General features: G+C 49.2%; 13 protein-coding genes across 32 annotated transcripts in view; 7 read left to right on the top strand and 6 right to left on the bottom strand.

Moving 5' to 3' along the window:
• Positions 1–23,628: 23,628 nt before the first annotated feature.
• Positions 23,629–30,061, top strand: FIGNL2 (fidgetin like 2). Its single transcript, XM_053967488.1, has 2 exons — positions 23,629–23,682; positions 27,644–30,061. The coding sequence occupies exons 1-2, from the start codon at positions 23,655–23,657 to the stop codon at positions 29,845–29,847; spliced, it is 2,232 nt and encodes a 743-aa protein (XP_053823463.1). The 5' UTR covers positions 23,629–23,654; the 3' UTR covers positions 29,848–30,061.
• A 2,929-nt stretch (positions 30,062–32,990) lies between these two features.
• TMDD1 (transmembrane and death domain 1) lies at positions 32,991–33,756 on the top strand. The gene has a single exon (XM_053967681.1). It carries the CDS (start codon positions 33,011–33,013, stop codon positions 33,662–33,664), a length of 654 nt encoding a protein of 217 aa, XP_053823656.1. The 5' UTR covers positions 32,991–33,010; the 3' UTR covers positions 33,665–33,756.
• A 6,405-nt stretch (positions 33,757–40,161) lies between these two features.
• SCN8A (sodium voltage-gated channel alpha subunit 8) lies at positions 40,162–119,067 on the bottom strand. 3 transcript variants are annotated; one of them, XM_053967402.1, is made up of 27 exons: positions 118,981–119,067; positions 103,425–103,754; positions 94,149–94,267; positions 91,004–91,093; positions 89,855–89,983; positions 87,113–87,204; positions 83,120–83,341; positions 82,709–82,772; positions 82,019–82,160; positions 81,160–81,366; positions 80,593–80,880; positions 76,860–77,219; positions 75,918–76,053; positions 73,932–74,170; positions 73,582–73,755; positions 72,518–72,874; positions 70,961–71,431; positions 69,471–69,588; positions 67,549–67,703; positions 65,166–65,339; positions 55,511–55,633; positions 50,918–51,202; positions 49,630–49,683; positions 48,163–48,300; positions 47,356–47,460; positions 45,658–45,928; positions 40,162–45,001 (listed from the first exon to the last, which is right to left on the bottom strand). In XM_053967402.1, the coding sequence occupies exons 2-27, from the start codon at positions 103,698–103,700 to the stop codon at positions 43,854–43,856; spliced, it is 5,937 nt and encodes a 1,978-aa protein (XP_053823377.1). In that variant the 5' UTR covers positions 103,701–103,754; positions 118,981–119,067; the 3' UTR covers positions 40,162–43,853. The 3 variants fall into 3 exon arrangements, 1 of the variants encoding a protein (XP_053823377.1); XR_008435196.1 differs by lacking the exons at positions 94,149–94,267; positions 103,425–103,754; positions 118,981–119,067 and having other exon boundaries at positions 40,162–41,349; positions 41,497–45,001; positions 91,004–91,085; XR_008435197.1 differs by lacking the exons at positions 94,149–94,267; positions 103,425–103,754; positions 118,981–119,067 and having other exon boundaries at positions 40,162–41,534; positions 41,754–45,001; positions 91,004–91,085.
• Positions 116,031–118,206, top strand: LOC128801630 (putative methyltransferase-like protein 7A). Its single transcript, XM_053967670.1, has 2 exons — positions 116,031–116,829; positions 117,559–118,206. The coding sequence occupies exons 1-2, from the start codon at positions 116,323–116,325 to the stop codon at positions 117,793–117,795; spliced, it is 744 nt and encodes a 247-aa protein (XP_053823645.1). The 5' UTR covers positions 116,031–116,322; the 3' UTR covers positions 117,796–118,206.
• Positions 119,048–126,990, top strand: TMPRSS12 (transmembrane serine protease 12). Of its 2 annotated transcripts, none has more exons than XM_053967635.1 (5): positions 119,048–119,244; positions 120,242–120,440; positions 123,707–123,978; positions 125,022–125,164; positions 126,634–126,990. In XM_053967635.1, the coding sequence occupies exons 1-5, from the start codon at positions 119,148–119,150 to the stop codon at positions 126,877–126,879; spliced, it is 957 nt and encodes a 318-aa protein (XP_053823610.1). In that variant the 5' UTR covers positions 119,048–119,147; the 3' UTR covers positions 126,880–126,990. The 2 variants fall into 2 exon arrangements, with proteins under 2 accessions (XP_053823610.1, XP_053823611.1); XM_053967636.1 differs by lacking the exon at positions 119,048–119,244 and adding an exon at positions 119,888–119,976.
• A 534-nt stretch (positions 126,991–127,524) lies between these two features.
• On the bottom strand, positions 127,525–141,486 carry ATF1 (activating transcription factor 1). Of its 2 annotated transcripts, XM_053967632.1 has the most exons (9): positions 141,373–141,486; positions 137,029–137,145; positions 135,720–135,848; positions 133,887–133,987; positions 133,451–133,581; positions 132,597–132,776; positions 132,356–132,515; positions 131,334–131,487; positions 127,525–131,229 (listed from the first exon to the last, which is right to left on the bottom strand). In XM_053967632.1, exons 2-8 carry the CDS (start codon positions 137,140–137,142, stop codon positions 131,343–131,345), a joined length of 960 nt encoding a protein of 319 aa, XP_053823607.1. In that variant the 5' UTR covers positions 137,143–137,145; positions 141,373–141,486; the 3' UTR covers positions 127,525–131,229; positions 131,334–131,342. The 2 variants fall into 2 exon arrangements, with proteins under 2 accessions (XP_053823607.1, XP_053823608.1); XM_053967633.1 differs by lacking the exon at positions 141,373–141,486 and having other exon boundaries at positions 127,525–131,487; positions 137,073–137,145.
• A 1,151-nt stretch (positions 141,487–142,637) lies between these two features.
• DIP2B (disco interacting protein 2 homolog B) lies at positions 142,638–207,282 on the bottom strand. 2 transcript variants are annotated; one of them, XM_053967407.1, is made up of 38 exons: positions 207,201–207,282; positions 180,712–180,783; positions 176,162–176,305; positions 175,779–175,904; positions 172,778–172,990; positions 170,379–170,522; positions 169,584–169,703; positions 168,371–168,568; positions 168,089–168,180; positions 167,593–167,703; positions 166,254–166,377; positions 165,646–165,755; positions 164,539–164,641; positions 163,466–163,530; positions 162,868–162,961; positions 162,063–162,182; positions 161,354–161,468; positions 160,644–160,783; positions 160,303–160,439; positions 159,915–159,995; positions 159,659–159,786; positions 158,816–158,930; positions 157,643–157,844; positions 157,194–157,303; positions 156,999–157,079; positions 156,334–156,457; positions 155,849–155,970; positions 155,100–155,211; positions 154,561–154,670; positions 153,285–153,415; positions 152,599–152,767; positions 151,512–151,682; positions 150,542–150,603; positions 150,352–150,409; positions 149,749–149,823; positions 149,022–149,199; positions 146,761–146,884; positions 142,638–146,076 (listed from the first exon to the last, which is right to left on the bottom strand). In XM_053967407.1, exons 1-38 carry the CDS (start codon positions 207,280–207,282, stop codon positions 145,824–145,826), a joined length of 4,716 nt encoding a protein of 1,571 aa, XP_053823382.1. In that variant the 3' UTR covers positions 142,638–145,823. The 2 variants fall into 2 exon arrangements, with proteins under 2 accessions (XP_053823382.1, XP_053823383.1); XM_053967408.1 differs by lacking the exon at positions 207,201–207,282 and having other exon boundaries at positions 167,611–167,703; positions 180,712–180,777.
• Positions 207,283–209,240: 1,958 nt separating this feature from the next.
• LARP4 (La ribonucleoprotein 4) lies at positions 209,241–231,103 on the bottom strand. 5 transcript variants are annotated; one of them, XM_053967475.1, is made up of 17 exons: positions 231,004–231,069; positions 226,175–226,349; positions 225,827–225,974; positions 224,543–224,701; positions 224,153–224,228; positions 223,516–223,652; positions 223,183–223,286; positions 222,088–222,198; positions 221,661–221,714; positions 220,851–221,060; positions 219,918–220,021; positions 217,072–217,296; positions 216,336–216,384; positions 215,975–216,133; positions 215,318–215,439; positions 214,326–214,494; positions 209,241–214,100 (listed from the first exon to the last, which is right to left on the bottom strand). In XM_053967475.1, exons 2-17 carry the CDS (start codon positions 226,223–226,225, stop codon positions 213,636–213,638), a joined length of 2,343 nt encoding a protein of 780 aa, XP_053823450.1. In that variant the 5' UTR covers positions 226,226–226,349; positions 231,004–231,069; the 3' UTR covers positions 209,241–213,635. The 5 variants fall into 5 exon arrangements, with proteins under 5 accessions (XP_053823450.1, XP_053823451.1, XP_053823452.1 ...); XM_053967476.1 differs by having other exon boundaries at positions 225,827–225,971; XM_053967477.1 differs by lacking the exon at positions 226,175–226,349 and having other exon boundaries at positions 231,004–231,103.
• A 9,680-nt stretch (positions 231,104–240,783) lies between these two features.
• Positions 240,784–264,529, top strand: LIMA1 (LIM domain and actin binding 1). Of its 6 annotated transcripts, none has more exons than XM_053967483.1 (11): positions 240,784–240,855; positions 244,004–244,139; positions 246,067–246,112; positions 248,050–248,448; positions 252,723–252,831; positions 253,710–253,870; positions 256,178–256,282; positions 258,076–258,133; positions 258,399–258,511; positions 261,813–261,946; positions 262,324–264,529. In XM_053967483.1, exons 2-11 carry the CDS (start codon positions 244,021–244,023, stop codon positions 263,330–263,332), a joined length of 2,253 nt encoding a protein of 750 aa, XP_053823458.1. In that variant the 5' UTR covers positions 240,784–240,855; positions 244,004–244,020; the 3' UTR covers positions 263,333–264,529. The 6 variants fall into 6 exon arrangements, with proteins under 6 accessions (XP_053823458.1, XP_053823457.1, XP_053823459.1 ...); XM_053967482.1 differs by having other exon boundaries at positions 252,720–252,831; XM_053967485.1 differs by having other exon boundaries at positions 240,786–240,855; positions 248,050–248,172; positions 252,720–252,831.
• Positions 264,530–266,154: 1,625 nt separating this feature from the next.
• On the bottom strand, positions 266,155–270,807 carry LOC128801608 (zinc finger protein 316-like). 2 transcript variants are annotated; one of them, XM_053967628.1, is made up of 3 exons: positions 270,254–270,807; positions 268,272–268,364; positions 266,155–267,552 (listed from the first exon to the last, which is right to left on the bottom strand). In XM_053967628.1, the coding sequence occupies exons 1-3, from the start codon at positions 270,411–270,413 to the stop codon at positions 266,837–266,839; spliced, it is 969 nt and encodes a 322-aa protein (XP_053823603.1). In that variant the 5' UTR covers positions 270,414–270,807; the 3' UTR covers positions 266,155–266,836. The 2 variants fall into 2 exon arrangements, with proteins under 2 accessions (XP_053823603.1, XP_053823604.1); XM_053967629.1 differs by having other exon boundaries at positions 268,272–268,355; positions 270,254–270,805.
• Positions 270,808–270,814: 7 nt separating this feature from the next.
• Positions 270,815–275,437, top strand: RNF212B (ring finger protein 212B). The gene is made up of 12 exons (XM_053967659.1): positions 270,815–271,209; positions 272,574–272,717; positions 273,087–273,142; positions 273,244–273,318; positions 273,413–273,528; positions 273,826–273,874; positions 273,971–274,034; positions 274,143–274,185; positions 274,278–274,329; positions 274,404–274,452; positions 274,733–274,764; positions 275,253–275,437. Exons 1-12 carry the CDS (start codon positions 271,146–271,148, stop codon positions 275,313–275,315), a joined length of 807 nt encoding a protein of 268 aa, XP_053823634.1. The 5' UTR covers positions 270,815–271,145; the 3' UTR covers positions 275,316–275,437.
• A 365-nt stretch (positions 275,438–275,802) lies between these two features.
• Positions 275,803–278,906, top strand: ASB8 (ankyrin repeat and SOCS box containing 8). 2 transcript variants are annotated; one of them, XM_053967649.1, is made up of 3 exons: positions 275,803–276,168; positions 276,684–276,837; positions 277,513–278,906. In XM_053967649.1, the coding sequence occupies exons 1-3, from the start codon at positions 276,035–276,037 to the stop codon at positions 278,143–278,145; spliced, it is 921 nt and encodes a 306-aa protein (XP_053823624.1). In that variant the 5' UTR covers positions 275,803–276,034; the 3' UTR covers positions 278,146–278,906. The 2 variants fall into 2 exon arrangements, with proteins under 2 accessions (XP_053823624.1, XP_053823623.1); XM_053967648.1 differs by having other exon boundaries at positions 275,803–276,173; positions 276,733–276,837.
• Positions 278,907–279,519: 613 nt separating this feature from the next.
• PFKM (phosphofructokinase, muscle) overlaps positions 279,520–279,526 on the bottom strand; it is an 11,704-nt gene continuing 11,697 nt past the window's right edge. For all 4 annotated transcript variants that reach the window (XM_053967468.1, XM_053967471.1, XM_053967470.1 and 1 more), the window contains exon 23: positions 279,520–279,526. This exon is cut by the window's right edge and continues 353 nt beyond it. The gene's annotated coding sequence lies outside the window, so the exon portion shown is untranslated.

The following is a 279,526-nucleotide window of genomic DNA, read 5'->3' as shown; positions in this document are numbered from 1 at the left end:
TTCCTCTGTCCCTCTGTTCCTCAGTCCCCCCGTCCCTCTGTCCCTCAGTCCCCCTGTCCCTCTGTCCCCCCGTCCCTCTGTCCCTCTGTCCCCCTGTTCCTCAGTTTCCCCCCGTCCCTCTGTCCCGCGGCCGCTGTCGCTGCCGTGCCCTGCAGTACCGCCCGCAGCCGCCAGGCGGCGCCGGAGCCCGCGGAGCTTTTGGGGCTCCCTGAAAAGCGGGGCCGGAATTGGGCCAATAAAAAGGAAATAATCAATAAAAAGGAAATCAATAAAGAGGAAATAATCAATAAAAAGGAAATAATCAATAAAAAGGAAATTAATAAAGAGGAAATCAATAAAGAGGAAACCAATAAATAATATAATATAATATAATATAATATAATATAATATAATATATATAATATAATATAATATATAGTATAATATAATATATAATTATAAAAAGAAATATAAATATAAAATCGAAGCATCAGGAAAAAAAAAAAAAACAAAATAAACCAGAAATGTGACCGGAGTTCCCCTATTCCACGCGGGATTTCACAGAGCAGAAGGGATCCAGCCCTGGCAGGCACTAATTAAGGACTAATTAAGGACTAATTAAGGGCTTGGGTGGGTTAGAAATGAGATTTTTTTCTCGTTTGCTGCTCCACAGGGGCTGGGAGAGGTTCCGGATTTCCGGCTGAAATCCCACAGCTCCCACTGCCACCCCAAAATCCTCCCGTTTAAGTTAATTTGATTTAATTTCATTAATTTAATTTAATTTAATTTAGGATCCATTCCCACCCCAAAATCCTCCTGTTTAATTTAATTTGATTTAATTAATTTAATTTAATTTAATTTAATTTAATTTAGGATCCATTCCCACCCCAATATCACCCATTTAATTTAATATAATTTAATTTAATTTAGGAACCATTCCCACCCCAAAATCCTCCTGTTTAATTTAATTTGATTTAATTAAATTGATTTAATTTCATTTAATTTAGTATCCACTCCCACCCCAAAATCCTCCTGTTTAATTTAATTTAGGATCTGTTCCCGCCCCAATATCTCCCATTTAATTTAATTTAATTTAATTTAGGATCCATTCCCACCCCAATATCTCCCATTGAATTAAATTAGATTAAATTTAATTTAGGATCCATTCCCACCCCAAAATCCTCCTATTTAATTTAATTTAATTTAATTTAATTTAATTTAATTTAATTTAATTTAATTTAATTCAGGATCCGTTCCCACCCCGACCCCCTGGTGTTTAATTTTGGATCTTGGGGTTAAAAAACCCCAAAGCGACGCCAGCACGGAGCTTCTCCTGATTAAATGAAATTTCCCGGTTAAATCAGATCCGATCCCAAATCCAATTCCAATCCCAATTTCAAATCCCAATCCCAATTTCAAATCCTAATCCCAATTCCGGGAGGGTCGTGCTGCTCCCATGGGATTTGGGGTCGTGCTGCTCCCATGGGGTTTGGGGTCGTGCTGCTCCCATGGGGTTTGGGGTCGTGCTGCTCCCATGGGGTTTGGGGTCGTGCCGCTCCCATGGGATTTGGGGTCGTGCTGCTCCCATGGGGTTATGCTGCTCCCATGGGATTTGGGGTCGTGCTGCTCCCATGGGGTTTGGGGTTGTGCTGCTCCCATGGGATTTGGGGTCGTGCTGCTCCCATGGGATTTAGCGCCGGCTGGTCCCAGCCCGGGGGTTGCTCCCGGCCCAGGGTCCAGCCCCGCCTGCTGCAGGACCAGCACAGGCCCATCCCAGCCTGCTCCCGGCCCCAGGAGGGTCCAGCGGCCGCTGCAGCCCCCTGCCCTCCCCCAGCAGCCCCAAACCCAGCCGGGGCCGAGCTTCCCCCGGCAAAGCCATCCCAGAGCGGCCCCAGCGCTGCCCTGAGCAGCCCCGGCGGTAAAACCCCGTGATTGGAAACACATGGGGGATTTATGGGGACATCAAAGGGGAGGGAGCTTCACACCACAACGGGCACGTTCAGCGGGAGGCGTCTGCTCTTCCAGCAGGCGGGGGCTCGGGGCGGCCCCACAGACCTGAGGGGCTTGGGGTGACCCCACAAACCTGAGGGGATCAGGGTGACCCCACAGACCTGAGGGGATCGGGGCGACCCCACAGACCTGAGGGGATCGGGGTGACCCCACAAATCTGAGAGAATTGGGGTGACCCCATAAACCTGAGGGGATCGGGGTGACCCCACAAACCTGAGGGGCTCGGGGCGGCCCCACAAACCTGAGGGGATCAGGGTGACCCCACAAACCTGAGGGGATCGGGGTGACCCCACAGACCTGAGGGGATTGGGGCGGCCCCACAAACCTGAGGGACTTGGGGTGACCCCACAGACCTGAGGGGCTTGGGGTGACCCCACAAATCTGAGAGAATTGGGGTGACCCCATAAACCTGAGGGGATCAAAGTGGCCCCACAGACCCGAGGGCATCGGGGTGACCCCACAAACCTGAGGGGATCAAAGTGGCCCCACAAACCTGAGGGGCTTGGGGTGACCCCACAAACATGAGGGGATTGGGGTGACCCCACAAACCTGCAGGGATCGGGGTGGCCCCACAAACCTGACAACATTGGGGTGACCCCACAAACCTGCGGGGATCGGGGCAACCCCACAAATCTGGGGCGTTCGGGGTGGCCCCACAAACTGGTGGCACACTGATTCTTTTGTTCCCTCCCAGGGGAGGCAGGGATGGTAAAACAAAACCTTTAAAAAACGTGTAAAACCCATAAAACATGTAAAACATGTAAAACCCATAAAACATGTGAAACATGTGAAACATGTAAAACCCATAAAACATGTAAAACCCATAAAACGTGTAAAACATGTAAAACATGTAAAACCCACAAAACGTGTAAAACATGTGAAACATGTAAAAAAACATAAAACATGTAAAACACATAAAATGTGTAACAGACATTCAAAACATTGAGACAACCAAAATGGAAACATCCAAAATGGAGACATCCAAAATGGAGACATCCAAAACATGGAGACATCCAAAATGGAGACATCCAAAACATGGAGACATCCAAAATGGAGACATCCAAAATTGAGACAACCAAAATGGAGACAACCAAAATGGAGACATCCAAAACATGGAGACATCCAAAATGGAGACATCCAAAATGGAGACAACCAAAACATGGAGACAACCAAAACATGGAGACAGCCAAAGTGGAGGCATCCAAAACATCTCAACAACGTCCACCCTGAGTTCATGTTTCATCGCCTGTTGATTTATCATCCCTTGAGTTAATTATCGACCTTAGCCTTGCCTTGGTCAATATTTTCCTCCCCAGCTCAATAAATCTTGACGTTCACCTCAAGGGAAGTCAATATCTCCTTATTGTTTATCTATTCCTTCTGCTGCTAATTTTGCTGAAAGCTTTTATTTATTCTTTATTTATTCAAACCTGCGTGGGGAGGAGCCACCTTGGCTTGGCCACCACAGGCCAAGCCTTTGCTGCTCCACGTGGGACACAAACCGTGGGTGACATCAGGATGTATTTTTAAAAGGTTTTCCTTTATCCAGCTGATGAGATCTGGCAAATTTTCAGTGTTTTCTGGCACAGCTGCTGAGAAGATCAGGTGGTCCTACCAGCCAGGCTTGGAGCTGGACAAATATTGGGGAAGTGGAGGAGAAGAACCACAGTTTATCCTCAGACATTTATAGAAATAAATATGAAATTTATGAAAGCATTGTGCAGTTCTGGTTGCCAGGCTGGGCAAATTTTGGGGAAATAAGGGAGAAGAATCCCAGCTGATCCTCAAATACTCGTGGGAAGATCGTTCTGGCGGGTGTCACCTCTGCTTTGCTGCTTGCTCCGTGCGTGGTGGCGTTCCAGGGCTGGTGGTGGCACACGAGGACACGGAGGTCCATGGATTGTCCATGGATTGTCCCCTCTTATCCCCAGTGGCACCTGCGGGGTTTGGGCTCTCGAGCCCGGGACGAGCTCCGCCGACCGTTGGGTTCATGGCCAGAGGTTCTGCCCCACCACACCCAAACCACACTTTGGGGTGCAGAAGGACGTGGGGCGGGTGTGACGCTGCCGGCTCAGATCGATGATCCTGGAGGGTTTTTCCTGTCGGGACCTGTGATATTTAAATGATTCCGAGAAGTCTCTGTCTTTCAGCCCCACAGAAGAAGTCGTAATTTGTCTGGGCTGGTTTTCAAGGTTGTTTATTCTCTCTTATCTACAATATTTTCTCTCTGACCTGCAGCAGGTCTGTCTCACAGGGCAGCGTGTGGGGCTCTGCCCCTCAGTGGGACGTTACAAACATTCTGTACCAGAAACCACGTGTGCTGTATTTACAATAACGTGCCAATATCCATCTCCCATGTTGAACAGTGTGTCCCCAGCCCAAACCAACAGAAAAATGCCAACAGCACAGTGAGACATGGAGGGCATGAAGAAGAAGAAGAAGAAAAAGGACAAGGCACGCCCAATTTTTCTCCATCTCGCCCCCTTTGAACCCCTTATCTAGAATCCTAAAATTCTATTTTTGTGCCCGTGCCACACTAATTGCTACTGATATCAAACACTCGGAGCTTGTAATTCATCCTGTAAGGCTGAGAACTTTTCCATGCACAGAGATCAGAGGCAGGGTCTCTCAGGGCTCTGCACAGGGGGGTTCCTGACTCCCTGCCAGGGTCCCAGACCTTCCAGGGCAGCCACAGGGGTGCCCTGGATTCCCACATTTTCCAACCTCAACGGTTCCATGATCCCACTTGGGAACCGATCTCTGCCTCTTGCATCTTGCTGCACGTTCCTTCTCCCACCAGGACGCCCTGACACCATCCCCAACCCCTTTCCACCACGAAGAGAGGCCAATCACCCCCATCTCCCCGCTCCCACCTCCAGCCCGTAATGTTTTAATTGAGTGGATTGACCTGGGGTAGTCCATCGAACTCTGCCCGACCTTTTAAACAGCAGGTCAAGGATTCAGCTGTGCAGAGCCGACCTCCTCCCTCATCTGCTAATGCTGCTCCTCTCTCTCTCTCTCCATCAGCTGCCACCTGCCGACCCTCTGGGGCTGGGACCGCGCTGCCGTGGCCTCCTCCACGCACCGGTGGGCAACCAGGCTCAGATCCCCAGCTCTGGGACAGAGCCCATCCCGTGGCTGTCCTGCGGTGTCCTCCCTCGGGGATGGCCACCAGAGCTGCGTCCTCGTCCTCTGCTGGCGGGGAGAAAGCAAAGATGGAGTGGCTGTGAGGGTTCTGTGGAGCGCCCTGGAGATATTTTAAGGATGATTTTCTCGCTCCCCTGGAGTTTGTAGGTGGAGAGGGACAGCTTTGGGTTCCAGCTGTGCTGGTGAATCAGAGGGAGGTCACCCCTTTGGAGCAGACCAGGGTGCAGCCAGGAGGCCCTTCCCAAGGAAATGCTTGCTAGAAGAATCTAGAAGAACCACGCTGAGGGTTATAAAAGAAGAATATGGAGAAACCACTCTGAGGGTTATAAAAGAATGATCTAGAAGAATCACTCTGAGGGTTATAAAAGAAGAATCTAGAAGAACCATGCTGAGGTTTATAAAAGAAGAATCAAGAACCTTGCTGAGGGTTAAAAAAGAAGAGTCTAGAAGAACCTTGCTGACGGTTATGAAAGAAGAATCTAGAAGAACCACGCTGAGGGTTATAAAACAGACTTTTTGGCATTGCTTGGGCTTGGGACATGGGATCCCCACAACCACAGCAGCTAACGGTGGCTGAACCACTCTCTGCAGGTCCCTCACGCCCTGCACGCCTCGTCCAGCCCCTCCTGTGTCCAGGTGATGGACACAGCACCCAGCTGGACCTCTGGTGGGTTTGAGACTCGAACCAGGCGACCTCCAAGGTCCCTTCCCACCATTCGGGGTTTGAGACTCGAACCAGGCGACCTCCAAGGTCCCTTCCCACCATTCGGGGTTTGAGATTCAAACCAGGTCACCTCCAAGGTCTCTTCCAACCATTCTGGTTTAAGATTCAAACCAGGTCACCTCCAAGGTCCCTTCCAACCATTCTGGTTTAAGATTCAAACCAGGTCACCTCCAAGGTCCCTTCCAACCATTCTGGGTTCAAGATTCAAGCCAGGCGACCGCCAAAGTCCCTTCCAACCATTCCAGGTTTGACATTCAAACCAGGCGACCTCCAAGGTCCCTTCCAACCATTCTGGGCTTGACATTCAAACCAGGTGACCTCCAAGGTCCCTTCCCACCATTCTAGGTTTGACATTCAAACCAGGCGACCTCCAAGGTCCCTTCCAACCATTCCACGACTCCAGGTGCCCTCAGCGGGGGTCAGAGCCTGTTCCTCGGGCAGCGTCCGGCCGTGGCCACGCTCCCTCTGCTTTGGGCCACCAATCCCAGCTGGTTTGTCCATCTGAGGCGCCCGCTGAGCATTATTTAACTTCGACGGGGCCGGCGAACAAACGCAAAGATTTGGAAACCCATAAAACTCCTCCTGCCCCAGTTTTGTCCCGGGGGAAGGGGGGAAGAGCCCGCGTCGGGGAGCAGCCCTGGCTTACCCAGCCCTGCTAAATTAGCGCTGGGCTCCGCATTCCAGAGTATAAATATCTGCCATTGTAGTGCTGAGGAATGCGAGCGTGCTGCTGGTGGAGTCTAAAATTAAAGAGCTGGGGCTGAGGCATCTCGGGTTACCAGAAACAAGACTCCATTGTGCTCCCGCTGGGGCTCGGCCGCGCCGCGGCGAGGGGACTGGGAGCGTTTAGAAACCGCCGGGGTTAAACGCGAGGGGCAAGCGAGCCTTTAATGACAAAAATTTGGGAGCGTCTCTGAAGTTAAAGCCCTGCTCTGGAGGCCAGCGAGCCCCATCGGGCTCCGCGAGGAGGATCCTCCAAATCTCTGAAAATTCACCCCTCTTAATGACAAAATTTGGGAGCGTCTCTGAAGTTAGAGCCCTGCTCTGGAGGCCAGCGAGCCCCATCGGGCTCCGCGAGGAGGATCCTCCGAATCTCTGAAAATTCACCCCATTTTCCACGGGGATTCCATCACCTGTGGGTGTCCCATCCTCTTCTCCTGCCACGGCTCTCCACGGCGTTAAGCCAGGCTTAAATTAAGCCAGTTTAAGACTCGGGGGAAGGGGCTTTGAGACCCCATCCCCGAGCTTGGCCCCACGCCGAGGCCGGGCGAGCGCGGCCGTCGCTCCGCTCCGCTTCACGCGCCGAGCGCGGACCTCGGCCGGCGTTTACGGGCAACGGGGCCACTTGCGCCGAGGAATTTTGGGCCCCCTGGAGAAAAATCTGGGAAAAAAGGGCTCGGGGAGGGATCGGGGAGGGATTGGGGAGGGATTGTGCCGGGGATGCACAGATGTTGTTTGACCGCCTGCGCCGCGGCATCCTCGGGGAAGCTCCGTGGGATCAAAGCCTCCGGGGGAAAATCCGACTTTTTCGCTTCGGGTGGAAATATTTCATCAGGTGAAAATAAAAAAAAAAAAAAAAAACGGGGTGAGAAACCAGGAGTTGGAGGGACGAAAGGAGCCAAAAAAAAAAAAAAAAAAAAGGGAAAAAAAGAAAAAAAGGAAAAAAGGAAAAAAATTTGCAGTGATTTGCTGGTTTTGCCGCGCTGTTTTTATTGGGATGGGATTCTTGGTGAGCGGGGTCGACTCAATTGAATGATTGGTGTAATAAAATGGATTTATTACAAAATAAAATCAGGTTGGAGCTTGCAGAGGAGCTGGTGCAGGCTGGGATTGGGAATAGGGATTGGGATTGGGATTGGGGTGTGGAACTGGAATTGGGAATTGGGAATTCGGGGGTAATCTGGGGGGATTTTCGGGGGAATTTTGGAGGATTTGGGGGGATTTGGGGGAATTCTGGGGGATTTGTGGGAATTTTCAGGGGAATTTGGGGGAATATGGGGGGATTTGGGGGATTTTGGGGGAATTTTTGGGGATTTGGGGAAATTTGGGGGATTTCAGCTGAATTTGGGGAGAATTTTCAGGGGGAATTTGGGGGAATTTTGGGGGAATTTGGAAGAAATTTGGGGGAAATTTGGGGGGAATTTGGGGAGAATTTTCAGGGGGAATTTGGGAGGATTTGGAGGGAATTTGAGGGCAGTCTGGGGGGAAATTTGGGGCAATTTTGGGGATTTTTTGGGGATTAAACCCGCAGCCAGAGCCAGCCCCAAGCTCCGTGCTGGTGGCTCAACCCCGGGTCGTTCTCACATCCAGGGGAATATTTTTGGTTTTAATTGAGAAAGGGAAACTGAGGCAGGCTCAGCTTTCTCCAGGGGGGAGCTGGGTTTAATTCCCTCCACAATGAGAAAGGGAAACTGAGGCAGGCTCAGACATGGGGTAAAGTGAAGTGCTGATGCCTTGGGAAGGCTGAGCTAGAGCAGAAGACTCACTAATTAGTCAAAATTCAAATTAAAATTCATTAAAATTCGAATTTAAATTAGTTAAAATTAGAATTAAAATGGGTTAAAATTCGAATTAAAATTAGTTAAAATTAGAATTAAAATTAGAGTTAAAATTCGAATTAAAATTAGAATTAAAATTAGTCAAAATTAGAATTATGTTTCAGGTGGTCCCGAATTGGGTCAGTGGTCTCAAATGGCTCAGATTATATTATTATTATTATTATTATTATTATTATTATTATTATTATTACAATAATAATACTATAATAATAACAATAATAACAATAATAATACTATAATTATACATATATTATTACAATTATAATTATAATGATAATTATAATTATCATTATCGTTATCATTATATATATATAAAATAATAATTTGCTCCACATCTTTCTGCAAATATATTTATATAAATATATATTTATAAAAATAATATATAGATATTAAAAATCATATATATATTGCTCCACTTCTTGCTACAAATATATATAAAAATAAATTTTTATATTAAAATTATATCTATATATTTTTATATTAAAATTATATCTATAGCTCTACTTCTTTCTACAAATATATATAAAAATATTTTTATATATATAGTTATATCTATATATTAAAAATTATATTGATATATATTTTGCTCTGCTTCTTTCTACAAATATATAGAAGTATATATATTTATATATAAATAATATATATAAATATATATACAATAATATATATATTGTTCCACTTCTTGCTACAAATATATATATATTTGTATAATTTATACAATAATTTTATATATATTAAAAAAATTATATATGTCTACACATTGGGGACACACTGGGGACACCCCCAGGACAACCCCAGCATTGGGGACACGTTGGGGACAGAGCTAGAAATAATCTGAATTTCCATATTCTATACCCGAATTTCCATATTCTATATCCGAATTTCCATATTTTCTATTCTAGATCTGAATTTCCATATTCTATACCCGAATTTCCATATTCTATATCCGAATTTCCATATTTTATATTCTAGATCTGAATTTCCATATTCTATACCCGAATTTCCATATTCTATATCCGAATTTCCATATTTTTATATTCTAGATCTGAATTTCCATATTCTAGACCCGAATTTCCATATTCTAGACCCGAATTTCCATATTTTATATTCTATATCTGAATTTCCATATTCTATACCCGAATTTCCATATTCTAGACCCGAATTTCCATATTTTATATTCTACACCCGAATTTCCATATTTTATATCCGAGTTTCCCTATTCTATATCAGAATTTCTATATTTCATATTGCACATCCGAGTTTCCATATTCTACATCTTATATCCGAATTTCCATATTCTATACCCGATTTTCCATATTCTATACCCGAATTTCCATATTTCATATTCTATACCCGAATTTCCACATTCTATATCCGAATTTCCATATTTCATATTCTGTACCCGAATTTCCATATTTCATATTCTATATCCGAATTTCCACATTCTAGATTGATGGATGGGGGTTTTCAGGGGTGGATATGGGATTTTAAGGGGTGGATTTGGGGGTTTTCAGGGGTGGATTTGGGGATTTTAAGAGGTGGATTTGGGGGTGTTAAAGGGATGGATTTGGGGGTGTTAATGGGGTGGAAATGGGGGTTTTCAGGGATGGATTTGGGGGTTTTTAGGGGTGGATTTGGGATTTTCAGGGGTAGATTTGGGGGTGTTAAGGGGGTGGAAATGGGGGTTTTCAGGGATGGATTTGGGGGTTTTCAGGGGTGGGTTTGGGGGTGTTAAGGGGGTGGATTTGGGGTTTTCAGAGATGGATTTGGGGTTTTTCAGGGGTGGATTTGGGGTTTTCAGGGATGGATTAGGGGGTTTTCGGGATGGATTTGGGGGTGTTAAGGGGGTGGAAATGGGGGTTTTCAGGGATGGATTTGGGGTTTTCAGAGATAGATTTGGGGTTTTCAGAGATGGATTTGGGGGTTCTCAGGGGTGGACAATGCCCTAACAAGCAGCTTGTCCCATGGCCACCTCCCCGGGACACGCGATCCTTGGGGCTCCTGCTTTATTCCTGCGCCGTGAGCTAACAGCAGGAAAATATTCCAGGCATTTGGGATTTCGGCTCGGCAGCTGAGCAGGAGCCGGCCCGGCCCCGAGCCGGGCTCCCCCCGGGGCTCGGCTGCAGCCTCGGGGTGCGGGGTCAGGGTGGGGGGAAACAGGGGACAGGTTTTGGGGTGTGGGGTCAGCGGTTTTGGGGTTCAGGGGAAACAGGGGCAGGGGTTTTGGGGTGCGGGGTCAGGGAGAAGGAAGCCAAGGGGACAAGGTCAGGGATGTTTGGGTTCAGGGGGTCAGGGGTTTTGGGGTTCAGGGGGTCAGGGATGTTTGGGGTTCAGGGGAGCAGGGTGGGGGTGACAAGGTGTCAGGGATGTTGGGGTGCAAGAGGTTGGGGTGCAGGGAAGACGGGAGATGGGGAGAGGGATACTGAGGAGCAGAGGGTTAGGGGAATGGGGAGCCAGGGGACAGGGCCAGGGGTGCAGGGGATTGGGGCACACGGATCCTGGGGTGAAGGGGATTGGGGTACACGGATCCTGGGTTGCAGGGGATTTGGGTACACGGATCTTGGGGTGCAGGGGATTGGGGCACAAGGATCCTGGGGTGAAGGGGATTGGGGTACAGGGATGCCGGGATGTTGGGGTGCAGGGGATTGGGGCACACGGATCCTGGGGTGCAGGGGATTGGGGTACAGGGATGCCAGGATGCAGAGGATTGGGGCACAAGGATCCTGGGGTGCAGGGGATTGGGGCACAAGGATCCTGGGGTGCATGGGACTGGGGTACAGGGATGCGGGGGTGCAGGGATGTTGGGGTGCAGGGGATTAGGGCACACGGATCCTGGGGTGCAGGGCATTGGGGCACACAGATCCTAGGGTGCAGGGGATTGGGGTACAGGGATGCGGGGATGCAGGGGATTGGGGCACACGGATCCCGGCGTGCAGCGGCTCGGGTGGCGCGGCTGCCGGGGTGCTGGGGGTCGCGCTGGGGTGCTGGGGGTCACATCCGTGTCTGCCGGGGCGCGCAGAGCTGCCGGCATCTCGGCCGGCCGCTGCCCCTCTGGCCGGAGCGCAGCTCGCCCCTCGCCATCCCCGCTCCGCTCCGCCCCGCCGCGCCTCGGGGGCGGGCGGTGGGCGGTGGGAGGCGGGGGGGCAGCCCCAGCCCAGGCCCCGGCCGCGGCCCCGGCCCCGGCCCCGGCCCCAGCCCCAGCCCCAGCCCGGCCCCAGCCCCCGCCGCCCGCCCGGGGCCGCCGCGCCGCCCCGCATTGTCCGGGCGGCAGCGCAGGATGCGGCGCCCGGCACGGCCTCCCGGGCTGCGCTAACGGCCCCGCCGGCATGAGGAGGTGAGTGCGGGCCGGGCCGGGCCGCGGAGATGCGGGGCGGCCCGGCCGAGCATCCCCCGCGCTGCCGGGGCTGCGGATCCCGCCCCGCCGCTGCCGCTTTGGGGAGAAGCGGCCGAGCCGCGCAGCGCGGAGGGGCCGGGGAGGGCTCCGAGGAAGCCGGGTGGGAACGGGGAACGGGGAAAGGGGAGCGGGGAACGGGGCAGCCCCCGCTGCCTCGGCCTGTGGCCGTCCCCTCCCTCCCCGCTTCCCCCCGAAAGGCTGCGGGGAGCTGCGGGGGACGCGCTGGTGACGAGCGGGGTCCCGGGAGGTGTCGGCTGCGAGGGGAGCCCCCGAGGGACTGCCCTAATCCTGAGCCTAACCCTAACCGGAGCCCAGGGGGTGCGCACATTGCGGTGGATTGTGCGTCCGTCCGTCCGTCCGTCCGTCCATCCATCATCCATCCATCCATCCATCCCTCTCTCCCCCTCCCTCCCTCCCTCCCTCCCTCCCTCACCCCCAGGAACAATGCCGGCTCCCACAGCCGCACGTCAAGCGCACGCCGGAGCGCTCGCCTTCAAAACACTCGCGGCATTCAGGAGCTGAAGGGGATTTTTAAATGGAAGCTTTGGCTGAAAACTCTTTTTTGTTGTTGTTGTTATTGTTTCGTTTTGGTTGGTTTTGGTTTATTTTTTGGTTTTGGTTTGTTTTTTGTTTTTTTTTTTTTTTTTTTTGTGTGTGTGTGGGGGGGGTTTGGTTTTGGTTTTTTTTTTTTTTCTTTTCTTTTTTTTTTTTTTTTTTTTTTTTTTTGGAAGTGGGCATTTTTCACTCGGGGGAAAAGAGCACCAGGAAGGGTTTAAAATCACTTTATGCTGTGTATAAATCCTCCTGGGTCTGGAGGCGCCATGTGCTGCTTCACATCACTCCTAGTTTTACTCCGGCACCCCAAAATTTACCATTACCATTGAACAGATCCTGGCTTTGTGACAGATTCCGGGTCCGGAACGCAATTTTGGACAGAATTTGGGTGTTTGACGAGGACGTGGCTCTCGTGGAGGGTGCGGGGCGCTCTGATGGCTCCGGCTGGATTTCCTGATGGGAATTGATGAGGTTTCTGCCAGGGCTCCCCTTGTGGGTGCTCCCGGCGCCTGTTTGCTCTCGAGGTGCTTCTGAATTAAACATTTCAGTGGGGGCCGAGGCCTGGCAGTTGTTTATCCCGTTAAACATTTGTTTTAGCTCCCTCCAGCAGAAGCGTGTTGACATTTTCTCTTGGGGGACCGCCGGGATAATGAATGGCACGTACTGGATTGTGTTCCCTGGAAAGCCACGGGAAGGGTTTTGTGCTCAGCAGCTCTCCCTGCTCACAATTCCTGGGGCAGGGAAGGGTTTTCAGCTCTTCCACTTGGGAATTCCTGGAGCAGGGAAGGGTTTTCAGCTCTTCCAGCTTTTTCAGCTCAGAATTCCTGGGGCAGGGAAGGATTTTCAGCTCTTCCAGCTGGGAATTCCTGGGGCAGGGAAGGGTTTTCAGCTCTTCCAGCTTTTTCAGCTCAGAATTCCTGGAGCAGGGAAGGATTTTCAGCTTTTCCAGCTGGGAATTCCAGGAGCAGGGAAGGGTTTTGTGCTCAGCAGCTCTCCCTGCTCACAATTCCTGGGGCAGGGAAGGGTTTTCAGCTCTTCCAGCTGGGAATTCCTGGAGCAGGGAAAGGTTTTCAGCAGTTCCATTTGGGAATTCCTAGGGCAGGGAAGGGTTTTCAGCTCTTCCATTTGGGAATTCCTGGAGCAGAAAAGGGTTTTCAGCAGTTCCAGCTTTTCCAGCTCAGAATTCCTGGGGCAGGGAAGGGTTTTCAGGTCTTCCAGCTGGGAATTCTTGGAGCAGGGAAGGGTTTTCAGCTCTTCCAGCTGGGAATTCCTGGAGCAGGGAAGCGTTTTCAGCTTTTTCATTTGGGAATTCCTGGAGCAGAAAAGGGTTTTCAGCAGTTCCAGCTTTTCCAGCTCAGAATTCCTGGAGCAGGGAAAGATTTTCAGCAGTTCTAGCTGGGAATTCCTGGGGCAGGGAAGGGTTTTCAGCTCTTCCATTTGGGAATTCCTAGGGCAGGGAAGGGTTTTCAGCTCTTCCAGCTGGGAATTCCTGGGGCAGGGAAGGGTTTTCAGCTCTTCCAGCTTTTTCAGCTCAGAATTCCTGGAGCAGGGAAGGATTTTCAGCTTTTCCAGCTGGGAATTCCTGGGGCATGGAAGGGTTTTATGCTCAGCAGCTCTTCTAGCTGGGAATTCCTGGAGCAGGGAAGGGTTTTGTGCTCACCAGCTCTCCCTACTCACAATTCCTGGAGCAAGGAAGGGTTTTCAGCTCTTCCAGCTTTTCCAGCTGGGAATTCCTGGAGCAGGGAAGGATTTTCATCTCTCCTCACTTGGAATTCCTGGAGCAGGGAAGGATTTTCAGGGGAATTGTGCCCTGCAATAACATGAACACCCAGGGCTGAATCCATCCCAGATCCCAGGGGAACGGGCTGGGTGTTTACACCCACGCAGCTCTCCTTTCCACGTGTTATTGATGATGAAATTATCAATTCTTTATAAGTTAGTACTCGTTATAAATGCAAATATATTTCATTTATTGCCCACAGCTGCGCTCTCACTCCCTGCTCCGTGTTTTGGGGAGGGGGAGGAGAGACCCTGGTGGGTTTTGGGGTACTTGGGGCAGCAGCCACTGGCTCTGTCCCCTCATTCCTCTGCAGCAGGGAAGGGGAAACAGCCTCTGGCTGTCCCTGCTTGGAATTCCAGGAGCAGGGAAGGGTTTTGTGCTCTTCCAGCTGGGAATTCCTGGAGCAGGGAAGGGTTTTCAGCTCTCCCTACTCACAATTCCTGGGGCAGGGGAGGGTTTTCAGTTCTTCCACTTGGGAATTCCTGGAGCAGGGAAGGGTTTTCAGCTCTTCCAGCTGGGAATTCCTGGAGCAGGGAAGGGTTTTGTGCTCACCAGTTGTCCCCACTCACAATTCCTGGAGCAGGGAAGGATTTTCAGCTTTTCCATTTGGGAATTCCTGGAGCAGGGAAGGGTTTTGTGCTCAGCAGCTCTTCCAGCTGGGAATTCCAGGAGCAGGGAAGGGTTTTCAGCTCTCCCTACTCACAATTCCTGGGGCAGGGGAGGGTTTTCAGTTCTTCCACTTGGGAATTCCTGGAGCAGGGAAGGGTTTTGTGCTCACCAGTTGTCCCCACTCACAATTCCTGGAGCAGGGAAGGATTTTCAGCTTTTCCATTTGGGAATTCCTGGAGCAGGGAAGGGTTTTGTGCTCAGCAGCTCTTCCAGCTGGGAATTCCTGGAGCAGGGAAGGGTTTTCAGCTCTTCCAGCTGGGAATTCCTGGAGCAGGGAAGGGTTTTCAGTTCCTCCAGCTGGGAATTCCTGGAGCAGGGAAGGGTTTTCAGCTCCTCCAGCTGGGAATTCCTGGAGCAGGGAAGGGTTTTGTGCTCACCAGTTGTCCCCACTCACAATTCCTGGAGCAGGGAAGGATTTTCATCTCTCCCCACTCGGAATTCCAGGAGCAGGGAAGGGTTTTGTGCCCACCAGCTCTCCCTACTCACAAGTCCTGGAGCAGGGAAGTGTTTCCAGCTCTTCCAGCTGGGAATTCCTGGAGCAGGGACGGGTTCTGTGGCCGCCTTTGTTCTCCCGCCGGGCCCCGCTGCATTCTTCCCTTTTGCCATTATCATTTGGGTGAACCGGAGCGGCGCGTTGTGTACCATATGGATCATGTTAACAATTGCTTATCTGGAGCCGGTGTTTTCTCCCCTCTCCCTCCTCCCCTCCCTCCCTCCTTCCTTTTCCCAGCCCTTTTTCCCCTCCCGAGGGCTGGGCTGGGGCTTTGGCAGCATCTTGGCTTTGCTGCTGCTCCTGGAGCCCAAACCTTCACTGTGTCCCGTCAGAGCTCCTTCATTTCTCCGGGGAAAACGTGGAATAAACGCTGAGAAATCTCCAAGGATTTTTCCCTGGGTGCCCTCCCCAGGGTTGGGATTTCCTCCTCAGACTTGGGGTGCCCTCCCCAGGGTGGAGTTTCTCTCCTCAGGGTTGGGGTGCCCTCCCCAGAGTGGGGGTGCCCTCTCCAGGGTGACATTCCCTCCCCAGGCTGGGTGCCCTCTCCAGGGTTGGGGTGCCCTACCCAGGGTGGGGATTCACTCCCCAGGGTTGAGATTCCCTCCCCATGCTGGAGATTCCCTCCCAGGGTTGGGGTGCCCTCCCCAGGGTTGGGGTGCCCTCCCCAGTGTTGGGGTGCTCTCCCCAGTGTGGAGATCCCTCCCCAAGGTGGGGATTCCCTCCCAGGATTTGGGGTGCCCTCCCAGGGTTGGGGTGCTCTCCCCAGTGTGGAGATCCCTCCCCATGGTGGGGAATCCCTCCCAGGGTTGGGGTGCCCTCCCAGTGTTGGGGTGCCCTCCCAGGATTTGGGGTGCCCTCCCAGGATTTGGGGTGCCCTCTCCAGGGTTGGGGTGCCCTCCCCAGGGTTGGGGTGCCCTCCCAGGATTTGGGGTGCCCTCTCCAGGGTTGGGGTGCCCTCCCCAGGGTTGGGGTGCCCTCCCAGGATTTGGGGTGCCCTCTCCAGGGTTGGGGTGCCCCCTCCCACGGCCAGGCCGCGCTCCCTGAGCTGTGGCATGTGGAACCCAGCTGCTGAAGGGCCCAGCGTGGCTCCCAGCCCAGCCTGAGCTCCCACCTGCTGCAGCTCCCTCCCTTCTCTTGCTTTGGTGCCGGGTCTGACCCCGGTGCTGCTTTGCCCCTTCTCCCAAACCTCCCAGATCCCAATCGAAACACCTGGAAAAGCTGCCTGAAACTTCTGAGCCCCCACCCCACGTCCAACCCCCACTGCCAGCAGCCATAGGAGGAGAAAATCCGAAATTTTCTTTTTTTTGGGGGGTGAAAACAGAGTGGCCACGGGGTCACTCCGTTCTTTTGGCATCCTCCCAGTGGAGGAGATATTCCTGAGGACAGGAATGCCACAAGCAGCCCAACGTTTTCCTTGTTTCCCTCTTTGCTTTTCCAATGGTTTGGCTTTCCTGCAGCTCCCTGGAAGGAGATGGGCTCCACGGGGGGGGGAGCAGAAATCCCTCAGCCCAGCACCGGCAGCAGCTTGGAGTGAGGATTCCTGAGGGGAACTTCCCCCCAGATGCCTCTGGAGAAGCCCTGGTGACCCTTGTGTGACGCTGACCCCCTTGTGAGCGCTCCTCACTTCTCTTTTTTGAGCGGTTCCGTGGCTGGAGGGAGCTTGGCCGCTTGACAGGGCTGTCCCGAGGTTCCTTTTGTCACCCCAGCACAAATCCCAGCTGGAATTCTGCAGCATTCAGGGAAAGCTTGAGGCTGCTCCTCATCCTCTTCCTCCCTGCCCTGCTCCTGCAGACAGCTCCAGCTCTGCTGGGATGGATCCTTGTCTTGTCCATTTTTAGCAAAAAAAAAAAGATGTTTTCTTTCTTTTTTGGGCATGGAGGGTGGTGCTGGTAACTTGTGGGTTTGCCAGCAGCGTGGTGCTCTGGCTTGGGAAAGCTCCTGCCGTTCTGCTGGTGTTGGTACTGGTGGTACTGGTGGTACTGGTGGTACTGGGAGTGGGGCACAAGTCCCAGTTCCAGTCTAAGGGAGCTGCTGGGCCTAAATCCCAGGAGTCTCGAGCAGTTCCCACTGCTGGCTCAGCAGCCAAGCTCTCCCCAGTGCCAGCCACGGCAATTCCCAGTTCTGAAAACCAATTTATCCCCTTGCAAACGTCCGCCACGGTGAGCTGGCTGCCACAATGGCTCCTGGAATGTTTTTCCTTCGGAATTGGCTCGGTCGTGTCGTGGGGGGGATTCTCCCCTTTCTTTCCTCAGCATCCTGAGTGGGATCCTGGATCTTTTCCTGCCCCAGGGATGCCACCCTTGATGTGCAGAGGGTGCTGCTCCCAGCAGGAGCTCCAGCTCTCCCAGCAAAGTTTATTTTGCTATTTTTACAGCTGAGGGTGCTGTAAAAGCTCCCCTGGCCTCGTGTCCCAGCAGCAGCTGGAGTTAACACCAGTTCAATTGTCCCCACGGCCCAGGGCCTGCCTGGGTCACTTATCAGCAGCCCCAGATCTTTATGGTGGCCCTGATAAAGCCACTGAGGCCTTGGGAGAGAGCTGGAGGATGCCAAGGAGAGGTTTCCCTCCTGCCTCCTTTCTCCTGAGCGCAGCTCGAGCTGGGGAAGAGCAGAAATGTTTGTTTCATTCCAGTGATGCCAGCGTGGTGGTGGTGATGCCCTGGGCTGGGATGCTGGGGGGTGTCCCTGGAGGAAGGTTTTGGGGTGTCCCTGGAGCAGGGTTTTGGGGTGTCCCTGGAGGAGGGTTTTGGGGTGTCCCTGGAGCAGGGTTTTGGGGTGTTCTCCCCAGGTGGAATGTCAGAGTGTCGTCTGTGGGCAGGATGGTAACCCCTCATCCCCAGGGTGGGCTGCTGGGGTGTCCTCCCTGGATCCAGATGTTGGGCTGTCCTCCCTGGATCCAGATGTGGAGGTCTCCTCCCTGGTCAGGACTTTGAGGTGCCCTCCCTGGACTGTGGCACTGAGATTTTTCTCCGTGGGTCAAGATCCTGGGGTCTCCACCCCAGTCAGGATGTTGGGGTCCCCTCCCTGGCTGGGATCACGGGGTGCCCTCCCCAGGGTGGGATTCACTTCCCAGGGTTGGGGTCCCCTCCCTGGTGTTGGGGTGCCCTCCTCAGGGTGGAGATTCCCTCCCCAGGGCTGGGGCCGATCCATGATAATCTCTATTACGAAACCCATTGCTCTTTTATATCTCAGCTCGCTGCAGATTGAATTGATTGGTCCTTTAATTAAAATATCGTCACCACTGGCTAATTAAGAAACCACCCTTTGGTTTCTTATTCCACGTGCTCACCGCACAAGATAAGAATCATTTCCCATTTTTTTCCTCTGATCTTCTCGCTGACTTTTCCCAGAGCGATGCCTGGGGAAGTTTTGTGTTCCTCTGCGAGCTGCTGCCACCACACTTGACTCCGCTGGCCGCGTCCTGCCCGCTCCTGGAGCGGGATAATGTGGCTCTAATTGATGCTGAGAGGGCTAACGGCCACGGAAATGTGGCATTAAAGGCCAGGGGTGACGGGGGTTGAGTGCGCTCTGGAGGGCCCGTCCCGCACGGCCCTGCAGGAGATGCCGAGGAGGGGCTCTGCTCCTCTGTCCGCAGCACAGCTGGAAAAAGCAGGAAGGGCTCGTTCATCCCAGGGGTGCCAGCGTGGGGGTGACGGCCCGGGGCCTCGCCCTGGGCTGGGATAACGGGGGGTGTCCCTGGAGCAGGATTTCGGGGTGTCCCTGGAGCAGGACTGTGCATTGTCCTCACCAGGCAGGATTTTGGGGTGTCCCTGGAGCAGGATTTCGGGGTGTCCCTGGAGCAGGGTGTTGGGGTGTCCCTGGAGCAGGACTGTGCATTGTCCTTACCAGACAGGAGATTTTGGGGTGTCCCTGGAGCAGGATTTCGGGGTGTCCCTGGAGCAGGACTGTGCATTGTCCTCACCAGGCAGGATTTTGGGGTGTCCCTGGAGCAGGGTGTTGGGGTGTCCCTGGAGCAGGATTGTGCATTGTCCTTACCAGACAGGAGATTTTGGGGTGTTCCTGAACCAGGATTTTGGGGTGTTTCTGGAGCAGGATTTTGGGTGTCCCTGGAGCAGGATTGTGCATTGTCCTCACCAGGAAGGAGATTTTGGGGTGTCCCTGGAGCAGGATTTCGGGGTGTTCCTGGAGCAGGACTGTGCATTGTCCTTACCAGACAGGATTTTGGGGTGTTCCTGAACCAGGATTTTGGGGTGTCCCTGAACCAGGATTTTGGGGTGTGTTTCTGGAGAAGGATTTTGGGGTGTCCCTGGAGCAGGATTTTGGGGTGTGTTTCTGGAGCAGGATTTTGGGGTGTCCTCTCTAGGCTGATGCCTTGGGAAGGCTGAACTAGAACAGAGTTAAAGAATAAAGCTGGGATTTTTTTAAAGGATCTCCTCAAAGGATCTGCCTTGGAGCCCAGCCAGGGCTGCACCCAAGATGGACCCAAATGGTCACAAAATGAACCCAAAATGGTCACAAAATGAATAATAATATAATATAATATAATATAATATAATATAATATAATATAATATTACAAACCTTGTGGCAGATATATTCAATATGATGATCTATAAATATAAACAGAAATAAATAAATAGGTATGTAAATCATATTTATGTACTAGAATTATAATATATTACAATAAATTTATGAAATAAATATATATATTTTATAATATATAGTATCTTATACGAATATATAATTATATTATTATGAATATATAAAAATAAAAATATAGGTAAAGATATAAATATAATACAGATAATACATTATAATATATATTAATATATAATTATATTATAATTGGTTATAATCCATGCAACCCCGTGCTGTAGAAGGTGGATGCTGCAGGGGAGGATGCTCCAAACGTGGCACAGGGTCCCCAAAATCCATCCAGAGGCAGCCACAGCCTCGGGCGTGGATGAAGGCAGCAGTGTCAGCAAAGAAAGGAGCCAAAAAAAAAAAAAAAAAAAAAGGGGGACTTCTGGAAAATCCATTAGTGAATGGAGGCAGGAGGGAGCTGGGCTTTTCAGGCCTGTTCAGAAAGGAATCCGCCAGTCAAAAGGCTTGTGAAAACAAAAGGCACAGAGAGAGGCCTCCAGCAGCGAGTGCTGGGCTGGGCTGGGAGCCCGGGGGCTGGCACGGGATCCTGCAGGGCTGGGACGGGATCCTGCAGGGATCCATCATCCATCAGGGCTGGCACGGGATCCTGCAGGGCTGGGACGGGATCCATCATCCTGCAGGGATCCGTCATCCATCAGGGATCTATCATCCATCAGGGATCTATCATCCATCAGGGATCCATCATCCATCAGGGATCCGTCATCCATCAGGGATCCGTCATCCTGCAGGGATCTGTCATCCTGCAGGGCTGGCACGGGATCCTGCAGGGCTGGGGTGGGATCCTGCAGGGATCCATCATCCATCAGGGCTGGGGTGGGATCCTGCAGGGCTGGGCTGGGATCCATCATCCTGCAGGGATCCATCATCCATCAGGGATCCGTCATCCTGCAGGGATCCATCATCCTGCAGGGCTGGGATGGGATCCGTCATCCTGCAGGGATCCATCATCCATCAGGGCTGGCACGGGATCCTGCAGGGCTGGGGTGGGATCCTGCAGGGATCCATCATCCATCAGGGCTGGCACGGGATCCTGCAGGGCTGGGCTGGGATCCTGCAGGGATCCATCATCCATCAGGGATCCATTATCCTGCAGGGATCCATCATCCATCAGGGATCCGTCATCCTGCAGGGCTGGGCTGGGAGCCCGGGGGCTGGGACGGGATCCTGCAGGGCTGGGGTGGGATCCATCATCCATCAGGGATCCGTCATCCTTCAGGGATGGGCTGGGGACTGGAACGGGATCCATCCTCCATCAGGGATCCATCATCCTGCAGGGCTGGAATGGGATCCGTCATCCTGCAGGGATCCATTATCCATCAGGGATCCATCATCCATCAGGGCTGGGATGGGGGCTGGAATGAAATATTCCTTTATTTTATTATTTTATTTTACCTTATTTTCTTTCATTTCATTATTTATTTTGTACTTTTATCTTTTTTCTTTCAATTAATTTTATTTTATTCTAGTATATTTTATTTTATTTTATTTTATTTTATTTTATTTTATTTTTTATTTTCCACTTTACTTTCTACTACTTTATTCCATTTTATTTTATATTTTATTTTTATTTTATTTTTTATTCAATTTTATTTTTTATTCCATTATATTTTATATTTTATATTTTATATTTTATATTTTATTCAATTTTCATTTTATTGTATTTTATCTATGTTTATTTTATTTTATTCCATCTTATTTTATTTTATTTTATTTTATTTTATATTTTATTTTATTTTATTTTATTATTTTTCTCCCACCTGCCTTCCCTTGAACTACCGACCAAAACCCCTCAAATCCACTTCTTGCGCCACCCCCCCGTGAGCCCCACCCGGATTTTCCCTCATCCCGGATTCCCGGGCCACGGATCCTCTCCCAGCGCTCTGGGGTCTGCCCTGGCAGCGGCAGACGGGCCGGGCTCGGCTGGGACGGACAGACGGACGGGCGGGCAGACAGACGGAGAGATGGACAGACGGACAGACAGACGGGCAGATGGACAGACGGACAGACAGACGGAGAGATGGACAGACGGACAGACAGACGGGCAGATGGACAGACGGACAGACAGACGGGCAGATGGACAGACGGACGGACAGACAGACGGACAGACGGACGGACAGACGGGCAGATGGACGGACAGACAGACGGGCGGGCAGACAGACGGACAGACGGACAGGCAGATGGACGGACAGACAGACGGGCGGGCAGACAGACGGACAGACGGACGGGCAGATGGACGGACAGACGGACAGACGGAGAGATGGACAGATGGGCAGACGGACGGAGGGGCAGACAGAGAAATGGACAGACAGGCAGATGGACAGATAGACGGGCAGATGCACGTATGGACAGACGGACGGATGGGCAGCCGGACGGATGGACAGACAGATGAACGGATGGACAGATGGGCAGACGGACAGGCAGACATATGGACAGACAGACAGACGGACACATGGACAGATGGACAGACAGACATATGGACACACGGACAGCCAGACGGGCAGATGGATGGGCAGACGGGCAGACGGACAGACGGGCAGGCAGACAGGCGGGCAGATGGGCAGGCAGACAGGTGGGCAGACGGACAGATGGGCAGACAGACAGACGGGCAGGCAGACAGGCGGGCAGACGGGCAGACAGACAGACGGGCAGACAGACAGATGGGCAGACAGACAGACGGACAGACGGGCAGACAGACAGACGGGCAGACAGACAGACGGGCAGACAGACAGACGGACAGACGGGCAGACAGACAGACGGGCAGACAGACAGACGGGCAGACAGACAGGCGGGCAGGCAGACAGACGGGCAGACAGACAGACGGACAGCGGCCTGTCGGTTGTCGCGGCCGCGCTGGTGTCCGGCTGATCTCCGGGTGCCCGTGGAGGAGCCCGGGATGGGGACAGGGCCCAGCCCCCCCTGCCAGGCGTGCCCGGAGCCGGCCCCGGTGGCAGCAGTGCCACCCGCGGTGCCACCGCGGCTCCCCACGGCTCTGCCGAACGCCCGGAACGTTCCGGAGAGAGCTCCGGGGTGGGACACTCACAGCCCTGGCTGGTGCTGCGGGGACACGGGTGGGTTGTGACATTTCTGGTGACACGGGTGGGTTGTGCCAGCCCTGATGTCACGGGTGGGCTGTGACACCTCTGGTGTCATGGTTGGGCTGTGACAGCTCTGGTGTGATGGTCAGGTTGTGACATTTCTGATGTCACGGGTGGGTTGTGACACCGCTGGTGTGACAGGTGGATTGTGACATCCTTGATGTCACGGGTGGGTTGTGACATCCCTGGTGACACCAGGTGGGTTGTGACACCTCTGGTGTCACAGGGGGACTGTGGCACCCCCAGTGTCACGGGTGGATTGTGACATCCCTGGTGACACCAGGTGGATTGTGACATCTCTGGTGTCACAGGTGGATTGTGACATCCCTGATGTCACAGGTGGATTGTGGCACCCCCGGTGTCACGGGTGGGTTGTGACATCCCTGATGTCACAGGTGGATTGTGACATCCCTGATGTCACGGGTGGATTGTGACACCCCCAGTGTCACGAGTGGGCTGTGACATCTCTGGTGTCACAGGTGGATTGTGACATCCCTGATGTCACGGGTGGGTTGTGACATCCTTGATGTCACAGGTGGATTGTGGCACCCCCGGTGTCACGGGTGGGTTTCATTCCACAGAACGCCAGCACGCAGCCTTAAGCTGTGCCACGGGAAGTTTCGGTTGGATGTCAGGAGAACGTTCTTTACAGAAAGGTGATGAACTTCTGGAATGTTCTGCCCGGGGAGGTGGTGGAGTCCCCACCCCTGGAGGTGTTTAACAAAGCCTGGATGTGGCACTGGGTGCCAGGGTTGAGTTGAGGTGTTGGGGCTGGGCTGGACTCGATGATTTGAAGCTCTCTTCCAACCCAGAAATTCTGCGAATTCTTTGAATTCTGTGAATTCCGAGATTCCGTGCTCAGTGGGCTTTGGAAAAATCCTCCAAGCTCAGCAGAGGAGGAGCCAGCAGCAGCTAAGCTGGCGTGGCAGCGGCGAGGTGACCGCGGAGCTGGGGGTGACCACGGAGCTGGGGGTGACCAACCACGGAGCTGTGGGTGACCGCGGAGCTGGGGGTGACCACGGAGCTGGAGGTGACCAACCACGGAGCTGGGGTGACCACGGAGCTGTGGATGACCATGAAGCTGTGGGTGACCACAGACCCTGGATGACCACGGAGCTGTGGATGACCATGGAGCTGTGGATGACCAGAGCTGTGGATGACCACGGACCCTGGATGACCACAGAGCTGTGGATGACCACAGAGCTGTGGATGACCACGGGCCCTGGATGACCACGGAGCTGTGGATGACCAGAGCTGTAGATGACCACAGAGCTGTGGATGACCACGGGCCCTGGATGACCACGGAGCTGCGGCTTGGCAGCTCAGCCTGGCACCCAAGGACTGGGATGCTCCTTGGGGATGCTCCAAGGATGCTCCTTGGCCATGGGCTGCCCAAAGGGGTGAGACCCATCTGGGTCACTCCCTCTGTGAGCCAGCCCCTCTTCCTGGGGCTCAGAGCCAGCCCCTCTTCCTGGGGCTCAGGGGAATTAGGCTGCGTTTAAAGCCCAGCTTTAGTGCATCCTCAGCCTGGATGTGAATTAGGCTGTGTTTAAAGCCCAGCTTTAGTGCATCCTCATCCTGGATGTGAATTTGGCTGCGTTTAAAGCCCAGTTTTGGTGCATCCTCAGCCTGGATGTGAATTAGGCTGTGTTTAAAGCCCAGCTTTAGTGCATCCTCATCCTGGATGTGAATTAGGCTGCGTTTAAAGCCCAGTTTTGGTGCATCCTCAGCCTGGATGTGAATTAGGCTGCGTTTCAAGCCCAGTTTTAGTGTCTCCCCAGCCTGGACCTGTTCTCTCTTCTCTGCTGTTTTGCCCTCCAAACCCATCCGAGTCCCCTCCTGATCCCCCCAGGGCTGTGGGGTCCTCCCAGCCACCTGCAGGTGCTGCCTGGGGCTCGCTCCACCGGGATTTTTTTCCCCAGAATTTCGACACCCCCCCCTCCTCACCCTCAGCCCCGCGTGCGTGGGGCTGGGGAAGGAGCGCGAGAACCTTTTACACCAGCGTGCAAAGGCGTAGCGAGTGTGCAAACCTGCGCACAGGGGCCGAGGACGAGCTGTCCCCGCTCCAACAAAGCTCCGCGGTGCTGTCCTGCATCCCACGGCCCCGTGGCTGGAGCTTTTCCCTGGAGGCGGGGGGGGGGGGGGTCGGCAGCGCACCCCATCCCCACGCTGAGCCGTTGGACACCCTCAGCGGTGCGCCAGCTAAAAAAAAAAAAAAAAAAAAAAAAAAACGAACAAAAGCCCAGTTCAGACTCGCTGCTGAATAGATTAACAAGATTTCCATAATTAGGGCGGGCGGGAACAATAGGATTCTCCCTGCCCAGCCCCCCTGGCCGCCTTTGTCTTGTGCTGGGGATAATGGGCAGCAGCGAGGGTGGGAACCGGCCCGGCCATTTGGTCACTGGACAGTAATTTTCTCACACTGCCAAGGGGAGCATTGAAACATCTGTCCCGCTCCGCCGCTCATTCACGTCCCATTTCAGCCCTGACAACTCCTCCCTGCCCGCCGCCCTCCCCCCTCTCTAGGTTTTCCAGCTTTTCCATGGATTTGGGTTTTGTTTGGTTGTTTTTTGTTTTTTTTTTTTTTTTTTTTTCGCCTCTTTAAGGGGTTGGTGGGTTGGAGCTTGCCAAGCTGTGCCTGTGCGTTCCCCCCGAGCAGCTCTGGGATCCGGGGTTGGGAAGGCTGGCTGGAGGAGCTGTGCCCTTGTGGTGGGCTTCCAACCACACCCCGTGGCATTGGCCCCCCTCCTCCGGGCTTCTGGAGGAGCAATTCCATCCCTGGGCGCAGCTCTGGGTGTGTTTTTGTTTTTCAGCTGGTGTGTGAGCAGCGGGGCTGCGGTGGGCTGCTGCTCCCTGCCCCCAAGAGCCTGGCAATGCCACTGGGATTTGCTGGTCCTGCTGGTGGCCAGCTGTGGCCAGGCACTTCCCCTGGTGTCCCCAAATCCCTGACAACTTGCAGCCTGACATTCCCAGGGGACAGAAGCAGCAGCAGCACTCCGCGCCCGCTGAGCGAGGATGGAAACGCCCGGTGGTTTAATCCCTTTAAAAATATATATATAAATATCAAGGAAAATGCCCTTATTCATGGCATGAATCCTCATTCTCGTTCCTCACAGAACCAGCCAAATGCTCGTTTTTCACCTTTGCCCTGGTGCCAGACCAGCCCCACGGGCAGCTCCAGGAGGATCCCCTGTGCCTTTAACCATCAGGAGCACTTGGACAACGCCTGAAAATTCAGGAGGAGGAGGAGAGATCAACCCACACGGGGCTGAATCCCCTGGTGGAAGCTTGATATCCAAAGTGGAAGCACAAGTGCCCCATAAATCAATTAAAGCTTTAAATAATCTGATTGTGCAGAGCGGCTTAAAGGCTGCGGGCAGCGAGGGAGTGGGACAGGAGGTCCCCCCCTGACACCCCCGAAATTATTGTTGTCACTGATAATGAAGGGATGGGACCATGGCCAGGCTAGGAAGGATTTATTGCTCAGCTAAACCTCAGCCTCAGAGGCTGTGAGGTTTTAAAGGAGTAAGCAGTCGGTTGTAGTTCAAGCGTAGTCACAAGTTTTTTCTTTACGAGGTAATATAGAACTTGCTAATTTAATGAATAGATGCTGCAAGGTTTATTTTGTTTTTCTGCCCTTTCTTTTACTTATTTCTACTGTAGTGAGGATGCTTTTAGGCTAATTAGTCGGTTGTAGTTCAAGAGTAGTCACAAATTTTTTCTTTACGAGGTGATATAGAACTTTCTAATTTAATGAATAGATGCTGCGAGGTTTATTTTGTTTTTCTGGCCTGTCACTTTTACTTATTTCTGCTGTAGTGAGGATGCTTTTAGGCTAATAGTCTAAAGTCTAATAGGCTTCTGTCTCACGTGTACACATTTGTTTTTATTATAACTTCTAAACTCTTAGTGTATTCTATGCAACCACCCCCCTACACTATAAACCTTTCACCATCTTATTAATAATTTCTCACTCACTTAAGGCATGTTCTTTCTTATAAGAAATGTAGAAACATTGCCAGAAACATAAGTCTATGGTTTTTCTGCTTCATTGAACGACTGATTTTTCTGCTTAATGGTGCAATTCTGCGCATTGTGTTTTTATCAATCCAAATCTCTCTCAAGGTTGCAAACCAAAGTTGTGGAAGTTTTTGTTTTTTCCCATTCTCACACCCCCGAGGCGCTGCATGTGGGGCTGGGCGGGGACAGTGGGGTGAGGGTGGGGACAGGGGACACTGCCACCGCCCTCGGGAGCCCACGGAGCAAGAGGCAGGGACACCAACCTCAGCAGGAGGTGCCCACGGCCAAGAGGGTTTTAGGGTGGAAGAATTCCTTCACAGGAAGCGCTGGGTTGGACATCAGGGGCGTGGTGGTGTCACCACGCCCGGAGGGACAGCTGGACGTGGCGCTCAGTGCTCCGGTCTGGGTGACGAGGACCGGTCAAAGCTCGGGTGATCTTGAAGGTCCTTGCTGACCTCGATGGTCCTGTGGACATCCCGGGTTAGCTGGAGCAGGGGGCGCGGAGGGGCAAGGACAGCGCAGCACGGCAGGACTTGGGGACGCTCCGCGCACGGCTCCTGCTGCGCCGCGCTCACCTGCGCTGTCCCGTCCCCACAGGTCTGTCGAAGATGCACTGGTCACCAGAGCATGCCCAGTCCCTGAACCAGTGGCCGGAGCAGCACCTGGACGTCTCCTCCACGACCTCCTCGCCGGCCCACAAGTCCGAGCTGTACCCCAGCACCCGCCAGCGCTTCAACTACGCCTGGGCCAACGACGACATCTCGGCGCTGACGGCCTCCAACCTCCTCAAGAGGTACGCCGAGAAGTACTCGGGGGTGCTGGACGCGCCCTACGAGCGCCCGGCGCTCGGCGCCTACGGGGATGGCGCCTTCGGCCCCGTTAACGGGCAGAAGGGGGACGGCGAGCCCTGGCCGGGGGCGCACGGCTCTGACGGCAGCTACCCCCTGACCCCCATCCACGATGGCCTGGCGGGTGCCAAGGCCGTGGTGCCACCCGCCGTCCCTGCGGGCAGCGGGGCCATCGGGCTGGGCGGCTCGCCGGTGGTGTCGGCCAACCTCAGCGACCCCGTGTACGCCGGGAACTCCTGCGGGGCGGCCGCTGCCGGCTCCGGGGCGCTCGGGGCGTCTCAGGAGTACCCCTCAGGCTACGGCGGCGCCTACTTGCCCTCCGGCTACTGCGCCCAGCCAGCGGCGGCGCTGCCCACCTCGCACCCCCCCGGCCTCCACAGCTCAGGGCTCCTGCAGCCTCCGCACGCCTCGCCCGCCCTGGTGCCGGGCTACGGCTCCTCGGGCCCCATGTACAACTATGCCAGCGGCAGCTACCCGCCCCAGCCGGGCTACGGGGGCATCCACCCGCCCCACCCCTCTGCCTCCTACCTGCCCTCGGGCATCGCCGCGCCCACCCCCATCCCGGCCCCGCCGCCCTCCGCCCGCCCGCCGGGGGTCCCCGGCTATGGCTACCAGGGCGCGGGGCTGGGCGCCCTGGCCGTGCCGCCGCTGGGCACCGAGGCGGCGGGCACGCTGAAGAGGAAGGCGTTCGACATCGGCGGGGAGGATGACGGGGAGGGCAGGTACAGGAAATACAGCTACGAGCAGCCAAAGTCCCCCTACCCCCTGTCGGACAACGGCGAGTGCCGGGGCAACGGCTTCAGCAGCAGCGGCGAGTCCCCCCAGGTGGCCTTCAAGGCCGGGAAGCGGCCGGCGGGAGCCGGGAGCGCCGAAGAGCACGGCGGCAAGTACGGCGGGCAGCAGATGAAGGGCATGGTGTCGCCGTCCTACGGTGCCAGGGACACTCCCCTGCGGCCGGCAGAGCCCTTCGAGAAGTTCAGCCCCCCCCTCGCCAACGGGGAGCGGGCAGCCGAGCCGGGACCCCCCTTCCCGCTGCGGCTGCCCCCCAAAGCTCTGGCGTTCGGCGGCGCCGCGCTGGAGGAGCAGCCCAAGAGCGTCGACCCGCTGCTCCTGGAGCTGGTCAACACCAAGGTGGTGGAGCGGGGCCCGCCGGTGCAGTGGTCGGACATCGCCGGGCAGGTGTCGGTGAAGGCGGCCATCGAGGAGGAGCTGCTGTGGCCCATCCTGCGGCCCGGCTCCTACAGCGGCGCGAGCCACCCGCTGCGGACCCTGCTGCTCTTCGGGCCCCGCGGCACGGGGAAGACGCTGCTGAGCCGCTGCATCTCCACCCAGCTGGGCTCCACCCTGCTGAGGCTCAGCGGCGCCGCGCTGCTGTCCACCTGGAAGGCCGAAGCCGAGAAGATCCTCCAGACCGTGTTCTTCGTGGCCAACTGCCGGCAGCCCTCCGTGGTGCTCATCACCGAGGCCGAATCCTTGCTGGCGGCGCGGGCGGGCGAGGACGGCGGCCAGGCGAGCGGCCTCAAATCCCAGCTCCTCTCCTACCTGGACAACGTGGCTACCTCATCCGAGCACAACGTGGTGGTCATCGGCACCACGGCGCGGCCCGGCAGCATGGACGAGGCGTCGCACCGGCGCTTCGGCACGCGGCTGTACGTGGCACCGCCGGACGGCGAGGCGCGGCGCCACATCCTGCGCCAGGCCCTGGCCCAGCAGAGCTGCAGCCTGAGCGAGCGCGAGCTGGCGGCCCTGGCGCAGCGCACCGAGAGCTTCTCCGGCACCGAGCTGCTGCGCCTCTGCCAGCACGCCGGGGTCGCCGCGCGCCGCGCGCTGCCGGGACCCCCCGCCTCCTACCAGGAGCTGGAGAAGGCGTTCTGCAAGGTGCGCCCTGCCGTGTCCCAGAAGGAGCTGGACTTGTTCCTGGAGTGGGATAAGATGTACGGCACCAGGCACTGATGGGGGTCGGACCCCGAGGCCGTGGGGGGGACAGACCCCAAGGCTGCAGAGACGGACCCCGGGGCTATGGGGACAGACCCCAAAGCTGTGGGGACAGACCCCAAGGCTGTGGGGACAGACCCCAAGGCTGTGAGGACAGACCCCAAAGCTGTGGGGACAGACCCCAAAGCTGTGGGGGTCTGACCCCAAGGCCATAGGGATGGACCCCAGGGCTGCCGGGACGGACCCCAAGGCTGTGAGGACAGACCCGAGGCCATGGACATGTACCCCAAAGCTGTGGGGACAGACCCAAGGCTGCAGGGATGGACCCCAAGGCTATGGGGACAGACCCCAAAGCTGTGGGGACAGACCCCAAAGCTGTGGGGACAGACCCCAAGGCTGTGAGGACAGAACCCAAAGCTGTGGAGCAGACCCAAAGGCTTCAGGGACAGGCCCCAAGGCTGCAGGGATGGACCCCAAAGCTGTGGGGACAGACCCCAAAGCTGTGGGGACAGACCCCAAAGCTGTGGGCACAGACCCCAAGGCTGTGGGGACAAATCCCAAGGCCACGGGGACAGACCAGACCCCAAGGCCACGGGGACGGATTTGGGACACGGATTGGGCTCCTTGGGGGCTCTGGTTCTCTCAGTGGGGTGGGACCCCCCCTCGCAGCCCCGTACCTCCCCTCTCCTCCTTGGGGCTCACGCAGGGGTTTCCCCCGCCGTGCTCCTCGGGGAGCCTCTCCCACCACTCAGGATAAGCTATTTATTATTTTCCTGCCCCTCCGTGCCTGGAGCGGCGGCGCCAGCGGGGCCGGAGGCGCCCCGGGACGTTCCCGGCGTCGGGATCCGCTCCAGCGCCGGATTCGGGAGCTCCCCCGTCCGCCCCAAAGCTTTATTGTGGATTTTTGTTGTTGTTGTTGTTGTTGTTGATTGATTTTATTGTTGCCAACAGAAATACCTCGGGTGTCTTTGGAGCCCCTTCTCGCCTTGATCAGGGAAAGGGGGAGCTGGGGGAGACGCCCAAAACCAGGGAATTTCACCCCAAAACAAGGAGGTTGCACCCCAAACCGGGGGGTTAGACCCCAAACCAATGGGTTACACCCCAAAACCAGGGGGTTTTGGAGTAAAATGCTGTAGATTGTTGAATATCCTAGACTTGGGTTTTTATTTTTGTAAGGTCCGTAGTATTTTTTTGTTTGTTTGTTTGTTTTTCTTTTTTAACTACTCAGGAAGAGAATTACCTCAGAAAAACCTAAAGAATGTTTTTTTAAAAACACTTTTTATCTTCTCAGAAAAGGAAAAAGGAGATTTTTTTAAAGAGTTTTCCGACCTGGGACAAAGCTGCCTCCTGCATTTGCTTCCAAAGGGGGTGAAGAAAGGAAGAAATAAAAGGAAAAAAAAAGAAACTTGAAGCTGTTACAAAGATGAAATTTGAATGTATTTCAGGTGCTTTCCACATGTATTATGCCATAACTTTATTTGAAATTTTGTTTCTTAACATCGTTTATCGTAGCGTTTGGTGGAGTAACGTGTCTTCAATGGAAAGTTTAGTGCTGTAGCTCGGGAGCTGTCGCTGGCACCACTTTTTGGAACAAATTGGGCAAATCCCCCCCTTTCCCCTCCATCCCAAAAAAAAAGGAAAAGAAAAAAAAAAGCCCAGCAGGGCTGAGCCAGGAGCTTTGCACAGAGCGTGAACCCTCAGCCCACCCACTGGCCCCTCTTTGCATCTTTTCCCCATTTCCAAAAAAAAGTTAATTTTTATTATTTTCAGTGCTCTAAAGGCCCCCCTCACCTTAGAGCAGCCCCCCCAAACCTCAGGGTCTGCGCGTGCAGAGAACAGATCCCTCACAGGGGCTGCCCCCACAGGTGTCTGCCAGGTTTTTTCCCCAATTTTTCCCAATTTTCCCCATTTTTTTCCCAATTTCCCCCAACTTTCCCAGTTCCCTATTGCATCCAGGGCATTACCCCTTTGCCTCCCACCTCCAAAAAGTCGTGCTGGGTTCCTGAAGACTTATTATTATTATAATTATTATTATTATCCTATTTGTACACTCTCTGTAACCATTTCTACCTCATTTTGCAACATATTGTACATGAAAGTATTTAATTCATGTCTTATTGATGTCTGAGACAGACAAGCTCTAGGGCTGGGATGGTCTACCTCAAGAAATGCTGTATTTTAAACAAGAAAAAAAAAACCAGAAAAAAAAAAAAGAAGTATTACACAGTATTAAAGAGATTACCTGAACAACTCCTGTCCTCGGGGTGCTGCAGGGAGTCCTGGGGGGCTCCTGGGGGGGGTCCAGGCGGTTTTGGGGACCCCAGGGGGGGGTTGGGAAGGGTGGGCAACATCCCTGGGCAGGGGGGGTCCAGAAGGATCCGGATTTTTTTTTTTTTTTTTTTTTGGGATCCCCACCCCGAGGGGAATAAAGGGTGGGAAGTGAGGGGGTCCAAGGCAGGGGAGTGGGAGGAAGGCTCCTCCTTCCTCATCCTCTCTGCTGCCGGCGTGGGGGAGATCTGGGGAAATCACTGCTTGTCGCCAGGGAAATCCTGGGAGAGCCAGGGAGATCCAGGGAAATCCAGGGAGATCCTGGGAAATTCAGGGAAATTGCAGTTTGTCATCGGGGAAACCCAGGGAAATCCAGGGAAATTCAGGGAAATCCAGGGAGATCCAGGGACATCCAAGGAAATTCAGGGAGATCCAGGGAAATCCGGGGAAATTCAGAGAAATCCAGTGAAATCCAGGGAGATCCAGGGAGATCCAGAGAAATTGAAGTTCATCATCAGAGAAATGCAGGTAAATCCAGGGAGAACCAGGGAAATCCAGGGAGATCCAGGGAGATCCGGTGAAATCCAGGGAAATTGCAGTTTGTCATCGGGGAAACCCAGGTAAACCCAGGGAAATTCAGGGAGATCCAGGGAGATCCGGGGAAATCCAGAGAAATTGCACTCCGCGTTTGGTCTGTCCCCCCATGTCCCTCCAGCGCCAAATTCGGCGCCCACATTGGGAATTTGGGAATGCCAGGAGGGGCGGGTGCCACGGCCGTGGGATGCGACACGGGACAAGGGAGCCGGGGACGGGGAGCTCGGCCTGGAGCCGCTCTGTGAGGTCAGGGCGGTTCCACGTTGCTGCCACACCGCGATGCCCCGAGGGGCAGCGAATCCACGCTGGCACCCGGGCGATGCTGGCACCGCTGGGCCTCGTCCTGCTGCTCCTGCTGGCCCTGGGTGGCCACGCCGACGACACGGTGGCCGCCACCGTGGGCCGGCACAGCATGGGCCGCATCGCCGAGCTGCTGGCCAGCTCCGAGTGCCGCCAGCTGCAGGCAGAGCTGAACAGCCCCGCGGAGGAGCTGGAGGAGCCGGGGGCTCTCTCCGAGGAGGAGAAGCTCGCCCGCCGCCGCCGGGGCAGCCGCGGCGCCCGGGGATGCTCGGAAGAGCTGCGGCGCTGGCTGGCGACCGCAGGAGAAGTGACCACCTGGGACCGCCTGGTGCGTGCCCTGCGCCACATCGGGCGCTCCGACATCGCCCGGGAGCTGGGCAAGAACCTGAACCAAGACCGGAGCCTGGAGCTGCGCAGGAACGTGGAGGGGTACCGGCGGAGCGTGCAGCATCTCAGCTCGGCGCAGCTGCAGCCCGCGGGCCCGCGGGCCCCGAGGGCTCCCCTGGCCGGGGATCTGCTCTTCGAGCGCCGCCCGCCCCCCCGCTACAGCCGCGGCCTCCTGGGCTGGGTCCGCCCCGTGCTCCTGGGCGTCCTGGGAGCCTTCCTCAGCTCCGTGCTCCTCGCCGCCGCCGCGATGTATTTCTGCCACTGGAGGAGGCTCCTGGGCGCCTGATGCTGGCGCGGCACCAAGCCGGGCCGCTGCCAGGAGCCGCCGGAGGGCAAACGGCACCCAGTAAAGCCTCGTGGGGGGATTGGCATCCCAAAGACGGGCTCTGTGCGTTCTCCTGGCCAGGGAAGGGGCTGCTCATCCTTCCTCAGCTCCCTGCTCCTCGCGGGCGCCGCGGTGTAATAATTTCTGCCACTGGAGGGAGGCTCCTGATGCTCCCAGGAGCTGGCGGAGGGAAAACGAGACCCGGTAAAGCCTCGTGGGGGGATTGGCATCCCAAAGACGGGCTCTGTGTGTTCTCCTGGCCAGGGAGGGGCTCGTCCTGGGCTCACCCAGGGGCGAGGTGACCACCAGCCACCACCAGCGCCTCCGGCTGCTGGGCTGGCGATGTCCCTGGCTGTCACCGGCTGCCAGCGCTCCGTGCGGCAGGGCTGGAGCTGGGCAAAGCTCCCTCGGCCGTGTCCTCACTGGGTCCCCCCACCCCCAGCAGGAGCTGCCAGGGCTCCTGAGTGCTTGGAGGAGCCAAAAATCCCTGATTCCAGGGCTCCTGAGTGCTTAGAGAAGCCAAAAATCCCTGATTCCAGGGCTCCTGAGTGCTTGGAGGAGCCAAAAATCCCTGATTCCAGGGCTCCTGAGTGCTTGGAGGAGCCAAAAATCCCTGATTCCAGGGCTCCTGAGTGCTTGGAGGAGCCAAAAATCCCTGATTCCAGGGCTCCTGAGTGCCTGGGGAAGCCAAAAATCCCTGATTCCAGGGCTCCTGAGTGCTTGGAGGAGCCAAAAATCCCTGATTCCAGGTGAAAAAGGAGCACAGTGCCAGCACTGGAATTGTTCTCTGCTGGGGCACCAGGCTGAGCCGGTGCCTGGGGTTAATTGCTCGCGGGTGAGAGGTTAATTGTGACACCCGTGACCCGAGCAAGGGCTGTGGCAGAGGCGTTTTGTGCTGCTTGGGGACATTTGGGGTGACAGCTCTCCTGAACCTGAGGCCTGGGGGGGCTCTGGGTTTCTCCCTTACTGTGGGTTTAGGTTTTTTCTCTTTTTTTTTTGGCCGTGTCACAGCACAGCAGCGATCCCGAGGAGCTGCCGGAGGTGCCAGAGATGGAGGGAGAGGAGGAGGGTGGGTTGGATTTCTGTGCATATTCTGTGTTCAATACTTTAAAAGGTTAAAAGGACCTGCTTAAAGGACCTGCTAAATACTTTAAAAGGTCCACTGAGCCGGGATCCTGTGGCCAGAGCCAACGGGGCGAGCGGAACGGCGCCTTTCCTCCAAATTTAAAATCAAAATTGGGAAAACTCCGGGTGATCCCCGGCTCCGGTGTGCGCCAAAGTGCAGCGGGGGGTGTTGGGTGGAGCGCTCCCCACAACCACAGGGCTGCTCCAGGCGGCGAATTTCCCTGGAGCAGCGTGGAGCTGCAGGAACGGGACAATGGTGGTGGCAGGATGTGTCTCCTGAAGCTGCGCTCCCCAAAGCAGGAGCCAGAACACGCCGGGATGGGGCTGGGATGAGCCCTGTGTTGTGCCTGGGGGGGTTTCAAAGCTGTGATTCCCACAAATAATTCCTGGGTTCTCCCTCAGGGCAGGGGCTGGCGTTGTGTGGGAGCCCAGGACACTCCTCTGGCTACCCTGGGTGGCTCGAGCCCCTGGCAAGGGGCTCAGAGACCTTGGCACGAAGTCAAAAACACCCGTGGCTTCGATTTTAGCTTGTGGAAAAAGCTGCCAGCTCTGTGTGAGGAATTACAATCCACAAGGGTTTGAGTAGTGTGGTAGCTGGGTTAACACAGGGTGAAAAAAATAGAATTTTAGGGTTTCAAAATAAGGGGTTCAGCGTTGGACCCCCACATTTCAGACCAGCCCCACTTTGCAAAGCCACCCCTGGAGCCCTGCCCTGCCCCAGGAGCCGCCCGAGCTGAGGGTTTTCGGGCAGTGAGGGGAACAGAAGGACAGGGCAGCCAGGAGAAGTTGTTAAAACAAGGTGGACATAACTCTTTATTGCAAATTCCAAAGTAAAAAGATGTACAGTAGAAAGGAACTCAAAAGTTCAGCCATGGAACTCCCATTCCCATCGCCTTCCTCCACCCTCCCCCAGCTGCATCCTCCTCCTCTGCCCAGCTAAAAGAGAACAGAGAGGAAAACCAGGGCTGCGAGGGGAGCGCGGGGCCAGCAGCAGCGGGGTCAGAGGGGAGAAGTGACCCTGCCCCAGGGCTGGGCAGCGGGCACAGGGCCTGGCACTGCCACGGCAGTGCCTCGGTCACCCCCGGGTGATCCCCTAGCTCCGGGATCCTCGGTCACCCCCGGGTGATCCCCTAGCTCCGGGATCCTCGGTCACCCCCGGGTGATCCCCTAGCTCCGGGATCCTCGGTCACCCCCGGGTGATCCCCCAGCTCCGGGATTCTCGGTCACCCCCGGGTGATCCCCCAGCTCCGGGATCCTCGGTCACCCCCGTGTGATCCCCCAGCTCCGGGACCCTCGGTCACCCCGGGGTGATCCCCCAGCTCCGGGACCCTCGGTCACCCCGGGGTGATCCCCCAGCTCCGGGATTCTCATCACCCCCGTGTGATCCCCCAGCTCCGGGACCCTCGGTCACCCCGGGGTGATCCCCCAGCTCCGGGATCCTCGGTCACCCCCGTGTGATCCCCCAGCTCCGGGACCCTCGGTCACCCCGGGGTGATCCCCCAGCTCCGGGATTCTCATCACCCCCGGGTGATCCCCCAGCTCCGGGACCCTCGGTCACCCCGGGGTGATCCCCCAGCTCCGGGATTCTCATCACCCCCGTGTGATCCCCCAGCTCCGGGACCCTCGGTCACCCCGGGGTGATCCCCCAGCTCCGGGACCCTCGGTCACCCCCGGGTGATCCCCCAGCTCCGGGACCCTCGGTCACCCCCGGGTGATCCCCCAGCTCCGGGACCCTCGGTCACCCCCGGGTGATCCCCCAGCTCCGGGACCCTCGGTCACCCCCGGGTGATCCCCCAGCTCCGGGATTCTCGGCGCAGCAATTCAACCGCTCCGTTTAGCACCCACTCGCTTCCAAAACACAACGTTTTGCGCATCTTGCTAAGGAATATTCGGAAAGTTAAAAAAAACCAGCCGCCCCGCGAACTTTTTAACGAGTTTTGGAAAACGCAGCACCCGCCCCTGCCGGGACTCTGCCACTTGGTGATAAACCCCCCCTTGCTGGGCGGACAGCCCGGCGCCCATCCTGCCTACCCAGCGCAGCTTCCACCCACCCTCTGCAGGAAAAAGGAGAGAAAAGGAAAGGAAAAAGCGACGGGCTGAGCACGCCACACGCCCCCCTCGCCTCGGGAAACAGCCGCCCACCTGCCGAGCCCCCCGGGGGTCCCTCTGAGACCCCCAGGAACTCACCCAACCTTCGACTTCAGGAAATAAAGCTGCAGCGGGTCCCTAACGGAGCCTCGCAGCAGCGCTGTGGGGTGGGAATGAGCCGGCACGGCCACGGACGGGGAGAACTGGGAAGCCCCGGTGCCTGCGCCCAGTTAAACCAGTGGTACCAGTGCGTGTGGCACGGGGGAGGCGCGGGACGGCACAGCCACGCTCTGGGTCTGCTTCGACCGGCCCCAGCTGAGCAGCAAAATTCACTTTTGTTAAACGGACTGCGCCAGAACTCACCAGTAATTACATTTCCCGTGAAAAATAATCCCAGAGTGACCAAAACTCGGAAATCAGAAGCGATTCTGAAGTGGTTCAGCTCGGGTTTAAACCTGCCTTCGGTGGGGGAGGGGGGGCTGGCGGGGGGACAGGTGGGGGTCACCTGTGGCCAGCCCCAGCCCTGGGCCAGTCCCGGCACTGCGGGGATCCCTTCTGGGGCTGGTGCGGGGAAGGGAAGCACTGGGAGCACTGGGAGCACTGGGGGGGGCAGCAGGAGCCCCCAGAGCAGGGGTGGGAGCACTGGGAGCACTGGGAGCACTGGGAGCGGAGCACTGGGAGCACTGGGGGGGGGGGGCAGCAGGAGCCCCCAGAGCAGGGCTGGGAGCACTGGGAGCACTGGGAGCACTGGGGGGGGGGGGCAGCAGGAGCCCCCAGAGCAGGGGTGGGAGTCAGGGGTGGGAGCACTGGGAGCACTGGGAGCACTGGGAACAGGAGCCCCCAGAGCAGGGCTGGGAGCACTGGGGGCACTGGGAGCACTGGGAGCACTGGGGGCACTGGGAGCACTGGGGGCACTGGGAGCACTGGGAACAGGAGCCCCCAGAGCAGGGCTGGGAGCACTGGGAGCACTGGGAGCACTGGGGGGGCAGCAGGAGCCCCCAGAGCAGCCCTGCAGAGCTGCTGCCCCCCAACCCCCGTGGGGGGACTGGGGGGGGTTTGGGGCCTTTCTTGGGTCTTTTTAGGGCAAGAAATGGGGGCTGCAGGTGAGGGGGTTACAGGTGAGGGGTTAAAGGTGAGGGGTCACAGGTGAGGGGTCACAGGTGAGGGGTCACAGGTGAGGGGATATAGGATGAGGGGTTCAGGTGAGCAGTTACAGGGTGAGCCATCACAGAACAGCGTCCTCTCCTGCCAGCACGGAGCATCCTCACCTGCCTGGGCCTCACCTGCCTGGAGTCCCATCCTCACCTGCCTGGGACCCCCATCCTCACCTGCCTGGGGCCCTCACCTGCCTGGAGTCCCATCCTCACCTGCCTGGGACCCCCATCCTCACCTGCCTGGGGTCCTCACCTGCCTGGGACCCCATCCTCACCTGCCTGGGGCCTCACCTGCCTGGGGTCCCATCCTCACCTGTGTGGGGTCCTCACCTGCCTGGAGCCCCATCCTCACCTGCCTGGAGCCCCATCCTCACCTGCCTGGAGCCCCATCCTCACCTGCCTGGAACCCCCATCCTCACCTGCCTGGAGCCCCCATCCTCACCTGCCTGGGACCCCATCCTCACCTGCCAGGGGCCCTCACCTGCCTCACAGGTGATCCACCTGCCACCTTCAACACCAAAAACCTTCCAGGAGCTCCTCCTGCCCCTCCCTGCTCCCCAGAACGGCCCCGAATCGCCTCGGGGGAAGCAGCAGGAGGGGAGGAGGAGGCGTGAGAAGAAAACTGGGACACCACGACAGCCTTCCCTTGTCCGGGGAAAAGGGAATTTATTTCCTTTATTTCAGTTTATTTCATTTCCTTTTGGCTTATAGTAATTGTTAATCATGTTGGGTAAGACGGGTAAGAGCCACCATGCAATTTCTAATACACTAATCTTCACTATTGAGCTTTTACAGCTTGCACAGGTTCTTGGTTTGGTTGGGTGTTCTGTTTTGGTTTTTTTTTTGTTTTTTTTTTTTTTTAATTTATTTTATTTTTGCAGCAGAAAAATCATCCAAACTCAGGTGTGGCCTCTACGGAACACCCATGGGGGTTACCTGAATTATTTATTTGTGTTTTTTTTTTTTTTCCCAACACTGGCTTCTATATTTTCAGAAAAGGTGAAGAGGAAAGTCTCCCAAACCAAGTAAAGTCTCCCAAACCATCTCCCAAACCAAGAAAAGCCCATGTAGAAAGTAGAATTCAAATAATAAATCTCAAATAAACGATGCTAACTCAGCGGGCTTCATGGGTGCTTTGTTTCTGTTTTTCCCTTTTTTTTTCCCCTACTTAACTCTTTTTTTCAATTTTTTTCCTCTTTTTTTTTGCTGCTTAACTAAATGCAAATCTGGTTTTGCATGAGCAAACCCATTAATAATAATAATAATAATAATAATAATAATAATAATAATAATAATAATAATAATAATAATAATTTTAAAAAGCAGCTTGGACTGGCATTTCATAAACGCCCTCCCCTCCACACTTTTGGCGTCACAAATTGACCCAAAAAGGGAGGATTTTAGAGGTGGGGGAGGGCAGGGAACTCCTTGGTGTGGTTGTGAGCTTTGGCTGCACCTTCCTAACAACAACCCCCCCCTCCCGGCCGTGAATTTGCTCCCAAACCCCCGGATCCAGAAGAATTCCGTGAGCAATTCCGTGTTAGGATCTGGAGATTTGCCCGGGACAAACCCCTGAGGCTCTTTGCCCAAAACTTCCTCCAACTTCGGCTTCACCCAACACAAAAATCAGCCCTGGGGAGGAAACCACAGGAGAAAAAACACCCCAAACACCCCAAACTCCTCTTTTTTTTTTGGAGCAGAACCAACTCCAGCCAACAGAAAGCCGAAGAACCTCCTCCCTCCCCTTCCTGCTGCGTCTCACGCTGACAAAACATTAAAAAAAAAAAAAGAATAATATATATATATATCCAGAGTTTGAAGGGACTTTTTTTTTATTTTCAAGTCATTGAGCAGCTTCATGAGTTGCCAGCACAAACGCCAACCGAGCGTCACCTACAAGACTCAGCCCAGCCTAAGGACAATTATGAAATTTCAGCCAAATCTTGCATAGAAGTGGTCGACTTATTGCACATTGGAACCCAAAAACAGACACTTTTGCTGCTGCAAATATCACTTGCAATGAAGCTTTTGTTAAAATCTATTTTGAGGGGAGGGGGGTGTTTAGGTTTTCGTTTGGAATTTGTTTTGTGGGGTTTTTTTTTTTGGGGTTTTTTTTTTTTTTTCCTTTGGGGGACATTTCCTGGCTATCTAAAATCTAAGGACAACAGAAAAATCTTAAAAAAATAAAAATAACCATGGACAATGGCATAAGCCAGAAGCCATTCTATAATTTTTGTAGTTCTTTGTATTTACAAAAAGGCATGCCAATAAAATAAAATGATATATTACAGTATTTATAATATTCTCTTAAAAAGTTCAACCACACTTTTCAGCTATTTTTTTTTTTTTTTTAGTTTTTTCTTCTTTTTTTTTCTTTTTGTGCTGTTTACAACGTAGCCTGTACAATATGTATGTAGATTTTTTTTTTATTATTGTTGTTGTTTCTTTGTTATTATTTTTATTATTTTTACATCCCATCCTGGGAGGGACGGGGGGGGCGAGCCAGACGAGGTCCCGTGGATGCCAAGGTGGCACAGATGGCTGCTGGATGGCTTCCTGCTTGGGTTTGGGATGTTTTCGGGGGATTTCTGGCTTTATGGCATTGTGCAAACCGAGATTCATCCTCCCATCGAGCTCTGCCCTATTTGGGGTTTTGTTTTGGGGTTTGGCTGTCACCCCTGGCTTGGTGCCACCAGCTGAAGGGACGCCCCAAGGGGCAGCAGGGAGCAGAGAGGGGCCCGACGTGGCTCGTGGTGCTGCACCCCCAAAATTCCTCCTGGTCCAAAAGCCCCCAGACCCCGTGGTCCAGCTCTGCACCCCCAAAATTCCTCCTGGTCCAAAAGCCCCCAGGGTCCCGTGGTCCAGCTCTGCACCCCCAAAATTCCTCCTGGTCCAAAAGCCCCCAGACCCCGTGGTCCAGCTCTGCACCCCCAAAATTCCTCCTGGTCCAAAAGCCCCCAGGGTCCCGTGGTCCAGCTCTGCACCCCCAAAATTCCTCCTGGTCCAAAAGCCCCCAGACCCCGTGGTCCAGCTCTGCACCCCCCAAAATTCCTCCTGGTCCAAAAGCCCCCAGGGTCCTGTGGTCCAGCTCTGCACCCCCAAAATTCCTCCTGGTCCAAAAGCCCCCAGGGTCCTGTGGTCCAGCTCTGCACTCCCACCCAGAGCAGGAGCCACAATGGCCACGGGGCAACCAAGGGGGAGTCCTGACCCCAAAGGTGAGTCCTGACCCCAAAGGTGAGTCCTGACCCCAAGGGTGACACCTGACCCCAAAGGTGAGTCCTAAAATCTAAAGGACAAACCCAGGGGTGACTCCTGACCCCAAAGCTGACTCCTGACCCTAAAGCTGAGTCCCAAACCCAGGGGTGAGTCCCGACCCCGAGTTTGGGTCCCAACCCCAAAGGTGAGTCCCGACCCCAAGGTTGACACCTGACCCCAAAGCTCAGTCCTGACCCCAAGGGTGACACCTGATCCCAAAGGTGAGTCCTAAAATCTAAAGGACAAACCCCAAAGCTGAGTCCCAGCCCCAAAGCTCAGTCCCGACCCCAAGGTTGACTCCTGACCCCAAAAGTGAGTCCCAAACCCAGGGGTGACTCCTGACCTCAAAGCTGAGTCCTGACACCAAGGGTGACATCCGACCCCAAAGGTGAGTCCTAAAATCTAAAGGACAAACCCAAGGGTGACACCTGACCCCAAAGGTGAGTCCTGACCCCAAAGCTCAGTCCTGACCCCAAAGGTGAGTCCTGACCCCAAAGCTGAGATCTGACCCCAAAGCTGAGTCCTAAAATCTAAAGGACAAACCCAAGGGTGACACCTGACCCCAAAGGTGAGTCCTGACCCCAAAGGTGAGTCCTGACCCCAAAGCTCAGTCCTGACCCCAAAGGTGAGTCCCAAACCCAGGGGTGACTCCTGACCCCAAAGGTGAGTCCTGACCCCAAAGCTGAGATCTGACCCCAAAGTTGAGTCCTAAAATCTAAAGGACAAACCCAGGGGTGACTCCTGACCCCAAAGGTGAGCCCTGACCCCAAAGGTGAGCCCTGACCCCAAAGGTGAGCCCTGACCCCAAAGGTGAGCCCTGACCCCAAAGGTGACCCCCACCCTCCACCCCAGGACTGCTGGGGTGAGCTCCCCAGGCTCCTCCCAGCAGGGGTAACGTGCTGCTTTTCCATTTTTTTTCCCCAAACATTTCTCCACCAAAAGAAGTGCCCACACTGCAGGACGGAGGCTGAAGGATAATTAACATTAATGCTAAATATTGCAGGATGGAGGCTGAAGGATAATTAACATTAATGCTAAATATTGCAGGATGGAGGCTGAAGGATAATTAACATTAATGCTAAATATTGCAGGAGACAACTGACCTTGCTGGCTGGTTGAAGCCCTAGGTTTTGGATTTACAGTGACATGGATAACAAGCCATTCCCAGATTTATCCTCTCCCCTTTGGTGAGGTCCAGAGCAGCATTTTGGAATTTTGTTCTTTGTTTCAGTGTGCAAAAAAAAAAAAAAAAACAAACAAACCAAAAAAACCAAACCAAAACAAAGTATGGCTGTATGGAAAAGAAAGTCAAAGTTGTTAAACAGACACACACAATTCATTCATGTTCTGTTGTTTTTTTTTTTTTTTTTTTTTTTTTTTTTTGTGGTTTTAAGAGTTACATTGAGGTTTTGTTGGGTTTTTTTTTTTTTTAATTTTTTTTCTCTCTTCTACTGGCAGGTTTATGGAAGATTCTCTATGAGCTGGGAGAGTACTGGTGCCGGGTTTCTCTCAGTGGAGGGCCTCGAATTTATGGCTTAACACACCTCTGTGGACAGGTGACTGCGTGTGCCCTGGTTGTGGTTCCTCATGCATGGTCCCTGGTCATGCCATCATGCAAAAATCTGCAAAAATCTGCAAGAATCGCTTCTGGGCGGTAACGAGCGCTTTGTGGGGTTTTTTGGGGGGGGTCAGCCCGAGCTGGCTCCAGGCTGAAGGTACCCGACTACCCCATCTCCCAAACCAGGAAAAGCCCATGTGGAAAGTAGAATGCAAATCATAAATCTCAAATAAACGATGGCAACTCAGTGGCCTTCATGGGTGCTTTGTTTCTTTTTTTTTTTCCTTTTTTTTTTTTGCTTCTACTTGTTTTAACTCTTTTTTTTTCAATTTTTTTCCTTTTTTTTTTTTTTTTGCTGCTTAACTAAATGCAAACCTAGTTTTGCATGAACAAACCCATTGACATTGTGACTTCTGGGTTTTCTTCTGAGAATAATCAACAAAATGGGAAAATAAAATCCACTTGGGGCTGCTTTGGAAAATACATGAATCCCAGCAGCGGGTTTTGTTTCTCTGTGTGTGTGTTTGTGTGTGTGTGTGTGTGGTTTATTTTGCTTGTTTGTCCTAAGTTGCATTGACTGATGTGGAACATGCAGTATCCACCTGCCCAAACAATAGAAAATCCTTTTTTTTTTTCCTTTTTTTTTTTTTTTTTTTGTGTGTGTTTAAATGTTTGTTTACAGGGTCCTTTAAACAGGTGGTAGGTCACTGCTTTAGATGCAACGCTGTCACACAGTAAGCAGACTATGTTTGGTATAAGATCTTCAGGTAAGTGTCTCCACAGCTGTTCTGTATTGATATATTTCAGGAAGTTTGTAAACAATCTTTTTTTTTTTTTTCCTTTTCTTTTGTTTTTTTTTTCCACTTGCAAATATTTTAATTCGTACAATTCTACTTTTTTTTTTTTTTCCTGCGTGTGTTAATTTATTTTTCTCTCTGTGTGTGTGTGTGTGTGTTTGTGTGTGTGTGTCTCAACTCTTGGCCACCCTGGCGTCTTTTTGTCTCTTTGCCTTTTCCCTCCTGCCCTCCTCCGCCCGCTGCTGTTTCTCCTTCTCGGGTTTGGTGACGCTGTCGTAGGACGGCAGGGAGGCCGTGGATGGGGTGCCCTCCTTTTTCTCCCTGTTTGCTCCCCCGTTCTCCAGTTTGGTGCTGGCAGGCCTTCGGCCGATGAAGCCCCGTCGTGCCAAACGAGCCCTGTAAGCCCTCTGGATCACCACCGCCGACACCTCCTCCTGCTTGCGCCGCAGCGTGGTGGTGATGGGCTCGTAAGACACTTTGGAAGGGTTGGAAGCCACAAACCTCTCCTCCATCTGCTGTCTCAGGATATCCAGCTCCCCGCTGTCCCCCAGGACACGTTTGGTGAAGGCAAACAGGATGTCCAAACAGTGGATCCTGTCCCCACTTACCATAGGCAGGTCCATGGCGATGAGTTCGATGGTGTTGGGTTTCGGGACGCGCAGGGGATGCTCCAGGGCGTCGGCGAAGTCCGCCAGCTTGCTGTACTCGATGAACTGCGTGGCGTCGGGGTCGAACTTCTCCCAGATCTCGTAGAACGTCTCAAAGTCGTCCTCGCTGAGCGGATCCGCGCTCTCCTCCGTCGCCACGCTGAAGTTCTCCAGGATGATGGCGATGTACATGTTGACCACGATGAGGAAGGAGATGATGATGTAGCTCACGAAGAAGAATATCCCCACCGAGGGGTTCCCGCAGTCCCCCTTGAAGCCGCTGCCCGGGTGCTCCTTGTCCAGGTCGCAGTCTGGCGGCCGGTTCAGGATGGGCAGCAGGAGCCCGTCCCAGCCGGCCGAGGTGGTGATCTGGAACAAGCAGATCATGCTGTTGCCAAAGGTCTCAAAGTTGAACATGTCGTCTATGCCGGCCTCGTGCTTGACGTAGGCGAAGTTGGACATGCCGAAGATGGAGAAGATGAACATGACCAGGAAGAGCAGGAGGCCGATGTTGAACAAGGCAGGCAGGGACATCATTAAGGCAAAAAGCAGCGTGCGGATCCCTTTGGCTCCCTTGATCAGGCGCAGGATGCGGCCGATGCGAGCCAGGCGGATCACTCGGAACAGGGTGGGTGACACGAAGTACTTCTCGATGATTTCAGCCAGGAACATCCCTAAAGGAGAGAGGCAACACGTGTGACAGTGGGCACGCGCAGGCTGCTGCTTCCTCTGGGCCTTGGGGCGGGCGGGGCACGTGGAACGCCTTAAAAATTAACACCAAAACCAGTAAACTAAAACTAAAACTTATTCAAGCAAAATGTCAGAACAGAGGGAAGGGGCATCGGTCAGGACTTCATAAATAAATTTCAGGACTTCACAAATAAATTTAGATAAATTCTGCCGTGGTGCCTTCCCAAGGCTCAAAGAGAATCTTGAAGTCCTGGTACCCACATATCCCTTTCAAGGACATGTTCTACCCTGAAAATGCCAAAACAGCCTGGCACTCAAAGACCTCTAAGTGTGGAAGAGGTTTTACAGTGACTTCTGCCAGCCAGAGAGAAGTCTGAGAAGAGGATCCACGTTTACCCCTGAAAGAATTTCCTACCAAGGTCATTGACACAGAAACCAAGAAAGAAAAGGATAAATCAGAGAAATTCCAACCAGTGCTTTGTTTGTCTCTTTTGACCAATGAGTAAAGTATAAACTTATGAGTTTTGTAAGAATGTATAAAAAAGCATGAATGCTAAAATAAAGCACTGAAGCCTTCTGAAAATGGAGCGTGCTGCTCTGCACTGTCTCAAGTACGACCTCTGAGTGGTGTCACACTCACCCACGATGGACAGAATCACAACCACGAAGTCAAAGATGTTCCACCCGATGGTGAAGTAGTAGTGCCTCAAGGCGAACATCTTCAGCACACACTCACAGGTGAAAAAGATGACAAACACAAAGTTGATCCAGTAAAGGATGTCCTCCATCTGCTTGCTCTGCGTGTCTGTCTCCACCATCATGGTCACCATGTTGAGGCAGATGAGCATCATGATGACGATGTCGAAGGCTTGCTGGGTGACAAAGTCGAAGACGGCTCCTTGGATGCGGTTCTGTGGAGCAGGAGAGACAAGGAACCGAGTTTGAACAGCAGCCATGGAGGTGTGGAATGGTTTGGATTGGAAATGTCCTTCAGACGACCCCATTCCACCCCCTGAACAACAACCATGGAGGTGTGGAATGGTTTGGACTGGAAATGTCCTTCAGACGACCCCATTCCACCCCCTGAACAACAATCATGGAGGTGTGGAATGGTTTAGACTGGAAATGTCCTTCAGAAGATCCCATTCCACCCCCTGAACAGCAACCATGGAGATGTGGAATGGTTTGGACTGGAAATGTCCTTCAGACCATCCCATTCCACCCCCTGAACAACAATCATGGAGGTGTGGAATGGTTTAGACTGGAAATGTCCTTCAGAAGATCCCATTCCACCCCCTGAACAACAATCATGGAGGTGTGGAATGGTTTGGACTGGAAATGTCCTTCAGACCATCCCATTCCACCCCCTGAACAACAACCATGGAGGTGTGGAATGGTTTGGATTGGAAATGTCCTTCAGAAGATCCCATTCCACCCCATGAACAACAACCATGGAGGTGTGGAATGGTTTGGATTGGAAATGTCCTTCAGAAGATCCCATTCCAATGTCCTTCAGACCATCCCATTCCACCCCCTGCCCTGTCCAACCTGGCTCTGGATGCTCACAGCTTCCCTGGGCAACCTGTGCCAGGGCCTGCTGACCCTCACAGGGAGGAATTTCTTCCTGATTTACCGTAAGTGAACAAATTATTTCACCATTGGTGGAAGGAGGGATGAGGATGTAACTCTGTCAGCATTAAATAAAGTTTTTAAGGCAAACCCTGTCCACGAAGCAGTGTGGTTAGGGCAAAGGCAGGAAAATGCCATTATTTATACCCCAACATGCTACTCCACCCTTACTAACAAGTTGCTCTCTGTTGAACCTTTGCACTCACAGCTGGGGGAAGCAGCCAGATCCTTGCACTGGTGGGTACCTGCAGGAGAACCCAACCCCTCTGGTGTCCTGGCACCAGCACAGGCCCAGCAGCAGGATGATTTATCCAAACAGCACCTAAAGGACTCAACCCAACCCCTTCTTTGGCTTTCTGAGGGATCCAAAGTCTTTGGGAAACCGGGGAAACGAGCTCAGTTCTCCATCAGCGAAGCCCCCAAGGCTGGATGGGTGCCAAAGGTTCTCCTGCGAGTGCCAGGAGGCTCCTCCTCCACACCTGTGGCCTCTCACCCAAGTGAAGTTTTGGGATTTCTTGATTCAGGTGATGACCACCAAGCCCAGGACAAGTGTTTTAACCTTTGCAGGTGACACCTGAGTCACAGTGACAAGAGCAGGGTGATGTGAAATCCAATATGAGTTAAAACAAGGGATGGTTTTTTTTTTGGGAAAAAGCTCCTTTGAAATCCACTCCACACCTTTGTCCTGAGCTCCCTCCAATGTACTCACCAGAGGTCGGGGAATGGGTTTTTGAGGCTTCTTTGAGCCCAGTTTTTTCATGGCATTGTAGTACTTCTTTTGTTCTTCTGTCATGAAAATATCTTGACCTCCAAAGTAAAGGGGCAGAAGGAAAACTGGTTACAATCAGCTCAGGAAGCAGAAGGGAAAAGGGCAAACCCCAGCTCAGGTGAGACCTGCCAGGTGAGCTGCCTCAGACAGAAATAGCTCACACTAACACCCAGGGTGCATCTTTCTATAAAAATGACTGGTTTTTCTATAAATTGAAATGTATAGGAAATGAAAACATGATATAAATTGAAATTTATAGGAAAATTTCCTATAAATTTCCTAAAATTTCCCCTAAGTTGAAATTTGTAGTTTTCCTTGCACTGCCTCCTTCCCCATCCCTCTCTCCCCTCTGTGGTGAGCAGGTGTGAGGGCATTTCCAGGAGTGGCACCACCCCAAATCCATCCCAAATTAGAGCTCCAGCCCCTCAGCTTGGGGCATTTTAAAGGGACAATGGTAGAAACCCAAACTTACAACTTTTTTTTTTTTTGAGGAAAAGCAGGATATGAGACAGAGGCAAGAAAAACATCTTGCTTCCTGTCTGTATTTTAGTCAAGGCATAAAAAAAAAACCCCAAAATGCATGAAAATCTAGGGGAAATGTTTAATATGTAGTTTAAACCAAGTCTTGGGGACCACAGCTCTAAAAAAGGAGTTTTGTGCCCCAAAATGACTTTATTTTGGAGGAAAAGCCACCAGCCCAAAGAGCCAACAGGTCTGAGCTGGAATCAGCACACACAGATCACTTATCTTTTTCTTTTGTTGATTGAAGTTGTCGATGATGACACCAATGAAGAGGTTCAGGGTGAAAAAGGAACCGAAGATGATGAAGATAACAAAATAAATGTACATGTAAATGTTGTCCTCGTACTTGGGCTGCTCTTCTTGCTGAAGGGGAGATAAGAACAACAACAAATGACATTTCAAAGACACCCTACAAACACAGGCAAAATGAGATTGGTTGTGTTTCCAAAGATCAAAAACCAGAAGAACATTTTTACACTTTCCTGGCACAGCCATACTTGTTTCAAGCCTGCATTGAGTGCAGGACAAAGAAAAAAAAAATCCATTTAAAAATATAAATTTTACGCTTCATATAAAACCCAAGAGAACAGAAAGGGGGGGGGAATTGAAAGCAAAAAGGAAATCTTGGTATTTGCATGATTCCAGCATGCAAGAAGCAGAAAAGTGCCTGAGGAATGAACTCCAACCCAGACATAATTCCTGCATCCATAATCCCTAATTCCTGAATCCATAATTCCTGAATCCATAATCCATAATTCCTGAATCCATAATTCCTGAATCCATAATCCATAATTCCTGAATCCACAATCCATAATTCCTGAATCCCTAATCCATAATTCCTGAATCCATAATCCCTAATTCCTGAATCCACAATCCATAATTCCTGAATCCATAATCCCTAATTCCTGAATCCACAATCCATAATTCCTGCATCCATAATCCATAATTCCTGAATCCACAATCCATAATTCCTGCATCCATAATCCATAATTCCTGAATCCATAATCCCTAATTCCTGAATCCATAATTCCTGAATCCATAATCCATAATTCCTGAATCCACAATCCATAATTCCTGAATCCATAATTCCTGAATCCCTAATCCATAATTCCTGAATCCACAATCCATAATTCCTGAATCCATAATTCCTGAATCCCTAATCCATAATTCCTGAATCCACAATCCATAATTCCTGAATCCATAATTCCTGAATCCATAATCCATAATTCCTGAATCCATAATCCATAATTCCTGAATCCACAATCCCTAATTCCAGTTGTGAATCCACAACTGGATTCACACTAATGCTCAGACTTCCATACAGACAAAAGATTCATGGCTAATTCCTCCCCATAATTTATTCTAATGATTAAATCTATAACTTCACTGTATTTCTACTCCTATTTTGGGGTGGTTTTTTTCTATTTTTTTTCCTATTTTTTTAAATTTCCACTCCTATTTTTTTCTGCTTCTCTTTTTTTTTTTTTTTTTTGTTCTACTTCAACTTCAGTTGGTGTAGAACAAGAAGAACCTGCCCTTTTTTGGGATTTTCTTCAGCATCTTTGAACTCATCAGACCCCCAGAGCAAATGAAACAACCCCAGCATGAAACACTTGCTTACAAACACAATTCCACAACTTTGCCTCTTGATTTTAGCAAAGCAAAAAAATCAGGGGAGGGGAGTTTTGTTACCTTTCTGGAATCTACAGCTGCATACATGATGTCCATCCAGCCCTTGAATGTAGCCTGGCAAAGAAAACACAGAATTCACCCAAAAAACCAGAATTATGCCAGGCTCTCCCTGGCACTCTTGATCTCCCTGTATAACAAACTTTAATATTATTTCAATATTTCTCTTTTCATTTAATCTAAATTACAGAAATCCAGCTCGAGGAGTTGAACCTCATGAGGGCGAGTGGGGGACTTGGGCCCCCTTACTGAGACCCATAAATTAGGGAAGAAATTAAATAGAAAATGGCAAATTCATTCCAGCCCCAACCCCAGGGGATGCTGGATCTCAAAGAGAGGGAAGCAGGTAAAGTGCACCAGGAGCATTTTGTATTTCCAGCCCCTCACTTTGGGGTGTTTTAGAGCTCCAGCCCTCACTTTGGGGTGTTTTAGAGAGAGGATGCAGCTCCAGCCCCTCAGTTTGGGGTATTTTGGGGGGACACAGCTCCAGCTGCTCAGTTTGGGGTGTTTTAAAGTATCCCTCAGTTTGGAATATTTCAGAGCTCCAACCCCTCAGTTTGGGCTATTTTTTGGGGGGATGCAGCTCCAGCCCCTCAGTTTGGGATATTCTAGAGCTCCAGCCCTTCAGTTTGGGATATTTCAGAGTTCCAACCCCTCAGTTTGGGGTGTTTTAGAGCTCCAACCCCTCAGTTTGGGGTATTTCAGAGTTCCAACTCCTCAGTTTGGGGTATTTTAAGGGGGGGATGCAGCTCCAACCCCTCAGTTTGGGGTATTTCAGAGTTCCAACCCCTCAGTTTGGGGTATTTCAGAGTTCCAACCCCTCAGTTTGGGGTATTTCAGAGCTCCAGCCCCTCAGTTTGGGATATTTCAGAGCTCCAGCCCCTCAGTTTGGGATATTTCAGAGCTCCAGCCCCTCACTTTGGGGTATTTTTGGGGGAGATGCAGCTCCAGCCCCTCAGTTTGGGATATTTCAGAGCTCCAGCCCCTCAGTTTGGGATATTTCAGAGCTCCAGCCCCTCAATTTGGGGTATTTTTGGGGGAGATGCAGCTCCAGCCCTTCAGTTTGGGGTATTTCAGAGTTCCAACCCTTCAGTTTGGGATATTTCAGAGCTCCAGCCCCTCAGTTTGGGGTATTTCAGAGCTCCAGCCCCTCAGTTTGGGGTATTTCAGAGTTCCAACCCTTCAGTTTGGGATATTTCAGAGCTCCAGCCCCTCAATTTGGGGTATTTCAGAGTTCCAACCCCTCAGTTTGGAGCATTTTAAAGACACAACAGTAGAAACCCAAACTTACAACTTGCAGCAGAGCCAGATATCCTGCCCCAACGTTGTCAAAGTTAATTTTCACGTTCTTCCATCGGATCTCCGTGGAGTTGGGTGGCATCAGAGCCTCGCAGTCTGTCTTGTTGTTAACAACCTCTATGTCAAAGCGATGCTCAGCTGTTTCATTAAAGCAGTAATGATATTTCCCGGCAAACAGGTTAACCCCCATAATGCTGAAAATCAGCCAGAAGATAAGGCAGACCAACAAGACATTCATAATGGAAGGGATAGCGCCAACCAAGGCATTGACAACCACCTGTGTTGGAAGGGGTGGGAAAAAGTTTCAGTATAAAACACGAGGCAGGAGACAGCAAGCATCAGTACAGCTGTTTTTGGGGGGGAATGGGGGAGCAGGCCACTGGCACGTCGGGGCTTGATCCAGGCACAATTCCAGGAGGGGAATTTGTGGCTTTAAAGACACCCAGGGAAGCTCTGTTTTCAAAATAGGTGGTTGAGTTACGGTTGTGATAATGTAAATTATGTATTGTGTGTTATATATTATGTATTATATATTATATATTGTATGTTCTGTATTGTATAGTTTATATTACATATTATCTATTGTATATTCTATATTCTATACTGTATATTCTATATTATATATAGAATATTATCTATTGTACATGTATGTTCTATATTGTATATTTTACATTATATATTATCTATTGTATATTCTATATTCTATACTGCATATTATACATTATCTATTGTATATTATATATTATATATTATATATTATATATTATATATTATATATTATATATATATTATATATTATATATTATATATTATATATTATATATTATATATTATATATTGTATATATTATACATTGTATATTGTATGTTCTATATTGTATACTTTATATTACATATTATCTATTGCATATTTTATATTACATATTATCTGTTCTATATTATACATTATACATTGTATATTGTATCTTATAAATTATATAATACATTCTACATTATATATTTTATATTATACACCATATGCTAGCTACTATATATTGTATATCCTGTATTCTATATTGCACATATATATTATATAATACATATATATTTCAAACTCATTTCTCTTCTCCAGCCACGCTGTTGCGTCTCTGGAGTGTGCACTCTTTGTCCTTCACCAAAACCATCATTTGACGTCGTTTTAACTGCCCAAAGGCAGAAGGGGGGCTCAGACTCCTGTGACCAACGGGCTCCTGATGGAATTTGCTCAGGGCCAGTTTGAGGACACTTCAGCGGGGGGACCCCAGAGGTTTTTGGGATTTTCTTCTCAGCCAGCGGCCCCTCCAGCCATTCCCCACGCTCAAACAAGGCTGTTTTCACCCGGGGGCCTGGTCCTGCGCCCAGCAGCGGGGTCAGGACCAAGCCCAGCATCACTGTGGTCACTAAAGCACGGACTAACACCAAGATCATCCTAAGCAAGGCCAGTCGTGCCGTCCCAGGCAGAGCTGAGCATGCAGCCTGGCAGGCTCACCAGGACACAAAAGCCACGCTCCCTCCTCCAAAGGGCAGCAAACGCTCAGCCCTGAGGATGGGTTTTGTCTCAGAGCTCATCCCTTCCTAATTTCAGCCCTTCACACTTTGGGAGCGCCGCGTCCCTGAGCATCCCTGGCCGGCACACGGCCAAATGGAAGCTTCAAACAGAGGCAGCTCAGCAGGAAATTCAATCTTTTATGGTGCTCTCCTAATTCAGATTCCTTTAACAGATGAACATCAGCTAAACTACCCTTCCCCCTCTGCCTTCCTTTTGAAAGGCAGCTCAACCACACACGGGGGACTTGGGAGGCCCCAAGGGTGGAACACTGGCCACAGCTTGTCCTGGTCCCTTGCTGGAAGCCACCACCACCATGTGGCCACCAGAGCAGCTCGTGGCCAGCCAGGGCTGGGCTTGGAGTTCTGGGCTGCTGGGAGGTGTCCAGGGGATGGGACTGGGTGGGTTTTAAGGTTCCTCCCAACCCAAACCACTCTGAGATAAGAGGAATGGAGGAAAATTGAAGGCCACAGTGGTCCAGATGGTGAATCTTCTCTTCCAGCTGGTAAATGATGCCAGGAGTTCATCCCTACACCCAGGAAGGCAGAGGTGAGAGCCCCAAAAGGCTGCAGGTGGATGCCTTTGCTCTCAAACCCTTCATCCCAAAATGATGCTCAGCTGCTGGACCAGCAGCACTTTTTGGGTCACATCCTCCTACGAATACATTGATTTATTCCAGCTACCACGTGAGGCAAAAAAAAAACAAAAAAACAACCGGGTAATACCCTCCTGAAATGTGGTGATTTATGGTTCACTAAACCTACAGAGCTTTCCAAAAGGAGCGGAAGGAGGAACGTGGCTTTTGTGTGCAGACTGACAAGAACACATGCATGTCTCACAGCATCACTGTCAAACTCCCTGACCGAGCTCAGAGCAGAGCAAGCTCCTGGAAATGCAGATTGCTATGGAGGAGAGAAAAGCAAAGAACTCCAGTTTCAGTCTCCTTTGCGAAGGCATTTCAGATCTCTGAAATTGGTCTGGTTGGATGGGGCAGCGACACTCGTCTCCAAATCAAAGGGAAGATAACTGGGTCTAGAGAGCTGACAGGGCTGCAGCTGTAATGTTGCCCTGATTTTTAAAAGTGTTAAGTTTTCTTTTCTAGCTCTTTTGAAAGTTTTAAAGTTCTCATGAAACTTCTTCAGCCTTCTGATAATGTTTACATATTTCTACTGCAGTTCTCACGCACTGTTCATGTAAACAAAAATTGTTTTACATTCTCCTTTTATGGAAGGAGAGAATTGACAGACTATTAGTTTGACCAGTGTGGTTGGAGAGGTGGCAATTTCATCCTCCAATCCACTGTCACTTTTAGAATTCTATATATTGCAAAGTCAAAAATAAAATTAGCTCTTTTTCTCTCTTAAACTCACCAAACTTCTGTACACTCATTTCGTGTCCAATAACAACAGTTGCAACTATCAATTTTCCCATGGTGAAAATCCCCCACTTCAAGCACGAGAATTTCCTGATTGTACATCAGAAATCTTCTCCCCAGCGTGGTTTAAAACTAGCTTTTAGCTTCTCCAGGTTTAGTGCTAGGCCTGCTCTTTGTGATCAAACTTCAGGGTGGGACCCAAGCCCAACCCAGCAAAAGCTCCACCTTTGTGTGAACGGAAATTTTTCTTCCTTTGTGCCTCTGCTGTGGATTCAAGTCTAGAATTAAACTCATGACACAAAGAATTAACGGCAGGAGAAGGTCTCAGAGAGGAAACACCTCCTTTGGATTTGGAGCTCACGTATTTCTGTTATTTTCCAGGGAGTCTGAGGAGTCCTCCTCAGCTCACTGCTCCTCTTGGGCTGGATTTTGGGCTCAGTTATGCTGCAAAGATCAGGAGGATCCAGGTGGAATTGCTCCAGGAGGATCCAGGTGGAATTCCTCCAGGAGGATCCAGGTGGAATTGCTCCAGGAGGATCCAGGTGGAATTCCTCCAGGAGGATCCAGGTGGAATTGCTCCAGGAGGATCCAGGTGGAATTGCTCCACTCAGACCCTGAGGTAAAACTGAGCCTCCTATTCCCTTCCCTTATTATTTAAAATACCTAATTTTCTCTCTGGTTAGGAGCTAACTGGGATTTAGCACAAAACCCCACTCTTGTTCTAAGAGCACCTGGGAAATCCATTGATATGAAACACCCTTTATTTCATTTTTTTACTGCACAATTTTTTTTTTTTTTGCATGTTCTTAGGAGACTCTTTCAACCCCAAATGGGGGGGAAAAAAAAAAGCACCAAAATGTCAGAATATCAGTGGCAAAGCAGCCAGACACTGCAATAATTGAAACACCCGAGGGAGTGGTGCCAATTCAAGCTTGTTCAGTTCAATGCTTTGCTTGTGCTTTGTTCTGGTTCCACAGTGACAGGACAGGGACCAAAAAAGCATGGAAAAAGGAAAGGGGACAGAAAGGAAAAGCTTCACTACCAGACAAGGCTGCCAGTCACCACCAGACTGGACTGAGAACAACAAGGTGCAACAAGAGGAATGAAACCAAAGTTTTCAAAGAGCTGAGCTCCCCCCAGTCCCTTCCTGCAGTGACCCACGAGAGGCAGCAGCCTTTTCCCCCTGCTTGCTTTTTTCAAAACCCCCTCTGAGACAGAATCTTTCAATCCAATTCCACCAACGAGCCAACACCTGCGGACCCTGAGGTGGTTCCAATTCTGCTTCTTTGCACCTGGTGATTCTCCCTAGATTAAAACAAAAAAAAAGTTACAGCTGAGAAGCCCCTCGGATGCTCGAGGTCAAAGCCAGGCCAAATGAGAACAGCCAAGTGTCAACATCGGCTACAAATGAGTGGTTTGGGCCAGTAATTAATGTAATGAGGCAGCTGATGCATCTCCCTTCGTTAGAGGGGAGGGTGCAGCGGTGGGCAGGGTGAGGGTACATCCACGTAGAGGTGATCAAGTCAGCAGCTGCATCATGATTCTGTTTGGAATTTTCTTTCCACCGGTTTTGATCAGTTCTAGCATGCTTTTAAAATAAAATGCTCCACGGGCATGCAGAAGGATCAGCTGCTAATGGCATCTTACCCTCATCCCCTCAAATCGGGACAACGCTCTTAAAGGCCTCAAGGCTCTTAGGGTCCTAAGGGATTTTATGGCACCTAGTTCCGAGTAGCCCAGGGCATTAGCTATAAGGCTGACTAAAGAGACCTACACAGAAAATAGAAAAGAAATAGAAAAAGAAACCAGAACAAAAAAAAAAAAAAAAAAAAGAGAAAAAAAAACAGAGAAAAAAAAAAAAAGAAAACGGAACGGACAAAAAATAAAATTAAAAAAAAAGAAACGACAACACAAAAAAAGAAAATGAAAAAAAAAAAAGAAAAAAAAGAAAAAAAAAAAGGTTCCAGACTGTTAGATTGGATCCCCTAGCCCTGATTGCCCAGCCCAGGAGCCACCTGGGCCGCCCCAAATACCGAAGCCATGACACCAGCTGCCTACTTCACTTGACTGAACCGACCTGGAAGGAAATAATGCAGTTGAGAAAAGAGCAGAGGGGAGAGATCAGTGAGAGAGAGGAGAGAAGAGAGGCAGAGACACACACGGAGAGGGGCTGTCGGAAGGAAGAGCCCAAACGACGACAAAACCTTACCCTCGCCCTTTACCGGCTGCAGGGATCCCGGCGGCGCCCATGAAATTTTTTAAGCCAGACAAATGTTAAAGGAACCTATGAGAAAGAATACAGAGAAATCCAAATTTCTCCAAAAAAAAAAAAAAAAAAAAAATAAAAACTGCAGACCTTGGGGCCAAGCTCTCCGCGGCCACCGAGCCTCGCGCCGGCTCCTCCTGCCTCAGCAGCCCGGCACGGGGCAGCTTTGCAACCAAAGCGGTGGGAAAAATGGGATTTTTGCTCCTCTGGTTATGGGCTAACAGGGATTTAGGAGAAAAAATCAGGTTTTTTCTCCTCTGGTTATGGGCTAACAGGGATTTAGCAGAAAAAATCAGGTTTTTTCTCCTCTGGTTATGGGCTAACTGGGATTTAGGAGAAAAAAATCAGGTTTTTCCTCCTCTGGTTATCAGCTAACTGGGATTTAGGAGAAAAAATCAGTTTTTTTCTCCTCTGGTTATGGGCTAACAGGGATTTAGGAGAAAAAATCAGGTTTTTCCTCCTCTGGTTATCAGCTAACTGGGATTTAGGAGAAAAAATCAGGTTTTTTCCTCTCTGGTTATCAGCTAATTGGGATTTAGCAGAAAAAATCAGTTTTTTTCCTCTCTGGTTATCAGCTAATTGGGATTTAGGAGAAAAAATCAGGTTTTTCCTCTCTGGTTATCAGCTAATTGGGATTTAGGAGAAAAAATCAGTTTTTTTCCTCTCTGGTTAACAGCTAATTGGGATTTAGCAGAAAAAATCAGGTTTTTCCTCCTCTGGTTATCAGATAACTGGGATTTAGGAGAAAAAATCAGGTTTTTTCCTCTCTGGTTATGGGCTAATTGGGATTTAGGAGAAAAAATCAGTTTTTTTCCTCTCTGGTTATCAGCTAATTGGGATTTAGCAGAAAAAATCAGGTTTTTTCCTCTCTGGTTATCAGCTAATTGGGATTTAGGAGAAAAAATCAGTTTTTTTCCTCTCTGGTTAACAGCTAATTGGGATTTAGCAGAAAAAATCAGGTTTTTCCTCCTCTGGTTATCAGATAACTGGGATTTAGGAGAAAAAATCAGGTTTTTTCTCCTCTGGTTATCAGCTAATTGGGATTTAGCAGAAAAAATCAGGTTTTCTTCCTCTCTGGTCATGAGCTAACTGGGATTTAGGAGAAAAAATCAGGTTTTTCCTCTCTGGTTATGGGCTAACTGGGATTTAGGAGAAAAAATCAGTTTTTTTCTCCTCTGGTTATGGGCTAACTGGGATTTAGCAGAAAAAAATCAGGTTTTTTCTCCTCTGGATATGAGCTAACTGGGATTTAGGAGAAAAAATCAGGTTTTTTCTCCTCTGGTCATGAGATAACTGGGATTTAGCAGAAAAAATCAGGTTTTTCCTCCTCTGGTTATGGGCTAATTGGGATTTAGCAGAAAAGATCAGGTTTTTTCTCTCTGGTTATGGGCTAACTGGGATTTAGGAGAAAAAATCAGGTTTTTTCTCCTTTGGTTATGGGCTAACTTGGATTTAGCAGAAAAAATCAGGTTTTTTCCTCTCTGGTTATGGGCTAATTGGAATTTAGGAGAAAAAATCAGTTTTTTTCCTCTCTGGTTATCAGCTAATTGGGATTTAGGAGAAAAAATCAGGTTTTTCCTCTCTGGTTATGGGCTAACTGGGATTTAGGAGAAAAAATCATATTTTTTCTCCTCTGGATATGAGCTAAATTGGATTTAGGAGAAAAAAATCAGGTTTTTTCTCCTCTGGTCATGAGCTAACTGGGATTTAGCACAAACCCCCCATTCTTGTTCTAAGAGCACCTGGGATATGAAATAAAAGGGTGATGTGTTGAGCTGTTGATATGAAACACCCTTTATCTCATTTTACTGCACAATTTTTATAATTTTTTAATGTTCTTAGGAGACTCTTCCCATCCCAAATAGGGGGAAAAAAAAGCACCAGAATGTCAGAATGTCAGTGGCACAGCAGCCAGACACTGCAAAAAAAAGTGGTGCCAATTCATCCAAATCTCCAGGAAATTCAGTTTTAAACCAATTTTGGGCTGCTGATGAGTTTAAAACTGAATTTCCAAATTTCGAAAGCATTTCTGATCCCTTTTCCAAGGCTTTTCCATAAAATAAAAATAAATTTATTTTATTTCCATAAAATAAAAAAAAAGGCTGTTTGAGCATTTAATAAATAATCAAATAATAAATCAAATACATGAAAAGGCTGCTTGAGCCTTTAATAAAGAATCAAATAATAAATAATCAGATAATAAAGAATCAAATAAATAATCAAATAATAAATATTAATAAAATAAATCAAATAATAAATAATCAAATAAATATATAAATGATCAAATAAATAATCAAATAAATGAAAAGGCTGTTTGAGCCTTTAATAAAGAATCAAATAATAAAGAATCAAAAAGAATCAAATAAGAATCAAATGAAAATAATCAAATAAACAATCAAATAATAGAGATTCAAATAAAAAATAATCAAATAATAAAGAATCCAATAATAAAGAATCAAATAAAAATAATCCAATAATAAAGAATCAAATAATAAAGAATCAAATAAAAATAATCCAATAATAAAGAATCCAAGGAAAAGAATCAAATAAAAATGATCCAAGAATAAAGAATTAAATAATAAATCAAATTTAAAAAATCAAATAAAAAAGAATCCAAGAATAAAGAATCAAATAATAAAGAATCAAATAAAAAAATCAAATAAAAAAGATTCCAAGCATAAGGAACCCAAGATAAAGAATGCAATAATAAGGAATCAAATAATACAGAATCAAATAAAAAAATCAAATAAAAAGGAATCCAAGCATCAGGAACCCAAGAGAAGGACCGCAGCAATGAGGAATCAAATAAAAAAATCAAATTAAAAAAGAATCCAACCATCAGGAACCCAAGAGAGAGAACGCAGCAATGAGGAATCAAATTAAAAAATCAAATTAAAAAAGAATCCAACCATCAGGAACCCAAGAGAGAGAACGCAGCAATGAGGAATCAAATAATAAATCAAATAAAAAAGAATCCAACCATCAGGAGCCCAAGAGAAGGAACTCAGCAATGAGGGATCCAGTAAAACCATCCAGGGCAGTGATTTTTTCGGGTCATTCCCGAGGCCGCTCCCGAGGCCGGGGATCCCGGGCTGGCTGCAAACACAAGGCTCCGTTATCCCCGGCCCCGGCCCGCGGGGACGCGGCCTGCGGGGAACGGCCGAGAGCGGGGTCAGGGCAGGGGGAGTGCCGCGGCACGGGGATGAGCGGGGCAGGACACGGCCTGCGGGGAACGGCCGAGAGCGGGGTTAGGGCAGGGAGAGTGCCGCGGCACGGGAACGAGCGGGGCAGGACAAAACCTGCGGGGAACAGCCGAGAGCGGGGTCAGCGCAGGGCTCCCGTGCTCCGCGGCCGCGCACGGGGATGAGCGGGGCAGGACAAAACCTGCGGGGAACAGCCGAGAGCGGGGTTAGGGCAGGGGGAGTGCCGCGGCACGGGAACGAGCGGGGCAGGACAAAACCTGCGGGGAACGGCCGAGAGCGGGGTTAGGGCAGGGGGAGTGCCGCGGCACGGGGATGAGCGGGGCAGGACAAAACCTGCGGGGAACGGCCGAGAGCTGGGTTAGCGCAGGGCTCCCGTGCTCCGCGGCCGCGCACGGGGATGAGCGGGGCAGGACAAAACCTGCGGAGAACAGCCGAGAGCGGGGTTAGGGCAGGGAGAGTGCCGCGGCACGGGAACGAGCGGGGCAGGACAAAACCTGCGGGGAACGGCCGAGAGCGGGGTCAGCGCAGGGAGAGTGCCGCGCTCCGCGGCCGCGCACGGGGATGAGCGGGGCAGGACACGGCCTGCGGGGAACGGCCGAGAGCGGGGTCAGCGCAGGGGGAGTGCCGCGGCACGGGGATGAGCGGGGCAGGACAAAACCTGCGGGGAACGGCCGAGAGCGGGGTTAGGGCAGGGCGAGTGCCGCGGCACGGGAACGAGCGGGGCAGGACACGGCCTGCGGGGAACGGCCGAGAGCGGGGTTAGGGCAGGGCTCCCGCGGCCGCGCACGGGGATGAGCGGGGCAGGACAAAACCTGCGGGGAACGGCCGAGAGCGGGGTTAGGGCAGGGCTCCCGCGGCCGCGCACGGGGATGAGCGGGGCAGGACAAAACCTGCGGGGAACAGCCGAGAGCGGGGTTAGGGCAGGGCTCCCGTGCTCCGCGGCCGCGCACGGGAACGAGCGGGGCAGGACAAAACCTGCGGGGAACGGCCGAGAGCGGGGTCAGCGCGCACGGCTCCCGCAGCACGGGAACGAGCGGGGCAGGACACGGCCTGCGGGGAACGGCCGAGAGCAGGGTTAGGGCAGGGCGAGTGCCGCGGCACGGGAACGAGCGGGGCAGGACAAAACCTGCGGGGAACGGCCGAGAGCGGGGTCAGCGCACGGCTCCCGCGGCCGCGCACGGGGATGAGCGGGGCAGGACACGACCTGCGGGGAACGGCCGAGAGCGGGGTCAGCGCGCACGGCTCCCGCGCACGGGGATGAGCGGGGCAGGACAAAACCTGCGGGGAACAGCCGAGAGCGGGGTTAGGGCAGGGCTCCCGTGCTCCGCGGCCGCGCACGGGAACGAGCGGGGCAGGACAAAACCTGCGGGGAACGGCCGACAGCGGGGTTAGGGCAGGGGGAGTGCCGCGGCACGGGAACGAGCGGGGCAGGACAAAACCTGCGGGGAACGGCCGAGAGCGGGGTTAGGGCAGGGCGAGTGCCGCGGCACGGGAACGAGCGGGGCAGGACAAAACCTGCGGGGAACGGCCGACAGCGGGGTTAGGGCAGGGCGAGTGCCGCGGCACGGGGATGAGCGGGGTAGGACACGGCCTGCGGAGAACAGCCGAGAGCGGGGTTAGCGCAGGGCTCCCGTGCTCCGCGGCCGCGCACGGGGATGAGCGGGGCAGGACAAAACCTGCGGAGAACAGCCGAGAGCGGGGTTAGGGCAGGGGGAGTGCCGCGGCACGGGAACGAGCGGGGCAGGACAAAACCTGCGGGGAACGGCCGAGAGCGGGGTCAGCGCGCACGGCTCCCGCAGCACGGGAACGAGCGGGGCAGGACACGGCCTGCGGGGAACGGCCGAGAGCAGGGTTAGGGCAGGGCGAGTGCCGCGGCACGGGAACGAGCGGGGCAGGACAAAACCTGCGGGGAACGGCCGAGAGCGGGGTCAGCGCACGGCTCCCGCGGCCGCGCACGGGGATGAGCGGGGCAGGACACGACCTGCGGGGAACGGCCGAGAGCGGGGTCAGCGCGCACGGCTCCCGCGCACGGGGATGAGCGGGGCAGGACAAAACCTGCGGGGAACAGCCGAGAGCGGGGTTAGGGCAGGGCTCCCGTGCTCCGCGGCCGCGCACGGGGATGAGCGGGGCAGGACAAAACCTGCGGAGAACAGCCGAGAGCGGGGTTAGGGCAGGGGGAGTGCCGCGGCACGGGGATGAGCGGGGCAGGACAAAACCTGCGGAGAACAGCCGAGAGCGGGGTCAGCGCGCACGGCTCCCGCGGCCGCGCACGGGAACGAGCGGGGCAGGACGCGGAGGGGGCTGGGGCTGCGCTCGGGGGTTTGGAGCCTGAAATCACGTTCGGACTGATTGATTAATTTGGGTTTGTATCAGGGACAAAGTGCGGCTGCTCGGTCTGTGATGGCAAGGGAAGAGAGGGAGAGTAAAAATTCCGGAATAAACAAGGAGAGGGATTGTAAAATTTCCTGGATAAATAAGGAGAGGAAGTCTAAAATTACTTAAATAATAAGAAATAACGAGAGGAACTGTAAAATTTCCTGAATAAATAATGAGAGGAATTGTAAAATTTCCTGAATAATAATAAATAATGAGAGGAACTGTAAAATTTCCTGAATAAATAAGGAGAGGGATTCTAGAATTTCCTGAATAATAATAAGGAGAGGAATTCTAAAATTTCCTAAATAATAATAAATAATGAGAGGAATTGCAAAATTTCCTGAATAAGTAAGGAGAGGAATTCTAAAATTTCCTGAATACTAATAAATAATGAGAGGGATTCTAGAATTTCCTGAATAAATAAGGAGAGGAATTCTAAAATTTCCTGAATAAATAATGAGAGGAATTGTAAAATTTCCTAAACAATAATAAATAAGGAGAGGAATTGTAAAATTTCCTGAGTAATAAGAAATAATGAGAACTGTAAAATTTCCTAAATAATAATAAATAATGAGAGGAATTGTAAAATTTTCTGAATAAATAAGGAGAGGAATTGTAAAATTTCCTGAATAATAATAAATAAGGAAAGGAATTCTAAAATTTCCTGAGTAATATTAAATAATGAAAGGAATGAAAATGGAGTGAAACTGGAATGAAACTGGAATGAAAATCGAATTAAACTGGAGTGAAACTGGAATCAAACTGGAATGAAACCGGAATAAAACCGGAATTAAATCGGAATGAAACTGGAATGAAAACTGGAATTAAACTCGTACTTTATCTGCAGGCAGCGAGAGAGATCCAGAAAATAAATTTATTTATTAATTTCTTTTAAAATTTAAATGTATTTATTTATTTATTTATTTTCAGCTTCTTTTTCTGTCAGAAAATAAAACTTCTAACGTGCGGGGCTGTGTCCAAGGGGAGGTGTTGAGGGGATCAGAGAGGATTGTTTTTTTTTTAAAATTAAAATTTAAAATTTCAATTTTCCTACAGGAAGTGCAGAGTTTGAGTCATTCTGCCCCTGAATTCCAAGCACAGCTCCTTCCACCCACTCAGGAATATTTCCAGAGTGACAATGGTGCTGAACAGCAACTGAATCACACTCAGAGTGTTCCAAAGGACGAGCCTGGAAAAAACGGGAATTCTTTTTTAACACACTCGCTCTTGGGGCACTCACTGAGTCCCAGATGGATGGGATGAAACACTTCAAAAGAATCCAAGCACTTGGGATTCTGAATTTCCTGCTTCTGAAATTTCCTATTGAGTTACACTGTTTTCTACCACTTTGGACAGCATAAATTCCATTTCTTTTCAATCCTATTTCTTTTAAATCCCTTTTCTTTTCAATTCCATTTCTTTAAATTCCTTTTATTTTCAATTCCATTTATTTTCAATTCCTTTTATTTTCAATTCCCTTTCTTTTCAATTTCCTTTATTTTCAATTTCCTTTCTTTTCAATTCCATTTATTTTCAATTTAATTTCTTTTAAATTCCATTTATTTTCAATTTCATTTCTTTTCAATTCCCTTTCTTTTCAATTCTCTTTCTTTTCAATTCCCTTTCTTTTCAATTCCCTCGCTGTGCTTCAGAGCCAAATTTTTTGCTAAAAATTCTCTCTATTGTCTTTTTTCCCCTCCTAATTCTACAATTTATTCTACAATTTATTTTTTTGGATTTCTCAGATTTCTCCTCCCTCCCAAAACATTCTGCAGGGGATTCCAGGGTGGATCTGTGCCTCACTCTGCACTCTGAGCTTTTTCCTGGACGTGCTCCTGCTTTTCCTTTCCTGTTTGCTGAACTTCACTGTGCACAAGGAGCTTTCCAAGGATCGAGATTCTTGTGTCCAGTGCGGAATCTTGAGTTCCAGTGGTCAGAACTGGGGTGGTGGGATGGGGAATTCTGCTGCCTCATCACCCCCTGATCGTTAATAATGCAAGAAAATGATTACAGAGAATGTAACTCCCGAAAATATCCCCAAGGAATTCCACGTCTGCACAGCTTTCCCACTGGGAACACCTCCAAACGTGGTCAGCTCTCCTAAAAATTCCCTTTTCAGCAGAACAAAACAACAAAATCCCAGAGCAGCACAAGAAACACGCAAGGGCTGAAGGGTTTTATCCTGATTTGGGAACTCACAGATATTGGGATTTAAATCTACGACCCAGCTTTCCCACCGGGAACACCTCCAAACGTGGTCAGCTCTCCTAAAAATTCCATTTTCAGCAGGACAAAACAACAAAATCCCAGAGCAGCACAAGAAACACGCAAGGGCTGAAGGGTTTTATCCTGGATTTGGGAACCCCCAGATATTGGGATTTAAATCTATGACACAGCTTTCCCATTGGGAACACCTCCAAACGTGGTCAGGTCTCCTAAAAATTCCCTTTTCAGCAGGACAAAACAGCAAAATCCCAGAGCAGCACAAGAAACACGCAAGGGCTGAAGGGTTTTATCCTGATTTGGGAACTCACAGATATTGGGATTTACGACCCAGTTTTCCCACTGGGAACACCTCCAAACGTGGTCAGCTCTCCTAAAAATTCCCTTTTCAGCAGAACAAAACAACAAAATCCCAGAGCTGCACAAGAAACACGCAAGGGCTGAAGGGTTTTATCCTGGATTTGGGAACTCACAGATGTTGGGATTTACAACCCAGTTTTCCCATTGGGAACACCTCCAAACGTGGTCAGCTCTCCTAAAAATTCCACTTTCAGCAAACAAAACAACAAAATCCCAGAGCTGCACAAGAAACACGCAAGGGCTGAAGGGTTTTATCCTGGATTTGGGAATTCACAGATATTTGGGTTAAATCTATGACCCAGCTTTCCCACTGGGAACACCTTCAAACGTGGTCAGGTCTCCTAAAAATTCCATTTTCAGCAGAACAAAACAACAAAATCCCAGAGCAGCACAAGAAACACGCAAGGGCTGAAGGGTTTTATCCTGATTTGGGAACTCACAGATATTGGGATTTACGACCCAGTTTTCCCATTGGGAACACCTCCAAACCTGGTCAGGTCTCCTAAAAATTCCACTTTCAGCAGAAAAGAGACAAAGGGCTGGAAAATCCTCCTTGGTCCCTGCAGGGCAAAAATCCCAGAGCAGCACAAGAAACACGCAAGGGCTGAAGGGTTTTATCCTGATTTGGGAACTCATAGATGTTGGGATTTACATGTATGACCCAGCTTTCCCACTGGGAACACCTCCAAACGTGGTCAGCTCTCCTAAAAATTCCAGCAGAACAAAACAACAAAATCCCAGAGCAGCACAAGAAACACGCAAGGGCTGAAGGGTTTCATCCTGGATTTGGGAACCCCCAGATATTTGGGATTGATGAGGCAGGTGGGATCTGAGGAGGGAACACGCCAAGCAGAAGGAAGGAGAGGATACATACAGCCACGATGAGGAAATCCAGCCAGCACCAGGCGTTGGTGAAGAACTTGACAAAGCCATAGGCACACCACTTGAGCAGCATCTCCAGGATGAAAATGTAAGTGAAGACCTTGTCTGCGTACTCCAGGATGGTCCTGATGGTTTTCCTCTGCTCGATGTAGATGTCCTCAAAAGCCTGGGAAACAACCAGGGGCAGGTGGCGTTAGAGGGGATCTGGGTTTGTGTAACGTGTATAGAAGTTACTTGTGTGTGTTTGTTTAACTTTATTTTTATATATTTATATTTTTATATATATTTTATATATATTTGTGTAACTTCTATAGAAATTATTTGTGTGTGTTTGTTTGTTATAACTTTATTTTTATATATTTATATTTTTATATATATTTTATATATATTTGTGTAACGTGTATAGAAGTTACTTGTGTTTGTTTCTTATAACTTTATTTTTATATATATTTTATATATATTTGTGTAACGTGTATAGAAGTTACTTGTGTTTGTTTCTTATAACTTTATTTTTATATATATTTTATATATATTTGTGTAACGTGTATAGAAATTATTTGTGTGTGTTTGTTTGTTATAACTTTATTTTTATATATTTATATTTTTATATATATTTTATATATATTTGTGTAACGTGTATAGAAGTTACTTGTGTGTGTTTGTTATAACTTTATTTTTATATATATTTTATATATATTTGTGTAACGTGTATAGAAGTTACTTGTGTTTGTTTGTTTAACTTTATTTTTATATATATTTTATATATATTTGTGTAACGTGTATAGAAGTTATTTGTGTGTGTTTGTTTGTTATAACTTTATTTTTATATTTATTTTATATATATTTGTGTAACTTGTATAGAAGTTATTTGTGTGTGTTTGTTTAACTTTATTTTTATATATATTTTATATATATTTGTGTAACGTGTATAGAAGTTACTTGTGTTTGTTTCTTATAACTTTATTTTTATATATATTTTATATATATTTGTGTAACTTGGATAGAAGTTATTTGTGTGTGTTTGTTTCTTATAACTTTATTTTTATATATATTTTATATATATTTGTGTAACGTGTATAGAAGTTATTTGTGTGTGTTTGTTTCTTATAACTTTATTTTTATATATTTATATTTTTATATATATTTTATATATATTTGTGTAACTTGTATAGAAGTTACTTGTGTGTGTTTCTTTGTTATAACTTTATTTTTATATATATTTTATATATATTTGTGTAACTTGTATAGAAGTTATTTGTGTGTGTTTCTTTGTTATAACTTTATTTTTATATATATTTTATATACATTTGTGTAACTTCTATAGAAATTATTTGTGTGTGTTTGTTTCTTATAACTTTATTTTTATATATATTTTATATATATTTGTGTAACTTGTATAGAAGTTATTTGTGTGTGTTTGTTTGTTATAACTTTATTTTTATATATATTTTATATATATTTGTGTAACTTGTATAGAAGTTATTTGTGTGTGTTTGTTTGTTATAACTTTATTTTTATATATTTATATTTTTATATATATTTTATATATATTTGTGTAACTTGCATATAAGTTATTTGTGTGTGTTTGTTTAACTTTATTTTTATATATTTATATTTTATATATAATACATGTTATCTATATTATATACAATATATACAATTTAATATAACATAACATAATATAATAATATATTAATATATAATATAAAATATATGTTATGTATTTATTTATATTTTTATATAATATATATTTATATATTATATTTATATAGATATTTATTTATATATAGCTTATATATCTTATTTATATCTATGTATTTATTATAACTTTACACTTATATATATTATATTTATATATATTATATACATTATATATTAAATATACTATAATATACTATCATATAATATTATATGATATAATATGATATAATATACTATCATACTATAATATACTATACTATACTATAATAAATATAATGATAATATACAATACTATAATATAATGATAATATACTATAATGATAATATACTATAATATACTACAATATAATATAATATACTACAATATAATATAATATGATATGATATAATATAATAATATAAAGATTATATTTTATTTATATCATATATATTTGTATATTATGTTTATATAGAAATTTATTTATATATAACTTATATATAAGTTCAGGAGATTCAAATGACACTGAGGTGAGTTCAATGTACAGTTATGGATGAGCTAAATATATAGATATATTAAAAATATGTATATTTTCTAGATATTTTTATATAATTTTTCTGGTTTTTTGCCTTTTTCCCAAATTTTCCTGTATACAATCAGATATCCCCGAGCCCAACCCCACACATATTTTACTCACCAGAGCCCCACTGCTCAGGAGGATCATGAAGATGATGAAAGTCTCAAACCAGTTGTGCTCCACAATTAGGAAACACGTTTTCCTCAAGGTCCACCACGACTTTCCCAGCCCCTCCTCAATATTGACCTGGCAACACTTGCAGCGCTGCATGCAACCTGCAACGGGGACAGGGCACACCTTTGCTCAGGAAATTCAGGATTTAAGGTCAAAACATTAAATTCTCACTGTCTAGAAGCAGTTCTGATGCCACCAACGTGAACCGCGCTGAGCGAGTTTTAACGCCTGTTAAAATTTTTTGCGTTTCTTGAGGATTTTAGGGTTGCTCTGCCACTTCTGTGCCTGGGCACCAGAATTAACATCCATTTGGGAACAGATCAGCTCGTTCTATTTGGTGAGGTCCATGCTCTTGAGGAGACAAATGGAAAACTCGCTGATAAAATAACCTTGAACCATTTAAAGCATCTTTGCCTTGGGAATTCCTGCGACGGATCGGCTCTCGCAAGACATCGAGGCCAGCTGCAGGAAAGGAAAAGTACTCTGCTCCTGAGTACTAAAGGCATCAGCTGCACAAAAATCATCTTGTTCTACTGCAGGTCACCTCTGATTCTTTAGAAATTCCCCCTGTGAGGGTGGGCAGGCCCTGGCACGGGTAGCCCAGAGAAGCTGTGGGTGGCCCTGGATCCCTGGAAGCGTCCAAGGCCAGGCTGGATGGGGCTTGGAGCAACCTGGAATAGTGAGAGGTGACCCTGCCCACGGCAGGGGTTAAATCTGGATAAGTTTAAGGTCCCTTCCTACACAAACTACTGAATGAGTCTATGATCTACATCCTAGCAGTGGCAGCTGCATCCCTGAGAGCTTCACTTTGGAAATTCCTCTGAATCAGTGCACCAGCATCCACCAAGGGCCTCAAGATCAGCTGAGAGCCAGCCCCGATCCAGGCTTGTGGAAGAGGTTTTGCAGCGATTTCTGCCAGCCAGAGGGAAGTTTGAGAAGAGGATCCACGTTTACCCCTGAAAGAATTTCCTACCAAGGTCGTTGACACAGAAACCAAGAGAGAAAAGGATAAATCAGAGAAATTCCAATGAGCGCTTTGTTTGTCTCTCCTGACCAAGGAGTAAAGTGTAAATTCAGGAGATCTGTAAGAATGTATAAAAAGCATGAATGCTAAAATAAAAACGGGTTTGAAGCCTTCTGAAAATGGAGTGTGCAGCTTTGGATTGTCTCTGTCTCAGCTATGACACAGGCTGACCTAACCCTGAGGTGAACCTCTCGGGCTCTCAGTGCTGGGCTGACCCCAAGATTGTAAAAGTCCTTGTTCCCCAGCCCGTGCAGCTGAAGAAGAAGTCTGGAATGGGTAGGATCGAGTTCTCAAGGCTGTTTATTTTTCCTTATCTATAACATTCTTTCTCTGACCTGCTGAGCTCCGTCAGTCTGCCTGCCCTGCTGGGCAGCGTCTACATTTTATATCAGAAATTACATGTGTTATAATTACAATAACGTGCCAATAACTATCACCTATGTTGGACAGTGTTTCTCTACCTTAAACCAACAGAAAAGTGTCACCATCACACCAAGACACGGAGGACAAGACAAAGGAGAAGAAGGTCATGACACGCCCAAATCCCTCCATCTTGTACCCCTGAATCACATTCTAAAAATCCCAAAATTCTACTTTTCCACCCTGTGTCAATTCACCCATTACACTACTCAAACCCTTGTGGCTTGTAATTCCTCATTCAGAGTTGGCAACCTTCCCCATGGGCTAAAATGGAAGCCATGGGTGTTTTTGACTTCGTGCCAAGGTCTCCGAGCCCCCTGCCAGGGTCTCAGACAGCCAGGGCAGCCAGAGGGATGTGCTGGACTCCGACACGAGCCCACAGCAGACTGGTGCCCAAAAGTCTCTTCCTCCACTCCCTTCTCACCTTCTGTGAAACAGGCATCGGGGTCCAGGTACTCCTCTGGTGCCTCCACGGGCACTTCTTCCACTTCAGGCTTGATATCGATGGTGCTGCCCTCAGAGGAGCTGGTCTCGTCGAGTTTCTGCAGCACAGAAACCCCAACCCAGTCAGTATCAAACATCAAACCCCAAAATTAACAAATTCACGATGGCTCAGCTGTCATGGAAGAGGTTCCCAACCCGGTCAATATCAAACATCAAACCCCAAAATTAACAAATTCACGATGGCTCAGCTGTCATGGAAGTGGTTCCCAACCCAGTCAATATCAAACATCAAACCCCAAAATTAACAAATTCACGATGGCTCAGCTGTCATGGAACTTGTTTCCAACCCAATCAACATCAAACATCAAACCCCAAAAATTACCAAATTTCACGATGAATAAATACCAAAACCAAAATAAATACCAAAATACCAAACTTCAGCTGTTATGGAAGTTGTTTCCTCATTTTAATCACTGAGATCCTGACGCAGCTAATGTCTCACGTTAACAGAGCAGGCAGGATTAAATATTAAATTAAATATTTACATCATGAAAGGTGGCCCTGACCATGGAGGGTCTTGGAATTAGATGATCTTTAAGCTCCTTTCAACCCAGGCCATTCTATTATTATATATATTTTACTATGATTATATATTTTTATATATATATATGCATCTATTGTTAATTTATGTATTTATTTATATTATAGATTTTTATATATTTATATCTATTTATACATATTTATATACTTATGTTTTCTATTATATTATTATATATGTTTTCTTTCTTTTATATTTTATTTGACTAAGATCATATTTATTTTACTATAACTATAGTAAATATATAGAGTATATATATTCAGAATATATCAATATATACCAAATATAAAATATAAACCTATTGAGTATATATAAATATGGAGTATACATAAATATAGAGTATACATATATATATAATATCTATATTTATATATAATAATTCTATTATTATAGATCTTTATTTTATTATATATTATATTCTATTATTAGATATATTTATTCTATTATAGTATCTATATTTATATAATCATTCTATGTTTATATTTATTATATATTATATTCTATGATTGTATATATTTATTTTACTATAGTATCTATATTCATATAATCATTCTATGAGTATATATATCTTTATTATATATTATATTCTATGATTACATACTTTATTTTATTTTCGCATCTATATTTATATAATCATTCTATGATTATATATCTTTATTTTATGCACATTTTTATTATATAACCATTTGTGGCTTTCCACCGCGCACAAGAAATTCCATTCTGAGCGCAGACACAACACAACACAAACGTAACGCTGGAACTACACGGCTCTCCCTGCCGAGAAGTTTCCAGGCCCTCCCGGTGGGCCTGTGATTAATTAAATTAAATAAATAAATAAATTAATTAAATTAATTCCCAGCCCTCCATCCCACCTCCTTGCTGCCGTCGGGATCCGTGTCGCTGCTGAAGTCCTCCGTGTTGAGGTTCTCGAAGTCGGACTCGCCGACGGCGATGGGGACGCGCACGGTCAGGTTGGGGTTGTTGATGAAGGACATGTGGTCCTCGTCGATGATGTACTTCTCCACGCTGCTCCCGATGCCGCTGGTGGTGCCGTTGCCGTTCTTGAGGAAATCGATGTCGCGGTTGATGTCGGCCCCGGTGTGGTTGGCGATGCAGTTCACCTTCTTGTCGTACAGCTCGTCCAAGGGCTTCACCTCGTCCGCCTCTCTCTGCTTGAAGTGGGCCTGCATGAACTCCCTGACCTTGGCCTTGGTCCAGGCAATGCCCTTCTTGATGCGGATCACCGAGATCTGCAGGTTGTTCATCTCGCCGTCGTCATCCGTGGCCGCCAGGTTGTCTGCGCTGAAGGAGCTCAGCAGCAAGGCCAAGAACAGGTTCAGCACCTGGAAGGGAAGAGCTGATGCTGGACTGACACACAAGGGGGGTTATTCCCAAAGCTCTCGGCACCCGAGCCCTGCTGATGGTGCTGTCTCCAAACACCACTGAAAACCGGCTCTGCTGTCCCACAGACTCGTCCAGGTGCCCCGGTTCAAGGTGTGAGCTGCAAAAAGTTCCCTGGACAGGGACCCTGGTGCAGCTCTGAGGAGTCCCAGAGGTCCAGGGCAGGTACAGGGGTCCCTGGATCGAGCCCTTGTAGGATCTGGACTGCAGATGCCAGAGAGGGATTTAATCCCCACGGGATTTAAACTCAGCCTTACTGATTTGGTCCCATCTCTGCCTCAAAGAAAATGGAGGAAATCTTGGCATTTTGAGTGATCACTCCCAGCTCTATTCCCTCACCCACATTTAGTGACCATCCCCAAGTGTAGCACACCCAAGATTTATTTTATCAGAACCTTTTGGCAAGACAGGACCTCTCAGAGAGAGCTCGCAACTACTTTGAAGAATTGTGACTGTTCGTGTGACTTCATTCTTGCTCACATTTTCCTCCACAGACTTTTCTTCATGAAATTTAAGGCCAGAAGGAAGCATCATGATCTAGTCCAACCTCCCACACAGCAGGCCGTGCAGTTTCACAGCCCATTCCTGCACACAACAGCACCTCATGACTGAGCCAGTGGGCAGGTTTTAGAAGAAACCTCCATTCCTCATTTTAACACTTCAGGACTTTCCCCTGTGCACCAAATTATTTCGTTTTCTGGCAATTAAAATGCCAGGTTTTGCTTCTTTTAGTTTTTTTTTTTTCCCCCTTCAGGTCAGGTCTGTGCACTTTGAGTGAGGCTTTCATACCCTCAGCTTTTCTTGCAAAATGCTTCATTTACGGGCGACTGTTTAAGGTCCTCACCAAGCAAAAAACATCTTTAACATTGTGCTACCAAAATCCACTACTGATAGATCAAAAGGCCAAGAGGGACCTCCAGAGAGCAGGAACAGACTCACAAACCATCACTCCCTCATCCTGGGGGTCTCCCCAAGTCCTACCCCACCCAGAGGCAACCAAGAAAGCCCATCAGTAACCATTTACTGACCACTAAGTTGCCGATGACCATGACCATCATGAAGACAATCAAGCACATGGCCTGTCCTGCCACTTCCATACAATCCCACATGGTCTCAATCCACTCCCCACACAACACACGGAAGACAATAAGGAAGGAGTGGAAGAAATCGTGCATGTGCCAGCGGGGTAGCTCACACTCCGGATTGATCTTGCAGACACACTCCTTGTAGCTTTTGCCGAAGAGCTGCATTCCCACCACGGCGAAGATGAACACGATGATGGCCAGCACCAAGGTCAAATTCCCCAAGGCACCCACTGAGTTACCAATGATTTTTATCAGCATGTTCAGAGTGGGCCAGGACTTGGCCAGTTTGAAGACTCTCAGCTACAAAAAAAAAAAATAAAAAACAACAAAATAAAATAGAAAAATCTTAAGCAAAGAGGAAAATAAAGCAGAGCTTCCTAAACGACAACCATCTTGTGTTTTACATAAAGGTAAGTCCATCCTTCTGCTACTGAGGTTACAGGGAGCAGAGAATGCTTAACCTTTCTGGAAGTTTGGGCTTGTGTATTTTGTACTTCGTTATTCCCCACACGCTGATCTCCCTTCCCAGAGGAAAAGTCACCCTTCCCTGCCCAAATGCAACAAGCTGCTGCTCAGATCTCGTAAAGAGCAGTCATGAAGAAAGAAGAGACCATAACAAAATGGCAGCACTCCATCTCTGTCCTCCCCAAACGCAGAAAAAAGTGATCTTCCCTTGTCCTGTGTCAATGGGAAAAAATCCTTATGTGAGGGGAACAGCTGGAACTGTGTCAGGGAAGGATATTGGGATATTGGGAAAAGGTTGGATATTGGGAAAAGGTTCTTCTCCCCCTGAGCAGGGTCCCCAGGGAATGGTCACTGCCCCAGGGTTGCCACAGCTCCAAGGATGTTTGGACAACACTCCCAGGGATTGTTGGGGTGCAGGGCCAGGAGCTGCACTGGTTCCTTGTGGGTCCCTTCCAACTAAGGACACTCCGTGATTCTGTAATTCTGAGCTTTGCAGTAGCTCCATGATAATGACATTGGAAAAGAGCTGGAATTTGGAATACCAGTCGGAAAGATCGCAGCACGGAAAGTCCCTCCACATCTGCCAGACTCAGCTCCATTAAGCTCAGGGAGACAATAAACCCATCAAAGATGTTCCAGCCTTCTTGAAAATAATAGTATGGATCCATTGCAATGAGCTTCAGGAACATTTCTGCTGTGAAAATCCCAGTGAAAACCTGGAGTGGGGAGGAGAGACAGACAAAGAACAGGCAAAGAATAATTTTTGGCTTAATTTTCTCATCTTCAGGCTAAGTCTCGACAATGCAACTGACTCCAAGTCCAAGCCCACATCCCACATCCAGGCATCCCAGCAGGAGCAGATCCGTGGGGAGTGCTCAGCAGATTTCCTTACCAGATTTCCTACAGAGAGCACGTGCTCGAACTCGGGGGTCATGGGGTGGTGCTCCATGGCCATGAACAACGTGTTCAGCACGATGCAGATGGTGATGGCCAAGTCAACAAAAGGATCCATGACAATTAGGTTCACGATCTCCTTCAGCTTCATCCAGTATGGGTGGCACTCCCAGATCAGGAAGGTATTGGCAAATTTGTACCAGCAAGGGGGACACTTCCTCTGGGACTCTTCCAGCTCTGCAGGTACAAAACAAAACAGAGTTCAAGCTTCATCTCTGAGGCTGCAGAATCGCAAAACTGTGAGCTTTGTGAAAATGGAGGTGACACGAGAGAAGAGCTGGGCCAAGTTTGCGGGCAGGCTGGACATCAAGAAGAAATTCTTCATGGAGAGGGTGGTCAGGCTTTGGAAGGGGTGCCCAGGCAGGTTTGGAGTCCCCGTCCCTGGAGGTGTCCAAGGATGTGGCACTCGGTGCTCTGGGCTGGGTGACAGCACGGAGATTGGTCACAGGTCAGACCCAATGACCTTGGAGCTCTTTTCCAACCTCAAGGATTCTTGGATTCTGGGATTTCATGATTTTACTGAGCTCTAGGACTTCTCCTTTGTCCCTGCACAACACCTGCACCAGGTCACCACAGCTGTGCTTCGGCCCCACCAGGACGATTCAATGCAAATTATTCCAAATGAAGGGCTATATTTAACTCAGAACTGATCAAGGTAAAGCAGTTAAAACCAAAGTTACAGATTCCAAACTGCCTTTGGTGCCAGTTTTTAAATAGCTGAGATGAATTCCGTGCTGAACACAGACACGGTCTAAAAGAGGAAAGAGGTGACATAATGCTGCGAAGGATTTTCAACAGGAATAACCTGATTAAGGCTAACTACATCCATTTACAGAAATCAAACACAGAAATTCTGTGTCCATTTTTTTTTTTTCCACACTGGCTTATCTCAAGTGCTTAGGGAAAAAAAAATACAAATGAGAAGCTGCTGGTTGACTTGCTGGTTCCAGTCAGGCCATGCAGCTGTGCACCCTCACCTTTAATTTTTTAGGGAAAGGGAAAGGACCACTGTGCTCTCCTTCCCATTGGTTCTCTGGTTGCTTAGTATTTAGTTGCCTTGGAATTTCTGAAGTTAAAAAGAGGCCCGTGGCACTGGAGCCCGTAGGCGTTTGCGCAGGAGGGGAGCGGCAGCAAAACCCTGCTCTGTTTCTAAGTATATTTCGTTTTCCTACAATTTCATTGCAGGAGACAGCAGGAATTTGAGATCATCAACTGCGTGTGGCTGCTGCTCATGAATTCTTGCTGGCTCCTGCATGACATATTGGGAAATCTCATCTCCATGTGCTGTCCATTCCAGAATTCCCACCAGCCAACAGCCCCTTTCTCTTCTGACAGCTGTCACACTGCAGCTCTCAGTGCAGCTCCAATCCTTCTCTCCCACGGCCTGGAGCAAAGGAAGGTCCCTCCAGAGCTTGGAGATGACGGAAGACAGAACACCCAGACCTGACACTGCCTCACTCCTCTGACCTCCACACTGCATTCTCTTCACCGAAAAGTTACAACTCTTTGTTGCCTTTGCCTCCATCTCTATGCAATCAGGATGCCAAAACCAAGTAAAATAAAGTCTAATAAATATTTCTTTATTAATAAAGACCCAAAAGAAGCGGATTTAGGCAAAACCATGCATGAATGTGTACTGCTCTAATGCAGGGGGAGCTGAATTCCACTAGACCAGGTTGCTCCAAGCCTTGCCCAACCTGACCTTGGACACTTCCAGGAATGGGGCAATTTCTCTGGGCAACCCTCACAGGGAGGAATTCCTTCCCAATATCCCATCCATCCCCGCTCTCTGCCAGTGGGAAGCCATTCCCTGTGTCCTGTCCCAAACAGCCCTTTGTCCAAAGTCTGTCTCCAGCTCTCTTGGAGCCCCTTTAGGCACTGGAAGGGGCTCAAGGGTATCCCTCTATCCCCAGATCACACCTACCCTCAACAAGGGTGTTGGTCAACCCAGTCATGACACTGTTGGTCCGATCCTTCCTTCCATAGGACGCGTTCACCTGATCCATTGAGACCAAGAGAGACCCACCAGGCTTCTTCCTGATTTCAATTTCAGTGGTACCCTGAAAAATGCAGATGATGATTAATACAGACTTGAGTCTTCTCTCTTACCCACTGTCAGCCCAGAAGTGCAGCACTTGGTCTGCATTTCCATATTCTATATTTTCTATATTCTGTGTATCCCTCTGTCCTTCCTACAAGATACAAGTGGTCAAACCAAAACTCAAGCCCTTTTTTCTGTTGGACCAGTGCTCTGCAGCCTTAGACAAATTACGGACTGTATTTTAGAGAACATTTCTAATTACATACAATGTCATTAATTCTCTGTACTAGAACCAAACAGACGGGCATGCTCGGCAGACCACGCTGGTCAGACCAGGCCATGCTGGCCAGACCAGACCACGCTGGCCAGACCAGGCCATGCTGGCCAGACCACGCTCATCAGACCAGACCACGCTGGCCAGGCCATGGTGACCAGAGCATGCTGACCACACCAGACCATGTTGGCCACACCAGACCATGCTGGCCAGACCACGCTGGCCAGGCCATGGTGACCAGAGCATGCTGACCACACCAGACCATGCTGGCCAGACCTGACCATGCTGGCCAGACCACGCTGGTCAGGCCATGGTGACCAGAGCATGCTGACCACACCAGACCATGCTGGCCAGACCATGTTGGCCAGACCACGCTGACCAGACCACTCTGGCCAGACCAGACCATACTGACCAAACCATGATGGCCAGACAAGACCACGCTGACCAGACCATACTGACCAAACCACACTCATCAGACCAGACCACGCTGACCAGACCTGACCATACTGACCAAACCACACTCATCAGACCACACCACTCTCAGCAGCTACCTCGGGCAGGATGCGGCCACCAGGCATGCTGGACGGCGGCCCTCCGATGAGGGACACGACGCCGTTGCAGTCCACGGTGCTGTTCCTCTTGATGCTGCGGCGCAGCGTGGGGAAGATGCGCGAGGAGCGGCTGCCCTGGCTGTAGCCGCTGTAGCCGCTGTAGCTGCTGCGCCGGTCGCGGCCGCGGATGGGGATGAAGAGCGAGTCCCTCCTGCCCTCGCTCTCCTCCACCGTGCTGTGCTCGTCGTCGGCGAACTCGTTCTCCGAGCCCGGGTCGCGGAAGCGCCCCTTGTAGCTGAAGATGCTGCTCTTGCTGTTGTGGCGCGAGAGGAAAGGGGAGCCCGGGATGCTGAGGAGAGACTGGGGGAGGAAGGGGGAGAACAGAGTGAGCGTTGAGGAGAGACTGGGGGAGGAAAGGGGAGAACAGAGTGAGCGTTGAGGAGATGCTGAGGAGAGACTGGGGGAGGAAAGGGGAGGAAGAGTGAGCGTTGAGGAGATGCTGGAGGAGGAAAGGGGAGGAAGAGTGAGCATTGAGGAGATGCTGGAGGAGGAAAGGGGAGGAAGAGAGCATTGAGGAGATGCTGGAGGAGGAAAGGGGAGGAAGAGTGAGTGTTGAGGAGATGCTGAGGAGGAAAGGGGAGGAAGAGTGAGCATTGAGGAGATGCTGGAGGAGGAAAGGGGAGAACAGAGTGAGCGTTGAGGAGATGCTGGGGAAGGAAAGGGGAGGAAGAGAGCATTGAGGAGATGCTGGAGGAGGAAAGGGGAGGAAGAGAGCATTGAGGAGATGCTGAGGAGAGATAGGGGGAGGAAGGGGGAGAACAGAGTGAGCATTGAGGAGATGCTGGAGGAGGAAAGGGGAGGAAGAGTGAGCGTTGAGGAGATGCTGGAGGAGGAAAGGGGAGGAAGAGTGAGCATTGAGGAGATGCTGGAGGAGGAAAGGGGAGGAAGAGAGCCTTGAGGAGATGCTGGAGGAGGAAAGGGGAGAACAGAGTGAGCATTGAGGAGATGCTGGAGGAGGAAAGGGGAGGAAGAGTGAGCATTGAGGAGATGCTGGAGGAGGAAAGGGGAGGAAGAGAGCCTTGAGGAGATGATGGAGGAGGAAAGGGGAGAACAGAGTGAGCCTTGAGGAGATGCTGGAGGAGGAAAGGGGAGGAAGAGTGAGTGTTGAGGAGATGCTGGGGAAGGAAAAGGGAGAACAGAGTGAGCGTTGAGGAGATGCTGAGGAGGAAAGGGGAGGAAGAGTGAGCGTTGAGGAGATGCTGAGGAGAGACTGGGGAGGAAGATGAGTGCTGCAGTGTGGACACTCACTGGACACTCCAAGGAACAGACAACTTTCCTATGGGGGGTTTGCCCCTCTCGTTGGGCCCCTGTTGCTTTGATTTTTAGAAGTGTTAAGTTTTCTTTTATAGCTCTTTAAAAGTTTTAAAGATGCTGAAGATGCTGCTCCTGCTGATGTGGCAGGAGAGGGAAGGGGAGCCCGGGATGCTGAGGAGAGACTGGGGGAGGAAAGGGGAGGAAGAGTGAGCGTTGAGGAGATGCTGGAGGATGAAAGGGGAGGAAGAGTGAGCCTTGAGGAGATGCTGGAGGAGGAAAGGGGAGAACAGAGTGAGCGTTGAGGAGATGCTGGAGGAGGAAAGGGGAGGAAGAGTGAGTGTTGAGGAGATGCTGGAGGAGGAAAGGGGAGAACAGAGTGAGCGTTGAGGAGATGCTGGAGGAGGAAAGGGGAGGAAGAGAGCCTTGAGGAGATGCTGGAGGAGGAAAGGGGAGAACAGAGTGAGCATTGAGGAGATGCTGGAGGAGGAAAGGGGAGGAAGAGTGAGCGTTGAGGAGATGCTGAGGAGAGACTGGGGAGGAAGATGAGTGCTGCAGTGTGGACACTCGCTGGACACTCAGAGGAACAGACAACTTTCCTGTGGGGAGTTTGCCCCTCTCGTTGGGCCCCTGTTGCTTTGATTTTTAGAAGTGTTAAGTTTTCTTTTATAGCTCTTTAAAAGTTTTAAAGATGCTGAAGATGCTGCTCCTGCTGTTGTGGCAGGAGAGGGAAGGGGAGCCCGGGATGCTGAGGAGAGACTGGGGGAGGAAAGGGGAGGAAGAGTGAGCCTTGAGGAGATGCTGGAGGAGGAAAGGGGAGAACAGAGTGAGCGTTGAGGAGAGACTGGGGGAGGAAAGGGGAGGAAGAGAGCCTTGAGGAGATGCTGGGGAAGGAAAGGGGAGGAAAGGGGAGGAAGAGTGAGCGTTGAGGAGATGCTGGGGAAGGAAAGGGGAGGAAGAGAGCATTGAGGAGATGCTGAGGAGAGACTGGGGGAGGAAGATGAGTGCTGCAGTGTGGACACTCACTAGACACTCCAAGGAACAGACAACTTTCTTATGGGGTGTTTTCCCCCCTCGTTGGGCCCCTGTTCCTTGATTTTTAGAAGTGTTAAGTTTTCTTTTATAGCTCTTTAAAACTATTAAACTATTAACTTTTTAACTTTTATTAAACTATTAACTATAAACTATTAACTTTTAAAGAACTATAAAAGAAACTCAACACTTTCAAAGAAAGCTTTTAAAGTTCTTTACAACATTTAAAGAACTATAAAAGAAAACTCTATGCCAATTATTGCCCAGTAAGGTCATGTTTGCCTTGACATTGCAGTAAGGTGGAAAAATTATAAAGAAAGTCCTCTCAAAATCAGGCCTTCCCTGGTTGATTTTAAAGGTAATTTCTTCTTTCTTTTAGAAGTCATTTCTTCTGAGTCAAGCTAGCATTTTGCAGTTCCCATGTGAAAGTAATCCTGTTGTGAGCAGTTTGTTAACAAAACCAATCTATTCCTTGGTCAAAAACAACTGGCACCTGTATAAACTGTTTAGACAGAAACTGCACTGTTAGACTTTACACTGATAGATAGAAAAACGAAAATGATCTTTCAAAAACAACCTTCCCTGTATGCACACAGCGAGGGTTTGAGTGACCAATCCACGCAGCAAAACAACTTTTATTAACCAGTAAGTAATTGGCAAGGAACTCCTGACCATAGGAGGTCTGTAAAATTGTATAAAAACTGAGTTATGTGAGTAAAAAAAAGCTTTTTCCACCATGAAGAAAATGGAGTGTCGTGTGCTTTACTCCCACAGTGAGGAGGATGGACACAAAGCACTGCTGGGTGGTTTCCTACCATCACTCAATGGTTTGGTTTGGGAGGGACCTTGAAGATTGTCCAGTTCCACCCCTGGCCATTGTGGGGTGGAAGCAGTGCCTCAAGCTGCTCCGAGCCCTGTCCAACCCGCCCTTGGACACTGCCAGGAAGGGAGCAGCCACAGCTTCTCTGGGCAACCTGTGCCAGGGCCTCCCCACTCTCACAGAGGGGGAATTTCTTCCCAGTATCCCATCCAGCCCTGTCCTCTGCACTGGGAAGTCACTGCCCTTGTCCTGGCACTCCAGGTGCTTGCAAATGATCTCTCTCCATCTGTTGCCTCCCTCTCCAGGCGTGCACAGACATCACCCCTCGCTCCTTGAGCACTCTGAGAGCTGCTCGCTCCTGGCTGCTTGAGCTGTCTCACTGGAGGAGTTACCTGGCTGGATTCCTCAGGAACAATTCCTGCCAGGGGAAGTGTGTGTGACAGTCATCAGCTCGGGCCCTGAGTGTTCTCCTGACCCAGCACAGTTTAGGACAGCAGGCAGGGAATCTAAACCAGAATATTATCCTGACCTCAAGCAAGCACAAACATTGGTGAAGGAACAGAAAACTACCTGGTTCATGATGGAAAATTTCCTTCCCAGCCTGTTATCTGGCAGCCTGAACGCTTTCCTCCTCATGCCATCCTCAGATTCTGACTTGAACACCTTCTCATTGTCACACTTCTCATCTCCTTCCGACAGCTCCTTGTCCTTCCTCTTCTTCCTCCTGTTCCGGCGCTCCTTGGCACTCTTGGAGCTGAGTTTGGAAATCTCCGAGGAGCTCCGAGACATCCTCCCCCCACCATCATCCTCCACAGCATCTTCAGACACCGTCCCTGCCGAGGTGACCATGGCAGCAGCCTGGGAAGGGAAGGGAAGGAAAAATAAATCCCATCTTTCCACCACTGATGCTCCATTTTCTGCTTGAAGAAAGAGTTTGGCTTAATGCACCTGAGTGAAAGACTTTTGGGGCAGGACTGAGAGGTTTATTCTCTCCTTGGAAGAAACTTGCAGCCAGAATTTGTTAGAATTTTTATAGTCTGCTTGTGCAGGTAGTAAAATCAGTTTCTCTGGCAACCTGGGCCAGGGCCTCATCACCCTTACAGAAGGGAATTGTTTTGTTTTTTTTTTTTTTCTCACCTGTGCTTCTTCCTGCTGCTTTTTCAATTGTTCCAACATGGCCTTGAATTCTGCCTCCTTCTGCTCTGCCTCCTCCAGGGTCGCCTGGTTCTGCTCCTCGTAGGCCATGGCCACCACAGCCAGAATCAGATTCACCAGGTAGAAGGATCCCACAAAGATCACCAGCACAAAGAAGATCATGTAGGTTTTTCCTGCCGCTCGTAAAGTCTGGAAGTGGAAAAGAATGGCAGAGGGATTAGAAAAGGGAAAGGGGAGCAACCTCAGGCTTCCCTGACAGGAGATGCAAGAGCTGATCCCAGGTTTCTTGACCTGAATGTTTCTAAGAAAATCCTGAATATTCCAGAGCTCAGCATTTTCCCTGCAGAGAGCTGAGACACTGCACGTTCCTTAGCCATGAACACAGAAGGTGACATCCACCTTCCTCCCTCAAGGGAACATCCAAACTGAAAACAATTCAGAGGCACAGAGTGAAACCCAACGCTCAGGCTCCCTTAAAACAAACCAAATCAAGGAAAAGCTGCTTCAGCAAGGTCCCCACAGCACCCTCAGGCCAGGAGAAAACTCTCTGCCCTCCAAAGAGTCTGAGCACCCTCTGTGAGCAGAGCTGAAGGCCCACAGCCTCCTGCAGCCAGTGCTAAGGCTCCTCCCAAATTAATTCACAGCTCAGCTGGACCCACCATCCCTTCTGGAATTTAAGATCCAACACCTGCTGACAGGTAATGTCCCCTTCCTCTCCTTAAAAAACCTCACTGTGAAGGTTTGCTTGAAGGAATAAAGGAGAAGGAATAAAACAAAGCTTCTCACATTTCCCTTTCCCATTTCACCCCCAGATTCTCCCCAAAGTGAAGTGTTTACTTACTAATTGATACAAGTTTTCCCAAAAGTCCTGAGTCATAAGGCGAAATAAAGCCAGGAAAGCCCAGCTGAAGGTGTCAAAGCTCGTGTAGCCGTAGTTGGGGTTCCGTCCTGCCTTCATGCACGTGTATCCCTCTGGACATTGGCTGGGGAGGGACAACAGCCAGTTCAGGGCTCTCCCTGCCACCACTCTCCCCACAAACAGCAGCTCTTTCCATGCCATGTAAGAACAGCAGGCAAGGAGCCAGGATTTCAGGAAAGCCCTGCTCTCCCTGTCCTGTGGAAACGAGGCGCTGCAAGGCACAGCTTTTCCCTAAGCCTGAGCCCAAGGCAGCAGCTCGGGCCACAAAGGTCTTCAGAGCTGGAGGTCAGGGTGGAAAACCAACAGCACGTGGCAAGTTCCCATTTCTGAGCCTCCATCCACCCTTCTCTGACTGGATTCAGAGGGAAATGATGCCACTGGCAACCAGTGGTGGCCAGAGCTGCCTCCTGACAGGGAAAATGTCCCTTACATTGCATCAGCAATGGACTCATAATCAGGTTAAGAAATTTGAAACCTGGTGAAGTAACACCAGAACCAACAGAGGAAGCGACAGGGAATATTCCAAAGGTTTTGCCAGCTTCAGGTAAGATCAGGGGTAACTGATACTGCTCATGAAGCTCAAACTGATTGTTCATGAAGCCCAACACTCACCCTGCATCGGAGCTGTTACCACAGAGCAAAGGGTCGGGGGCGCCAGGAATGATGTAAAAATTTGCTGAAGGTGAAAAAGAAGAAGGTTACATTCACACACATATGGAGTTAGAGGATTTAATAGACTGTAACACTATTAAAACCTTCACTTAAAAGCCTCCCCTACAAAAGCACTGCTGAGGAATCTATCAGTAAAAATAAGTTTTGGACAAATTATTTAGCTAAAAGTGCACATCCAAACCCTTCTAAAGGATGAACTCAACTAGGAACATCTCAACAAGGTCAGATCCAAAAAAAAAAACCCTTCTGCACATGGGGTTTTCAGTGTGAAAACCAGCAAGAGCCGTGGTGGAACTCCTGGGCAGCTGCAACAAGCCAAGTCAGGAGGTTTTAGGGAGTAGAAATACCTACACATATTGTTGGTGTATTCCTCCCAGTCGAAGCCCTTGGAGCCATTATCCAGGAAGGTCTCGTTCACATTAATTGGCCAAATCACACATTTGTTCCTTAAATTGCCCATGAACAGCTGGAGCCCAATGAGGGCAAAGACACTGAGACAGAAAACTGTCAGGATCATCACATCCGACAGCTTCTTCACAGACTGGATCAGGGCACCCACAATGGTCTTCAAGCCTGTGGAGAAGGAAACAAGACTAGAAATCACTCCTGTGGAAGGAAAACACACTGAAAATCCAGATGGATACACTACCTGAGAGTGACTCTACGGTGGGAAAGGTTGTGGCTATGAATGGTGGAGGTTCCTGGGAACAACCGTGTGGATTTCCAGCCAGTACAACACTGGGATGGAGGCAAGGAATGGCCAGAACAAACCAAAACCCCAACGTTTGTCCCTGAGCCTCGCAGCAGGACTGCAGAACGTGGGGGAATCCTCCCCCCCACACACACAAGGTTTGTCAAACGAGGATCAAATTGGGATTGGCTGCCACGAAAATCCTCGTGGACACGTTGAGCCGAGCTCGCTGCCACAGGCTGCAGTAACTCACAGAGATCAAATGCCTTTAACTCTCCACATCTTGGGTTTCTCCTGCTCAACTGAACTGTCTCAGCACTTCCCTTCCCTTGCAGAAGGAGAATCTTCCCTTTCAGAGGCAGCTTTGGTGACAGCCAGGGCAGGGTTTCACCCACAGCAGCGGTGCTTTGGCATTGCTGAGGCCACTGGGATCATTAACAGGCTCAGGACCAAAGGTGAGAGATTCCAAAAGGAATCCTGCTGGTTTCCTGCACCAGTCTGGTCTGTGAGTGGGGAGAACTCAGAATTAATTTTTAGGTGACAGGTTTGAACTAGCTAGAATTTTGGATGCAGAAACAACACTGGATTAGGCTCCTTTAGTCAGCCTTTCTGGTGTGAAGTAGGATGATTCTGTGGTTTATAAATGAGCAGTGAAGGGAGGAAGGAGAAAAAAAAAATAATAAATCACTGCTGGATTTGGGGTCAGTCAGATCCAAGGTTCCAGCTGAGACCACGTGAACGTTTTGCAATAAATCCTGGACCAGAAACCTTGGTCCCTCCCAACCTCCTCCTCCTACAAAACCCCTGCAGACCAACAGAGGTTAGACCCATCCCAGGAACATAAAGATCCCAAAGCAAACAGTTGCAACACATTCCTTATAAAGGAATTCCATTTTGAAGCATCATTTACCCCCGTCACCCAAACTCTCCACGGATTTTCTGGCGCAGCAGAGCAGGATTTTGCTGCTGTGGCAGACACATCACCCCAGCACCTCTTGCCATGCTCATCCCACGGCTCTGCTCTGCACATGCACCCGTGGACATCAGCACCTGGGCTCCTGCTTTGGATGCTGCTCTCTCTCAGGTGTGCCAGGAGAGGTTTGGAACCAGGAGAAGACTGGCAGCAGGTGAGATCCCAGTCCAAGGACTGGGAACACTTCAACAAACACAACTTCCAGCTGCAGCCACCACCCCCGTGCTCCGTGGGCCCAGGTTTCCCTGGATCCTGTGGAATGCAGGTGTGTCCCCAAGTGGTAATTAAAATATAAGAACTCAAGTGCCAATATAGAGAATTTCTTGAGACCATCACGGTTTCATACAGGTTTTGCCACCAAAAAAGACCAAAGGGATATTTTGGTGGTTCAGCTCATGGGTGTCACAGCTTGCTCCTGTCACACAGATCCACGGAGAGCACAGAATTTTGTCCATGGCATGCCAAATTCTGGTGGTATTTCCCATTTTTATCTTGTCTCAAACACATCTTAATTCCAGTTATTGACAGAAGGTGCAGATGGCACTTGAAACACTAAAATGAGCTTCTCAGTAGCTCAGCACAGAGTTAAAATTCCCATTCCATGTGCTGAAGCAGAAGGGGAGCCCCTTTATATTTTGAGTGTATTCTAAAAATCACCTTTTCCTTGCAAAATGATAATGGTAAAGCCCATAAAGAGCACTTTATGCTTTCATATTAATTAATTTAATGCTTTCATATTATCTATATGCTGTATGCAATGGATTACACAGAATATTTATATACTAAATATCCCAAAAGGCCAATTATTCAAATGCTTTACACTCTGCTCTCTTCCAGCAGTCATGGAAAATAAGATTATTTATATTTTTAATGTATTGTATTACATACCATATCTATATGCTGTATGCAATGGATTACATAGAATATTTATATACTAAATATCCCAAAAGGCCAATTATTCAAATGCTTTACACTCCTCCTGCTGTCACAAAATGGAGGGGGCCAAGATTTGTGCTGCTGAAACACACCTGGACAATCCTCCCCCAAAAAACAGATAAAAAACCTCAAAGTTTTGCCACTTCAGGTATGATCAGTGTCCCCAACACCCAAACAGGATCCCCTTGGCTGTGTGTGGCAAATCACCCTTTTTATTCAACCAAAATATGCAGCAAATTGTCCCTCTGATAAAAACAACATTAAAAATGTGCTGAACTTAGCAGGGCTCAGCCCCAACCACTGCCATTTGAAATAAAACTCCGTAAGTTTTGAATTTTATGGAGGGAATGATCCAAAAGTGAGCTGTCCTGCTCCCTTCCAGGGGAACACAAGGCATGCTGTCACACAGCCAGCAAGCAGCTCCTTAAAGCTGCACCATCTCCACGCTGCTACAACTGAGAAAGCAAAACCACAGGCAAAACTGGTTTTAACATCGATGCTTCTCCTCTGAGCAAGGCAGAGCTCTCTGGAGCAGGCTGAGAGAAAGACAACCACCCCTCAGCAGCAATTCCCAAAGGCTCTTTTGCTCTTCAATATCACCAGACACGAAGGGAGGCTCAGTAGGAACATCCAGAGTTGTTCTCACTGGGTGCAAGGAAAGCAGGTGCCACGGAGGAGCATCACCACCACCACCACCATCATCATCATCATCATCATCATCATCATCATCATGCACAACAGGCAGGTACAGCTGATGGGGTTGGCAGTCTGGGATGGGACAAAAGGGATGTGCCCTACAACTCCACGGGCTGGTCCCTGGCAGCCTGAGAAAGAACCAGCACTGCAGGACCAGGGAATGCATCAGGGAACAAACCACAAAGGAACTGAGACCAAAGCTCACTATTAAATGAGAAGTTATTTCAGGTGCCTACCTTGAAACAGGCTGAGCACCTGGAAAGCAGAAAGCTGGAGATGTGTGAGTGCCTGTAAGACCTGAGCCTTGAGCTTGAGCTCAGAATTAGGGGCACTTTTGAGAAACCACGTGCATGGAGCTTTTCTGCACAAGAATTCAGGATCAGGAAGTGTTCCAGGCCAGGCTGGTCTAGTGGAAAGTGTTCCTGGTAGGAGGTGGAGGCAGGGGGTGGAACAAGATGAGCTTTAAGGTCCCTCCCAGCCCAAACCAGACTGGAATTCTGTCATTCTCAGTCCATGATGTCTCCATGGTGTCCCAAAGGAAGGGCACTGCTCACCCCGTGACACCCAGCTGAGTTACAAGTCCAGAAGCAGCTTTGGGAAGGGTGGTCCTGACAAGTCCAGCTCTGGAGTGGCACAATAAATGGGCTAAATGGTTTTAATCTTGGCTGGGTTTTGTTCTGTTGCTTTATAAAATTATTCCTAAAGCAACTCCAAAACCACTGACAAGAACAGGGCGAGTCCCTGAGCCAGAAACTGTTCAGCCTGAGGAGGAGCCTGATCCTTTTCATCTGGAATTAAACTTTAAAGCCTGGCTTTAGTCTCAGAGATCAGTATGAGATGTGCATACAAAGGGACAGAAAATATGGAATAACAGCCATAATTTGATGGCCCAGGAGCCTTGATTTCAAACTGCTTTGTTACACAGACTGCAAATCCCATCCAAAAAAATCCCAGTGCCATTTCTGAGGAATGAGCAGTGCAGGAGGGGAGGGGAAATACAGAGAGGAGACACACACAAGCCCAGCCTTTAATGCTGAATGGTTCTCACCTGGAATTACAGAGATAGTTTTCAAAGCTCGGAGAACTCTGAAAGTTCTCAATGCTGAGACATTCCCAAGGTCCACAAACTCTGTGACATATCTGCAATGAGGGAGGTCACACACAAAAAACACCATGACAATAACACACACCAAAATAAAACAACAACTACAGACAAAGCAATACATCACTCACAGGGGCCTGTACCCGACAGCTAAACACCAACCGGGGCCGCCTTACCTGGAATTACAGAAATAGTTTTCAAAGCTCTCAGAACCCTGAAAGTGCGCAGAGCTGAAACATTGCCTAGGTTTACAAACTCTGTTATATACCTGCAGAATTAAACCAGAGTTAATGGCACCGTTGGGGTCACCTTCCTTTGCATAAATTGTCTGCTTGTAGGAAACAGCTTGTGATTTAAAACGCTTCAGAAGTGGCATTGAAATGAGAGAGACAGACAAAGGTGCAGGGGTAAAATGAGGTTTAAGTCTCTCTGCTCCTCAAGCAGCTTGCCCAGGTACGTGGCTGGATACCCATCCTCAGCTGGAATCATGGAATGTCCTGAGCTGGAAGGGACCCACTGCATCATCCAGTCCAAGCCCTGGCCCTGCACAGACACCCCAAAAATCCCACCCTGGCAGTGCTGTCCAAGCACTCCTGGAGCTCTGGCAGCCTCGGGGCTGTGCCCATTCCCTGGGGAGCCTGGGCAGTGCCAGCAGCCTCTGGGAGAAGGATCTTTTCCTGATATCCCTCCCCTGACAGCTGCACTGGTTCCCTCGTGTGCTGTCCCTGGTCACAGGGAGCAGAGACCGGAGCTGCCCCTCGGGATGGAGCTGCAGCCCCCCATGAGTCTCCCCTCAGTCTCTTCTCCCCTCTTCTCTTCCCCAGAGCCCTGAGCCACTCCTCCAGACCCTGCCCCATCCCCTTGTCCCCTCTCCAACAGCTTCAGATGTTTTCCATATTGTGGTGCCCCAAACTCCACACCAGTCCTAGAGAGAATTTGAACCTTTGAACCTCTACAGAAGAAGGCAATTGTAAAAATGCCAAATATTTGAGGAGTTTTGGTGACACCACCCTGAGCTGTTGCTCTGATTTTTAAAAGTGTTTTCTTTTATAGCTCTTTTAAAAGTTGTAAAGTTCTCATAAAACTTCTTCAGCCTTCTGATAATGCTTACATATTTCTACTGCAGTTCTCACACACTGTTCATGTAAACAATAATTGCTTTGCATTCTTCTTTGTAGGAAGAGAGAATTGATGGACTGTTGGTTTGACCAGTGTGGCTGGAGACAACTTTAAAAAAAAACTATTAAAAAAAACCCAACAAATTAACACTTTTAAAAATCAAAACAACACTGAGCAACCTGGACTGGATGAGCTGTAAGGTCCCTCCCAATCCAAACCAATCCATGATTCCATGATTGTACCTCAGATCAGGGGTTTCAGGTATATTCGCTTCACTTCATGTTTTTTAAGACAACATAATCATCTTCTGCTTTGATTAACATCCTTCCACTTAATTAGCATCCTTCGTTTTAATTAGCATCCTCCATTTTTAATCCTTTATGCTTCAATGTCTGCTTGTGAGCCACAGGAAGGTTTGATTCTCTTTTTCCAAGCAGAAAAACCCAAGGTACACAGGGGAGAAGAGGCTTGGTAACAGGGTTGTATTTTACCCCAGCTCAGAGAATATTTCCTCTGTGCTGCCTGGGGAGAAACTTCGTATGAAAAAGCAAAGAAATGCTCAACATTCAGGATTTTTCCTGCTGCAGAAAGGCCTCAAGGGCTTCAAAAAACTCAGGTGTTGGGAGCTGCTGGTTATTGGCTTTTCATGGGCAATGTCCAGTTCTTTGTATATTATTTAAATAAACAACTGAAAGGTGGAAAAAGAGCAAAAACTCAGGTGTTGGGAGCTGCTGGTTATTGGCTTTTCAAGGACAATGCTCAATTCTTTGTATATAATTTAAATAAACAACTAAAAGGTAGAAAAATAACAAAAATTCAAGTGTTTGGAGCTCCTGGTTATTGGCTTTTCAAGGAAAAATATTTCTTCCACCAGCAACTTGGAGTACCAGTGACAAAGACCAGATTTCCATCAGCAGGACTAAGTCTGAGCCAGGATCAGCTCAGGGCAAATAAAAAAGGAAAATATGGAAAAAACCCAGGAATTTTTCCAGTGGAGAATATGGGAAAAACCAGAAATTCCTGTTTTAATAAAACCCAGGAATTTCCTGACTCAGACACGCCCATGATCCTCAGGATCAGCCCAATCCAGCACAAGAGAAAAAAAAAGAGGAGGGAAAATCAAATGTCTCCTTTCTGACACTGCCACTTCATGGGTTAATAATGGCTTATTAACAGGTTATTAATGGGTTATTAATCACAGTCCAACCTCCAGTCACAGCCCACGGAAGGGGTGGCAGAGACTGGAATTTAAAGATATTTGGTTCCTATGCTGATCTGGTGCAAGAACCACCTAAAACCTTGTATCAATCAAGGCAATTTTTTGAAAAAAAATCCAAGAAAATCCAATTTTTTTTTTTTTTTTGCAGTAGTAACTCCACTAACTCCACGCTGCTGCAGTTTAGAGCTGAAATCCCACCAGGGTGAAACTTTCCTTGAAAAAAAATCAAAGGGGGGGGTTTCATTGAAGTTTTCCTTTATGTGTTTTTTCCTGACAAATCTACGCCCCCCTCTCTTGCTCAGGCCACGTCCCCTCCCGTGCACAGAAATCCCTGGGAAAACACAACTCACGCCATCATGATGACGCTGAAATCCAGCCAGTTCCAGGGATCCCTCAGGAAGGTGAAGCCATCTATACAGAAACCTCTGGCAATGATTTTCACGAGTGATTCAAACGTATAAATCCCGGTGAATGTGTACCTGTCACGAGGAAACGTCCTTTTAGTGGTGGAAAAAAGGGGAATTATAATGGTATTTGGTCGAATAATTAAAAGAATTAAAAGAATTCTATATTTAAAATAATTCTATATTAATTAAAATAATTCTACATTGTTGTTGTTGTTATATATAATATAATATATTATATTATTATATTATATTATTATATTATATATTATATAATATGTATTATATATTATATAATAATATATAATATAATATAATAAATATAATATAATATAATATAATATAATATAATATAATATAATATAATATAATATATAATATATAATATATAATATAATATAATATAATATAATATAATATAATATAATATAAATTATATATCATATTGTATATATTACATTGTATATAATATATAATATATATAATCTATGTATTATCTATAATATTATATAAATATAAATATAATTATTATATTTTATTATGATATATAATGATATATTATATTATTATGCTTTTATCATTATATATTATTGTATATAATAATATATTATTTTATATATTATTATATCATATTATATTCTAATTATATTATTACAATTAGAATTGTATTTATATTATGATTATTATTATATTTGGTTTAAATAAAAGGCTCCAAAAGATTTTTAAAAGCACAAGAAACACAAAAAAAAAAAACCAAAAAAAAACCAAAACAAAAATATAAAAAGACAAAAACAAACCCAAAAAATAAAATTAAAAAAAAAACCACAAAAATAAACACCAAAAACCAAACCAAACCAAACCAAACAAAAAAAAAAAAAAAAAAAAACAAAAAACACCTAAAAACCACACCAAAAACTCCCCAAAAAACCTAAAAATACCCGAAAAAAAAACCACAAACAAAGGGAAAAAGCCCACGGGGCGCGTGCAGATAAAAGCACGGGGGAGTTCAGGCTCCTCCAGGGAACAAAGTCAGCGCTTTGGGAGGTTCTCAGCAAACACCACTGGGCACTGAAATGTGCAACAATCGCTACTCACTCCACGTTCTTGGACCACTCGGGCGGGTTACTGAAAGTCATGAACACGCAGTTGGTCAGGATGGTGCACATGATGATCATGCTGAACACCGTGCCAGAGTCAAGGAGCCAGGGCACAAGGGGACCCTGCCCACCCCACAGGGCACAAGGGGACCCTGCCCACCCCTCAGGGCACAAGGGCAGCCTGCCCACCCCTCAGGGCACAAGGGGACCCTGCCCACCCCTCAGGGCACAAGGGGAGCCTGCCCACCCCTCAGGGCACAAGGGGACCCTGCCCACCCCACAGGGCACAAGGGGAGCCTGCCCACCCCACAGGGCACAAGGGCAGCCTGCCCACCCCACAGGGCACAAGGGGACGAAGGGCACAAGGGGACCCTGCCCACCCCACAGGGCACAAGGGGAGCCTGCCCACCCCACAGGGCACAAGGGGACGAAGGGCACAAGGGGACCCTGCCCACCCCTCAGGGCACAAGGGGACCCTGCCCACCCCACAGGGCCCCGGGGCTGCAGGACCCAGGCACGCCCCGGCTGGGCTCGGGAGCAGCCACGGGAAATGAATTCTCTGTCTTTAGTGTGTGGGGCTGCAGAGCACATCTGTGTGCTGGGTGCACTGGATTGCTTATAGGATCTATAAATCTATATATCTATATGTCTATATCTATATCTATCTATCTATATATCAATATATCTATATATATCTATCTATATCTATCTATATCTATCTATATCTATCTATCTATACATCAATATATCTATATCTATCTATCTATATCTATCTATATCTATCTACCTATATATCTCTATCTCTATCTATATCTCTATATCTCTATATCTCTATATATATCTATATATCTCTATCTCTATCTATATCTATACCTATATCTATTTATATCTCTATCTATATCTAGATCTATATCTCCATATATACACATATATATACACATATATATAGTATTTATATGCTATATGTTTATATATTTATATACTATAGTTATATACTATACATATTTATAGATATTTTATATATAATATTTATATTATATATATTTTAGTATGCTGTATTATTATACTATTTATATACTACATAACACATATACTATATGCAATATACACTGTATTATATACAATATTTATATATTAGGTATTTTAATATACTGTATTATGTGTACTATTTATATACTATATATTTTAATATACTGTATTATGTGTACTATTTATATGCTATATATTTTAATATACTGTATTGTATGTACTGTTTATATACTACATAACACATATACTATTTACAATGTATTATATACAATATTTATATATTATATATTTTAATATACTGTATTATGTGCACTATTTATATCTTACATAACATATATACTCTATGCTGTACACATTGTATTATGTACAATATTTTCACATTATATATTTTAATATACTGTATTATGTGTACTATTTATAGCCTACATAACATATATACTGTATTATATAAAATATTTATATTTATATATTTTAATATACTGTATTATGAGTACTATGTATATTTAACTATATAACTATAACTATATATAGTTATAGCTATATAACGATATATAAATATATACTAAATAACATATAGGACTACATAAATGGCATTTTATGTCACCATTTGGTGAATTTTCTGGTTGATTTAAATTTCATATACCTTCTATATATACATATAGTATATAACATATATGACTACCTAATTGGCATTTTATGTCACCTTTTGGTGAATCTTTTGGTTTATTTAAATTTCATATACTTTTTATATATACATAAAGTATATAACATATATGACTACCTAATTGGCATTTTATGTCACCTTTTGGTGAATTTTTTTGTTTATTTAAATTTCATATACTTTTTATATATACATATAGTATATAACATATATGACTACCTAATTGGCATTTTATGTCACCTTTTGGTGAATTTTTTTGTTTATTTAAATTTCATATACTTTTTATATATACATATAGTATATAACATATATGACTACCTAATTGGCATTTTATGTCACCTTTTGGTGAATTTTCTGGTTGATTTAAATGGAATTTACTTGTAAAGTTCATTTTACAGAAATCAATGCTATATTTTCAGGTATGTCTCAGCAACTCAATTCAGAGGCTGAGATGAAAAGGTGTCCCTGAATCCATCTGCTCAGTAAGCACTGAATGAGGAGTGGGGAAATCCAGATTATTTCACTCCCAAAACGATTTCAGGAGACTCAGAGAGACCCCAGGGCCTTCAGCAGCACCTGGCAGAAATTCAGAATTCATCCCTGAGCTGCACATCCAGGGGGAGGAAAAGCCACGAGAAACAAGCCAAGAGCCAAAGGAAATATTCCCAGGTCAGCTCTGAGAAGATGGAAAAGCTTTTCCTCCAGCTGAGATCCAGGAAGGGAAACTACAGAAACCTCTAAACCATGGGGAGGTGTTTCCATTTTAGAGCCATTTTCTAAAAATAAATAAATAAGCAGCTCAGTCAATAAAATACATTATTTTTTTTTTCTCCTGATAACAGCATCAGATGGTGCTTCCAAAGCTCTGCAATGGGACGTTCTGGAAGAGCTTTGCCATTAAGGAGGATGTTTTAGAGATGCCAAAAGAGCAAGAAATTGGTCAGGGTCTAATTGCAGACCAGGTGGGCTGTGGCTTGTTCTCTAGGTAATAATTCTATTTATTTCTGTGTAATATTTTACATAGAATGATATATAAATAGAATATATATTACATATATTTTAATTTCAATTTTAATAATTTTAATTTAACAAAACCCTATTTTAATTCGGTTTAACCATTTCAGTAACTCTCCTTCACCTTAAGTCAAATCTTAATTTGGAACTTAATGAGTTCCAAAAACTCATCCACGTGTGTGAACAGGGAAAATAAAGATTTTCCCTTCACTGGATGTGGCTAAAGAACTGCTTTTTCCTCCAGTAAAAAAATCTGGATTTTTGGGGCATATTCTGAGGCCCCAGCTCCAGGTGCAGGACTGAAATATTTATATTTGGGAACTGAGCAAAAGGCAGCAAGTAAAGAGATTTTTCAACAAACAGAAAAGATCAGCAACAAGACAACAGCTAAGAGATTTGCAACTAATACACAACGGTAATTCAGTAATAAAAAGGATATGAATGTATCAAAATTTTAATAGCTATTCTTCTAAACAGATTAAAAGGACTTAAAATGTACAAGGCAGGTGTGGCACTAAATCGGAAGAGTGTTTTCCCTCTGTTTAGTACTACAAAGGTCTGCAGAGAAAAAAAAGAAAGAGAGAAAGAGAGAGAGAGTTAATGCAGGGAAATCACAGCAGGAATTGCACAAAGCAGACAAAATTTCAGGGGGAAAAAAAGCATTTTTGTTGTTTTTTTTTTTTTTTAGTATTTCCTTTATGAAGCTCATGAAAGAGAGAATTAATGCAGGAAAATTATAGCAGGAATTGTACAAAGTAGAGAAAATTTCAGGGTAAAAAAAAAACATTTTTTGTTTTTTTGGTTTTTTTTTTTTTTTTATATTTTCTTTATAAAGCTTATAAAAGAGAGAATTAATGCAGGAAAATTATAGCAGGAATTGTACAAAGTAGAGAAACTTCCAGGGTAAAAAAAAGCATTTTTTGTTTGTTTTTTTTTTTAATATTTCCTTTATGAAGCTCATGAAAGAGATAATTAATGCAGGAAAATTATAGCAGGAATTGCACAAAGTAGAGAAAATTTCAGGGTAAAAAAAAGCATTTTTTGGTTTGGTTTTTTTTTTTTTAAGTATTTTCTTTATGAAGCTCATGAAAGAGATAATTAATGCAGGGAAATTATAGCAGGAATTGCACAAAGTAGAGAAAATTTCAGGGTAAAAAAAAGCATTTTTTGTTGGTTTTTTTAATATTTCCTTTATGAAGCTCCCATTAGGGTACAACACAGCAGTGCATCATGGGCACCACCCACCAGGCCACCAGGGGTAATTCTGCTCCAAAAATCCATTTAATTTGAGATGTCAGACGAGGCAGAAGCCAAACCTCCCAGGCAAGCCCCTCTTCCCTCTCCCACACCCCGTTCTTCCTTCCCAAGGATGAGAACGGAGCAGATCTGGCACAGCCTCCTTCCCTGCTGGGACCTGAAACGCAAAGAACTCGTAGAATTTGAGGCTTGTAAGCTGAAATTTAAAATTAAAACACTGGATTTGATCGGAGACCTTGGAAAAGGCCTTCAAGCTTAAGTGTTAGAGGTGAAAATGTGGGTTTAGAGTTTAAAGTAGAGACACATTCAGCTAAGTAAAGGAAAGTTTAAAGTTTTAGAGTTTAAGATGTAGAAAAAATTAAAGTAGTTACAGAGCAAAGGAGTTTGGAATATAGTACTATAGGTTTGTGTGTTATAACATTATATATATTATAAACAAACCTATATTATTATATATATTATAAACAAACCTATATTATTATGTATATTATAAACAAACCTATATTATTATAAACAAACCTATATTATTATATATGCTATAAACAAACCTATATTATTATTATTAATATAACAAACCTATATTATAATTATATATTGGCTAAGAAAGTTTACATGCTAGTACGGGTCTATAAGATGAAATATTTAAGGATTGGGTCAAAACCATAAATATCTTTGGCAGAAGTGTTTCCTTGGTTAATAACTTTTAAAAGGACTTGTAACCAAGGGTCTTGTGACTTTCTGAATTGTGCTGTAACAATGTGAGCTGAACTCACCCTTCTTTACTTACACAGAAAATAAGAAAATCAACTGCACCACTAAAAACCACTCAGAGGTCTCGTCTCAAACTTATTCAAAACTCCCCACAGGTGAATTATCACACATCCCAAATAACCACAACAATTCCTGCTGCTGCAAATCCCTGGAAATAGAGGCTGACAGGCAAGCAGGACCAGGATGAGGTGGCAGTGCCCCCCAGCCCAGCAGACACAGGTCACCCAGCACAGCCCTGGCTCTCACTGCCTTTCCCCAGAGCTGGTTAAATGGGAGCTTCATTTCTTCCTTAAGAACCTGTGGGATGAATTTCAGGTTCGTTTCTTCCTTAAGAACCTGTGGGATGAATTTCAGGTTCGTTTCTTCCTTAAGAACCTGTGGGATGAATTTCAGGTTCATTTCCTCAATAAGAACCTGTGGGATGAATTTCAGGTTCATTTCCTCAATAAGAACCTGTGGGATGAATTTCAGGTTCATTTCTTCATTAAGAACCTGTGGAATTAATTTCAGGCTCATTTTTTCCTTAAGAACCTGGGGGATGATCCGTGTGAGCGTGGGGCAGAATTCTGCTGGGCCATTCTCCCTGCAGAGAGCAGCACCAGGAGCATCAGGGGCAAACCATCAGGACCATCCCAGCCAGGGAAAAATGCAATTTGTGTGCACAAAGCCCTTCCCCTGACACCATTTATCCCATTTTTATCCTCTCCAGGATGGCCCCAAAGCACAGCTGGACTCACTCCTGTCTCCAGCCCCCGGCTGGCACAGCCCCGAGCTCAGAGCCCAACCCCAGGGAATCCACCAGGGCTCTCTGCCAGCACAGGCTTCCCCAGGAGATTCACTCTTAGGAAATTTGTCATTTTCTTCATCAATGAAACAACAGATTTGAGCTCGTTTGGTTAAATTAGACCATTGAGCAGTAAATTATTTGCAAAGGAAATCAAAATCAGATTGTGGTTCAGCAGCAAGAGAGGAAGGTTTGTTAGCAGAACCACTAATGCATCCCCCACCAAAAGCACTTTAAAGACAGCCCTGGACAGCTCTTAAATTAAGAGCATCAAGAATTAATGACCAGACCACCTTGGCATGGACAAACCTTCTAAAAGGCCCAAAGTTGCCATTACAGAGAGCTCAGGGGACACCCAGTTCTAGGAATCAGCTCTCCCCCCTTCCCTGACACCACAAATTTCCCAGGACTCGCACCCCCTTCCTTTTTAAATCTCTTTAAAAAGGATCTCCCAACTCTCCCACACCTTTTGAGCAATGAACCCTCCAGCAGGACCATGCTGGACATTACGTGGGACAAGGGGAGCTGGGAGAAGACAGGAACTTCCCAAACCCCACTCAGCAGTTCTGAGAGGTGGCTCAGTTCCACTGTGCCTCCATTTCCCACGGGAAAAATCCCCAGGCAGGAGCCTGTGGCTCGTTCAGCCAAAATCAGCAGGAGTAAAACCCTGGAGACACAGAAATGTGTGTGTGGCTTCAGGGAGGGGGAACAACCCAAAACTCAGCTGGGCTGGGTGGAGGGAACAGCCCCACACGAGGCTGGGAGCCCTTGGTCCTGGCACATGGCAGGGATCCCGTGGAACAGCCACTTTCACAAGGCCTGACTCAGGAATTTGGCACTGTCTGCTGTAAAAACCACAGAATCCCCAAATCCCTGAGGGTGAAAAAGGTCTCCAAGGCCATCGAGTGCAACTTGTGAGCAATCACCCAGCCCAGAGTGCTGAGTGCCAGTCACTCCTTGGACATCTCCAGGGATGGGGAGTCCAAACCTCCCTGGGCAGCCCCTTCCAAAGCCTGACTGTTGCCCTGATTTTTAAAAGTGTTAAGTTTTCTTTTATAGTTCTTTTGAAAGTTTTAAAGTTCTCATAAAACTTCTTCAGCCTTCTGATAATGTTTACATATTTCTGCTGCAGTTCTCACGCACTGTTCACGTAAATAATGATTGTTTTGCCTTCTTCTTTGTGGGAGGAGAGAATTGATGGACTGTTGGTTTGACCAGTGTGGTTGGAGAGGTGGCAATTCCATCCTCCAATCCATGGTCACCTCTGGAATTCTATAAATACCAGATGTTTGAATAAAACTTTGTCTTTTTTCTCTTTTGAACTTACCAAGCTTCTGTGTACTCATTTCGTGTCCAGTAGCGACAACCGAGTTTGAACAACAACCATGGAGGTGTGGAATGGTTTGGACTGGAAATGTCCTTCAGACCATCCCATTCCACCCCTGAACAGCAACCATGGAGGTGTGGAATGGTTTGGACTGGAAATGTCCTTCAGAAGATCCCATTCCACCCCTGAACAGCAACCATGGAGGTGTGGAATGGTTTGGACTGGAAATGTCCTTCAGAAGATCCCATTCCACCCCCTGAACAACAATCATGGAGGTGTGGAATGGTTTGGATTGGAAATGTCCTTCAGAAGATCCCATTCCACCCCTGCCCTGTCCAACCTGGCTTTGGATACTCCAGGGCCAGGAGAGACAAGGAATATAGCGACACCTGACCACCCTTTCCATCAAGAAATCTGAGTTTTCATCCCCCTCCCCACCAAACATCAACTCCATGTTCTTCCTGCTGAATCCCTCACCTGTTCTGTGACTGTACCTAAGGCAGTTCTTTGTTTTCTCCCTGTGCCCTGCCCAGATTTCTCCTTTTAGACCACAAAACGTGCTGAATTGTTCCTGCCTGTAAAGCCCATCATCCCTGGGCCTTTCAGCACGACCCTCACAGCAGTGAGGTGTCAGAATTCCAGTCTGCTCATGGATTACAACTGTTCCGAGATCCACCATTCCACTGGGTACCCTCTAAAATCCTGAGTAAATCTCCACTTGGTCTCGTCAATAGAAAGAAAAGCCCAAAAGCCAAGAAGTGTTTGGCAATTTAAATCCTCTCTTAGTTTTCCGTTCTGCTGCTGACATATTAAAACTCCATTTCAAAATGGCTGCAAGTTCTTAAAACATTTTCTGGATCTGGGCCAAGAACATCCTTAAGAGCTTTTAAGATGTGCTGAAGCAAAGCTCAAAACTCAGAGGAAGGTGATACCTGGAAAAAGGTATTTTGCAGTCAGTTTAAGAAGATGGTTTTGTCTGGTTGGACTTCCCAAAGCCTCCATTTGTTGTTAGAGCTGTGAAAAAACTCCATCCTCTTCAGTTTCCATCAAGTTCATCAGGACCCACCAAAACCTTGGAAATAGGTTTCATAAAGAGAAGGTTTCATAAAAATCAATCTGCAAAATGATGACTGTGCTTGGGAGAGCAACAGAACCAACTGGGGGATGGCAAGAATCATCCAGCTCCAGCAAGATTTAGAACATTCCTGCTTCCTGCAGGTTTGCCACTGAGCAGTTCTGTAATGGCTGAGGAGTGAGGGGGAGTGGGCAGGAGATTTCAGAAGCAAACAGCTTTAGGAACAGCCTCAGAACATATGGGAGCACATTCCTGCAGCAGTGACACGACGTGGAGCAGGGGAGAGCGGTGACTTCCTGGTGGCGCCCTGAGCGAGCCACGGGGGCTGCTGGAAAAGGAATTTACAGCAAACTCGGGCACCCTGAAGAATTACAGACACAATCAGTCCTGAGAGCAGCCCTGGGGAGAAGGGTTTGAGGTGCCCCAGGGACCCCCCAAGCCTGGGCTGAGTCCCCAGCAGGGGAGGGGGGGGGTCCTGTCCCTCTGCCCTGCTCAGGTGAGACCCCACCTGCAGAGCTGCCCCAGCCCCGGGAGGATGTGGAGCTGCTGGAGAGAATTCCTGATTTTTAAGTTTTCTGTGCAAGGAAATCCACTCTGCCTCCTGGCCAGAAATAATTCTCCACCCTTTCCCCCACCACGAGTGGGCTGCAGTTATTCAGGAGATGGGAGCAGAGATTCTACACTTGGCACTCCCTGATCCCAGCTCTGCCTGGATCCACAGCACCAACAGCCACACTCAGCCAGCAGCTCCATCACACTCTGCCTTCCCTCCAACACCTGGAGAGGACTGCAGAACACGACTGCCAGGGAATCCAATTTCCTTTCTTCACTCCTTCCCTTCCACACCCACTTTTCCTGCTCCTTTGAAGCCGACTGGAGAGGCAGAGTGGAAGAAAAAACACCATTAAGCACTCAAGACCTGGAAAAGGCAATGAGACGCTGGAAATAAGAATAAAAAGCTGTTTTTTGGGATGGTTCTGACTCTTTCCTCTGTTTTGGTGACTTCATTGAAATGCAAACCCAGGAATGGTGTCGTGACCTTGCAGAGTCACCACCTCTCCCTGCAGACACCACGGGCCAAGGCTCCTGAGGCACATTCCAGAGCCAGACGTGCCTCCCGCAGCTGGTCCCTCACATCCCTGTGATTTTCCTGGGCCAAGGTGACATTCTGGACCCACAGGGCCCGTTTCCAAAGCTGGCATGTGACTTGACAAAGCTGCAAGTCACTCCCTTGGCAGGAAGGCTCTGGAGAGATCCTCAGGTGCTTCTCTGGCAGCCACGGGTGACCTCAGACGTCCCAGCCCAGCCTCAGACCTCACGTGTGCGTGGACATTGTTCCTTTTTTCCTCTGAAATCCACCCACCTAAACTTGTCCACAGCCTCAGCTCACAGAATATCCAGGGACCTTCTGCTGCCTCCTAACCGGAGCCTTTGCAGAAGCAGGAGCACCTTCTCCTCATTCTGCAGCAGGGATGAAATTCGAGGGAGTTGGAAATTCCAGGGAATTGAGGAGAACGGCCCCAACCTGGCAAACATCATGTCCAGAGGGAAAGAACAGGGTGAGGAGGTGTTTAGTAGGAATGGGCTGGGCCACAAATGGATCAGAAGGAAAGAGAGGTGTAGAAGATAGAAAAACATTCAAAATGGAAATCCTGGTAAGGCTGAAGGAATGAAAGAGGAAGATGGTCCTGATATCTTAAGAAACACTGAAGGATTTAAGGCCATGCTCTGCTCCCGTGGCTGGGGCTGCTCACACAGGGGGTTTTCCTGAATTTTGTTCGCACATGTGAACGAGGAAGTTCATGTACCTGCCTTTTGGATATATTTATTGGAATGGTTTGGGTTTCCATAATAAAAATGGGCAACTACTGCTCCTGCCTTGTTCTTCAGGCCAGGAACTGGAAGGCCATTACAAGTTGTGAAACAAAGAATCATAAAAAAATTCTTTCTAGTCCTTATACAGAGACAAAAAGGAGCTAAAGCAGCTCCCAAACCTGCTACCTGTGAGCAAAGGGATTCCAGACTCTCCTCAAAGCCATGACTTACCCCTCACTTCAAGACACTCAGGGGCTAGAATGTGTCCAGAGCTGGGAACAAGCTGAACTTGATCCTGGAGGTCTTTTCCAGCTTCAGGGATTCTGTGACTCCCATATTGCAAAATGAAAGTGAGCAGAGGAAAGAGCAGCACATTGGACAAAACCACTGCTGGGCTACAAACCCAGGACTTGTGGCTCCCTGTGCCACGGTTCTGTTTCCAGGTCACACTGTTTCTCCTTTAGATATCAGTTTACAGGTGCTGGGAGGTTCAGCTGCTCTGTTAAAATGCAGTTTCAGTTTCCTTAGACAAACCAAGATCACCGTGTCCTCCTGCAGGGGAAAGGAACCGGCTCATTCGTCCCTGTGCACGCTGCAAAAGCAAAGACCTGTGATGCAAAGCCTTCTGGAGAGGGGGAGAAAAAAAAAAAAATCTTGGAAAACTTCCCATGATTCAAGCAGATTCGCAATTCCTGATGATTCAGAGAAGGGCCCTTTTTTATTGGCCTTAAAAAAAAATTCTTTGTGGAAAGTCACTGACTATTGGAAGCAGCAAGGAGCACTAAGGCAAGGCCATGCTGGGATGGACACAACAGGAAGGGAGCAGAGGATTCAGGGTCGGTGGGGAGAGCCAGACCCTGCTCGAGGTCAGCAGGGCTGGGGGGGAGTTTGCTCCCATCTCCAGAACCTTCCCTGCATCTCAGCCCGCCAAGGATTCCACACGGCGCTCCCAGAGATGTGACAGATGCCTTCAGAGAGGGGAATGCAGCTCATTTCTTGCTCTAAAAATGAAAGGTTTATTAATAGCCTTGTGTTGGGAGGCAAACGTGGAGCAGGATGCGGCAGGAGGGATAACGGGGTTCCCTGTGCCTCCTGGTTTGGGGTGGAATGTTGAGAACCACGGAGCTCTGCCCACTGCCCCTTCAGCACTGCCACCTACTTCAGCCAAAAAAACCATGAATCAGCCCAGTTCTCCCACTGCCACCACCCCTTCAACTCACAGACACAGAGAGGCTTCAAAAATCTGCCAGTGGGGATCACAGACATTTCCTAACACCCCTGTGGTGGCTAAAAGGGGTCAAGAGACCTTGGGAGTTCTCCTGTGAGGGTGGGCACAGGGTGCCCAGAGAAGCTGTGGGTGCCCCTGGAAGTGTCCAAGGCCAGGCTGGACAGGGCTTGGGGCAGCCTGGCATGGTGGCAAGTGTCCCTGTCCCTGGCAGGGGTGGCACTGGATGAGCTTTAAGGTCCCTCCCAAACCAAATCCTGTAATTCCATCACCTGCCCTCACCAGAACCAGACTGGTTTAATAAAGAGAAACTATTTGTTTCATAAATAAAATAGTATTCCTGAGGATAACTAAGCTGCCTCGTTCCCACAGCAGCTCCTGGTAGTGCATCTCCTGAAGGAGCACATCAGCTGGGCACCACGATGCCACACACAGATCCCCAAATTTCACAGCCCTGCTCTGAGTCAGAACCTGCCCTCAGCACTCTGGACACGAGAATTAATTGACACAACCAACCATTACATTAATCAGTGTGAACACAGTAAAGAAGGGTCAGTTACACTCATCACTCCCCAGATTCAGCTGATTTCATGTGAATGATGCCCTGCCAGTCTCAGAGTCGCTTCTGAGCGTGGCACAAACGTCTGTCCCAGCAAAAACTCATCAAACATTGGTCACCCATGACACGGATTTCACACGCAGCCAGTTCTGAGCTCTCAACAGCCACATCACAGCTCCTGTCACCCACACAGCTCAATCTGCAGCTCCCCCAGAGGCACAGCTGAGCCTCAGTGGAGATGGTGACTGTTTCAGCTGGCTCAGTTAGACTTGTATCAAAGAAAGCAATGAAATTAAACACTGAAGAACCTCAGCTTCAGCCTTCTAAGAAAATCAGTGACCACGCTCCTCATTCCATCACCAGCAGATCCCTTCCCTTCATCCCAGCAGAGTTTGCCAAGCATCCCCTCACCACATCATTTCTTCAAACACCTCAGCACCCATAAATGCTTCCTGCCACATCACCTTAGTCCCAGACAAATAAAAATTAAGATGAAAGAGAGTTGATTAGTCTCCTTTTTTGCCACGATTCTGTGTCCCAGTGCTTCCTAACCATCAATTTCAGCTTGAATTCCACGTAAGTGATGAAATACACACTGAAACCCTCACTGTTACCCCTCAATTAAATTCTTCTTATTGCCCTGATGGTTAAAACTGGCACTTTAGCACAACTTGAACCATTTTTAGTTTCCAGAGCTTGTTCTCCTAACTCCATCCTTAAAGACTGAGGTGATAGAGGCGATCACATCACCTCTGTTAAACCTCACAGAAAAATACATAAGAAAGCAAAACAACCAAACCATCCAAGACTCCCTTTCTTTTTATCTTCTGTTCAAACCATACCCAAACCTTCCCAAGGGGAAAAAAAAAGGCGCTTTAGTAACTCCTTCCTTGCAGACTCACTTTCTGGGTCATATAATAAGGGTCAAAGTCCTCCAGGGGCACAGCAACCAGCCCTTTAGGGATGTCCCCGTAGATGAAAGGCAAATTCTTGCCCGCCTCAAGGTCACTGTTTGGTTTTGGTTTGCTGTCTTCGTCGTCATCCCGGTGGCTGCTGTCCTGCTTGGAGCGCTGCTTCTTCTTCAGCTCCGCGATGTGTTTCTCGATGTTGGCCAGGGACTCCGGAGTGAAGGGTTTAAAACTCTCGGGGCCTGGTGGTGCGAGCAGCCGCGCTGCCATCTTTTCATCCTGCAGCAGCTTCTTTCGAGGTGTTGCAGCCCGGGCAGGTCAGCTCTGCTGGGGAGAAAACACAGGCACGAGGTCAGAAGAGCACGGGGAGCCCTGCTCGTCACATCCCCGTGAGGTGATGCCTTGAGAGGCTCCTGGAACAGAGCTACACAGAGTTCACGAATAAAGGAGGGATTTATTAAAAATATATCCTCAATGGATGCACCTTGGGCAGTACAAGAGCCTGGCCATGGCTCCACCCAATATGGTCACAAGTTTTTCATACAATTATAATTTTTTATTTATACTTTTGAAGCCCTGAGGTTGTAGGTGATGCCTTGAGAGGCTCCTGGAACAGAGCTACACAGAGTTCACGAATAAAGGAGGGATTTATTAAAATGATCTCCTCAATGGATGCACCTTGGGCAGTACAAGAGCCCAGTTGTGGCTCTTGCTGTCCACCCAAGATGGACAATGGTCATGAGTTTTTCATACAATTATAAATTTTTATTTATACTTTTGAAGCCCTGAGGTTGTAGGTGATGCCTTGAGAGGCTCCTGGAACAGAGCTACACAGAGTTCAAGAATAAAGGAGGGATTTATTAAAATGATATCCTCAAATGATGCACCTTGGGCAGTACAAGAGCCTGGCCAGGGCTCCATCCAAGATGGACTTTGAGTCATATGAGTTTTTCATACAAATATAAGTTTGGTCCATTTACATATGAGGGGTTAATTGTTCAATTCCAGCTCCAGGTGATGCAGTCCCATCCTCCCAAACTGCTCTCCTCAATTTGCTGTTGTTGGCACTTTTTGGGCCTGAGGCTGCAGCGGTGTCCTTGGTTCTGGGCTGGAAAAGGATTGCTTTGTCTGACTGAACTCTGAGGAGAACTTGCTAAAACACTTTATATCAAGTTCAGAGCTCTGTACCAACGCAGCACAGAACCTGGAAAATATGAAAGCTAAAACTGAAGGCATCAGAGTGAGGAGCAGAGCTGCTGGTTTCACTCCCAAAAGGAGCTGCAGGCAGGTGCCACGCTGGGCACAGCTGACCCCACCTGTCACTGCCCAAGGTGCCACTTCAACGAGTTCTACAAGCAAGAAGCAGCTGGGAGGATCTCCCCCAGCCCCACTGGTGGCCACCCCAACTTGGGCCCTCCTGAACACAAACTACTCAAGAAAAAACATTCTGAAAAGCAACTTCGTCCTCAAAGCCACTATTTTCCTGCAAAACCAGCTTGACCAGTCATTGCTCTCAGCAAAACCGATTTTTAGACAAAATTCCAAGGCAGCTCAAGCTGGAGCAGGTGCTGGGCCTGGTGCAGGGGACCAGCACATTCCTCACTGTGCTAACAAGGTGTTTAGCAAAGCACTCCCTGGTACACAAAGGAGGAACCTGGGGCTGGGTTTAAAACAGCACCAGCACCAACATGAGCTGAGTGTGCTGAGCACTCCCAAAAAATGCTCCTTGGTGCCCCTATCAGGTGTTCCTGCAGCTATGAGAAGTTCCCTAATGACTTCACCAAGTCCAGGGAGAATTCTGAATGCTCCTCTGGTAGGGCCAAGCCCTCACCAGGCTTACCTGCCTCACCTGCTCCGGAGCACGTCACAGCTCTGCAACAGGAAGTCAAATCTCACCTTTTCACTTTACAGACATAGAATTATATAAAGAAACTCCTCCCTGTGAGGGGGCTGGGGCACAGGGTGCACAGAGAAGCTGTGGCTGTCCCTGGATCCCTGGAAGTGTCCAAGGCCAGGCTGGACAGGGCTTGCAGCAACCTGGGCTGGTGGGAGGTGTCCCTGTCCCTGGCAGGGGTGGCACTGGATGAGCTTTAAGGCCTCTCCCAACCCAACCCATTCCACAATTCTATCAATTATGAGGGTTTCTATTAATCTGAGGCCATAAAAGCGAAATCATTTAAAAATACTTCCATCAAGCACAAGAGTAATTCCTGAAAGTTCAATTTTCTCCGATTATTTGGGTTAGACACAGGGGCTTGTTGGCATCAGATACACCTCAAACGACAGAAGCAGAGGGAGGGCTGCAGGGCACAGGTGAGGAGAAGCTCCCAGAGCCTCCAGCCTGCCCTGGCAGGGTTTGCCCCATCCCTCCACGGAGCCCCTTGCTCTCCTCCACCCACTGCCAGGAGAAGCAGAGCTGTGAGGAAGTTGGTTCCCCCGAATGCAGCCGCCCACCAGCACGGCTCCGCAGCTCCGCTCCAGAACCAGCAATTCCAGGAATACCTTTGCATTTCTGAGCTGCTGCTACCTCGTCAGGCTGTTCTCACTCCAGAAGAGGCCAAGGGAGGAGAGGGATGACAGAAAGCCTGCACTGATGCAACAGCACTGCAGTGCTGCAGGCTGGAAGAGAACCCAGCCTCGACACGGTGCTCGGGGAGGGACACAAACACCAAATCCAAGAGGAAAGGCACAAAAACCGTGAGGGTATGGCACAGAACGAGTCCCAGAGCTGCCTGGGATAAGGTCCCTCAAGCAAGGAAAAAGATAACCAGTAAGGTCAGATCTTTTCAGGCAACACAAACACAGCATCCAAATAAATATTAAAGATCTGGAGAAAAAAATGACTTTCAGATTCCTTGGAAACGATGACATGGGGTTGAATTGTTAAAATTCAGCTCATTCAGCACGAGGTCAAGCACCCCCAGCCTGCCCAGGCCATGAGGATTGTGCTGAATTCACGTGGGAGGAGTTCAGGGAAGCTGAAACAGAGAACCACAACTCTCTGGAGTGCAGTGGGCTTCAGGAATAAATAAAACCCAATAAATAACTGAGTCTTTGGTAAGAATACCTGGAGCTGCCAGCCCTCAACAGAGCATTTCCAAAGCTGGAACACCCAGTGCAAATCATTCTGAGGGAGCTCAGGTTATCCCTTGCTGTGACACCACCTTTCACACCCCCAATCCACACATCAGCCTGAAGCTGCAGCGCACACGTAGGGCTCAAATGCTGTTTCCAGCTCAGGTTTTTATTTGGAGATCCAAAAAAACCTGGAGTACAGATCTCCCTCCTTATGTAATTCCAGAGCACAGCAGGGCCAGGATTCTCTTCCTATAAACTTGACTGGGTATTTCTAGAGTAATAATAGTAAAGACTCAAAAAAGATGGCAAGAAGGGAAGAGAAGAGCCAGTATCTTGGTCACATTATCTCTGAGACATCACCAAATGGCCTGCTGATATTAAGGAAAATTAATTTATTCTATTCTTGCAGCATTTGCATGTATTTAATTACCAAATTTCCCACATACTGTGAAACTATAGAGCAGCATTGGGGATGTGGTCTAATTGAATGGCACAGATAAATATGTAAGGCCTGAATTTAGAAACCAAAGTAGCTCAGGGACACAGCATAAAAAAGGGAAAAAAAAAAAAAAGAAGGCATGAAGGAATTTGTGCAAAATTACACAACCCACAACTGGAGGCACCGACTCAGCTGACTGCCCAATTAAAGGAAAATACAGAACCAAACCCAACAAACCAACACCGCTCCCCAAATGTGGTTCACAGCTGCACATGGCAGCAGTTCCTCCACGTTTTGGCATTTTGGAATTACTTACAGGGCTGTTTCTTGTGCACTGTCAACACATTACAGTGAGCTCAGGGTCTCTCTCCTTGGGATGTTTTTGCCTGTCCTAACTTCATTTTTTTTCCCAATAAACTATCCCACATTAAGGTAGTGGACAAAGTAAGATGTGTGGCTCCTGTTCATCAAGGAGGAGCTTCCACAGCTTCCCTGCCTGGCAAAGCTTCTGGAAGCTAAAAACCTTGTAATGTTATTTCCCAACCAGGAATGGCCCTGCTGGGATTGATATGGATTTATCCTAGGATTTATTTCGGCCCTTTCCACATCAAGTTTTTCAACCTGTAACAAGAGGAACATTCTGAAAATTGTGGGGTTTTTTCCAATTTTATCCATGGAAAACTGCACTGGGAACAACACCACGCTGCCAAAATCAGCAGGGACAGGGACTCAGCATCCAGGTGAGTTGCAGAAGAGGGTGATTGGGTTAGGGATCCATGGATAGCTGCACTGGGAATGACACTGCACTGCTGCTCCCAGCCAGGGAGCCAGGAATTCATCCTGGGAGCTTGGATCTGGGTGCACACAACACACACATTGCTCAAACGCCAAAGATTTTCCACCAGAAACTGCTGCACTGAGGTGCCCAGTTGCTAAGACTTAATTATTTTTTTCTAAATGTTCCCAGCAGTCCATTTACTGGTACATTATGAAATATTCCAATAAATTATTCAAGCTGATCATCAAAATAAATTAAAAAACACTTTTGAGGCAATTTCCTTGCTTTAATACACTTCCTCCTTTATTAATTACCACGAGTCAGCCATTCACAGTGAGCCTGTGAGACAGAGAGACCTTCTGTGTGAATTTTTATATAACCCACATGGACACACGTGCCTCTTGATTCCAACGTGAGGACTGAGGCAGGAAGGAAAATAAGGTGTAGATGAACAAGGAAAGCTCTCATGGCACCTTTGATGCTACAAAGTGGAAGGAAAAGGAGATATTTCCACTCCCAAGCAGCATTTGTTGCTTGGTGCTGGGTGTTTCCCCACCCTGTGTAAAACCTTGTGGAAGTTCTTGTTGAGCTTGGCTCAAGAAGAGAGGTCAAGGCAGACTTGGGACAGGGCAGGGAAATGGTCATGGTCTTGAAATGGCCATGGGAGGCCTGAACTTGGACACACACACACCTCTAAAGGTAAAAAAAAAAGTGAGCAAAAATGTACAGAGGAAAGAAAAAATGAACAGAAATATACAGAGGAAAGAAAAAATGAACAGAAATGTACAGAGGAAAGAGAAGAAGCAAGCAACAGCAACAGAGAAATATTAGAATCATGGAATGGTCAAATGGTTTGGCTTTGAAGGGACCTTAAAGCTCATTCTGTTCCACCTCCTGCCAGGGGCAGGGGCACCTTCTACCACCCCAGGTTGCTCCAAGCCCTGTCCAACCTGGCCTTGAAGACTTGGCCACACAGAAAACATAATTAATTAACAACACTTTAATGAAGACCGACTAAAGACCGATTCCTGCAGGGTCCTCACTCCCTCCCAGTAGCTGTGTGGCTTCAGTAACATCTCTCAGTAAATTACAAGAACTAGTTAATCCCAGTTAATTCATTAATCCCCAGTTCCCTATTCTGTCCTTACTCAAGGCCGACTTGTTTTTATCTCCCAGCTCACACAGAACTTGGAGGTTCACAAATTAAACAACCTGAAGTGCTTCAACTTCCCCCTTTTAAATTCAAACTTCTGAACAAAGAATTGTTCAAAATAGCTTTTGTGCAAGAGTTCAGCCACTAACCCAAATTTAATTCCTTGTTCAGTTCATTCAGCCCATCCATGACCCATAAAACAGGAGTCAGGGAATGGTTATTTTACACTATAATTTTGGGGGAATTAATTTCTTGTTGTGCTGCACTCAGATGGTTTGAGTACAAAGGGGCCAAATTTGAAAGGGGGGAGAATAAACAACCCCCTTCTAGTGCTCTGTTAAACATTTCTGACGTGTGGAACACAACCCAGGCTTCCCTGTGGAGTGATGCTTTTCTTCCCTCCTCATCACCCCCTGAATATCTGATCAAACATCTCCCTCCACTAATGTCAGTTATTCCTGGTTGTCTTGGCATCACCATCCTGCCACTGATTTCACTCAACAGACCAGAAAAGGTTCCTCTCCCACTGGGAACACCACTGGAACGGCCACATTTGCCATCCAACCTCCTGTTTCCAGGGCACTTCCCCACCTGGGTGACAGAGATCTCACAGTGAGGAGCAGCTGAGGAGGCTCAGCCTGGAGGAAATCCCCCCTGAGCCTCCCTTCCTCACTCCCCACACCTCACTGCTCCCTTCTCCAGCAATGAAGGGTTTATTTCCACAACTTTAAGACCACCTGTATAACTATTCCTGTGACTTTAACACCCCTACCTGGACAATTCAGCAGTGTTATGCAGTGTTCAACAAACATTCCTCCCCAAATCACCTCCCAGCAGAGTTCATGATAAACTCCTCACACCTTCTGGCTGGGGAGGAAGTACAAGAAGCATGGAATGGGACTTTCAGAGGGTAGCAACATCTCTGAATTTTGCAATGGCTCTGCTCAGGAAGGAGCAAAGTCCCACCTTTGGCTGCTCTTTCTCCTCAAAATCTCCCATTTTCTGGAGTGCTCCATCAGGCAGGAATAACAGTTACAGGACGAGGCTGAGGGAAGGGAAGGCAGAAGTTGCTCTAAATTTGGAACAGCATTTCAAGACAGAATCCCAGAATCCCTGAGGCTGGAAAAGCCCTCCAAGATCATCGAGTCCATCCTGTGACCCATCCCCAACTTGTCACCCAGCCCAGGGCACTCAGTGCCATGTGCACTCATTCTCTGGACACCTCCAGGGATGGGGACTCCACCAATCTCTGGACAGCCCCTTCCAGTGCCTGACCACTCTCTGTGAAGAAACCCCTCCTGAAAAGGAGACAGTTTTGCCTAAGCCAGAAGAACATGTGAAGTGTTAAAAGCCAGGCTGGAACCTGAGCTAATGTCAGGGAGGTTTTGTAGTACACTCCTGCAGCAGGAAGCCACTTCTTCCCTACTTGTATTCTCCACCTCTGCACAGAAATAGGATAATGAGGCACAAGAGGGGCAGTCCAAGCATTCCTGAACCCCACCAGATTCCAGCCAACGTCCCACCACGACCAGCTCTCCACTCCACCATCACCATCACACGCCTTTCCTCCCTGTGGCTCCTGAAACAACTCCCCCTGTGCTTGTTCCCAACTCATTTTGTTGTTTCACTGCTCCTGCTCTAAGCCAGCCCATTGCTCTGAACTCAACAATAAATTATTGATCCCAGTGTATCTGTCGATGTCAATGGAGGCGCAGCCACCTGGGGGAAGGCGATCGATGCCCAAGGGCCACCATGTGACAGCAGGAGCCCATGGGGCCACACGGCCTCGGGGCCACCACTCAGCCATTGAGAAACAGCAACTCTCCATGGAGAGGGAAACCCAGACCAGGTCATTTTAACAGAAAACACACTTGGGCAGCCCCACCACCAAGCACAGACACGGCACCAAACGGGAGGAAGGTGATACTGTGATTTATGTTTGGAAGCTACTTCATTTCCATTCAATGCTGACTTTGTTTCTGCTTTATTTAACAGAATGAAGGCGCAGCCATGCTCCATTTCCTGAGGCACGTGATCGCTCGCCCTCCTGCCTATTAGAAACCTCCTCCCACCAAAGAGCCACAGGATTATACTTGTTCCACTGAGCAGTACAGTATCTATACCATGATCTACATCTAAGCCATACATACAAGCTTATATAACAGATTAAATGATCTGTGATGGCTCCAGGTCCTCCACCCTGGGTGAACACCACTGCAGAAGCACCCGAACACGTTAAAATGATCAAAGAAACCTTCGGTCACGTTGTTAGTTTTATATAAAACCCCCAAGTGGAGAACAGGGACTTTCTAAACACACAAAGGGTGGAAAACCCCAGCACTGGAGGCCGTAGGACAGACCCAGCAGGGAAAGGTCCCAAGGGAGGGCAGGGGCTCGTTACTCCTAAAGGCACCAACTCCCCAAGCCCAGGCTATGCAGAGATCCTAAACAGCTTCACCAACTTTATGTGGCTGCCCCTTAAGAGATCGGGAGGGCGGTGACGGCCCGAGGGGACAGTAATGGGCACGGGGAGTGTCCCATGGGCCCCTCCAGCCTCGCCCACACCTTCTGCCCCGAGCCACCCGCCTGGAGGAACCGACCCCAGAGCTTCCCAGAACCTCCATCACCGACACAGGAGAACAGGAGCATTTCCAGGCCCCATTCCTCCAAAGCAGGACTGCTCGGGAAAACCACCACGGTCACGCTTTCCTCCCTTTCCCCTCTAAAGGAGAGGGACAGGGACCCCACGCCCCCGCCCCCGTTCCTCACAATTAAAGCTTCTCGGTGTGAAAAGAGGACGTCCCGGTCACGGCTCCCGGTGCGGGTGGAATGCTGCAGTGTGCCAGGGCCGGGTTAGCCGTGCACACACACGGCACAAGCACAACCGGAGCCGCGAAACCCGCCCCACCTGCGCGGCCCCTCGGGGGGCTCCCGCCGACCGCTGCGACACGGCACGGAGGGGACAAGGACGATCCCCCCCACACCTGGGATCACCCTCCAAAATTCAGCTCAGGGCCCGAGGGTGCGGATCCAGCTGCTGCCCCTCGCACACACTCCCCTTGCCAGACTTTCCGACTTCACCCCGGATCATCCGCAGCCGCTGCCGTGGAGCATCTCCCGGTGTCCCCACCCCCACATCAGCTGGGCATCAGTTTGCACCAGAACGCAGGGGGAGGGGAGGAAGACACCCAGATTTTTTAATAGAAAAACCTCGTGAATGTGCAATTCCCTCCCAGCAGGAAGGGAAAAAATAATATAAACCAAATCTGCCCTCACCATCCCCCCCAAAATCTGTGGCGGAAGGAAAGAGGGAAGGAAGCGGCACAACCACGATGCTGACCCAACATCTGGGTCAGCTGGAACACCAAGGCTGCCCCAAGCATCCCCCCTGCTCGCCTACCCCCCTCCAAAAAAAACCTGCCCTCCAAAATCCCCCGTCCCCGGGCAGGGGAAGCTCTGCCTGCCGAGCGGTGGGAGCAGGGGGTGGTGGAGGGACAGAGCAGCGCTGCAGCGAGGGCCGAGGGGGAAGGGACATCGAGGAGAACTCGGGCTCTCCTTTCCTACAGTGCACAGAGCACGGCCCCGAATTTGGGGGGGGGGGGGTGGGGGGGTGGGAAGAGGGTGCCGCGGGCCCCCCAGGCTGTGGGGTGGAAGGGGAATGGAGGCACGGATGCAGGGAGGGATGCAGGAACGGACGGAAGGATGGAAGGACGGGCCCCAGACGGGGCTCCCCAGGTCGAGGGTGGGCGCAGGGGGCGGTTGCCCCTTCCCAGAGCCAGCCCGCCGGCCGGGGGACGCTGCTGCCGGGCCCGGCACCGTCCCCCCCCCCAACTCCCCGCAGGGCCGGGGGCCTCGGGCTGCAGCGGACGGACCCTCCCCGGCCGGGGCAGCGGCTGCCGGAGCCCGGCGGGCAGTGCCGAGTGGGCACAGAACCGGGCCCCCGACCCCCTTTCCCTGGCTGCGGGATGCCCGGGCATCCACCGAGGGGATGGGCTGAGAAGGGGCAAGGCTCCGGGACCCTCCTCACGCGGCGGATTTGGGGCTGGGGGCTCCCCGGGCCCTCCCCCCCTCACAACCCGCCTCCGGTGTCCCCGGGGCTCTCCGGGCCGCGCTCTGCGGCAGAGCCCCCGGGGGAGGTGTGCCAAGGGCTACGGCGCGAGGGGCGGGGGGCGGGGGGGATGCATCGAGCAGGACGGTAAGCGAGGGGAGCCGCGGCTGGAGCCCGCGGGGGTCTCGGGGGCTGCGACTCACCGTGTCGGGCGGGCTCAGCGCGGCCCCGGCGCGGCGCTGCCGGACTGCGGCGCGGGGGGAGCTGCGGGAGGGACTGCGGGTGTCGCCATCTTGGTGCGCTCCCGGCGCTCCCCCCGCCCGGCCGGCCCGGCCCCCGCCCGCCCCGCGCGCGCCGCCGGGGGGCGCTCCCGAGGCGCCGGCAGCGGCGCGGGGGGAGCGGGGAAGCCCCGGGCCTGGCCCGTCGTCATCGTCAGTACCCGCGTGTCCATCGTCATCATCGTCCCCGTGTCCATCATCATCATCATCATCATCATCATCGTCCCCGTGTCCATCATCATCATCATCATCATCATCATCGTCCCTGTGTCCATCATCATCATCATCATCATCATCATCATCCCTGTGTCCATCATCATCATCATCATCATCATCATCATCATCATCATCATCATCGTCCCTGTGTCCATCATCATCATCATCATCCCTGTGTCCATCATCATCGTCAGTACTCGTGTGTCCATCATCATCGTCAGTACCCGCGTGTCCATCGTCGTTGTCATCATCGTCCCCGTGTCCATCATCATCATCATCATCATCATCGTCCCTGTGTCCATCATCCTCATCATCATCCCTGTGTCCATCACCATCATCATCATCCCTGTGTCCATCATCATCATCATCATCCCTGTGTCCATCATCATCATCAGTACCCGCGTGTCCATCGTCATCATCATCCCCGTGTCCATCATCATCACCATCATCATCATCATCATCATCATCGTCCCTGTGTCCATCATCCTCATCATCATCCCTGTGTCCATCACCATCATCATCATCCCTGTGTCCATCATCATCATCATCATCCCTGTGTCCATCATCATCATCAGTACCCGCGTGTCCATCGTCATCATCATCCCCGTGTCCATCATCATCACCATCATCATCATCATCATCATCATCATCGTCCCTGTGTCCATCATCATCATCATCATCATCCCTGTGTCCATCATCATCATCAGTACCCGCGTGTCCATCGTCATCGTCATCATCGTCCCCGTGTCCATCATCATCATCATCATCATCATCATCATCATCATCGTCATCATCATCCCTGTGTCCATCATCATCATCATCATCCCCGTGTCCATCATCGTCAGTACCCGCGTGTCCATCGTCATCGTTATCATCATCCCCGTGTCCATCATCATCATCATCATCATCATCATCCTTGTGTCCATCATCATCATCCCTGTGTCCATCATCATCATCAGTACCCGTGTGTCCATCATCACCATCATCATCATCATCCCTGTGTCCATCATCATCGTCAGTACCCGTGTGTCCATCATCATCATCATCATCATCCCTGTGTCCATCATCATCGTCAGTACCCGTGTGTCCATCATCATTGTCATCATCGTCCCTGTGTCGATCATCATCATCAGTACCCGTGTGTCCATCATCATCGTCAGTACCCGCGTGTCCATCGTCATCGTCATCATCATCCCTGTGTCCATCATCATCATCATCATCATCATCCCTGTGTCCATCAGCAGCAGCAGCAGCAGCATCCCTGTGTCCATCATCATCGTCAGTACCCATGTGTCCATCATCATCATCATCCCTGTGTCCATCATCATCATCCCTGTGTCCATCATCATCATCATCATCCCCGTGTCCATCATCATCATCATCCCTGTGTCCATCATCATCATCCCTGTGTCCATCATCACCATCATCCCTGTGTCCATCATCACCATCATCCATGTGTCCATCATCACCATCACCATCATCCCTGTGTCCATCATCAGCAGCAGCAGCAGCATCCCTGTGTCCATCATCATCGTCAGTACCCATGTGTCCATCATCATCATCATCCCTGTGTCCATCATCAGCAGCAGCAGCAGCATCCCTGTGTCCATCATCACCATCATCCACGCCCATCATCATCCCTGTGTCCACTGTCATCATCCTCATCCCTGTGTCCATCATCATCATCATCATCCCCGTGTCCATCATCATCATCATCCCCGTGTCCATCATCATCATCATCCCTGTGTCCATCATCCTCATCCCTGTGTCCTCCACCACTGCCGTCACCCGGTGCCCGTTACTGCCTGTATTTTGTGCAGCACACAGCGATTAAAGGTTGGACTCCATCTTGGAGGCCTTTCCCACAAAGCATTCTGTGATTCCCACTGCTCAATCTCCTTGTAGCTGCCACGAGGTGGAGGCACGAAGATACAGCAGAGATCACTAATGAAGCACCTAATTACTGCTGGGTTTAATTTGCTTTATTGCCACCAGAGGGAGGCGGAGACACGCTGGTGGCTTTCCCAGGAAAGCAAAACTCCAAGGCACCCCCAGCAGAACTGTTCCAAGGTTTTTAGGGACCACTCATCCCAAGGTTATTAGGGACCTTGGATCCTCCTGCCACCTGGAGCAGAGCTGTCACCTGCCAATGGCTGATCCACGCTGCCACCAAATCCTTTGGAAAACTGTCGACTGCAAAGCTGACAAATTCTTCCAGAATGTGTTCGTGGAGTGGTCAGTGTTGATTCGACCCAAATAAAAACCCAAACTCCACATGCTGCGTGCAGAACTAATTAATTAATTAATTGTTTTATCTTCCCATCAGCCTGGAAGATCACTGGGAGCTCGTTCTCACCCACCAAAAGATTTAAGGTGTCCTCAAACTGCAAAGACTTAAAACTGCTGTTCAGAGAGAGCACAGAGCTGCTGAGCAAACCCAGCAGCTCCCAGGGGCTGGAAAATCAACTCCCTAACAACTCCTTGAACGGAAACCTTAATGAAACCCCTGACGAAATTCCTGCAGAGATCCAGAGCTCAGCTGAGCTTCTGAGGGCAGCACAGGCTGCTTTAAGAGACGTGATTGTACCCGGAACTGAAGGAGGGCACTTGCAGAACTTTGCCTGGAGTTACACAGCGAGTTGTGCTGCCCAGCTTGTCCCGGCTTGGGAACAAACTGGCAGCTCCTCCCCTGGGCTCTGGTCACGGCTTGGCTGCACCTGCACTGTTCAGTCCTTGCCTGTGACCGGACTGAGAAATCAGCTGGAGAAAAGCGTCCACCACAGCAACCCAAGCAGCTGAATGTACTCGGAGAGGACACAAATGCAGCTCTGATTGGGCTCCCGGAGCTCTGCCACACAGGAGAAGCAGTTTGCTCTGCACGGATCCTCCGCCCACGCTGAAAATGCCAGAGGCTGCTGCCATGAAAATGCTCCGTGCTGGCCTGGCACTGCTAGCCTGGCCCATCTACCTGCTGTCCTTCCTGGGCATCTGGGAGCCCTTCTGCAGGAAGGTCTTTTTTCCTTTCTTCTTAGAAAAGCTTTCTAGAGTTCACGACAAGAAATCAAAGAAGCACAAGCAGGAGCTGTTCCGCAATCTGCCCGACTTCAGGGGCCCCTCCGGGGAGCTGCGGCTGCTGGAGATCGGCACCGGCAGCGGCTCCAACTTCCAGTTCTACCCGCCGGGCTGCAAAGTCACCTGCACCGACATCAACCCCAACTTCCAGGAGAGCCTCTCCCGAAACATGAAGAAGAACCAGCACCTCCGCTACGAGCAGTTCCTGGTGGCCGCGGGAGAGGACCTGCGGCAGGTGCCCAGCGGCTCGGTGGACGCTGTGGTCTGCACCCTGGTGCTGTGCTCCGTGCACAGCGTCAGCAGCACCCTGAGGGAAGTGCTCCGGGTGCTCCGGCCGGTGAGTACCTGCAAAAACACCTGGTAGTACCTTTAACATCTGCTCGACAGGTACCAGGTGCAAGGAAAGGGGAAAAAACAAAACAAAACAAAAAAAAAAAACCTCAAAAAAACACAAAAAACCCACCAAAAAAAAAAAAAAAAACAAAACCAAAAACACTCTAAAGCAAAAGAAATAATAATAAAAAAAGAAATAAAAAAACCCACAAGTGAAAAAGAATTGGTTTGAGCTTAAAACCCAGATCAAAATAAAAACAAAGTGAAAAAGAGTTGGTTTGAGCTTAAAACCCAGATCAAAATAAAAAAAACAACAAGTGAAAAAGAGTTGATTTGAGCTTAAAACTCAGACCAAAAAAAAAAAAAACCACAAGTGAAAAAGAGTTGGTTTGAGCTTAAAACAGACTTTCAGCCTTTAAAAGTGTCATTGTCATAGAACCATGGAATGGTTTGGAGGGCTCTTAAAGATCATTTAATTCCAAAAAACCAGTTAAGTTAGGAATTAATTGAAACAAAACCACAACACACTATTGCTGGAATAAAAGAGGGATCAAATAAGTCTGCCCTTTGTGCTTTTTGAATGGGCATTTTGAATCTCTGGACGTTTCCTTCTTTCATTGATTCCAGCTAACAGAGGGAAGGGGAAAAGGAAAGGGGAAAGGGAAGGGAGGGGGAAGTGGGAGCCACTTGGTGTGACCCCCACACCCGCTGTAAGAAGACTCTGTGTTCCCAGGGAGGAGCTTTCTATTTCTTGGAGCACGTGGCCGCTGAGCATTCCAGCTGGACGTATTTTTGGCAGCAAGTCTGTTTCCCGACTTGGAAACTCGTCTTTGCTGGATGCTGCCTCACGAGAGAGCTGTGGAAGAATCTGGAAGAGGCAAAGTTCTCCGAGCTGAAGATAGAGCACATCAGCGTGGCGATGCCCTGGATGCCCATCGAGCCGCACATCGTGGGGTACGGCGTGAAGTAACCCCTGTCCTGCCAAAACTTTTGTCCCCCCCAAAATTCCTCATGGTGACCCACGCACCCTGCACGGCACAGGCTCCTCCACACGTGCCCATACCAGTAACACAGCAAAGGACTTGAATCAGAAACCAAATTGTCAGGTGAGAAGAGAGGGGCGATTTCCTGAGTGTCTCCGAATCACACGATCAACAAAGTCAGAGAAGCCCTGTTGGACCAGAGTCCAACAGGTAACTCAGCACCAGCACCGTGTTCAGCACCACGCCACGTCCCCAAGTGCCACATCCACACTGTTTTTGAACGCTTCCAGGGATGGTCACTCCACCACTGCCCTGGGCAGGCCGTGCCAGGGCCTGACAGCCCTTTCCCTGAAGAAATCTTTGTTTTATCTAATTAAACTTCCCCTGGTATACCTTGAGACTCTTTCCTTCCCGAAGCCCCGGCACTGCTGACCCTGCCTTGCTAGACTCAGTGCAGCCAGGGAGGATCGCAGGACAACAAAAACCAGCCCGGGAAGCAGAAAATAAATGTATTAATGGGAGGGGACTGCTGTCTGTGCCTGGCTGACTCTGGAACAGGGATCCTTCAGGTGCCCCCCAGCTGGCACGCCCCTGGGCTCCAGCGCACCTGCTGCCCCCTCCCCACGCTCCCTCACGGCTGCTCCACCTGATGGAAGCCGAACCCCCAAACCTGACCCTTGGCCCAGGTGAGGGTGAGACCCCTGAACCTTGGCCCAGGTGAGGGTGAGACCCCTGAACCTTGGCCCAGGTGGGTGTGGGACTCCTGAACCTTTGCCCACATGAGTGTGAGACCCCTGACCCACAGCTCAGGTGAGAGAGAGACCCTTGACCCTTGGGCCAGGTGAGAGTGGGACCCCTGAACCTTTGCCCATGTGAGCACAAGACCCCTGACCCACGGCTCAGGGCTGAAAACCTTGACTCTTTGCAGAGGTGAGAGTCAGACCCCTGACCCTGGCCCAGGTGAAGTTGAGCCCCTTGACCCTCTGCCCAGGTGAGGGTAAGCCCCCTGACCTTCTGCTCAGGTGAAGTTGAGCCCCCTTACCCTCTGCCCAGGTGAAGCAGAGCCCCCCGACCCTTTGTCCGGGTGAGGGCGAACCCCCCTGACCCTTTGCCCGCCTGAGGGCTCCCTGACAGCGGTCCCTGAGGGCAGGCCGGCCCCTCCCGCCCCTCACCGGCTCCTCCGTCCGCGCTCCCGCGCCGTCCCCGCCGCCCCAACGGCCCGGTGCCGGTGCCGGTGCCGGTGCCGGTGCCGGTGCCGGTGCCGGTGCCGGTCGTTCCCCGTGGGGTTCGCCGCGGGGCTCCCCTCAGGCCCCGCAGCCATCTTCGGCGCTGGCCGGCCATGCGGCGGGCGCGGCCCGCGCTGCCGCTGCCGCTGCTGCTGCTGCTGCTCGCGGGGCCCCTGCCCGGCGGGGCGGCCCCCACGGACCCTGTGGACGGTACCGGGACCCAGCGGGGCCCAGCGGGGCCGGGCGGGGGCGGAGGGGTCGGGGAAAGGGGCAGAGAGCGGGAAAGAGCCTGAGCGGAGCGGGGCGAGGTGGGGCGGAAAAGTCTCTGGTTTGTACAGAAATCTGGTGAATTCCGTAAAGCAGCGGTGACTGAGCGTGTTTAACCGCAAATCTGTACACAAGAAATACACCTCAGTCAGATAAACACGCCGGATTTCACGTGGGCTGAGAAAAGTCCCGGGGTCTCCAGACGCTGGGATCTGTGGGGGAGCGAGTCCTGCAGAACAGAGATCCCTGGAATGGTTTTGGCTGGAAGAGGGGGATCTTACAGCCCACCCAGTGCCATGAGCAGGGACACCTTCCACTGTCCCACTGCTCCCAGCCCTGTCCAGCCTGGCCTCGGACACTGCCAGGGATCCAGGGGCACCCACAGCTGCTCTGGGCACCCTGTGCCAGGGCCTGCCCACCCTGCCAGGGAGGAATTCCTTCCCAATATCCCATCCAGCCCTGCCCTCTGGCAGCTGTCCCTTGTCCTGGCACTCCAGGCCCATTTATATGGTATCTCTCCATCTCTCCTGCAGCTCCTTCAGGCACTGCAAGGTCACAGTTAAGTCAGCCCAAAACCTTTTTCCTCCAGGCTAACAATCCCAATTCTCCCAGCCTTTCCTCACAGCAGATCTGCTCCATCCCTCTGAACAACTCGGTGGCCTCATCTCTTAACAGGTCCGTGTCCTTCCTGTGCTGTGGTGATGCTGGAGATTTAAAAATCCAAAACCAAACCAAATTAAAAAAAAACCAAAACCCCAAAACCCACCACCAGCAGCAACAAAAAACACCCACCAAAACCCCCAAACCCCCAACCAAACAAAAACCCCCGAGACAACAGGAAAGAAAAGACCAACCCGTAAACCCACAGCACCCACAAACGCTGTCCCAAAAGCCGAGCTTCGCCCTCCAGGCTCTCTGAGGAGCCCGTTGTGTTTTGCAGAGTGTCAGCAGCAGCTGCAGCTGGCCCGGAGCATGGTGTCCTGGATCGTGGGGGGCCACGAGGCCCCGGAGGGCGCGTGGCCGTGGGTGGTGAGCCTGCAGGTGCTGCGCGGCGGCGTCCGCTTCATGCACCTGTGCGGCGGCGTCCTGCTGGGCCGGAGAGCCGTGCTGACCGCCGGCCACTGCGTGGATGGCAGGACGTACGTACTGGGGTGACCCCTGGGCACCGCGGCTGAACCCTGGGCACCGCGGCTGAACCCCCTGGGTAACCACAGCTGAACCCCCTGGGCACCGCGGCTGAACCCCCTGGGCACCGCGGCTGAACCCCCTGGGTAACCACAGCTGAACCCCTGGGCACCGCGGCTGAACCCCTGGGCACCGCGGCTGAACCCCCTGGGCACCATGGCTGACCCCTGGGCACCACGGCTGAGCCTTCTAGGTAACCACAGCTGAGCCCTGGGCACCACAGCTGAACGCCCTGGGCACCATGGCTGACCCCTGGGCACCACGGCTGAGCCTTCTAGGTAACCACAGCTGACCCCTGGGCACCACAGCTGAACCCCCTGGGTAACCACAGCTGAACCCCCTGGGTAACCACAGCTGAACCCCTGGGCACCGCGGCTGAACCCTGGGCACCGCGGCTGAACCCCCTGGGCACCACAGCTGAACGCCCTGGGCACCATGGCTGAACCCCTGGGCACCATGGCTGACCCCTGGGCACCACGGCTGAGCCTTCTAGGTAACCACAGCTGAGCCCTGGGCACCACAGCTGAACCCCCTGGGCACCACAGCTGAACGCCCTGGGCACCACAGCTGAACGCCCTGGGCACCATGGCTGAACCCCTGGGCACCATGGCTGACCCCTGGGCACCACAGCTGAACCCCCTGGGCACCGCAGCTGAACCCCCTGGGCACCACAGCTGAACCCCCTGGGCACCGCAGCTGAACCCCCTGGGCACCACGGCTGAACCCCCTGGGCACCGCAGCTGAACCCCCTGGGTAACCACAGCTGAACCCCCTGGGCACCACGGCTGACCCCTGGGCACCACGGCTGAACCCCCTGGGTAACCACAGCTGAACCCCCTGGGCACCAGGGCTGAACCCCCTGGGCACCATAACTGAGGCCCATTTATGGGCACCACAGCTGAAATCCCTGGGATGGGGGAAGGAGGCCGAGGGCACTTGAGTTGTGTCACAGGGTGGCCAAAGGAGCAGAGCAGGGATTGTCCCCCTGTGCTGGGCACTGCCAGGCCCCTCCAGGGCTGTGTCCAGTTCTTCCCTCATGGCAAGGAGCGTATCCAGAGGCAGGATCAGACTGGGGAAGGGGCTGGAGCACATCCAGAGGCAGGATCAGACTGGGGAAGGGGCTGGAGCACAGGTGTGATTGAAAAGATCTCCAAGACCAAGTCCAACCTCTGCCTGATCCCCACCTTGTCAGCAGGCCAGAGCACTGAGTGCCACCTCCAGTCGTCCCTTGGACACCTCCAGGGATGGGGACTGCACCAAGTCCCTGGGCAGCCAATATCAGGAACAGTCAGTCAGGAATCCAAGTCAGCATCAGGAAACCTTGGCTGTGCCCTTCTGGCCTGGGCCAGAATGACCTGTGTGGTTTCTAATAAAGGGCTGTTGGGTTTTGATTAATAGAATCACAGAATGAGATCTTCTCATCCCACCCCTGACTCTGGGATTTTCCAGCTCTGGAGCAGGAGGACCCTCTCCCATGCCAGGTTTTCCCTTCCTCAGCCCACTCCCCCCAAGTAGTTTGGGTTGCTTTGTTCCACAGAGCTCTGATTTTTCTGGTTAATGGGGTTTTCTTAACGACTAAACCTCAGCAGAAAATGCTGTGATATTTAGATGACAAACACTCCAATTCATCAGTTTTAACACAATTGCCTTTTTTCTTGTTGGTCAGAACCAACAATTTGGCACTTAAGATTTTTTTTTTTTTTTTGGACAATCTGGTAATAACTCCTCAGAACAGATTTTTAACTGCACTTACAGCAACTCTGGAGCATTTCAGCTCCCAGCACCGGTCTCTTTTCCAGCCTTTACCACAGTTGCACAATCTGTGTGTGTCAACATCGACTGTGTTGACTCAACCATGACCTGGGGGAAAGTGAACTGTAAAATCTTTGAAACTTGGAATTTTGTCCTTTATCAGGACTTTGTTACATCAGCTCCTTGTTTGCATTTAGCAAACATTTATTTGCAAAATAATGCCTCTTTATCAATTTAATTTCTACTTTCATTTTAGAGGGTAATTTGAATTTTATAGCTCATCCCAGGCCAAATTCAAAGCTCACTTAATAAAGATTTTTTTCAATATACTTGACTAGAAATTAGGTCTGAATGACTCTACCTCTATTTCTAAATTTATTATTAACTTGATAGTCATTATTTTACTTCTAGATAATGGATTTCCCAGGTCTAGGTACAAGTAGAGTCTTTATGAGCATTGTGGGGGATGAGCCTTCTTCTTTTACCCAAAATAAAACCACATTTTCAGCTTTTTCAGACTATTATCTCCTGGTGGCCTCTGCTGAGATGGGGTGGGAGGGAAAATCTGGGTGTCATCTTAAATCTTTAATCTGAATTTTCCTTAACATCAACAGGCAAAGGGAGTGTTCACATGGGCAGAATGGTAAGGAGGCAAATTTGTTCCAGGAAATATTTACTATGGAATTTCCAATGTATATTCCTAAAGGTGCATTAGCAGAAGACAGGGATAGATGGGATAGTGGAAGAAATTTCTGGTATAGGGTGCCCAGAGAAGCTGGGATCCCTGGAAGTGTCCAAGGCACGGCTGGACAGGGCTTGGAGCAGCCTGGGATAGTGGGAGATGTCTCTGCTCATGGCAGGGGTGGGATGAGATGAGCTTTAAGGTGTCTCCAATCCAACCCATTCCTGGATTCCATGATGAAAACAAACAGTAAAACCCATGTAAAACCCACCTGAATTCTCATCTTAAAGATGAGCTTTAAGGTGCCTCCAGTCCAATCCAACCCATTCATGGATTTCACGATGAAAACAAATGGTGAAACTGATCTAAAACCCACCTGAATTGTCATCTTAAAGATGAGCTTTAAGGTGCCTCCAGTCCAACCCATTCCTGGATTCCATGATGAAAACAAATGGTAAAACCGATTTAAAACCCACCTGAATTGTCACCTTAAAGATGGGTTTTAAGATGCCTCCTATCCAACCCATTCCTGGATTTCACGATGAAAGCAAACAGTAAAACCCACCTGAATTCTCATCTTAAAGATGAGCTTTAAGGTGCCTCCAGTCCAACCCATTCCTGGATTCCATGATGAAAACAAACAGTAAAACCCATGTAAAACCCACCTGAATTGTCACCTTAAAGATGGGTTTTAAGGTGCCTCCAATCCAATCCAACCCATTCCTGGATTCCATGATGAAAACAAACAGTAAAACCCATGTAAAACCCCCCTGCCTTCTCTCGTAGGGATCCGTGTTCCTGGCGAGCCGTTCTGGGCGTGCACAACCTTCAGAAGCACAGCCCCCACACGGCTCGGAGGAGGATCAGGAGGATCATCATGCACTCGGAGTTCAAGAGGGAAACCTTTGAGAACGACGTGGCGGTGTTCGAGCTGAAGTCGGCCGTGCGCTACAGCCTCTACGTGCAGCCCGTGTGCCTGCCCCCCGCTGCCCTGGTGCAGCCCCTGGAGAACAGCTCCGACTGCTACATCAGCGGCTGGGGACGCACCACCGAGAAGGGTACTGGGCTCTGGCCGCTGCTGAAAGCCTCCTGTTTTCCATCCTCACCATCTCCAGCTCCCCGAGTTCATAAACTCACTTTGCACTTGGATTTTAGAGGCCTTTCAAAAGGGGGAATGGCACCAAACTGAAAGAGGACAGGTTCAGAGTAGATATTGGGAAGAAATTCCTCCCTGTGAGGGTGGTGAGGCCCTGGCAGAGATTGCCCAGTGCAGCTGTGGCTGCCCCTGGATCCCTGTAAGTGTCCCATAAATTGGTTGGACAGGGCTTGGAGTAATCTGATAGTGGAAGGTGTCCCTGCCCATGGCAGGTGCTTGGAACTGGATGATCTTTAAGATTCCTCCCAACCCAAACCATTCTGTGATTCTAACTGGATTTGCTCAGGTTATGGTCTCCTCACACAATGTCATTTAACTCTGCAGTGAGGATCTGCTCTCAGGGGTTTTCCATCACAAGCAGGTTAGACCCACACAGCTGTAACCACAGGAACAGATTTCCCAGCCTTTCTTCCAAGTATAACATGAAAAAAAGGAAAATAAACTCAGCCGATTTCAGAGTCATGGTGCAGGTCAACGTGGGCTGCTGGAAACAGCTATTTTATCGAAAAGCAACAATTCTGATGCCACATGTTGTGAACTGAGGGGTTCCCATGGGATTTATGAATGACTACACCCACTCCAATTCTCTCTTTACTCCCACTGGGCACAAATTCAATGCCCGTTGGTGTGTGGGAGTTTTGGGGTCAGCTGAGATTGTATGAACCTGTTTGCTAAGTCACCTCTGACATTTTGAGCAAGGCAGGTATGTTATCATTGATGCTTCTTCTGAGGAAGAATTGCAAAATCTACATCAAACCCAAGTCTTCAAACCTTTAACCCACTCAAATTCCAATCCATTGGCAACAGGCGGGGTCTGTGTCATACCCATGTCTAAACATGTCCAGGAACACACCCAGGCTGGCAAAACAAAAAAAAAAAAAAACACCATAAAACTGCTACAAACCCCAGCATATTTCACCTTTCTGACTTCTGTCTCCTTTCAAGGTAAACTCTCATCTCTGCTAAAACAAGCCCATGTGGGAATCCTCCCTCCCAGCCTGTGCAACAGCTCTGAAGGGTACGCGGGGCTCATGAACAACAAAGCACTCTGCGCCGGCGCCTGGGCCGGAGGCACCGACACCTGCCAGGTGAGAAGGGAGGCGGTGCCACAGCTGCCAGGTGAGAAGGGAGGCGGTGCCACAGCTGCCAGGTGAGAAGGGAGGCGGTGCCACAGCTGCCAGGTGAGAAGGGAGGCGGTGCCACAGCTGCCAGGTGAGAAGGGAGGCGGTGCCACAGCTGCCAGGTGAGAAGGGAGGCGGTGCCACAGCTGCCAGGTGAGAAGGGAGGCAGTGCCACAGCTCCCAGGTGAGAAGGGAGGCGGTGCCACAGCTGCCAGGTGAGAAGGGAGGCGGTGCCACAGCTGCCAGGTGAGAAGGGAGGCGGTGCCACAGCTCCCAGGTGAGAAGGGAGGTGGTACTCCCAAGCCAGAGGCTCAGCAGCATTGTGATTTGTAGCATAATTAATTAAAACAGCAGAAACACTAACTGGGAAACATGTCAAATGCAAAGGAAGCATCATAAAAGGGTTGGGACAGTGATTGCAAAGCAAAAACATACACAAAGAATTTGGTGGTATTGGAAAGATGACAGGAATAGGTGAACAAAGAGGAAGGATAAAAAATGCAGCACATTTATGCCACAAAGGTGTCAGTAAATGATACATGACACAAAACACTGGACACTGTACCATGCAGTGTGTGTGAAGCACATGCATGTCTCACCTGTGCTTATGCTGGAGAGCAGCACTGGACACATCCAGGGATGTGCTTCAGCCACAGGGCTCTAGGAAGTGGCTCAGGGATGATTTTTGTTTAAATTCTGAGCAATCACCACCTCTTTCTCGGAAAAGCCAGTTCCCAGGTCCAAAGCACTGGCAGAGGCTGCAGCACCAGCTGGGACACGGAGACATTACTAATGAAACCCCATAATGTATCCTAAATGCTTTGTCTGATACGCTTCCTGCTTCTCTCAGCAGTTTTCCCTGAGCAGGTGACCCGGCCAAGGCACAGGATGTGTGTTCATTACTGTGTCTCTTGGAGCTCCCACAACAGATGTGGATGAATTCCCCAGTTAAGTGAGGAGTGAAGGTTTAGGTATGAAAAGGTGCAGAGAGAAAACAAGAGAATCTGAGTTAAAAGACACTGAAGCAGTGCAGGCCTGTGGCTGAGGTCAGTGCAGCCTTGACCAGAATCAGGAGGAATTCCTCCATGGAAAGGGTGGTCAGGCACTGGAAGGTGGTGGAGTCCCCATCCCTGGAGATGTCCAAGGAAGAGCTGGACGTGGGTGACAAGCACTCTAGTCTGGTGACAAGATGGGGATCAGGTTAGACTTGATGGTCTTGGAGGGCCTTTCCAGCCTCAAGGATGCTGATTCTGTCTTTCAGCAGCACCAGACCGACCCTGAGCTGTCCGTGGGCTACTGCCCACGTTACTGTCATTGTGACTGTCGGCTTAACCGAGCTGCTTCAAATAAATCTAAAAAATAAATGATTACTGCCTGAACTGTTTCCTGGAAGGAAACCCTTACATGCTGCTGGTTTTTGTGGTGTTCATTCGTAGGGCGACAGCGGGGGCCCCTTGGTGTGCTACCACCCTGACACTGACAAGTACTACCTCATCGGCATCGCCAGCTTCGGGGTGGGCTGTGGCCGCCCCAAGTACCCCGGGATCTACGTGCGCCTGTCCCAGTACAGAAAATGGATAAAAGCAAAACTTCTGCTGACCAACGAGACTCGGAACCCAGCGAGCACCACACTCACCATCCTCCTGACTCTGCTCCACACGGTGCTCGCGCAGACGTTGTAGAGGGGCAAACCGTCGTGGTCCTCGTGGAGGTCTGTCCTGCCTGGAAAAGCTTGAGGAAAGCAGCTCCCTCCTGACTGACAATAAATCCAAGAGCCAAAGGATGTGCACTTACTTTTTAGGAGTCATGTTTGCCATTGTATTTTTTGTTTCCTGCCTCTGACATCCACACTGACAGGAGAGGAAACAGTAACAGCCTCGGCACTAATAAGGAAAATTGAATATAGGAATGTTATCGACTGGAAACATTTTCTTCCCACCCTATTTCTGTGCTTTTCCAGCCATCAGAAGGTTAAATACACTCAGTGACGCCACCAGGGTTTGGGGAGGGCAGATGCTCCCTCTGCCGGGTAAAAACCAGCAGAGCACAGTAAGATTTTAATTAACCATTTAATTAACCAAACCTTAACTGTGGCTCAGCTTATTGCAAACAAAGAAAGTAAAAATAAACCTGCAGGAAGGTAAAAGCTGTTCTGCACTCATGAGTTTTGGCACTGGCAGGCATGTACAAGTGCCACTTAATCCACTAAAATTGACTATTATTTATTCCTTGTTGTCACATGCCTTGATCCCACACAGGTATTCACACCTGGTCACCACCACTGCAGCTCTCACTTCATTAAAAATAAATAGGGACCAGCAGAATGATAATATTTTAGCGACTTTATTTACCAAGATCAAAATTTGCAACCATTAATTGTTTCAACAAATATTTACAATTCATGGAAAGCACGGACTGTTTGGAACCAACCAGCAGAACAGCATCAGCTGCTGCATCTCTTACCCTCAGGAATGAGATTTTACTCTTTAAAATCGAGATTTGAAAGTAAATCCAAACTAAGAACTTCATGATCAGTGCTTAAAGAGCGAACTTGTGTTACTGTTTAATATTCCCAAGATGAAAAATCAGCTGTTCTTTCCAACACACTGTTTCAAGAGTATAAAAATTGACTCCTGGTGTGTCTGGCAGGACAGATGCTTCCCTTGCTGGATACAAGAAGAATTGGCCACTAGGTTTTTACAGTCTTAACACTTGATAGTTTTTGTTTATTATTGTTCCATCTTACAAAAGGAAAAAAGAGAACACCGTGAGGATCAGAGTTCCCACCGCAGTTCAGAACTGTGGGTCAAACCCTCTCCCACGTGCCAGGTTACACGCAGCTGAGGAAAGGTCCAGCTCTCTGAGGTGCATGTTCCAGGCACATTCCAGGCTGTTCAATTTTCCTGGAATTCCACCAAAGAAATGGGAAACACCGACACCTCTCCAGGAGCAGCTCCCTCAGTTTAGGACTTTTCCCAACCTCATTTCTGATGTGTCACAAAGCTTTTTTCCTGACATGATGGCAACGAGGAGTCACAATCCAGCCTGGCCTAAAGGAAACACACTGGGACTCGTGCCCACAACAATCAGAGACTTGGGAACTTCAGGGGAAAAAAAAATATCCTTTTCTAGCCCACAACCAGGAGACTGTGGAATGCAGATTCCTCATGGCAAAGAGCTCTGCTTGCTACAAGTCCATTAATTCCCAAAGGAGTAAAATCAAAAATACTGACTGACCATGGGATAAGCATTACACATCCAGGGAGGGAGCACAGCTTGGAATTCCATCCAGATCTGAGCTAGCACGACACACACGGAGCTCGAACACCTTGGGACAGCCCAGTGCATTGTGTAATTCCTGCTGACAGAACTGGAAGCAGGATTCAATCCCAGCTATGGAAATGGTTTATTACTCATGCAAGAAGCACTGCAGTCACCTACAGCACCTGCCCAAGACCACGGCCTGGCCACCAGAACCACAGCCTGGCCACCAGGACCATGTCCTCATCAGGACCACGGCCTGGCCACCAGGACCACGGCCTGGCCACCAGAACCACAGCCTGGCCACCAGGACCACAGCCTGGCCACCAGGACCATGTCCTCATCAGGACCACGGCCTGGCCACCAGGACCACGGCCTGGCCACCAGAACCACAGCCTGGCCACCAGGACCATGTCCTCATCAGGACCATGGCCTGGCCACCAGGACTAGGGCCTGGCCACCAGGACCACAGCCTGGCCACCAGGACCACGGCCTGGCCACCAGAACCACGGCCTGGCTTCCAGGACCACGGCCTGGCCACCAGAACCACAGCCTGGCCACCAGGACCACGGCCTGGCCACCAGGACCACAGCCTGGCCACCAGGACCACAGCCTGGCCACCAGGACCACGGCCTGGCCACCAGAACCACAGCCTGGCCACCAGGACCACGGCCTGGCCACCAGGACCACGGCCTGGCCACCAGAACCACAGCCTGGCCACCAGGACCACGGCCTGGCCACCAGGACTAGGGCCTGGCCACCAGAACCACAGCCTGGCCACCAGGACCACGGCCTGGCCACCAGAACCACAGCCTGGCCACCAGGACCACGGCCTGGCCACCAGGACTACAGCCTGGCCACCAGGACTAGGGCCTGGCCACCAGAACCACGGCCTGGCCACCAGGACCACGGCCTGGCCACCAGAACCACGGCCTGGCCACCAGAACCACGGCCTGGCCACCAGGACCACGGCCTGGCCACCAGGACTACAGCCTGGCCACCAGGACCACAGCCTGGCCACCAGAACCACAGCCTGGCCACCAGGACCACGGCCTGGCCACCAGAACCACAGCCTGGCCACCAGGACCACAGCCTGGCCACCAGAACCACAGCCTGGCCACCAGGACCACGGCCTGGCCACCAGAACCACAGCCTGGCCACCAGAACCATGTCCTCATCAGGACCACAGCCTGGCCACCAGGACCACAGCCTGGCCACCAGAAACAAAGCCTGGCCACCAGGACCACGGCCTGGCCACCAGGACCATGTCCTAACCAGGACCATGCCCTGCCCACCAGGCCCCACAGCCAGACAGCTCTGGGCATCTCCAAGAATGGAGATTCCCCAGCTAAAGGAGTCCTGATCATGTCAAACTTTTGATTTTCACCTGAAACAAATTCAAATTTTACCAACTGGATTCTCTGATACAATGAGATCTAATGGGCAGATATTGTCAACTCTGGGGAGTAAAATCCCTAATTTTTTTTCCCTCTTTTTCCCTCCCCACCCCAATACTCTTTAGGATCCATTTTTTTCTGCAAGTTGCCTACAGACATACAAAATTAATTCAAGTATCTCCTACACCAAAGAGGATCTCATTTGACTTTGTACTATCCATAAAAATATATCCTTGAAAATCTGGTTCACAAAATATTTCATTTGGTTACTAAAATGAAAGATATAAACTGTCAAAATACGTATAGAAACTCAATTTCAGGTTTTGTAAAGATCACAATTTAGCTACAAAATATACCACCCATCTCCCTGTTTGCAATATAGTATTTGCTTACAAAGATACCATTACTTTGCAAAATAGCTCCTACCTTACAAAATTAGGCTGGAAATTGTAATTTTGCACTACTTCCAGCAATAAACCAGAGATTAGAACCTCAAAACCCTTTGGTATAGATCTTCCATTTTTTACTACATCATTTGTCTTCTATTTGGTTTCATGTTCCAAAGCCCAGGAGAATCCCCAGCCAGGACAAGCACTGAGTGTTTAATTGTAGATATGATCAATTTAATTTTCAATGATCGATGTTTCTCATGCCCAGAACTAAGAACAAACTCTTGTGAAATTAAAAACTTTCAGAAGTTTAATCTCAGAAATTCTTCAGAACTTTTGTCACCAGTCTTTGCCCATCACACTGTGCTTTAAAATCACTGATGTGTTGAATTCTCTGAGAAAATCAACACAATTTTCTGTGCCTCAGACATTTCCAGGACCAGGCCTCTTGCTGCCTTCTGCAGATCCTTTCCCAATCTGATAAACACGGCAAACATGGAAAAAAAAAATCATCCCAACTTTTTAAATTGTCATCTGAGAAAGAGTAAAAACATAATTTATACCTCGAGCAAAGTATCAGCATTTTTATCACCTGCACCTGTAAATACCAACTTACAGGTTAAAATAAAAATATTTACAGACAAATAACTGAAGGAAAAAGGCTTGAAAAAGAGTAAGAAATCAAAACATACACTGGTTATAAATGTTACTATAATGTCAGCTATGGCAAGGATTCTGTTTCATCCATGTTTTCTTTGTAACCAAATTTTGCCTCCCTTATTAGAGGCATTCATAGGAATTTTCAAAGAAACTCTCATCACCTGCCTCGCCACACGTGACTGTCCTTCCACTGTAGCTGCAATCTTGAATTTAGCAGTTTCCAGTTGTGCCAGCAGGAATTTTGGTGAGGTTTTCTTGTTTCCTCTTTGTACTTTGTCACCAACATGTTGTAAAGAAAATCTATAGAGTCTTTGAGCTGTGAAATCTAGGTAGAAAAGTTTCATTTTTGACCTTTCATCTAGTTAAAAAAATTCAGTATAAAAAAAAAAATTCTCCTCTGATATTTCACCAGTCCCCAAAGGTTTTTACCTTCTCTTCTTACACACTTTTATGACAGTAAAGATCTTTCAAAGTTTTTAGCTCTTCAATTAGAGTTTTGTTCTGATTTTCCAGGACTGCCACTCGATTTTCCAAACATTTCACATACTCCTTCTTCTTCCTACGGCACTCCCGGGCAGCTTCTCTGCAACAGAGAAGCAAAATTCTTGATTTTAGGTGTGAGATATTTTCTGAACATCACAACACTGACCAATATGAGAGAGCTGGAACTGCAGTGAGGAACAAAACCGACCCAAAACTGCCCGAGGAGAGCAGGAAATTCAGCAGGATCTGCTAACACACATGGCAGCCAATCTGCAAGGGAATCCCAGTTTTGCTTTCTCCACACTGTGAGACTCAAGGGAGAATGTCTGGCTCACAACTTCCCATGTTTGGGTCACAATCTCCCACAAGCCCAGGTGTGCTCAGGTGGGGAAGGAGGCCAAGGGCACCTGGGCTGTACCCAGGTGTGGCACAGGAGCAGGGCAGGGATTGCCCCCCTGTGCTGGACACTCTTGAGGCCCCTCCAGTTCTGGACCCTCACTGCAAGAGAAATATGGATGGGCTGGAGCATATCCAGAGCTGGGAATGGAGCTAGGGAAGGGGCTGGAGAACTCCTGAGGGAACTGGGAAAGGGGCTCAGCCTGGAGAAGAGGAGGCTCAGGGGGGATCTTCTCCCTCTCCACAACTCCCTGACACGAGGGGTAGCCAGGGGCGGAGGGGTCAGGCTCTGTTCCCAGGGAACAGGGACAGGACAAGAGGAAACGGCCTCAAGCTGTGCCAGGGGAGGTTCAGGTTGGACATTAGGAGGAATTTCTTCATGGAAAGGATGGTCAGGCACTGGCAGGGGCTGCCCAGGGAGGTGTGGAGTCCCCATCCCTGGATGTGTCACTCAGTGCTCTGGTGGAGACCTGTCACAGGTTGGTCTTTATGATCCTGGAAGTCTTTTCCAACCCCAGTGATTGCAGGTGATGAAACTCAGCAAGGGAAGCAGCTCGGGTGCACTCACATACCTGTTCTTCATCAGCCTGATCTCTCGTTTCAGCTGTGGGTCATCTGTCTTGCTGCTCTGGGATGTCAGAGTGACCGGGGATGTCATCACCACGGTCTGGGGCAGGGAGGAGGTGGTGGGCGTGGTGCGGATCTGGTACGTCTGCATGTCCCCAGAGGCAGCTAGGGGACACAAAGGGGGCAGCGTTAGCAGGGGACACTCACGGTGACAGGGGTGTAACCACGTCCACTGGGGGTACTCACTCTGCACCACCACCTGGTTGCTGGGCACCAGGATCTGCTGCCCGTCCGAGGTCTGGGCGTACTGCAGGATGGTGGTCCCGGGCTGGGAGCCACCAGCATTGGCCATGGTCAGTGTCTGCAGCCCCTGCACCCCGTCTGCCCCTGGCCCTGCCAGCTGTAGCCCGTTGGCCGCGATGGCAACTGTGAGGGAAGGCACGTGGACAAGAAGATTTGTAGCTGTACAGCAGAAAATACAGGTAAATCACAGTCCTAGAATGGGTTGGGTTGGGAGGGACCTCACAGCCCACCCAGTGCCACCCCTGCCATGGGCAGGGACACCTCCCACCAGCCCAGGCTGCTCCAAGCCCTGTCCAGCCCGGCCCTGGACACTGCCAGGGATCCAGGGGCACCCACAGCTTCTCTGGGCACCCGTGCCAGGGCCTCAACACCCTCACAGGATGGAGAGGAGCAGGTGTGAAGCACCACAAACACCAAGTGGGAACATCAAAGGAACAAATCCTAATTTTTTTTGTACCTCTCTGATACCACAGCAGCCTTTTAGTGTGGCCTATAATATATATATATATATAAATATATATATATATGTGTCTTCACTGATGTATTAGGTTAAATCCAGCAAAGAACACTGCTGTGTGCTCCATACCAACACCCTTAAATGTCCTAATGTGCAAAAATTAAAATTACAGAGTACTGAGTTTATCTGAAGTCTGTTCTATCAGTTACTTCTATGTACTAACTTTAGTGACTACTAGGTAATAACCAACTTTTGCCCTTTATCTTACTCAAATGCTTAAGGAAATCTGTATTTTGAGGCAAGCAGAAGAAAAACTGTGAGGATATTTTGGGTAACATACTGTACTGTCCAGTGCTTGTCTGGTAGATGGGTGTGGGAACAGACATGGAGGTGACAGTGGAGACCCCAGGGCTTTCCTCATCTCCTTTTCTATCCCGTGTGTCTTCAGAAGAAAGATCTTTCAAAATTTTTCTGTGAAAAAAAGGGAGTCTGACATTTGACTGCACTCCTCACTTTAGTAAAATGATACAAGTGAATAAAATTACAGCTGGTGAACATTCTGCCCTTTACAAAATCCTGCTGAGGCCAATCTCCAGCTCGTGGAGTCAAAGTTTCCTCACAGTAATGATGGCTCAGAAAGTTCAGTGCCTGAACAGATTCACTGCATGTTTCAAGGGAAAGGAAAACAACCTGGTGGGCAGCAGAATATTGAAAACCACGGGAAGGGGCTGTTGTTTTGGTTTCAAATAAAAACACCGAGTGTATCACACCCGTACCGGTAGGATGGACGACGAGCCAAGATGCCTCGAGCCTTCTGTGAGGAGCCAATGCTGTCTGAGGAGTCCTGAGAATCCTCACTCTCAGACAAGGAAGATACCTGGTGAGAAAGGGAACACCAGTGATGTACAGGACAAACAGAAAGCTCCTGGAATCTTTTATGTAGAGGAGGAGCTGTGGGGTTTGTTGGTGAGAGTGTAAAAGTCCAATGAAAAGAATATTTAAGGCAGCAGCATATCAGGGAGTATATATGCTAAGTACTATCTACAATTTTCATTATTGCACTGTGTGCTCATCCAGTTCAAAGTGTTATTTTGTCTCTGATGCTCCTTATTAGTGAACAAAACATTTATTTTTTTCTTATCCGTGTGCCAGTAACAGAGAGCAGAGGAATGCACAGAGCTCTGGGAAAAACCTCTCACTGATCTGCAGAGACAGAGCAGCCCATGCTTAGCAGGGAAAAAAAACCTGTTCATGCTGTACTTTGTTTTTGCCCCCATCAAGGCCACAATGTTCATAAATTACAGAAGAGGAATGAATCCAGACAGGGATTTTTTTTTATATTTTTTTTATTCCCTCAGAGGGAGGGAAAAGGAAAGAGACTTTACAGAGACAGGAGCACCAACAAGCAGCCAATGCAGATGCTTGAGTGCTTTCAGCAGTGACACATGCTCTGCTCTCCCTGCTCTGATGTTACAGCAGTGACAGCTGACAGTCCCTGCCAGGTTTTAGTGTGGTGTGAGGAGAGGATGGGACAAGGATCAGGGACAAGGATCAGGGACAAATTCCTGGGTTTTAGGGCAGCTCCTCCCTTGCCAGCTGCCAGTGGAACTCCAGGTCCCCAAGGGCTCTGCAGCAGGGACTGAGAGGAGCAGGAACAGACTCACTGGAACTCCCTGGGTACCTCCTGGAAGGGACTCTTACAAAAATCACATGGCAAGTGAGTAAGAGACACAAGCAGAGACTTGGGTACCACTGAAAGGGAGTTACAGCACGAGAGAGCACCCAGCAGCTCATTCCCCTTCACACAGCTCCACCTTGCCCAAACACTCCTTTTAATCCACTGCTGAATTATTCTGTTATTCCCCACTCCCCTCCTTTGGGTGTCAGACCCCACCTGACTGCCAGGGCACCAGGATTGGGATTGGATGGATGGATGTGGACTGGATTTTTGTATGAAGGGAGGTGACATCAAATGGTTTGGATGAGGATTGGATTTTTGTATAAAAGGAGGTGACATCAAATGGTTTGGATGAGGATTGGATTTTTGTATAAAAGGAGGTGACATCAAATGGTTTGGATGAGGATTGGATTTTTGTATGAAGGGAGGTGACATCAAATGGTTTGGATGTGGATTGGATTTTTGTATAAAAGGAGGTGACATCAAATGGTTTGGATGAGGATGTGGATTGGATTTTTGTATAAAAGGAGGTGACATCAAATGGTTTGGATGTGGATTGGATTTTTGTATGAAGGGAGGTGACATCAAATGGTTTGGATGTGGATTGGATTTTTGTAGAAAAGGAGGTGACATCAAATGGTTTGGATGTGGATTGGATTTTTGTATGAAGGGAGGTGACATCAAATGGTTTGGATGTGGATTGGATTTTTGTATGAAGGGAGGTGACATCAAATGGTTTCATTTTGACTCCACAGGTGACTTCCCACGAGGAACAATTTCAAGCCCAAATGAGGGATCCCATGGGACTGGTCACTGTCTCTTACAGCAGGGCACAGAGGCAGCTGGCTCAGAGAAGCCTCTGTGCATCTCTTCACATCTTCTCACCTACAAAACTGCAGATGTGGGGTATTTAAAGCCGTTCTGGAGTTACCTGCACGGTTTGCACCTGAGGGGAGTGGATCACAGAGGAGGACTGAGCTGTCTGAATGACTCCCTGGACCTGGACTTGCTCTCCAGGAAGCTGAACGACTGTGAGGGGAGCAGAACCTCTGAGAGACATCTACAACAGACCAAAAAGCAGCAGTAAAACCTTTGTGCCACAGGACTCAGGAAGTGCAACACGTGTAGGAAAACCATTAGCAGCTTATTTTAATTCTAATTAAATCACCAAAGTATCTTTAAAGATGCACATTTTTTAGACATTATTTGCATATGAAAAAGGCTGAAATAGTTCGTTATTTCCTTTTTTTTGGAGAAAAATCAAATGTGGCATTATGTCACATAATCAAATATGTGATATTATATAACGTATTAAAAACATGAAAATGCTTCAGCTTCCTAGAGGATTTGTAGTTTTAATGTTGAACTTGCATGAGTCTTTACACTTTAATTCAATTTATATTCACATTTCCATATATTCCCAAAACAAAAGTAATTCAAGTTATACACGTAGATTGTAAGTAAATAACCACTTTTGTAATGAAATTCCTTCAGTACTTTTATTAACCTGAAATACATGAGAAGATGAAGGGATTATTAAAATACACACAGCTGAATTTCCATTTAATGCTACTTTTGTATGGTAACTCACAATATTAAGGAACAATCAGAACTTTATATAAAAACAGATCAGGAAATCAGCCTGGAAACTCCAGGACAGCAGCTGATAATTCTCTCCTTTCCTCTATCTAAATTTTGCATCAGTGGATGAGCTGCAAAACATTGTTTTTTCCCAGGAAAACCCTCCTGGAAGGATTCACTCTTTCACCAGTTCTAAAGGATTCAGGTTAAAGCTCTGACAAGGATGTTACCTTAGAGGAAAAATCTCAGATTTGCAAGTTCATATGGTTTATTAGATTAAATATGTTCATGTTGGGCTAAAATCCAAGGGTTTCCATGGTGCTGAGTACCCAGGATTGCTGCTACTACAAAAGGAGCTGGAAATGCTTTTTCTAAGGAAAAAATGAAACCAGGCCTTCATTTTATTCCTGAGCAGCTCCTGTGGTTGACTAACCCCAAATCTGGGCTGCACTTTTGCATTGTACAAACACAAAAAATTAGCTTTTAACCACTTTGAAATGAATTTTATGTCACCCACCATCCAACAAACACATTTTTCTTAGCATCTTTCTGTTTTTTTTCTTCTCTGAGTGCTTCCAAGAATGGATCTATAGCTCGTAGCACATAAAACTGGCTCTGAACTCCCTGAAATGTTTGCTGAGATCCAGCCCAGGCTTTACCTGTTGAGCAATATGAGAGAGCTGAGCTGCCTGCAGGGTTGTACCTTGTACAGCTGAGGGCTGGGACGTGACAGAGCTGCTGCTGCTGCTGCCCTTGTGCACCTCTTCCATCATCAGCTACGAGAAAACCAGTTAAATCCAGTTAGTAATGAATTTGGACAGCAGACAGGTGCCCAGTTCCACCAGTGGTTTGTACCCTCAGTGCCTGATGATTCTGGGCTCACTGGGATGTGCTGAATTAGTTCTTTGCCCTGTGTTGCCACTATTAAGGCACAGCCTGGATTTTTGTCACTTCCCATCAACACCCTGAGCCCTTCTGTGCCTCCTCAGTGGGGAGGGACACGGAGGGACCTTGTCCTGCTCATCCCTGTGGGTTTGGGCAAGTGAAGGACACACCTGGGGTCACCTCCTGAGGCCTGGGAGTGGCAGGAGTCCAGGATGGGAATTGAACAGGTTTGGTCTGTGCTGTAAAGGACACACAGAATCACGGATTGGTTTGGGTTGGGAGGGACCTTAAAGCCCCTCCAGTGCCACCCCCTGCCATGGGCAGGACACCTTTCACTACCCCAGGTCACTCCAAGCCTTGTTCAACCTGGCCTTGGGCATTCCCAGGGATGGGGCAACTCCAGCTTCTCTGGGCACCCTGTGCCAGGGCCTCACCATCCTGTTATAATCCCATTAATATCCAATTCCTAATATCCCATCTGACCATGCCCTCTTTCAGTTTGAAGGAAGATCCAGGAAGAAAATCAAGATTCTTTGTACTAAAGAATATCTTTCTCTAAGTAAGATAATTTCCAAAAATATTTTAGCCAAGCCACCAGCCAAACCTATTTTAAACTATCTGAAGGTGTACAAAAACAAACCAGGGACTCAAATCAAAGTGAACACAGTTTTGAATTTTAAGAGTCACTCTGTCTTGATGTAATGCAGTCAGCAACACTTCTCTCATGTCTAAGATTTTATATTTAACTGTTCAACGTCTTGCCAGCATCCCCCCCTCGGATTCTGGGGGATTCAGGGATGCACAAATGCAGGTTTCAGCTGGGGGGAGTGGGCGGACCAGCCTGGAGCATTAAAAGCTGATGGGTGAGTGTTAAACATTTTGTCACAGAAGGTTTGAAAGTGTTGAAAGGACAGTTGCTATGAGACTGGAAATTACATTTCTTTCTGTGGAAATGTGAGTCATTGATTTTTCCCTGCTGAGCCCAACCACAGCACGCAGCCCAGCGAAGGCTCCTGGGGGGAAGAGTCCACCAAGAGCAGAGTCCTGCTCCTGCACCCTCCCTGCTCTGAGGGGTCCCCGCTGCAGGACCCCCAAAAAAGTCACTAAAGCAGGGCTTTGCAGGGAGAAAACTGGTGGCTGGCTGATACAAGAGACTGTGATTGATGGAGCAGCTCTGCTGGGAGAATTGGGATTGTTCAGCCTGGAAAAGAGAAGCTTCAGCGTCACCTTTCTGTGCCTCTCCAGTACCTGAAGGAGCTGCAGGGAGGATGGAGAGAGAGCTTTTACAAGGGCCTGGAGTGACAGGACATGGGGAGTGGCTTCCCACTGCCAGAGGGCAGGGCTGGATGGGATATTGGGAAGGAATTCCTCCCTGGGAGGGTGGGCAGGCCCTGGCACAGGGTGCCCAGAGCAGCTGTGGGTGCCCCTGGATCCCTGGCAGTGTCCAAGGCCAGGCTGGATGGGGCTTGGGGCAAGCTGGGATGGTGGAAGGTGTCTCTGCCATGGCAGGGAGGTGGAATGAGATGTTCCTCAAGGTCTCTTCCAGCCAAAACAAATCCATGTTCTGTGTGTCCTTCACAGCACAGCCCAAACCTTCCCCAGCCAATGATGCAGCTTCCCAACATCCTCGTGGCTGCAAACATCAACCACTTCAAGATTATGAGCAGAATTAATGACAAACCTGCACTGGACACAACTTTGTCTGTCCTCAAACACGGTTTTAGCTTTTATAAAGGAAAATCTACATTTTGCACCCTGCAAAGTGTCCCAGGTAACCAGGGCCCCTCAAACCGAAATCCAGGCAGCAGCAAAAATGACAATAAATTTCCAGTGCTACAGAAACCTCTGCTCATTTCTGTAGTGCAAAACCACAGCCTGCCCTCCCTGCTCTCTGCTATTAGTTTCTCTACCTTACTGTCCCATGAAAGACTCAAAACAGCCTGCAAGAAACAGTGAAACCAATAAAAAACACCCCAAAGAAACACCCCAGGGGGAAAGCACAGAGGGTTTTGCTGACCTTTCTCTCGCTGGTGTGAAATTCTGCTTACAGGAATAAAAGATGAAAGTATTTCCCATTAGAAATATGAGTTTTGAGTTTAGCTCATCTCTGCTTACTCTGGAATATTTAATTATTCACCCAACATCAGTCAATAAAAAGATTTAGCAAGGATTGCAACAAGATGGAAATTCATGCTGCACCTCACAGCCTCTGGGGACACAAGTGTCACACAAGACTCCCATGCCTTTAACTTTATTTAGCTGAAAAACTGGGAATTTCCCCCTGGAACGGGGGAAAAACCTCAACCTGCAGGTCTCAAGCTCTGACAAAAAGCACCAAAAAGGATAATACCCGAGTCACTCCCTGGGTAAAACTGCTCTGACAGCTGAATTTAATTTATTTAGTTGAAAGCAGGTGCTCTCTTTGGGAAGAAGGAAGAATTCTGCTGTCACAGAGCACTGACAAGAGCAACACCAAGGCTTTATTGTCCCAATCTGTACAAACACCACTTTTTGATAAGCAGACAGGTAAGGGTGACGATTTTCACAGTAAACCCAAAGTCTCCGTGCAGCTCCACCTCCAAAAGTCATTTAACTGAAAGGATTTTGCAACAGCACCTGACGAAATTTGCTTAAAGGACTCCTAAAATTCTGGGCATCATCTCCCTCCAGCCAAAAAAATCTCATCCTACTTCAAACCTGAGCCTCAAATCCACCTTCCTTTGAAACATGAACAGGAATGTCACCGTTCATCGGGACACATTTCATTTCTCAAAGTTTCCTCCGAGTGCATGAAGCACCAGGCAAACCCGCCAGAAACACCTGACGTGCTCAAGGAGAATCAATTAAAAAAGAAAAACCCATTCCCACAACTCCCACCGATTCCCTAATTCTGTAAATCCCCTAAAATGCTACAGAGAGCACCAGAGGAAGAAACCAAGTTCTCTTTTGCAAGCTGAGGTCTGAATGATGTTTCATCACTGAAATATTATATTTTTTATAACGTCAGAAATCAAGAATATTTGACACAGAATTTTATTCTCAAATAGTGACAGAAGTCGAATTCTGACATTTACAAATTGTACAAAGGGATTCCAAAACGTCTTCTTAAATGATGCTTAAGTAATCTGGGGGAGTTTGGGGTCCTCAAAATCAGCTGCTTTCAGCAGTGAAAATATTATTTACCTAAATTTGCCACGAAGACACCTGGAGAAAATTTGCTCACCCAGAAAATGGACAGAACTCCATTTTTTTCCCCCAGAAATCAGTAAAAGGGCAGCACATCCCACCAGATGTGCCAGAGTGCAAGTGAGCAGTCTCGAGCCAAGGTGCCCAGTCACTGCTCCAGATTCCATTCCACAAATACACGAAGTTATTCCTTAAAACTCCAGGAGCACTTTCCTCACAGGATTTCTCCCACTCCCCTCCACCCAGCACCGGCCTGTACTGGAACATCCCCTGACAGGAGCTTCAGAAATAAACGCTGCAGCCTAAAAATCTCAATATTCTATCCGTATCAGGGATCTGATGGCTGGGAGAGAAAAACAGCCCAGAGATCATTTATATCATCATTTCTATCATTTATACCGCCCTGGATCCACCCGATGCTCACTGAGCACTGGAAGCCAAGGCTCAGACACGAGTCTGGGGCAAAATTCATAGAGGACAGGTAACGCCGCCCATTAACGGCGGTTTAGTGAGCGATAAAGCCGGGTTTGGCACCGGGCAGGGCTCGGGGACGCAGCTCCCGCTGGCCGGGACCGGCTGGAGCCGCGGGGCCTCTCGTCACCCCCAGAGCACCTTTCCCCCATTCCCGAGGGGAGCGGGACCCGGGGGGACGCGGGACCCGGGGCTCCCCTCGTCACCCCCCAGAAGCCTTTTCCCCCCGTCCCCGGGGCGAGCGGGCGCGGCCCCGGCAGCAGCCCCAGGCCGCAGGGCAGCGCCTCAGGCCCGGCTGCGGTGGGAACTCCCCGCCGTTTCCGCAGCGGCCGCCGCGCCGAGGCCGCGGCCTGTGCCCGTCCCCTCACGGCCCGCGGGGGCGGAGAGGGGGGGGGGGGGGGAGGAAGAAGCGGCGGGCGGGCCGAGGTGGGGACGGGGCGGCCTCCTGAGCCCGAGCTTACCTCAGAGCCCCGCGGGGCCGCGCGTGGGGAGCGCCGGAGCCGCCGCCGGGTCCCGGCCCCGGTCCCGGCCCGGTCCCGCCTCAGGGAAGCGGCGCCGGCGGCGGGGGCGGGCCGCGACCATAGAGTGCGCGCCCAGGGGCCCCCGCCATAGAGCCCCAGCGGCGCGGAGCGCGCGGGCGCCGGGCTAGAGCGGCCGCCTGGAGCCGGCCCCGCCCGGCCGCACCACAGAGAGGAGGCGGCAGAGCGCCGCTGGCGGGCACGGCGCGGGAACAGCGCCCCCGCCGGTGGGAGGGCGCGGTGCAGGCGGGAACCCGCGCTCTGGGATCGCGATCGCCGGCGGGAAAATCCCAAAATTCCCGAAATTCCCGGAATTCCCGGAATTCCCGATATTCCCAGCCCCCCCCCGCGGCCAGCCGTGGGCAAAGGGCAGGGCAGAACGTGGCTGGGACGGGCCAGGGCTGTGGCCGCCATTCCTCAGCCCCTCACTGAGGGGTTTAACAGCACGTAACGGGTTTGGCCCCTCTCGGGGTTATTCCACAGCGGATTTTAGGATCGCAGTAAGGTTTTGGGATCCAGTGGGGGGCCCCCTTCATGGGACAGTTCCTCAGTCATCACTGGGGAGCACAGGAAATTCAGAGTTCCCTGAGAAGCACAAACTGCAGCCAAGCACCTCCAGGAATAGCAACGCGATTTTTGACAGGATCTGGGAATTCCCGAGGTTGAAAAATCCCCTCCGAGAGCATCGAATCCAACCTTGTTCCCTGCCCAGAGCACTGAGTGGCACCTCCAGGTGACACCTCCAGGGATGGGCACCCCAACCCTCCCCTGGGCAGCTCCGATTCCAATTTCCATGGGGAAATTCCTGCTGCTGTCCCCCCCCGAGCCTTCCCTCTCCTCTGTCCCTTTCCCTGGGATAAATCCCAAAACCCCCCCCCAGCTGTCCCCTCCTGTCAGGGAGCTGTGCAGAGCCAGAAATTCCCCCTGATCCCCCTTTTCTCCAGCTGAGCCCCCTTCCCAGCTCCCTCAGGGTTCTCCAGCCCCTTCCTTAGCTCCACTCCCTGCTCTGATCCCCAAAAACTCAGATTCCCAAAGCTGCAGGTGCAGGACACTGCCCAGCCCCAGAGCTCCAACACTCCTCCATACAACTGACAAAATATAAGATACTTACAAGTTCTCCCTCTGCCCAGGATTAATTTTAACCCACGTTTTCTTCCTTAAAAATAAAATTCCATCATGGGAACAAGCGCTGGAAGGACTAAACAAGCAACCAGGCATCAATATTTATTAACACAAGACAAAGGAAACACAATCAATGCGTTAATGGGACACTGTCCAGCCAGGTGTTAAATTTAAAAATGTAACTAATCTAATTTTAAATAAATAAAACCTTTATACATAATTACAGAATGCCAGAGTCTGGATTGGACAATGGGAAAGAGGTTGACAGAAATAAAAGCAAAGGAAAAAAAAAAAAAAAAGCATCTAGGGCTAAAATTGATCCGGTTTTTATAACCTTATTTTAGGACAGTTAGTAGGACACAGCTGAATTGATTTAAACCAGAAATTAAGTGCAAATTCTAACAAAATGGGACAAAACTGTCCTGTTCCCACAGCGTTTGCTCAGAGAAGATTCAGGAACAGTGAGACACACACACACAAAATACACTTCAGTCCAGTGGGAAGAATTCCCAGTTTTTCAGTTTCACTGCAGTTAAATTGAAACCCCAGGGGCAAAAAAAAAAAGGGAATAAATGTGCCCTGTGCAGCCCCAGCAGCTGCAGCCACACCGGGGGGAGAGGCTGTTTTTTGGGAAAAGCACCCAGCCCTGCCCACCTGCCAAGGTGAAGGATCTTGCTTTGTTCCCCAAAAATATGGAAAGATCATCCCCAGCTAGAGAGGGAGGAGTGGAATGACCTGTGGAAGGCAAGTCCTGAGCAGAGCTGGGGGTGGAATTTTGGGGATTCCAGAGCCCCAGCTCCATCCTTCCTCCTCCCCAGCATTGTGGGAAATGGATTTATAGAAAATTCTCAAAGCATTCAGGGAAAGCCAAACTGAGCAGCTTCTCCTTGTGCCTGGAATGTTCTCTCATCCCATGGGCAGTGTCCTGCAGTTCTCCAGCACACAGAAATGGAACGTGCTGGAAGATTTGGAGCACACAGGGAGCCTGCAAGATAAAACCTCAAACCATAGGAAGCTATCAGTACCTATACAAACCAAAAAATAAGGGGGGGAAAAAAAAATCTCAATCCAGTCACAATCAAAAATGCCATTTCAGGAATTTCAGCTGCCACATTTGATGGAATTAATGCACATGTTGTTTTATTTGTGAAAAATCACAAATAAAAATAAAAGACAATCCTGGAATTGGACTTAAATCTACTTCAGTGGACAAAAAAATAAAAAATATTTGTTGAAACAATTTATCTAAAGCCTTGAGTAAAGAAAAAAAAAAGGTTCAAGACCACCAGTTTTCCCTGGAAAAGTCACACTGGAGTGAAGCTGCTTGGCCAGGCCTGGGCTGTGCAAGAAACACAAAAATGGTGACAAAGAACATGGAATAACAGGAATTTTCTGGCTGAAAATGCACTTTACACCCAAAATAAGCTGCAGGACCAACTGTTTTAGTCTTTGACCTGCCACTGTCCCCACTTTGTGTTCAATTTGTTAAAACTAAATATACTGAAGATTTTGTGCAGTGTTGGCTGATACCGTGGAAAACACAGACAAGGTTCCAAAATGTGCCCCTGAAACCCAAAGTGTTTGCAAAGAACCTTAAGTCCAGACCTGCCACAAAACTTCCAGTTCCTATTCCCCCACCAAATATTTTTCAAAAATATCATTTGAAACTTGTGAGTTTTAAAGCTCCTGCTTTCAGTGAGGAGCCACCAGGATGCAGCAGGAGCTTTTCAAGGACACAGCTGGGGTTTGCTCGTGGATCCACTGGACTCTGTCCCAGTAACTGCCACAGGATCTTCCAAGTCCACACCATCAACCCTTTAAAAACTGCCTAAAAACTTCGCGTGAGGTAATCTGGAACATTTGAAAAGTTTATTTACACTGTATACCACATCTGACTCAAAAAAACCCTGTTGCAGGATCTGGTAGCAGCTCCCAAGGCTTCCAAAATCATACATTAGCACCCAGAGAAGTGTAATTGCTGTTAAAAGATGAAGAATTAAAAAAAAAAAAAAAAAAAGAGATAATTTTGAGTCAAAGCTCAACCATCAGCTCTCTCCCAGCCCTGCTTCCCAGCAGGAAGAGCTTGTACCTGCTGCTTTCAGGTTTCTCTTTCTTCCCATTCCTTAATGCTGGAGCTGACACAGGCTGGGATTACAGTTTTCACAATGTTTTTTTTTTTAAAATGTGTTTGCCAGAATTACTGGATCCTCCAGTAAAAGAAAAATTGTGTCTGACTTAAAGCCAGAATTCTCCCGTTCTTTCGGGGAATGCTTTGAGGAGAGCATTTTTTGGTCACTCCCAGTTTCCACTAAAGCCTCTTCACAGTAGTTCAGGGAGCTGAAGGAATGCCAGAGGAATGGCACAAGCAGGGAATTCACCTGTGTGTCAACCTGAGGAATGGTTTTCCTTTCCACACCTGGTGCCACAGGATGAGGCAGAGGCTGTCCCTCAGTTCCTTCCTTGCACTGCCATTTCTCCCCAGTTCCATGCTGAATTCAGCCTCCTGGAGAAAGATGTGCCTTAAAACCAAAGGGTTCTACACACTTGTGGCCAGAATAAAGACACAAATGAAATCAGAAACCTGGGGAAGGTGGGAGCATCTCACATTGTGTCTAAGCCAATGTCAGGATGCTGAGGACCACAAAAGTCACCCATCCTTAAAAACATCAACCTTCAGCTGTCCTCACTAGCCAAGTTAATTTTCTATCTAAGTGAATTATGTATAATAATATTTACATATTTAAAATATAGGCAAAAATTCTTTTTAAATTCCAGAAATCTCTATATGAATAAGTAACTCTGATTCTGTAAGTTATTGATTTGGTCATGGCACAATTGTCATTAAGTTGTGTGATCCCGTGGGATGAACAGCTCCAGATACAAATGAGATCATGGAGTAGGGAACTGCAGAACTCCTGATGACCCTTTTCTTAATAGTTTATTATCTTAACTAAATAAACCCACCCCTTATAGAATCCTAACCCGGGATTAGATAAAAATACAAATATGTACAACGGGTGAAAAAGTAACACTACTGTAAAGGCCTTGGGGATTTCGTAGCTCACACACTTTCCCCCTTTGCAGTTCTCTAAAGCTCATGGTTCAGTAAACTGTTACAAACGTTTGCTGTTGCTTCCCCCATTTCCTCCACCCCAGCAGGACTGAAACCCCCAGGACAGGAGGGAGGGAATGAGGCAGCAACCTCAAACTTTAGATCAAGTATTAGTAATTTTCACCAGCTTCACTTCCATAACCAGCCTGATGTGCTCCCATCACATGTTGTAGGCCACGTAAATGGGGTCCAGCTGATCTGCCAGGAAACTGTCCCGGAGGTGCATCCGTTGTTTCTCGCCTCGGGAATTGATGGGGATGACTCCAGGATCCACCACCACCACCACACCCACAATCAAGTAATGCTCCTCCAGGACCACGTTGGTAACCAGAGGAACCAAATCCAGAGCCTCCTGCTCACAGCCACACAGCTCCACCACCACCACCAGCAGGTTGGTCCAGGTGAACACAGCACTGCAATGACAGAGGAAAAACAGCACCAAACCCAAGTTATTGCCACAAAGATCCGAAGTTTCCAGTTCTTTATCCTTAGATGGATACCGCCTCCTTTTTGGGTGGCATTTCCAACCTAACTGCAACATGACTTGGTCCTGATGTGACAAAAATCAGACCTATCTCAGCAATACCTGTATGAGACAGGAACCCAACTCAGAAAGGGCTCTTTACACCCCAGAGAAGGAAATCACCATTTCTGTGTTGAGCTAAGGCTTGTCAGAAAACACTGAGTGTTCTCATCTGCAGATGTGAAATCAGGTGTATGAATTACTGATGGCAACACAAAAAACTCAATTTCTCTACTTTTTTTTTTTTTTTTTCAGATAAAACCCTGCATCTTTGCCTAAACTGCAACATTTCAGCTGGGCTAGGGTGACTCCACTCCTCAGGACTGTTTTACCGTTCAGCAATGCTCCAGAAACAGCTCTTTACACCCCAGAGAAGGAAATCACCATAATTTCTGTGTTGAACTAAGACTTGTCAGAAAACACTGACAAGCAGATGTGAAATCAGGTGTACGACCTGCTGCTGGCAACACAAAAAACCCTGAATTTCCCTACATTTTTTTTTCAGATAAAACCCTGCATCTTTGCCTAAACTGCAACATTTCAGCTGGGCTAGGGTGGCTCAGGACTGTTTTACCATTCAGCAATGCTCCTGTGGGTTCGGGACACCGAGGTCTCGATGTCGATGGGGTGGTACCGCAGCCCCCGCAGCTCCAGGGTCTCATCCAGGGCTCCCACAACGTACAGGGCATCGTGGCGCTCTGGGGAGAGAGCACAGGAGGGGGAATAAATGGAATTTTGATAGAACAAACTGTCTGTTGTATAAGCTAAAGAATTCCAGAATGGTTTGCAGTGGAAGGGACCTTAAAGCTCATCCAGTCCCACCTCCTGCTAGGGACAGGGACACCTTCCACTGGTCCCAGGGTGCTCCAAGCCCTGTCCAACCTGGCCTTGGACACTTCCAGAGATCCAGGGGCACCCACAGCTTCTCTGGGCATCCTTTGCCAGGGCCTCACCACACTCACAGAAAGGAATTCCTTCCCAAAATCCCCTCTAACCCTGCCCTCTGGCAGTTTGAAGCCACTGCCCCTTGTCCTGGCACTCAAGGTCTCTCTCCATCTTTCCTGCAGCTCCTTCAGGCACTGGAAGGCCACAATGAGGTCACCCAAAGCTGCTCTTCTCCAGCCTGAAGGCAGCTCTGCAGGTGAGGCCTCACCTGAGCAGGGCAGAGGGACAGCCCCTCCTCCCCTGCTGCCCATGCTGGGGGCTCAGCCCAGGCTCAGGGGGTTCCTGGGGCATGTCCAGCTCCTAAAACCCTTCTGCCCAGGGCTGCTCCCTCTGCTCATCCCAGCCTGGATCAACCCAGGTTAAACCTGGTTAAACCACACGAGAGTCCCATGGGAATGCCCAGGCTGCCCATGAGAGCTGTGCCCAGGTGTAACCCCTGGTTAAACTACACAAGATTCCCATGGGAATGGGAATGCCCAGGCTGGCTGTGTCCCTGTGAGCTGTGCCCTCCCATGGGAATGCCCAGGCTGCCCATGAGAGCTGTGCCCAGGTGTAACCCCTGGTTAAACTACACAAGATTCCCATGGGAATGGGAATGCCCAGGCTGGCTGTGTCCCTGTGAGCTCAGCCCAGGTGCAAGCCCTGGTTAAACCATGGGAATGCCCAGGCTGGCTGTGCCCCTGTGAGCTGTGCCCGGGTGTAACCCCTGGTTAAACTACACAAGATTCCCAAGGGAATGGGAATGTGCCCCTGTGAGCTGTGCCCAGGTGCAAGCCCTGGTTAAACCATGGGAATGCCCAGGCTGCCCATGCCCCTGTGAGCTGTGCCCAGGTGCAAGCCTTGGTTAAATCACACGAGAGCCCCATGGGAATGCCCAGGCTGCCCCTGCCCCCATGAGCCGTGCCCTCCCATGGGAATGCCCAGGCTGTCCGTGTCCCTGAGAGCCGTGCCCTCCCATGGGAATGCCCAGGCTGCCCCTGCCCCTGAGAGCTGTGCCCTCCCATGGGAATGCCCAGGCTGTTTGTGTCCCTGTGAGCCGTGCCCTCCCATGGGAATGCCCAGGCTGCCCATGCCCCTGTGAGCTGTGCCCAGGTGCAAGCCCTGGTTAAACCATGGGAATGCCCAGGCTGCCCATGCCCCTGTGAGCTGTGCCCAGGTGCAAGCCTTGGTTAAATCACACGAGAGCCCCATGGGAATGCCCAGGCTGCCCCTGCCCCCATGAGCCGTGCCCTCCCATGGGAATGCCCAGGCTGCCCCTGCCCCTGAGAGCTGTGCCCTCCCATGGGAATGCCCAGGCTGTTTGTGTCCCTGTGAGCCGTGCCCTCCCATGGGAATGCCCAGGCTGCCCCTGCCCCTGTGAGCTGTGCCCAGGTGCAAGCCCTGGTTAAACCATGGGAATGCCCAGGCTGTCCGTGTCCCTGAGAGCTGTGCCCAGCTGCAAGCCCTGGTTAAATCACACGAGAGCCCCATGGGAATGCCCAGGCTGTTTGTGTCCCTGAGAGCTGTGCCCTCCCATGGGAATGCCCAGGCTGCCCCTGCCCCTGAGAGCTGTGCCCTCCCATGGGAATGCCCAGGCTGTTTGTGTCCCTGAGAGCCGTGCCCTCCCATGGGAATGCCCAGGCTGCCCCTGCCCCTGTGAGCCGTGCCCTCCCATGGGAATGCCCAGGCTGCCCCTGCCCCTGTGAGCTGTGCCCAGGTGCAAGCCCTGGTTAAACCATGGGAATGCCCAGGCTGTCCGTGTCCCTGAGAGCCGTGCCCTCCCATGGGAATGCCCAGTCTGCCCATGCCCCCGTGAGCTGTGCCCTCCCATGGGAATGCCCAGTCTGCCCGTGTCCCTGTGAGCTGTGCCCTCCCATGGGAATGCCCAGGCTGCCCCTGTGCCAGCCCCACCTCCGCTGGCCGCCGTGAGCTCCGTGCGCCGCACGAAGCCCAGGTAGCCCGTGCGGGCCCAGAGCGTCTGCGCCGCGTCCCCGAAGCTCAGGCGGGTGTTGAAGTGGTCGGCCTGAAGGGTCTCGTTGTCATAGATGGTGTAGTAGCCACTGGCTGTGTGGGGGCTGTTCACCCAAATCTGTGCAGGGAGGGGAAAAAGGGTCAGATCCCCACGCTGCCCATCTGGAGAAATCTGCCCAGTGGAGTGGGTAAAGGAATTGTAACAAGAAGGTTCTGGCTTTATCTGTGATTTTTTCAGATCAGAAAAATTCAGCTTTTACTTCCAAATACCCTACAGAATCTTAAAAATGCACCTTGAGGTGTAGTCTTGCAGTAACTGTAACTGAGGATTCACTGTGTAAATAAATTGTGGATTTTTAACATGTCAAGTCCAAAACTGGATAATAATCCATCAACACAAATCAATATACTGGTGTGTAATCAAAGTAAGAAAAGCCAAATGTAAATGATGCTATTTGGGAGCCAGTTTGCAAGATTTAAGGTGGAACAACCTTCTTTTCAAGTGGGTTTTCTTTAAACTTGACAGTGAGATAATACCCAAATTCTGAATGCTCCAGCAATAATTCATCTTACAAAGGTTTGTATCACAGCTCCAAACTGTCCCCCAGCAGAGAAAAGCCCAAGGAGCAGCAGGAAAAGGTCCCCGAGGAGCAAAACCTGCACTTACCTCCCCAAGGTGAGAATCTCCCAGAGGCCCTTTTGTCTCTGGATTGACAATGACCACTTTGACTCCAGGCAGAATCTAAAGAGCACAAGAAGGAGATGTGCAATCCCTGTTGGATTATCTTCAGCATAACAAAACACACAGGCTCTTCAATCAGGGCAGGATTTCACCCATGGACATCACAAATAGGGATAAAACAGGCCAGGGCAGGTACAGCAAGGCAAGATCAGGGTATGGATGTGTTCCATGGCTCCAGGGTCACACAGGTAAGATATTCTGACCTTGATTTTGAAGAATTCAGCTAAAAAACTACAAGAAAACCTCTTTCTGTTAAGCTATGAGAGAGTAAAAGCTACAGTAAATCCCAAATACAGCCTGATTTCAAGAATACCAGAGCCCACACTTCTGATATGGTTCATTTACTGCAAAATGGACCAATTCCCCCAACAGTTCCAGCAAAACACACTCCTAAATCAACAGGTAATTCCTTAAAAATCAAACTGACTTTCCAGAGGGACAGTGTAACCAAGTGCCACCCCCTCCCATGCCACAGGACTGTCCTTCCCAGCTACAAAGGCAGTGGGAAGTGGGGAGACATGGAATTACCTTTCCAGACTCAGAGAGCAGCAGGCTCTGTGGAGCTCCTCGTTCCACCAGACGCACTCTGAAGGTCAAGAAAAAAAAACAAATTGTCAGGGGAAAGAACAGAGCTGAAGTGCCTGGAGTGGTGTGAAAACTCAGCACCACTGCAGGGTTTTATACAGTTAATAAATTGGTTTAAGTGAACTTACAGTACCTGTCATGTCTCAAGGATTTCAGGTCTACATACACCGTGGTGGGATCTGGCCCCGATGTTCCCTGAGGAGTTAATATTTAAAAACCATGGATGTATTTAGAGCAGTCAGGGTTAACTTCTGCCTGAGCCCAGAAACATTTCCAGGGGTTTTTGGAGCAGAATTCCTACTCATATTCCCCCACCTTTGCAGCTGCACCCTTCAGTAAGCAGGTGACTTTCTGGAACCTGTGTGGGAAGGAGCCTTGGGGAGGGGGGAAGACACCCCAAGGCCTCTCAGGCACCAGCCTGGAGCAACCAGGCACTGTTTATGTGGGAATAAACAGCTCAGATTCATGTTCCACTTGCTTTGAGCATCTGTGGGCAACAAGGCTGGAGAGGGGCTGGGAACACAAGCCCTGTGAGGAATGTTTGAAGGAGCTGGGGTTGTTTAGCCTGGAGAAGAGGAGGCTCAGAGGTGACCTCGTTGCTCTCCACAACTCCCTGAAGGGAGGTGCAGACAGGTGGGGTCGGTCTCTTCCACTGGGCAGCACTGACAGAACAAGAGGACACAGCCTCAGGCTACGTCAGGGGAGGTACAGGTCGGATATTAGGAAGATATTTTTCACCAAAAGAATAATAAAGTTCTGGAATTGTCTTCCCAGGGAGGTGGTGGAATCACCATCTCTGGATGTGTTTAAAAAAAGAGTGGACGTGGCACTTGGTGCTGTAGTCTGGTTGAGGTGTTAGGGCATGGGTTGGACTGGATGATCTTAGAAGTCTCTTCCAACCTCATTGTTCTGTGATTCTGTGATTCTGTGATACGATTTGGCAGCTGAAAATGAGAGAAGCTGCTTAAATCTTGCACCAGCTGTTCCCTACAGGGCAGATGTTGGGCTTCAGAAATGCGTGCAGATGGAGAGTGTGGAACTCAACCGAGCCTGGCATCTGGAACCTGGTGCCAGTGACAACAAAGAGCCCTGGGAAGCCTTACCTGTAAACAGATGGCCACGTTGACCCGTGAGCCAAAGGTGGTGCTCACGGCCCGGGACGAGAGCCCGATGTCCTTGAAGAGTTTGGAGAAGGAATGAGTGAGGGAAACGCGCGGCCGCTCCTCCGCCACCACCACGCAGGTCCGGACACAGGACAGGTTAATGCCTCGGGCCTGCACACAAACATCAGGCAAAGGGCTGCAGGTGTTCATCTGCCCCCTCTCAACAAGTTATGTTTGCTTCTTATCCCTTGAAATGACTCGGGAAATGCAGGATGAACTCGGCCCTTGTGTTCCGAGTTACCTTCCCTCTTTCTGATTCTATTTGGAATTATAAATTGTGTCTGACCAGAGCCTGGAAATGCAGCCAGAGCAAGATGTGGACTGACAGAGCTCCCTCCTCTGCCCTGCCCCAGCTCTCAGCACAGCTGCTCTGCTGAGATTACACCTCTGAGTCACTGCTTATACAGATGGAAAGCAAACCCAGGCAGAATAAAGTCATCCACTGGGATTGCACTGACTCTTCAACAACACTGGCACCTGAATCCATGATTATTTCTATGGTGAATGCTCTGACCAGCACCAGGCAGGAGATCCCATGTGCTGCTCACCTGGTGCCATGGCCCAGGCACCTGCAGAGCTCTGTGCCAGCCAGAGAACAAGGCTGAGCCTTGATCTCACAGAGCCACTATTCCAGGAAATCCCAGGGAAAAATCCACCTCAGGCATGGCATGGAGCTATTTTTTCTCTTCTTTCATCTCCAAGGAGAACACACCTCCATTGAGCAGCTCTCCTGACATGTGCTTTCCATCATGTGCTGGCCTGAGCCTCCACTGCAGACTGTTACATAAGGAATCTGCTGCAGAGCAGCACTGGGATCCTCCCTGCTCAGGGCTGCCCTGACATTCCCTGGCAGGTGCTCCCTGCTCCTCCCCAATCCTCTCCTCTCCCAGGGAGATTTGCTTTTGGAGCACCTCTGGCCTGGAGATTTGTGCAACAGGAAAATTTGTATTTAACAATCATCTCACTTTGCTTTAGTACCAGAGTTCCCTTAATTTACATAATGTAACACGCAGGAAACGTTTCTTACCTTTAACATTTCAACTTGGTTTCCAAGTCCCTTTGTACACAGTTCCATGACTGAATAGGAACAGAAAGTGTCCCTTATTTTATACTGGCTGACAGTAGATAACCAGAGAAAAAGATTGGATTCCAGCTCCATAGGAGGAATTAAAATTGACTGATGTCCAGAATACACACTGTGAGGAAATTCAAGGGAGAAAACATTTTAGTGAAGCTTGTAGTTATCTTTAAATTAATATTTACTGTATTTGCACATTACATTCCTGCTAGTCCAAAGGCAGGTTGGGGGACTGCAGTTGAGGCAAACTGGAGCAGCAACACTTTAAAAAAAGCAACTTACTGTACAAGGATAACAATTTATCCACACACAAACACACACTGACAGTGAAGGAAGAGAACTCAACCCCACCGAGAACAAAAACTCCCTTACTGCAACATGTAATCAGGGAAGAAAGGGAAAAGAAACATTCTGAAGCCAGGAATATTTGGCAGCACAAACACACACAATCAAGATGGGATAACATCTTGCTAAGCTGCAGCAAAAGGGAACATGTTGTTGTCAGCTCCAAGACAAATTCCCCCCTTACTGTAAATGAAGTCATTCTGTAATGTCAACACGTCTGTAATTACACTCATTTCCCATTTACAACCAGCCAAGAGTTAACCTGCCCCTCTCCCCACACAAAGTCCTACCTGCAAAGGCACCAGAGCACAAACCCCAGCCCGCAGTAGGGGTCCAGACAAATGGCAATCTGCCGGGAGGAGTAGAGCTCACACTGGAGCTTGATGGCCCTGCACAGGCCACTGACAGCAGCGTGGGACATCTGCAACACAGGGGACACTGCTGGGGCCTGTCAGGGTCCAGGACATCCCTCCAGCTGTCTCAAGACCCTGACAGGGGGCTCAGAAACCTTAACACAAAGTCAAAAACACCTATAGCTTCGATTTTAGCCCGTAGAAAAAGCTGCCAAGTATGAACTTGAACACAACTTCTTGTGTTATGAAGAATTACAAGCCACAAAAGTATGAGTAGTGCAATATTTAGAGTTAACACAAAGTGAAAAAGTAGAATTTTAGAGTTTTTAGACTAAAATTCAAGAAGTCAAGACAGAAAGATTTAAGTGTGTCCTAGCCTCCTTCTCCTTCTTCTTGTCCTCCATGTCTTAGTGTAATAGTAACATTTTTCTATTAAAGTAGAAACACACTGTCTAACATAAATGATAAGTATTAGCACACAATTGTGAACATAACACATGTAATTTTTGATATAAAATGTAAACACCACCCGAAGCAACATGCAGAATGCCATGGCCTCCTTACTAGGCAGAGCTCAGCAAATCAAAGAAAGAATGTTATAGATAAAGAAAAATAAACAACCTTGAGAAGCTGATCCTACACATTTCAGACTCCTTCTTTAACTGCACGGGCTGGGAAACAAAGACTTTTACTGCCTGGGTGGTTGTGGAGTTTTCCTCTCTGGAGACATTCCAAACCCACCTGGACATGCTCCTGTGTCACCTGCTCTGTGTGACCCTGCCTTGGATTGGGGGATCTCCAGAGGTCCCTTCCAACCCTGACTATCCTGTGATTCCAACTCCAAACACACACGAGCCTTAACAACTTTAAAAAGGCTTAAATTTAAAAAGGCAACTTTAAAAGGCTTTCCTTTTTAGTTTCTTATCCTCTTTTTTCTGACTGCATCCCTCTCCTGCCCTTGGTGGAGCTCAGAGCTCTGCTGCTCTCCCAGGGCAGCTCTCCAGGGGGAGGCAGGAGCAGAATTCCTGATCCCACTGTGCAGACCTGTTTCCCTCCTCAGCAGAACTCAGCGAACTGAAGCTCACAGCTTTGTTAGAAGAAAATCAGGGTCTTTGTTTGAGCTACAACTTGGAGGTGGAGGTCAAGAAGAGGTGGCTCAGAGGGTCAGGTAAAGACAAGACACAAATGCCCATCTCCTAACCCATTACTATACCTTTACTCCTGTGAGCATGCCTGTTGTGGAAACACTAAAATCTAGATATGCCAACATTTCGGGTGTGGGTGGCTTATAGATCTGGGCCAGCCTCTTCCTGGGCAAGTCATCTGTGCAAGAGAGAAACAAACAGGTTCATTTTGGTTACTTGACTGGTATTTGAAAGGAGAACTCAACTTTTGAAACACCAGAGATGGAAGATAAAGCTTTCTATTAATTCTCTTTCCAGAAGAGACAGGCTAGTGTATGGCAAAACTCTTGCCACATAGAAAATTATTTATTTTCAGGAGAAGGGAGAAAAGACCAACTGGCTCTTATCTTCAGCAATTAAAGTGGTCTCCAGCAATCACTGCAATCATTTCCCACGCACAGCTCAATACAGAAGAGTTCTCAGTGAACAAGGGCACATCTTGGATAGCCTTTGTACGTATTCAAACAAATTTTCAGGAGCCACTCAATGAAATGGGGGACAGTCCCTTTGGAAGTCACCAGTCACCCCTCCACAGCACTTCAAGGAGCCCCTTGGCCAGGGAGCTCACCTGTGTCAATGATGGTTGGCCAGGTTTTCACATCCACAGCACCAGCTGCCTCTCTGGACTTGAGCAGCCTCATCAAGGTCTGGGTTGTGAGGATGCAGGCGGCTTTGCTCACCTGCAAAGATGAAAACTCACTGAAACAGAGAGGCAAGGGCATGTCCCAGCAGCACTGCCACTGCAAGAGCTGGTGTGCAGAGATTATTTTATCATCGACAGCCAGTTTCTTTCAGCAAACCTGAATTCCTTTCTCTGCCTTTTGCACACTCTGCTCTGCTTCCCCTTCACTACACCCCCAGTGCAGCCCAGCCTGCACAGACCCTGGCAGAACCTCTAGAGCAGGTGAGAAGGTGTCACAGCAAGATCCAGCTTTCTTCCCCAAGCTGCCTCCTGGTTACTGGGCTTGGGAAGTGACTTAACTGCAGGATTTGGACTTCCTCAGCATTAAGAAGTGAAATCAAGGTGAAATTCTGGGTGGCAACACCATGTTGGTGTTCTCAGAAAGCACCTGCACTCTGTCTGTGAGGAGGGGGTTCTCTCTGGCATTTTATGAAGGAGAACACTGTCCCTCAGCTCCAAGATGTGCCTCGATCCCTCTCACACAGACACCAAGAGCCTGTTCAAGGGTGCCACCCCCGGAGCACGAGGCTGGAGCAGTGAGTGTGACCCCTGTGTCACCTCTGGAGGCCGTGATCACTCCAGCCACAGTCCCTGTGACACACGTGTCACCCCTGGAGCCCACCCCTGCCACTCACCTCCACGATCATCCTCACTGTGGGCAGTGTTGCCACCAGGCTCTGGGCGTGGGGCGGGCGCACGGTGACAGGGACACAGCCCGAGTACAGGCAGCCATAGAAGGCTGTGATGAGCTCAATGCCTGCAAGGACACCACAGCTGCACTGGGGGACACTGGGGAGGGTCCCCCAGGGCACAGCAGGGCAGTGCTGCTGCTCCTCCCGTGGCATTTCCACTGCACAGGTGGGCAACATCTGCAGCCCAGCAGCAAGGGCAGCACAAGGATGCTGGGAAAGCTTGGGATAGGGAATGAGGGAAAAGTAAAGGAACCACACAGGAAAGCATCTCCATCATAGAGGAAAAGAACATCAGACCACTCCAAAGTCAGTCAGGACACACCAGTGAGCACCTCTCACTAGCACTGAGTGCCTTTCCCGTATTCCCAGATCCCAGATGAGATTCCAAAGCAAGCCCAGGCTGTGTTTCCCCAGTGGGACTCACTCACCAGGAGGATAAAGAAGCACCACATTGTCTCCTGCATTGAGATGGCCTTTGTCACACAGCACTGATGCGATTCTCTCAGCCTTTTTGTGCAGCTGAAGGCAGGTGGCCGTGCACACAGTGGTTCCCTTGAAAGGAGACAAAAATGCTCTAAACAGGGGCTGGCACAGCACAAACTGGCTGCTCTGAGGTAAACCCAAGCTTGCTGGCTAGCAGGAGGCTACAGCTACGAGTTATCTCTACTTAAAGGCTGCTGGCGCCCAGTGAGCCACTCATCCACTACAGTATCAAAGGACAGAGATGGAGTTAGATCTGCTCTAGAAAATTCTACCTTCCAGGGAGTCAGTTCAGGTCTTCTTGCACCAGAACCTTGCCAGAATATACTCAACACCATTGATAGGGGTGGTGGCACCAAGGGATACACCATTAAATGATACAGGAGCCAGTGGGACCTACAAACACGCTCAGTTTTAAAATGAAGTGTCAAGCCATGAGAGCCATTTGCTGAAGGGACCTAGAGGGTCAAGTTTTAAGTTACAAATCTATGGGCAAAATCTGATACAGAGGTTAAAGAGAGGCACTGCAGAGGGCAAAAGATTTTAAAGACTCTCCAACTGGCACTGGATAACACGTGGACCTTAAAACCCAACAACTCAGCACTGACTGTACCTTGGCATTCAATAAAAGGAAGAGTGGGTGGTCAGGAGTCGCTTGAGCCCTCCACTGCAACACTTCTGTCAGGAACTGGTGCTGGAAGAGACAGGCAGGAGTTCAACACCAGCTTCTCCTTCAGTGCTCCCCACTGCTGCTCCGCACCCAGGAGGGAAAATTCCTTCCCACTCTCAGTCACAAACACTGATTTACCTTTTTAACTAAATCATTGTCTTCTATTTGACCCAGATCTCTCCCAGAGGCTTGAGCGATTCTCTTCCCAGCAACCAGGTTCCCCACCATCACAGAGGCAGGGCCCACACCTGTGGAGGGACAGGAGCACTTTGGGAAGGAGCAGAGCAAAGGCACAGGGAGTCCCTGCAGGATCCCACTGCCCCTGGGAATGAGCCTCACTGATGGAGTTCAGCAGGCATTGCCGGTTTCTATTCATCAGGAGGGAGAACCCCAGCGAGTTCAAAGGTGGGAATTAAAATTCCTGACTAACACATGCAAAGAGAGGCCTGGAACACACCCCAGTCACGGGGCACAAGACAGGCCCTGGTCCCTAGCACGTGGGACAGGGACTAGGACATCACCCGGGTTCCTGGGGCTGAGCACTGAGCCCCAGTTCGACACCACCAAACAAAAGGGCTTCAGCTTACCTGGCTGTTTCTGCCTGGGCTTTGGCAAGTTTGTCACACAAGTGTGTGGGCACATGAGGATGTTGCAGGGGTGCAGAGAGCCCTCCAGAAAGTGCTGTTTGGTCTGGGAGATGTGGATCCCTCCCAGCGGAGTTTTTGGCAATGTGTTGGCTGGCACGAGAGCAAGGCAGTAAACACCCACTTGGTGAATGCTGTCAATTGCCTAGAGAAAGGAGGGATGGTCACTGGCATTCCTGGCACTGCTGGACACAGTCTGCTGCTGCTGATACACTCTCACACTGCAAGGCAAATCCCTGGGCTTGGGAGTCAATCTCTGACATCCCATCTGACCTCTGTGCCACCAGCGAGTCCTGCAGTGAGCCTGAAGTGCTGGGTACACCCCTGCCTTTACAGCCCATTTCATAGACACCAAATCCATTTTTAAATCTTTCATGACCAAAATATCCACGGTTGCCTGATGAATCACAGGATTCTGATCTCGGGATTGTATCCATCTGTCTCCTCTGAACCATCACACTCTGTTCCCTCCTGCCCGCCTCAGCATTCAGGCATCTGATCCATTATTCAGAGCACCAGGTACTTCCCTGATTTTCCACCCCAGCTCGCACACTTCACTCCCTGAATGCCATTCCTGGAACGACACACACACAGTGCAGGCAGCTCTCAAAGGAAGCACTTGCTACTCATTCTTCTAGGGCCACACTCATTCAGCTGTTCTGGCCTTTCCCTGCTGAAAATGCATCTCCAAAGAAAAGGGTGGCTTTAAAGCCAAACTCTGAGCTCCACATGATCCAGACTCAAAGCAGAACTCCAAAGCTTGAGCACGGATCTGCTTTGCAGCTCTGAGAGGCGACAGCAAGAGCCCCTCTGCTCTCTGGGATTCATGGAATCCCAGACTGGTTGAGGAATTTCTTCCCAAAATTTAACTTGAATTCCTCCTCTTTCACTTTGAAGCCATTCCCCTTGTCCTGTCACTCCAGCTCCCTCAGGACACAACAGAACAGCTTGGACACAGCTTGTGACCCTGCACAAACACCTTGTGCCAAGAGGGATGCAAAGCTTGGGCACCTCCATCGCTGGGCTCTCTCCATCGCTGGGCTCCTTCCATCGGGGCCATCAGCGGCCTCTGCTCTGCCCACACCCCAAAAGCAGCAGGATTTCCCCTGGCTGTACCTGCAGCACCCGACTCATCCACTGGAAACTGTCCTCCTCAGATGCATCCGGCCTCTGCTCTGCCACCACCACGATCCTCTCGTCGTAGAACACGGACACGGAGAACACAGCAATCCTAAGGAAAAGGGCAGAGCCACGCTCCAGTTTCACTCCTCAGAAACAGCAAGCCAAGGAGAGATTAAAGACAGAAGTTGTTCACAGAATTCACACTTGTTAAAATAACCATGGGGCAAAAACAAGAGAAAAAGCATCAGACAATTAACGTTGAGTCAAAAGGAAAGACTGGAGAGTGCTTAAGGGGTTAATTCCGCTTTCTGATGGAATTTCCATATGGCACAGTCCCCCGTTCTCCCAACCTGCTGTCACATTCTTGTTCCAACTTCTGGCAAAGCCCAAATGAAAGGAGATTTAAAGGCACCTACAGGATGGTTTAAAATCTCTCACTAAGTCTCAGAGATACGAGCTGCAGCCCTGTTTGAAGATCTACAAAATTACATCCACAACTGCTAAATAAAAATCAAATATCTTTGGACATTAATGAAACTCTTCCTTGCTGCACCAGCCAGCAGCTAACGACTGCAACTCTGCAGAGACAGAGAATTAATTTCTCCATGTGGCTGACTTATCTTGTTACTTGACTGCTTTCCCTAAAGCACAGGCTGGATAAAAAGCCAGGCTGGGCAGTGGGAAAAAGATCTGAGTTGGGCAGGATCAGGGCAATTGCTACCTAAATCAAAAATCTGTTTACTTTAACTGAGCTAGCAAAGAGAAATCCAAGGAAGTACTAAAGCTTGTGCTTTGCTTTATGACATGCAGCAGGTGATGGGGTTTTCTTGTGCTGACCTTCCTCTGTAAACTGTTTTTATTGACTCCACGGCCAGTCCAGTGGCCACGATGTCGTCGGCGTTGTGCCTTCTCCCGCTCACTGTCAGCAACCCGTCCATTTTCCCAACCACAAACACCAAACTGCCCTGCAAGACAAGAAGGCAACCGTGAGGAATTCACAGCGAGCTCTCCTCACACATCCTCCCTCCCCAAAAGCTTTTCTCTGAAACGCTGAAGGGCCAGAGCAGTGCAGGCTCTGAGCTGCCTCACGTACAGGTCCAACAAATCCCAGCAAGCCGGAGCGCACGAAGGGCACTTCCCCCACTGGGGAGCCAGAGGAGTTCACAGGGATCACCTGCAACACAAGGGAGGACATTGAAGGCCTGAGGAGAGAAAAACCTTCCCAAACCACCCCAAAATTGTGGAGAAAAACCACGCCAAGAATTGCACTTCAAGTGAGTGAAGGGAAGAGGAGAAGGGCAGGGAACCCTCAGTACAGCCAGGGTGGGAGATGTTTATGTGGGGGTTCTGAGTATCTCTAACTGCAAGGAATTTTCCAGTGCATGTTTTTTAACACTTCAGTTACAAACCCAAGGGGTTGTACACCACCACCAGTTTTACACAGAAAATGGGGAAGGAAAGATGCATTCTGCTAGACATACCTCGAAAGTATTCTTTGTCACCCCTGCCAGCCCATAGTACATCATTCCTCCTGCTCTGGAGCTCACACAGATTTCACCAATCTCATCTGTTTTACAGAGCTGGGGTGGCCCATCTGGTTTCACTATACACATCATGCCTAGGACAAATCAGGCTTTGTTAGAAACAGCCCCCAAATTTTACCCTGTGTGAGAACTGACACATTTAATCGTGACAGAAATGACTGAGTCTGGCACTGCCCCACCTCTCCCACACCGAGGCTGATATGGGAGAGAATATTGACCCATTCTGCTCCTAAAACATCCCCAAAAACATCTCACATCAGCCTCCTGCCTGTTTTTACCTCCTGGCATCACGTGTCCGACGTCCTGGACCGTGAGAGCAGAGTTTTTATCTTCAGTGTTGACCCGAATCACACCGAAACTCAGCCCGTTCATGGACAGGATGGCTCTGCCTGGCAAAGGGGCTCCGGGGACTCCAGGCCTGGGGAGGACACAAAATGAATAAATATACTCCATCAGGCACCCAGGCTTGATGTTAGACTCAGATGGAGATGGCCCAGCAACAGGAAGAGTCTCAGTGTCTCTGCTTTGCATAATCATTTCAAACTGTGATGGCAGTAAGGATCCCCACCCAAATTTTCAATCCCGAAGGAATTGCGTTCCTGGGCACTGCAGCTCCTCTGCCAGCTCATTATCCCACCCCATGGCAAACCCCAGCTCCCAGGCCACGTGACTGCAGGGCTGTTTCTTACAGAAGGCAGCAATGGACAGGAACAAAGTATGAGAATGTCCAAATGATCTCCAATCTCATCTCAGATTCAGAACACCTCCCAGGCTGTGGCAACCAGGAGGAGGAAAAGCAGAGCTCAGGCACTGCTGAGCTGTCACACACCTCAGAAATCACTTGGATCTCAGGAGGGAGGTTTAAAGCTCAGCAACTTGAGTACCTGAGCGCACAGAGTAAATGTCAGAGGAGTTTATTACAGGCTTAAATCAACTCTGACCCAGCCAAGTGTGAAGAAAGCCCAGGCTGGATGAGTCAATCTGTTACCTCCGGATTGCAACGGTCATCGCTTCGGGGGAGGTGGCACAGGGACAGATCGCCTCTGGTTTGAGCCCATGGCTCTGGAACAAGCTCAGGAAGGCATCACAGGAGGAAACAGACCCTGGGAAGAAAGAAAAGATGCCACTAGGACTTCACAGATATTGATTTCATGCCCATCTGCAGGAAGGGTCAGGAGGAGGATTCGGGAAACTCCAGGAGGAAGCAGCCTCAGGTTGTGCTGGGGAGGTTTAGGTTGGACATGAAGGAAAATCTCCTCACTCAAAGGATGGTCAGGCACTGGAACAAGCCTAGACTGGATGTTCAGACATTGGATTCTGCCCAGAGCAGTGGTGGAATCACAATCCCTGGAGGGATTTAAAGGACATGTGGATGTGGCACTTGGGGACGGGGTTTAGTGGTGAACATGGTGCTAGGTTAAGGCTGGATTCAATGGTCTTAAAGGTCTTTTCCAGCCTGAACAATTCTCTGATTTTATAAACACTGCCCCCCACCCAACTCTCCCTTTCCCTGCTTTGCAGGACCTCTCACAGCCCAAAGGACAGCAACACAAAAACCTTGAAACACCCCTGTCCTGTGCCCAAGCACCAGGAGCCAGAGCCCTGCCCCAAAGGAGAGCTCCAGGAGCTGATCCTGATGCCAGGGGCTGCAGTGAGAGGCCTGGGCCAGGGCTGGGGCCAGGGCTGGGGACACTCACAGGGGTTGGCGCCATCGGTGACGATCAGCATCCGCAGGGAGCTCAGGCTCACGTCTCTTTGGTCCCGATGGGCCATCATGGCCCAGTGCAAGTCTCGACACTTCACCAGAGCAACTTTTGCTGCAGCCAACACAAAAACACCACCTCAGGACAAATCAAAGCTTTCCAAGAGTTGTTTTTGTATAACTCAAATAAGGAAGCTTTAAATAACTGAGACTGCAGTAACAGCAAAGCCAACACACAACAGCATCTGCTGTGGCACTGCCACCACCTGAGCCAGGGTCTGTCATCATCACAGCTCCTCCTCCAAAGGCCATAAATCATTAGCACCCTCTGAAAACCCTCAGGAAGGCCAGGGACCAAGGGCTCCTGCTGCACTCTACCATTTTGTTGGTTTCATAAAAGAAACTGGCTCCAAGTCACAAGATCCCCACCACTGACATGGCATTAGGACTTTGTGCACAGAAATAAATGGCAAAGTCCCCTGTCCTCCCAAGCTGTCACATTCCTGTTCCAACCTCTGGCAAGTTACCAATGCAAGGAGTTTTACAAGTGTCCACATGAGTGGGGGCTTAAAATCTCCCACTGAGTCTTACAGACACGAGTTCCAGCCCTGCCTGAGGATCTAGAAAATCATATCTAACACTGCAAAATAAAAATCAACTACCTTTGGACATTAGTGAAACTCCTGGCCCTTGAGATTTGTCATGGAAGAGCAAGAAGGATAAGGCATTTGAGATTTTAATGCCCCTCACTCTTGGATCCTGAGAACCCTGAGCTGAAGTTGTGGATCACCCCGAGTTACCTTTGTGGGCGTGAACCCTCTGCACCCACGAGAGAGGACAGGTTTTCATCACAGAATAGGGCACGCTGATAGTGTGCAGCTTGTTCATTACATTCTGAAAAATAGGAAAAAAAGTTGTTAGGAAAGGGATCACAAACTTTCATTGAGTTATTAGAAATAAGAGTCACCCTCAGTGCCCATCAACTTCCAGCCCATCAAGAGTTCACAGAGGTTTAGTCAGGGTGATTCTGTTGTTCCCCCAGAGAACTGCAGATCTGGCAGGGAGATAAATGTTTGTTTTAACAGGTAATGTTCCCAGCCATGGACTCAAATGTTACTGTTATCACAGAATCACTGAATTCTGGAATGGGTTGGGTTGGGAGGGACCTTAAAACTTACCCTGTCCCACCCCTGCTATAGCAGGGACACCTTCCACTATCCCAGGTTGCTCCAAGCCTCATCCAACCTTGCCTTGGACACTTCCAGGGATCCAGAGGCACCCACAGCTTCTCTGGGCACCCTTTGCCAGGGCCCCTCCACCCTCACAGGGAAGAATTTTTTCCTAATATCCCATCTAATAATTAATCTTTCATTACAGAGAGCTCTGGAACCAACTCACCGTTAGAATGCCATGCCAGAGCCCTGCATCCTTCTTAAAATCCAACACATTCACTATGGTTTCACCTGGGAAAAGAAAGGTGAAGCTGTCAAGTGCAACGTGCCAGCACAGCTGTGCCCATCATTTATGCTGGAATCTGCACATGGATGAACATCCCTGATCTGCCAGACCTGCCCCACGGGGCAGCCCAGGGCCCTGTTTGATTACAGGTGTTACTGATCACAGCTCCCTGTCATGCAAAATAACAACTGCACGTCCATTCCTCAGCAGGAACGCGTCCAGAAAGCTGCAAGGAAATCATATTTGGAAATCCAGCTGCCAGCTGGAAATCACATTCCAGCCTGAGATGTGCATCAGTGGGACAGGAAGGGTCTGAAGCTCGTTATGCACGAGCAGGGGAGGGGAGCCAGAGAACATCATTCAAGCCCTGACTCTCAGCAGTGATGGGAGCTCGAGTGATGGATTCTAAAAGGCAAACTTTGCATTTTAAAGCTCTATGACCTACAGCTCTATAAATAAGTTTCACTCATGGATGTAGGAATTAGCTTGATTTACCAGAATAAACCATAACCTACAGCAAAACTCTCTGGAACACCACCAGCACCTTCCAATCTCCATTTCTGGGTTACCCAAAAACCTCACAGGACCAGAACAGCCCCAGTCCCAGAAATTTTGGTATTTACACACTATCAGCTATGAAAGACATTTCTCTGGGAAGACATTTCTATGGGCCATCAGTGCAGTGAGAGGGGACTCGAGCTTGTTGGAAAAATGTTCAATTTTTCATTCACTTGCTCCTCTTTTGGTTCATCAGAACAGACTCAGTAACTTCATATCAATGATATAAATCCCCCTTTTTATTCCTCTTCATCATGGCAGTGAAAACGATGCAGTTTGGATTAAAAAAAAAAAAAACACAGCTAATTTTCACTTTCAGGGGGGAGAATTAATCTGCACTTTCAAATTTTCTTTATTTTTGGCAGTAAATATTGGTTACTCAGAGACAGCTGTTGAAGATGTGAGAGGCAACCACTTAATGCTGTCAACCTTTGATGCTCTGTGCCCTCACCCACCTTCAGAGTAGTTGCAGGCCTGAGACAAGGCTTGGCAGTGAGCCAGCATGGCCACACGGGACACGGTGACACCCATGACACTGCCCTCCTTGCTGGTCTTGTACTGCACAGGAGAGAAGTTAAAGGAACTTAAGGAAGAGAGAAATTAAGGAAGTTAAATCACAGAATCCACGTGAAAATTAAGTTTTCTCTCTGTGTGAAAGCTTAGACCCGAGGAGATGGTTATTGTGGTGGCACACATGGAAAATCTCCATGGAGATGGGAGAAAAAAATGAATGTGTGTGTGTTTATTTCACTGCCACTGCTGCTCATGACATCTCTTCCTGCTCCTGTAACAAACTGAAAAGCCAATCTGTGATTTCAGGATGGCTGAACCACCACTGAAACCACTGCAGTCCTGTGGGAAATGGATTTGTAAAGAATTTTTTTAATTTGATAGAAAGCTTACATAATTTTAGAGAATTTTAGTGAAAGATGCATTGTAGCAGGACCACGTAGGAAAAAATAAGAGGTGATTGGTGTTAGAAGTAATAGCAGCACTGTGTAGCAAAAGCTAACAAGCTGAAAAAGGTATTGCAATTTATCAGGTATTGTAACCAGAAAATAAGTTAGCTTCTGATAGAATAGCATTGAGTTTTACATCTCTTGTGTCTCACTATTCATCAAGACTGATAATAGGATAAAATCTTTTAAAACACCCCTCAATTGCCCTGTCTCAATAAAAGCTGAGAAAACCAATACAATCCCTTCTGGCACAGGAACAAAAATCAGCATTACTGCAAGAACAGAGGATTCCAACTGCTGCTGCCTCAAGCACTGGCAGGAATGGGAGTTACCAAGCACCACCTCAGAGCTCAGCTGTCTCCATCCCTCACTTTTTTGGAACAAAAACAATTCTCCAATTTATTCCAAGCAGTGCTCAAGGCCACGAAGGGATTCAAACCTGAAATGAGCTTCACAGCAGGATGTCCACAGTGCAAGGCTTGTTTCAGTGGCAGGAAAGTGGGAAGTTGAAGGGAGTGAGGTGAAACTATTCTCTCTCTCTGGTGATTAGAACATTAAATTCAGCTCACGGAAGGTGCCTTCTATTCCTCATTCACCACTTACCTCAATATATGCTGGCTCAGTTCCTGCTGCTGAGATGTTGGGCTGCCAGTCCTTGGGAGATTTGGAGAGATATTTTGAATCTGTCACAACCCATTTGAGTCTGGGCCAACCTGGAGCCAAAATTAAACGGTACATTAATATCAGGTTATTTATTGAGGGATTTATATTCTGCAAGAATACACTAAACCCCATCATTTGTCCAAGTTCAGTTACACAAGCAGAATTCCAAGCCAAGCCCAGCTACCAGCCAGAAGGTTCATCTCATTTCTCATCAGGGAGTTCAGTGGGCAACAAGGTACTTCCTCTCCTCAGGGAAGATCCCCGCAGCATTCCTAAATAAAGCCTGTGAATAAAAACTGCCTTGGAACCTGCCAAATGCCACTGAAGGGACCTGAGCACAACCCTGGCTTGGGAGGTGGTTCCTTGTGACCCCCAGAACACCAGAGCAGCTGTGTCAGACACCACAAACACAAATCCTACAACATTTTGCTGATGGGATCAGGAGTTGCCCCTTTCCTCCCCAAGTGCCTTCAGAGTCCTGACAGCTCCTTTCAGATGGTTCAGCTGCAGCAAAAGTACAATCAAAAGCCAATCTGTGACCAGCTCACCTTTAAACTGCACGATTTCTCCGTTCTGGGTTTTTGGGAGCCCTTTCAGACACACTTCAGTGGTGAGGGCCAGAGCAATCCCACAGCTCCCCAGCAGGAAACCAATCTGCTGCCCACCAGCATCCTGAGGGAACAGGGGAAAAGTCACTCCTGCTCAAAGATGACAGAAGTCAGCTTTCCCTTACCAAAATCCAAGGTCTGATAATGCTTTGGGGACAGGGGGAAGGAATGGCAAGGAAAAGAAGAAAACAACCCATTCCCACACAGGATCACAGAGTCACAACTGGAGGGACTTGGGCTACTGGGAAGTGTCCCTGCCCATGGCAAAGGATGGAACTGGATCATCTCTAAGGTCCCTTCCAACTCAAACCATGCTGTGACCCCATGAAATATGGCACTGGCAAGATTAAAATGCACTGGATGTGAAATCCAGGGGAAACAAGAGCTCCTGCCCAGCACCCAGGCATGGAGCTCACCCCATCTCCTGGCATTAATGGAAACCCAGATGCTGCAAAGAGCAATTGAGAGGCAAAAAAAAAAAAAAAAAAAATAAAGCAAAACATGTAATTACACTGGGATAACGAGACCTCTCCATCCCCTGGAGCCAATTTCTGTTGCACAACGATAAAATGAGGAGGCTCACTCAGAAACTGATTGGGCAAATACTGGAGAAGTTTGAATTTTGCATTTGGTTGCTATAGCAGTCTGTCACAGTGCAGAGAATGAAATCCAAGCTCTGTGAGTCCCTGAGTGCTCCCTGAGCTCATTGCCACCTCTCAGACCAGCTCCCAGCTCGTTCCCACCTCTCCTGCCATGATGTTTGCCATGATCCTGTTGTTTTTGTTTCCTCTTATGAAATCCTATAGTTGCACACAGTTCTTGACGCAGCAATAATACGGCAACAGTGCAAAAATTCTTGTAAGGGTAAATGAAAGCACTCTGTTGAGCCAATAATTTACAAAAAGTGCCTCAATGTCTTCAGGAACACTGAGCACCTCCAAGTCCAGCAAAATCAGAGCCTGGCAGAGCTCAGCAAGGCTGGACTGAGCCCCCTCCCATCAACCAGGGGGCAGATCCACACTTTAATCTGTTCTGTATGAATTATTTGTGATAAGGAAGTGAAGACTGCATCATTTAGGAGAATTGACCATCTCCAGCTGCTCAGCACAGCTCTGATCAATATGTTTTTCCATTTTTAAATGCCAATCCAAGCTCCCAAAAGTCCTTGCTGGTACAGAGCTGCTCAGGCAGCAGCTGGAGGCTGTGAAATGCTGTCAGAGGCTGATGGCCTGACTTGGTTTCCATCCCACATCACTCCTCCAAGTTCCATCAACGTTACCTTTCTGGTAAGAGGTACCTCTATAGGCACTGGGATCACTTCAGCCAGGAGACAGCCATAAAACGCCACCATGAACATCACGGGGTCGTTGTTGGGATACACAAGGGCTACCTGCAACCCACAAGTTCAAATTTCAAAATGCACATCTAGAGTGACTGGAACTCAGAAAACTTGGTGTTACTTCACACTCTTCCTCACACAGAATGTGTGGAATGTGCCTGAGCTCCTCACGCAGTGCCCAGGCACGTGAAGGTTCACACACAGCCAAGACACAGAGATCAAACCCTGCACTTCCCTCAGAGGTGTGTGCTCTCCCTCAAACATATTTCAAAACCCAGAGCCAAGAAGCTGCTCACAGAGGAGCCAGGACCCCTGAAAAATCACACCAACGTCCCAAGCAGGCTTGTCCCTGGGGTTAGAGTCTCACTGTGGTGTCTGTGGAAAGTTCCAGCCTCCAAACCCCTGGTTTTACTCCAGGGAGTCCCAAAGTCCTTACCCTGTCTCCAGGTTTTAACACGGGTTCGTTTTTGGTCCCCAGTTTATTGAGCAGGGTGTAGGCCAGCTTGAGACTTCTGCTCCACAGTTTGCCTGGAAGACAGAGAACAGAGACTTGCCGAGCTCTGGATCGAGCAGACAAGAGAACAGCTCCCACCTTGGCTTTTTTACCACTTACACTGCTCTGCCCACAACCCCGGCAAAGACCAGGAAGGTTTTTGCAACCCCTCTAAACCCACGAGCCCTGTGCTGCCTCCCCTTGAGCAGGGGAGGCTCAACTCACCGTATGTGAGGGTATAAACTGGTTTTCCTGTCACATCCAGGGCTGTCAGACAGGGACACTTGGCCTGAGTGGTTCCCCAGCGTTGCAGAGCTGCTTCCAAGGCAGGAGGCCAATTACAGACCACTCCCAGGGGCTCTCCCTTCACCGGGGTCATCTGGCGGCCCTCGGGCTTGGGCTGGTTGGGGTCGGGCTGGGGAACTGAGAAAATTCAATATTATTTCCAGTATCTATTGGTATTTCTAATATAATCCATTCGATATCATTTTATATATTATATATATAATAATCATATATATATTAGAATATATTATACATATATATTATATAATATATATTTTACATATATATTATATAATATATAATATATTATCTATTTTATGTATAATATATAATATATTATATAAAATTTATGTATAATATATTATATAATAATATTCATTATATATTTGCTATATAACTATAATATATATTATATATAATAATATAATATTTATTCTGTGATAATAATATATTATATATAATAATATATATTATATATTATATATTATATATTATTATATAATTATATATCTATAATAATTAAATATAATTTTATATATTTATATATTTTAATATATAGAAAATAAATAAAAATCTTCAAAAAATATATTATTTCTAATACAATCCAATATATATTCCCTGTCTTTGCCCATTCGTCACCTGACAGTTCAGCTTGAAATAAACTGAAAATAAGCCTAAAGGAAATGAGGAAAAGCATTTAACAGCCCATTCCATCCCATTTCCTGGGAGGTCTCGCACAGAACAAGACATCGTGAACTCAGGCTTCTCACAGGATGCTGTTCAAAGGTGTTCAACACATCAGTAAGGAAAGGAACACAGAAGTGCAGAAAAGAGAACCCTACAAAATAATTCTGGAACAGAATTACCAGTGACAACAACCCCCTTTGGGAAATTAATTAAAGAAGCCTAAGCAAACAAAGGGGGTTGAGAAATCTATTTAAATCTTTTTAAGAGAAGTTTTGTGTTGAGGAGGTCCCCCAAAGCTCAGCAGAACAGTGAATTACTTCAAGCACTGGTTTTGTGTCAGACTGCTCATGGAGGCTGCTGCAAACAGTGAATCTGAGTCAACCTTGAGAACAACAGCATGAAAAACTCAGCTCCCTGAGCACCCAACTGTAACAAATGTGCATAAAACTGTTATCTGTGCTATCACCTTCCACGATTTCTTCAAAATCATCCACAAAGAATTCTTTCAGGGGTGGTCTTTTAGGTCTTTTCAAGGTGTTCAGCAACTGCTGAATTTTTGTGGAGACTCTGCTGCTCACAGGAACACCTGGAGGGAAAGACCAGAGCAATGAGTGCCACGTCCAGTCCTTCTCTGGCCACCTCCAGGGATCTGGGGCTCCACCACCTCCCTGGGCACTTCCAAAGCCTGACCAGCCCATCCAAGAAGAAATTCCCCCTGAATGCCAACACCACAACTGCAGCACAGGAACATCTTCATGCCAACACCGAAACCATTCAGATTTTGTGAAGAGCTTAAATGAGATGATGACTCAGGAGGGACTGAGAGAGCTGAGGGTGTTTAGCCTGGAGAAAAGGAGACTCAGAGGTGACCTTATCACTCTCTACAACTCCCTGACAGGTGATTGTAGTCAAGTGGGGGTTGGTCTTTTTCTCCAAGCAGCACTGACAGAATGAGAGGACACAGCCTTGAGCTGCACCAAGGATAATATAGGTTGGATATTAGGGAAAAGTTTTTTACAGAAAGAGTGATAAAGGTCTGGAGTCACCATCCCTGGGTGTGTTTAAAAAGCCTGGATGTGGCACTGGGTGCCAGGGTTGAATTGAGGTGTTGGAGCTGGGTTGGACTCAATGATTTGAAGCTCTCTTCCAACCCAGAAATTCTGTGAATTCTGACATCAAGCAGACTTGGGAGAACAATTGGTGTGATTTAAGCCCTCTCTGGAGCCTGCTGCAGCTCCTGGGTGCCCCGAGGGTTCCGTACCATCTGCAGTGTCCATGAGACTGGAGCGGTTGGATCCCTTGTGCATCCCCTTCACAATCCCAGAGGGAGGGAGGTCGATGGCTGCCGGCCGCGCTGAGGGCGTGGAGGTAGTTGCTGTGACATCTGGAGGGACTGAGAAACTTTCTAGAAAAAGAAGAAAGCTGCTAAATACACCTTTTATTATCCCCCGCAACGAGCAAAGTGTCAGTCACCAGTTCCCAATAATCCTAAGGATTGAATGGGTTGGATGTATGGGAACCCTCATTAATGCTAAACACGCTGATTCCTAAAGGTTCAGCAGCTCTAGGAGAGGCACAGCATGTTCTGGAAACCAAAAACCAAAGGCACAAAGTTTTGTCCATGTCAGGAAAGTGCTTCAGCAAAACAGAATTCCTGTTTCTTGGTTTCTAACCTTGAAGCTCAATCTCTTGACATTCAGTACTGTAAAAAAAAAAAAGCAATTTTTTAAAAGTTTGAGATTCACGTGAGCTCTGAAACATCCAAAGTCCAGAACAAATCCCTCTCTCACCTATGCACTGATCTCTCTTGTTAGAATTCTACTATTTAGCTTTTTTGTGAGTGAGGGCTTTTGAAAACAAAACATGTGGGAATTTGATCAGCAAAAATTGTGTTGGGTTTCAATCCCTTCCAGCTGGGTGGTTACAGAGCTTGTCCAGCAGCTACAGAATGACTCCAATAAACAGTGAGAGCTGGGTCTTACTTCTGCTTCAAGTTGCAAGACACTGTCCTGCCTTTCAGCTGATGCTGCAGCTGCATCCTGCAGGAATTCTCCAGTGAACTGTCTCTTAAACAAGGGATTTTTGCTAATGTGGGGTTTCTTTACACAACCCAGCAGGTTCAGTCATCTGATAGGGCAAGAATATTCTATTCTGGCTTAACAGCACCAGCAACTGTTGCTTACAAAGGAAAAACCCAACAGTCTGAAACTATGGGTTGGGTTTTACAGATAGTCTGAAGTCAAATCCCAAATAATTCCCACTGACAGGGTTTTGTGGTTGATTCTGTGCTCATTTCCCTTCTTCTAAGGAGAAAAAAGAACTCATTTCTGCATCCCTTTGGAGACACAGTGGCAAGGAATATTTCTCATGCACTGAACTTCTAAAATCACTGGAAAGGACGTGGATTTGTACAATCCAAACATCTGCAGGACTTTTTATTGCTCGAGAGAAAGACAGAATTGTGTATGTGAGAGTTCTATTCATTTAAACTAGGTGTTAACACGGGATGAATGTGGCAAATAGAATTCTGACAAAGCTTCAAAGCTTCTATTTTTCGTAAGACACTAATTAGATTAGACAGTAGACATTCTGGAGGTAAAAAGCTGTGTTACCTTAATTCATTGCAAAAGGTAATATGGCCTTTTGCATGTTCCAACCAATTAAAAACAGCCTCTCTGCTTCAAAGACATTAATTATATTGACTACATTTTATGGGCAATCTCCTCAGTTTTCCATTTCAGGAAACAATTTGCATCCCAGCAAATAAACAAACGAAAATAACAGCAGTAAAAAGATAAATAAGTGAAAGATAAAATCACCAGCACTTCTATGCACTGCTTGCCCCAACCCAGTTAAGCAGAAGCAGAGAGCACATGAAATACAGACAATGTCCTACGGTGCAGGAATTTCCTCACCAGCAGCTAAAAAGGACAAACATACACAGAGCAAAAACAAACTTGGCCATTTCATACAGAAGCATCAGCAGCAAGGAGCACCTCAGAGCCTCAGAAAACTGAGCCTGGGGTATCCAGATCTGTAGATTTTGCTCCGTCTCCTCAGTACCTGGATGCTCTGGTTGTTCCTCAGACAGCCATGGAAGAGCTGGGCTAAAGCTTTACTCCTCTAACCCTGGTTTTTAATGACAGGCTCATTTGTTCACACACACAGCTGGATTTGGTTCTATTTCTTTCCTGATCTAATGCAAACAATAAACCATGGGGGCTCAGAGCAAAATGAGGATGTTAAACACAGCATTTCCCCACTCCACAGGCACAGACACCCCTAAGGGATTCATCAGGACACAGATGAAAATGCCACTTGCACTGGGCAGCTTTCTGCCCACGGGAGCTCCCAAGAGCTGGAGACATAAAGCAACACAGGACACAGAGAGTTGTGCCTCCTGCTCTGTCCACACTGTCCCTGGATTCTTCCCTGCTTCCAGAAGCTCCTGCTCCCCACTCTCCCTTTTACAACCACCTCAATCTTCTGAAATTCTTCAGGAAAACAACAACGTGACGGTGCAGCTCCAACCAATCCTAGCAAGTTCCATCAACACCAGCTAAACTCTTGCTCTGAATTTCCCTTCTGCAAGGGACAACTCCAGCTTTATCAACACAGTCTGAACTCGAAGCGGTTGTTCTGTTCGTACCCAGCTCCTACCTATTCGAGTATTGGCAAATACATCAGCTAGTGACCCACTGGTCCCTTTGCCTTCTCCATGGGAAAGTGTAGAGGATGCTGATGAGGATGTGGATGACCCCTGAACAGATCGGTTGATCCAAGACTCAGCATTCTGTAAGCTCTGGTGCAATGCAGCAGAGAGAGCAGCTTGGCGCCTGAGCGAGCCCTCGTCCTCGGAGGCGGAAGACGTGTCTGTGTGGAAGCAGAAAGAAAATCTAGCTGCTTAGGGAAAAGCACATGGCACTGAACACGCTCTTTCCAATCACATATCAACAGCACAGGCTTTCACAGGAAGATCTGTTTTCCACATCGGCCAAAACAGAGGTTAAAGCAGCAGAATTGTTGGTGGGAACACACTCACCCCTGTTTGATTCACCTCCTCAGACAACATCCTTCCCCTGGGGTCTCCAAGCCTAGAACTTAACTCTCATTACTTTCCCGTTCACATTCCATAATATTAGATGCTGTTTTGCCTAACTCTGGTTATTCTGAACTGGAGAGTGAGGGGTCAGGGTTGTTGTCAAACTGCAGAGTCCCAGGAACAAAGAAAACGCAGGAAACAACTGTGCCAAGGCCACAGCAGAAAATGCTTTTGTCTGGGCTCTAAATGGGGCCCTTTCAATTGCAGAAAACAAACAAAAAGCCCAACCCCAAAACAAAACAGAAATCTACAGCAAGGAACTGCTTCCTGTGTGTCCCAAAGAACAGATACCTCAGCTGTCCCAAAACTGTGAACTAATTATTTAATTACCATGAAGCAAGCACTCAGTTCTTGAGATGTTGAGTTGTACAGTGCTAAATGCAAACACACAGGTGGCTTTGCCCTAAAATTTAGGTGTTCTTCGAAGTGATTTTCTGCCTACACTCGAGTGGTAAATCAAAGCACTAAATCATGTCCTACCCACTTGCCAGAGTGGAACGGAGTTAGGAGCTGAGGCAAAGGCCTGACTCCAGCCATGCTGTGAGTGCTGACCTCGACTGGTGTGACTCCCCCAGCACAGGATGTGCTGCAGTCCTGGACAAGTGAGCACAGAGCTGAGACCCAAGCAGACACCAGGAACATGCACCAGCCCCCCGGAGAAAGGAAGGGAAAAAGGAAGTGTGGTAAAGCAGGAAATAGGGAGGAGGAGGAGGAGGAGGAGTGACGTGGCCTAGCAGAGCAGTTTCAGAGCTATGAATTCACCAGGAGACGTGGATTCATAACATTTCGGATGACTTTGTCAATCCAAATGGCTGCGATGCTTCTGCACAATGAGACACAACATAGAAGTGACTGCCAAAAACCACACGGACTCATTTGTCATCAGTGCATCCAGCTGCTGGAAAACAGAGGGTTATTGATATCTGCTGCACATGCATCGTGACAGACACCGTGTCACCCAGGGATTCTGCTGCAGCCAGCACGTGGCAGGGGTGAGAGAAGTCCTGCGAGTCGTGGAATCCCACCAGACCCCTCTGAGGTCCTTGCCCAGAAACAAACATTGCTTGCAAACCCTCCTCTTGTGTGCTGAGCATTAAACATTAATGAAATCATAGGTGTGAGGGAAGAAGTAGTGATCTCAGTCCAGACCTCAGCTCTGGCCAGTTTGAACCACATGGAACATCCCGAGCTGGACCCACAAGGACCATCCAAGGTCCAAAGTTGGACCCACAAGGACCATCCAAGGTCCAAAGTTGGACTCACAAGGACCATCCAAGGTCCAAAGTTGGACTCACAAGGACCATCCAAGGTCCAAAGCTGGACCCACAAGGACCATCCAAGGTCCAAAGTTGGACTCACAAGGACCATCCAAGGTCCAAAGCTGGACCCACAAGGACCATCCAAGGTCCAAAGCTGGACCCACAAGGACCATCCAAGGTCCAAAGTTGGACTCACAAGGACCATCCAAGGTTCAAAGTTGGACCCACAAGGACCATCCAAGGTTCAAAGTTGGACCCACAAGGACCATCCAAGGTCCAAAGCTGGACCCACAAGGACCATCCAAGGTTCAAAGTTGGACCCACAAGGACCATCCAAGGTCCAAAGTTGGACTCACAAGGACCATCCAAGGTCCAAAGTTGGACTCACAAGGACCATCCAAGGTTCAAAGTTGGACCCACAAGGACCATCCAAGGTCCAAAGTTGGACCCACAAGGACCATCCAAGGTCCAAAGTTGGACTCACAAGGACCATCCAAGGACATCCCAAGGATCCCACCACGTGGTTCTTTAAGAACTCCTGGAAGAGAGGTCACTTCCCAGCCCTGAGAGAGGACTGACAGAAGAGCTGCAGGACTGGGAGCACTGCAGCCCCTTGGTTTGGAAGGTGCATCCCTGGACAGTCCAGCACAGCCTTGCTGTAATAGAAACTGGCAGGATTCTAGGGGGTTTTAATGCAGAAAAGCTGATTTTTAAATGTTACAGTCTATTTTTATATAGTTTTTGAAGTTATTTGGTTTAATTGGCTAGTAACTTTTTTGCTACTCAATTTTTTGGTTAGAAGGTGTTTGTGTTAAGGCTTTTTCTTTCCACAGATGTCTATGTATTTTCTTTAAGGATTCTTACGAGTAGAATTTTCTTCTTCATAGGTGTCAACTGTTTTTTTACAAGAACAGATTGATACATAAATTGGTTTTTATAATTTTTTTCACATGGGAACTTAACAGCCTAGCTGTTAGTTTGACTTAGCTGAAGTAGTAGGCTTAAGTTATGATTTTACAAATATGTTATAATTATATAGAAATGATATTATAATGATTATAATATTTTAGAAATATTTTATTTATAACAAAAGAAAAAGAAATCATAAATTAAAATAATAAATAACTATTTTTAAAAATTAAATATACACATATTTTAAATAAATAAAATAATAATAATAAATACTATAAATTTTAAATAAATACATAAATAAATAAATAAATAAATAAATAAATAAATAAATAAATGTTTTCAGTTTTATTTTAAATAAGGTTTTTACCTATATGCCAGAGAGCCTCACCTGGGGGAGTGCAGGCATCTGCTGGGGACTGGACGAAGGTGGAGCGGCGCTTGGTGGGCATGGGCAGGGCCATCTTCTGCTCCTTGTGCTTGGCCAGCGCTGCCTGGACCGCTTCCGTGTGGATATCTGCGAGAGGGAAGAGCCTCAGCACCAGCACAGCACCACGGGGATGCCTCAAGATTTTAGTTTTTCTGGTTTTCAAACCCTGTTTAGTGCACAGCTCTGAATTCCATGTAAAGTGTAGTTAACTGTCTTCATGTTTTAGTTAGGCAAAACAATCCCTGTGGGACTGTGATCCAAGGACACCTTCAGGCCCCAAAAAATATGATCAAAAGTGAAGTTCCTCGGGGAGGAATCCCGGGGATTCTTGTCCCTGCCCTTACCAGATCGATAACGTTCATCTCTGGCTCCCCCTGAGCGAGCTCGGTGGAATTTGGATGAGGATGAGGAGGAAGATGCTGAGGCTGGAGCTGCAGATGGAGCGGGCATCTGAGGTCTGGATTCCTTCTGTAATGCTGGATCAACCCCTGGAAAACAGGGAGAGGGAAATAAAAGGAGCTTTTTTTTGGACCACACTTCTCCCATGACAGGGCTGTGCATGTCACGAAGCTGGTTTGTCACTCAGCGTCCCAGTGACCAGCTTGTTATTGACTGGGAAACCAATAATAAACCAGCAGCAAGAGCCTTTGCTGTTCCCATTAATCACAAACCCAAGGAGACCTCCAGCTGTCTGGTTCTGGCTTTCAGCACGTCCAGTGCGTGGCTTTATCATCCAAGAAAAGTTTGTTTTTCCCATTAAAACAGGAAGCAAAATAGATAATCTGATAAACAGTGTAATTTTACATAATTCAGCAAGAGCAACTCAGAATTGTTGCTACTGGAGGTTCAATTCTAAAATGAATCTGTGTGTCAGAGGGAAGTTTTGAAAACTAAAACCCAGAGGTCACCCAGCTGTAATTTCCTCCAGGCTGTCACCTGGAGTCATGCAAAACCAAGAGCAACTGTGTCTTCTGTATGTGCTGCTTCAGAATTCTCACAAACTACCAAAGGATCAGAGAAATGGAGTGGAAGCCACAAATCCTGAGCTTCCAATCCAGTTATGCCACTTTTGAGGTGTGTGGTTTTAGGTAAACAGCTTCAGGGGAGTGCCTCGAGCTCGGGGACTCGCAATAACAGCAAATCACCCTGAGCTAGCTGCAGGAATCTCCACAGGATCACAGAATTCTTCAGGCTGGAAAAGCCTCAAGACTGCTGAGTCCAAGCTGTGCTCCATCCCCACCTTGTCCCCAGCCCAGAGCACCAAGTGTCACCTCCAGTCCTTCCTTGGACACCTCCAGGATGGGGACTCCAAACCTCCCTGGGCAGCTCCAATTCCTGGCCACCCTTTCCATGGAGAAATTCCTCCTGATGTCCAACCCAATCCTCCTGAATCCCACTTGGCTCCACCCTCCTGTCAGGGAGTTGTGGAGTGAAAAGGTCCCACCTGAGCCTCCTTTTCTCCAGGCTGAGCCCCCCCAGCTCCCTCAGGAGTTCCCCAGCCCCCTCCCCAGCTCTGCTCCCATCTCTGGACATACCCCAGCCCCTCAGTATCTCTCTTGTAGAAAGACATTTTTTTAATTCCTCATCTTCCTTCATCCATCTCCCGTCCCTTTTAAAATCCCAAAGAGCAAAATATCAGTGGAATATTATTGACTGCTAGAGCAAACTAACAACCCACTTAGCTGTGGATTGTTCATGATTCTTTAAACCACCATGCCAAAAACTGAGAACCTTTATTTCTAGTGACAGAGGAGATCTCCTGCTAGCCAGAAATCCTCAAACCACATTAGGGGGACAAACAATTATTCCCCCTTTCCACTGGTGTTTTTTGGATATAGTAACACATATCAGAGTCCTTTATTTGCTTATCAAAACACATCCATCCCCTGTGCAAATGTGCAGGTGGCACAAAAAGCTGAATGGAAAAGGAAAAGAGATCTTTGTGGTTCAGGCACAGGATCTGAGCTCCAGAGCAAGATGATGAATTCAAAATCTCAGCTCACCCACATCCGAAAGCATCAACTTGTGCCTTTCCTGTCACTCTGGAACACACTCCATTGATAACCAGCTTAACATCTTTGTAGCATTTATTTGCCTTCACCAAACCCAGCCCGGTTTAATTTTGATCCAAAACCAACACGACTTCACAGACCAAACAGAAAAGCTTCATGTTTTCTGATCACTTGAGTATTTATGAATTCAGGCACCCACTAGATGTCAGCAGCAGATTTAGCACTATTTTAAATGAATTATTAAATTCATATTCAGTTCTCTTTCATAAGTCTTGTAAAAGCCTCTCATCTCTCTGCAGGGCATCACAGGGCAAATGTGACATTCCAGTTAGGAAGGGATCAGAGGTGGCTGAAGTGACATGACACACAGAGAACAAGCTCTTTGTTTCAATATTTTTCTCTGACATAATAACATGTTCCAGTGGCCTCACAAAGCGTTCAGACACAGAGGAGGAAAGAGTGAAAATCACTGATGGTTACACAACAAAGCAGCACAAGGGAACCAAGCCTGGCAGGTGACAGGTGATTTATTCAGTGCTCCCTTCAGAATAATCCTGCTACAGCTGCACTTTCTGCTGGCAGAAACATGACAAATATGACAGAGAGATGAAAAATGAATTATTTCAGATTGGCTTTGAAGGATGCCATGGATTTGTTGACTGTCTTTAGTTTCTAATGAGAATTGACTGCTTTGTGATTGCTGTGTTTTGGTGAAGGGCCAACGATTTACAGATCCAGAACCATTAGAAGATCAACAAGGATAAATGTTTGCATGAATAACAAGGAGAGCAAGTGCCACATGCACAAGGAAGCAGCTGCAAACCTGTCACTCCACTGTCTGCAAACAGAATGGAGCAGCAGTGCTGGGGCTGGACTGGCTATTCATTGAAGATGTTTTTTTGTTTTTTTTTTCCAAGCTACATACCCATAAAAACATGGAAATAACCAGCTTGAGCCTCCAGGGTTTCCAGGGCAGCCTGAGCACACTCCCAGAATCCAGGGACACCTGGCCCAACTCCATGGGCTTCATTTGCTGTGCTTGCTGCTGACCCCATCATGGAGAACTCCCTGGAATTAGGGACTTCAGATTTTGGGATCTGCAGGTTGCAGAGACTTTACAGAAGTTAACAGTTAGATGGATCTTAATGGATATTGCACCAGGAAAAAATGCATCTTTAGGTAATTAACAGTGCTGCCTTAACTCCTGAATGAGGAGGCAAGCTCCCAGAGGCCATGTGAATGGAGGGCAGATGGAGCAGCAAGAATCTCCTAAATGATCCTGCTGACGTGCCCTGACACGCCACCTCCCCTCCCTTCCTCTCATTTCACATCCAAGAAACGGAGACACTCCATCAGCCAACACCAGTCCAGTGCTCACAGAAAATGCCAGCACTAAGTATTTTGTTGGTGGTGGTGGTGGTGGTGTGGACTAAATGAATTTTCCTCTCATTACCAAGGTGACCTGATTCCGAATCCCTCACGCATGACTTCCACGGGGTTTTTCCAACACGAGGTTCCCAGACACTGGGGCAGCTGGGTGTGAGATGGATAAAAAGCTGCAGAGCTGGGCCGGAAGAGCAATCAAACCTCCGGGTTAATTGGTGACCTCCATCATCCCAGGCTTCTGCCTGGACCTCGGCTCTGCTGGCAGCTCTCTAAGCCCCACAATTAACACAGCAGAGCCCCCTCTTGCCAAACACTTTTTTCGCCTCCTAATTAAACATTTTCTGAGACAAATCAAACATGTGCACAGTGCCAGGGTTGGGGCCAGGATTGTATCATCTTCAGACTCCAGAATACCCGGGATAAAAGCAGGGCTGCCAAGAGTTCCTGAACTACCCAAGGATTCCCCATTTCCTCCTCAGGCTCGAGATCACCACTGGAACAAATGCTAGCCTGAGGACTATAAAACCTGCTCAACAAATACCTACTTATCAACAGGGATTAGTCATGTGTATATTAGTTTTTGGTTTCTTTAAGTACCAGAAATAGATTTGAAAAATTAGGCAGCAACCAAGTTGCTGAGATTCCCATCATATCCTGCTCCGGGGAGTCCTCAGCACTTGGAGAGCTGTTTGCAACAAAATCTCCATTTTGAAGGCTAAATTACATTTTTGCTTGCCTTGCTCCCTTCAGCACCTGGCTCAGACAGAATACACTGTATAAAACTCAATCTCAAAGAGCCTCACCTTGAGATGAATAAACAACCAAATCCAATCTGAAAACCAGCTGGAGAGCAGGAACAGGGCAGCGGTTCAGGGTGGGAGAGTCAGGAAGTTGCCACATGACAACTTTTATTTTCCCCCATCAAGTGCCTGAAGGGAGCTGCTGTCATTTCCCTCCAGTCCCGTGGTGTTGATGGGCAATAAATGCACTTTGAGGCTTTATCAATTTTTTTTTTTGGCAGTAGACCAGGCTCAGTAAATTCCAGTAGGTCCATTCAGGACTCCCTGGCATATCCAGTCACTGCCCAAAATCAGAACCAGACACATCAGTTTTTAATGGCTGAACATCTGAGCAGATCAGTAACAATTATTCCGAGTAAGCCCCAAAATAATGATTAGCCACACATTCAGCCACGTCCTTCAGTTTACAATTATATATAATTATCCCACATACAACCAGCTGAGCTGCTCTGGATCTCTGAACCAAAGGAAACAATTGTACCCAAAGGACGTGACTTCAGCTACTCTGGCAAAATAAAGCAACAAATTATAAAAATCCTAATGTTTCTCCAACAAGGCATTAAGATGGCTGAAGGACACAGCACAGACATTCTGGAGAATGTTTCCAGAATGGTTCTTGAGGATCTTCATGACTGATCCTTGCGTTCCCAAGAGCCAAGGGAGTGGGAGGTGATTCCAGCCAAAACAAGGACCTACCTTGGGTTTGTGGAACATATGGAGCCAGCAGCTTTGCTCTCTTCTTCTCATACCCCTTCTGTGTGATGTCCCCTAAAAAAAAGCAAAGAAACCTCATTTAATCACATTGGAATTTTGCAATTTGAGGTCTGCTTGCTTTTTTTTTTTTTTGCAGTGCCATGAAGGTTTCACCTGAACACAGCAGAAGAAAACCTGAAACTCAATAAATCTGAGCACATTAGGATTTCAAAGCTCCGTATTACAGAACTTCTGCAGTTTCCCTTGGGATCAGAGACCTACACTATCCACTATTTAAATGCAATAACTTGGATCACAGCAGCTATCTAAATGGAATATCAAAGCAGTGAAAAACTAAAAAGGGAAACTGGGAATGCATGAAAATATTCTGTAACCACAAAACAACTTATGTGAACAAAGTGGGATAATTCCCAACCAAGAAGGTGAAGGGGAAACTCAGAGCCTCATCTTCAACTAATCAAACAGCAAACAAAGCGAGTCCACTCCAGCAGCTGCTTAAGGGATCTCCAAAAACTGAGGCAAGGATGGACATGATCCAGGTGCCAGGGCCTCACCACCCTCACAGGGAGGAATTTCCTCCATATATGTAAATGAAACTTCCCCTCTTTCAGGCTGAACCCATTCCCCCTGTCCTGTCACTGCAGCTCCTGATCAATTGTCCTTCTCAGCCTCCCTGTAGCCCTTTCAGGCACTGGAAGGTGCTGTGAAGTCTCCACATCACCTTCTCTTCTCCACGCTGAACGTTCCCAATTCTCCCAGCCTGTCTCCAGTCCCTTTTTTATCAAGCTCGTGGCCTCCTCTGGACTTGCTCCAACAGCTCCACATCCTTCTTATGGTGGGGGCCCCAGAACTGGACAGAAGGCTCCAGGTGGGCTGTCACAAGAGCAGAGCAGAGGGGGAGAATCCCCTCTGGAGTGATTATTATTAGAGTGATTACTCTAGAGACCAGAAAAAGCATTTGTAAACTTTTCCCTCTTTTAAAAAACTAATCTGTCTGATCCTGGAGATGCACCATCTGGCTGCTGTCTTTTGTTTTAATTTCTCACATTACATCAGAACCACAAGAAAGACTGGAACCTTGGAGGGATTAAAACAAACAGCCCTGCAGCGTTTCAAGCCTCCTCGCAGCCTGCCCAGCACTCACAACCTCCCATCTCCCAGAGATGGGGAGCCATCAAACACACAGCACTAAGAAAACAGAATTATTTGGTATCAAGCTAAAGTCAAGCCACAGTTACAAGATGACAAGAAGTGAGTGATCACAAACAGGATGTTTTCTTTGCTGTGAGCCCAAACGGAGAGGGAGCAGCCTCAGCCTCAGAGCAGCTACAGCCGCAGGGTTTGCCCCAAACAGGATCCTCCTGCCAGTCCCCTCCACACCACAAAAGGGGATTACAGGCTTCAGGCTCTAAGCCTCCCAACACCACCAATGTCTGCTACAACATTCCAGCTAAGTGCCCAGTTTGGTTCCAAAGGTAATTTGTGAAATGCCTGGAAAGGGAACGGGCTCCACTCCTTAGTGCTGGGCACTCGAACATCAGTGGCACTTCAAACACCGAGACCAGGAGTTTCAGAGCTGGAGTGGGACTCAGATTGACAGAGGTTTAGATAAGATATGGGGGAGAAGCTCCTCCCTGTGAGGGTGCTGAGGCCCTGGCACGGGTTGCCCAGAGAAGCTGGGGCTGCCCAGTCTCTGGAAGTGTCCAAGGCCAGGCTGGCAGGGCTTGGAGCAACCTGGGGTAGTGGAAAGTGTCCCTGCCCTTAGCAAGGGTGGAACAGGATGAGCTTTAAAGTCTTTTCTAACCCAAACCATTCCATGATTCCATCCTCTGACTCGTGCTGCTCAGGGCAGGGTGTGCATCTGCACACAGAATTTTATCTCACTCCTCCAACACTACGTTTGAGTCAGGGCCCAACAAGTCCAAACAAATCCAGCAGCTGAAAAGGAGAATGTCCACGCTGCAGGGAAATGCCAAGCCGAGCAGTAATTGCAGTGCCTGGCTGCAATGCAGAGCTCAGGTGACACCCTGCTCACCGGACAGGGAGAGGGACACGTCCAGCTGAGCTCCAGCGTGCCCAAGGACCACGTGCTGAGCGACTGCAGGGGCTTCAAAACCCACCAGCTCTGCCTCCACTTTCAGAGGCAGTTTTCAGAGAACTGTGGAATGTCCTGAGTTGGAAGAGACCCACAAGGATCGTCCAGTGCAGCTCCTGGCCTTGCACAGACGCCCCAGCAATCCCACCCTGGGCATCCCCGGCAGTGCTGTCCAAGCACTCCTGGAGCTCTGGCAGCCTCGGGGCTGTGCCCATTCCCTGGGGAGCCTGGGCAGTGCCAGCAGCCTCTGGGAGAAGGATCTTTTCCTGATATCCCTCCCCTGGCAGCTGCACTGGTTCCCTCGTGTGCTGTCCCTGGTCACAGGGAGCAGAGACCGGAGCTGCCCCTCGGGATGAAGCTGCAGCCCCCCATGAGTCTCCCCTCAGTCTCTTCTCCCCTCTCCTCTTCCCCAGAGCCCTGAGCCACTCCTCCAGACCCTGCCCCATCCCCTTGTCCCTGCTTTGGACCCTCTCCAACAGCTTCAGATGTTTTTTGACAGAGGTGAGGCCAGCCCAGAGCAGAGTGTGACCATCCCCTCCCTCGCCTGGCCAGTGACACTGGCCCTGGTAGCCCCCAGGACAAGGTGACCCTTTGGGCTGCCAGAACACTCATGTCCATTTGGGAGGCACAGGGAGCCAGGGGATGGAAAACACAGGAAAACACTGCAGGAAAACACAGGTACACAGCAAGGGGAGGGATTTCTCCTTATAAAAGCCAACCCACAGGTTTGTTCAGAGCTTGTTATTCTGTGATTAATTTCTCCACAAGATTTAATTGTACTCTTCTCATTGGTGGTTACACACTACATATAATGAAACATTTGCCACAGAAAATTGTTGGAGTTACTAAGGAATACAACACATACAAATAATGTAAGTACATTATGAACAAATACCAGAACTTTAAGTAGTACTAGCACCCCATTCTGTTTCACATGCTGGGAAGCAGAGAATTCTCTCTAATTACTTGTTCCATATTAATATCCCACCAATAAAACAAACCCATCCACACTGGAATGGAAGCAGTATGGTTCCTGGGCTTGATTTGGAAAGCTGAAGCCAAGGTGAGATCCTACTGAGAAAAAGAAGCTAACTCAGGCCACAACACTGCCTGCAACCTCAACTGCCATGTGGTGCACACCGTTGATATTATTGCTGTAAAAAGGATTCTCTGAGCATAAGCCAATAAAAAAATAAAGCCTAATGCTGTTTGGCAAAGGCAGGGAAGTTCCAAGGAGAAAAATTCAAGCAATAAATATAAAAAAGCTGATAGGTTCCTGGGACTCCCTGGCAGCGTTCTGTCTTCCTAGTGCTGAATTTCCAATTCCATCTGAATTTTTATGTTGTTATAATACAAAAAAAAAAACAGATCAACCATTATTTTGACAAACAGATTGACAGTCTCAAACACCTGCACAAGATTTGAAAATGTAAAGCCTCAGTTTTGAGACCAGCCCTACTGAAGTGGAACTGGGCAGCAGGGACTGAAAGGTTTGGGGAAGGAGATAAATCTGAGTTCTTTCTGGAGCACCATCCACGCAGGTGTGAACCAAACCACAATTACCTGAAATAAAGCTCCAGCAAGACACAGGGATTGTCCTCTTGGGAAAGACCTCATGTGCAGGCATGGGTGGCAGGTGTAGTCACCTCATGGACGTGATGATTTGACTACTGAAACCACAACTGTCATAACCAAATTGGCACAGCCAGCCTTGGGAACAAGCGTGCCTTTGACACACGGCACAGGTGGAATGAAATTACTGAATAAAGCCTCTTTTCTGGTCACGCAGAGTCCAAATTTGGTACCAATCCACTGACACAGACACAAAAGAATCACTAAGGGAGAAGTTTTCTTTCACCCTATTCCTTTTCTGCTGAACTACAGGAAATGGAAATGGCGAGATCTGGACACAAACATGGATTTCCTCATGGAATATCATAAATTACAGCCACAGGAAGAGCACCAGGACAATAGGGCTGCAAACTCTGGAACCATTCACTCCTCTGACATAAACCTGGTCAATCATTAACACCCTTCCACAAATAAAACACTCTGTGACACTTGGGGTGCTAAATTCTCCCAGAGAGCTCAAAACCCACCCTGAGAACCACAACCCCTCTCCAGGCAGATGCAAGAAAGGGCACCACAAAGAAACACCAGCAAAGCAAATGAGAGCTGATAATTTGGCTATAAAATGGTGTTTGTTCATTCCCAAGGAAGAAATTAAAACACAAACAGCGTTGAGACTCTCCTGGCTCCCTCCCAGCCACCACCCATTTCTGTTCCGTTCACTCTGGATTTATCTATATCCGCAGTGAGCTGAGGCTGAGCCTCCCCAGGCTGAGGCCCTGCCCAGGAAATGGGGTTCTGCTCAAAGGGAAGCAGCTTTAGGGGTTTTAGAGGAGAGATGAGGGTGAGCTGAGCTGCTGTGCTGGAGGAAGAGGCTCTTCTTCCTTCCTGCCACCTCTGCTGCAGCGACAGCTCCGGTGCAGCGACGTCTTCAGCTTCCCCAGGTAACCAGTGCCCTGGAACAAACCAGGTGTAAACCCCCCCCTCACCACTACAATCATCATCTGATTCTCCTGATTTCTTGGGAGGAAATATAGAATCGATCCTCATTGCACAAATCCAGCTGGAATGTTCTGATCACTGGGAGCGCAAGGGAAAGGACGAGCTTGCAATGACAGCGGCCAGGGAAGCCCAGGGAAGGACACCTGATCAGGTGGATGTCACACCTGTATTCAAATCAAATCCTGCCCCAGAGAAGCCCCGGGAGCCTCACTCCCCACCCGGTGACGCCAGGCTGCTTTTCAGCAATTAGCGCTGATGATCTGTTCTAACCAGTGGTGCTCAGTCAGTGCAAGGTGGTAACACCCGCTAATCCTGCTAGCTCAGACAATGCTCCTCTTTCAACATCCCTGCTCCCCTTCCCCCATGGAATGAGAACACTGAATCATTTACTGTCTAACAAAACCATAATTACTACAGTGGAGAAATTAAGGAAAATGATCACGTAGGGCACAGCATCTCCCCAACAAAGCCTCCAAACACGGCTGCAGCAAGGAAAAGATTCCAATTGGAAAGCAGTTTGTGTGCATTAAAAAAAAAATGTTTGTATGCTTTAAAAAAAAAAAAAAAATCTGTTGATGTTTCCAGGAGTTTGTGTTACCAGAGAATCCTGGTGGTGCTTCTGGTACTTCCATTAGCCCCAAAACACAGGCAGCTACTGTACTACAGACAAACATGACAAACAGATTGCAACAAAAATAATTACATTTTTCTATTCTCACTGATTCATCTGGATTTCAGGTCTCACTCCTAGAAATTACATGATGACTTGGCCTTTCTTGCCTACTCCCCTGCTGATGCCCAGGCACAGGACAGGCAACGTCTCCCTGTGGTTTTATCATCTCAAACCTGAAAGAGCAGAACACAGGGTCTGGGTCTGCAGGGCTTGGGTCTGGAGTACCAACATCGAGACAATGAAGACCAGAAGTGCTGCTGGAAGTCCAGAATGTTCTTTTGCTGCACGTCACCTCCAGATAAGGCCTTTCAAGTGTGACTGGAGTGGCAGGAAGGACATTGGAGAAATCCAAAGTGAAAACTAAGTGCACTTGTGGCCTGGGCAAAAAATGGGCACAACACCGGGCCAGCACTTAGTAAGGAATGCTGTCATCACTCATTTATGTACTGAGAGCTGGTTCTCACCTTTCTTGAAGAAATTCCTCCCTGTGAGGGTGGGGAGGGCCTGGCACAGGTTGTCCAGAGGAGCTGTGGCAGTTCCATCCCTGGAAGTGTCCAAAGCCAGGATGTAAAGGGCTTGGAGCCACCTGGGATAGTGGAAAGGTGTCCCTGGCATGGCAAGGGGTGACACTAGATGGGCTTTAAGTTCCCTTCCAACTCCAGCCAGTCTGTGTTTCTGTGATTTTCCTGGAGAACTGGCAGCTTCTAGACATCCCACACTCTCCCCAGTGGTTTTACCAAGGGTTAAAACTGAGACATCCTCAATTTCAGGCTTCAGCAAGCCTAAAAACAACATTTAAACCTTTTTTTCTAAGGCTGTGTGCTCAAATAGACTGTACCTGTGCAATGGCCTTAAAGTCCTCCTACCACTCTTAGCTACAACTGCAGCACAAAAACTACATTTGAAACAAGTTTAGACAACTGCCTTGTTCTGTCTGAGGCCAAATGATGATGCAGCTTCAAAGATTCCCTCCTCCTTCCTCTGGGTGAAGCTGTATATCAGGTTTCCTTCTTGGAGATATTAGCAAGGTCTGTGAACTAAGAGTCTTCCAGAAAAAGTCTGATTTCTTGAGAGAAATAACACCTTAGTCACTGCACTTGTCACCAAACAACCAGCACAGGTTTGGGCTCTGGAGTTTCCCTTTAACAGCACCATTGTATTCCCACTAGGAGCATGAAAAGGGCACTGAAAACCCAGCAGGGCTCACAAAGCTGTGTTTGTTGGGCACAAGCATTAAACTGCTACAGCTTTGGTGTTGAAAGTTTCACAGACAGATCAGCTCCAGATTAATTTACACACACAGAACAAGCCGACTTGGCCGCAGCACTGTGGGGGCTCTGTTCTACAGTTCCAAAACCCTTCTCTAAAGGCTTAGGAGTGTTGTTTCACCAAACTCAAACTATTTTAATCTCAACATTTATTATTTCAAAAGAATTCCATTCAAGATGAGGGCTTCTGTGGCATGGCTGCCCTGTGTTCAAGGTCTGGGTCATTCCAGGTCACAAGGTGATCTTCTCCCCAGGTCACTGGGTACCATAAACCTTAAGGGTTTGTTTTTTTGTTGTTGTTGTTGTTTTAACTTTAAGCAGTAAATCCAACTCCTGAAACTATACTGAAGAATCTCTTTATCTTCCAGCAGCACTTCTGAGTTGCAGCAGATCCAGTGTCCTCGCCTCACCCGTCTGGGCTGTGTATTTCCAGCTGTAATCTTCGAGGCCATATGTGATGCATGACCAAGTGGGTGAGCTAAGGACAGGGCTCAGTGCCCCCTGCACACCTGGGCTGGGGGCATCAGTGACAAGGAGGTGTCACCAGCTCCATCTCAGCCACAAACCCTCCCTCCCCCACACAAAGACACACCTGGTAACTTATCAAGGGCTTTTCTGCTGAAAATAGCACTATCCAGGGTCAGCAAAATGAGTTCTCAGGGGCTTTGGGAGCTAGGACTGGGAATAAAAGAGCCTCTCGTGGGTGTAACTGAGCTCTGGTTGATTCTTCTCTCACAGCAGATGTGAGAATGTGCTCACCGTGACCATGTGTGGCTCACACAGCATCACCGTGCCCTGGTATCTCTATTTAAAGTTCATTTAAAGGATTTCCTCAGGTACATTGGTCAAAGGACCCCTTCTTCACCTCTCATAAGAACTAAAGAGCCAGAAAGACTTTGCCTTTCAGATCCCTCAGCTGGGACAACGGAATGCAAAATGCCCTTGTGCATCAGGAGGAATTTCTTCATGGAAAGGGCAGCTAAACACTGAAAGGAGCTGTCCAGGGAGGTTTGGAGTCCCCATCCCTAGAAGTATCCAAAAAATGACTGGATGTGGCACTGAGTGCTCTGGGCTGGGGACAAGGTGGGGATCAGTCACAGGTTGGACTCGATGACCTCAGAGGGCTTTTCCAGCCTCGGTGATCCTGGGATTCTGTGATCAGCCACACAAATCATGCTGCCAATGCACAGCTAACATCTACCTTTCCAAAAGGTACAATGTTTTTTAAAAGGCTCCAAAGACTCTTGAAGATAAACTCTTAATCAACTCCATCAGTTAATTGTGCTAGCCCTGATAACCCAAAACACAGGCTCTGCTCTGCCTCCAACCAGGACCTACAAAATCCAATCACCAAAGTCAACTTTATAGGAGATATTCTATTGTGAAGTGCAGCCATATAAATGTTTTATTACCCATAAAATTTATGTGCAGCACATGCACATAAAGAGTTGAATCCCATACACAAATAAAAAATCTTGCATGTAACCCCATCCTAGGGATAAAAAGTAAAAATCCTTTAAATAGCTACAACTTGTCTTTGGGGGGAAATGCATTTTCCCTCCTGAATGCAACAAACCCAAGACTTTGTGACAAGCAGGATTTTACAAAATCTGTTCAGGAGAAATGTTTTCATCTATTTTTAATATGCAGCCAGTGAGAACCATGTGAGCGGAGAGGCAGGAGCACTGCAGGGTTTTAGCACCAGCCCTGCACCAGAACAATCTGCAGGAGGGGACAACAGACAGTGTCACCCAAGAGCCAGCTGAGCTGAGGAGAGCAAGACAACTCCCAGAGCATTAAATAACCCAGCTGAAGTGATCGTGCCCTGAATAATTCTTTTTGCTGACTAACCTCCTGCTCACAGACACCAGCAGAAATTCCCAAGTATTCAATCCCTGGTGCAAGTGCAGACCTCGCACTCTCCCACCAGACTGAAAAGCAAAGTTTCCCAGGAAATGACTAAACTGTGACAGAGCTGTGATTCAGCACTCGATTCAGGCAGGTAGAGCATTGTCACCCTCCAGGTACACACTGAATTGTTTGAGCTGGGAGTGATAACGCTCTGCCAGGAGTTGCCTGTCCAGCCCAACTACAAGAGATTACACACAAACTCTGCCTGTTCTGGCAGTCTGCACTTTCTGCAAGGGATAGACAAGTGTGGACAGATGATTTTCCAAATCAAGCCTGGTTTTAGCCCAGGAATTAAAACAATGACAAAACCATGCTGGCACCCAAAGAGATTAAAACAGGAGTTCCTGTGGGTTTTAATCCTGTGCGTGACTCCTATCAGCCACCTCTTCTTGGCTCTCAGGTGTCAATATTTAATAATCCTCTTGGCTTCAATTTTTAACATAATACAAGTGCCACAGGGACTCCTTGCTGGTAACTCTCCTCCCATCCTGACTCCACAGCAACACCTCATCCAACCATACCAAAAGGCAGTTTGGATACACAGCCCACTTCACTCCAGCTGGACCTGAAGTTACTTTTCCTAAATAAATCCTAGATTCTTGAAGGAGGGGAGAAGAAAGAAATTAAGAGCAATTATTGCCCTATCTAGTGATCAAACACAGCTGCTCACACCGAGTATTCAGCAACTCCGACCTGCCCTTAAACACAGCACAGAACCTAACCCAGTTGGCACCTCACCCTGCACAGTAATTATGTATTTCCAGATGGGATAATGTTATTCCAAGTCACAGCCATGAGGTCGATGATTATGCATGATGAAACAAAGAAAGAGAACTTGATGGAGGCCCTGGCACTTAGAAGATCCCTCCTCCTCAAACAAAACCCGACTAAAAAACAGAACCAACCAAGCACAGTGAACAATCAGTAGCAAGAATGAATCTTTCAAAAATCAAGAGGTGAGACACATATCCCACACCCTTCCTGCCCTGGTTTTCCCTAGGAGCCAGTACCAAGGGTTTATTTATGAGGATGTTACTCCCATTCCATAGAAAAAGCAGCAGACAAAGTGGAGAGAGCAAATACGTTTGTTTCTCCTAAAGCACTGAAATCTGGAACAGAACCCCGAGCCACTGCACTCCCAAGTGCTCACTCGAGGACAGTCACTATTAAACAGGATTAGTCACCAGAGCAGGATCCCACTACTTAAAGGCAAAGCAATACAATTATTAAACTTTTACCAGCCTCCAATTAGTGTGCGACACCTGTAATTTGACTGGCGGAGACTCCCACCAAATTCCCAACACGTTCCTGACGGAGGCAGCAGCAGCTCCGGGAGCTGCACAGAGGTTTCCTACTCATTCCCTTCAAGCCTGACTAGTGGGAACCAAAACACTTTGTTCAACACCCTTAAACCTGCTCTGCACACCCCCATCCCAAGCAGGATTCTGTATCCTGGGACAGGGAGGATGCCCCACGGAGCAGGACAGCTCCTCCACACAGCCAGCAGGCCAGCTTTCCTGCTCTCAACAGCACAAGCCATTCAAGCTGGCTACGAGCCTGGGAAACCAGATTTAAATAGACAGAGCAGAAGAAAAATGTCCTGCACAGCATGGCATGAGCAGCAGATTCCAGGCCCTGCGCTCAGTCCAGGCTGTGTGAAGCTTTCAGTTGTGTTTACATCAGCATCCACGGCTCCTTAAAGAATGGCACTGCTAAGGAAACCCTGTTGGCACGTCACCAGCAGGCCTAAAAAACCCCATTATCCTGTCAAGATCCTTCTCTTTACAAGAAGGATCACGCGAGGGGCGACTTCTGTTCAGGGCTCTTTGGGCAGAGTCAACGTCTGCTCCAGCAGAGCTTTGTTCCCGCTGCAGAGCAGGATGTGGCAAGATCCTGCTCATGTGAAAGCCTTTAAGCTGCGTGGAAGATCAAAATAACGAGGCAAACTTGAGAGAAAAGAGAACCCAACAACCCAGCCGCACTCTGCAAACCCACCCCAAAGTCACTGAGCTCGGCTGCTTCAGGGCAGAAGAGACTTTTCTCCCAGCACACCCATTCCTCCTAATTAATAAAGCACATTAATTGTTCTTTAAAATGAATCACATTCTGGTTTTGGTGCAAAGTGGCCTTTTTAAGTAGAAGAAAATATCCTTTTACCATAAAGAGAAAGAACAGTGAATTTACTGCCCTTGTTACGCAGGATATTGTGATATCACCCCGATATTTCTGTTGTTCCAATCACTAACATCCTCACACATGGAATTTTCTTGCCTTCTATCTGTACCTCACCATCAAAACATATTTTCACAAAACTAGGAGGACATATATCCCTTCCACACTGACATCAGTGGACCTTGAACCAAAATAAACAGGCCCAAAAGTAAAAAAGAACTTATTCACCAGCCATCTCCAAATCCACAGCTACTTCTGACAGAGAATTTTCCTCCCGTTGCCTCTCTCAGGGTGCAATATCTCCTCTTCCAATTTAAATAAACTGATTTCTCAAATGTCTCACTTTTAGAGGGAAGGAAGTATGGAGACATCAGCAGGATTATTTAAGAGCACACAGTCAGCAACTTGACAAAAACTAGAAGAACGCAAACAAAAGGGGTTCTCACGTGCTGAAAGGCAACCAGACCCGTCCCCACGTCCTGCACTCTTCATTTGACCAGAATATCATGACTTTGGAAAAGAAAGAACTTTATGTCTAATAACAGGCAAAAATTCCATGGTGCATTTGCACTAACAAGGTGCAATCCTTCCAAGATCAAACGTACTGTAAAAAGGGGTCCAAAATGATGAAATATTTACACAAACTTCTACCCACATAACAGCAGTATGAACAGATTTCAGCCCTAACCAAATAAAAGCTGGACGTTGTCACCAAAACACTGCTTGGCACTGGAAAAGTAAGAACTGCTGCTTCTGTTTTTTGGTTAAGATTATGGGGAAGTTACTCACAGAACAAGACGAGCTTCTTAAAAGTATTTCAGTGATAAATCAAAACAGATAAACCCTACTTCCATACCATAAGCGAATCCAAATGTTTTCTCCAGTTGTCCTCACATACACCACCACAGGAAGCAGCCTGATAAATCTGCTAAAAGCCTTAAGAAGCCTAAATTAAATATTCATACTCTGAAAATGATGAAGCCAGCACGAAACCCAGAGTCTCCTTCGCCACTCCAGCTCTGTGTAGCCCAGAGCAAGAGATGAAAGATTTCCTGCAATGGGTGATGCTGAGCTGGAATCTCCATGAAGGAGAAGGACACTGCCTTTGGGAGTTCAGGGTTGAGTTTTGTCACTTGGGGATTTTCCTGAGATGCTCCCTTACCTCTCTGTTACCTAACAGAGAACTACCCCCATTTCCTCCAATTTAAGGATCCCTGGTTGGTCGGGTTTTAATAATAACCTGAAAAGATTTGTTGAAAGCGCCTAAAAAATCATGTAATTGAATGATGACATCAATTACTTAATTTTAATGAGAGTGAGATCATATTTTAATTTTCCATTCTGCATTAAATTCCAAGCAAAGGTGACTGTGCAGTTTCTCTCAGCAATAGCCAATGTCCCTCCAAGGTGGAAGCAGAATTACTTTCAATAACAAACTAAACTTTATTGCCTTATTTCTCATTAGCACTTAATTCTACAGAATTAGCTTGGGTTTATTACTATGCAAAAAGACAGGTAAATCCTCCAACTCACTCCTTGAAAACAGAAGCCCAGCTTTGAACTCTCTGGTTCTCACAAAAGGAAAAAATCCTGCCAGCTAAATTCTCTCTAGGCATGGACAGAGCAGAATTCAATACACAACTCTAAAATATCCAAGAAAAAACCCCAAACCTACAAAAAAAGACAAAATTTAACAAATGCAAGACCTGGAAAAGCAAGGTAAGAATTGCAGAGGGTATGGAATGAGACTTGTCAGTCGTTTGTGGGGAGCCCGAGGTGTTCAGCTCCACATCACCCCGATGAAAAAGGCAGGATGGAGGCCACGGATGGACACAGGTGCATGGGGCAAAGCTGCTGCTTCTGTTCCACATGGGACCCTGGCAGAGCTCCTGGACATCTGTGGCCTAATTCCACCTCTCTTTAGGCTGCTAAGGAAGGCAGGGACATCCCAGGCCCTTCCCTCTCCATCACTGCAGGAGCCCCACCTCTTCCAAACCTGGAGATCCCACAGAACACTGGTTTGCCCATCTGAGGATCCCACTTCTTCCAAACCTGGAGATCCCACAGAACACTGGTTTGCCCATCTGAGGACTCCACCTCTTCCAAACCTGGAGATCCTACAGAACACTGGTTTGCCTGACTCCACCTCTTCCAAACCTGGAGATCCCACAGAACACTGGTTTGCCCATCTGAGGACCCCACTTCTTCCAAACCTGGAGATCCCACAGAACACTGGTTTGCCCATCTGAGGATCACCCTAATTGCAGCCTTGCCCCACTGACCTACAACCCATTCCAGCATCCACTTGCTCTGTCTTGCTCCAGTCTATTCCACACCATTCCCACCCCTGGAAGTGTTCAAGGCCAGTCTGGACAGGGCTTGGAGCAACCAGGGAGAGTAGAAGGTGTCCATGGCAGCAGGGGTGGAATGAGATGAGCTTTAAGGTCCCTTCCAAGCCAAACCATTGCATGATTCCAGTTCACTTCCTACTTGGTCTCTCAACCTCACTTTAATATGAGTTCCTCCACCACAGCCTGTGTGACCTTTGCAGCCTCACCACCGAAGAGATGAAAATTCAACATTCCCTTTTATTTCTGCTAGAAATGACAACATAAAAACTACTTGGACAGGAACCATCTGCTCCTGTGCCTAATGGAGCCATAATCACAGGATAACAACCATTCCACAGAATATTCCACTGTTTATAAAACCAGGGTGTCAATGTAATAATATTAATGGGGAGCTGCTTGTGTCTTTTGGATAAAATATGATATTCACAGCAGGCTTTGCTTTCAGCTGCAAGCACCACAGCCTTTTACAGCAAAGCAAAGCACCACAGACAGCACTCACAATTAGGGGGTGGAGGGGCAGGAAGGGCTAAGGACGTGTTGACAGTAATAATTTAAGATGAGATATTCTGCCAAGAAAGAGAAACTAAAGGATTAACAACCAAATAGAAAATCTGCAATTAAGCAAAAAACCTCTGAAAGAGAAGGACTGCGGACACAGCTCCGGGTTGGATCCTTGCCCTCCAATTTGCTCTCCAAGACTTCTCTGCTGACTCCATGTGTTTCACAGAAGTAAAATTCATGCCACGCCACGTAACAGTCTCTCAAGAGAAATGATGATGTTTGGGAAATAAAACAACCACTTCTCTCCAACATCGCTTGCACAACAGGATTATTTCTTTCTTAGCACTGGGATTCTACAAGCACAACACAGAACTGTATAAAAAACGCAGAAACAAAATAAATTCCTTGGAGAATCCCAGCTGAGATCTTCCTACCAGACACAGCACTGACCTGCAGTGACAGCCAGTCTGAGCATCCATAAAAACACCTGCAGGCTGCAGTACCTCAGAGGGACCCAGGAAACTCTGGAGAGCTGTTTCCTCTAGCCCTAATTCTGCTGGAGGAAGACACAACAAAATTCCTCCTCGGACTGCCAGGTCACAGGCAGGTGGCCTCCAATTCCATGAAAACACACAACCACACAGAAGCCACAAATGCAGGATGTGCTCACGACCCAACACTGCGGTCACAACTCCCTGAAGTGTGATACCTGAATCAGTTGTGCTGTGCACAGGGCAGGATTGAATATTTCATGTTAAAAGCTTTAAAAGGAGGAACAAAAAAAAAAAAAAAAAACTTGGCCTAGAAGTGCAGGCTGTCAAAATCAACCCCTCAACTGACAGACAGTGCTGAGAAGCCTGGCATGACAGCCATAAATCACTCCAAAATCTTCTTTTCATGCAGAGGAAAAGGAACAGCAAAGATCCGAACATGAAATCTTGCCCATTTTTAATTTGCTTGGTTGCACTTGTTTAAAATTGACGTTTATTTTGATACTTGAGCTTGTCTCTCCTTTTTATTTCTGCATGCAGCAAGCTGAGAATGAGGAATTTATCACATGGAGAAAGCAGTACATCCCAGAGGCACCCACCCCACAGCCAAGGCAGCCTGACCAGTGGAGACATGTCCTGCCCTGGGAGCAGAGGGAAGTCACGTGTGGGCCCAGATGTTCCAGAGGGGACCAGTTCCACGCAGAAGATCCTTCCCCATGGTCTGGTTTCAATGGATGGGGTCAGTGCTCTCCTGACAGAGCCACGGGAGGAAAATCCTGAGAATTCAACACAAGATCTTCAAATTCAAACACCAACAAAGCCTCGGGAGCTAATGGACACTGACATGAAGTGTGTGATCACTTCCAAGCCTTCACCTCCCTCCCAGAGAGGCCAAGGAAGGTCCTGGGGATGCAGCAGTGTCCAAATGGACTCAGGTTTCATTTAATCTCTAACAAAGGCTTGGAGCAATTGGCACATTGCCCGGCCTTGCTGCCTTCTTCCTCTTCAGATGTGCTTCCATCCACAGATAAGGAGAGGTGGCTTTGAATTCACACCCTGCACAATCAGAGGCAAAGGACAGCACAGGAAACCCAAGTCAGCTTTTCCCCTCGGCGAGGGAACTCCCTGGAACAGCCAGCACAGTCCTTCTCGTCGGCGTGCCCAACACAATGTCACAGGAGACAGCAGACAATGTGCTCAGAGCTCCACCATTAACTGGTTTAGTGAGTTAAGACACAGATCTGTCTGCAGCTGCTTGGGGCAGAATGTGCTGAAGGAGCAGAAATGCACCTTTCAACTAAGAATCCATGAAACAGCTTCAAACGTTCTCTTTGAATGGTGGAAACAATCCAACGACTGCAAGCTTATCCCAGTGTGACAGCACCTCTTGGGGACTTCTTGTCACACTTCACCCACAGAAAACTATTCTGAAATAGCTCTTCCTGACAGCAGAATTATAGAAAAAACAGCTCTGACATTTCCTAGGTTTCTCTACTTCAATAGTTCCCTTCCTTCTCCCTTTCTAGGACTATTTTACAGACTCCTCTCCTGGTGTCAAGGATTCCACTGCAATACTGTGAATTTCTTTGCACCTGCATCCAAACCCAGGAGCAGCTGCACCAGCACAGCCCCAGGGTTGCCACTGCAGGGTGGGAGCACCAGAAAGCCACACACACACTCCTGGCTGCACCAGGGTCAGATCCTCCACAACCTGAAGCCAAAGTCAACTCTCAGAGAAGACTATTTTCTCCTCCTCCAGTTCTCCAGCCAACTCTCTTCTTTTATCCTTCTGCCCAAATCATTGTGCCTCTGCTGGAAGAGGAATCTGCAGGGCTGTACAACATCTCTGTGTTCACACCATTTCACTTGGTCTGTCATTTTAAACATTCCCAGGAAGGTCTTCTGTCATTTTAAACAAGAGAACATAAACAAGTAATTACTTTTCTAGGAGAAGAGGCCAAGTTCTGGCATCCTGGAGAACTTTTTTATGACCATCATCCCCTTATTTTGTGTCTCCCTCCCTTGTGCTTTGCTGAATCCAATAAAATATCTGAAAGGTGAGAAAGAAAAAACATCACCTTTGCTGCAGACTCAACGTTGATGAGTGTGAGCCTCCATAAATACATCCCTGAGAGCTGCCAGTATATAAACCTTGATTTCCATTTGTCTTTTCCCATCGAGTTCAACACCAGAAGTCACCTCCACATCCCACAGGGAAGTGAACAGGTTGAACACTATCAGCTGTGCCACTGCACACTGAGAGCTGAGCAGGATCCCTACAGGAATGGGAATGCTGCAGGGAAGGATCGTGGTGTGTAGGACAAATCTCTGCGACCCCCTTGTGCCAGAGGATCCCATTTCCCAGGACAAAGCTCCAAGGAGAGCAGGCAGTACAGGAGAACAGTGCAAAGCAAAAATCCAAACCCCGACCTCTGGTACTAACACTCAAAATCAGCAACAGCCACAGGTAACAAGGGACATTTCAGCCTCCCCTGTACAGGAGCTACAACAGAAGAATTGGAATCAGAGGAGGCAGGGAGAAAAAAGGCCCAAATGTTCTTTTTTTCTTAAAGTCACACCTGGAAAAACAGCTTTGTTCAGATTTATTAAAAATCAGCTTATCCACCATAAAAGAGAGGAGACCCACACCATGAGGTGAGTAATTACCCCCCAAGACACAGGACAGGAATCACAGGAACATCAGGTATGACTTAGCTGGATCCAAATGCTTTTCCTTACAGCTTCCATGCTACAAGCAGCTACTTCTAAAAGTGTTTTACCAAAGCTCTGCCCAATGAACAAGGACTTGATACACAAGAGGCAAAGGGTAATTACATCTTCCTGTTTGCTCTTCTTGCCAGAGATTTTTTTGAAGGCCTACTACAAAAAGAATTGCCTTGAAAGCCTTGCAAGGCAACACCAGCTCCAAGGTTATAGATTTTTCTGATTTTGGGGAAATATGAGAGCAAATTAACTCAGGTCTCCGTGCTTCTGGTTAAAACGACTAAAACAATGTTCCCAAGTCCTTAACTCTAATGGCAACTGGCCCTACACAATTTTTACATGCTGCAATTTTAAAACAGGACTTAACAAGTAAAGTGTATCAAATACAGGAATAACTACACAGAAATGTTTGCTCAAGGTTTCTAGGTGTGGCTGCAGCCAAGACATTAATAGGATTATTTATATCTGACTCATTTGCTTCGCCTTCATCCACAATTCTCCCTATTTGGGACTCAGTAATTGACTTCTTTCTGCACCACACGACTTTTTAAAATCAGGACATCTTCAAGGAGGACTTGGAAAATTTAAAGCAGAGAGGAGAAATCCCACAAATACAGCGGGTTTACATCTTGTTCAACCAAACCTGAGCATCACCATCATGGAAAAGCTTCCTGAACACACAGCACGGTGAGACATCCACTCCCTGGTAATCAGACTGCACATGTCACAGTGTGAGTGACAACATCCCCTCAGCCACAGAGGGTCTGATGTCCCCTGCTCTGTGTCCGAGCTGCTCACCTCACCCCTGTGCATCTCCCCCTCTTCCTGCTTGGGAACTCAAAATAACAATACTTCCCCCTTTTCACTGCGGCAACTTCCAGCCCCAAATTGCGTAAGAATGGAGGTTTTCATTCCAATTACAATAAGAATTGTTCTTTTTTTAATCCACAAGGGATCACTTAAGGTTTCTGCCCTAAGAATAAACACAGGTCTCAGTCTCAAAAAACATTTGCACGAGCACTTGAGCACTTGGCCATTTGGAGATCTCCTTTTTGTAACACAAGGGGCTTCAGTCTCACATTCAGTATTTTGCCAGGATTGACACAGAAGCCCAAGAAAACTGTCTCAAAATAATTTATCATTTGGTTCTTTCACTGCTCATGAAACACAGTGAAAAGTTTGGTATTTTCTTAAGAAATACAGCTTACATTCCTAAAGGTTTCATGCTGTGCCCTCTCCAGTTTGCCAAAGTTCACGGCTTTTGGCGGAGCGGCGGCACCTGAGCTCCCCGAGATGGAAAGAGTGAGGTGCCAAGAGGAGAGAGCAGCCTGACCCAACGCTGCTGCCAAAGGCTTTGTTATGAAACCTGGGGTGCAGCTCCTGAGGACACACAACAGAACAGAGGTGCTTTTCTCCAGCCTGGAGATGCAGCACATCTGAAGCAAACTTCTCCCCTTTCCTCATCACACACCACGAGCAGCCCTGCAGATGCCATCAGGATCTTGCTCCAACACCCCATGGGACTCTCAGCAATTTCCTGAATGCCAGAAATGGAGCACCTTTAATAGGCATTTTCCACTTGTATTCAATTAAGGGAAAAAAAAAAAGGCTGCACAGTTTAATAACTGCAGATCTGTTTATTCTCTACCAGCACCGCAGAGGATCAGGGACTTTCATCTCCCGCTCGGATCACCTGACTCCCTGACCCCACTCTCCATCACAGGGTGAACAATCACAGCCTGGAATTTGCCATGTCACTTCCCAGCTCCTTGGAGGAACTCTCCTTGTCCTCACCCCAGTGACAATGCACATTGTGAGCAGGAATGTCAGAGCAGGAATGGCCAGCACTCGCCTTCCTCACACCACGGCCCAGAGTGACCTTGGACAACTGCTAACCCTGCTCTTACCTCTTGCTAGAAAGGGAGCACAAAACTTCAAAGCCTCCTTCCCCTCCTCGGGGCTTCTTTTGGCTGGTCAGCTCCTCTCTGGGATCAGAGAGAAGTGCACACTTAAAATGACAGGGAAAATTGATGCTAGAGGTGCAAGCACCAGGCAGAGCAAGCAAGGTGTATCAGGCCACCCCTGATGTACCCTGCTGCTGCTGCTCTCAGGGAGCAAATCACAGCATTTCCAGAAAACGTGCTTCAAGCTGAAATGGCTCCTCGCAGGTTAATTAGCACCCAAAATGATGAGCTGATGCATTAAAGGAAACACAAACCTCCTTCAAGCACGTCCTCACCTGACAGCCCTTTCTGGAATCACACACAGGGACAGGGCCTGAAACCAAATGTTCCAGCCCTCGACCTTTTCTGCTGTCTCACTCCCTCTTTGATCACATCCTTCCAATTTATGGCAAACCAAGTGTCCCATCAGAACTTACTTTGCTCATATGTGCCAAACCTAGAACTTCCAAAATCTCCCCTGGTTTGTCCTACACATGCAGCATCGGGTGTGTGTCGGGTGTTCCCCTCCGTGAAGGGGATAAAGCAGAACCTCCTCCAAAAGTTACCTGTGCTGCTCTCAGAGAAATGAATTATAAACCTGTATTAGAGGAACACCAGTGTTGTTATTCCCAAGTAAATTTCTCAATTTCAGCAGTGAGCTGAAATCCAGGAACACAAACACTGACTCATCTTTGCAGTTTACGCTTTATCTCCAATAAAAGGCTCACTTGTCCAACTCCTTTAGGACTAAGCCACAGGAACAACATCTCTCCTAAGAGCAAAAGACAAGAAAAACATCCCAAACAAATCTTTTCCACTGCTGCACTTTAGACCTGATGTTTGACATTAGTCCTGATCCCAGAGGCAAAATGGGAGCTCTCCATGCACTCAGTCACCCAGCTCCCACGGCTACAGCCATCCTAAATGGAATGCATTATTCCTGCATTAAAACATATGTTTTTCAAGGCAGCCAGCCATCCGGCTGTTCCGAGGGAGATTACAGAAGACCTAATTTTATCAGGCAGGGATACAATTCTCCTGGTTGTTTTTGCTCCCTAGGGACATGGAGCTGGTGAAAGCAGGTTGCCTGACTGCTGGGGAACAATTCCGAGAGGCTCCGTCACCGATCACTCAGGCAGGAACTGGAATCCTGGGTCCATAAAATGTATTAATGGATGCCCTGTAGGCTCTGTGGGCTCCCATCCCTGTGGAATTCAGAGGCCAGGAAGACCTAGTTTGCATCAGCAATTCTCAAGTCAACAAGAATTAGAAAGAGTTTATGTTGGCAGAGAAGTGCTAAAACTTTTTAGGGTTTTTTTTTTATTTCCTTTTTCTTTTTATCAGCTTAAATTACACTAAATAAAACAAGGTGATTGCTCACAGCAAGGAAAGTTATGTTACTATTACATTACTATCTTTGGTATAAACTCAGTGTAACTTAAACTTACGTCCTGCCTATGTTTACTTCAAGTGGTGTTTCACAAACTCTCTGCTTTGAAGTTTGAAAAGAACACAAACTGATGGAAACAGGCATTTTACTCCAAATATCAGGCAAGAGTAACAACGCAGTACATGATTCAAGATGAGAAATACAGGTGTGAGGCTTCTCCCAAGGCTTTTCATGACATGCAATGGGAAAATTCGTGTAGCAGATGGAATGCTGCTGCCTGCAGAGCATCCGTTAGCTATAAATCACTGTTTCCTCACACTTGGTGCAAATGTAAGAGTCTTCCATTCTAATTAATACAACGAGACATCCTGGCCTGATGACTCGTCCCTGGTTTCACAAGCTCTCCAAAAAAATTTTGGATTGAATCAGCCTCAACAGAGAGAAACGCTTCAATTCCTCTCTCTATGAATCGATGTCCAAAAAAGCAACTGAGCTACTCACTGAGAGATTCAGGAAATGCTTTTTATAACTGAGACGCACGGTTTAAAGAAAACCGTCCTAAGAAATTATCTGCACATTGTATTTGAAAGAAATGCAAACAGGAACTCTCCAACTTCTGCCCATCCCTCGGGAATGCTCACCATGAGTTCACTCTTTGGCTCCTGAAACTTGCCACTGAATAAACATGATAAATCCAGTGAACAGAAAACTTCATGACAAACACTAATCAGAGAGAGGGAATCAGGAAGGAACCATCACCCTTTCCACAACACCACCAGTGAACCAGAAACACGGGGGGTGCTCCACATTCCCTTCCCTGTGGAGCTCCAAGGATTGCTGCACGTTGGGAAGAGCAGCAGCTCTGTGCAGCTCCTCTGCCACCCATCACATTTCCTACTCAATATTTCATGCTACAGCATTTAAAATAGCAAACTGGAGATCAGTTATCTAGGACACCACAGCAAACTCCAAATGCGGCTTTAGCGCAGCTGCGCCAGGCCAACAGGTCTGGTGAACACTGCCAGCCTGAGCAGGCAGCTGAAATGGCAAATATCACCCATCCTGGAAGCACTAACAGTCATAAAATCCACCTGGGAACCTTTGCTACCAGATGTACCCTCCACCCAGATGAACAAACTGGTTTTAACTCCAGCAAAGCTTCACAGGAGCAACCAGGGAGGACATGCAGGACTCTCTTTAAAGCCTCTAATTTCCTCCTCTCCCCAAGGCAAAGGGTCAGAGCTGCAGCTTTGAAAAAGAGCCCCAAACTCTCTCCTCATTTCCTAAGTATAAAAGGGACAACGCAAAAATATGCACATTCTTTAACCTTCCTGGTTATTTTTTGTTATTCCAGTCTGGATGCTCCAAAAACCTTCCTCCCCTTCTCCATGTTTACACGCTTCAATCATGCACCAACAGAAAACCCAACTCCCACTCACAGTAGCCAAAATATTTCATCCAGTATTTGTGTTTAACTCCCTCTCTCCAAACCATTAATCACTTAAATCATTCTGCTTTGACCATCTGCAGAGCAGAAATCTGTGATCATCTTGTGGACCTTCTGTTTGCTGCACTGGTGACAGATCTGGTACTTTGCTCCTCTCGGTCACGACTGGAGCTGGATTTCCTCTTCCTGTGACACAGACGCTGCACGGAATCCATGTGCTCCATGCTTACATCACTTTTTCCTGGGCTGTGAAGCTAAAGAAAATACAATTTCATCCACAGTGAAAGCAGAGGAGGGATCTTTATTGGGATCTTTGCAGAGCCAGCCAAGGCTGGATGATCCCTGGGCGAGCACAGCCAGCTCCCTGTGACAGCTCCAGGAGGGTTTTAGGCATTTCAAAGCTCCCAAGCTGTACCTGCACACAGAGACTGCGTCAAAGCCCTGCACAGATTTCTCAGCAGATTTGGGACCCATCTGCTGCCAGTCCTGCAGGTAAATTAAGGAAGCAACATTAAAGCTTTCCCAGTGCTGGTTTTGCCTAATGCAAGACTTGTGGGTGAGATGCTGCATAAATGCACAAAAACCACCTGTAAGTCCTGTTAGCTACAGGCTGATCAGATCCAACTTGCTTATGTTTATAAAGCTCTTCTTCAAATTTTCTGTGCTTTGCCCACAGTTCCTCCCCGAGAGGGGGAAGAAACTGAAGTGAAACCTTTCTGCTCACTCAGCACAATCCATACAGCCAGTCCCTACTCAGACAATTACTTCCTTTGACTGTAATTTAAATTCTGTGCTTCAGCTGCTTAATCTATAAAAAAGGCCCTCACCTACTTTGACAGGCGCCTGGCAATCAAAGATTGCAACCTGAAACACACAATTTTTCAAAGATCAGAGAAATACCCTGATTCTGTAAGAAATGTTCAAGCCAAACAAAATAAAGGCTCTAGCCACTTGCTTGAGTCAACATGTTTTCTTCCAGTAAGGTTCTATCCTATTTGGCTGGCCTTCAGTCCTGAGTTTCCACCGTTTTGCTGATACTCCTTTTTCCATACATGCCACCATCCTTCTGTTTCCTCAGCTTCTGAAAATCCTCACACAAAGCTTTGCTGTGCCTCAGCTCTCCAGTGAGAGACAATCAGCTTTCAAAGGAACAAACCCAGGTGCACGGAGCCGTTCACAGAAACACCCACCCAGAATCACAAAGCAGACAGCAAACGTGTGTTTAGCTAGGAAAGCAAAGAGAAACCAGCTCCTTCTGCCCACTAGGCAGGAGGGAGTAACTGTGTCACAGAAGCCAGAAGTGGCTGAAATGACCTCCAAGGTCTGAGCTGCTCACGGGAGCTCCTGGTTACTACGAGGTGGAATTCCCTGCCCTTCCCTGGATAGTTGGGTACCTCCAGCTGGTGTTTGCCCCACTGGCACCCCTTTACTAGTTAGAAACATCAGGCAAGACACAAACGCCAGCAGCCAAATCAGCTCTTTACAGGTTTTGTACTGCAGGCTGGGCCCTGCAGTGGGGTTCTCCTGCTGTCACAGGCAGAGCTCTCACCTCCAGGAGAGCACACACTTCCCCACACAGGCAGTACAAGAGCCACAAAACGTGTCCTGCGTGGAACAAATCCTCTGAACGTGCCTAATTAGAGCCTTTGAGTCTGGATATTCCAGCGTTTCCCAGCTCCATTAACAGCTGGGATGAGGTTGATGTGAGAGGAGCTGCTGGAATGTTTCACCCAAGGTGTAAAAACACCCAAGCCCAGGGGTGAAGTGCTTTAATATTAACGTTTTTCACCGAATATGAGATGAACTCAGACATTCACCTCATTCTGGGCACCCTTCAGCACACAGTGAGAACATTCTAAGGAACAGCATCGTGTGGTGGATCTGAAGTCACCTTCACTCAGTGCTGCAGCTCAGCCCAAAGGTGAGACTGAGCTGCCACACTCACAGATGTGTGAAAATGGGGGGAAAGTTAAAGCTAAATAAAGTTAATATCCCCAGCACTTTCACTCATCAAACAGAAACAGATGTAAATACAAAGACAGCCCTTCCCATCATTAGTGATGCATAATGTGGGTGTTACTGACAGATGAAGAAAAGCACCAGAAAGAAAAATATCCCAAAAGTGAAAAAAGAAGGAAAACATGAGTAATGAGCAGGTTCCAGGTCTCCCACAGCTCCATGACCCAATTCTCAGCTGATATATTGTTACTTGAACATTCTTCCTCAGAGGTATCAACACTAATCCCTTCTGTGAGGCAGTGGAAGCTCTCCCTAAGTTTAGACTCAGGTTTAAATGCCCTTCACATTGACAGAAGACAATGAATTCTTATGCACACTTAGAAATGAATGAGTTGGTCTCAAATCCATCGCCAAGGCCCAAGACACAGAGTGAGATGCAATTTCTGTTGATTAATGGACAATTCATGTTTCCTGAAACACGTCCCACTCCTTTGCTCAGACATTTCCACTGCAGCCAGGGATGGGATGACTGTTACTCTGCACTGACCACAAGGCTCAGAAAGGAATAATCCAGAGGTATAATTAGTCCTGTTGCTCTGTCTGCACAGATTGCTCCTTAAGAAACTCTCATGGCTCACCATTGCAAACTCTTGATTTCTATTTCCAGCATACATTAAAGTAATCCTGCTCCACTTTGCATCCTGCTCGCTGACGCAGCACCTTTCACAACCACAACGCCAGATAAGGTTTTAATACTCTATTTCCCCCCGTTTTGTTATAAATTCTCTACTCTGTGGTGGTTAGTAGTAGCAAAAAGGGTGAAATTCACTGCAAGGCTCAGCACACCAAGTGTTTGTGCTCCCAGCCCCTGGAGCCAGGCACTCCACACTGTCCATCAAAGACAGAGCCATCTCCAGCTCCTGCTGTCAGGGACCCTGGGCTACTCCCAGCAGCTGCAGCTCCTCTCCTCTCCCAAAAACGAGGTGTTCCTATGCAAAAAACCTGACAGAAATATTCACACAGCCAACAGTCAGAGACAATCGAAGCTGCAACAAGGGGGTGGCAAAAAAAGGATCAAGTGTTCTTATCTGAGCAACAACTGAGCAGTGGCACATGGAGCCCTGCTGCCATTTTTAATAAAATGCTTCTATTCAATATTGTTTACTGTCAACAGCCCATGGTTATATTCAGCTGAACAATGCACACACAGGCCTCAAAATCCCTCAGCTTAAGCCTCAAACTAGGGCGTATTTTTCAAGAACTCCACAATGACATTACCTCACTCCCCCTTCCCACAGCTCAGTTATCTCAGCAACAACATCCCCTGAAATATGTTCTCAAGAGTTTGGGGACACAGTCACCCAGAATTCCCTGTACTCGTGGGCTTTTTTGACAGAAAAAGTGATTTGCACAAACAAATCCCTGATATACATATTAAGAAATCCAAGTATTAAACTCACAAAGGGGCAGTGGATTTAATATTCAGAGAATTACTTACATAACCCACAAAACTTCACTCTGTAGCACCAAAGTTGAAGCTACTGGAGCAGCTTGTTAAAGATTAGTGGGATGTCACAGCAGCCAGTCCAGCAACAGAGCTCATTTATTTTTAAGTTTGCAGTACAATCTATCACAGGGTCAAATCATAACGGGCTTTCAGTGCCACAAGAAACAAACCTCAGAAAATCCAAGCAAACGCTTGAAACATTTAACAAATTCTTTTAAAAACCCATTCAATGTCACGTTTTGAGCAACGCCGCCATTCCTCATTCTTTGTTATCACGCAGTCCCCAAAAGCAAACACTAGATAAAGTTTTATCACTTTAGTTAAATGTCTGCAGCAAGTTTATCTGGAGAAGAGTTAACAAAAGCCCCAGCCAGCCAACATCAGGGGTTTAGCTGTGTTAGGAAAGCAGTGCCATGGCCTTTTCTGCTGGCAAAGCCTTGAGTGCCAGTGTGGGCAGCGGGGGCTGACAGCCCCCAGCTCACCCTGGGAGTGAATTCCTGATCTCCAAAGAGTCAATAAGTCTCTTTTATGCACTCTAAGCTCTGGGATAAACAGAGCAAGATGTGCCTGCAACTTGATTTTTCGTAATTTTTAATGCTAAGAGAGACATGGATGATCCTTGTAGGGTCCCTTGCAGCTCAGGATATTCAGATTCTCTGGTTATTCCAGCCATGCAGTGAACCCTCCTGAGAAGCCACCTGATTTTGGCATCAAGTTCCATAGCGTGATAGGGGGCAGGAAAATTAAAATTATGCAAATCTGAGCTACCTGCTCTGCAACCTTCCCCCTCCGCCTCAGCTCCATCCCTCGCCCTCCGGCTTCACAAGGGAGATTCACAACAAAGCTGTACCCAGAGCAGCATTTTAAACGCTGGGGAACAAAGACAAACCCATGCAAAAAAGGAAACAACAACAACAACAACAAAAAAACAACCCAGCAAAAAGCGCATGCTCTGAACCGATTATGGCAAAAGAACTTATTCAGAAAGTGGGAATAAACAGGGTTTGCTGTCATTATTGTGCCCGGAGTTCCTGCGACTCCCCCGCCCCACAACTGCCTGTCCCGGGGTCTCTCACTCCCACTCGGCGTCCTCGGCTCGGGAGCTACGGAAAAGAGGCCACAAGGAAAAAAAACACTCCCGAGGGAGGGACGGGGGGGTCAGGTCACCCACCCCAGACAGGTGAGGGCCCCTCCGGGGGTTCTCCCCGCCATTCCTCGGGGGTCCCCCGCACCGAGGATGCTCCCAGCGCTCCTTCCCCTCAGACACAACCCCAGCCCCGGCCGGGCCCTTCCTTCCTTCCTCCCCCGGTCCTCTCACACAGAGCCCGGAGCCTCGTTCACCGCAGCCCGGCCACTCCCGACCCCCTCTCGCACCCCGCCACCCCCGGCCCCTCACACGGAGGCTCCGCGGCGCCCCGCGGGCAGGGCCGGGCCGGGCCGGCCGGGCTCCGGGGGGTTCCTCACTCACCTTCCGAGAGCTCTAGCTCCAGCTCGGCCAGCTGCTCGCGGACCTCGCGGGGCAGCGAGGACACGGCCGCGGGCTCGGCCATGGCGGCGGGCGGGCTCCGGGCGCGGGTCCGGCGGGGCTCAGCGGCCGCGGGGCGCGGGGGGAGCGGGAGCGGCCGCAGCCTCCGCCATGGCTGAGCCCGGCGCCGCCGGCACGTGACCGCGCGGCGCGCGCGCCCCGGGCCCCGCTGCGCCCCCGCGCGGCCCCGCCCCGAGCTGCAGCCGCCCCGCGCGCGCTCCCGCTCCCGGTGCGGCCCCCGGTCCTGGGAGCGATCCCGGTCACGGTGCGGCCCCCGGTCCTGGGAGCGATCCCGGTCCTGGGAGCGATCCCGGTCACGGTGCGGCCCCCAGTCCTGGGAGCGATCCCGGTCCTGGGAGCGATCCCGCTCCCGGTGCGGCCCCCGGTCCTGGGAGCGATCCCGGTCCTGGGAGCGATCCCGCTCCCGGTGCGGCCCCCAGTCCTGGGAGAGATCCCGGTCCTGGTGCGGCCCCCAGTCCTGGGAGAGATCCCGGTCCCGGTGCGGCTCCCGGTCCTGGGAGCGATCCCGGTCCCCGTGCGGCTCCCGGCCCTGGGAGAGATCCCGGTCCCGGTGCGGCTCCCGGTCCTGAGCGCGCTGCCGGTCCCGGTTCAGCTCCCGGCCGTGGGAGAGACCCCGGTTCCGGTTCTGATCCCGGCCCTGGGAGCGATCCCGGTCCCGGTTCGGCGCCCAGCCCTGGGAGCAATCCCGGTTCCGGTTCTGATCCCAGTCTTGCTCCCAATCCCAGTTCCGCTCCCAGCCCTGAGCCCAATCCCCATCCCCAGTCCTGGCTCTGCTCCCACTCCCTGGTCCCAGTCCCAGTTCTGCCTCCACGCCTTGGCCTGGTTCTGCTGCCAGGCCCCATCGCCAGTCCTGGTTCTGTTCCCGATCCCGGGACCCGTTCCACTCCCATCGCCAGTCCTGGTTCTGTTCCCGATCCCGGGACCCGTTCCACTCTCATGGCCAGTCCTGGTTCTGTTCCCGATCCCGGGACCCGTTCCACTCCCATCGCCAGTCCTGGTTCTGTTCCCGATCCCGGGACCCGTTCCACTCCCATCGCCAGTCCTGGTTCTGTTCCCGATCCCGGGACCCGTTCCACTCCCATCGCCAGTCCTGGTTCTGTTCCCGATCCCGGGACCCGTTCCACTCCCATCGCCAGTCCTGGTTCTGTTCCCGATCCCGGGACCCGTTCCACTCCCATCGCCAGTCCTGGTTCTACTCCTGACCCCCAATTCTGCTCCTGATGCCCGTCCCCGGTCCCGGTTCTGCTCCCGGTCCCGGCCCCGTTCCCACCCGAAGCCGGCAGCGCGCCGGGTGAAGCCTCTCTGGAGCTGGGGCCAGTTTGGGGCTCCTGGAGCTCCTGGGCCACGCTGGGTGGGATGTTTCCCTCCCCGGGATCTTCCAGACGCCTCTGGCCCCAATCCCGGGCCCGGGGCTGACCCTGCTGGAGCAGGGATTGGACCCAGTGGGACCCCGAGGCCCCAGCAGAGCTGAGGCTCTCCCTTCACCCCCATTCCCTCCCACCACCACTAAAAGCATTTCAACCTCCACAGACACAAGTAAGAGCTCAGAGAATTGTGGTTTAAGGGTTTTTTTCTTTTTTTTTTTTTTTTTTTTTTGGTTTGTTTTCTTTTTTTTTTTTTGGTGGGTTTTTTTTTTCTCTTTTAAATCAGCTTTATTTTTCTAACTGTTATTTCAATTTCCCATAGCACCTTGGCAATGTCAAAAACAAATACAAATACATGTATTATCATTTGAACACTTAAAGCATGAACCTACTTTACACAAATTTTGTTTTGGACATTTTGACAACAGGAATAAACCAGAACAGACAGTCTAAAAGCCAGATAAGTCGCTTTTTTCTCCTTTCCTACCACTTTGAAGAGAGATCGTCAATGCCAAGGGGAAGCTGGATTCATCCGGGAGGAACAAGATGTCTGTAGTAACTCGAGCTCAATATATTATCTGAATATTTTGTATTCTATAAAAATTAGAACAAAACCCATTTATGCACAGTCTGTTTACATTTGAAGTTGCTTTTTTTTTTTTTTTTGGAAACTGTATCCATAACTGAAGTTCCATAAAAATAAACATCTGGTTCTTAAATATAAAATTTTAAAGTTGTTACAGGTTAGTTTGCAGATGGATTTTTTTTTTCCCAGAAATAAGTTGCTTTAACTCCATTTCAAGTCCTCCCAACTGTACATTAAAAACAGACTCAATGAACCTCTTGAAGTGCCTGCACTAAAGGCACTGAAGAGAAGAGCCAACTAAAATACTACAACAACCCAAAATTATGTACCATCCTAAAGGAAGCTCAGACTATATGGAATATATACACGCAAAGAAGAGCATGATAAATCATTCAGATTAATGGCAACAATCTTACGTTTCAGAAGGAAATATCAAAATTAGAAACAAAAACTCTATTGCATATCTGTAGTAATCAAGGATTTACAAAAAAACTCATCAGAAGCCATTTCCCCCCGAAGTGCATTTCTGTTGCATCATCTGTAATACAATGGTGCATTTTACAAATTTAAAATATCATCTGTACATACCAGATATCTCAGCCCAGGTAAACTCACCTGGGAACAGTAAAAATTGCGGACAGTTTCAAGACAATTAAGCTGATATTGACAAAGTAGTAAGGCCATAGCTATTTAACTACAGTAAAGCATTGATTAAGTCACTTATTTGCTACTGATCTGCCACAGTATCATCTTTCTCTTCTGGTTAATAGTGGGTTACTTTTTTACTTTTTTTTTTTTTTTCCTACAGCTAAAACTGCACCATCATACTGTGCCAGGCTAATTAAAAAAAACCAAAAAAACAACAACAAAAAAACCAACAAAACAACAAGAGCAGGAATGTAAGATACTATAAAACTAACTTAATGTTAGAAATCAAAAGAAACAAAATTTTTTGCACTTTTAATTTTACTATCACATGCAAAGAATTTCTTCTTTTCACTCCCCAGCAGAAGCACGAGAGAGTGCCCCAATCTTTTCCACACGCAGTAAATTGGAAAAGAGCTGAACTGGGGAGTGTATTTCTGTCCCTAACGGAAGTCAACAACTCTGAAAACAAGTCACAGTTCCTAAAACTGAAAGTAAGGTGTGATTTGCACCTCCTGGTATTGAGTATCAGCAGAGCAGGACAATTCCTATCCCGTGAGGGTACACCCAGAGGGAACCACGGAGAGCTCTGGTCACTTGGAGAGCACCTGGAGCCCGGTGACAGGGACCAGCTCCCATGAAGGCAGGAGCTGCCCCAGCAGTGGGTCTGGCTCCAAAGCACCCCTCTGGCTCAGTTTCCCCAGTCTGCCCAACAGGTAAACTGGTGGGGACAGACACAAAATCCTTCCCCAGCCCAGCACGAGAGGAAAAGGCAAAGCCGGTCCCTGGCAGGTCCCACCCCACAACAGTTTCACAGCCTCTGTATCCAACTGGGAATTTCCCCCTGCACAGAAAAGAATAGAAAGCTTTTTAAAAGAATAAAACAAACCCCAAACCACAGCTGGAAATGGTGGAAGGGAAACGCTCACATGAAATCCTTGCACGCAGGTGTGAAATTAATCATTCCAAGCGCCTTAAGCTGAGAGAAGTTTGGAAATGCTGGGAAAAGCCAACAGTTACAGGCTGACCTACATCCCCTGCACAAGAGCCACGACCTGCTGCTGCTGGGAACACCCCCAGGACTCACCGAGCACCCCTTTCCCACCACCCCACCAGGAAGATGGAGCCACAGCTGGTTGGCTTTTCCCACATCTGATCAATGACAAAGTTCCGTTTCACCACTCAGGTCCTCTCAGCACAAGCAAGTCACTGACGCTGGGTCAGGAATTCTGAGCCACATCTGCACCAGCCCCTTTTCCCTCTCAATTTCCTCCTCCAAAGAGCCAACAGCTGTCGGCATCCCAGCACTCCCTCAACAGCCCAGAACACTTCTCCCCTAAACAGCCACGAACCATCCTCCAGGCTTGTTTTGTTCCAGTTTGGCTGCAGGAATTGTTTAGAGCCTTTAAAACGAATTAAACTTTGCATTCATTGCATTTCAGGACTTTGACATTAAATATTTAAACTTCCCTATCGTTCCAATGAGAGTAGCATTATCAAAATAAAGGGAGAAGGGTCTGTAAGAATCCCTAAATTGTGGATGTGATCAACGATTCTTTTTACTAAATTATAAAAAAAAAAACCTCCCAAACCCAGTACAGGTAGTTTCAAAGTGAATAGTGATTTTGGGGTTTATATACACATACATAAATATATATATGTATACATACTTCAGGACTCGAGGAAGTGGCAGGAAGCTGAGTTGGGGGAGGTTGAGGGGGGAGATCAGGAAAAGGTCCTTCCCCAGAGGGGCACTGAAAAGCTCCCCAGGGAAGGGGTCACAGCTCCAAGCCTGTCTGATCTCAAGAAACATTTAGACAACGCTCTCAGGCACAGGGTGGGATTTTTGGGGTGTCTGTGCAGGGCCAGGAGTTGGACCCCATGATCCCAATGGGGCCCTTCCAACTCAGCCCAATCGATGATTCTCTGACTCTCTCTTTGTAACATGCCTAGAAATGAACAGTTAACTGCATAAATACATTTATATTGTGTTATGAATCAACTCAAAGCAATTGCCAAGCTGAATAATAAGTTAGAGAAATGACAACTCTGGCTTTATATATATATTTATAAAAATAGATATGAGTGTTCTCCAAGCAGTTGATAGAGAATTCCTACTGAGGCCCAAGTTGCCAAGGGTTATCTGGCTAAGAAATCAGAAGATGAAAAATTTCACAGTTATTTTAACTGCCACTTACATTCATTCTATGGCAACACGAGCATATATTACTAAGATGGTTACGGAATATATCACAATTGAATTTTCCAGTGTTCACAACTTACAACTTTAAATTTGTACACTTGCTATTCACTAAAAAAAAAAAAAAAAAAAAAAAAAAAGAGAGGAAAAAATAAAGATGTGATTCTTACTGCTGGAAGCTACTTTTCCCTAACACTTTATACAGAACTTTGAACCCTGGTATGCTGATTTTGGCAGATTAATGCGCTGAATGTTCCTATTTCGGTCATTAATCACCCTGGAACTTAACCACTTACTGCACAATAGTGTTGCAAACTCAGTCAGCACACAGCTGGCAAGGAGCCACTGCTCCAGCAGCTTCTCTGAACACGAGGGGATTTCCTTAACTCTGCATCTTTAGTTCCACTTTAAACACTTAAAAACGAGTCAGTTGCTACGACATCAGCTGTAAACGATGAGTTCCCAGGAGTCTAAACCCTGATTTCTGGCAATACAGCAGCCAACAGCCTGATCCAGAGTCAGCACAGAGAAAACCCAGCCACAGCTCTGGTTTGCTGCCCAGCCATCCAGAGATGACAGTGAGTGGGCAGAGTTCCCACCTGCAAGGCAGAATTCAGCATCTGCAGCTGGAATTCCAGGCTCCTTACCTGTGCAGGTAACACCAGGTGCTGTGTAGCCACCTGCCCGTCCTACCCTGGGGGCTGCCTCAGGAAAACACACCAAGAAAAATGCACTAAAGTCTGTAATAAAGAAATTAGAGAAAGAAACAAGAGAGGGAAAAAGCAAACAAACAAAACCCCAAACCTAAGGAGTTGCCCTCAAAAGGAGGCGAGGAGAAAGGGCATAATAAAGATTCTCACATGCTCCCTTTGCCTCCTTCCACTGCATCTACGAGACAATTTCTGCTGTCCACACACTCTCATCTACAATCCAGTATCCTGCAAAACTTATACCTTAAAAAGCTTGCTGAATGAAATATTAGTAAGGTCAAGAGACTCTACTTCAAGCTGGAAACACATGGGTTACACTGCAGTAGTACATTCAGTTTTCATCATCAGTGACTAAGTGATGACAACAGTTCTGGCTTGCTGCAGAGGCCTCTGCAATGCCAGGCCATCCATGGCAGACACACCAGCCCACAAGCCAAACGTTAAATAGGTTTAAAAAAGTCCTAATTTTACAGAAATGCTCATTTTCCAAAAATAATATTCTCTTATCCTTTTCCTCCTACACCGAGGGACAGGTTAATTTGTCAACTCGTATTCTTTCGCTTTGTCAAAACGCTACTTTCACAATCCCAAAGCTGATTTCAAGCAGGAAACTCTCTGCAAATTAAAAACAAAAATACAAAAATTATAATCTCTATATTTATAGTGATTGGAATCCTCCAGCATTTGTGAAATCACTTTTAGAGATGAATTTTCGGACCCTCCACAACTTCTCCACACAAGCCACGCTCCAAGTTCAGTATTCCCCTTCCCGAATCCTTCCCTCCTCAGTCTCTCTGCTGCTCTTTTAGTCCACAGCTCAAGTTAAACAGAGAATCATTGGCTGGCCCAGCGTTACTTTGGTGACCGGGGTGGCACGTACTGCTCCTTGCCCACGTACTGCTCCTTGCCCACGTGCTGCTCCTTGCCCACGTACTGCTCCTTGCCCACGTACTGCTCCTTGCCCACGTACTGCTCCTTGCCCACGTACTGCTCCTTGCCCACGTACTGCTCCTTGCCCACGCGGCGCGGCGCTCCCTGAGGCGAAGATCTGCGTCCAAACTGGCGCCTCTGTTCCCTGATTTTCCCAGCAGCTCCCCTGGGAGCTCCGCTGCCGCGGAACCCGGAGTAATCCTTCATTCGACCTTCAGCCCTCTCGTGAGGAGCCTTCTCCGGAGCCTTCTCCGATGTACCGCTGTCTTCATTTTTGGCAGGGGGAACGATGTTGGTGCGGTGCTCCCTCAGAGGCTGGATAGGGACTGGAGGTGGCTCCTTTGGGGGCTTCTGGCAAACTTCGGCGTAGCTGAGCTTGCGAGGCTCCTTTGGGAGCAAGGAGAGCGAGGTTTATGCACCACAACCACCTCCCAAGCCCATCCCGGGCACGAAGCCACGGCACGACAGCAGCAACACGCACAGCGAGCAGAGGGGAGCTCCCAGGTGCACCATCAGCACATCCCGGAGGAATGGGATGTGTTCCCATTTCTGGGAATGGGAATATTCCCAGAATGTTCCTGTGTCATTCCCATTCCCTGCTCTGGGCCTTACCTGTGTCGACAGAGCAGGAGCTGCACTTGCTTGAGCAGAAGGGGAGGAGGTGTTTGTCCTCGGTGGCTTTGCAGCACTGATGGGACAGACGGATGCCGGCGGAGAAGCCGGGCTAGCCACGTCCTTTGGAGCAGACACTTCTTCTGGTTTGCTCTCTGGCTGAACCGTGCTGATAAACCAACAGCAATTCAAATTAAAACCTACCAATGCTCATGTTTCAGAGATTATTTCCTTTAAGTCTCAAGTGCAGAACAGAACAGCTCAGCCATTCCCACCCTTATCTCTTCTTTCCATCTGGTGGCCTCTGGAGAAGATACCACCCAACATTACTGCCATACACTGATGAGAGACCTTGCTAGAACATGCAAATGAGTCAGCAGCGCCTTGGCAGCCCAAAGGGTCACCAGGCTCTGGGGACATCAGGTCCAGCACTGCCAGACAGGTGAGGGAGGGGATTGTCCCACTCTTCTGCACTGGGGTGGCCTCACCTCCAGTCCTGGGGGCAGTCTGGGCACCACAATATCAAAAACATCTAAAACTGTTGGAGAGGGTCCAAAGCAGGGACAAGGGGATGGGGCAGGGTCTGGAGGAGTGGCTCAGGGCTCTGGGGAAGAGAAGAGGGGAGAAGAGACTGAGGGGAGACTCATGGGGGGCTGCAGCTCCATCCCGAGGGGCAGCTCCGGTCTCTGCTCCCTGTGACCAGGGACAGCACACGAGGGAACCAGTGCAGCTCTGTCAGCAGAGGGTTAGGTGGGATGTCAGGAAAAGGTTCTCCCGGGGGGGGATCAGGCACTGCCCAGGCTCCCCAGGGAATGGGCACAGCCCCAAGGCTGCCAGAGCTCATGGGGCATTTGGAGAACACTCCCAGGGATGCCCAGGGTGGGATTGTTGGGATGTCTGTGCGTGGCCAGGGTGGACTGGATGATCCCTGTGGGTCCCTTCCAGCTCAGGACACTCCACAACTCCATGGCACGTCCATGTTCTCTGCATACCTCAGCACCACAGGCTCAGTCTGGCTCGGGGAGCTCACGCTGGGCACGGGCGGTTGGGCAGCGCTGGGCGTTTGTTCTTCCGGAGCAGGAGCCGGGCAGGGGCACAGGGAGTCTTTGCTTTCCTGCACACAGAGGAGAAAGTTGCAAAATACACAACGATATTCAAATTGCTCCACAATATGGCACTGCAAGACATCTGAGAAGTGGGGTAGTCCCAAAGGCTGCTCAAGTCCTGATGATAGCAATTTTATTTCTTTTGGACCGTCACTTCTAAAGCAATACCTCTTTATATGGGCAAAACAAGCAGTGGGTGAAACCAGAACTAAGGCTAGATCATCCAGAATGTCAGTGCTTAGTCCCACCAGCTCAAAGAAGGGATTATCTGGAAAAATCCCTTGCCCACACTCCACCAAACTGCTCCTACTCCAACAGCCAACATTCCTCCTTTGCCCGCTTTATTCCTAAACATCACTGAGTTTACAACAGCACAACTGCATGAGCCCTAGCTGCATTCCCACAAAAAACCTGGGAAAATGCACTAAAGCCTGGGATTAGAGCACTGGAATACGTGGCTCTAACACACCAAGCCCTTAACAGAGAAAAGGGAGTCACAGCACCCAGATCTGCTCGTGTGTGTACAGAGACAAGACCAGGCACCTTCTCTTTGCAGACTCCTTTAACGATGTCGGACATCCTGCTCTCCAGCACAGGCTCTCCCAGAATTTTTGCTGTGCTGCCAGGCAAAGGTGGGAAATTGGATGCAAGCAAGTCAAACTTTGGTGTCTGAGTCTTTGTTTCTGCTGAAGGTTGAGGTCTCTGGAGAGGGAAAACACAAGTTACTAGAGTCATAACACCGGGCAGTTGAAAGCCCTGAGCAAGCTGTCAGGGAGCTTCCTAGAAAAACTGTAAACTCCCAACAAAATCTGAGGATTTAAGGACTCTGCCATTCCTCCAGTAACTGGGAAGCCAACACTCTGCACTCTGTGTGACTCCCTGCAAAAAGGGAAGCAGAACTTACCGAAACCCGGTCGTCCTCCCGTCTCCTCCGACCTCTGAAGACGTTCCTCCTTTAAAGACAAGAACACCAGTCAGTGCAGCCACCCAGCTGCACTGGGCACTGCTCTGCGTGAGGGGATCCACTGCTGCCTGCTGAGCCTTCCCCACGCGTGGCTCTGGGATGTTCTCCCTCCTCACGAGGGGTCAAAGTTCCAACTTCGGAAGAAGCTGGAGAAGAGTCAATATGGAAACAGCTCCTCTTTCTCAGCTCCCTGCATGAGCATCTGAGCAAGCACAGGGACAATTATTTTATAGTAATAAACTTATTAGTCTGATTTCTCACTGATCTGCCCTTTCAACTGTCTAAACCCTGAGTTAAAAGAGATAAAAACAGTTAATCTTAAAATACTGAGGAGCATCAAATTCCCAACCAAGGATTTACTTATTTACAGCAACACAGATGCCAACTTTACTTCAACATCTGTTTTAATTCTGGTAACAAATCAGTTACTTTAAAATAAAAACACCTCACTGTCTTACTGCCAGCTGTTTGTCAGAGTAGCTACCAGCTGGAGAGTGAAACTGGAACCATTCCTGCTCCCAAGTCAGCATTTACTGTTCCTGACTTACTTAAACGTCAGTTTTCTCATGGCTGCTCCTTACAGAAACATATTTTGTGCTGATGGTTGATACCTTTGGCTCACACAAGCCAAGTCCCAGCTGCTGTGTGACAGCAAACACAGGACACAGCCCTTTACCTGCCCCTGCCGACGCCGTAATCGCCGTTCTGCTCCAGCTGTGCCGTGGGAGAATCCTTCTGGGAATACCCCTGGTCTTGGTGCCCAGTTAATGAGCTGCTGTGTCGCTCCATGACAAAATTCCTTGAGCTGGTTCTGCTCAGGTCCCCCATGGGCAGGGCCCCGGCGCCGGGCGGCCCCTCCGGGTGCTCCGAGCTGCTGGAGGAGCGGAAATGGGGCTTCACCCTGCAGGCACAGAGCGGGAGCTGAGGGATCCCCCCGTGCTGAGGAACCACAGCAGAACCACCTCCAACCGCAGCTGGTTCACAGCTGACAAGAAAAGCTGCTCAGCAAGCACCACAACTCCTGTTTGAGATTGCTGCCCAAAAGATACCCAGGAGGGGAAAAGACCTCCAAAACCTCAAACAACTTTAAAAAAATCCCAAAACCCTGGGGTTGCAGAAGAGCCAGAAGAACCCAAAGAGGAATTTTGCCTTTGTCTGGGCCTGCAGCACTGGCACAGGGCATTGGAAATGGAGCTGCAGAAATAAGCCAAGGCCAAGGAACAGACTGATCTGGCCACAGGCAAACAAACTGAACTGAGACATGGCCAAGAGTGACTGAACATGGCAGATCAGGCCAGGGCAGCTGAGCCCAACCATGCACAGCCAGGCTCAGCCTGGCTGCTCCCATTCCCAAACCCTCAGCACTGACTCTGCACTTCCCAACCCCCAAATGTTCCACCCCAGTATCGATCATTTAAAGCTGCGGTTCCTTTGAGCACAGACACAGCTCTGCACTCTCAGTGCTGCTGCAAGTTCAGGCTCAGGGTCTTAAATGCAGAATTCTCCAGAAAAGCTCAGATCCAGCACAATATGGAACAGTTTTCTGGAGCAGCACTTAGGTGTCTTCAACTATTTTCTACTTTTGCCCCTCACTGGTTTTTCATGCAGCACTGCTCAAAGACAAGAACCTAAACTTTCTCTCCTTTGGTAAACTCTGCACATCTCATAATTTAAGGGCAGCAGGAGGATTTTGCACACTTGCTGTTTTTAAACAACCCCATTATAATATTCCATTAAATCAGAAGAAACTCTCCTAGTGCCAGTCAAAGTACAATTCCTCCATCTCCCTTTCCCACAAGGATGTTGCAACAAATCAGCGCAAAATAAATACAAGTGGCTTAAACAAATGTTTAGCTACAGAGAAAACTCCAGCAGTTAACCATTAACTGTCTGTATCACAAAACAAACTAGATTTAATGGGTCAGGACAGAAACCCAAAAGCAGCAGCTGGATAAACTCTCCAAACAAGCTGTTCTGCAGGTCAGGAGGAGATTTGCTAAACAGAGATGAATTCACATTTCCCAGATTCAAGAACCAGTTTTAAGGGCCCAATAAAGTTTAAGTTTCCCATCAGCAACAACCACAGGGAGGAGGTGGAGCGAAGTCAACTGAATTCTTCCATTTTGTCCAAGTTGTTCTCAAAATGGCATATTCTCAAGTCACTGTTCAGCCCTCAGATCTCATAATCTTACCCGTCATCGAGAAGGCCACAGTCTTGTCTGGGCAGAAGAGCAAAGCAGAAAAGACAAGGAAAGATAAAGGAGGAGGGGAAAAAAAGAGCAGAAAGGAGGAGAAATGATGTGAGCAGAAGGAAGGAAGAGCAGGAGGAAGGACAAGCAGGGAGCACAGGCTGCCCAGCCCCCAGCTGTGACCTGTTCTCTCTTAGCGCGATACTTGATCATCACTGGGCCGGCAGGACCTGCACACACTGACCCTAAAGCTGCAACCTCAGGCACACAAGTCTTACAAACTGAAGTCTTTACATAACCAGGATTTAAAAAGCTTAGGGTTATGCAGATGTGATGTACAAGGAGGCATTTCAAGGTGCTAGCACTCGGATACACACAGTTCTTGCACAGTTGCAGCATCTGTGCTTCCATATACCTCAGAGCTTTACAGGTTTTAAGATTGTGCACAACTTAAAGCAAAAAAAAAAAAAGCCAAACCACCTTTGTCAAGATGTGAGCTGGGAGCTGAGCAGCTGCAACTGGAGCAGCTGCTCCATCTGCCAGGCAGTCACGCTCCCAGTTCCACAGTCTGTGTTTAAGACTCTGCTGAGTCACCACAGACCAAAGCCTGAAGTTCCCCTTCTGCCAACAGCCACAGACCTGAACTGCACCACAAACCCACTCACGGCCCTGGCAGCTGTCGACTGATTTCTCCAACAATACCAACAGCAATTCCCATGATCCCAGCCCAGTGCTGCACACAAACAACTCCCACCCCCACACACAGGTTACAACTCCATTGTGTTCACAGAGCAATTGCTCCAGCAAGACGAAGTGTTTCCTCCTCCCCGGTGTTTGTATCTGAGCTAAGTTCTTACAGCTCTCAGGAAAGATGGGGATAAAGCAAATAAATTACAGGAACAGCCCCAGCATCAAGCAGTTGGACGCAGCAGTCAGGACAAGCAACTCCCACTGCAGGAACCAGCAGCTCCACAAGCCTGATCCCAGCAGGAAAGGCTTATGTTGTGCTGCAGGAGTTTATAATCTGGGTATAACAAACATAATTACAAGTATGACCTGAGGAGGAAGTTAGTTATTTGTCTGCAAAAATTCCTCTGAGGCTTTTAAAAGAGTTACCTTGGCTCTCTCCAGCACTGTGTCCATTATTTTAGGATCTTAAGCTGCTGCCTTCTACTTCATTTTGTAAATTAAGTTGAAAAACATCACATAATTGATAAAACAAAATAAATAATGAGGTCCCATCAGAAAGCACTGCATGTGACGTGCAAGGAACACTTGAGGATCTCAGCAGTGTCAGTTTTGCAGGAGCAAACCCCTGGCAGAAGTCTCTTACCGATTCCTGTGGAATGGGCGACCTATACTGAGAGAAGCAGCATTTGTTTTGTACGATCCTGGTGTATTAAAGCCATTCACAAATCCACCGTTGGGAAACGGGGCCTGCAACAGACACAACAGACTCAGTGGCCGAGCTACAAAGAGAACATTTGCAGATTAATGATCAGCTTCAGCAGTTACTCATGGCTGTAATTTCACACTGGGCTACAGCATCTGCTGTGGTGGGAACTCACTACTCCAGCCAAATCCCCACAGGTTCACAGTCTGCATCTGCTTTAGCAGAGTTCCCCCATTCCTGGAAAACTTTGGGCTCTTCCAGTAACACAAGCTGCAGGATAATGGAATTTCACACCAAAATTCCTTGAAATACATGGCAGCCAATGGTGAGACTGGCAGCTCCTCTGACAGTGTTGCTTTATCAGGGCTGTGACATAAATGTCATAAAACAGAAGGATCTGACCAAGAAACCTGGAACACCCACTCACCCTAGTGATTACTAACCAAACCATCCCTGATGGGCTGGGCTCCTCTGTCACTATTGGACACAAAATGAGTACACAGAAGCTTGGTAAGTTTAAAAGAGAAAAAGAGCCAGTTTTATTCAAACATCTGGTATTTATAGAATTCTAAAGGTGACCGTGGATTGGAGGATGGAATTACCACCTCTCCAACCACACTGGTCCAAAGATCGATCGATCAATCAATCAATCAATCAATCAATCCATCATTTCTCTCTACCCACAGAGAAATGTGTAAACTATTCTATTTCTACATGAAATTGTGTGGGAACTCTGACTCTCAAATATGTAAAGATTATCAGAAGGCTAAAGAAGATTTATGAGAACTTCAAAAAGAACTATAAAAGAAAACTTAACACTTTTAAAAATCAGGGCAACACTCCTCCTCCCCCTTCTCACCAGCTGTTACTCACCAGTGGTGTCTCAAAGTAAGGTGCAGGATTTGGAGACCACGTCTGAGGCACGATGCTGTAAATCGAGTACTGCTGAGGGCTATATACAGGCTGCATAAACAGGGGGGAGGCAAACTGGGCTTGGGTCTGCACGGGCTGGGGATACACACTGGAATCCACGACCCGGTAACCATTCTTAGCAAAAAACGTGTTGATGGCTTTTATCCTGGCCTGCAAGACAGCAAATCACAGCACGTGTCAGCTGGAGAAAAGAAGAACGTGGAGTCTTTCTTGCCTGCTGCAGGGATGTGAAGGTTGATTACTGTTTATGAATAAAAACTGATAAAATCAGTCCAGCTCGTATCCCCACAGCGTGATAAGGGGAAGGACACACGCTGCTTTAGCTGGGTGATCTGTAAAACTGGAGATAAATGCAGGAACTGTCCAGACTCCAGTCATGACAGCTCCTCTCACAGTACACGCACTTTGCTCCAGCCTGCTTTGTGCAGCAGCCAACTCAAGGCTTGCAGTGGCAGGGATCCCTCTCCTGAGCTCTGCAAACCCAGATTCTGGGGCAAGTGGAGAAGGGGAGCCAGCACAGGAATGTATTTCACCCCCCCTGGGAAGCAGTGCTGTGAGTAACCAGCAGCCACTGAGCTGTAATTTGTCAGAGCTCCCCATGACCTCGTTCCCATTTCCAGCCTCCAGAGCCAGAGTTATGGACTATCCCACTGCTGAGTCCTTGGTTCACCCCCCACAAACGGTCACCATCATCCAAACAGAAACAACACAATTCAATCCCAACAGAAACAGCAGCTAAAGCAGCCTCACCATTACTGGCTTGCCCTGAAAGGTTTTCACTTCTTCCCTTAAGTATTTGAACGCCTGCAGATACAAAAAAAGATCAACATTAGAATATCTTGATAAAATTGTACTTCCCAAAGGATGTTCCGTGATTTAACACAAATGTGCAGTCATGTGCTTCCCTGTGAGCCCAGCTAAATTCATTTAGGCTTCAAATTCAGGATTCTAGTGCCAGTCATGGCCGGAGGATGCCAAGGCAAGAGCCAGGCAAGGGAATTACAAGCCCACAATCTCTCAACTTTGGTCTCATTAACCAGAATCTGCCAGTAATCTCTTAAAACAACAAAAAGGGCATCAGTAAATAAATATTTCTTTTAGCTACAGGAAGCACAAGTGCACTTTCCCTGAGCAGGGGAGGGATGAAAGCTGGGGTGTCAGAGGAAGGCAGCCTTACCTGTTGCGCGTCTGTGTCGGACTGGAATGTAACGTACCAGTTGTTGTTGTGAGCAAACTCACAGCTTATCACCTTGGGGCAGTTCTCATTCTTGAACAGAGCCTTCACCTCCTGGGGAGAGAAGTTCAGGGCCCTTGTACAGCGAACAATAAAGTGACCCCAGTTTATGCTCCAGCTCCTGAGCTCTGCTCTCCCGTGACCAGGGATGTTTTCTTATTCCCCTGACCAAATCACCCTCTACCTGCTTCTTAACCCACAAATCCCAGTTCAGCCTCCTGGGCTCCCAAGATAAAACAGAGCAGCCACAGCTGGTAAGAAAATCAAGATCTGTGTAGACCTGGTGATATTTTCATATGAAACAAGTAGGAGAAGTGTGGCTTTAGATCAGCAGAGTCATGGAGACAACAATGATTCCATGAAATATTTCTAAGTCAAGGCAACCTGACAGCTTTGCAATAATCAGATTGTAAAGAGAGGGACAAGCAGCTGCTCAAAGTTTGCATTAAAAGAACTCATTAAAAATGCTGGTAGACAAACACCATGTATTACAACCTTAAAAAACAAAGAACTAAATCATTCTGTTCGCCAAGTATCAGGAGGAATTTTATTATCCTCCCTCCTCGGGCATAATGAGCTCAGCTCACGCTGGGGCTCAATGAATGAGAAATGTTTAGTAACATTTCTTGCTGCCAAAACAACTGTCTGACTTCAAGTAAAGTTATTGCTGTGACAAAAATCTAGCCTGAATTCCAAGCTATGCCCTGGACTGATTTATTTTTGGATCTGAAAAGAAACCAGTTCAAACTTCCTTCCAGAAAAGCCGAGCTAGCTCAGCTTCAGTGGAAAAAAAAGTTTACTTAAGAAGGTTTAAATATAGTGGTAAACAATGGGAAGGGATAATGACAATAAGTTTTTGTTTTGGCTGTTTTGACACTGCACCCAGGTGGAAAAAGTTACTGATGTGGTCTAGAAGAAAAATATCCGTGTATAATCCAATTAAACACCAGCTGACCTTTTCCTGGTGCTGTTTAAAGCCCTGTTGAAAACACCTTCCAAAACCAGTAACAGTTATTTATTTCCTTTCTCTTTATTTACCTCTATAGGTGTCGTTTCAGGGATCTCACGGAGAATAATAATACATCGCTTGTGGTTTGGTCTGACTTTCTCCCCCCTTTCATCCACTTGTACCATAGGAGAAGCTGAAAATAAAGTATAAAATTTGGACATCTCAGCACTAGTAGACTCTCTCATGGAACTTGGAACAAAGAATGAAAATTCAGGAGTTTGGAAGAGCCTCCTACTCAGTAAAGTTCCTGTCACCATTTACCAGAACAACAAACCATAACCAGCTCAGAGACTGCAACATCCCTCTGAAGCATGGAAGGATTCTTTGTGCTACTGGTACAGATCCCAAAGTCCCAGACTTACATCTCAAAACTTCAAGAATAAGATCCATGTCCGTTGTCAGCTTCTTAATCCCTTCCATGTTGGCAATTGTCCATATTGGAACGAACTGATCACTGTCCATCTGAGACATCAAGTAGAGATCCTTTGAAAGATTCTCTCTAAAAAGATATAAAATTATTATTAAATAAATATCCTGAACCTGACTTAGAGAAGACTCAAAACAAGAGGATAATTACAGGCTTAAATAAATATTCACCAGTACCATTCACAACCAGAACACCCTCATAGTTTCTCTCCTGGAACAAATCCCAGCAAATCAACACAAAACAGAGTAAGATAATTTTAAAAACTTAATGAAGTTCCAGTGTCCTACACGTCAGTCTGCAAAAAGGATCTGCCAAAAAGACTTCTGGTGCCACTCAGTACATGATCTCAACATCTTATGACTGTGGAGCACAGAAGTCATCCTCATCCAAGGACACAGCTGCACAGTCAGCACTGGAACAGCTGGAAGGTGCCACAGGGCTTCTACAGCACATCAGCAAATCTTGGTTTGTGTTTTTATCAAGATGATGGTACATATCAAGCCAAGAAGAGGGATATTTGCCAAAGATTATTTAATAAATGGTTTATACCAGGCTGAGTTAACTGCACCTACCGAGAGAAGCAGAATTCAAGCTGTTTCCTCAAACATTCTCTAATGTCTTCTGTGGACACAGTGGAGCTGCCATCACCTGCAAGGGATCACATCCACCATCAGCTCCCACTTTCGTGGCAACAAGAGCAGGCAAGGACACATCTCATTGCAGAATACAAGAATGAATCCCTCTGGGTAGGACCAAGAGGAAAAGCTCAGCCAAGATGCTCAAAGACACTCTCAAAATGACTCTGATCCCACTTTGCACCTGTTTGGCCACGTGTTGAGGCCATACTGGAGCTTCTTGGATACACATGGACATATCAGAGTTCCAACCTGGTCACACCAGACTCAAAGCAGCTCCAGGGGGGTTACAGACACTGACAGCAGCTTTTGAACTTTAACACTCACCAGACACTTCATAGATTTGGTATCCCAGATCTTCAGTCGCCAGGACAATTCCATTTGCTGACGCCTCATCAACTCCTGTGCCATTCCTTGGGGCTTCACAGGACGGGGAATACATCACTTCATACTGCTTGCAGCTGTCCTCTGAGATCTCTATGTTACCTGGCAAAGGAACACACCAGCAGCAGGAAAACTCCTGTCAGCTTCAGCATATTTCCCATTTGAAAAATTCTGGCTACCAACATTAAATACTGTAAAAAGCTGTACCTGAGAGTGTCTAACCTTAGCCTGTTTTTCTTAGACTTTGTGTTGGATAGAACTTTGACCTCTCTAATTTCAGGAAGATCAGGTTTGCACTAGGCTCTCAGAGAAAAGTAAATAAAAGTAAATAAAGGACCCTGAAATTGATCCTCAAAGTGGCAAGAGAATCTAAAAACCAGTCCTTCCACATGAAATTTAAAATATTTAAGCGAGGTTCCTAAAAACAAGGGATGAAAATTGCTTACACTGCCTCAATTGCTTCACTTTGTTATGAAGAGACAAATGAGTTTCTGTCAGGCAAAGCACAAACCCAGCGCTCTCTCCTCACTTCTGCTGACTTACCAGAAACCTTTGACAAGGCCACACAAGCTGAATGTTCTCTTCTTTATCCCTAACTTTTACTAAACCGTTTTGCAGGGAATCTTCTGCATCCTCTGCCACGCTTTGAGTCACCTTAGCTACATCCCTGGATCGAGTCTGAGCCAAACAAGTGAAACCAGTTGGATCCTTAGCTCTGGACACTGCCTGTGTGATAAGGATGGGAATGGAACTGCAGTGCATGGAACAGCCCGAATGAAAGGAGTTAACCGTGGCTACTGCACAGGGTCTGAACAGAACAAATGCTCCTGACAGTTCTCAGCAGCACCTCAGCTCCCCAGGATTGCAGGTGGCCCTCAGATGTCATTTTCCTGTTCACAGGGTCCAGTGCATGCTCAAGTGCAGCAATGTCATGAATCCATTTCTACACATTCAGCAGCCTGTTCCCCTCTTAGCGCGTTACTTGGTCATCACCGGGCCCCCGAATCCTGCTCCAGCAGAGCTCAGACACCTTCCTGAACCAGAGCCCACTGCTGAGACCCACCACCCTTACAAACCACCTGCTGCCTTCTCATCTCCCCTGCACACACATTGCTCCATCAGCACTGACAGCCTCAAGGGCAAGAGCCAGAGGTTGCTCCTCACAGCTGAACTCCCCGAGTGTCCCCCAGCAGGGGCCCCATCACGACCCCTGTCCCAACACCTCACCCTCGGCTGGAGTCCCCTGGGCTGCTGCGGTCTCCTGCCACGTGTGCTCTGTGCCATTGGTGGGGGGCACGGCCTCACCACTGCCCTGGGGCACTTCTTGCCACACTTTTGCGTTGGGGTTCAAGCCAGCACCTTTCGATGTTACCTGCTGAAGAGGTCAGAACACTTTGGTTAGTTAGAGCAACCCAGAGAAGCCTCAGAAGTCAAGCCAGAAAATACAGGCGAATTTAGTGATTGTCTCTAGAGTTCCACATCTCAAGTGTCTACCCAGCTATTAAGCACCTATGTGATTTTTTTATTAATGAAAACAGGAAAATCCTTGGTATTTTCCAAGTATTTCGTTTCTACCTCCATTAGAAGTGTTGCCTTCAACCTCTCTTTATTGACATCCGACAACATCAGCGGAGGCAGCGGCTACTCGGCAAGGACTCTGGGAACTCATAAGCTTTTAAAGACTTGACTGTCATAATGCTCCAGTCCCCTTTCACCAGAAAGGGAAATTTTCCCTCCTCCAGACCCCTTCCTAGAAAGGAAGGTAAAAAAACATATGTCAAGGAGAAGAAACTGTATAACTTAATGGAATTAGTGACATCTGTACTAACCAAGCATCACCTGTGCTGTGCCAGGATTCCTCCTGAACTTACCCCATTCCCCCAGGAATCTTACACACATCAACAAACACTAATGATTTCCTTAGACTGGTAACCAAGGAGATTAAAGGTTTTGAATTGCCAAGACAAACTTACACACCGTCCCAGCCTGCTGGGGAGAGAACAGGATCTTCTCACCTTGGGTCTGGGCAACAAGGACCATAATTAGAGTCAAAGGGTTACAAATGAAACAGACAAGAAAAACTGCAAGACTCCAGCCTGGCACCTGACACAGAGAAACGCTCATTCCCACAGCACAAGATAGAGTCCTTCAAGGTCCCTCTCCCAGAGCTGCTCAAAGGCATTTTGGGTGAGGAATCCAACAATCCAGCAGCAGCACGGAGGAAAAACATGGCTTTTGCTCCTTTCACACAGTGAAATAATAAGTATAGTTACAGGGTAGTGAACAAAACTATCCTTTTGCAAAAATTCTCCCCCCAAGATATCCCAACACCCCACAAGCAGCTATAACTGTTCCTCCAGCCACTGAACGATGCTCCGCTTCACTGCTGCAATTTGCTGGACTTTAAAAGGTGAAAGCCATTAATCCAGCTCATATCCACAAACACACAGATAAGCAAGCTGGATATGCTGGAGGCCAGGCTCCTGGATTCTGAAGTTAAGGAGTGGCTCACTACCAGGCCTCAAACACACGGCACAGGATAAGGAAGCAGTTGCAATAGCTTTAGAGATAATTCCTCTGCCAAGGTCACACCTCGTGCCAGAGCTGTTTGCTGCAAGGACAAGCCCCAGCTCAGCAACAAGAAGCCTCCAAAAACTGGAGAAGTTCAAGACAACCGTGTGAGAAGCAAAACAAAGACCACGGTTTTTGCAAAGCTCTGAGATGCAAACCCCCCCACGCACAACTGATTTAATCCACATAGCAACAGAGTCTTCCCCTCCCGCTAATCTTTGCCCAGGAGCAGAGCTGGAAACTGGAAATAGTTCAGGGTGAAAGGACACACGTGTATTTCCCTTTGCAGATTTCAGAGTAGTTGTTCCCCAACAAAACAACCTGCAAAGCAAAACTCGGCAACCTGCTGCAACCACAGGCTCCGTCACTGCAGTTCAGCAGTTCCAAACTAAGTTCTGCTCAGCTTCTGGTCACTCCTGGGGCAGCATCACCTGCCCACATGGGCTCCTGCTCACGGACCCAGAGCCAGCAGCTCCTTGAACTTACTTCTCAACAAAGCAAAAAGAAACAAGACACATCCAGGAGATGATTCATTCTTTTCTAAAAATAAACTATGCCTCACTACCTACATCTCTAAGGGTAGCATTGAGCTCAGACCTAAAGTAATTTGCAGGAATAAATGTGATAAAGTGAAACTGAAACACTTTGTTGTGGTTACTGCATTTCTGGAGGTGATTGGGACTAAAAGCAACTCTGATGAAGTGATGAACACGATGGCTGGGACACACACCTGGAAGAGAGTGTGGGCCACTTCCCCTTGTGCTAGAAACAGCGAGCTGTAACAGCCCAGCAGGATGCAGCTCTGTTCTCACTCATCTTAACAGCAAAACCCCATGGACTGCAGAGGATAAAAAGTCCCTCATTTACATCAGCTTTTGGGAAATTCACGCTGCGCTCCATGAGCAAAATCGCTCCATCCTGGCCAGCGGCTCTTCAGAAGAGAAGGCCAAAATATCAATTCTTGCTTATTTAACTGAGGCTACAAACACCGAGCCTGTGGGATTGGCTGCAGCACGATCCTCCCAGCTGCTATCGGGAACTTTCATGATGAGGTTAAAGCTTTACAGAGTGACAAAGGTTGGGAACACTCGCTGGGATCCACGAGCTGACAAAGCTCTCCTCCTCAGCACAGCTTCCCCGCTCGCTCACACTACTTCCAGCAAATGTGGATCAAAGATTCTCCTCCAGCAACTCCTAAAAATTGGCTATTGATGAAAATTCTCATTCTGAAACACGGCAAAGGATATTTTTTTAATTGTAATTACATCTAAATTATACTTAACCAGATTCAATGAAGCTAACAAAAATGCAGGCACTCAAAGAGTTTTAAAGCATTCGATTTTAATATTAACTCAAATTATTCTGCAACCAAAATCCTAACCCTGAGCTTGTGACAGATTTCCTGGAGTAGACAAACTCTCTTAAATAGATTCAAAGCAAAAAATCCAGAAGAGAATTTAACCAAACTTGTGAGGGGGGAAACTAACCCTTTTCCAGAAATGGAAACGTAAGCAGATGGAAAAACCCCAAGGTCAGCAAAGCTACGGGAGGCAGCTGAGAGAAGCCTTGTGCTGGCTGGGGCACAGGCAGGTAGGGAGGCTGAGGGGCTCAGACACGGTGTGACCCCCTTGTCTGAGGGGAGTCACCATCACCTCCTCAGAGCTGATGCAGACTCAAGGCTGGAGAAGGAGAAGCTGGTGTCAAACCCACATGCAGAACTCCTTCAGAGCCGCTGGCAGGTTTCAGGTAAGAGTTCCCAGCCTCACAGTAACTGCGGTGGTCACAGGAACATCCCTCCCACCAGGAGCTGCAGGGTTTCCCACTGAGGAGCCTCCTCCACCCCTTGGAAAAGCCAAGGCACAAGCTGTGCTGTCTGAAGGTGGTGCCTGTGTCAGAGCAGTGTGAACAGGGGCAATGTGGGGTCCCAGGAAGCCTCACCTGCTCAAGAGGGCCAACAACACTCAGTGCTTCCCACAGCCCTGGATTTCTAACCAGGAAACATCATGGGCAGCATTTCACCCACCTGAAACACACAGACTCCCATTTCCCCAGTAAATTACAAATATATGGAATTAGGAGCACATACCCATCTGAGTGGAGCCCATTATCAATTCCATTTCTCTCAATGTATTTTTTAATATTCCCAATGCACCGATTTATTATTAACAGCATACAGATCCTGGCTTAGAGGGAGAAAAAAGCCCTGCCCCAAACATAAACGTATGAAACAGCACGAGCCTTATACAGCCCTTACACAGCCATCACTGCAGAGATTTGGAATTAAAGGACGTTGAAGAAAACCCAATTCCCCCCTCACACACTGTGAAGGGCTCGGCACAATCACCAAGTTTAAAACAAACACTGACATCTACAGCAACTCAGCCAATCGCCCTGAAAACCTCGGGACTTCCACCCATCCTGTGCCTTATTTTCCAGGCATCCCCAAAGATCCCCAGATAAAGCTGCTGTCTGCTCCCAGGCATCCAACTGGAGCCTTCCAGGATACCTAGCTCTGAGCTCCAGTTCTCTGTCCTGGCAGTGAAAAGAAACCTTCAGAAAGTCCAGATGGTCCTCAGGAACTCAAAATTAAATATTACTGAGGCTTCCAGAATGAAGATCACAGAAACTCCCAACACCATCAGAGAAAGATCAGAGCTGAGTTTGTGCTTTAGGCCATCCTAAAGTTCCCAAAGCGCTGATGAGCTCCAGCTCCCATCCACACCAGCAGCAGCAGCCATGTGCTCCCTGCTATGCTCCAGCTCCCGTCCGCATCTCCATCCCTGCATTCCAGAACCCGCCTCGTGCAGCCGCCGCTCGCGGGGCCTCTCGCCTCGCTCAGCCGGGGATGAGGCAGCTGCTCATGCCTCCCATCAGCCCCAGCAGTTCCTCTTCCAGCAGAACGCTGCAAATCCTCATTCTCCAGGCCTGTCACGGCGCTCAGGACAACTTTTAGTCCTCCCCGCGAAGCCAAGGAACGTTCAGCTCAGAACTGAGGTGATTCGCGTAAGAAAGAGAGCGTGTCTCCCAAACTGCTTTATTTAGAGGCTCCTAACCGCGGAGCACATGTTGGTGTTTGTGTGTGAGCCCACCGGCACCATCTCTCCCGTCACCCGAACAAAACCCCTGAGCAAAAACCCCCACCCCGAGCCGAACCCTCTCGTGCAGACACAGCCCAGCGCCCGCCCGGCTCCCTCCCTTACTCCCCCCGGCCCCGGCAGCTCCTTGCTCCGTGCACGTTTTGGGACAAAACTCGGTGCAAAGTTTATAGCGGCCACCCGGGTTCGTTCAGCGAAGGCTAAAACCGCTTCACCGAACCCGTGAAACGCCGCGAGCAGGTGAAGCCCCATCCCCGGCCACAGCGGACACGGCGCCCGCCCTCCTCGGTGACCTCCAGGGCCGGGCCGGGCCGCGCTCCTCGTCCCGCCCGGACCCGGCGCGCCGGAGAACGGCAGAACCCCCCACCCTCCCACGCCGTAAACCACCCCCGGTGCTTAATTAACGCAATTAACGAGGCGCCGCGCTCGGGGCCGGCCCCGCGGGGCCGCCCCGCGTGTCGAGAGGCCGGGCCGGGCCCGCTCCTGGGAGGCCTCGGGGAGGCCCCGCGTGTCCCGCGTCACCTTCACGGCCGGGCCGCGGCGGCACCCGAAGGTCACGGCGGCGCCTCCCCCGCCCCCTGCCCCGGCGGAACCTTCCAGAGCGCCCACCGACCCCCCTCACCCGCCCGCGGCCGCCGCCCCCGGATCTGCTGTGTCAGCCCCGTCCCCTCCCCCGGCGCGGCGTGCGCGGCCTCCCGCCGCCGCCTCCCGCCACATGGCCCAGCGCCGTCACCTCACCTCCACGAACAGCAGCATCGTGCCGCCGCGGCCGGCGGGCCCGCGCTCCCCGGTGCCCGGAGCGGCGATCGGGACACGCGGGCTCCGCCTCCGGCCGCGCCGCCCGGCCCGGCCCGTCCCGCCCGCTCCCCGCCCGCCGCCGCCGCCTCTTCCGGGCGCACCGAGCGCGTCCGGGGCACGGCCGGGACGGACCATTCCCGTGCGCGGGGTGGGGGGGGGGTGCGGCCGTCCCCGCCTGGCTCCGCCAGAGGGCGCGGTGGCTGCAGCGCCGCGCGGGGGAAGCGGCGTCCCCCGCGAAGGGAGTGGAAGGGCCGTGAGCCGCCGTGTGGAAAATTCTCGGATTTGGGGTTTTGGGGGGTGGTTTTGGTTGGTTGTTGTTGTTTTGGTTTTTTTTTTTTTTTCTAATTAAAGAACTCATAAGCCTTTATGCTTCCAACAAACGTATGCAGCCGCGCCGTCCGGCGCCGCACACACCGCCACGGTCAGACCCCGCTCCGACCCCACCTCCCGCCCCGACCCCTTTTTTTTCCCCCGATTTTCCCATTTTTCGGGCCAGCCCCGCGGATCCCGCAGGGACGCGGCGGAGCAGGGCAGCGCCGGCACTGCGATCCCGCCCGTGCCCGGTGGCACCGAGCCGGGGGTGCTGAGGGACTGTCCCCTGCCGGTGTCCCCCCATCCTGCCCGTCCACCCTCCCCGGGATCCCGGCCCTGCCGGGGCTCGCCCCGGCCAGGAACGGGTGGGGAAGTGCTGGGAAGGGGCCGTGACTGCGGTGGGGATGTCGCAGGATCAGGATTTCCTCCAGACAGGGCACGAACCCACGGCAGTGTCCTGGAGAAGTCAGGCCTGGCTTTGGCTCCTTCTCGGGAAGGGCTTGGCTGAGTCCCTCGGAGCCCAAATTGTCCATTCTGTGCCTTGCCCAGGTAAGGCTCCCGCTGCGGGTGTGACACACCTGAGCTCAGGTATCACAAGGGCCGAGCAAGGCCCAAACTGTCCTGCTGAAAGTCCTGAGATCCCAAAATCCTGTCCTACACCCCGACTTGGGTGTCCCCCCCAGACCCACGGGGGGAGCAGCTGGAATGATGCTCTGAGGGGATTCCTGCCAGGAAAACACGCCTTGAAACCACTTTGCTTTAGAGAAAGAGCCACAAAATTTATTACAGCGCGTTGAGGTGTAACTTGTTGGTTTTGGTAAGAGAATTACAACGCTCTGGTGTGGGTGGAGGATGGAGATTCCAGCCCTCAGGTCCCCTGCCACGAATCAGTGCCCTGTGAGGGACCCCACCAACGCCATCACCTGCAATTAGGGCTGGGCAGATCCGTGTGGATAAGTCGGAGCCAGGGAATAATCAGGGTCCATTGAGGAGATTAGACACGGAGCACAAGCTGCCCAGCAAACACAGCCCAGCTGGCAGGCCCTTGGCTCCTCCGTGGGTAGCAGCTCCAAGACATGGAGGAATGAAAGAAACAGAAGTCAAATAATCAAGTTGGAGCAGGAGAAATGGGAGGGGACTGTTCACACACTGCAGAATGTATTTTGGAATCCTCTCACTGCCGAGAGCTGCCCAACCTCGGTCCACAGGGACAGCACGGGAGCAACCCCCTGTCAGATCAGTGTTTGTCACATCAGGCACTGCTCTCTGGGACCAGGGACAGGAGCCAAGGGAACAGCTGGAGCTGTGTCAGGGGAGGGTTAGGTAGGATATCAGGAAAGGTTCTTCCCCCTGAGGGGTGTTGGGCATTGAAAAGGCTCCCCAGGAATGGTCACAGCCCCCCAAGGCTGCCAGAGCTCCAGGAGCATTTGGGCAACACTCTCAGGCACAGGGTGGGATGGTTGGGGTGTCTGTGCAGGGCCAGGAGCCAGACTGATGATCCTTGTGGGTCCCTTCCAGTTCAGGATATTCCATAATTCTATGATGTAGTGAGACCTCATAGGTCCATTGAGAGTCAGAACTTCTTCCTCCTCATCCCCTTCCCCGATAAGAAGCCATCAGTCTGAGCACTTGTCCTCTCCAAAGCACTTTGCAACCATTAACTCCTTAATCCTCACACCCCCGGGAAGGGTAAGCATCACCCTTGGCTCACAAACCCCCTGAGCTCCAAAGCTGCTGCTTAATTTTGAATGTGCCCAAATGGAGCTCCCACAGCAATGGAGCATGGAACGCTTCTTAGCCCCGTTTCCAGGCCTGCTGAGCACCTGAGATCCCACAGGAGCTGAGGACTCCTGGACCCAGGCTTTGCTGGGATATAAATTACCACTAATGCTCAGATTAGAGCATTTCCCAGCAGTTGCTTCTGCCCATTCCATGGAAACCCCTGGCTGGTAAAGGCTCAGTGTCACCAGGACACTTCCAGCTCGGGAACACTCCCAGCCTCTCTGGCTGGGGTGGAAAACCAGGCCTGGTCCATAGAGTGAGAAAAGAATTCCTGCTGGGTGACAACAATTCCGTGTCAGCCAAGGGAGAAACGCAGGAGTGACACCACTCAAGCCAAGACACGAGCAGGTCCTGTTGTCACCTGTTGGGAGGTGAAACAACCAGTTCTCTATTTATACCCAGGCAGGTTCTTTCCTGTGAGTCACCAGCTGTGACTGAGGCACGGGCAGTTCCCCTTGAGCCCCATCCAGGGCAGCCCAGGAGCTCCCAAAGCCTTCTCCCAACAGCTGGGTTTGGAATCACGGCAGAAACAATTGTTCCTCCCGCCCAGGGTGTTCCAGAGTGAGCTGGTGGACACACAAATGAGACATCCCAGTCTGAGAACAAGCAGAGGGCAAGGCAAGAAGCTCCTTTCCTACAGCAGTCCCTCACCCAGCTCCATGGAATCAGAATATGGAGCCATTTCTTTCTTGTTATAGTCAGATTATCTGATGTGAGCCGATGCCAGTAAAAACTGGGATTTCCTGTCACCAACCTCCCTCTGCTCTATTGACTTTTCCTTGCTTCAGGCATACCTTATGGATTTATTCCTCATTCCCCAGCAGAAGGGATCCAGCTGGATTCAAGGGCATCTCCCCTGCTCCTCTAGAGCAGGAGCATCCCAACGCTCAGGATGGGGCAGGAGGAAGATGAGGACCATGACACAGAGACCTGAACAGCGAGCAGAGCCTTTCCCAGCCCTCAGAGCCAACAGGACACCCGCTGGCTTCGCAGGAGGAAACTCCACCTCAGGGTAGAGCAGAGGGCACCAGGAATCTGGCCTTAGGAAGCCAGGAGTGAATGTTAAAACCACAAGGAGAAGTAGGAGGAGTGCTGGGAGAGATTTATGGCTCCTGGGTGTGAGCTGGGACCTCCCACTGGCAGCCCCTCTCTGGGGCTGGGCTCTCCCTCGCAGTGCAAAGTGCTGCTCCCTCCACAACTGTGCTGAAACAAGGAGTCACCTTCCCTTTTCCTGGTGTTTCACTGTGTTACATCCACTCTGGAATGGGTGCTCACTTCAGTCCCAGCCGAATAGAAACACCAGAAGAAAGGCAGGGATTGTTTATTGCCCCTGACTCTGATGAGTTCCCTGCACAGCAGATTTATCTGTCAGTTACTGGGGCATCAACCTGTCCAAGGAGTCCAAGGTCAGTCCCTGGCTCAGGGGTGATGTTCTGTCCCTGGTCCCCACATCTTGCCCTGTGCCTGCACAGCTGATGCCAACATGGCTCAACCACCTCTTGGCCCCAGTGTTTTGTCCAAAGGTGCTAAATTTGCTTACCACACCTCTGCTGCCATCCCCACTATCAGCAAGGAATAAAAATATTTTTAGACACGCAATAAATGTTGAGCTGGCTTCACTATCTCTGCCTCAGCTCCTGCTGTCTCCTCCCAGACAGCCAGGGAGCCTCCAGCACTGTGGCAGAGCCCGCAGGATTGCAGGGTGTTCCCACCACGGAGCTGTGCAGATGCTGCCAAGGCCTCCTTGGTGGCTCTGACACAAAAGGCTGGGCTCAGCAGCTGCTGGAAACATCTGGCTTTAATTCTTCCTTAAAGCCACGACTTTCATTTGGCCACCAAACCACCTCCCTTTCATCTCTCCAGAGGACCAGCCCTGTGGCAGAGCTGACTCTGCCTGTCCTTACGCTGCATTATCCCGCAGGAAGAAGGTCCCAGAAAATCCAGGGCTGTGTTTCTCACAGGGGAGAGATGTTGGAGGGGGCAGCAGCTCCCAGCTGACAGGTTGCTGCTCTTCTAGGAAGACCTAGAGTTCCTTTAAAGTCATTTTTAGACACGCATTTCTCCATCAGCATGGTTCAAAGGGGCTCAGAGTCCAGCTCAGACCTGATTCCTAAATTCCCTGGGCTGAGAACCCAAACTTGAAGAATCAACAGATGTGACATGTTCTGAGCAGGCCAAAGCGTGTCCTTGGGCTGGAGGGAGAAACTGTGTCTGTTTAGAAATCCCTTCAACTGAGGGTGCTGAAGGTTTGTGGCTGGGCTGGCAGCCTGGGAAGAGGGCTGGGAAAAGGCCTTGGCAGGATCAGAAACACCAGCAGTGGCAGTTTACTCAACAACACTTGGCTGATAATTCTGCTATCAATAAATGATTACCCGAGCAGGGAGAAGATGTTTTGAGCACTCAGGGTGTTTTTATGCAGCAGAAGAGGCCTGGAGTGAGAACTTCGGAGGTTTGGAGAGATCAGCTGCCATCACATGATCCCGTGACGCCGGTAACCACAGCAAAGTTTTATTCAAAGCCAGGGAGACTCTTGGCTCTGCTTCTGGGCCTGAGCTCAGCAGAGATTGTGCCATTGTATTTTCACAAACTTCCATCGGTGCTGAAGTAACTGATTGGCTTTTCCAGGCAAAACCGAGTCCCGCTGTGGGAGAGGTGCCTTGGGCAGCTCAGAGCCATCATGAGGTCTGATCCCAACATGCCAGGCAAACCCATGGAGCTCCAGCTCCAGGGGTAGCCAGCCCTGAGCAAACCATCTCCTGTGGCAGACTGTGGCAGACTGTGGCAGACTCTGGCTACACCCAAAGCCTTGGCTGAAGTGTAGAAACTGTGCTATAATTTCAAATAAACCAGCTCTTCCCATCTGCCTCCTGCCCTGCTGCTGGGCCAAACTCTTCAAATGGCCACAGGGAAAAGGTTTTACCCCTTTATTTAACATGATCAAAGAAAACAATCCATGCAGGGGACAGCAGGACAACAACAGGCTCATGAGGATTCACAGCTGCCTGCCAGGAGCAGGGACCTGCCGTGGAGCACCAGCTTGGCTGCACAGTGTGGGGGGATTTTTCTGTAGCTCAGGTGGGTCTTTTGGTACCCAGGATTTTCCCTTCTTGCCACACTGAATTCCAGCCAGGAAACCCTCCAGGGCATCCAGCCATCAGGAGCTGATCCCCAGAGGTACATTCAGGAGAGCTCAGGTGTCCCTGTGGCTCCATCCAGGTCAAGACTTCCTGGCAGGGAGGAGGAGCGAGTGAATCACCAGGAAAGGGCAGGAGCAGGAAATGCAGCTGCACGGCTGACCCAGCACGGCTCCTCCTGGACCTTGGACAGATGGAGCTGGCCAGGAGTTAATGTTTAACTCCTCCGAATGCCTCGGCTCAGCAAAAGGCCCTGGAGACACCAGGGACATCCTGCTTGGCCAGGAGCTGTGCTGGGATGGTCCCTCAGGGCTGCACTTGTGCCTCAAAGGCAGTTAAGTCAAAAGGCAAAAAAGTCCAAAGGGCTTCACAGTGTCCCGATAAGCACCAGAAAAGAGATGGATAAATGACATTAATGGCATGAATTTGTTCATCTGGGCAGCCCTGCCCTGGGCACAGCAGTTCCCACACCATCAATAAGGAAAAGCTGGTGAGTTGTTTGGATATGTTGTTACCAACTATCTTGGCAAAGCCGCAGGACTTCCTGCTCTCCCTTCTTTCTCCAGCTCTCATTCCTCTTCCCAAGGGTATTTAAATCCGAGCATGACAGTCTTGGCTGAAAAGGAGCACATAGTGCCTCGGGGCCAGGGCAGGTCCCAGGACGTTAATCCCAGCTCAGATTACTCAACAGCAGTTTTGGATTCCTCTTCCTCACTTCACCCTTGTAAAGTGGGAATGGTGCTTCCTGAATTCCCAACGCTGCCGGAGTCGTGTCTGAGGACTAATTAGGAAGGTCCAAAACCACTGGATGAGTGGCTGTGAGATGCTCCCTTGCTGAGGACCAGGAACTCAGATTTTCCTGCTCCTCCAGTCGGGATGCCAAGGAGAGCCAGGAGCTGCCAGGAAGGGGCTCAGCAGTTCTGCCTCTGTCCCACAGGGAACACACATCCTGCAGGGAATCCATCCATCCTGTTCATCTGTGGCCTCTGCAATAACCTGACATGGGTGGGAAGGAATCAATTGTGTTCAGCAGGTGGATCCAGTGTCTCTCCCAGTCCCCAAGGATGAGGAAGAAAGGATTCTGTAACCCAAGAAGAAGCAGCAGCTCCAACTGTCCAGGAATAAAAGAGTCTCGGTGAGCAGCTCCTGGCTAAAGTTACCTGCAGATGGAAAGGGGAGAGCTCTGGGAACAGCTCAGGCTGTGCCATCAGAACCACAGGTGTGCAGCCCTGCCTTAGCAAAGCTGTGCCACACAAGTTCCATGATGGTGTTTTTCTGTTACCTTGGTTTTATCACAAAGCAAAAAGGGAATGTACAGACTGACAGAGTATGTTTGGAAATGAAAATAAAATTCCAGTTTAATCACTGATTAAACAAACCAGTGGTGCTGTTGGGAGGGGTCACTTGGAGTTTACAGATTGGGTGGGGACCTCAAAACCAAAAAAAATGCCACGAGGGTGTCCCAGGCTTTTCTGGGGGTTTCTTCAGCTGCTGCCTCACTCTGTCTGCTGGTGCTGGGCCTGGGCTATGGAAAGCTCAGGAACCCCAGCACTGGGAGTCAGTGCTGGCTCCTCGGGAAATGCTGCAATGCCCTGAGTGAGACTCAGGTGAAACATCAGAAAGGGAGGGGTGAAGACAGAAAACATTCTTTGGATTCTCCCCTCTGGTATAAACCTATCAGAGTGTTCCCATTCTGCAGCTCCAAGAGTGACTGCAGACATCCCTGGAAAGCAAGAGGCACTACCTACAGATTAGTAATTACACCTGGGGTTGTTTCCTATCTCATTGACTCATCAACCTGCAATTCACCACCTCTCACCAAAGCACCAGAAATCCCATTTTAGATCAATGCTGAGCTCAGAGCCCTCAGCTGCGACTGGGGAATGAGATCAGAGCTCAGAGCCCTCAGCTGCATCTCAGGAGTGAGATCACAGCACTGTCACTGCCAGTTCTCTGCAGCCAGGTGGGTCCCTTCCAACACAGGAGATTGGTTCCATGATTCTGTGACACATTCCCTGCTCACGCACTTGCCCAAACAGCATCTCCTGAGGTGGGTCCCTGTGCTGCAGATGTCGTGGTCTGACCCAGGAGGATGTTTGTAACACCCTAAATTAAACCCTGGAAACCTCATACACAATTAATTAAGGCAAGGCAGCACCTCCTAAGTGCTGCTCTCTTGCTCCTCATGGCCCATCCCGTGGCTCTGTGAGGTGCCTCACGTTCCGGCATGGCCTCATTTGGACACTAATCCCACTAATTTGGACACCCCATCCCACAGCAGATCCCTCTGGCACATGGAGCTCTCAGGGAGCCACCATGGACACAGAGGCTGAGGCTTTACACTGTCTTTGATTCACAGTCTGATTTTTTATCCATGTTATTCTTCCTCCCTGATTCCAGTCAGCAGTCTGTGCGCTGCTGTAATGCAAGCAGTGAGATCCATTCTTTCATCCTTGATGTTTGGATAATCAAACTTCCACTTCCTTGATGTTTGGATAATCAAACTTCCATTGCTACTGCAGTGCATTCTGTATTCCCATCATTTCCAAAGAACTACTCCATCCTACGTAACCTAAAAATTCTCCCTCTGTCTATATCCATTTCTCATTTTGAAAATCTGCAAGTCTATTGGAATATGGAAGTTTTCCATAAAACCTTGAGTCAAAGCACATCACTGCAGCGTTCCAGATGAGGCTGCACTTTGGAAAAGCAGGGATGGTTTGCCAAAAGTGCCTCAGCATTGGTATCTGGTGTCATTTGAGGTGTTCCTGCCACCAGAAAAAGGGAGGATGCCAGTCCAGAAGGTGCAAGGGTTCCTGTGCTGTGCTGGCCAAGCGTGTGCTGATCCATTGAATCCTGGAATGGTTTGGGTTGGAAAGGACCTCAAAGCCCATCTCATTCCAGCCCTGCAGTGGCAGGAACACCTTCCACTATCCCAGGTTGCTCCAAGCCCCATCCAAGGCCAGGTTGGATGGACCTGCCTTCATCCCACCAGCACCCAAACAGTAATTTACAGTGTGGATTTTCTGGGCTATAATTCAGACTTTTTACTGGAATGACTGAATTTCACATGCCAGTGCTGAGACTGTCATAAAAGTAACACCAACATATTAATTTAGTTAGTCACTTCCTGTCTTAATGGCCACTGCTCTGCAAGCAGCTCCCAAGGAATTTGGGACAGCCCAGAATTTGGGACAACATCAACATCCAAGACCTGCAGCTGGGGAAGGAGCTGGAGCACCAAATACATACAATTTTTTTTTTTTTAAACTCAGGAATTTGATACTTGACACATTAAGAAGATTAACAAGGAAAGAAATAGAAACACCTAAAGAAACACAATGAATTGTTCAGACAAATCCCTCGAGGAACTGCAGGACGGGCCAGGAGCAGCACTGGTGTCCTGCTAAGGAGCACAGGGATGTTCTAAATCTCAGGAATGCCGGGTGACTCATTTGGCTGCTGAAGCCAATTTCTCTTGTTTCCAAACAAATGAAGGCTGCAGGAGACCCAAACACCAGGCACGGGCCCAGCTTCCCCCAGCACAGCCCCTCCTGAGCCCTCGGGAGCCACGGCGGGGTTGAATCCCCACTCTGAGACCCCTCATTCCTCTGAGACCCCTCATTTCTCTGAGACCCCTCAATCCACTGAGACCCCTCATTCCTCTGAGACCCCTCATTCCACTGAGACCCTCATTCCTCTGAGACCCCTCATTCCTCTGAGACCCCTCAATCCACTGAGACCCTCATTCCTCTGAGACCCCTCATTCCACTGAGACCCCTCATTTCTCTGAGACCCCTCATTCCACTGAGACCCCTCATTCCTCTGAGACCCCTCATTCCACTCCCACTTTGCCACGTTTGGGGAGCACCTGCGGCCAAAGGCGAGCGGGGGAACAAAGCCAAGCCAGGGGGACAAAGCCAGGTGAGGGGGACAGAACCAAACCCGAGGGGATAGAACCAAACCCGGGGGGATAGAACCAAGCCAGGGGGAGACAGAGCCAAGCCAGGGGGACAGAACCAGGTGAGGGGGACAGAACTAGGCAAAGGGGACAGAACCAAACCAGGGGGACAGAACCAGACGAGGGGGACAGAACCAAACCAGGGGGAAACAGAGCCAAGCCCGGGGGATGGAACCAAGCCGGGGGAGACAGAACCAGGTGAGGGGGACAGAACCAAACCCAGGGGGGAACAGAGCCAAGCCCGGGGGGAACAGAACCAAGCCAGGGGAACAGAACCAAGCCAGGGGGACAGAACCAGGTGAGGGGGACAGAACCAAACCCGGGGGGAACAGAGCCAAGCCCGGGGGGAACAGAACCAAGCCAGGGGGACAGAGCCAAACCAGGGGCGTGTCCCGAGGGCCCGGGGCGTGGTCGGGGGCGTGGCCGCGCGGTCGGGGCAGGGCCAATGGGGCCGGGGGCGTGGCCGGGGCGTGGCCGGAGCCGCTGCCCGTTGTGCGGCGGGCGCGGAGGTGCAGTCGCCGCTTCGGCCGGGACAGGTGCCTTGGGACCCGTTGTTTCTGCTGCGACAGGTGCGGCGGGATCTCCCTGGTTGCGGCGGGACAGGTACGTGGGGCGGGGCGGGAAGACGACACGCAGGTGCGCTAGGATCTGCCGGCTGGGCCGGGACAGGTGTGCCGGGACCCGCCGGTTGGGCCGGGACAGGTGCGGTGGGACTTCCTTCCCCCCGGTTCGACCGGGATAAAAGCGCGGGGAGGGGTCAGGACCCCCGGGACCTCCCTCCCGACAGCAGAACCACCCGGGGCTGGCCCCACCGCGGGGCTGGGCCGGGCCGCGGGTGAGTTCGGGCCCCGCTCCGGTCATCCCTCCCCGTGCCCGGCCCGCGGGGGCACCGGGGCTCGGCCTCAGCGGCAGAGCTGACCGGGGGCTCGAGGGGCCGCAGCCTCCGGCTCCCGGCGGGTTCGTGCCCGGGGCTGCAGCGGTGCCCGCGGGTGGCCCGTTCCTGTGGCCACTTGTAATGAATAGGCCACTTCCACTTTGGGCGAGTGTTAGTTTTCCTTTCGGGATCTTTCCACATCGAGGGATTTATAGTCTGCTGTTAGACTCGTGGGTAAAGCTATTAGAGGTAGATTTGATGAGCTGTGCTAGATTGTGGCTCAGTCACAGTCGTTCCCTAACATCTGGCACACCTCTGGCATCCCTGTCCCCATCTCCTCTGGACTCTGTGCCACCTTCCACAGACCCTGCTTCCATTGCAGCAGGCAGAACATTCATAGTCTTGTTTAAATCTTAATATGTGTTTTCTGAAACTTCTCTGAATAAACCATTCAGGAGGAGGAGTAAAGAAAGCCCAGAGATACTTGAACATACCAAAACTGTAAATGAATGAGAAAGTGCTAAGAATGTGGAATGGCATAAAAATGTGGGAGCACAAGTTTCAAGGAATGTCAGAGTTCTGTTTCATGTCATTTATAGCAACTGAGATTCCAGATAGGCTGCTTCTCTTTCCAGCTGAATGTCCCAGCAGCAGGTGCTGACTTTATAAAGAGATTTTTGCTTAAACAGGCCAGATTAACTCAATGTGGCTTTGCTGGAGAATGACAGGGAAGCAGAAGATTGCAACAGGGAGAAGATGCAGCTCTGGACAGGGCTGGTTGGAGATGCAGTGGGATGCTCAGGCATCCAAACCAGGGTTATTTTCTGAACAATTAGATTCAGTTTTGTTTCTCAGTGTTTTACTGAACTGTTCCTTCCGTGTGTCAATGAGCACCTGTTCCTTGTGCCAGGGGAGCTCTGATGAATGCCCCGCTCCTGTTTCCTGGGCACAGCTGACTCTGCTCTGTGAAAGGCCATTTAAACTGCAGCGGGGCCTCAGGTGAGCTCCCTTTGGCTCAGGATTAGTCATAAAACAAAGTTCAAACTGTGGCATGACACGGCTCATTCAGCGTTGCTCTTTAACACGGACAGAATTCTTTCTGTGGGATTTTCCAGCAGTAAATTCTATCTGTGATCTCTCTGTGTGTATTCTGAGGCTCCTGGGCATTGAGACTGGGGGCTGCATTCTGCATCACAGAAATACTGGGTTTATTTGTGTATGCAGTATGATTTTTAAAAAGGGAGAAAGTGGAAATGAGATCCTTTGTATTTGTGGATGGTGATTTGTGCTGCTGTCAAACGCAGAGCACTCTCAGTGCAGCCTGGATGGAGGTTTGCAGGGGACTTGGTGATGCAGAAAGTGTTCAAAAAGGCAGAAATTTCAGAAAGTGACCCCAGTTTGGGTTTCTCTTGCTGGTTGGAAGGAGCTCTGTGTGCCTTTCAGAGGCTGAGGCTGCAGGTAGCTGCACCTGGAAAGGCAACACTGATAAGTGGTTTCAGCGTGTTTCAACATCCCCACAAAACCAGCGTCACTTGTTTGCAGCGATAGTTCAACCTGCGTGTCTGAAAACTCCACCAAAATCTCTGTTCTGATAAAACCTGTCCTGTCACGGCGTGCTGTCCTCTCCAGGACATCAGAGGAATTATGGAATGTGAGAGAAAGGCCCATTCTTCCTGACTGCATCTCCCAGGACGGAGATGTGTTCACCTGCCACCTGTTCCAGGCAGGGAACAGCACTGGAGAGGCTTTTCTGTTCCCAGGGCTCCCATTCCAGCACTGGGAGCTGCCAGACTCTGCCTGTGCTCCTGGATTCTCCTGGACTGAGGTGTTGCAGAATCCCACGCCTCTCATTTCTGAGCAGGTGCATTCTGTACCTGTGAGGATTTCAGAAAGGTCATCTTTCCTCCCTTTGACTGGCTGTTTATGCCACCTTGTCTGAAGGTGTTTCTCTTTGTGTGTGGCCAGTTTGCAGGCAGACCTGGACTCGCACTGGGTCCAGAGTTCCGTGACTGTGCAAATCTGTTAAAGGAATTAATGGAAAATGCAAGGAAGAGCTCAGCCTGCCTGGAGCTGGCATTGCAGGGTCAGTTCACGCCCTTGCCACAGGCATTGTGTGACATGGGGCTAGGGATAAAATAAAAAAGGAAAAAAGGAAAGGCGTTGCCCTACAGGCTTTATTTTTGTCTTATCAGAGAACTCTTTAAATTAATCTCCCCTCCTTTCCTCCTCCACGAAAGAAAACTATGTAAAAAATAAATCTGATATAGTCTTGTTGGCTTCTGTGGTGAAAAGCTGGACAAAATCTCTTCCCATTTCCAGGAGGATGGGATGGTTGGAGCTGTTTTTTAGGTAATTAATACTGTTTAAGAGATATTATGGTAACTGCTGCGACAGGAGGGGCACAGCTGCCTCCATGAACACGAGACTTGTTTGAGCTCACAGAGGAAACGCTGCTGTGCTGAGAGTGAACACAAGAGTGAATGAAAAATGTTTGTATAGTAATTACATCCTCTTAGTTTCGTAACTCAAGCCCTCTTACATAAATGCCAGCACATTTGGTTTGAAACCGGAACAAGCGAGGGCACTTTGGGGCTTCCTGGAGCTCCTCTGTGTGTGTGACACAGGACTGTCACTCTGGCATCCTCTGGCCACAGCTCTGTGTCCACAGCTCCCCATTGTGCCTATGGCTTTATCAGGGCACCATCTCAGTGGCATCTGCAGAGGAAATTATAACTGTTATCTGCTGCCTTTTTAAAGTCACTTGATGGACGAGATCCTGAGGGGTCGGGATTGGTGGCGCTGGGGGCAAATCACTCGGTGGAACTTCTTTTCTGCCCACAGTTCCTATTGCTGACACTGTTCCTTCCTCCTGAGCAGGGATTTGGGGAGATAAGATGGAGCCTTCCCCGTTCAATAGAAGGCAATGGACCTCCCAGTCCTTGAAAATCACTGCAAAAGAGCTTTCCCTGGTCAACAAGAGCAAGTCCTCGGCCCTCGCAGAGAGGTTCTCCAAGTAAGTGCAGTGGGGCTGGGGAGCACCAGCTGTGTGTGTAGGTGACAGCTGGCACCTTGAGCAGGGACTGCTGCTCTCACAGTTGCTGCACAGACACCCCAGCAATCCCCCCCTGTGCCTGAGAGTGTTGCCCAAATGCTCCTGGAGCTCTGGCAGCCTTGGGACCATGACCATTCCCAAGGAGCCTTTTCAGGGCCTGAGCACTCTCTGGGGGAAGAACCTTCTCCTGATATCCAGTTTAAACCTGTCCTGACTTAGGTAGAAAAGGAATATTAAGCTTCCCTTTTCTCTGAGAGATGGCTAAAAGGTTAAACTCAAACCATAAATATTGTACACCCCGAAAACGCTGAGTGGTAGTAACCAATGCATTCCCTGGAAAAGCTTTTATTTCCTTAAGGAATTATATAGGCTTTGGCTGGGGTTTTCGGTGGGATTTGGGGAACTGAGTCTCTGAGGCTCTTGCTTTAATAATGTAACAAAGTTTTGGAGTATTTGGATCTTGAGTGGGGCAAACTTTATGGACTCTGCAGGAGAGGGATAGTTACACCCACACAGCTCCAGAGTTCCTCTGTGGATCTCTGGCCCGGGGAGAAGCTGTTTGCTGTCACCACCTTGTTAAGGTAATTTATTCACTCGCTGAAGCTTGATTACAGGACCTGGTCATCTTGCTAAATGTTGATAATCCCTTGAAAAAGGCTTACTGGAAGTAATCCAAACTGCTATTCCTTAATCAAGTAGTGTCCCTCTACATAGGTGGGGTCATTGCCTTGGAAAAACACAGTCCTGCTCTCTGGCTCTGCCACCCTGATGCCCACAGGGAGGAGTGTGACGTTTAAGTGCTGTTAATTAAATATTTGTATGTGAAAACGTTTTTCTCCATCCCACATAATCAGTGTTGTCAGGTCAGAGGCACAAAAGGCAACAGCAGAGATTAAAAAAGTGCCCCTTGCTGGGCTGACTCACAGATTGAGGGCTGGGACTCCTCAGTCTTCCTCTGTTTTCCAGGTGCTACTTGACTTTCATCTGTGTTCCTCTTTGTTTCTTCTTCCAGTATTGATCCCTCTTCCTCCAGCATCACTTTCTCAGCACGTTGTGTTCAAATTTGGACCCTTTATAGTGCAGAGATGTGGGTTAGTGTGTTTGCACAGATTAAAGAGGAGCAACAGCCTGTGACACACTCACTGCTGTGTCACAAGCAGAATTCCACAGATAAGGGAAACAGAAACACCCTTTGCCCAAGCAGACGCTGGGTTCCTTCTCCCAGAAAGGCAGAACTCTCCTTAAAACGGCAAAATTTGTCATTTTCACTAATTTTCATATTTCAAAGGCCAAGTGCAATCACCTTGTGCAGCGTGATAACCAGCGAGGACTGTGCAGGGACTCGCCCCCAGAGGGGTGCAGATTGCTGGGAGTTTCCTACAGCTCCTTAAAGGACTTTGATTCATGATCCAGGGTGGCTTATCTCCAGAGGGCTCTGATGGCTCAGCTGCCCAGGAGGCAAATGCTGAATGGGGGCAGTTCCCAGCCCACAGAGTAAAATCCTCTGGCACTTAGGGAGATTTTCGGCATGTGCCAAGCTGGAATTTGTTCTGGTTCAGCAGCTGCTGTATAAAGAGCTGAATTATTCCTGCGAGGGGGCACAGCAGACAGCTGGGTGGCGGAAACAATACAGCTATTCCAAGGTAAACGGTCTCTATTTGGGAATCGGAGTGCTTAGGGAATGAAAAGTATTAATGGGTGTTATTATTGTAAACTGGATGACTGAAAATGTGTCTGTCACTTGGCTTTGTGTTATCTGCTGCTGTTTGTCCAGCCTCTAGTTTTAGTTGATCCAGGGGGTGGGGGAAGAAAAATCTCAGCTGTCTTCAGGAGCATTCAGTATTCTGGTTAAAACTTGGGTTTTGTTTGTTTTTTCACTCTCTCAAAGGTATCAGAAAGCTGCAGAAGAAGCCGCTGCTGAGAAGAAGAGAAGTGTAAGTGTTTTGTACAAGTGTTTGTTTCCTTGGGAATAAGCACAGCCTGCAGTCAGGATGGACCACCTGCACAAATGTTGCTGTGACAGTTGATTTTTGGAATATCAAAATTGCTGCTGTGTATCCTACAGAAAACCTGGCTTAGACATAGGCTTTGCTTTTGCTCCATGCTTTTTCCCAGTGTGGTGGAAAGGAAAGGAAATGAAGTTTCTTGCCCAAAGCTGTGTTGAATCACCAATTCTCTCCTAAGCAAAAGGTAAAATGAGTTAACCACAAGCCAGGAATACCCACCTCCTGTTCTTAGCTCTTCCTTTCTTAACTAAATTTAAAAGTGCTTAAAAGGAGCCTCCAAGCCACCCTGAAATCCAACATGTGTCTTTGAGAGCTGTAGGATCTTCTCTGAAATGACTTCCAGGGCTGCAAATGCCCCTGGATGAGGCAGCACCAACCTTTTTGGCTCTGTTACAGCCCCACGTTCCCTCCTGTAACCTCCACTGCACTCAGGTGTTCAGGGGTCAGGGAACCTTGGATGAAAAAGGTTGCAGGGCTTTGTCCTGGTCCTCAGGGTAATTTGTATTTTAAAGCACTGCCAGTATTTTCAGGATCTATGGGAAAGTTGCTGCCTTGATTTCCCTAATGCTTGGGGAGCCTCTGTTTGGGATATAGGTGGGATAAGATAAGTATTCTAAAAATTACTTTTCAGTCTTAAATTTTCTTCATTGCTGTGCTTGTCTGTCAGTCTTCCTGTGATCAGGGAGCAGGCAAGTCTCAAGCAGGAGGGACTTGTGTTAGGAAGCGTGCTGGGACTCCGGAGGTGTTCCTGCAGAAACCTGCCACACATTTATCAATATTTCTGTTCCATTACAACACTTCCCTTACAATTTTAATACTTTCTTTTCAATACAGTCAGCAAACAAACTGATGGTTTGGTGGTTTTTTTTGGGTTTTTTTTTTTTTTTTTTTGACGTGTAAGTGGATTCAAGTCAATTTGCAAAGCAGCGTTCAAAATGTGACCAGAAGAGTAATAGGGTGAGAGACTTAAATCCCAATATAGCTGCTAATGCTGGTTAATTCCTGTAAGCCCGGCAGCCCTGCTCCACTTGCAATGAGTTTGGAGTGGTCTCTGTGAGGGAGAGGCAGGAAACATGCAGTGGTGGCAGGTATTGGGTTGGAATGGCTCAAACATGGGCTGGGCTGTTGCTCTGGGGACAGGGAACTGCTCGGGGCAGGAGTGGGCTGGGAAGCAGCTGGATGGGAGGTGATGCTGCTCCAGGTGTTCCCTTGGGGGTGAGGCAGTGCCAGTGACTCCTGTGTGTGTCCCCAGCAGTGCTGAGTGAGATACAACAAAAATTCTGGCAAGTTGCTGGTTATTTTTAAACTGGGGCAGAAGGATGTTTGTTGTGGGTGCTTGGCTTAAGCTTTGGCTGTGTGGTGTAAAATCCTGGGCAGGTCTCTGGGAACTGAAGCGTTGCACAAACAGGTAACTCCAAGGATTTTTGTGGTTTCTGAGAGCTAGTTTGAAGCTTTTGGAAGGCCTGATAGCTGCTGTCTTCTGAAGACACTGCAGCGTTTGGCACACCAGGCATCTCCTATGGCCGCTTGTGCTCCTGTTTCCTTGATCTGGGACTGGAGACCCTCCTAGTGTGGATTTGAGTCCCATTTCCTTCATATGTGGATTCAGGTCTTTTGTGTGGCATTTAACTCCTGGGGTTTGACTCCCTTTTGCCTTATAAGGCCATTCCTGTTTGCTCACTTCCTGCCTTACTCCTGACTTTTCTCTTCTCCCCCCTCCTTCCTTCCCTGTCCTGGATGCTTTCTCCATGTGGCACAGCTGTAACTATTCACAGCTGGCCGGGAGCGGGGATCGGTGCTGAGCTTCCTCCTGCATGGAAAGGAAGTGCTTCGGAGAGCTGCAATTAACTCCTCGCTCTTTGCAGAACACAGAAAACCTGCCCGCTCACTTCACGAGGGGGAATCTGAGCGTGCTGAAGAAGAAGTGGGAGAATCCGGCGCTGGGAGCGGAGTCTGGCAAGGACACGGTCCGGAGCAGCTGCGCTGAGGTGAGGCACAAGGTCGGGAGCGGCCGCGCCCCTTCGCCATCCCCGGGGGCTGGAGCTGCCCCTGGCCAGCCGCAGGGTCCCGCTGGTGACAGCGCAGAGCCCCGCAGCCGCTCCCGGGAGGGTGGCGGCATGGAGAACTGCGTGAGAGAGCCCCGCCAAGTGGAAAAGCCCGAAGCCAGCGAGAGGTCGGAGTCTCCGGGCAGGATCGAGAAGTACAACGTGCCCCTGAGCAAGCTCAAGATGATGTTCGAGAAGGGTGAAGCCCCTCAGCCCAAGGTAAGGATCTGTCCCTCCCAGTCTCGGAGGAATTAAAGCTGCTGCCTCCGCGGCATCAGGAAAATCCCGGGAGAGGGAGTGGCTCCAGCTATTGACTCTGCAAATATTGTGTTCATTGTTTCAGTGGAAACAACATCGTGGTGTTAGTAACTTACTCGAGCCACGCAAGTGTGTGTGGGGTGCTCGGGATTGCTCGTTGGAGTAAAGTGAATTTGCTTTTGGTAGGGTTCAGTGGAGGAGGGGAAAATAAGCGTGGAACTTACTAAGTTTTGTAAAGTAAGTTGGGATTGTTTGTGTCTCGTGTGAAGATTACAACGAGGTATGCAAATGTGAATTGTATAAAATTAATATGTAGGTGTTTATGTATTTTTTAATATACGAAAAGTAAGGAAGTTTTGTGTGAGCTCAGCAATCAGGACTGTTGCAGTCGAGATGAAGGACTAAGAAGTGAGAGTTTTTGATATCTGTATCACTATGAGTCGCACAAGCTCACACACACACATACAGTGAAATACTCCGATCCTTTCCTTGCTCTTCTCTCATCTTTGTGTCTTACAAAATGTTTCGTATCGGGGAAAAAAAAAAAAAAAAAAAAAAAAAAACCCTCACTGAGGGGAAACGAAGCCGAGATGGCCAGAGCAGCTCCTGCCCTCACTAGTTTTGACTTGCAAATGCTCAGGGCTCGCATTTTTCTTCCAACTGCTCATGAAATCTGATCCCGCATGTGGACTGCAGCCGGCGTGTCCCGGGGGGAATTGCTTAACTCCGAAATGAGTTGCATATGCTGGGGGCTTGCAACACAGTCCCGAGGCCTCGATGCTGGTGGATTTTCCAGTTTTCTCATAGTTTCCTCTCCTCCTGGCTTTGTTTTACTGCGACTGGTTTTCTTGAAGTATTGACTAAAACAAACACATTTTGGAGAAGAGTTGTTTCAATATGTAACAATTTAGGGCTCAGAGGAGCAACTCGGTGTTAAAGGGAATCTTGGGTGTGTGTGAAGTCATTTCACAACTTGAATTTTTGGAGGCTTTTGTCATGATATGAGAGCTGCCCATGACAGACCTTCCCTGAACTCTTGCTGTAGGATTAATCACTCAGAATTCCCCAGGAATTCTGCAGATGGGCTTCGAGTAACTTTATCTCAGCCTGGGGAATAAATTGTTTTGGAGCTGAGTGAATCTGAAACTGATAGTTTGTCAAGTTTAGCAATTCAAACACCGTTGAAAACCAACTAGACCCAGTAAACACCATCCAGGAGGCACAAAACTGGTCGGATTTGGTTCAAAATCCCTACTCCAGGTTACTCTGGTACGGTAGAAGGGAAGAGGAGTGATCTGAAGTTCAGATGGGTGGGGGAGAGGGGGCGTGTTTGGAATTCCATTCCTCATTCTGGGAATTGATCTGTGATGGGAGGATTGGGTCGGTCGGGGCACAGAAGGGAGCTGTGGTGACCCAGGTGTGGCTCAGTGAGGTGGGAGCCACGACAGCACTGCAGCTCTGCAGTTGCCTCTCCCATTTATTTCCTGTGCTTTTTCCTGAGCGAGGCTTCATGGAACCGTTTCGGTGGAAAATTCCTTTCTGTCATTGAGTCCAACTGTAAATTCAGCTGAGAGATGGCAGTTTTCCTTGGACTTCACTGAAGACTTGATGTGTTGGTGTTGTCGGAGCTTTGCTGGCAAAACCTGTGTGTGAACTGAGCAGCACCACGGCTGGAGGCTCGTGGCAGTGCTGATAAATCAACTTCCATGGTTGCTGGGGCAGGGATCCAGGTCAGAGCCTGGACTTCCTGATTCCATCTCCCCCTTTAAACAAACCTACTCTCATTTTCAGGATTATAAGTTAAACCTCGTCATTTATTCACTCAGTCTCCTGCAATGGATAGGAGGCAGATCTTTTATTGCATTTTCATGGAAACAAACTGCTCCAATTAGGGGCAGGCACAGCAGCCTGGATTGGTTCAGCACTAAGCAAAGACCAGGACTGATAAAAGACCTGATGTTCAAAGGATTCTTCCTGTAAGTGATAGTGAAAGCACACCCAGGGAGAGAAGGATCAGATCTGCAACATTTCTGAAAAAGTTCTCTCCGGGCTGGTTTGTGTTTTTCCTTTAAGGCAAAACCTGGCTGTGGTGTGAGGTGACCTCGTGGCAGGGTCATGTCTGACACAGGTGGTTTGTAATGAAATAGGTGTAACCTTGATTTGGGTTTTTGCCCAACTCTGTGCCCCAGGCGAAGCTTTACCTGTGCTCACGGTGCTTCTGCACTTGCCCACGTCGCAGAACTTGGGGCTTTCCACACACAAGGAATATTTTGTCTGCTTTCCAGAGCAGCAGCAGCATCTGTGCCCTGGGAATTGTGGCCCAGCCAGAGTGACAAATGCCTAAGGGGGCTTTCTCCATGTGAGAGGAGTTACCTTCCATGAGCCATGATCCTGCTGATTCCCTGCACTGGTCAGTCCAGCAGTTGTGATGTGGAAAGTCCCTCATCTTCTGTTAAACGCTTTTACTTTCTTTTTTTTTTTTTTTTTTTTCCCCAAGATAAAGCTGTTGATAGAAAACCTACACGTATTTGTAGGATATTTGTAGCTCTACTGAATATTTGTAGGTTTACTGAAATCTCCCTGACCTCTAAAGCTTTTGCATTCTGGTTCTTGGGATTCCTACTCTTTGTAGATCTACTGAATATTTGCAGGTTTTCTGAAATCTCCCTGACCTCTAAAGCTTTTGCATTCTGGTTTTTGGGATTTCTACTCTGTGTTCTGCAGCTCACCCACAGAAAAGCTCTTCAGGTGAAGTTGTAACACCTGCAGATGGCAAAGGGCAGGAGGAGGAGCTGCCAGGGCTCTGCAGTGGTGCCTTGGAGCACTCCGGCTGCTTCTGCTGATTGAACTTTTCCTGATGGACCCTTTGGACCCCAAATTTCTGAGCTGCAAGAAGCCCAGACTCGTGGGCTCGGGGTGATGTTGAAGGGGACGTTGATTGAATAATCATCTAAGAATAGTTTTCATGGAATGAGGGACCTGCAAGTCTTTACAAGTGTGCAGGCACTCCCAGACCTGAGCCTATTGGTCAGCACAAGACTTGTCAGAGTTAAAGCTCTTTTCCAGTAAGAAAAGTTACCAAAGTCTTAAACCACAGAAATAGAAACTATTTCCCGTGCTAATGGAAAATGAGGTTTTCCAGCTGCATTTTCCTTTCCTGGTAAAGTTGCTGTTTGTATGGAAAGCAGCCTGATTTTTCACAGTGATTATCTTACACTGCAGTTCTGCAAAAATAAAACTTTGGAATTTCCTTCAGTTTGGTGACCAGCAAATAAGAAAGTCTTTGGAACTGAGGGAGACTGTGTGGTTGGAGCATCTTGCCAAACCTGCCTTTTTCTCTACAATAGCCTCAATCTGAATTCCCAAATGTGATTTAACTCTTCCTAGAGAGAGAACAGAGGGTCCAGCACCTTCTAGGATTTTATAGGCTGACTTTCAGCTCTGAATACATCCTACCTTGGTGGAGTCCAGTTTAACTCTGTGCTCAACAACTTTTATCCAAGCTGCAGAAATTTATTTTTGTGCTTTCTTTTGTTGAGATTTAGATTCTGGGGAGTTGGTCTCAACAAATAAGAATAAAATCTGATTGAGGCAGCCAGAGCATCTGTGTGGTGCTACCAGGACACCCTGTCCAGCTCTGCAGCAGAGAGTGATTATCCTGGAGATCTGAGAATATTTATCTCTAACACTCCTGCTTAAGCTTCAGCCTTATCAGATCTAATTAGGGAATTATTTGGTACCAAATGCATGAACTATCCAAATCAAAACAAATAACTCTAGATAACTTTTATTACAATACTATTAATTCCTTTTTCCGTGGCTGAAAATGAATGCAGATTTTGGATAAGTGGTTCCTTGCATCCTTTTTCTGATTTTAAATTTTCACACAACGACCGTGACTATTGGCTTCAACAGAAATTGCATGAAATGCAAAAATCTAGACTGAAGTTTTGTATATGTAATGGGAACGACCTAAAAATCTGATCTTTGTGGTCCTTTTAAACCAAGAGAACTTCCAAAGGGCACCCACTGACCTCTTCAAGAAAGTGTCTCCCAGGTGACAGAGGGTCAGGTACTCTGTGATCAAACTTTATATTGGTTAAATAAGATGTTACCTGCCAGACTTGTTTATTCCAGTAAAGCAGATTTGCTAGTGACACCTGTGCCTCTTAAGGGATTACCCAGAGCAATCCCTGTGTGGCCAGGCAGCTGATGGGAGGGTCTGTCCCCAGCAGGGCCCCCGGGAGCCGCGGAGGGCGGCCGTGGGCAGGAGGATTTCGGAGAACAGCCTCTCCTTGGAGGACTTCGATGCTGCCCAGGGAGAGAGGAGCCACAGCACAGCAGGTCAGGAAACCTCCGGGCTGGGGTTTGGGTGGGTTGGTTTGGGTTTTGTTTAGCAGATAAATCTGTACAATACATGAGGAGGTGTCCAGGGAACGGCTGGACGTGGTGCTCAGTGCTCTGCTCTGGGTGACAAGGTGGGGATCAGTCAGAGGCTGGACTTGCTGGTCTTGGAGGGCTTTTCCAACCTCAAGGATTCTGTGAAATAACTTTTGCCTTTCCAAAGTGGAAGGAAGTCCATCAGCATCCCATTTAATTAGTGAAACCTTGCTGGGAGTTTTAAACCATTCCACTTCTCAGCATGGGAAAAAACCAAGGCACAGGGAATAACCAACAAGATAAGGAACACAGCCCATTCTTTCCTGTGTCTCAATCCTAGAACTAGTTTTAATAGTCAAGGTAACTTAGGAAGCAGTGAACAGACAGTCAGTGTTCCTTCTGCCTCCTTGCTTCAAATTCAATCTTCATCCCTCCTGTCCTGGCCAGACACAGGGAGCTACTGTGAGCTTTGACTTAAACCAAACGATGTGTTTTTATCTGTTTGGAGACCTTTTTCTAGCAAACCATTTGCAATCTTTTGGGGTTTCCACCAATGGCTGGCACAGCTGCAGCTGTTCCCTTGGGTCTCCCTCCTCAGTGAAACACATTGTGTCCTGGAGGGAAGGGCAATGTGTTTATTCTCCCCAAAAAGGATCTTAGTGAGTGTTCTGAGAGTTATGTTATTCATGTTTGGTTTTGTTTTGGTTTTGGTTTTTTTTTTTTGTTTTGTTTTTTTTGGTTTTTGTTTGTTTGTTTTGTTTTTTGTTTTTTTTTTTTTTTTTGTTTGTTTTTTTTTTTTTGTTTTTTGTTTGTTTGTTTTTTTTTTGTTTTTTTTTTACCAGGGTATCTTGTAGAGAGCAGTGCAGGACTCAGCCCAGACAAGGCAGAGAGCAGGAAGAACCTGGACATGCCCCGTTTATCAGAGACTTCAATAAAGGACAGGCTGGCCAAGTACCAGGCAGCTGTGTCCAAGCAGGGCAGTTCCTCAGGCATCATTCCCATGGTAAGTCTTGGTTTGTGTGGAAGTGAATTTCTGTCCCAGCCTGAGACTGGAAAGGAGATCTTATGGAAACCAGGCTGCTTGAGGGTAATGCCATTCTCTTTGGAAAAGAACTCTGTGCCCATAGGAGTAATTTCTGATGAAAAGTTGCCTTTATACACTGCAGGAAGAAATAAGTATATTTGCATCTTCCTGGAATAATGTTGAAAATTTTCCAAGGAATTAATTACTGGCACCCTGACCGAAGTCCTTCTGAAGCATAGTTGACATTCTTTTTCTTTCTGAGTGTCTGTAGCTCTCTACATGTTTGGTTTTTTTATTTAAAAAAGAAAACTCAATTCCATGTTGTCCAGCAGCTCTAAGCTGTGGGAAACTGAGGCACAGTGAGATGAAGTGACTTGGTGTCACACAGTGCTCAGAACCTGGATCTCTTGGCCTGCAGCTTTGGGATCTCCAGTCAATTTTCCTTACTTCTGCTTTTCACCTCCTTTCAGGATTTCTCAGCACTCTCTGAATCCAATTAGACTCTTGCAGTGAGTGAACCTCTGCCTGTTTTGCAAATATTTGACCAGGAGCTGAACAATTAATGAAGTGTTACAGCTGCAGAGGTTTCAGGAATCTCAGCTTTTGTTAAAAACTGCTTAGGTACATTTGCTGGAAGTTTCTGATACTTTTGCTGAATGATGGGAACTTACATTGCTCAAGTATTACTTTTATTAACCAGAGTAATAGATTTGAAGAGAAAAGGCCCTTTAAAGTTGGGAAACCTGCCCTGGAAATGAGAGCCCAAAGTGCTGGTTCTCCCTCAGAGGAGAGCCTGCTTTCCAGGAGTCTCTGTGCAGAGCCAAGGGCTTCTTCTGAGCTCAAAAGATTCCTGAATTTCATCTGCACGTGGGTCAGATTCCCCAGCTGTGGGAGAAGGGTCAGTAAAGCCTTCCCTGCCTGAATGGAAAGTCCTTGCAGCCACTGCAACAAATCTGATTAACCTAATTGCCCATTTCTGCCTCCTGTGCCTCGCCTGGTCTTGTTTCCTGATGCCTTTTCCAGTTCGGGGCTCAGAGTGGTGGCTGAGTAACCAAATTCTGTCCTGATGGTAAGAAATTTGCCATTTCTCCAGAGGCTCCTGTTAGCAGCCCCCCAGTGCTCTTGGTTTAGTGTCAGTCCAGCCTGATGCCCTCAGGATGCCCCATTTGGGCACAGTCTCTTCCCATTTTGACCTGGCACGTGGATGAGGGCAGTGTGAGGTGGAGCAGACAGGGGTTCCTGAGGCCAGTGTTTGCAGTGCCACTGTCCCAACAGCAGCCCTAACCTTGGGACCTTCTCCTTCCCTGCTGGCAAAGCAGCCAGGGCTTTTTTGCTGTGGAAATGTGGGGTTTGTGCTGCCCTTCTCACACCTGGGCTACAAAGGAAAGCCAGCATCTCTCTTGGGAAGAACAATTTTAGGGCATTGTGGTGTAATAAGGCCTGGATTAAACCTGATGGACACTTGGTCCCAGTAGGGATGAGGAACAATCAGTTCTGTGTGTTGGAAGGGGAGGGAAAGGTGCTGGACAGCAGATCCAGAGATCTAAGCATCAAAATTCCAACATTTGGTACAAACCCCTTGGATGTGGTTGGTTTTGTGGAGATTTGTTTCCAAGTGCAGGAAGATGCTGGTGCTGGCATGTGGCTCTTTCTCTTTCATGTCACAGAGAAGATGCCTTGTGAAAAGCATGAGGCTTCCAATGACCTTGTGTCCTGTGGCAATGAAAGAAACACGAGGTTTCGCTGGATTTTATTGGTTTTAAAGTCTGAAAGATCCTTCTGTGCAAGTCTTCAGTCAAGCAGTCTTCAGTTCTATCAAGAACAAAAATCTCAGGAAAACAGAGTCAGGGTTTGGACTAGAATTGAAGCAAAAGTGGGATTTGCTTTTATGTCATATTGTATTTAGCAATTACACTGTCCTTTAGGCAGTGCTTGTCTGGAAATGCTTGTCATTCCAAGTGAAAAGTTAACTTTTCTCAAAAAGGAAGATGTGGATTGAGCAGGGAATACTTAGGAGTTGATTTTAAACAGGAATTTGGAAGAAAAGGGTTGCTCAGGAAAACACTGGCATTACCACCTTAGACCACAGTAAAATTCTACAGCCCAGTCCTGTTCCCTCACTAGAATATGTCACTTAACAAGTGGCTGTGCATTCTTAAGGCCCTTCCTTCAATTATCACTCCACGTACTAGAAAAACAGTTTTTAAAACATTTCAAGAAAAATCGAAAGCAAGTGTTTTCTTAGGGGAAAAGAACCTGTCACCTTTCCAGTGCTTTGTCCTATAGAGTGAGATTCAAGCCAGTGAGAGTGAACTCAAGAATTACAAATCTGGGCAGAAGGAGAATATGGCACCAATTGAGGACTCCAGTTCCTGTCAGGATGGGGAGAAGGTAAGATGTCTGTGCTGGTGGAGATCAAGGGCTTCATTTGAAGTGGAACTGGCTGTGGAAGCACAGCTGATACACTGGCTCCATGTTCCACATGCCATCTGGGAGCTGAACGTGAGCAGCTCATGCAGATTAGTTACATGCTGCAAAATTCCTGGTTTTTTTAAAAATTGTTCTTTTTAGAACAATTTAAATTGTCTCTGAATTATAAAGACAGCAAATGTCTGTGGAAGAGAATGTCTACAGAGATAAGTTTTCTGAGAGAGTTTTTCTGTCTTGGTAGGTTTGTTTTATGGTGGGTTTTTATATACAAAAAATCCGCACCAATTTAAAAAACCCCATGAGCAGCTTTGTATGACCCAAGTCAAAGGAGTTTGTCACTGTTTCTTCTGCATTTAGTGGCTGAATTTTAGGGTAACTGAGAATGGCACTTTGGGTTTGTTCCTGGTTTTGAGCTCCAGCTATAAATTGAGACTCTGTAAACTGGACTCGAGCATTTGTTCCCTGAACTGGGGACGGCAGACGGGATAAAAGTAGCTGAATAATAATTGGGGTACTGTGTATTCCATCCAGGCTGAACACGTGGCAGCTTAATGCCAGGAGGGCTTTTAGAGCTTTTCAGCCTTCCTTGGGCAAGGGGCCAAATCTTTGCTTTCAGCTGTTCCTCAGAGACAGCTGAGCAGCTTCATGTCTGACTGGTGGAGGCTGCTTCCTGCTCCAAGGTGAGTTAATTAAAAGAGCACCTGTTAAATCAGAATGTCTCCCTGTCCTGAATGGAAGATTTGAATAAAATTTCTTGTGTTCAGCTGTAATTGCAGAGTTACTTGTTGAGGTGTGCAGGTGCAATGAGAACCTGAATAGAGCATTGTTTGGGAGCCAGGATTGTCCTTTGGAAGGGACGTGGTGAACTTGGAAATGAGCCTAATTAAAACTGCTTGTCGTTAGTGTCAGAAATGGGAATCCTCTGGCAAAAAGGAAACAAAAGACACTTCACTCTGTCATTTTTCACACTGCACCCGTGGCACATTCAGTAGCCAGGCATGTGTGACTTCAGCAGCCTCAGAACACGTCCATGCTCTGCCCAGGACGCTGGGGTCCAGTTCTGGTTTCAGCAGAGCACAGGATGTTAATACATGTGACTTGCCTCCTCATTACCTCATTAATTTACAAATTTCAGTTGCTTGCAATGGACTTCTCAATCACTGAGGTGAATTAGTGATGATTTGCAGTTAATCTTGTTACAGTACTTTAGTTCCTGAGTGTAGCTACTTAAAACTATTTGATTTAATAGCAATAGTGCCAAGTTTAATAAAGAGTTATACATCAAAGGCTTTATCTGTAGCAGGTTTTGTTATTTTGTTCTTTTTTTTTTTTTTTTTTGCCCCCAAGAGCAGAGTCTCTGCTGAATGTGTGAATGTCAGAGATTGGTCAAATGTTGGAGGGAGCCACGAGATTTCCAGTAAATGTGCTGCTTGGGGTCAGGGGATTTGTAAGTGAGAAAACCTGGGAGGAACCTCAGCAAATCAACAAGGATTTCTGAGGGTTAATAAAGGTGTCCAAGGAAACAGAAATCTGATGTTTGTATGTGTGAAGCCTTGTGAAGGTGTCTGCCTTGTAGCAAGGACTCTCTTGACACTCAGCTGGACCCTTTTGTGCCTCAAAAACAGCTCCTTTCCTGAGCCACTCAGGTCTCTCCCTGTCTCCCTGCTCAAACTGCTTGGTGCCTTCCTGGAGCCGTGACTGTTCAGATCTCAGAAGGTCAGAGGTTCTCATGGTCTCATTTTTTTCTCTTGCAGGTTTCTGTAGGTGAGAACAGCTTGTCTTTGCACTCTGGTCTGCTGGAGGATGGCCATGGTGAGCCCTATCAAATGATTAATTAATTAATGAAAACTGTCTTGTACTAAAAATCTGTCCTGTGCCTAACACACACTTTATAAGAATTTCTTTCATGTTTAGAAGTTCATTTGCAGCTGTAATTTTAAGGCATTTGTAACTCCTTTTGCCCTGATTGAACACTTTTAAGTGTAGCTCCTTCACCATTGAACTGAGATTCTGATGGGACTGGTGAGCATAAGCTGCCCACAGTTTAAAGCCATTGTAATTGCCTTTTCTCCCTCAGCTGGACAGTCGGAGAGCGAGGCAGAAGCTCAGAAACCTGTCAGCTCCAAGCAGCAGAACCTTGGTGCTAAAGCAGCTGGGCAGACAGAGGCCTCCCCACCGAAAGCCGTGAAGGTAACGCAGCTCTTTAGTCTCAAACCCTGGTTGTGGCAAGCACATTTCTCTCTCTCTCTCAGGATTTTTTATTGAGGTGCACAGAGAGAAATGAAAGAGAGAACAATTTCTATTTCTGCTCCTTGTTTTTCTCTTGTGGAATGTATTTAGAGAATTGTTTACCTGGAGTGAACACTTAGATCATGGTGGATTGTTTGGTCCTGACAGCCAGTCGGATCCACCTGTGTCTGGGCTCTGGAGAACAGGGTCACGAGTTGTGAGTTAGTGAGATATGATAGTTAGAGAAAGGAGCATGTAGTATTTAGTATCCTCTTTTATATAGCATATTAATGTATTATAACATAATTATAATAAAGAAATCATTCAGCCTTCTAAAATGGAGTTAGACATCATCATTCTTCCCATTGGGTTCACCAACATCTACAACACCTGGTGAAGGTTAAAACCAACTGGTTAATACTGAAACCCTAAATGTGCTTAAGCATAAAAGTCTGGGCAGTAACTGCATCAATACCTGCTCCGTCCTCATCAGAGTGTGATTGTGAGGGCACTTTAATTCAGGCTGGAGAAGCACTTCCAAGCAGCCAGTTTTTTTCCCGAGACTGGGTGGGAGTTGCTTGTCTCTGTTACACCCCTGTGCCAGAGGCTGCTTCCCTTCAGTGTGGCAGAGGGGCTCGAGCAGGGGATGGTCTCAGGGCTTGTCTGTGCTCCTGGAGATGGGCCCTGAGGTCCTGGCACTGATCTTCAGAGCCTTTAGCAAGCTGGGATTTGGCTCTGCACCTCTTCCAGCTGCTCCCAAGGTAACTGCAACTGGTAGTAACTTCATAGTGAGGACACTGTGGTGCCTGACAATATAAAAATCAGGTTTGGCTTTCTGAGTATTGAGTCTTTGATGTTACAGTTTCTTTAGGGAGTGATAAAGCAGATGGAGAACTTTGGGACAAGGATGTATTTGCTAATCTGATTAGATAACAAATGGCAGCAGTGGACATTTTGGTCAGGCTGTACTTGCTCGTCACATGTGTTGTCTGGGGTCGGGATGCTGATTCCCTAGGCTGCCACACACTTCCTGGCTGACTCCTAAGGAAACAACTGGGCTTTTGTTGTTTTTTTCCCCATCTTTGGGAGGAACAGCCCTGGGCTCAGAGACTGGGGAGATCTGGCTTCCCAGTGTGCAAGGGAGAAATGCCAGGATGGGAAATCTGAGCTGCCAGTGAGAGTTGTGAGATCCTGGTCTGTGACACAAAACCTGCATGTCCTGGTGCTCTCTCTTGATATTATCAAAACCATTTTAGCCTTTTGCCCAGTTACTGCTTTGGATGCTGCACTGTGTGAGATGGAAGCTTCTGTTTATTCATGCAAGGTTCCTATTTGTCTCTTCCAGCTTCTGTCTCCTGTTCTTGGTTCCTAACCTCTCCTCCTGCCTTCTGCTTCCCTCCTAACGTGAGCTCAACTCTCAGCTTTCTCTCGAGTCCTTTTTATCATTATTGGGCCTCATCTTCCTCCTGTAGCTCCTATTTGTAGTACCCTGGAAAGGAATTTCTGTCTCTTCACAGCCCAAAACGCCTCTCCACAGACATAGGGCTCATTGTGTGCAAGTAAGTCCCTCTCCTTGGATGGGGATGTGATTGCAGAAGCACGTGCCAGCGCTGTTGTGTCACCGTGCAAAACCAATGTCCTTGTGCAAAACTGAGCTCTCAGGGAGAAAACTTCTCGATGGGCAAGCAAATTCTTGCTGCCTTGCTCTGTGTGGCAAGCAGGGGTGATTAGATTTTTGTTTGCATCAGTAAATCTCTTTTTTTTTTTTTTGAGGTTTCGTTTAGTGACTCAAGCCACAGAGTTTTGGCAGCACCTAGAAACTGTGGATTCTTTTTCAAAAGAAATTCTGAACTTTGTTAGTGAAGCTATTATCACAGAACTTTAATCTACTGTAACTTCAAGCAATGCCTGGAAACCCTGAAATGCATATTAAAATGGAATTAAATTGGCAGCAAACTTTATGGTTGTGACAAAGTGACTTGAGCTGGCTCCATCTTCAGCAATCTGCCCTTCCATGCTGGAACTTTCATTCCTAACCATTGTTTCTAGACTGTTATAAACAAATTTCTGTGATTATGTCTTCCTGTGCCCTTCCTGCTTTTTCTTTAGCCATCAGAGTTTTCCATAAAGCTTTTTGTAAGTTTGTAGCAGGTAATTCTTTGCCAAGGAAAAGCCACACTTATGTCTGAGCACACCCTGGAGTGGAGGCTGGGCTGATAAATCACTTGTAATCAACATGCAGCCTCCAAATGCCAATGCTGGGTTATTTAATTTATCCTGTAAAGTGTCCTCCCCATTGGCCAGTGTTAATAATTTCAAGAAGTAAATGGCACCCACTGACCTTTTCTCATGGACAATGTTCTTGCTTCCTCGATGCTGCCTGAAAACAAAGCTGTGCTCACTGCTGCGCAGCAGGGACACTCAACTCCTCAGTGCTCAAGTTTGTCCTTGCTCTAAACCCTCAGGAAATTCAACAAGCACGTAAGAATTGTAGCTGTTTAACCTCAAAGCTCTGCTCACTTCGAATCTTGAGCAAGTCTGGGGGGCTATGAGTCCTGAAACCTGAGTGGAGTTTCTTTGGGACAGAGCTGGAATTGTTTACAAGTGAAGCCAGGAGTGTTTCCTGCTGTTGTATTGGTGCTGAGACCATTTCCTCCTCTTTGAGAGAAAAGATTTAACAAAAATGGAACATTTCAAACCATTGGGCAGCCTGTTTCCCTCCTTTCCTCTCCCACCCTGTATCTTCTGAGGCTATTTCAACTCTTCTGGTGGACAGTGTCCCTGACTGTGGCAGGGGATTGGAACTAGATGATTTTCAAGGTCCTTTCCAACCCAAACCATGTCAAGATTCTCTTTTTCTGCGCTATTTTTATTATTTTGGTAAGTCTCACACTGATTGTAATCATCTGGAATGCTTCATCATTCTCCTATCAATAAAAACAGGTTGCAGGAAAGGATGAGACAGCTTTGGGGGGACAGGCTCAGTTTTAGTGCTCTCATTGTTCTTTCCCAACCATTGCTCAGCGTGTGATGATTCGAGCTGTGGGATTCACTGGGGTGAAATCTTGGCTCCCTGTCGAGCCACAGCAATCCCGTGGGCCTGTCATAGCTTCTAACTGCCCAGCAGACCCCCCTGCACCATAATTAGAGAAAATGAACTCTCTGCAGTTCTTGAGAGTTCAGGAAGCCGTGCATGAACCCACGCCAAGTCCCCAGCAGCTGATGCGTTTTCCAGTTAACAAACTTTCTCTTCCCCCTGTAGAAATTCCAGTTGCCAATGAAGGAAACCTGTGTTGGGTGTCAGAAGACCGTGTACCCCATGGAAAGGCTCTTTGCCAACCAGCAGGTGTTTCACATCAGCTGCTTCCGCTGCTCCTATTGCAACAGCAAACTCAGGTATGTGCACTGCTCCCTTGGCTGCCCTCTGGGAAGTGAATTTTCCTGTCCCAGCTGAGGGAAGTCAGGCCTAGCTGAGCTGCAAGTCACCATAATCCAGCGATTTGTGTAGGAGAGGTAACACAGGCCTCCTTCTGCCAGTGCCTGGTGCACTTGATGCTATTTTTAAACTCTTAATGTGATTTTACGTGGGGAAAAATAGAATGTCCAGCTTTGTAAAGAATTCCTAGAAAGAGCCATACAAACCCTGAGGGCTGTAAGCTTGTTTTTCTGAACACGTGGAAGACTGAAGTTGAATTTCTTCTGTAGCACAACTGAAACAGACGCTGGTGTTGGTGGCCCTGAGCTCTAATGTTTGATCTGTGTTTCCTGAACAGCCTCGGGACGTACGCGTCTCTGCGTGGGAACATCTACTGCAAGCCTCACTTCAATCAGCTCTTCAAGTCCAAAGGCAATTACGACGAGGGCTTTGGACACAAGCAGCATAAGGAATTGTGGGCAGGTAAAACTGAATGCGAAGAATCCCCAGAGAAAACCGTCCATGGTGTGAATTCACCAGAAACTCCACAGAGCCCAGGAGTAGAGGATGCTCCAATTGCAAAAGTGGGAGTTCTGGCAGCAAGTATGGAAGCAAAAGCTTCAGCTGTGCCTGAAAGGGAAGAAAGACCAGCAGAAACAAAAAAGCTCAGGATTGCCTGGCCACCTCCGTCTGACCAAAGCATCCAAGGAAGTGCCTTAGATGAGGGCATCAAAGTACTCAAACCCAAGTGGCCTCCAGAAGAAGAGATTTCCAAGCCCGATGTGCAGGAGGATGTGGATCTAGATCTGAAAAAGTTAAGAAGATCCTCCTCGCTGAAGGAGCGAAGTCGCCCCTTTACAGTCGCAGCCTCATTTAGAACAATATCTGTTAAAGGCCATAAAAGAGAGAATTCACCATCTCCTTCCAAGGAAGAGAGAGACACGTTGAAAAGGAGTGAGGAGCTGGAGAGAGAGGTTGTCGTAGAGAAAAAGCAAAAGGAAAAGAAGGTTGAGCATAGGAACATCCAGAACGCCGGGGAGGAAAATGTGGAGGAAGAACAGGAATTGTCTGGTATCAAAACGGCAGAGCACAACGTTGTCGAGAATGGCCAGATGAATGCAGACACAGATGAGGAAGAACACGCTACAGAGGAGCCAGAAATTCCAAAGGAAGAACTCCTTGAACCAAATTCTCCTAAACATTCCAGCTTAGCCAATGTTGTGACCGCTAAGGAATCATCTCCAAACCAGAATCGCAAATCCCAAGACGTTGGTTTTTGGGAGGGTGAAGACATGGAAGATCTATCCGTGGAAGAACAGATCAAAAGGAATCGCTACTATGAAGATGATGATGATGATGATGAGTAAATTGGCCTTTTACTAGAAAACTTGCTGCAAGGTGCTGGGCCTTTTGAAATGGGTATTTTTAGCTTTAACAAACAGCTCTCCTGGATGAAGTGATGCTGCACTGCACATCAGCATTAAGGGAATCTACCTACAAATTATCTCAGCTAGAAAACTCTGGAAGCCTGCAAATTCTTTAGGTGCATGGAACAAGTGTCTGGCTGTGGGACGGCTTCAGCAGGTAGTGTCTGTCCCCAGCATGAGAACAGGGCTGTTCTCTGTCTTACCCCTTGGAGCTTCAATAGGTATTTCACTAACAATTTATGGAATTCCACTGTACTTGCCGTGCTGGTGTGGGACAGGGCCTCTGGAACACACCACCCGTACCACTACAAATGCTACTGCAGTGCTTAGGGACCAACTTCAAAGGGACTTTCTGGCCTGCTTTAAAATGGTCACTTAATGCACTTTAATACATGGAAAGGGCATAACTGGGCTTTTTTTTTTTTTTTTTTTTTTAAATAATGAAAGCCTTTCTGTGTGTAGTGTCCAACAACTGAAGCATCCTAAATTGAGTGCAATGTGAATTTTTGTCTCAAACCTGCCTGTGATCAGTTGAGGAGTCCCTGCACAACTGGAATGGTGCCCGTTGCTGGACCAGGTGTATTTCAGTGCTATCCCAGGAGCTGTGCTGGCTGCCAGGTCTCTGCAAAAGACAAGTGAACACTTTGGAGCAGCCTGCAGGGCATTACTTCTGCATTTCACACGCATTTGAAGTGGAGTTTTTTGTTTGTTTTGTTGTCTTTTTTTTTTTTTTTTTTTTTTACTTGGGAGTTCTTTGTCATCATTTTAAACTGCAGATAAGATTTTTAAGGCCTTTTGACCACTTTGAAATCCTACTTTTATCAAGCTTCCATAAATCTTTTCCTTACAGCTGTGAAATTGTGCTGCATTGCAAAAATCTCTGGAATCAGTGACACTTTTCGATTACTAGTGTTGAAGATCAGAACATTTTTTAACTTGACTTCATTTATTTTACAAATAATAAAATCTTGAATGGGGGGAGGAGGAGGCCCTTTTTTTTTTTTATTAGCTTTTATTTGTACTGTATTCTCAAGAGAATTAGATCTTAATGATTCTTGAGGTGTAAAATATTCTGCTTTCTTAACAGTTCTGCTAATGACAAAACCTTCAATAAAGTTTGGGTCATTTCCATTATAACTGAAGTCTGGATTCATCTTCTTTCACAAAGAGGCAGTGTTTAAAGGGTCATAGAACTGTCATGGAATCACAGTTGGGGTTGGAGGGGAACTTAAACCTCATCACATTGCACCCCCTGCCATGGCAGGGACAGCTCCCACTATCCCAGGTTGCTCTAAGCCCCGACCAACCTGGCCTTGGGCACTTCCAGGGATGAGGCATCCTCTGGGAAATCCATTCCAGTGACCTGCCACCTGTGGCCCTGAGTCTGCAGCCGCCTCCTGAAATTCCGAACGGCGAAGGTTGTGTCGCAGACCCAAGCTGCCCCCACCTCAAACCTGTGCTGCCCTGACTGTCCCAGGGGAACCCTACAAACTGACATCAGGATCCTGGGCTGGCCACTTTTCTTTCCCAGGGAAAAGGGCCTATCTTTGCCTCCAGGGGTCCAAGGCCCTGCATGGCCAGCCGCCTCCAAAAATCCAAACGATTGAAGATGTGTCCTTTTCCCTGTGAAACAAAACTCACCAGCCCAGGTTCCTGATGTCAGTTTGCAGGGTTCCCTTGGGACTGTCAGGGCAGCACGGGTTTGAGGTGGGGGCAGCTTGGGTCTGCGACACATCCTGCACTGTTCTGAATTCCTGGTGGCGCTGGCCCAGTCAGGACACCGGTGCCAGCCCTTTTCCGTGTGAACAAAACTCACCTCCCGCAGTGGCTTGATGTCAGTTCCGAGGAGGCGTCTGGCCCTCCATGGGCAAACTGAGTCCAAGTTGCTGGCGGCTTTGGTCTGGGAGAAATCCTGCGCCATTCGCAATTTTAGGAGGGTCCCCTCTGAGTCCCCATCCATGTCCCCTCATGCTGCCCTCACTCCTCCCCACTTTGCAGCCCCCTTACCCCCCATGTTTCCCCCTAGCCACGATGGAGATGATGACACAGAAGCTGCAGCCGCTGATGGCGCCTCAGGGCTCGCTCCCAGGTTGTGCCAAGGCATAGCCCCCCACCCCAAAAACCTTTTGGGGGATTGGGGGTGCAGCCCCCCGAAATCCCAACACTCCCTTCCCCGTTTTGTACCAGTCCCTGGAATAAAGGAGAGATGGCTCCGAGTGGGATCTGGGGGTTTTTGAGGGGTCTTGAGAGGAAGAACTTGGGGTATGGGGGGGTTTGCCACAGCTGCACCCACAGAAATTGGTGTCCCCCAATCCCCCTCCCCACTTATATGGGAGCCCTTCCTGGTTTTGGGGTCTCCCCGACCTCCTTACAATTTGGGACCTCCTTGCAATCCCTTCCAAGTTTTGAGACCCCTTTTTTGACCCCCAAATTTCCTCTGTCACTCCCCCCATCCTTTAAGGCTTTGCAGGGACTGACCCAGGACCCTCCAAACCCCTGAGACCCCAAGCTCCCCCCCACGGGGGCTTTTTGCCCTCCCCCAGGGGTTTCTAGTCTCTCTCCCGGGGTTGTCCCCACCTCTGCTTGGAGAACTTCCCCCGCCCCCCATTTTTGTCACCCCCTAAAACCAACGCCCAGGTCCCCCAAAACACAACTTTATTCACAGCCCGGCCCCGTCCATGCCCCCACCCCACCCCACGGGGGGTCCTGGTGTCACCTTCCCCCCGCCCCACCCCGAGGGTCCCACCCTCGTGTCCCTCCCCCCTTCCCCTATTTACAGCTCTGGGATGTGGCACCGACAGTGAACAGCGAGGGGCACCGAGGGTGACCCTGGGCACGGGGGGACATCAGTTCTGTGTCACTCTGTCCTGAGTGTCACCGTGCCCCCCACTGCCTCCCAGCCTGGTGTCACCACGTCCCCTCGCCTGCGGCATAACTCGTGTGATGCCAGCTCTGTCACCACGTCCTGCCCATGAAACACTCCCCGTGTCTCCTGGCATGGTGGCACCACGCCTCCTGCCTGTGGCACAGTCCCTGTGTCCTCCACCAGGGTGGCCCACTGTGTGTCCCCGCAGGTCACCAACAGCGGGCGCTGCCAGCACATTGTCCAACTGTCCTTGCGTCCCCACCGCGGTGTCCCCTCAGGGCACAAAGAGCGGGCGGTGCCCCAACTACCGTGTCCCCACGTCCCGGTGCCACTGTCCTCCTGCTCCTCAGGGCACAAAGAGCGGACGGTGCCGAACTACCGTGTCCCCACGTCCCGGTGCCACTGTCCTCCTGCTCCTCAGGGCACAAAGAGCGGGCGGTGCCGAACTATCGTGTCCCCACGTCCCGGTGCCACTGTCCTCCTGCCCCTCAGGGCACAAAGAGCGGGCGGTGCCCCCAGCGGGGCGAGGACAGCGCCCCACTGTCCCTGCGCCCTCTCCGCCGCGTTCCCGGGTTCCCTCAGGGCACGAAGAGCGGGCGGTGGCCCCGGCGGTGCCTCCTGAGCGCGGCGCTCCGGGCGAAGCTCTCCCCGCACTCCACGCAGATCAGCGGCTCCTGCCCGCAGCCGCCCGAGGCCCCCGCGGGCCCCTCGCCCTCGCCCCCCGCCCGAGGCCCCTTCAGCGCCCTCGGGGCACCCGCGGGGTGGGCGCAGCGCCGCGGCCGCGCTGCCCCCGGCCCGGCGTGGGTGCGCTGGTGCTTGATGAGGTTCTTGCTCTGCGTGAAGCTCTTGCCGCACTCGGCGCAGCCGTACGGGCGCTCCCCGGTGTGAATGCGCTGGTGCTGGATGAGGTTGGAGCTCCAGGAGAAGCTCTTGCCGCAGTGGCCGCACCTGTACGGCTTCTCCCCGGTGTGGGTGCGGCGGTGCTGCACCAGGTGCGAGTTCTGCGAGAAGCTCTTGCCACACTCGCCGCAGGTGCTGGGCCGCTCGCCCGTGTGCGTGCGCTGGTGCCGCAGCAGCTTGGACCAGTGGCTGAAGCTCTTGCCGCACTCGTTGCAGATGAAGGGGCGCTGGCGGCCCCCGCCCCGCCGCCCCCCGCCCTCCTCGGAGCCCCCCGGGGCCGGGGCGGGGGTCCCGCGGGGCGGCGGGGGGCGCAGGGGGCTGTGCGGGATCACCGTGCGGATGATCTCGTGCGGCAGCACCTCGGCCTCACCGTCGCTCACGATGCCGTCATCGGCTGGGGGGGGCACGGGGAGGGGGTGAGAGCACAGAAGGGGCTGCACCTCCGAACCAAATGTTTGCTGCGACCCTAAAAGGGGCTGGGACCCTGACACAAATGTTTATGGTATTCCTAAAACGGGCTGGGGCCCCTCCCCGAATGCTCATTGCATGCTAAAAGGGTGCCTGGAGCCTCCCCAATTTGCCTGGAGACTCCTCAAAATGTTTGCTGAGACCCAAAAAGGGGCTGGGCCTTCTCCTCAAATATTTCTTGAGCTCCTGACCCAAATGTTCATTGTGACCCAAAAAGGGACTGGATCCCCTCCCCAAATGCTCGCTGTGCCCCAAAAAGAGGCTGTGCCCCCTCCGGGAGTGTCTGGAGCCCCCCAAAAGTACCCGAAGGCCCCCAAATTTCCCCATACCCCCTTCTTGGGGGGTCTGGAACCCCCTCAACAGTGTTTTAAGGCCCCCTCAAATGCCTCTGCCCCCCTCCAATGGTGTCTGGAGACCCCCAGAAGTGCCTTGAACCCCATCCCAAAGGCCTCTACCCCCTTCTAGGTGCGTCTGGAGTCCCCCCAAATTTGCCTGCATCCCCTTCTTGGGGTGCCTGGAGCCCCCCAAATTTGCCTACAGCGCCCTCCAAAAGTGTCTGTATCCCGCCCAAAATTTCCTGTACTGCCTTTCTGGGTTACCTGGAGCCCCCCAACCCCCTCATCCACTTTTGGGGTCCCCCCTCACCTATGAAGACCCTCCGGACCACGTCCCCCTCGTCCGAGTCCTGCAGCTCCACCACGTCTGGCTCGTCCTGCTCCATGGAGGCTCCTGCGGGGACTGCAGCGTCAAGGGGGGCCCTGAGCACCCCAAAACGCCCCAGGATCCCTCTGTGCAGCAGAAACCCACAAGCTCCCCCTCCCCCCGCCCCCATTCCAAAGGATTGTTTGCATCTTGGCTCCTGCTGTACCCCCCAAATTGCTCAGTGTGACTCTAAAATCCTCCCTGCGACCCCCGCAATTTCCATGTACCCCGCCCAAATTCTTCTGTGTTACCCCCCAAAATCCTTCAGGGTGATCCCAAATCCCCTCATGACCTCCTAAGTCTCATCCCCCCGAAAACCTCTCTGCTCCCCAGCCCACCTGTTCCCCCCAAATCTCTCTGTGTCACCCCAAATCTCTTCATGTCCCCTCAAATCCCTCAGTGTAACCTCAAACTCCTCCATGTGATCCCAAATCCTTCTGTGCCCTCTCAAATATATCCCTGTTCCTGCAAAAAAATCCCTTTGTGTCCCCCCAAATCCCACAGTGTAACCTCAAACTCTTCCATGTGATCCCAAATCCTTCTGTGCCCTCTCAAATATCCCTGGTCCCCCAAAAAATCCCTTTGTGTCCCCCCAAATCCTTCTGTGTGACCCCAAATCCCTCTGTGTCTCCCCAAACCACCCTGTACTCCCCAATTCCCCCTGATCTGTTCTTTGAGGGTCTCAGAGGGTCCCGCAGCTCAGCCCCCAAAATCTGGGGGGGGAGAATGGAGGGGGGGGGTCACCCAGTGCCCCCCAAAATCACCCGAGACCCCCCAGATCACCCAGGGTGCCCCCAGATTACTCCCAATCCCCCCAGGTTTGCTCCCCTCCCTTTAATTTTGGGAAGTGGGCACAAAAGAACAACGGAGCCCCAGGAACCTCCCCCAAAATTCACCCCCCACCCCAAATCGAATACTGGGGAGGGACTCCCAGGTTTTGTTTGAGGGGTCCCCACTCTCTTGCCCCTCCTTTCAAAATGGTTTATCCACATTCTCCCCCCGCTTCAAATCTAACATGGAGGTAACCCAAATTTTTGGGGGGAGTCTCACAAAATTTTTGGAGGGAGTCCCCACTCTTATTCCTCCCTTTTCTGCCCCCCAAACCAGCGCCTAATCCCTCCTCCCAGGACCAAATCCATCTCCCCTCCCACCCCAAATCCAAGACGTTATCCACAACTGCAGGAGGGGTCTCCCAGATTTTTGTGGGGGGTCCTTACTCTCTTTTTCCCCTCTTTTCCAAACCTCAAAACAGCACCTCCCCCCTTCCATTGTCCCCCCCTTTGCTATCGCCTCCCCCTTCCCAAATCCAAGACCAGGGCTATCCCAAATCAGGGAGGGATCTCCTAAATTTGGGGGGGGGCAGGAGTGCTCCTCACTCTCCTTTTCCCATCTTTTCCAACCCTACAAACGGCGCCTCATTTCCACCGCCCCACCCCCCCGGCTCCAATCCATCGTTCTCCTCAATCCCCTGGAATTCCCAGTTGGACGGGGGGGGCATCTCCCAGATTTTTTTTTTTGGGGGGGGGTCCCCGCTCTCTTCCCTCCCCTTTCCACCCCCGAAATCCGCCGTTCATCCACATCGCCCCCGCCCCAAATCTTTTGCCACCCCTCCGCCATCGCCTCCCCATCCCAAATCCAAGCCCGGGTGTATCTCCAATTGGGGGGGACGGGGGGGGGGGGGGTCCTCCCAGTTTCTTTTTGTGGGAGGATTCCCACTCTCCTTTTTCCCTCATTTCCAGCCCCCCAACGGCGCCCCTCCGCCATTGCCTCCCTCACCCCAAATCCAGCATCGGGGTATCTCAAATTGGAAGGAGGCGACCTCCCAAATTTTTTTTTTTTTGGGGGGGGGAGGGAGTGTCTCCGCTCTTTCCCCTCACCTCCCCCCCAAAAACGGCGTTTCCCTCTCCCCGCGCCCCCCGACTCACCTCGGCGGCTCCGCGGCGCGGGAGGGGCCGGGGGCGTTCCGGAGGGCTCCGGGGGTGGCTCCGGGGGTCCCGTCGGGCTCGGGGGTGCGGGGGGGTCGTGGCGGGGGTGTCCCCCGGGCGCGAGGCGGGCGCGGGGCCGGGAACAGGAAGGTCCCGTCATCCCATTCCCCGCCGGATGCGCCACTGGGAAAAAAGCGGGGGAAAAAACGCTGGGAAAAGTGGGGGGGGGAAACCTTGGAAAAACGGGAATTTGGGCGAGGGGAACCTCTAGGGGGAGAAAAAAAAAAAAGGGCCAGCCCCAGCAGGGACACCCCCGAACCGCCCGGTTTTGAGTGCGGGGGAATTGTGCGAATTGCCCGAATCGTTGGGGTTTTGTTATTTTTGGAAGGGGGGGTATTTTCCAAGCGGGAGATGGATCTGGGGGGGGGGGGGGGGATGGACAGGGTGGGTTTGGGGGGACTAAGGACAGGACACCCCCCCAGACTTCTCCCTCCCCCCTTCCTGCTTTGTGTAACGGCAGCGACGCGTTTCCTGTCCCCCCGGGAATTAAAAATGGTTGGAATTACGCAACGAGGGCGGAGGGCTCGGCAGCGGCATCCAGGGATTCCGGGAACAGCGGGATCGGGGCTTTGGGGTGTCCCTTGCGCACCCCAAATCCCTGAATGACCCCCCTCTCCCCCCAGAGGGTTTTACTGGGGCGTTTCCTGCCCCCGACCCAGGAATCAAAGAATCGTTGGAATTACACAATGACGGATCACGGGATCCCGAGATAGCGGGACTGGGGGGTAGCGGGATCGGGGTTTTGGGGTGGCCTTTGTGTCCCCCAGATTCTCCCTCACGAGGGCCTGGGAATGCATTTCTGCCTGCCCCCCCTGCATCCCTAGAATTAAAAATGGCTGGGATTGCACAGCGAGGCCAGAGGGTCCAACGGGGGCATGGAGGAATTTTGGGATCAGGTAGTGGTAGGATTGCGGTTCTGTGGTGCCTCCTGCACCCTCCAAACCCCGAGGCCCTCCCCCGATACTCTGGGGGTGCTTTTCCTACCCCCCCCCCCCAGGTAAAATTATGTTGGAATTATGCAACACAGCCAAAGATTTAGCAGGATTTAGTGATTCTGCGAGCATGGAATAGTGAGATCAGGGTTTTGGGGTGCTCCCCCTGCACCACCTCAAACCTCTGATCCCACCAATGTCTCCATCTTGGTGTCCTTATCCCCATCCCCATCTGCCCCCATAGGTCCAGATGTTGCTGTCCCCATCCTGATGTCCCAGTCCTGGTTTCCCTGTCCCCATCCAGATGGCCGTTTTCCCGCTCACATTTCCCAGTTTTTTCATCTCTCCCCTTTCTTGGTATTTTTCTCTTCTTTTCCCCCATCATTCCCCCCCCCCCCCCCCGCTCCCCCTCGGCCCCTTTCCCGGCCTTTTCCCCCTCACATTTCCCCCCCCTTTTTTCTCTCATGTTTCCCACTCTTTTTTCCCTCCCTTTTTGCACCTTTCCCCCTCACCTTTCCTGCTGTTTTTTCCCCTCACTTTTGCCCTCATATTTCCCGCCCTTTTTCTCTTTTACTGCCTTTCCCCCCGCCTCAACTTTCCTGCCCTTTCATCCTTCACATTTCCAGCCCTTTTTCACCTCACGCTTCCCAGCCCTTTTTCCCCTCACATTTTGACCCTTTCCCCCTCACGTTTCCATCCCTTTTTTCTCTCACCTTTCCTGCTGTTTTTTCCCCTCACTTTTCCCCTCACGTTTCCCGCCCTTTTTCTCTCTTTTACTGCCCTTGCCCCGCCTCAACTTTCCCGCCCTTTTTCCCTCACATTTCCAACCCTTTCCCCCTCACATTTTCGATCCTTTTCCCCTCACATTTCTGTCCCTTTTTTCTCTCACCTTTCCTGCTGTTTTTTCCCCTCATTTTTCCCCTCATATTTCCCGCCCTTTTTCTCTTTTACTGCCCTTCCCCCCACCTCAACTTTCCTGCCCTTTCATCCTTCACATTTCCAGCCCTTTTTCACCTCACGATTCCCAGCCCTTTTTCCCCTCACATTTTGACCCTTTCCTCCTCACATTTCCATCCCTTTTTTCTCTCACCTTTCCTGCTGTTTTTTCCCCTCACTTTTCCCCTCACATTTCCCGCCCTTTTTCTCTCTTTTACTGCCCTTGCCCCCACCTCAACTTTCCCGCCCTTTTTCACCTCACACTTCCCAGCCCTTTTCCCCTCACACTTCTGACCCTTTCCCCCCTCACATTTTCGATCCCTTTCTTCTCTCACCTTTTTTCCCACCCTTTCACCTTTTCCCTTCACTTTTCCCCCCTCATTCCCTCCCAGGCTCTGACGTGTGGAGGGCTCAGAGGCGGCTCCTCACCCCAGCCATGGACTGGTTCCACTGCAGCCGCTGCTTCCGCCAGGATGGCGCCCGGTTCGCCATCACCAACTGCGGCCACATCCTGTGCGAGGGCTGTGGGGGCACAGGTAAAATTGAGGAAAACCCTCAATTTAAACCCTTAAATTGCTGAGAAAGAGGGAGTATTCCTTCAATTTAGCCCCTTAAAACGAGAGGGAAAGGAGGGGTCACCTCAACTCAAGCAAATAAATGAGTGCTCTTTCCCCTAAAATGTCGGGAAAAGAGGGTTTCCCCTCAATTTCTATCTTTCAAATGATGGAAAAAGGACGATTTTCCCTCAATTTACACCCTTAGCATTGCGGAAATGGAGGATCCTGCCTCAATTTAAAACCCTAAAATGAGGGGAAATGGTCCATTTCCCTCAAGGAACAACATTTTTGAGAGTTTAAGACATATTTTTCCCTCACTTTTCTCACTTTTTTCTCCCCCTCCTACAGGTCCCTGCCCAGTCTGTGGCACCGCCGCCTGCCGCTACCTGCCCCTGTCTGAACAGGCCAGTGTCTGCCACGTTGTGCCCCAGATCCCCTTCCCACCCTTTTCCCGTCCCGTTTCCCAGCCTTCTTCCCATCCTTTTGACGCCCCCATGCCCAACAGATGCGCCCACAGGAGAAGGTTTTCTTCAGGAACCCGGTGGACATCGCCCTCAAGCACCTTGCCCACATCACGCAGGTGAGGAGGACACAGGTGGCGGGGGATGAGGCTCCACCACTGTCCCCAGCCCCACACGCTTAGGGGGCACAACGGGGTGACCCACGTCCCCCAGGTGTGGCGGTTCCAGACGTCACAGGCGCAGCTTCAGCTGGACTTGCACCGGGACAGAACTCGGCGGATGCAGGCAGAGCTGGAGAAGGCCAGAGATGAGCTGGGGGAGAGGACGAGGTGAGGGGGATGCCATGGTAGGGGGTTCACAGCTCCATCTTGGGCTCCTCTGGGCACGTGGGTGAGGCAGCACGCCTTGGTGAACATCTTGATGAGAGTCCTCATCCTTCTGGCCACTTTCTTGGGAGAGTCTTGCCTCCCCTTGCCTGCCACGCTGGTGACAGCATGTTCTGCCATTCGCTGCCATCTTGGTGAGCTTCCACCCCTTTACTCTGCCACCCTCAGCTGCCCTGTGGAGGGACCCCCACCCCAAATGAGGGGAATTCCCACCCTCCATTAAATCCTCCCCCTTCTCAGGGAGCTGGAGTCACTTCGCCGGGAGAATGAGGAGCTGCGCCGCATGCAGGTGGCCCCCAAAGCCCCCCCTGCCCCTTCCCTGCCCCCCAAAACTGTTCCCCTAAACTTCCCCCCCACCAAAACTGCCCTCCAAATCTCCTCACAGCTCTCCCCAGCCTGGCGCTGGAGCAGCCGCAGCAGCACCCCCCGTCCCTCCCCCACACAGTCAGGTAAGTGCCCCCCAAATTTTTAAGGGGGTCTTCCACACCCTAAAACACCTCGCCATCCTCTTCTCCTTGCTCATTGGGGTCCTCCCAAATTTTCCATCTCCTTTCCAGTGACCCCCCAGCCCCGCTGGCAGTTCAGCAGTCGAGTGGTCAGGTAAGGGGGGGGGGAGGGCATCCAAAATTGGGGTGGGGGGTCCCTCAGTTGTACAGGGGGGGTCCCCCAAGCCTCCCACCTCTCTTTTGCAGCCGCTTGGCCCCACTGGAGCCCCCTCAGTCCCGCAGCACCCTAGGATGGCAGGTGACACCTCACCCCAAAGGGGGGCCACCACAAATCAGGGGGGGGTTGCCATAATGGTTGCTCTCCCCCCACAGGTTGGCACAGCCTACAGAAATTCTGGGACCCCTCTGGCCTCCAGCATGGGTGAGAGACCCCAGATCCTACAGGATTTACCCCAAAATAATGCCCCGAGCCCCGCCCTTCAGCTCCAAGCCCCACTCCCTTTCCTCATCCCCGAGGAGGGACCCTAAAAGCTCATATAGGGCCTCAAAGCCCCATGGTGTGACCCCAAACCCCCACGGAAGGAGCCCAGAGCTCCCCAAACCCCCTGCAGGACCCCAAGCCCTCCCAGAGAAGCCCCTCAGTGCTGACCCCGATCCATGGGGCGACCTCAAAAACCCCTAACGCCCCTTTCCCCTCTTAGGGGACACCCTGGCTGGGACAAGCGAGGGACAGGTACTGGGGGCACTGGGAGGAACTGGCAGGGGACTGGGATAAACCGGGAGACGCAGAGAGGGGAATCTGGGGGGACTGGGATAAACTGGGAGGGACTGGGAGGGGATATAGGGAGCCCCAGGAGGGACGTGGGGGCACCGGGAGGGGGTTACTGGGCAGGACTGGAAGGGGCAATTGGTTAATGGGAGAGAATTTGGGTTCCGGGGAGCACTGGGAGGGGGTGTTTGGGTTACTGGGAGGGGGGCTTGGTGATACTGGGAGCACTGGGAGGACCCCAGCTCCATCCCCTCCTCCTTGCCCCTCCTTTATCCCATCCCTTTTCCTACTAAATAGAAATAAAACCTCCAAATGCAGTAGCTATTCCCGAAATTCAGAGACCACCCCCCAACAAATTCTGTAACCACGCCTCCCCAGCATTCAGTAGCCACTCTCCAAAATGCGGTAGCCACCCCGAAATTCGGTAGCCAGGACCATTCTCCTTTACTTAGGGCTCTGCTCTGCGGCAGGCGAGGGGCGGGCGCTCCGACTGGGATCTCAACCCGCGGCCATAAAGGACAAACAGGGACCTCCGACTGGATCCGAGGCTCCTGGACAGGAGCTCCGGCGCTTCCCTGGAGGTGGCCGCGGGCAGAAGTTGTTAAAAAGGAATTAAAAAATGCCAATTTTGGGGCCATTTTGGGTCCGTTTTTGTGGCTGGAGGGGAGGGGGAGGCGTGGCCTCCACCGCGCCGCCCCGCCCCCGTGTTGCCTGTGCTGCGTTCCTATTGGTTGGTGGTTTGGTGTGGGCGTGTCCTAAGGTGAAAGCGGGATATGGGGGAAATTGGGGGAAAAGCGGGGGGGGTTACGAGGGCGCTAAGAAAGAGGGGGAGGGGCTTCGTGGGTTTAGGAAAGCGCGGATTGGTGGAAATCTCTAAGGGGGCGGGGCTTAAGGGCGGCCGGTGCTGATGATTGGAGGAAATAAGCAGAGGGGGCGGGACCAGCGCGGACGCCGCAGCCGGATTTGTGGCGAGGAAGTCGGGGCGGGGCACTTGGTGTGACGTCACTTCTGGTTAGCGGCATTTCCGCGTCCTGCTGGGCCGGCCGTCGCCGCTGATCCCGGAGCGCTCCGGGAGCGGCTCGGGCCCCCCGGAACCGCCCCGCGACCGCTCCGGAGCCACTCCGGATTCCTCCGGAACAGCCGCGGCTCCACCTCCGGACTCTCCTGCGGCTCGGCCCGGCCCGGCCCGGGCCGCTCCCTTCCCGCCCCGGGTCCGGTGCGGGGCCGGCCGGGGATGCCGCGGCGCGGCCCGCGCCATGTGGTACATCATGCAGAGCATTCAGAGCAAGTACTCGCTGTCCGAGCGCCTTATCCGCACCATCGCCGCCATCCGCTCCTTCCCTCGGGACAACGTGGAGGATCTCATCGGCCGGGTGAGGCCCCGCGGCCGGCACATCCCACCCCTTCCGCGGCCGGGCCGGCCGGCTTGAGTCCCCCCGGGACTCCGGGTCCCTCCGACGGGCACTGCCGAGCTGTCCCCGGCTTGAGTCCCCCCGGGACTCCGGGTCCCTCTGACGGGCACTGCCGAGCTGTCCCCGGCTGTCCCGCTCCCTGCGGAGCCTCCGCGGGGACTCTGGAAGGGTTTTCGGGTCCCGAGAGGGGAAGATCAGGGCATCTCCGGTTGGTTTAGAGACTCGAGGCTTTTCCTTCCACCCTCTGGACCCCCGGGGCCGGGGGGGTCTCCGGGCGCCGTTCGGTGACAGTGAATTGGTGAAACACAAGCGGGAGCCGGGATTAAGACCGATTATAAACGAACCCACGGGATTTCTCTTAATTAAGCCTTCCTTGAAGGGATGGGAAGCGCAGGGAAAGGGTGGGATTTGCTGACCCTGAGGCGGTTCCTGCAAACCCCCGGGATTTGTGTGAATTAACCCTTTCTGAAGGGATGGAAAGGGGGGAGTTCCTGACCGGGGGGGTTCCTGTGCTCCCCAGGGCGCCGATGTGAACTGCCTGCACGGCACCCTCAAACCCCTGCACTGTGCCTGCATGGTGGCTGATGCCGACTGCGTGGAGCTGCTGCTGCAAAAAGGAGCTGAGGTAAAGCTTTGGAAAAACTGGAAATGGGTGGAAAATAAGAGGCAGGGAAGACAGGAGGAGCTGATAAACAGCTGGGGTTAGAGCTGATGTGTTTGAGTTGGATTTTGGGAAAAAGCTCTTCCCCCAGAGGGTCATGGGGCAGAAGCTCCAGGGACTGGGGTTTGGACAACACTCCCAGCATAGTGGGGGGATTTTTTTGAGTGTCCTGTGCAGGGCCAGGGCTTGGATTTGATGATCTTTGTAGGTCTTTTCCAGCTCAGGATATTCCATGGGCTCATATGCCCTCACTAAGTGGCACCAGGGGGAGGTTCCGTGTCCCAACAGGGTGGGAATTCTTGGGCTGAGATTTTGGGAGAGGAGGAAGAATTGGAACCTAAATTTTTGTGCTGAGCTGTTGGGGAGGCTGAGGAGGGAGAACTAAAACCTAAATGTTTGCACTGAGATTTTGGGAAGGAGAGGGGGTAGGATTGAAACCTAAATTTTCGCACTGCGATTTCAGGAGGCTGGGAAGGAAGAATTAAACCCTAAATTTGCTGGATTTTTTACCCCACTTTCCCCTGGCTACTGGGCTAAACCCTTCCTCATTTTTCCCTACATCTGGGATTTGGGACCTTTGACTCTTCCCTTGCTGTGGGATCCAGCTGACCCCCAAACCGTTTGTTTTTTCTCCCCCAGGTGAACGCCCTGGACGGCTACAACCGGACAGCCCTTCACTACGCAGCAGAAAAAGATGAAACCTGCGTGGAGATTTTATTGGAGTACGGAGCCAACCCCAACGCCCTGGACGGCAACAAGGACACGCCGCTGCACTGGGCGGCCTTCAAGAACAACGCCGAGTGCGTGCGGGCCCTGCTGGCCAACGGCGCCCTGGTCAACGCCTTGGACTACAACAACGACACCCCCCTGAGCTGGGCGGCCATGAAGGGCAACCTGGAGAGCGTCAGCGTCCTGCTGGACTTCGGCGCCGAGGTGCGCGTGGTCAACCTGAAGGGCCAGAGCCCCATCTCGCGCCTGGTGGCGCTGCTGGTGCGGGGCCTGGGCACGGAGCGGGAGGATTCCTGCCTGGATCTGCTGCACAGAGCCACGGGACACTTTGAGCTGCGCAAGAACGGGAGCCTGCCCTGGGAGGTGGCCCGGGACCCGCAGCTGTGCCAGCGGCTGACGCTGCTGTGCTCGGCGCCGGGCACGCTGCAGGCGCTGTCGCGCTACGCCGTGCGCCGCTCGCTCGGCCTGCGCTTCCTGCCCCAGGCCGTGCAGCAGCTGCCGCTGCCTGCCTGCCTCAAGGACTACCTGCTGCTGCTCACCTGAGGGAGGGGCACCTGCCCTTCCCCTGCATCCTGCCTCAAGGACTACCTGCTGCTGCTCACCTGAGGGAGGGACACCTGCCCTTCCCCTGCATCCTGCCTCAAGGACTACCTGCTGCTGCTCACCTGAGGGAGGGGCACCTGCCCTTCCCCTGCATCCTGCCTCAAGGACTACCTGCTGCTGCTCACCTGAGGGAGGGACACCTGCCCTTCCCCTGCATCCTGCCTCAAGGACTACCTGCTGCTGCTCACCTGAGGGAGGGGCACCTGCCCTTCCCCTGCATCCTGCCTCAAGGACTACCTGCTGCTGCTCACCTGAGGGAGGGACACCTGCCCTTCCCCTGCATCCTGCCTCAAGGACTACCTGCTGCTGCTCACCTGAGGGAGGGACACCTGCCCTTCCCCTGCATCCTGCCTCAAGGACTACCTGCTGCTGCTCACCTGAGGGAGGGGCACCTGCCCTTCCCCTGCATCGCCCCCCCCCCGCCCCGGGGAGAGGCTCCCCGCTTGCTTTGTGACTTCACAGGTTCCTCTCCGTGGTTTTTGTTCCCCTCGGCCACCTCGGACCCTGCTGGCCGCTCACGCTGCCTCCCTTTTGTCCCCTTGTCCCTTCCATTTTGTCCCCTCCGTTTCTCCCCGTCCTCTCACACTCCCTCCATCTCCTCCTCTCTGATCCCTCTGCTTCTCTCCCTGTCCCCCCCTTTCACTCTCCTGCGATGAACAATATCCCTCTGATGGCAAATTATATCCCAGCTGTTGGATTAATCTGGTTTTCCCCTTTTTTTTGGTTTTTTTTGCCTTGCGAAAGGAAGGTGTTAAAGGAAAAAGTCTCCTTTGAGGAAGGACCCAAGGCAGGAAATTGTGGGTTGGGATGCAGAGTAATCCTCTGGGATGTGTTGGCTGAAAGTCAAAGATCCAGGTTTCTCCAGCATGGAGAGTGAAGTTCTCCCTGTTTATCCATAATTTTTATGCTGCATCAAGAGTGAAACCACCTCAAAAACCAAAATTTTGCAGGGCTGGAATTCTTGTGGGCCAAAGAAATCTTCTCCAGAGAGCTCCATGTGGAGCTGAGGGCTTCCCTCCCATCTCTTCAATCTCTTCCTGAGGTTCCCCACCAGGAATTCACCCTTTGGTGTTGGTTTGGGGTTTTTTTTTGGGATCTATTCCAGGATCCAATGGAAGAGCAGCTCTCCAAGGTGAAACCAAGCAGCTAAAAACTGCTATTGTTATTTTGTGGGATGAACCTGGGGGTGAAAGCTCAAGTTCTACCTCTTTTATCCCTCTCTGTTATGCTGTGCAGGGAAATCCTGAGGATCAGGAGGGATTTGGTGTCAGTGGGATCTAGGTTCGCCTTTCCATGGATTCAGAGAGACCTGGAGCACTTG

The sequence above is a fragment of the Vidua chalybeata genome, chromosome 30, assembly GCF_026979565.1.
Source record: "Vidua chalybeata isolate OUT-0048 chromosome 30, bVidCha1 merged haplotype, whole genome shotgun sequence".
NCBI classification, from domain to species: domain Eukaryota; kingdom Metazoa; phylum Chordata; class Aves; order Passeriformes; family Viduidae; genus Vidua; species Vidua chalybeata.
The sequence above is the reverse complement of the archived record's forward strand: the minus strand, read 5'-3'. Positions and strand labels throughout refer to the sequence as shown.

Excerpts from the sequence above, each read along its gene's own strand:
- TMDD1 (XM_053967681.1), top strand. The coding sequence starts at position 33,011 with ATGCTGGCACCGCTGGGCCTCGTCCTGCTGCTCCTGCTGGCCCTGGGT.
- ATF1 (XM_053967632.1), bottom strand. The coding sequence starts at position 137,142 with ATGATGGAAGAGGTGCACAAGGGCAGCAGCAGCAGCAGCTCTGTCACG. Across the intron at positions 133,582-133,886 it reads GCTCGTCGTCCATCCTACCG|AAAAATTTTGAAAGATCTTT; the intron begins GTACGGGTGTGA and ends TTTTTTTCACAG. Across the intron at positions 131,488-132,355 it reads ATCAGGCTGATGAAGAACAG|AGAAGCTGCCCGGGAGTGCC; the intron begins GTATGTGAGTGC and ends TCTCTGTTGCAG.
- SCN8A (XM_053967402.1), bottom strand. The coding sequence starts at position 103,700 with ATGGCAGCGCGGCTGCTCGCACCACCAGGCCCCGAGAGTTTTAAACCC. Across the intron at positions 94,268-103,424 it reads CTTATTATATGACCCAGAAA|ACCTTTGTAGTACTAAACAG; the intron begins GTGAGTCTGCAA and ends TTTTCTCTGCAG. Across the intron at positions 91,094-94,148 it reads ATTAAAATTTTGATACATTC|GGTGTTCAGCATGATCATCA; the intron begins ATATCCTTTTTA and ends TGACTCTGGCAC.
- TMPRSS12 (XM_053967635.1), top strand. The coding sequence starts at position 119,148 with ATGCGGCGGGCGCGGCCCGCGCTGCCGCTGCCGCTGCTGCTGCTGCTG. Across the intron at positions 120,441-123,706 it reads CACTGCGTGGATGGCAGGAC|GGATCCGTGTTCCTGGCGAG; the intron begins GTACGTACTGGG and ends CTTCTCTCGTAG. Across the intron at positions 125,165-126,633 it reads GAGGCACCGACACCTGCCAG|GGCGACAGCGGGGGCCCCTT; the intron begins GTGAGAAGGGAG and ends GTTCATTCGTAG.
- RNF212B (XM_053967659.1), top strand. The coding sequence starts at position 271,146 with ATGGCTGGGATTGCACAGCGAGGCCAGAGGGTCCAACGGGGGCATGGA. Across the intron at positions 273,143-273,243 it reads ACCTGCCCCTGTCTGAACAG|ATGCGCCCACAGGAGAAGGT; the intron begins GCCAGTGTCTGC and ends CATGCCCAACAG. Across the intron at positions 273,875-273,970 it reads AGGAGCTGCGCCGCATGCAG|CTCTCCCCAGCCTGGCGCTG; the intron begins GTGGCCCCCAAA and ends ATCTCCTCACAG.
- LARP4 (XM_053967475.1), bottom strand. The coding sequence starts at position 226,225 with ATGTTGTCGGATGTCAATAAAGAGAGGTTGAAGGCAACACTTCTAATG. Across the intron at positions 214,495-215,317 it reads ACTGAGCCTGTGGTGCTGAG|CACGGTTCAGCCAGAGAGCA; the intron begins GTATGCAGAGAA and ends TTGGTTTATCAG. Across the intron at positions 214,101-214,325 it reads CTCCTGCTCTGTCGACACAG|GAGCCTCGCAAGCTCAGCTA; the intron begins GTAAGGCCCAGA and ends TTGCTCCCAAAG.
- LIMA1 (XM_053967482.1), top strand. The coding sequence starts at position 244,021 with ATGGAGCCTTCCCCGTTCAATAGAAGGCAATGGACCTCCCAGTCCTTG. Across the intron at positions 252,832-253,709 it reads GAGGAGCCACAGCACAGCAG|GGTATCTTGTAGAGAGCAGT; the intron begins GTCAGGAAACCT and ends TTTTTTTACCAG. Across the intron at positions 253,871-256,177 it reads CCTCAGGCATCATTCCCATG|AGTGAGATTCAAGCCAGTGA; the intron begins GTAAGTCTTGGT and ends TTTGTCCTATAG.
- LOC128801630 (XM_053967670.1), top strand. The coding sequence starts at position 116,323 with ATGCCAGAGGCTGCTGCCATGAAAATGCTCCGTGCTGGCCTGGCACTG. Across the intron at positions 116,830-117,558 it reads TGCTCCGGGTGCTCCGGCCG|GGAGGAGCTTTCTATTTCTT; the intron begins GTGAGTACCTGC and ends CTGTGTTCCCAG.
- LOC128801608 (XM_053967628.1), bottom strand. The coding sequence starts at position 270,413 with ATGACGGGACCTTCCTGTTCCCGGCCCCGCGCCCGCCTCGCGCCCGGG. Across the intron at positions 268,365-270,253 it reads CGCGCCGCGGAGCCGCCGAG|TCCCCGCAGGAGCCTCCATG; the intron begins GTGAGTCGGGGG and ends TTGACGCTGCAG. Across the intron at positions 267,553-268,271 it reads GGTCCGGAGGGTCTTCATAG|CCGATGACGGCATCGTGAGC; the intron begins GTGAGGGGGGAC and ends TGCCCCCCCCAG.
- ASB8 (XM_053967649.1), top strand. The coding sequence starts at position 276,035 with ATGCCGCGGCGCGGCCCGCGCCATGTGGTACATCATGCAGAGCATTCA. Across the intron at positions 276,169-276,683 it reads CAACGTGGAGGATCTCATCG|GGATGGAAAGGGGGGAGTTC; the intron begins GCCGGGTGAGGC and ends CCCTTTCTGAAG. Across the intron at positions 276,838-277,512 it reads TGCTGCAAAAAGGAGCTGAG|GTGAACGCCCTGGACGGCTA; the intron begins GTAAAGCTTTGG and ends TTTCTCCCCCAG.
- FIGNL2 (XM_053967488.1), top strand. The coding sequence starts at position 23,655 with ATGTCAGGAGAACGTTCTTTACAGAAAG. Across the intron at positions 23,683-27,643 it reads AGAACGTTCTTTACAGAAAG|GTCTGTCGAAGATGCACTGG; the intron begins GTGATGAACTTC and ends CCGTCCCCACAG.
- DIP2B (XM_053967407.1), bottom strand. The coding sequence starts at position 207,282 with ATGGCCGAGCCCGCGGCCGTGTCCTCGCTGCCCCGCGAGGTCCGCGAG. Across the intron at positions 161,469-162,062 it reads CACCGATGGCGCCAACCCCT|GGTCTGTTTCCTCCTGTGAT; the intron begins GTGAGTGTCCCC and ends CTTTCTTCCCAG. Across the intron at positions 149,824-150,351 it reads TGCTCTCTGAGTCTGGAAAG|ATTCTGCCTGGAGTCAAAGT; the intron begins GTAATTCCATGT and ends TGTGCTCTTTAG.